This window comes from Bos mutus, chromosome X (assembly GCF_027580195.1).
Source record: "Bos mutus isolate GX-2022 chromosome X, NWIPB_WYAK_1.1, whole genome shotgun sequence".
Taxonomy (NCBI): Eukaryota; Metazoa; Chordata; class Mammalia; order Artiodactyla; family Bovidae; genus Bos; species Bos mutus.
Window position 1 is genome coordinate 66,886,856 of NC_091646.1, and position 266,329 is coordinate 67,153,184.

General features: G+C 38.2%; 1 protein-coding gene, 1 long non-coding RNA gene and 2 pseudogenes across 3 annotated transcripts; 1 reads left to right on the plus strand and 3 right to left on the minus strand.

Moving 5' to 3' along the window:
* Positions 1-18,945: 18,945 nt before the first annotated feature.
* Positions 18,946-20,170, minus strand: LOC102281780 (importin subunit alpha-1 pseudogene; annotated as a pseudogene).
* Positions 20,171-36,933: 16,763 nt separating this feature from the next.
* Positions 36,934-203,050, plus strand: ABCB7 (ATP binding cassette subfamily B member 7). Of its 2 annotated transcripts, XM_005890529.3 has the most exons (16): positions 37,530-37,748; positions 137,625-137,702; positions 139,748-139,834; positions 152,872-152,991; positions 168,131-168,263; positions 169,612-169,880; positions 170,898-170,986; positions 171,079-171,166; positions 171,989-172,163; positions 173,076-173,233; positions 173,785-173,948; positions 174,107-174,236; positions 177,523-177,694; positions 179,843-179,946; positions 189,121-189,228; positions 199,350-203,050. In XM_005890529.3, exons 1-16 carry the CDS (start codon positions 37,581-37,583, stop codon positions 199,563-199,565), a joined length of 2,259 nt encoding a protein of 752 aa, XP_005890591.2. In that variant the 5' UTR covers positions 37,530-37,580; the 3' UTR covers positions 199,566-203,050. The 2 variants fall into 2 exon arrangements, with proteins under 2 accessions (XP_070221468.1, XP_005890591.2); XM_070365367.1 differs by lacking the exons at positions 177,523-177,694; positions 179,843-179,946; positions 189,121-189,228; positions 199,350-203,050 and adding an exon at positions 175,954-177,516 and having other exon boundaries at positions 36,934-37,748.
* LOC102280463 (uncharacterized) lies at positions 37,655-70,600 on the minus strand. The gene is made up of 3 exons (XR_314789.2): positions 70,363-70,600; positions 60,832-60,963; positions 37,655-37,794 (listed from the first exon to the last, which is right to left on the minus strand). It is a non-coding gene; the product is annotated as an uncharacterized lncRNA (long non-coding RNA).
* On the minus strand, positions 190,012-198,426 carry LOC106700602 (guanine nucleotide-binding protein G(s) subunit alpha pseudogene; annotated as a pseudogene).
* Positions 203,051-266,329: the final 63,279 nt, after the last annotated feature.

Genomic DNA, 266,329 nt, shown 5'->3' on the forward strand with positions numbered 1-266,329 from the left:
TTTTGCCTGGAAAATACCATAGGCGGAGGAGCCTGATAGGCTACAGTCCATGGGGTCCCAAAGAGTCGGACACGACTGAGTAATTTCACTTTCACTTTCACTTTCAATCTACTGTAAGCTTGCCTGTGTGACACCAAAAGGACATTAAAAGCCTAGCAGCCAGCTGAAGAGCCGGCCCTCTACTAGACTGTTCTACCAGCTGAAGCTTCCCAAGCGTGCTTGGCTGCTGGAGCTTTCCTTTATCTCTATTGGTTGAGCCCTACGCTGTACAGTTACCATGGGAATTCTAACAGCATTTCAGGTCCACTACCGCTTTGTTTCTTTTAAATATCTGGAAAGACTTTTTTTAGTGTGCAGTCTCAGTATAAAGGCTTGAGGTAACGTCTAGGGCAGTACTTTTCAACACTTTTGTGTGTTAGAACAATTGTAAAGTTTGTTCAAATGCAGGTTGTTATGACTTACCTTTAAAATTCTGATTCAGTAGATCTGAGGTGGGACCCAAGAATCTTTATTTTTCACATGTAACCCAGAAATTCTGATTTTTTTTTTAAAGCAGTACTTTTTGAGAGCAGGTGACTTACTGACTCCCTTTTTGAAGAGCCTGAAAGTCAGTAACCTACTAATTCTACTAAAAAATTACTGAGCAGTATTTAACAAGTTCCCTTCGGTCTCTGGACTTGACTTTGCCCACCTATAAGTGAGATGCATTAACTATTTGACCCCTAAATGTTCTTCCAATTTTGACATTCTATAATTCTATTTTGCCCTCCAAAAACCAATTCTTAAAATTCCTTGTTCCACACAGTAGCATAACCAACACGTGCAGAGAGTCAAGCAAATATGATTAATGGTTAACAGGAATATCGAGGCCTTTGATAAGACTTGAGTCTTGATCTGGCTCTCTTTTCCATTTTTTCTTTGTTTGGTTGTTCTTTCTGTATTGGTATTAATGGTATTTTTCACCTTTTTTGTCTCCCATTTTCTCTGCTTTGTGTCTGACCCTCTAAGTCAGTACACTATTGGTTGTAATTATAGACAGCTTAAGTTTGATTGGATGAAAAAAATTGCAGCCCTGTACTATAATCCCATTCCTTTTTGAAAGTCTGTGCATCTTTTTTCCTAGCACAGAGTATGACTCAAAGGATCTCTGGGTTTAAAAACTGAATCTGCTAACTTGAAGTGGGCAGGAGCAATTAAATGGCTACTTTGCCAATGAGTACTCTAAAGGAAAACATGGAAATATACTGTTTTTTATTACTGATAATTTAAACAGAGTACAGTGAGACATCGACCCAAACTGTACTGAAGTCATTTTGTTTAGTGTCGCATTAGGCAAATGACTTTGTTCTCAGTCCCACAGAATATGAATTACAGCAGTACAACCACCAGTGTTCTTGTGTTTTCACTCTTAGGAAACAGCCATTCGTATACTTACCTGTACTAACCAATAATCATTAGCAAATCTATTTACCTAGTCAGTTTAATTATTCAAGATGCTATTGAAGTAAAATTCACTAATGATTTATGAGAACACCTTTAATTTGGTGGTTTATAATCAATAAAGAGCTTCTATACATTCTCTTTTAATTCTCAAAAAAAAGTTTGAGGATTATCAAGCCTCGTTTATAGATGATATCTATGTAATTCTTTTTCTTAAAGTGATTTCTCCAAAGTCACACAAAACAAAGTAGAGCCAAGACAGGAACCTCAGTCTTTTCAACTTAAATCCAGTCTTTTTTTACACACACCTACAGATTCATGAAATCATTCCATTAACAAATAGTGGTTGAGTCCTTACTATTTTCCAGGAATGTTTCTAGGTGCTGGAATAGATACAAAGAAAAATGGATGAATATCTTAGAATTCTCTGTGGTTGTAGAGGTCATAGACGTAGTGGGTAGTATGGATCTTTGAAAACCAAAGGACAGTAATAAGCAGCAAAGAAGCCTACACCAAAGATACTAACAGCAAAATTGACAGACGTGAATATAGTGCTTTTGTTTCCCACTTTTTGATGGAAATACAAAGCCAGATAAAGAAAAAGCAGAAAATGTCTCCTGTAATAATTGAGATGACTGTAAACTTCATTTTAGGTTTTGAGTTATAAATTTGAGATGAGCTCTAAAAAGTATGGGAAGCAATAAACCAACCGCATGTATCAGTAGACTTCCTTCACATGCATCTACATAGTGTTGTTCAGTCACCCAATTATGTCAGACTCTTTGAAACTGCATGGACTGCAGCATACCAAGCCTCCTTATCCCTCACCATCTCCCAAAGTTTGCCCAAGGTCATGTCCAATGCATCAGTGATGCCATCCAACCATCTTATCCTCTGATGCCCTTCTCCTTCTGCCCTCAATCTTTCCCAGCATCAGGGATTTTTCCAACGTGTCTGCTGTTCACATCAGATGACCAAAATACTGAAGTTTCAGCTTCAGCATCAGTCCTTCCAACAAGTATTCAGGGTTGATTTCCCTTAAGGTTGACTCATATGATCTCCTTGCTGTCCTAGGGACTTTCAGGAGTCTTCTCCAGCACCACAGTTCAAAGGCATCAATTCTTCTGGCACTCCACTTAATGGTCCAGCTCTCACAACCATACATGACCACTGGGAAGACCATAGCCTTGACTATATGCACCTTTGTCAGCAGAGTAATGTCTCTGCTTTTCAATACACTGTCTAGGTTTGTCATAGCTTTCCTGACAAGAAGCAAACATCCTTCTGATTTCACAGCTGCAGTCACCATCTGCAGTTTTTAGAGCCCAAGAAGAGGAAATCTGTCACTATTTCACCTTTTCCCCCTCTATTTGCCATGAAGTAATGGGGCAGGATGCCATGATCTTGTTTTTTTTTTTTTTTTTTTTAATATTTAGTTTTAAGCCAGCTTTTTCACTCTCCTCCTTCACCCTCATCAAGAAGTTCTTTAGTTTTTTCTGCCATTAGAGTGATATCATCCACATATCTGTGATTGTTGATGTTTCTACCACCTATCTTGATCCCAGCTTATAGCATCCAGCCCAGCATTTCTCATGATGTGCTCAGCATATAGATTAAACACGGTGACAGCAGACAGCCTGGTTATACTACATTCTCAATCTTGAACCAATCAGTTGTTCCATACAGGGTTCTTACTGTTTCTTCTTGACTGGTTTCTCAGGAGACAGGTAAGATGGTCTGATATTCCCATCCCTTTAAGAGCTTTCCACAGTTTATTATGATCCACAGTCAAAGGCTCTGGCATAGTCAGTGAAACAGAAGTAGATATTTTTTTCTAGAATTCCCTAGATTTCTCTATAATCCAGCGAATGTTGGCAATTTGATCTCTGGTTCTTCTTCCTTTTCTAAACTCACCTTGGACATCTGGACATTCTTGGTTCACATAATGCTGAAGCCTAGCATGCAAGATTTTAAACATGACCTTACTAACATGGGAGATGAATGCAATTGGTCCAATAGTTAGCACATTCTTTAGTACTACCCTTCTTGGCAGTTGGGATGAGGATTGACCTTTTCTAGTCCTGTGGCTACTGCTGGGTCTTCTGTATTTGCTGACATATTGAATGCAACACCTTGATGGCATCATCCTTTAGGATTTTGAATAGTTCTACTGGAATCCCATTGCATCCACTAGCTTTATTAACAGCAGTGCTTCCTAATGCCCAGTTGACTTCTCTCTCCAGAATGTCTGGCTCTGGGTGGCTGACCACACCATTGTAGTAATCCAGTTCATTTAGATCTTTTTTTGTACAGTTCTTTCGTGTATTCTTTCCATCTCTTCTTGATCTCTTCAGCATTGACTAGTCTCTACCATATTTGTCCTTTATTGTGCCCATCTTTAAGCAAAATATTCCCTTGATATCTCCAATTTTCCTGAAAAGATCTCTAGTCTTTCCCCTTCTGTTGTTTTCTTCTAGTTTTATACACTGTTCATTGAAGAAGTCCTTCTTGTTTCTCTATGCTGTTCTTTGGCAATTTGCATTTAGTTGAGCATACCTTTTCCTTCCTCCCTTGCTTTTCGCTTCTCTTCTTTCTTTAGCTATTTGTAAGGCCTCTTCAGATAACCACTTTGTCTTGCTCTTCATTTTCTTTGGGATGGTTTTGTTCGCAGCCTCCTGTACAAAATTATGAACCTCAGTCCATAGTTCTTCGGGCACACTGTTTACAAGTTCTAATCCTGTGAATATATTCATTACCTCTACTGCATATTCATAGGGGATTTGATTAAAGTCATACCTGGCTGGCCTAGTGGTTTCCATGTTTTCTTCAGTTTAAGTGTGAATTTTGCTAAGAGAAACTGATGATCTGAGCCACAGTCAACTCCAGGTCTTGTTTTTTTGCTTACTGTATACAGCTTCTCCATCTTCAGCTACAAAGAATGTAATCAGTTTGATTTTGGTATTGACTGTTTGGTGATGTCCATGTATAAAGTCATCTCTTGTGTTGCTGGAAAAGGGTATTTGATATGACCAGTGCATTCTCTTGGCAGAATTCAGTTAGCCATTGCCCTGCTTCATTTTGTTCTCCAAGGCCAATCTTGCCTGTCACTCCAGGTATCTCTTGACTTCCTATTTTTGCAGTCTGATTCTCAATGATAAATAGAACATCTCTTTTTGATGTTAGTTCTAGGAGGTCTTCTAGGTCTTCATAAAACTGATCAACTTCTGCTTCTTTGGCATTGGTGGTAGGATCATAGACTTGGATTACTGTGATGTTGAATGGCTTTCTTTGGAAATGAACCAAGATCATTCTGTCATTTTTGAGGTTGCACCCAAGTACTGCATTTCAGACTCTTGTTGATTATGAGGGCTACTCTATTTCTTCTATGGGATTCTTCCCCACAGTAGTAGATATAATGGTTATCCAGATTAAATTTGCCCATTCCCATCCATTTTAGTTCACTGATTCTTAAGATATCGATGTTCATTCTTTTGAGTTATAAATTTGAGATGAGCCCTCAGTGTGCTTCTCTTGTGGCTCAGCTGGTAAGGAATCTGCCTGCAATGCGGGAGACCTGGGTTCAATCCCTGGGTTGGGAAGATCCCCTGGAGAAGGGAAAGGCTACCCACTCCAGTATTCTGGCCTGGAGAATTCCATGGACTGCATAGTCCACGGGGTTGCAAAGAGTTAGACATGTCTGAGCAACTTTCACTTTCACTAAAAAGTACAGGAAGCAGTTAACCAATTTCATGTATCAGTGAATATCATACTTCACATGTATATACATACTACCTGTACAGAACACTTTTATATAGGTTATCTCATTCAACATTGTGAAGCAGTTAAGACTCCGTATTATAATTCCTGTTTTACAGGTGAGAAAATTGAAACTTAGGAACCTAATTTATAGCCACATGAAAGTGGTAGAGTTGAGAGAAGGCAGAAAAGTTAATTTATTATTAAATTATTAACTCTACTTTCCATGCAATATGCTTCAGTTATCTCACTTAAGCCTTTCAACAACCTTAGGAAGCAGACTCTATTTTGTTATCCCCATTTTATAGATAGAAAAACAGATATAATGAGATTAAATTGATAATGTCACACAGGTGATAGATAAAGTGCAGGAGCCAAGATTGGAACCTAAGTGAGATCAAGTCAATTTGTTTCTATAGCCCAGGTCTTTAGATTAATCCAGATTGTAGTCATTTCCTATAGTAGAGACTCATCCAGATTATATTCCTCTGTCTCAACTGCAATACCAGATTTAACCTGTGGACCAAAAATCCTACTTTATGACTGAGCTGGGTAACTCTGATACAATTTTCTATTAATGCTTAGTACTCTGATGAACTCTTTGGCAATCCTTTTGTGCCATGAACTCAACAGTTCTTTAATTCAAGTTGAATTGGTTATGCTTGTTAACATTGCATTGTACTTTTAAATTTCTTTTGAAAAAAATCTATTAATTAAAAGGATAACCAATGTTCTGAACAAATAGTGTGATTCACTTTTCTTTCCAACTGAATAGCTGTATCACCTTTCAGATGTATACTTGACTTCATTCTGTTGTTTCCAATGACCTCAAAATGTCTACTTGGATATTTTTCAGATATATATCTTACCTTATTTACTATTTACTTCCCCTTCTTCCAATATTTTTGAATGACTTTTCAAATACATATTGCCAGCCTTATGAAGTTAGTTAACTTGTGAGTATAAAACCTCTCCTGTAAATCCTGAACAATTCCTCGTAGATGTGTGGGGCAGGAAAGGCAGGTCTTGTATTAAAAAATTATACCATCTTGTATAAAAGAGTATACCTTGTATAAAAAGTATAAAAGAGAACCTATAAAAATGATATATTAAGAACTGAGATGTCTCATTTAGTGTTTTGTTGATTTTTTTTTATTGGGATGCTTTGATTCAATTCTATTTTTCTTTCATGTAAATTCTAGAGATTTATGTTTTGTGGTTACCTTGGGAGTTACCTAAGATATCTTATAAGAGCCTAACATTAATAACTTAAGTTCAGTCATAGACAAAAACCATACGCTTTAATTTCCCTCCGACTTTATTGTTGTCACAATTTACATTCGTTCCTATGTGTATCTTTAAACATATTTTATAGCTATTTTAAGTAATTTTTTAGATTCCAATTTTTTAATTGACAACATACAGTATTTGTTTTTCTCTGTCTGACTTACTTCACTAAGCATAATATCCTCCAGGTCCACCCATGTTGTTACAAATGGGAAAATTTCATTTTCTATTATAGCTGAGTAACATTCCATTGTATGTATACCATGTCTTTATACATTCCTCTGTTTTGATGGATATTTAGGTTGCTTCTATATCTTGTCAATAGCATTTTTTTATAAGGTAGGTTGAGTGGTGATGAATTTTCTCGGCTTAAGTTTGGGAAAATATCACTCCTTTATTTTGAGGAACAGTTTTACTGGGATGGTATTCTTGGCATTATTTTTTTTCTTTCAGTACTTAGAATGGGTCATTCTACTCCATTCTTGTCTTCCTGGTTTCTGCTGAAAAAATCCACTGATTGTTTCATGGAGATTCCACTGTATGTTGCCAGTGACTTAGCTCTTGATACTTCCAAAAAACTCTCTTTTTTTTCTTTTTTTTTAAATATAAATTTATTTATTTTAATTGGAGGCTAATTACTTTACAATATTGTAGTGGTTTTGCCATACATTGACATGAATCTGCCATGAGTGTACATGTGTTCCCCATGCTGAACCTCCTCCCCACCTTCCTCCCCATCCTATCCTTCTGGGTCATCCCAGTGCACCAGCCCCAAGCACCCTGTCTCATGCATTGAACCTGGACTGGCAATCTGTTTCACATATGATAATAAATATACATGTTTCAATGCCATTCTCCCAAATCATCCCACACTCACCCTCTCCCACAGAGTTCAAAAGATTGTTCTATACATCTGTGACTCTTTTGCTGTCTCTCATATAGGGTTATCATTACCATCTTTCTAAATTCCATATGTATGCATTAGTATACTGTATTGGTGTTTTTCCTTCTGGCTTGCTTCACTCTGTATAATAGGCTCCAGTTTCATCCACCTCATTAGAACTGATTCAAATGTATTCTTTTTAATACCTGAGTAATATTCCATTCTGTATATGGACCACAGCTTTCTTATCCATTTGTCTGCCGATGGACATCTAGGTTGCTTCCATATCCTGGCTATTATAAATAGTGCTGTGATGAACATTGGGGTACACGTGTCTCTTTCAATTCTGGTTTCCTCAGTGTGTATGCCCAGCAGTGGGATTGCTGGGTCATATGGCAGTTCTATTTCCAGTTTTTGAAGGAATATCCACACTGTTCTACACAGTGGCTGTACTACTTTGCATTCCCAGCAACAGTGTAAGAGGGTTCCCTTTTCTCCACATCCTCTAGCAGCCATTCTGACTGGGGTGAGATGGTACCTCATTGTGGTTTTGATTTGCATTTCTCTGATAATGAGTGATGTTGAGCATCTTTTCATGTGTTGTTAGCCGTCTGTATGTCTTCTTTGGAGAAATGTCTGTTTAAGTCTTTGGCCCATTTTTTGTTGGGTCATTTATTTTTCTGGAATTGAGCTGCAGGAGTTGCTTGTATATTTTTGAGATTAATTCTTTGTCAGTTGCTTCATTTGCTATTATTTTCTCCCATTCTGAAGGCTGTCTTTTCATCTTGCTTATAGTTTCCTTCGTTGTGCAAAAGCTTTTAAGTTTAATTAGATCCCATTTGTTTATTTTTGCTTTTATTTCCAATATTCTGGGAGGTGGGTCACAGAGAATCCTGCTGTGATTTAGGTTGGAGAGTGTTTGCCTATGTTTTCCTCTCGGAGTTTTATAGTTTCTGGTCTTACATGTAGATCTTTAATCCATGTTGAGTTTATTTTTGTGAATGGTGTTAGAAAGTGTTCTGGTTTCATTCTTTTACAAGTGGTTGACCAGTTTTCCCAGCACCACTTGTTAAAGAGATTGTCTTTTCTCCATTGTATATTCTTGCCTCCTTTGTTGAAGATAAGGTGTCCATAGGTGCGTGGATTTATCTCTGGGCTTTCTGTTTTGTTCCATTGATCTATATTTCTGTCTTTGTGCCAGTACCATACTGTCTTGATGACTATTGCTTTGTAGTAGAGCCTGAAGTCAGGCAGGCTCATTCCTCTAGTTCCATTCTTCTTTCTCAAGATTGCTTGGGCTATTCGAGGTTTTTTGTATGTCCATAAAAATTGTGAAATTATTTGTTCTAGTTCTCTGAAAAATACTGTGTGTAGCTTGATAGGGATTGCATTGAATCTATAGTTTGCTTTGGGTAGTATTCTCATTTTCACTATATTGATTCTTCCAATCCATGAACATGGTATATTTCTCCATCTATTTGTGTCCTTTTTGATTTCTTTAAGCAGTGTTTTATAGTTTTCTATATATAGGTCTTTTCTTTCCTTAGGTAGATATATTCCTAAATATTTTATTCTTTTCATTGCAATGGAGAATGGAATTGTTTCATTAATTTCTCTTTCTGTTTTCTCATTGTTTGTGTATAGGAATGCAAGGGATTTCTGTGTGTTGATTTTATATCCTGCCACTTTACTATATTCATTGATTAGCTCTAGTATTTTTCTGGTGGCATCTTTAGGGTTTTCTATGTAGAGGATCATGTCATCTGCAAACAGTGAGAGTTTTATTCTTCTTTTCCAATCTGGATTCCTTTTATTTCTTTTTCTGCTCTGATTGCTGTGGCCAAAACATCCAAAACTATGTTGCATAGTAGTGGTGAGAGTGGGCACCCTTGTCTTGTTCCTGACTTTAGGGGAAATGCTTTCAATTTTTCACCATTGAGGATAATGTTTCCTCTTCGTTTCTCATATATAGCTTCTATTATGTTGAGGTGTGTTCCTTATTTTCCTGCTTTCTGGAGGGTTTTTATCATAAATAACTGTTGAATTTTGTCAAAGGCTTTCTCTGCATCTATTGAGATAATCATATGGTTTTTATCTTTCAATGTGTTCATCTGGTGTATTATGTTGATTGATTTGTGGATATTGAAGAATCCTGCATCCCTGGGATAAAGATGTATGATCTTTTTAATGTGTTTTTGGATTCTGTTTGCTAGAATTTTGTTAAGGATTTTTGCATCTATGTTTATCAGTGATATTGGCCTGTAGTTTTCTTTCTTTGTGCCATCTTTGTCTGTTTTGGGTATTAGGGTGATGGTGACCGCATAGAATGAGTTTGGAAGTTTACCTTCCTCTGGAATTTTCTGGAAAAGTTTGAGTAGGATAGGTGTTAGCTCTTCTCTAAATTTTTGGTAGAAATGAGCTGTGAAGCTGTCTGGTCCTGGGCTTTTGTTTGTTGGAAGATTTCTGATTACTGATTCAATTTCTGTGCTTGTGATGGGTCTGTTAAGATTTTCTATTTCTTCCTGGTTCAGTTTTGGAAACTTGTACTTTTCTAAGAATTTGCCCATTTCTGCCAAGTTTTCCATTTTATTGACATATAATTGCTGATAGTAGTCTCTTATGATCCTTTGTATTTCTGTGTTGTTTGTTGTGATCTCTCCATCTTCATTTCTAATTTTGTTGATTTGATTCTTCTCCCTTTGTTTCTTGATGAGTCTGGCTAATGGTTGGTCAATTTTATTTATCTTCTCAAAGAACCAGCTTTTAGCTTTGTTGATTTTTGCTATGGTCTCTTCTGTTTCTTTTGCATTTATTTCTGCCCTAAGTTTTAAGATTTCTGTCCTGGGGTTCTTCATTTCTTCCTTTTCTAATTGCTTTAGGTGTAGAGTTAGGTTATTTATTTGACTTTTTTCTTGTTTCTTGAGGTAAGTCTGTATTGCTATGAACCTTCCCCTTAGCACTGCTTTTACAGTGTGCCATAGGTTTGAGGTTGTTGTGTTTTCATTTTCATTCGTTTCTATGTATATTTTGATTTCTTTTTTTATTTCTTCTGTGATTTGTTGGTTATTCAGCAGTGTGTTTTTCAGCCTCCATATGTTGGCATTTTTAATAGTTTTTCTCCTATAATTGACATCTAACCTTATTGCCTTGTGGTCAGAAAAGATGCTTGGAATGATTTCAATTTTTTTGAATTTACCAAGGCTAGATTTATGGCCCAGGATGTGATCTATCCTGGAGAAGGTTCCGTGTGCACTTGAGAAAAAGGGGAAATTCATTGTTCTGGGGTGAAATGTCCTATAAATATCAATTATGTCTAACTGATCCATTGTATCATTTAAAGTGTGTGTCTCCTTGCTAATTTTCTGTTTGGCTGAACTATCCATAGGTTTGAGTGGGGTATTAAAGTCTCCCACTATTACTGTGTTACTGTTAATTTCCCCTTTAATACATGTTAGCATTTGCCTTACATATTGTGGTGCTCCTATGTTGGGTGCATATATATTTATAATTGTTATATTTTCTTCCTGGATTGATCCTTTGATCATTATGTAGTGTCCTTCTTCGTCTCTTTTCACAGCCTTTATTTCAAAGTCTATATTATCTGATATGAGTATTGCTACTCCTGCTTTCTTTTGGTCTCCATTTGCGTGAAATGTCTTTTCCAGCCCTTCACTTTCAGTCTGTATGTGTCCCATGTTTTGAGGTGGGTCTCCTGTAGACAACATATATAGGGGTCTTGTTTTTGTATCCATTCACCCAGTCTTCGTCTTTTGGCTAGGACATTCAACCCATTTACATTTAAGATGAGATTGATAAGTATGATCCTGTTGCCATTTACTTTATTGTTTTGGGTTCCAGTTTATACACCCTTTTTGTGTTTCCTGTCTAGAGAAGATCCTTTAGCATTTGTTCGAGAGCTGGTTTGGTGGTGCTGAATTCTCTCAGCTTTTGCTTGTCTGTAAAGCCTTTGATGTCTCCTTCATATTTGAAGGAGATCCTTGCTGGGTACAGTAATCTGGATTGTAGGTTTTTCTCTTTCATCACTTTAAGTATATCCTGCCATTCCCTTCAGGCCTGAAGAGTTTCTATTGAAAGATCAGCTGTTACTCTTATGGGAGTACCCTTGTGTATTATTTGTTGTTTTTCCCTTGCTGCTTTTAATATTTGTTCTTTGTGTTTGATCTTTGTTAATTTGATTAATATGTGTCTTGGGGTGTTTCACCTTGCGTTTATCCTGATTGGGAATCTCTGGGTTTCTTGGACTTGGGTGACTATTTCCTTCCACATTTTAAGGAAGTTTTCAACTATTATCTCCTCAAGTATTTTCTCATGGTCTTTCTTTTTGTCTTCTTCTTCTGGGACTCCTATGATTCGAATGTCGGGGCGATTAACATTGTCCCAGAGGTCTCTGAGGTTATCCTCATGTCTTTTAATTCTTTTTTTCTTTTTTCCTCTCTGCTTCATTTGTTTCTACCATTCTATCTTCTACTGCACTTATCCTATCTTCTGCCTCTGTTATTCTACTGTTGGTTCCCTCCTGAGTGTTTTTTATCTCATTTATTGCATTATTCATTAGATATTGACTCTTTTTTATTTCTTCTAGGTCCTTGTTAAGCCTTTTGTGCATCTTCTCGATCCTTGTCTCCAGGATATTTATATGTAACACCATTGTGTTTTCAAGATTTTTGATCATTTTAACTATCATTATTCTGAATTCTTTATCAGGTAGATTCCCTAACTCTTCCTCATTTGTTTGGTTTGGTGGGCATTTGTCCTGTTCCTTTACCTGCTGAGTATTTCTCTGCCTTTTCATCTTGTTTATATTGCTGTGTTTGGGGGTGGCCTTTCTGTATTCTGTCAGTTTGTGGTTCCTTTTTATAGTGGAGGTCCCTCACTGTGGGTGGGTTTGTATGGGTGGGTCTTGAAGGTTTCCTAGTTAAGGAAGCTTGTGTCGGTGTTCTGGTGGGTGGAGCTGGATTTCTTCTCTCCAGGCTGCAATGAAGTGTCCAGTAGTGAGTTTTGAGATGTCAATAGGTTTGGTGTGACTTTGGGCAGCCTGTATACTGAATCTCAAGGCTATGTTCCTGTGCTGATGGAGAATTTGCATGGTATGTCTTGCTCTGGAACTTGTTGGCTCTTGGGTGGTGCTTGGTTTCAGTGTAGATATAGAGGCTTTTGATGAGCTCTTATCGATTAATGTTCCCTGAAGTCAGGAGTTATCTGGTGTTCTCAGGTTTTGGACTTTAGCCTCCTGCCTCTAGTTTTCAGTCTTATTCTTACAGTAGCCTCAAGACTTCTCCATCTATACAGCACTGATGATAAAATATCTTGGTTAATGATGAAAAGTTTCTCCACAGTGAGGGACACCCAGAGAGATTCACAGTGTTACATGGAGAAGAGAAGAGGGAGGAGGGAGATAGAGGTGACCAGGAGGAGAAGAAGGGGAATCAAACAGGGAGAGAGCCAGGTAGCCAGTAATCACTTCCTATGTGCTCTCCACAGTCTGGATCCCTCAGAGATGTTCACAGAGTTACACAGAGAAGAGAAGAGGGAGGAAGGAGACAGAGGTGGCCAGGAGGAGAAAAGGGGGAATCAAAAGGAGAGAGACAGATCCAGTCAGTAATCAGTTCCCTAAGCGTTCTCCACAACCTGGAACACACAAAGAGATTCACAGAGTTGGGTAGAGAAGAGAAGGAGGAGATAGAGGCGACCTAGTGGAGAAAAGGGAGAGTCCAAATGGGGAAGAACAATCAAGCCAGTAATCTCACTCTCAAATAAAAATGGGTACTGAAGACTCAGTTCTTAAAGGTACAAAATTGATAACAAATACCAAAAAGCAAAGATTAAAAATCTAGAGTAGAGGTTGCTCCTGCTGCTAAGTCAGTTCAGTCACGTCCAACTCTGTGCAACTCCATAGACAGCAGCCCACCAGGCTCTGCCATCCCTGGAATTCTCCAGGCAAGAGTACTGGAGTGGGTTGCCATTGCCTTCTCCAAGAGTACAGGTTAGAGTCTCAAAAATACAATATTAAAAAAACAAAACAAAGTCACAAAAATTTTAATATATATATATGAAGTTTGCTTTAAAAATAGGGTTTTGGGGGGAAGGTAATAGTAGGTTATAAAAATGAAAATTAATGAATGTGAGAGTTGGACTGTGAAGAAAGCTGAGCACCAAAAAATTTATGCTTTTGAACTGTGATGTTGGAGAAAACTCTTGAGAGTCCCTTGGACTGCAAGGAGATCCAACCAGTCCATTCTAAAGGACATCAGCCCTGGTGTTCTTTGGAAGGAATGATGCTGAAGCTGAAACTCCAGTACTTTGGCCACCTCATGTGAAGAGTTGACTCTGGAAAAGACTCTGATGCTGGGAGGGATTGGGGGCAGGAGGAAAAGGGGACGGCAGAGGATGAGATGGCTGGATGGCATCGCTGACTCGATGGACATGAGTTTAAGTGAACTCCGGGAGTTGGTGATGGACAGGGAGGCCTGGCATGCTGCGATTCATGGGGTCGCAAAGAGTTGGGCACGACTGAGTGACTGAACTGAACTGAACTGAGAGGACTTAAAATTAAAAAAAAATTTAATTTAAAAATTATAATAGTAAAAATATATTTAGGACTTTCTCTGGAGCTGTTGGGGACAGTGTGGGTTCAGTTCATTTTTCAGATAATTCTTTGACCCAGCTTATACTTCTCAAGATCTCTAGGCCCCTTCTATGTAGTCGGTGCTAACTGCAGGTTTTAACCTGTTGCACCTGTCACTTTCAACGTGGTTCCCTCTTTATTTTAGCTTCTGTTTGCTGGTCTCTTCAATGTCTAATTTCCGCCCTGACACAAGGGGGCGATGGTGGTCACTTTTTTAGGCTCACTTGTTCAGTTGTGCTGTGAGGAGGGAGGAACACTGCAAACAAGTATCACTGGCATGTGTGGGGAGTGCTCGCAGTGTTTCAGCCACACTGGGTTTGCCCCTGCTCGCTCATGGTGTGTGTGCTTTCAAGGTCTACACTTCTCAGGCTCTAGGTTGCTCTGCCAGGAACTGTCTGAGGTGGGCCCTGGGTTGCGTGCACTTCTCAGGTCTAAGCCACTCAGGTTCAGGTTCTCAGGTACTCCACAAAGGCATAGTCTCGGTTGGGCCTGCGTTTTAGTCCCTTCCCAAGTCCGAGCAGCTCAGATGACCAGGTGTTTGGTGAGCGCAGTTACCCCAGGGGGGAGATGCGTCTTATCGCCTCCCCCATCCCAGCCACATGGTTTTCTGGGTGTACAACTGGTGTGCACCTTCTCAGGTGTGCCGTGTGTCTCTTCTGGGGTGCTGATCTCTGACTGTGACCCTCGCAGCAGACATAAACAGTCCAGAATTCCAAAAAGTCTTGGTTTGCAACGAAGCATGCTTGCAGTTTGGTAGAGGATACCTCTCTGGGGCCACAATTGCTGCCTTCTGGTTCTGTCTGCCCTCGCCTGCCTGTCTCCGGTGGGGGGAACGGGCCGGTCTGCAGCTGGCTAGCTCTGCTGAGTCCTTTGTTCTGTAAGTGGGCCTGGCAGTGTCTTAGGGCTTTTCTCGGGATTGTTCTCTCTCTGTCTCTTTCTTCTTTTTTTTTTTTTTCTCTCTCTCTCTCTGGCTATCCCACAGTCTGGGTTGCTATCTCAAGTTAGTTCCCTTAAATTGCCCTCGGGGCATTTAGGCCCGATCCTTACCTTAAGCAATGCAGCCCGCACCTCCCTGTCTAGCCCCCGCTTGCAAGTGATGGATGTGAGCGTCTGGGCTGCTTCTCCACTGGGAGTTGCCATTAGGCACGTAATGTGTGGGTTTTAATGCTCAAACTACCACACAATTGCACTCATCTCACATGCTAGCAAAGTAATGCTCAAAATGCTCCAAGCCAGGCTTCAGCAATATGTGAACTGTGAACTTCCTGATGTTCAAGCTGGTTTTAGAAAAGGCAGAGGAACCAGAGATCAAATTGCCAACATCCACTGGATCATTGAAAAAGCAAGAGAGTTCCAGAACAACATCTATTTCTGCTTTATTGACTATGCCAAAGCCTCTGACTGTGTGGATCACAAGAAACTGTGGGAAATTCTGAAAGAGATGGGAATCCCAGACCACCTGACCTGCCTCTTGAGAAATCTGTATGCAGATCAGGAAGCAACAGTTAGAACTGGACATGGAACAACAGACTGGTTCCAAATAGGAAAAGGAGTACGTCAAGGCTGTATATTGTCACCCTGCTTATTTAACTTCTATGCAGAGTACATCATGAGAAACGCTGGACTGGAAGAAACACAAGCTGGAATCAAGATTGTCGGGAGAAATATCAATCACCTCAGATATGCAGATGACACCACCCTTATGGCAGAAAGTGAAGAGGAACTCAAAAGCCTCTTGATGAAAGTGAAAGTGGAGAGTGAAAAAGTTGGCTTAAAGCTCAACATTCAGAAAACAAAGATCATGGCATCCAGTCCCATCACTTCATGGGAAATAGATGGGGAAACAGTGGAAACAGTGTCAGACTTTATTTTTTGGGGCTCCAAAATCACTGCAGATGGTGACTGCAGCCATGAAATTAAAAGACACTTACTCCTTGGAAGGAAAGTTATGACCAACCTAGATAGCATATTGAAAAGCAGAGGCATTACTTTGCCAAAAAAGGTTCGTCTAGTCAAGGCTATGGTTTTTCCTGTGGTCATGTATGGATGTGAGGGTTGGACTGTGAAGAAGGCTGAGCATTGAAGAATTGATGCTTTTGAACTGTGGTGTTGGAGAAGACTCTTGAAAGTCCCTTGGACTGCAAGGAGATCCAACCAGTCCATTCTAAAGGACATTAGCCCTGGTGTCCTTTGGAAAGAATGATGCTAAAGCTGAAACTCCAGTACTTTGGCCACCTCATGCGAAGTGTTGACTCATTGGAAAAGACTCTGATGCTGGGAGGGATTGGGGGCAGCAGGAGAAGGGGATGACAGAGGATGAGATGGCTGGATGGCATCACTGACTCGATGGACGTGAGTCTGAGTGAACCCCAGGAGTTGGTGATGGACAGGGAGTCTGGGCGTGCTGCAATTCATGGGGTGGCAAAGAGTCGGACACAACTGAGCGACTGAACTGAACTGAATTATTTATTTATTTATTTTTCCTCCCAGTTATGTTGCCCTTTGAGATTCCAAGACTCACCACAGACTCACCAGTGAGAGTGTTTCCTGGTGTTTGGAAACTTCTCTTTATTAAGACTCCCTTCCTGGGATGGATCTCCATCCCTACCTCTTTTGTCTCTCTTTTTATCTTTTACATTTTGTCTTACCTCCTTTCAAAGACAATGGGCTGCCTTTCTTGGTGCCTGATGTCCTCTGCCAGCAATCAGAAGTTGTTTTGTGGAATTTGCTCAGCATTCAAATGTTCTTTTGATGAATTTGTGGGGGAGAAAGTGGTCTCCCCATCCTATTCCTCTGGTATCTTAGGACCACCCCTTTCTCTTTGTTTTGACTTTTGACAACTTGATAATAAAGTGTCTCGTTGTGGATTTTAGGGAATTCATCTTATTTGATGATTTGGCTACTTTTACATCTGGATATCTGTTTCCTTCTCAAGATATGGGGCTTTTTTCACTCATTATTTCTTTGAATAAGCTTTCTGGTCCTTTCTCTCTTCTCCTTTTGGAACTTCCATACTGCTTATATTGGATGTCTTGATGGTTTTCCATAAGTCCCTTTACTTTTTTCTTTTTTATTCTTGTTACTCTGATTGGGTTATTTCTAATGAATTGTCTTGAAATTTACTGATCCTTTCTTTCTTTGATCTAGTTTGTTGTTGAACCCCTATAATGATTTTTTCACGTAATTATTACAGTCCTTAGCTCCTTAATTTGTATTTGGCTTTTAAAAAATATTTTCTGTCTCTTTGTTGCAATTCTCACTTACAATCCTCTTGACCTCAGTGAGCATTTTAATGACATCTATTTTGAATTTTCTGTCAGGTAAATCATATCACTTCCTTTCATTTGAGTTGATTTTTGTAGACTGATCTTGTTCCTTTGCTTGGAACATCTTTGATTGAGTTTTCATTTTTATTGTCTCTCTCTGCATGTTCATATCTTTGCATTGGACAAAGTAGACACCTCTCCTGGTCTTCACACTGACTCGTACAGGAGACAACGCCTACCAATCAACCCAGCCAGATTCTGGGATTCTCTATCAACCCTATGACTCCCCAAGGAGAAGCTGGCAGCTATGGTTTTGTCATGTCAATTTGTGGTGAGCCAGCAGAGTGACATATGTTGTCTGCCAGCCCAAGCTTCCATATCCATTCTTCCCCAGGCTGCTTGACTGTGGTGGACCCAGCTGAGACTGGCAGGGCGGAGGTAAGTACTCTGGAGAAGTTGGGGGCATTGTACATACAGCTTGACTCTTTCCCTCCCTAGGGGGGAAGCAGAGAGTTTGGTTTTTTTGTCTACATGTTCTATACTGGACAGGAGTGGGAGCTGTGATGTCTGCAAACCAAAAGGTTCATATACCATGACCAAGTGGGATTTATCCCTGGAATATGAAGGTGGTTCAATGTAACAAACTCAAATAATACATCAACATCCAGAGAATAGAGGATAACACCACAAGACCATATCAATAGATGGAGAAAAAGCAGTTGTCAAAATTTAACAGTTTCATGTTAAAAACTTCCAGCAAATTAGGAGCAAATGGAAGATACCTCTACATAATAAAGATTACATATGAAAAACCTACAGATAACATCGTACACAATGGTAAAAAGCTGAACGTTTTTCCTTTAAAAGCAAGATTAAGATAAGGATGCTCACCTCTCACTACTTCCATTTAACACAGTATTAGAAGTCTTAGCCACAGTAATTAGGCAAAAAAGAAATACAAGTTATCTAAATTGGAAAGTAAGAAAAAAAAACTAACCCTTTTATATATAAAACCCCAAAAACATCATTAAAAAAAAAAACTATTAGAACTAAAAATGAGTTTACTAAAGTTACAGAATGCAAAGGGGCTTCCCTGGTGGTTTTCTGGTAAAGAATCTGCCTGAAATGTAGGAGATGTGGGTTCAATCCTTGGGTCAGGAAGATGCCCTGAAGGAGGGCGTGGCAACCCATTCCAGTATTTTTGCCTGGTTAATCCAATGGATAGAGGAGCCTGGTGGGCTGTAGTCCATAGGATCACAAAGAGTCAGACATGACTGAACCAACTGAGCATGTACACAAGCACAGAGTACAAAATCAACACACAAAAGTCATTTGAATTTATATACATTAGTGAAAAACTATCTGAAAAGGAAATTAGGAAAATAATCATTTTGTGTTATAGTACTATTAAGAAAAAAAATTTTAGAAATAAATTTAATCAAAGAGGTGAAAGACTCGTATACTGAAAACAACAAAATATTGCTGAAGGTGGTTAAATAGGACTCAAGCAAATGGAAAGATGAATTGTGTTCATGGATTGCAAGCTAATATTGTTAAAATGTTAAAATGTTTCTCCCCAAAGAAATCTGCAGACTTGATGCAATATAAAAAATCCAAAGACATTTTAATTAATTAATTAATTTAGTTATTTATTGAAAAGGGTTGAATTTAATCTTTATTTACAGGACATTGCAAGATATGAAATTCCACATAGAAATAAGAAACTCATTGAGAGGAGAAGCTTCATACAGTATGTACAGTTTGGAACTGTTCAAGTACAGTTTTGTTGTAAAAAGTGCTACAATAACAAACCACATTTAAAAAGAGTTCTTAGTAGAGAAACAGTAAGACAAACTTATACAAAGCATAGTACACAACGAACAACTCTAAGACTCAGATGTACATCTAAAAGTTGAAGGTCCCAGCAGAGCCATCCTGCACTTGGAATGTATAGCCTTCAGAGGTAGTTTCTGGCACAATATTTTGATCTTCCTCTTCCTCTACAAAAAAATACTTCTCGATCAAGTTTAATGAAGCTTTGTACACAGACTCATTTTCATGGTTTTGTAGAGCTTCAATTTTGTCCAAACCTCTACATTCTTCAATCATTATACTAAGTTTCTCAGTTTCACCTAGTTTCTCAGCAGCCCAAAAGATATTTGAAATGGCATCCAGAATAACCAGACCAATTTTGGTATCTTTTGCAGTTAGGAGGTTCATCAACAGCTCTATTATGCCACAATGAACAAGGTACACGATCTGCTCAACAGTTCCGCCACTTGTATAGTTATTCACAGCCCATGTGGCTTCCTTTTATGTCTTAAAGTCTGTCTTTGAGAGAAGGCCAACAAGGAATGGGACTAATCCATGATTCACAACTTGTTGTATCTGGTGCTGGCGGCCAGCTGAGATGTTTGACATTGTCCACGTAGCTTCCTTCTGAATATTAGTTTTGGAGTTTGTCAGCAGGCTGGGAAATACAGCAAGTGCTCCTGCATCTATTACAACCTGTGTTTGTTCATGTGTTCCAGTGACAATATTTCCTGTGGCTCTGAGCACAGGAGTCACAACTGACAATTCAGTAGCTCCTAAAAGCTTCACAAATTGGGGTACAACCCCAGTTTTCACAATCATTTCAATCCATTCATTTGGACCACCAGTAAGGTAGGAAATAGCCCAGCAGGTATCAGCTAATACTTCTGGATCATCGTGATGCAGGAGATGAATTAAAGTAGGAAGAATCTGCTCAATAGCCTCTAAGAGGGGTGCAGGATTCTTGTTGGGACAAAGATTTGAAAGTGTCCAGGTAAGACTGCGTAAGTAACCACATACTAGAGATGACATATCAGGGACAACCAGAAGTGCCAATAGCGGATCAACTGCACCATCAGATCAGATCAGATCAGTCTCTCAGTCGTGTCCAACTCTTTGCGACCCCATGAATCGCAGCACGCCAGGCCTCCTTGTCCATCACCAACTCCCGGGGTTCATTCAGACTCACATCCATCGAGTCAGTGATGCCATCCAGCCATCTCATCCTCTGTCGTCCCCTTCTCCTGCTGCCCCCAGGCCCTCCCAGCATCAGAGTCTTTTCCAATGAGTCAACTCTTCGCATGGGGTGGCCAAAGTACTGGAGTTTCAGCTTCAGCATCAGTCCTTCCAAAGATATCCCAGGGCTGATCTCCTTCAGAATGGACTGGTTGGATCTCCTTGCAGTCCAAGGGACTTGCAAGAATCTTCTGCAACACTACAGTTCAAAAGCATCAATTCTTCAGGGCTCAGCCTTCTTCACAGTCCAACCCTCACATCCATACATGACCACAGGAAAAACCATAGCTTTGACTAGACGAACCTTTTTTGGCAAAGTAATGTCTCTGCTTTTGAATATGCTATCTAGGTTGGTCATAACTTTCCTTCCAAGGAGTAAGCGTCTTTTAATTTCATGGCTGCAGTCACCATCTGCAGTGATTTTGGAGCCCCCAAAAATAAAGTCTGACACTGTTTCCGTTGTTTCCCCATCTATTTCCCATGAAGCGGTGGGACCGGATGCAATGATCTTCATTTTCTGAATGTTGAGCTTTAAGCCAACTTTTTCACTCTCCACTCTCACTTTCATCAAGAGGTTTTTGAATTCCTCTTCACTTTCTGCCATAAGGGTGGTGTCATCTGCATATCTGAGGTTATTGATATTTCTCCCGGCAATCTTGATTTCAGTTAGTATTTCCTCCAGTCCAGCGTGGTTCATGATGTACTCTGCATATAAGTTAAATAAACAGGGTGACAATATACAGCCTTGATTAACTCCTTTTCCTATTTGGAACCAGTCTGTTGTTCCACGTCCAGTTCTAACTGTTGCTTCCTGACCTGCATATAGGTTTCTCAAGAGGCAGGTCAGGTGGTCTGGTATGTCCATCTCTTTCAGAATTTTCCACAGTTTCTTGTGATCCACACAGTCAAAGGCTTTGGCATAGTCAATAAAGCAGAAATAGATGCTTTTCTGAAACTCTCTTGCTTTTTCCATGATCCAGCAGATGTTGGCAATTTGATCTCTGGTTCCTCTGCCTTTTCTAAAACCAGCTTGAACATCTGGAAGTTCACGGTTCACGTATTGCTGAAGCCTGGCTTGGAGCATTTTGAGCATTACTTTACTAGAGTGTGAGATGAGTGCAATTGTGTGGTAGTTTGAGCATTCTTTGGCATTGCCTTTCTTTGGAATTGGAATGAAAACGGACCTTTTCCAGTCCTGTGGCCACTGCTGAGTTTTCCAGATTTGCTGGCATATTGAGTGCAGCACTTTCACAGCATGATCTTTCAGGATTTGAAATAGCTCAACTGGAATTCCATCACCTCCACTAGATTTGTTTGTAGTGATGTTTTCTAAGGCCCACTTGACTTCACATTCCAGCATATCTGGTTCTAGGTGAGTGATCACACCATCGTGATTATCTTGGTCATGAAGATCTTTTTTGTACAGTTCTTCTGTGTATTCCTGCCACTTCTTCTTAATATCTTCTGCTTCTGTTAGGTCCATACCATTTCTGTCCTTTATCGAGCCCATCTTTGCATGAAATGTTCCCTTGGTATCTCTAATATTCTTGAAGAGATCTCCAGTCTTTCCCATTCTGTTGTTTTCCTCTATTTCTTTGCATTGATCGCTGAGGAAGGCTTTCTTATCTCTTCTTGCTTGTCTTTGGAACTCTGCATTCAGATGCTTGTATCTTTCCTTTGCTCCTTTGCTTTTCACTTCTCTTCTTTTCACAGCTATTTTTAAGGTCTCTTCCGACAGCCATTTTGCTTTTTTGCATTTCTTTTCCTCGGGGATGGTCTTGATCCCTGTGTCCTGTACAATGTCATGAACCTCATTCCATAGTTCATCAGGCATTCTATCTATCAGATCTAGTCCCTTAAATCAATTTCTCACTTCCACTGTATAATCATAAGGGATTTGATTTAGGTCATACCTGAATGGTCTAGTGGTTTTCTCTACTTTCTTCAATTTAAGTCTGAATTTGGCAATAAGGAGTTCATGGTCTGAGCCACAGTCAGCTCCTGGTCTTGTTTTTGCTGACTGTATAGAGCTTCTCCATCTTTGGCTGCAAAGAATATAATCAGTCTGATTTCAGTGTTGACCATCTGGTGATGTTCATATGCAGAGTCTTCTCTTGTGTTGTTGGAAGAGGGTGTTTGCTATGACCAGGGCATTTTCTTGGCAAAATTCTATTAGTCTTTGCCCTGCTTCATTCTGTATTCTAAGGCCAAATTTTCCTGTTACTCCAGGTGTTTCTTGACTTCCTACTTTTGCATTCCAGTCCCCTATCATGAAAAGGACATCTTTTTTGGGTGTTAGTTCTATAAGGTCTTGTAGGTCTTCATAGAACCATTCAATTTCGGCTTCTTCAGTGTTACTGGTTGGGGCATAGACTTGGATTACTGTGATATTGAATGGTTTGCCTTGGAAACGAACAGAGATCATTCTGTCATTTTTGAGATTGCATCCAAGTACTGCATTTCGGACTCTTTTGTTGACCATGATGGCCACTCCATTTCTTCTAAGGAATTCCTGCCTGCAGTAGTAAATATAATGGTCATCTGAGTTAAATTCACCCATTCCAGTCCATTTTAGTTCGCTGATTCCTAAAATGTTGACATTCACTCTTGCCATCTCCTGTTTGACCACTTCCAATTTGTCTTGATTCATGGACCTGTCATTCCAGGTTCCTATGCAATATTGCTCTTTACAGCATCGGACCTTGCTTCTGTCACCAGTCACATCCACAACTGGGTGTTTTTTTGCTTTGGTTCCATCCCTTCATTCTTTCTGGAGTTATTTCTCCACTGATCTCCAGTAGCATATTGGGCACCTACTGACCTAGGGAGTTCTTCTTTCAGTATCCTATCATTTTGCCTTTTCATACTGTTCGTGGGGTTCTCAAGGCAAGAATACTGAAGTGGTTTGCCATTCCCTTGTCCAATGGACCACATTCTGTCAGTCCTCTCCACCATGACCCACCCATCTTGGGCGGCCCCACGGGCATGGCTTAGTTTCATTGAGTTAGACAAAGCTGTGGTCCTAGTGTGATTAGATTGACTAGTTTTCTGTGAGTATGGTTTCAGTGTATCTGTCCTCTGATGCCCTCTTCCAACACCTACCGTCTTACTTGGGTTTTTCTTACCTTGGTCGTGGGGTATCTCTTCACGGCTGCTCCAGCAAAGTGCAGCCGCTGTTCCTTACCTTGGACGAGAGGTATCTCCTCACTGCCGCCTCTCCTGAAGTTGCTCAGTTGTGTCCGACTCTTTGCAGCCCCATGGAGTGTAGCCTACCAAGCTCCTCTGTCCATGGGATTTTCCAGGCAATATTACTGGAGTGGATTGCCATTTCCTTCTCCAGGGGATCTTCCCGACCCAGGTATCAAACCTGGGTCTCCAGCATTGTAGACAAACGCTTTACCATCTGAGCCACCAGGGAAGTCCCTTGCAGAGTTATAGACTACATAATAATGATTTTTTAAAATTTTATAGCACTGGACTTCCCTGGCCATCCAGTGGTTGATTCAATGCTTCTATTGTAGAGGACCCAATTTCAATCCCTGCTCAGGGAACCAAGATTCCACATGCCATGTGGTACAGTCAAAAATAAATAAACAAATAAAAAACTGTATAGCAATTTGCAATTTACAAAACAATCTCCATAATTATATCATTTGATCCTCACAGCAACCTTGTAAAGTAGGTATTATTATATCCATTAAGGATGAGAAAACTAAGTTTAAATTCCTGAATTTCAAAGAAGTTATCAAATAGTACAACTTGATCTTTTATTAACAATTTTATTGAAATATAATTCATGTACATCTAATCCAGGCTTCCCAGGTGGCTCAGTGGTAAAGAATCTGGCTGCCAATGCAGGAGACATAGTGGACACAGGTTTGTTCTCTGGGTCAGGAAGATCCCCTGGAGGAGGAAGTGGCAACCCATTCCAGTATTCTTGCCTAGAGAATCCCATGGACAGAGGAGCCTCACAGGCTACAGCCCACAGGGTTGCAAAAAGTCATACATGACTGAGTATGCATGCACGAGCACACCATCTAATTCACTTATATAAGGAATATAATTCAGTGGCTTTTACTTTATTCATAGAGTTGTACAATCATCACCACAATCTATTTTAGAACATTTTATCCCAGAAAGAAAACTTCATACTCATTAGCAGCCACTCCAGCACTTACCCCAAACCCCAAAGTCTTAAGCAGACACTAGTCTATATTCTGTCTAGATATGCTTATTCTAGGAATGTCATAAAAATGGAACCATACAATATGTGGTGTTTCGAATTTTTTCATTTAGCATTATGCTCTCAAGGTCTATCCATGTTGTAATGTATTAACACCTCATTCCTTTGTATGGTCAAATAATATTCCATTATATGGATATATCACACTTTATTTATCCAGTCACTAGTTGATAAGTATTTTTTTGGCTATTATGAATAATGCTGCTGTGAGCATTCATGTATATGTTTTTCTGCAGACATAAGTATTAATTTACAACTTGATCTTGAACTCCAGTTTTTCATCATAGGCAAAGTTTAAAGATGGGCCCCAAGATTCTTGCCCTCTCGTGTACATGCCCCGTATAATTCCTTCCCTTTGAGTATGGGAAGAATTTGTGCATATGATGGGATAGCACTCTCTCGGTTTGGTTATGTTACATGGCAAAGATGAAGAAGGTGTAGGTGTAGTTAAGGTCCCTAATCAGTTGACTTTAAGTTAATCAAAAGAGAGATTATTCAGACTGGGCCTCATGTAATCAGGCAAACCCTTTAAAAGGGGATTCAGGCCTTTCCTGAAAGAAAGAGTTTAAGTAAAAGGATGGTCAAATGGTACAAACTTCCAGTTGTAAGATAAATAAGTCATGAGGATGTAATATACAGCATGGTGATTGTAGTTATCTATACTGTGTTGAATACTTATTTGAATCTTACTGAGAAAGTAGATCTTAAAAGTTCTAATCACAAGAAAAAAATTAGTAACTATGTGGGGAGATGGATGCTAATTAAACTTATTGTGATAATCACTTTTGCAACAATTTTATACCATATCAGTTTTTTGTACACCTAAAACTAATACAATGTTACACACCAATTTTATCTCAATTAAGAAATAAGCAAAAGAGATTCTCTTGCTGGCCTTGAAAAAGCAACTAAGCTCACTGCTTATCAAGGGGGTCACCTAGAAAGAACCTGAGGATGCTTCTAGAAACTGAAAGTAGTTCCCAGCCAACATCCATCAGAAAACAATGAATTCAGTCCTACAACTGCAAGGAAGTGAGTTTTGCCAACAGTCAGGGAGCTAGGAAGAGGGAGGGATTCTACATCTCAGGTGAGATTGCAGACCTGACTGACACCTTGATTTTATCTTGGTAAGGCTCTGAGCAGAATATGCAGCTGATTTGTACTAAGATTCCTGACCCACAGAAATTGTGAATTAGTAAATGTATGTTGTTTTAAGTTGCCAAATTTGTGCTAATTTGTTATGAAGCAACAGGAAGTGACTACAATGTCATATGGACTCTTTTTTTAGTCATACCATCCAGTATTGCCTCCATGTACCTGTGTTCCCTTCCTGCTCCATGACTGTGTCATAGAGACACAATTGTGACATTGTGTCATAATTATTGCAGTTGCCGGATAATTAATGGATCTTTTTAAAAATCTGATTTTGCTGGAAAATCTCATTCAAATATAAGGAGAGCAATGGTTTTCTGATTAACAAGAAGTCACATAATCATGAGTTTTAATAGCCAGAGATATTAGATTCAAGATGTTACATTAAGATCTGAAAGGAATCTTCATCAGGCTCAGCCTAAAAACTGATGTCATACTCAAATCTACCAACCCCTTTGTAACATGCCTCATTAAAGTATTTTCCCAGATAACATTCTCTGATTTTTCAATTCTCATTTTCTCATTTCACTCTTCTGGCCTTTGGATCCGGCACTTTAAGATGGAAACTGAAATGAGTTCTGAAAGATTAAAAACATCATGCTGCATACAGCTTCATCATGGACTTACATGTCACACAGATTAAAAAAAAAGTTTTCACAGTTCACTGGCTCCTTAACACCAGAGTAAAACCATGGAGCTATGAAATTAGCAAGTTAAATAGATTTTGAAGAAACTTGAAATCATGGTCTATCTAGCAACATTTCTAAGGGATCCATTTGATTATTCTCTGAGCAATGGTATACATAGTTTTCAGAAAAACAATGATTCTTACTGTGCCATCTGCATGGAGTCCCACAGTCCCATGAAAATTTCCACAAGATCATTCTTTGCCAAGGAAAACTTGGTTGCTGCTTTACAATACATAGGATTGCCCACAATATTAGGAAGTGAGTACAGCTTTGGCATGCTCCTTAAACTCTGCAGTCATGTTGACAAACATATGAAGAGACATTACAGTTTAGGTTGACAGCACAGACTTTAGGGTCAGGCTTAGGTTTGAGTTCTGGCTCTGCTTCTTAATAGGTAAGTACCTTTGGGCAAGTTCCTGAACTTCTGCAAATCTGTTTTCCTAAGCAGAAAATAAAAGTTGATCTTAATATTACCTGCCTCATACAACACTGGGGAAGATTATATGAGATCATGTATGTAAACCATATAGCAAGTCCTTATTATAGATTAAGCTCTCAATAATTAATAGCTGTTGTTATTATACATGAGAAGGATTAAGATACGATTATTTTGTATAACATGCAAATGAACCAGGTCATTTTTAAATTTGTAGAAGATTTCCCCCCTGGAAGTAAAACAGTAAAATTGAATAAAATCTCTAAACTTTTATTAGGCTAAAAAATAACATTTTTGCATGAGTTTTAAATTTGGGGGGGTCTTCCCCAATGGCTCAGTGGTAAAGAATCTGCTGCAGTGTAGGAGACATAGCAGATGTGGGTTCAATCCCTGGGTCAGGAAGATTTCCCTGGTGGAGGAAATGGCAACCCACTCCAGTATTCTTGCCTGAAAAATCCCATGGATAGAGGAGTTTAATTTTTTTTTTAATACAAACAACTATGATTAAAACACTCTAGTACTTCCCCAGTGGTCTAGTAGTTAAGAATCCACCTGCCAATGCAAGGAACATAGATTCAATCCCTGGTCTTGGAAGATTCCACATGCTGTGGAGCAACTAAGTCCTTGAGGCACAACTACTGAATCTGTGTGCCACAAATACTGAAGTGTGCATGCCCCAAAACCTGTGCTCTGCAAGAGAAGTTACTGCAATGAGAAGCCCTGGTATCACAATGAAGACTAGCTCCTGCTAGCTGCAACTAGAGAAAGCCTGCACACAGCAACAAAGACCCAGCATAGCCAAAAATAAATAAATAAATTAAAGGAAATTAAACAAAAAAACCACTCTAATGGCATAGTGGTAAGGAGCATGTGCTTTGGAATAAGACCCTCTGGGTTTAGATATCAACCACTTCCAAGCTATGTGTTCCTGGGTAACCCCTAAGCTTCCTTTCCTTCATTTGAAAAGTGGAGGTTATAATAGAACCTACTCTATATGGGCTTATGAGAGGACAAAATCAGATGATACCAGTTAAAGCAGAGTACTTAGAAGAGAATAAATGCTCAATAAATGTTCCCCTCACAAAGAGGGAAGGGACTTCCCTTGGGGTCCAGTGGTTAGGACTTCACCTTCCAATGCAGAGGGTACCAGTTTGATCTGTGGTCAGGGAGCCACAAGCTTCATGGCCAAAAAAAACAAAAAACAAAAAAAAACATAAAACAGAAACAATATTGTGACAAATTTAATGAAGACTTTTGAACAATGGTCCACATCAAAACAAAATCTTAAAAAAAAGAAGGGGAGTGATAAACATAACTTTAAAACATCAATTATTTATTTTGTACTGTGTCATTTGAAAAATGTTATACCAATGGTCTGATATATCCTAATAATAATAAATGTGGCTATGTGTACATGTATATGTACATATGGGCTTCTCAGGTGGCGCTAGGGGCAAAGAATTTGCCTACCAATGCAGGAGACATAAGAGACGCTGGCTCAATCCCTGGGTCATGAAGATCCCCTGGAGGAGGGCATGGCAATCAACTCCAGTATTCTTGCCTAGAGAATCCCCATGGACAGAGGAATCTGGCAGGCTATGGTCCATAGGGTTGCAAAGAGTTGGACAAGACTGAAGTCATTTAGTATGCATGCACATACATATATACATACACACATATATATATGTTTATGTGTACATATATGTATGTGTTTGTCTATGTATATATATATCTTTGTGTTCTGTCTTATTCAACATTATTTCATGTACACTTCCATATACCAACACAAGTCATATACTTTTCATAAAACTATCATTGAGGTTTTCCATTGAACTGCTTGTGTAAGAGGTGGGATTGTTTTCAAAAGTTATCATTATGACTCACACTGATATAAGCATCTCTGTGCAGTTTCCCTTATTTTTTTCTTTTGGAGTAATTTTTGGGCTGTATTTCCTTAAAGTATGAGTGTCAAGTGATCAAGAGGTATATAATGGAGTCAACAGGGTTAACTGACAAGATGTGAGAAACACTTTTCTACACCCTCCAAACACATAGACAAGTTGGATAAAATAACATCCCTCCTAGTTTTTAAAAATGCATAACTGAGTTTGAAAACAAAGAAACTCTCTATGTGTCAGAAATGAAGAGGAAATGCAATCAGAAGAGTAAACAAGAGTTGAAGCTCAATGCTCCTAAGAGGAGTCAGACAGTTGTAATACAAAGTCTGGGGTATTATTTTTCCTTTTTAAAATTTAGGTACAAAATAAAATCACCCTTTTGGTTTATAGTTCTGCAAGTTTTAATACACACATAAAGTAGTATAACAACTACCACAGTCATGATATGAAAGTCTCACCAAATTCTTCCATGTTTCTTTGTATTCAAACTGTTCCTCCACCCTCACGTGACTGGAGTTTTAATGCCTTGCCGAAATGCATGGTAAGCCACAGATCCAGTGCATGGGTAGTGAGCTGGAACTGAGCTTCCTGAAATAGGAAGTACTGCTAAAACTTTGACCCTTGGCCTGTGAATGTGGATTTGTAAGCAGGAAATCCATTCTCAGCTGTAGGTCCTCCATGAAAAATCTCCACTATGCATGGGTGTGGGGTCCACATACATACTACATATATTGTATAGAAAGCAAAAGCTAAAAGAATAAACTGTAAAAACTGGCCCCAAACTTTTATAGGGACACTGTGGAAACAAGCACAAAACTGCTCCATAGTGACACCTCTACAATCCAGTGTATGTGCAGAACTCTTACAGGAGACAACTCTCTCTGAAAAAAGAGAGCATAACTAAAATTTACAAAGTATACAAAGACTCTTACCACCAAAAGAGAAAACCAGCGTATGTAATAATGGAAAAACATAGGCCCACGGAAATCTAATCAAGTAATCTGTCGACTTAGAACTTGTGAAATAATCAGTGAAATAAAGATATTTCAGGACTCAAGACTCAAAGTATACTACAACACAACTTCAGTAAAATAACTGCTTAAGGATGCATGGTGATGGCGATGGGTGATGGACAGGGAAACCTGGCATGCTGAAGTCCATGTAGTCGCAAAGAGTCGGACATGACTGAACGACTAAACTGAACTGAAAGGATGCATTCCAGCAAGACTGAAAATGAAATCAGAAGTAAAAAGTGTGATGGAATTAGGCAATGTTGAACAAAAACATCAGTGAATCATGTTGAAATACCTAAATAAGTATTAACTATAAAAAATCATGATAATAATTAATTCAAAGAGGTAGATAGAATAAAAATCTAAACTACTGTAACTAGGAGGATAGAAGGGGAAACTAGAGAGTTCCAAAATTCTTTTATTTTTTGGTAGAAGGCTAGAAATGTTACTTTTAGACTGTGTTAGAAAAATGTATAGTAACATAAGTATCTTTAAAGTTATAAGAGTAATCATTGAAAGAAATGTAAATAACATACATAACTTTCAAACCAGTAGGGGGGGAAATTTCAATAAATTCATGTGAAGGAAGAAAAGAAAGGAAAAAGAAGTAAACAAAAACTATGGCAAAAATAAAATACAAAATAATATAATAGAAATCAGCCCAAATATGTTTATAGTTAATGTTATAAATGTAAATTAATCATCAGTTCAGTTCAGTTCAGTTGCTCAATCGCATCCGACTCTTTGCAACCTCATGAATCGCAGCATGCCAGGCCTCCCTGTCCATCACCAACTCCTGGAGTTCACCCAGACTCACGTCCATCGAGTCAGTGATGCCATCCAGCCATCTCATCCTCTGTTGTCCCCTTCTCCTCCTGCCCCCAATCCCTCCCAGCATCAGGGTCTTTTCCAATGAGTCAACTCTTCACATGAGGTGGCCAAAGTACTGGAGTTTCAGCTTCAGCATCAGTCCTTCCAATGAACACACGGGACTAATCTCCTTTAGGATGGACTGGTTGGATCTCCTTGCAGTCCAAGGGACTCTCAAGAGTCTTCCCCAGCACCACAGTTCAAAAGCATCAATTCTTCAGTGCTCAGCTTTCTTTATAGTCCAATTCTCACATCCATACATGACCACTGGAAAAACCATAGCCTTGACTAGATGGACCTTTGTTGGCAAAGTAATGTCTCTCCTTCTGAATATGCTATCTAGGTTGGTCATAACTTTCCTTCCAAGGAGTAAATGTCTTTTAATTTCATGGCTGCAATCACCATCTGCAGTGATTTTGGAGCCCCAAAAAATAAAGTCTGACACTGTTTCCACTGTTTCCCATCTATTTGCCATGAAGTGATGGGACCAGATGCCATGATCTTAGTTTTCTGAATGTTGAGCTTTAAGCCAACTTTTTCACTCTCCACTTTAACTTTCATCAAGAGGCTTTTTAATTCTTCTTCACTTTCTGCCATAAGGGTGGTGTCATATGCATATCTGAGGTTATTGATATTTCTCCCTGCAATCTTGATTCCAGTTTGTGCTTTTTCCAGCCCAGCGTTTCTCATGATGTACTCTGCATATAAGTTAAATAAGCAGGGTGACAATATACAGCCTTGACGTACTCCTTTTCCTATTTGGAACCAGTCTGTTGTTCCACGTCCGGTTCTAACTGTTGCTTCCTGACTTGCATATAGGTTTCTCAAGAGGCAGGTCAGGTGGTCTGGTATTCCCATCTCTTTCAGAATTTTCCACTAATCATAGGTATCTATTAAAAGAGACTCTCAGAATGGATATAAAAACACATTCATGTGTGTGTTGCTACAAAGGCATACCTAAAACCATCAAACAAGAGGGGCTAACAATAAAGGGGTAGAAAAAATATAGTAGGCAATGAAATGGTGATGTTAGTATCAGACAAAAGAGAACTCATGGTGAAAAATATTATTAATAAAAAGGAAATGACTTAATAAATTTTTCAGCCACCATGAAGATAAAACAATCATTAACCTGTATGCACCTTATACTAAAAATATCAACTTAACATATACAATAGGTGACCAAATTACAAGAAGAAATTGACAAATCTACATTCACGATGCTACATTTTACTACTGATATTAGTAGAACAAAGCACACAAATAAGTAGCAAAGCTGTAGAAAATTTGGACGAGTTAAAAAATTGTTATATCCTTTACAAGGTACTGATTATTTTTTAACCTTCTACTTAGCAACCTTGTATAACTATATTGTTTTTTATTAGTTTATCAATAGATTATTTTTTTAAACTGGAAAAATAATCTATAGTTTACTGCTATTTTCTCTCTTTCAATCCTTATACCTTTTGTTTCTATTTCTCATTTATTGCATTGACCAGTACTTCCATCTAATACAATGTCAAATAGTAGTGGGTAAGTGAGCACCTTTTTGGCATAGTCCCATCTTTAAGGAAAACACTATTAAATTGTCATCATTAAGTTAAATACTTGAAATACATTTTCATTTATGGTGGGAGAGATACCCTTTACCAATTTAGAGAAGACTAAAGAGTTTTAAAATCTTGGATGAGTGTTGAATTTTATTAAATATATTTTCTGATGTTTTCAACATCTTGTTTCTATATAATATCTATCTTTTAAAATTTGTCTATCAAGGAATTCCCTGGTGGTCCAGTGGTCAGGACTCTGCACTCCATTGCAGGGATGTGTGTGCTTAGCTGCTCAGTCATGTCTGATTCTGTGTGATGCTATAGACTGCAGACCGCCAGGTTCCTCTGTCCATGGGATTCTCCAGGCAAGAATACTGGAGGAGTTGCCATTTCTTCCTCCAGGGGGTATTCTGGACCCAGGGATCAAACCTGCATCTGCTGTGTCTCCTGCATTGCAGGCGATTCTTTATGCACTGAGCCATCAGGGAAGCCACTGAGGGGGCTCACGTTCAATCTCTGGTGGGGGAACCAAGATCTAGTCTTAAAACTGACATATAATTTTCTTGTACAATCCTTGTCCATGGTAAAGGGGCTTGTATTTCATTCTAAGAAGTTAATGCTTGATCCTATAGCAAGTGAATGGTTTTAATCAGGAAAGAAACATGATTAGATTTGTATGTTCATTAAACCACTGTATTAAGTATATACACACTTCATAAAAAAATGTAAGACATCATGATAATCATGGTGAATTATTCAAATCTATTTGTCCCCTTTCCAAACTCCACCAAAGTAATATAAAGGAATAAAACCGGAATAAATCTACATGGACAAAGAGACTAGGGCTAGAGAGGGCTAACACAGGCGTCTTCACTAAACTATTCTTTTCAAAATATAAAGCAAATATAGTAAAATGTTAGTATATGACTAAGCCAGGTTACAGGTACGTGGGTGTCCATTATCTTCTCCTTCACAATCTTCAGTTACGATGAAATATTTCTTAACATTAAAAATTCACAAAATCAAGTTAGTTTCAGAAAGTGATATGTGCTTCTCAAATTTTAATGTGTACATGAATAAACTGGGGAATTCTTATTAAAATGCAGATTCTGAATCATTAGTCTGGCGGGGGGACGGCTGAGATTCGGCATTTCTTACTGACATCCTGGGTGATGCCAATGCTAGTGGTCTGTGGAACACTCTTAGAATAGCAAGATTTTAGAGCAAAAAAAAACAAAACCAAAGCAATGATAGAGAGTGGTAGGATCAGGGGGTGACTTCTTTAGATAAGATGCTTTTGAAAAGCTTCTCTAAACAGGTGATATTTGAGTCATTAAAAAGCCTCCAGGAAGGAAGAAGTTCTAGGTAGAGGGGAAAGTTCCAGGTAGATCAGATCAGATCAGATCAGTCGCTCAGTCGTGTCTGACTCTTTGCGACCCCATGAATCGCACCAAGCCAGGCCTCCCTGTCCATCACCAACTCCCGGACCTCACTGAGACTCATGTCCATCCAGTCAGTGATGCCATCCAGCCATCTCATCTTCTGTCGTCCCATTCTCCTGCTGCCCCCAATCCCTCCCAGCATCAGAGTCTTTTCCAATGAGTCAACTCTTCGCATGAGGTGGACAAAGTACTGGAGTTTCAGCTTTAGCATCATTCCTTCCAAAGAAATCCCAGGGCTGATCTCCTTCAGAATGGACTGGTTGGATCTCCTTGCAGTCCAAGGGCCTCTCAAGAGTCTTCTCCAACACCACAGTTCAAAAGCATCAGTTCTTCGGTGCTCAGCCTTCTTCACAGTCCAAATCTCACATCCATACATGACCACAGTGGGAAAGTAAATGCAAAGGCACTGAGGTAGGAATAAGTTTTGTCATTTTCTAGAACTAGAAAAGACTACTGTGGCATTCTTGAAGTACTCAGGTGTTTCTTCCACATTTCAGGTGTAATTAAGTGAAAAGAGCACCATATTCAGAGTCATGAAACCTAGGTTTGGTCTTTGTCCCATTAGCTCTGTGACCTCTATCAAATTACAACCTGACCCAGCCTGTTTCCTCATAAATATGGGAATATGAATAAATAATACATATTCTGCAGGCTTGATGTGAGAATTAATAAGGTATGAATTTCAACAGCTATTTATAGTGACTTTTATTGTGTGTTCCTCTCTCTAGTTTATTTCCAACACATATGTGTCAAGTTGCTGCAGGCCAAGTTGGCCTATTGCTGCAGTTCTCCCCAGTGCACAACTCTTGTTATGCTTCATGTTCTATTTCTGGGTGCACTGGAAAATTTCTTTGGTTTATTTGGCTCATATGTGATTCACTTTAGCTCATCAGAGAGTAACTACTTTCTTATTTCAATGTTATTTACATTTCTTAATCAGAGGAGTTGACTTACAATAAAACTACTTTGGTAAAAATGTTGTGACTCCAGTCAAAAACCTTACAACTGTTGCTCCATGACAATAATGCCTTAGGTGATTGTAATGAAACATCTCAACACTCCTGAGAAATCATCTGTAGGATCAGATGTTTCAGACTTCTGAGATTATGCCTTATTTAAAATCTGAGAATTCTCTATGGCCCATAGAGACTTTCAATTAAATCTTGCATTTGAGTGGGGGTAACATCTTTAGTGTAAAAAACAGTGGAATAGTAGTTTGAATACTACGGTTCTAATGCTGACTCTAACACAACATGGCCCTGGTCTTCTTTATCTACTAGCAACAAGAAATACCCACAAAAATGTTACTAAGATCCAGAAAGATAATGTGTGTGAGTGTTTCCGAAAGTACATAAATTTAAGATATTATCTTGTCACATTATATCTGACAGACTATCACAAAATATATATTGTATAAGTTCCCACAGTTTTAAATTTTTTTTGGCTCCACCCTGAAGCATGCCTGATCTTAATTCCCTGACCAGGGATCAAACCCATGCCCCTTGAAGTAGAAGCACAGAGCCCTAACAACTGGACCACCAGGGAATCCCTAGGTTCCTGAATTTTTTTTTTTTTTAAATTAGAGCATTACTGGACAATACTTTACTTGGGTAGAAAGATTCAGTAGCAATACTCAGCTATTATAGAAATCATTGGTAGAATCTAGGGCTTCTCTAGTGTACAGTGTTGTTAACACAGAATGCTGCTGCTAAGTCGCTTCAGTCGTGTCCGACTCTGTGTGACCCCATAGACAGCCTCCTACCAGGCTCCTCTGTCCCTGGGATTCTCCAGGCAAGAACACTGGAGTGGGTTGCCATTTCCTTCTCCAATGCAGGAAAGTGAAAAGTGAAAATGAAGTCGCTCAGTTGTGCGGACTCTCCGCGACCCCATGGACTGCAGCCCACCAGGCTCCTCCATCCATGGGATTTTCCAGGCAAGAGTACTGGAGTGGGTTGCCATTGCCTTCTCTGGTTAACACAGAATAGATGCTGAATAAATGTTTATTAATGATGATTTAGGTAGACATTAATGAAAGAAGCCACTGTTGATTTGTCAACTAGACAATGAGAAGCCAGAAATATCAAATTAGTCACTAAGTTCTGTCAATTCTATCTCCATAATATCTCTGGAATTGACCTACTGCCCTTGCTACTGCCAGGTTCAGGCCTTTATTTTATGACAATTGCCTTAAATTCATGACTCCAGTCTGAACTCCCTCCAGTACAACCTTACTAAGCAAGAGTGGTTTAATGAACATATAAATCTAATCATGTTACATTCCCAATTAAGGGCTTCCCTTGTGGCTCAGCTGGTAAAGAATATGCCTGCAATGTTGGAAACCTGGGTTCAATCCCTGGGTTGGGAAGATCCCCTGGAGAAGGGAAAGGCTACCCACTCCAGTATTCTGGGCCAGAGAATTCCGTGGGCTATATAATCCATGGAGTCAGAAAGAGTCAGATAGGACTGAGCAACTTTCACTTTCTTACTGATTAAAACCATTCACTCATATAGAATCAAGCATTAACTTCTTAGAATGAAATACAAGCCCCTTTACCATCTCTGCTTACCCAGGCCCATCTCTTACTACTCTGCCACACACTCCCTACTCCCAAACCTGGAGATGTCTTCTCATGCCTTCTTGTTGTTAAACATGCTATTTCCTTCACATGGAATTCCTTTCAACTGGAAACTTCAGTCTTAAACAATTCCTTTAGTCTGTAAATAATTCCTTTCAAGCATCTTCTTCTCTGGAAACCTGGAGCCTAATATGAATCCTGAAACTAAGTAAAGCTAACTGCACGGGTCATGCATATTCTTTGTCTTTATCAGACTTATCGTTAGTCCACGGTGCCTCTACATAGCTAGTTCATAATTATTTGCCTGTCTTGTGCGAAAGTTTGAGAATGCAGCAGTGAATAGAATATTGCAAACCACACTACCGTCTCCAGGGTTTCAGGTAGCATTTATGCTTAGAAATACAGTTTCCTAGATAACCATAAACATATTTCAACATCATTTTGTTGGATGATAGTGGTGACAAAAGAATATAAATGCGTCTTTAAACATGAACTTCTCTGCATACATTTTCATTTTACCATCCTTCAGCAAATCTAGCTGCTTCACAATAATTAGATACTGCAGAAACCAAAAGGAAGAGGTACAGAGGCAAATTAGCAGAGTAAAGGGGTGTGTGTGTTTGTGCGTATAAAACCCTCCCAAGAGCAACAGAAAACCAATGGAAAACTGCTCCAAAGTTTGTGCGAAGAACAATCAGCCAAATGAAAGCGCTTATAACATCGCAGAGAGAAGGAAACGGCAACCCACTCCAGTATTATTGCTTGGAAAATCCCATGGACAGAGGAGCCTGGCGGACTACAGTCCATGGGGTCACAAAAGAGTCGGACACGACTTAGCGACTAAACAACAACACAGCAAGTGAATCTCACAGTGTATCTCACAGATGAAGCTTCTCCCTGGGGACATCAATATCTGTAGTTTAATCTGCCCTAAGCAGTAGTACACAGGAGAGTGATGAGAATATTTAGAGGGAAAATGGAGAGAGCGGATCTCGGCACCGAGTTGGAGTCGGCAGAAGAGTGAGATGACTGACCAGATATGGTTGCTGGATTTAGCAAATACGGTTTTGGGACCTAACTATACTAAGAAATGATCCACTGTTATCTGAAACTCAAATTTAACTGCGCATCCAGTGTTTTATCTGACAAATCGAAGCTAAGAAAAACAATGTTATTCCGATATTCCCGGCTGCGTAAGAAAAACACTCGAAAACCAGCCGGGGGGCGGGTGGGGGAAGCAGTTACGCTAAAGTGGCTGAATCTTCACAGAGAAGCTATTTCCGGTCTCCGCCTGGGAGGGAGGGGGAGAAGGACTAAGGTAGTAGTGAGTTCCGACCGCCAGAGTCCCACAATCCTCTACTTCGGTTCCTCTTTCCTCGCTCAAGATGGCGCTGCTCGCGATACATTCCTGGCGCTGGGCAGCTGCGGCGGTTGCTTTCGAAAAGCGCCAGCACGCCGTGATTCTGATTCGGCCTTTAGTCTTTTTCCGGGGCCCAGGTCCGCAGTGGAGGTCACATCAGCTCCGCAGCTCGGGAACTGCTGGAATCTCTCAGGTGAGATGCCCTTCACTTGGATGTGTAGGGTGAAGGACAAGGGGACCTATAGGGAAAAGATTGCTCTTGTATCTTTGAGTCAGAGACAGTGCAAAGAAGAAAGGTCAGGGCTGACTTGGAGCAGCATTAGTGAAGGAAATTAGGGTTAGAAATGTGAGGAGAGGGTGAAGAAAATCTTTAGGGTACAGTAAGTGGGAACGGGACATACTAGTGACGCTCATAATTTCCAGTTTTTCCTCTGAATTTAAGAGGCAGGGTAAACACCATCATAGTCTTTCCTAGTGCCTCAGACGGTAAAGAGTCTGCCTGCAATGCGGGAGACCAGGGTTTAATTCCTGGATGGGGAAGATACCTGGAGAAGCGAAACGGCTACCCACTCCAGTATTCTTGCCTGGACAATCCCACGGACGGAGGAGCCTGGCGGGCCCCAATCCATGGGGTCGCGAAGAGTCGGACACGGTTGAGCGACTACCACACACACACTCAGACACCATTCCCAGGCAGCTTACTTTTCTAAATGCAAGGAAAACTGGGCTACTTTCCAAAGTTAGTAATAGAGTTTGGGACCAATTTGCCAATGCTTGAGGTTTTACTCAGCGGGAAGTAGCAATTTGGAAGGCGCTGGAAGATTACAAGCTACCTATAAACAAGCGGCAAATTGAATTAGCTCCAGTTAGCTCCCTTGCTGACAGTGCTCCTTGATAGGCTCAAACCGTAATTATCTCTGTCTCCAAAATATAGACCGCCCTAAATTTATATGTAAACACCTTTATCCTTTGATCTGAAAATAGTGTTCCTATGTGTACACAGGTCATTTTGGAAGCCATAATCTTATCTTTAGCTAATGAATGTAGCTGTGGCTACAGTGCATCTTAATATTTGTATTCATTATTATCTTTCATTTTAGAATAGTTTTTTAAATTGTTATTTTTATAATGCTTGTACTTCAGTATATCTTTTTATTGCCTATAATTGACAAAAAGCTTAATTGGCATCCCTTGTTCATCTGGATCATTAAAATGTCAGCTTTATATGATAAACAACCTCTTAAGTTTTTATTCTTTGTCAATAAATATTTAAAACAATTATAATACAGTAGTGCAATGATGGGGAAGGTACAAAGTACTGGAAGAATATACATGAGAGGCATCAAAACTAATCTTGAGGTGGAGAAAATTGCCTTGAGTAACTGATATCTAAGCCAAGATCTGAAAAATTAGAAGTTAGTTAAAGAGGGAATAGCATGTGCAAAGGCCCACAGGTGAGAGAGCATGAACTGGAGTTCTTGATAGGAGATGGCAGATTGGGCTAGAGAAGCAAATCAGATCCTTTTAGTAAAGTTTTTTTTAAAGCATTTTGTAGTTGAAATGTGTAACATGTGATCTCTCGGGAACCAGTCTTGTTCTCTAGTCCTCTAATAAGCCACATGAAGTTAAGATAAAATTTGTAGGACTTTCAGGCTCCAAGAATGAGGGGGAAGGAGAAGTCATTAAGAGTTTCAGAGGAAGTAATGGCAATAAAAAAGTTAGCTTTCTCTTTACATGAACACTATCCCCACAGTTTCCTCCACTCTCTCCTCTATATCCTGCCATTTCCTTTGGTTACCATTTCTGAAGTGTAAAAAGCAAGGAAAAGATGTTACCATTGTTTTCTACTTAAAGGCATGCAACTCTTGCCTCTTGTTTGAAAATGTGGGTTTAACAGGGAAATGAATGATTATAAGGCTTTTAAAGTGGACCCTGATAGAACCTGAGGCAAATTTTCAGATTAATTAGTTACTTGTGGTTAAGATTACAAAATAAACACTGAGTGCATAATTTTAGAACAAATCATTAGTATGTATAGTGTATTTTAGAGCTGAAAGGAACCTTAGTGCTGTGTTATGAAGTCATATTAGTAGTTGGATCAGCACTGTTTTTAAATGAAATTTAGTAGAATAGGAAAGAAAATATCAATGCTTTATATGTATTTAGGAAAGTATTGTTTTATGAGTGTATGTGTCATTCCTGGGGCTTAGTAGGTGGTGCTAGTGGTAAAGAACCCACCTGCCAGTGCAGAAGACTTAAGAGATGCGGGTTTGATCTTTGGGTGGGGAAGATCCCTTGGAGGAGTGCATGGCTACCCACTTCAGTGTTCTTGCCTGGAGAATCCCATGGACAGAGGAACCTGGCAGGCTACAGTCAATAGGGTCACAAAGCTTCAGACATGACTGAAGTAACTTAGCACACATGCATGCATGATCTCATAGCTTTGTCAATTCATCCATTGATGGACACTTAGGTTGTTTCCATGTCTTGGCTATTGTAAGTGATGCTACTATGAACATGGGGGTGCAGATATTTTTAGAGTTAGTGTTTACATTTCCTTTGTATATATTCCCAGAAATGGAATTGCTAGATCATATGGGAGTTCTTTTTTTTTCTTTTAAGCCGAGCCATGCACACACATATATATTCCCACTTGTATGTGGTTACAGTGATGTATTGGGAAATGTGTTTTTCACACAGGATTATGCCCTAGAGCTGTGCTGTATAGTGTGTTAGTTGCTAGCTTCATGTGGCTGTTTAAATTAAAAATCTAATTCCTCAGTTGCATTAGTTACATTTTAAAGACTGAGTAGCCATATAGATATGGAATGTTTCCATTATTGTAGAAATTTCTATTGGATCGTACTACTATAGAAAAGATCATATCCAGGCCTTCTAATTTTGCAGATGAGGAGACTAAGTTCTAGTATAGATAAATGACAGCCATTAAGGCCATTCATTTGTTTATTGCCTTTTGTGTGTTAGATATTTATATAAGGGTAATTAAGACTGTGACAGACACTAATCACACAGTGAATGTATGTTGAGTCATAAAGATACTTATCTAATAATTGTTTAGTCACTGAGTTGTTTCCAACTCTTTCAGTCCCATGGACTGTAGCCCACGAAGCTCCTCTGTCCATGGAATTCTCCAGGCAAGAATACTGGAGTGGGTTGCCATTTCCTTTACCAGGGGATCTTTCTGACCCAGGGATTGAACCTGCATCTCCTGCTTGGCAGGCAGATTCTTTACCACTGAGCCACCTGGGAAACCCATAATCTAATTATTATACTAGACCACTATTCATAGAGGGAAATGCTTAAAAGTTTTTTCTTAAAATGGGAACATTTCATATGATAAGACCTAAATTATAATGATTATTATACACTTGCCTCTCTACTATACTAATTAATATTAAAGAACTTAAGAATTTTGAATGATGGAATTTTATATTTATTTCATTAATATTGATATGTTAGAAATTGCATCATATAATTAATCTATAGTGCCTTTTTTCTGTTTAACGAGTCCTTGCCTCTCGATCCTGACACTGATACTTTCTTCATTTTTAAAAAATAGTTTTTTATTGAAGTATAGTTGATTTACAATGTTGTGTTAGTTTCTGCTGTACAACAAAGTGAATCAGTTATACATATACATATATCTATTATTTTTAGATTCTATTCCCATATAGGTCATTACAATATTGAGTAGAGTTCCCTGTACTATATAATAGGTTATTAGTTGTCTATTTTATTTTTTTAAGCTTTTTATTTTATATTGGAGTATAGCTGATTAACAGTGTTGTGATAGTTTCAAGTGGACAGCAAAGGGATTCAGCCATGCATATATGTATCCATTCTTCCCCAAATTCCCTTCCTATCCAGGATGCCATATAACATTGAGCAGAGTTCCCTGTGCTATACAGTAGGTCCTTGTTGGTTATCCATTTTAAATATAGCAGTTTGTACATGTCAGTCCCAATCTCCCAGTTTATGCCTACCTCCTTCTCCCCTAGTAACCATAAGTTCGCTTTCTACATCTGTGACTCTATTTCCTTTTCGTAAATAGGTTCATTTGTATCATTTTTTTAGATTCCACATATAAGCAGTATCACATGGTATTTGTCTTTCTCTGACTTCCTTCACTCCATATGACAGTGTCTAGGTCTAATCCATGTTGCTGCAAATGGCATTATTTTGTGCTTTTTTATGGATGAGTAATAGTCCCTTGTATATATGTACCACATCTTCTTTATTCATTCCTTTGTTGATGGACCTTTAGGTTGCTTCCATGCCCTGGCTATTGTAAATAGTGCTGCAATGAATATTGGGGTACATGTATCTTTTTGAATTATGTTTTTTCCTGAATATTTGCCCAGGAGCAGGATTGAAGGGTCATATAGTAGCTCTATTTTTAGTTAAGGAACCTCCATACTGTTCTCCACAGCAGCTGTTAACATTTACATTCCCAGTTAATTTAATTAATTTTAATTAGTTAATTAAAATTAATTAATTTTTGGTTGAGCTGGGTCTTTGTTGCTGTGTGCAGGCTTTCTCTAGTTGTGGCGAGTGGGGGCTACTCTTTGTTGCAGTGGCTTCTCATTGCAGTGGCTTCTCTTGCTGCAGAGCACAGACTCTACATGCAAGGGCCTCAGTAGTTGTGGCTCGTGGACCCCAGAGCATACAGGCTTCAGTAGTTGTGGTGCTGGCTTGCAGGCTCTAGTGTGTTGGCTCAGTAGTTGTGGTGCATGGGCTTGGTTGCTCCACTGCATGTGGAATCTTCCCATACAAGGAATTGAACTCGTGTCTCCTGCATTGGCAGGCAGACTCCCATCCACTGTACCACAAGGGAAGTCCTCTCCAGCATTTATTGTTTGTAGATCTTTTGATAATGGCCATTCTGACTGATGTGAGGTGATACCTCATTGTAGTTTTGATTCTCATTTCTCTAATAATTAGTGATGTTGAATATTTTTTCATGTGCCTCTTGGCCATCTGTATGTCTTCTTTGGAGAAATGTCTGTTTAGGTCTTCCACCCATATTTTCATTGTTTTTTTTTTTTTTCTATTGAGCTGCATGAGCTGTTTGTATATTTTGGGGATTAATTCCTTGTCTGTCACATCTCATTCTGTGTTTTGTTCATGGTTTCTGTTCCTGTGCAAAAAGCTTTTAACTAGGTCCTGTTTGTTAATTTTTATTTTCATTACTCTAGGAAGTGTATCAAAAAAGATCTTGCTGTGATTTATGTCAGAGTGTTCTGGCTATCTTATCCTCTAAGATAAGAGTTTTAGAGTGTCTGGCCTTACATTTAGGTATTTAATCCATTTTGAGTTTATTATTATTTATTTGAGTTTATTTATTAAGAAAAATTTTTTCTTAAAATGGAAAGATTTCATATGATAAGACCTAAATTATAATGATTATTATACAGTTGCCTCTCTATTATACTAATTCATATTAAAAAGACTTAAGTTTTGAAAGAATTTTTGATTTATTTCATTAATATTGATGTGGTAGAAACTGAGGCATCATATACGTAATCCATAGTGCTTTTTTAATCTATGTTAAATGAGTTCTTAACTCTTGATCCTGACACTGATAATGTACTTTCTTCATTTTTTTAAAAACATCTTTATTGGGATTAGTTCACATATCTAAAAGTCACCCACTTAAAGTGTACAATTCAATGGGTTTATTATATTCAATGTGTTTTAGTATATTCAGCAATACATACCACCATCACCACAGTCAGTTTTACATTTTCATTACCTCAGAAAGAAACCTTTTGGCTATCACCCTCATTCCCCCTTCCCCACCAGACCTATACAACATTAATCTATGTTCAGTCTCTATAGACTTGTCCATTCTGGACATTTCACATAAATGGAATCTTTTAATATTTGGTCTTGAGACTGGCTTCTTAGCATTATGTTTTCAAGGTTCATCCATGCTATGGCATGCATTAAATACTTCATTTCTTTTTATAGCTGAATAATATTTGATGGTATGGATGTAAGATTATTCATTCATCAGTTGATAGTCATTCAGGTTGTTTCCATCTTTTGTCTGTTATGAATAATGGTGCTTAATATTTATATACAAGTTTTATATGGACATAATATTTTCATTTCTCTTGGGTGTACACATAAGAGTAGATTTGTAGGGTCATATGGTAATTCTATGTTTAATTCTTTATAAAGCTGCCAAACTGGTTTTCAGAGTGACTACAGGATTTTACATCAGAAGTGTCTGAGGGTACCAATTTTTCTATATCCTAGCTATTAGTTGTTATCTGACTTTTTTAGTCTAGCCATTTTGGTGGGTGTGAAGTCATGTCTCCTTGTGGTTTTGATTTGTGTTTCTTTGATAACTAAAGATGTTGAGCAACTATCCATGTGCTTATTGGCCATTTGTATGTATTCTTTGGAGAAATGGCAATTCAGGTCCTTTACCCAATGTTTAATTGGATTATTGTTCTTTTTACTATTGAGATATGAGAGTCCTTATTCTATATTCAAGTTCCTTATCAGATATATGATTTGCAAATGTTTTCTCTCATTGTGTAGATTGTCTCTTTCTTCCTTGATAGTGTACTTTGAAGCACAGAAGTTTTTCATTTTGTTGAAGTCAAATTTATCTATTTTTTTTCTTTTATTGTTCATACTTTTCGTGTTATAGCTAAAAATCCATTGCCAAATCTGAGGTAATGGAGATTTACCTTTAGGTTTTCTTCTAAGTATTTTATAACTTAATTCTAGGAGAAGGCAATGGCACCCCACTCCAGTACTCTTGCCTGGAAAATCCCATGGATGAAGGACCCTGGTAGGCTGTAGTCCACGGGGTCGCTAAGAGTGGGACACGACTGAGTGACTTCACTTTCACTTTTCACTTTCATGCACCAGAGAAGGAAATGGCAACCCAGTCCAGTGTTCTTGCCTGGAGAATCCTAGGGACAGGTGAGCCTGGTGGGCTTCCGTCTATGGGGTCGCACAGAGTCGGACACGACTGAAGTGACTTAGCAGCAGCAGCAGCAGTGACTTATAGAAACATTACTTTTGCATAGTTCTGGTTCCTTCCCCCACTTTGTTGCTTTACTTCTCTATATATTACATCTATAAATGTTACAGTCCTAACAATATATTGTGAGAATTATGACTTTATATAATTTTATGACTTTTAAAGAAGTTGAGATAAGAAAGGAGGGTAAATAAATATTTATGGCGTTTGTTATTTTAACCTTCATATTTATCATTTCTGGTTCCTTTCATTTGTTCTCTTGTGTTTGAGTTATCTGGATTCATTCCTTAGCCCAATACAGCTATGCTGCCACCCATTTCCTTTGTGCTGTTATTGGCAAGCGTATTGCATCTCTCTATGTTATAGGCTCAAAGGCAATGGCACCCCACTCCAGTACTCTTGCCTGGAAAATCCATGGACAGGGGAGCCTGGTAGGCTGCAGTCCATGGGGTTGCTAAGAGTCTGACACGACTGAGTGACTTCACTTTCACTTTTCTCTTTCATGCATTGGAGAAGGAAATGGCAACCCACTCCAGTATTGTTGCCTGGAGAATCCCAGGGACGGCAGAGCCTGGTGGGCTGCCGTCTATGGGGTCGCACAGAGTCGGATGCGACTGAAGTGACTTAGCATAGCATAACGTACATTATATAAATATTTTTATATGATTGATTTTTAAATCAGTACAAAGAAGAAAATAGAAAAAATGTACATTTATATAGTGTAATGATACAATGAGCCATGCCATGTAAGGCCAGCCAAGATGGACGGGGCATGGTGGAGAGTGCTGACAAAATGTGGTCCACTGGATAAGGGAATGGCAAACCATTTCAGTATTTGAGAACTCACGAACGGTATGAAAAGGCAAAAAGATAGGACACTGAAAGATGAACTCCCCAGGTCAGTAAGTGCCGAATATGCTACTGGAGATCAGTGGAGAACTAACTCCAGAAAGAATGAAGAGACAGAGCCAAAGCAAAAACAACACCCAGTTGTGGATGTGACTGGTGATGGAAGCAGGGTCCGATGCTGCAAAGAGCAGTATTGTATAGGAACCTGGAATGTTAGGTCCATGAATCAAGGCAAATTGGAAGTGATCAAACAGATGGCAAGAGTGAACATCCACATTCTAGGAATCAGTGAACTAAGATGGACTGGAATGGGTGGATTTAACTCAGATAACCATTATATCTACTACAGTGGGCAAGAATCCCTTAGAAGAAATGGAGTAGCCATCATAGTCAACAAAGAGTCCAAAATGCAGTACTTGGCCGCAATCTCAAAAATGACAGAATGATCTCTGTTTGTTTCCAAGGCAAACCATTCAATATCATGGTTATCCAAGTCTGTGCCCCTACCAGTAATGCTGAAGAAGCTGAAGTTGAATGGTTCTGTGAAGACCTACAAGACCTTCTAGAACTAACACCCCAAAAAAGATGTCCTTTTCATTATAGTGGACTGGAATGCAAAAGTAGGAAGTCAAGAAACACCTGGAGTAACAGGCAAATTTGGCCTTGGAATACAGAATGAAGCAGAGCAAAGGCTAATAGAGTTTTGCCAATACAGTGCATAGCAAACACCCTCTTCCAACAACACAAGAGAAGACTACATACGGACATCACCAGATGTTCAACACCTAAATCAGACTGATTATATTCTTTGCAGCCAAAGATGGAGAAGCTCTATACAGTCAGCAAAAACAAGAACGGGAGCTAACTGTGACTCAGATCATGAACTGCTTATTGCCAAATTCAGACTGAAGAAAGTGGGGAAAACCACTAGACCATTCAGGTATGACCTAAATCAAATCCCTTATGATTATACAGTGGAAGTGAGAAATAGATTTAAGGGACTAGATCTGATAGATAGACTGCCTGATGAACTATGAACGGAGGTTTGTGACACTGTACAGGACACAGGGATCAAGACCATCCCCAAGAAAAAGAAATGCTAAAAGCAAAATGGCTGTCTGAGGAGGCCTTACAAATAGCTGTGAAAAGAAGAGAAGCGAAAAGCAAAGGAGAAAAGGAAAGATATACCCATTTGAATGCAGAGTTCCAAAGAATAGCAAGGAAAGACAAAAAAGCCTTCCTCAGTGATCAATGCAAAGAAATAGAGGAAAACAATAGAATGGGAAAGACTGGAGATCTCTTCAAGAAAATTAGAGATACCAAGAGAACATTTCATGCAGAGTTGGGCTCAATAAAGGACAGAAATGGTATGGACCTAACAGAAGTAGAAGATATTAAGAAGAGGTGGCAAGAAAACAGAAGAACTGTACAAAAAAGGTCTTCATGACCAAGATAATCATGATGGTGTGATCACTCACCTAGAGCCAGACATCCTGGAATGTGAAGTCAGGTGGGCCTTAGGAAGCATCATTACAAACAAAGCTAGTGGAGGTGATGGAATTCAAGTTGATCTATTTCAAATCCTAAAGATGATGCTGTGAAAGTGCTGCACTCAATATGCCAGCAAATTTGGAAAACTCAGCAGTGCCCACAGGACTGGAAAAAGTCAGTTTTCATTCCAATCCCAAAGAAAGGCAATGCAAAAGAATGCTCAAACTACTGAACAATTGCACTCATCTCACATACTAGTAAAATAATGCTCAAAATTCTCCAAGCCAGACTTCAACAATATGTGAACCGTGAACTTCCAGATGTTCAAGCTGGTTTTAGAAAAGGCAGAGGAACCAGAGATCAAATTGCCAACATCCACTGGATCATTGAAAAAGCAAGAAAGTCCCAGTAAAACATCTATTTCTGCTTTATTGACTATGCCAAAGCCTTTGACTGTGTGGATCACAAGAAACTGTGGAAAATTCTGAAAGAGATGGGCATACCAGACCACCTGACCTGCCTCTTGAGAAACCTATATGCAGGTCAGGAAGCAACAGTTAGAACTGGACATGGAACAACAGACTGGTTCCAAATAGGAAAAGGAGTACGTCAAGGCTGTATCAGAGAAGGCAATGGCACCCACTCCAGTACTCTTGCCTGGAAAATCCCATGGGTGGAGGAGCCTGGTAGGCTGCAGTCCATGGGGTTGCAAAGAGTTGGACACGACTGAGCAATTTCACTTTTCACTTTCATGCATTGGAGAAGACAGTGGCAACCCACTCCGGTGTTCTTGCCTGGAGAGTCCCAGGGAAGGGGGAGCCTGGTGGGCTGCCATCTATGAGGTCACACAGAGTCAGACACGACTGAAGCGACTTAGCAGCAGCAAGGCTGTATATTGTCACACCCTGTTTATTTAACTTATATGCAGAATACATCATGCAAAACGCTTGGTTGGAGGAAGCACAAGCTGGAAACAGGATTGCCAGGAGAAATATCAATAACCTCAGATATGCAGATGATACCACTCTTATGGCAGAAAGTGAAGAACTAAAGAGCCTCTTGATGAAAGTGAAAGAGGAGAGTGAAAAAGTTGTCTTAAAGCTCAACACTCAGAAAACTAAGATCATGGCATCCAGTCCCATCACTTCTTGGGAAATAGATGGGGAAACACTGGCTGACTTTATTTTGGGGGGCTCCAAAATCACTGCAAATGGTGACTACAGCCATGAAATTAAAAGACGCTTACTCCTTGGAAGGAAAGTTATGACCAACCTATACAGCATATTAAACAGCGGAGACATTACTTTGCCAACAAAGGTCCGTCTAGTCAAGGCTATGGTTTTTCCAGTGGTCATGTATGGATGTGAGAATTGGACTATAAAGAAAGCTGAGCACAGAAGAATTGATGCTTTTGAACTGTGGTGTTGGAGAAGACTCTTAAGAGTCCCTTGGACTGAAAGGAGATCCAACCATTCCATCCTAAAGGAGATCAGTCCTGGGTATTCATTGGAAGGACTGATATTGAGGCTGAAACTCCAATACTTTGGCCACCTGATGTAAAGAACTGGCTCATTTGAAAAGACCCTGATGCTGCGAAAGATTGAGGGCAGGAGGAGAAGGGGACAACAGAGGATAAGATGGTTGGATGGCATCACCGACTCAATGGACATGAGTTTGAGTAAACTCTGGGAATTGCTGATGGACAGGGACTCCTGGTATGCTGCAGTTCATGGGGTCACAAAGAGTTGGACTCAACTGAGCAACTGTATTGAACTGAACTTTCAGGATTTTCCCCCTTTTTTTGACTTTCATTATTTTTACTGTAATGTGTCTATGGATCTCTTTGCAGGTTTCTGTTGACTAAAAAAGATGCAGTCATGGGAATTGCCAGTTAAGTTTTATTTGGGGCAAAATGAGGACTGCAGATGGCGAGTCAGCACCTCAGATAGCTCTGAGAGACTTCTTGAGTGAGGCAGAGAGGGAAGGTAAATATATAAGATTTTTCTGAAGAGGGAGTTCAGTGCAATCATGCACTCATTTTGCAAAAGGTTTTCTGCTAGTCACGAGGAGCTGATGTCATCATGAAGGGATTTAGAGCTTTTCTAGATATGAGGAGATGCAAAGATTGGGGTCTTGAAACCAGTTCCTGAAAATATCTGTCTATAGAAACTTGTTCCACCAATTTTCCTGGAGGACAGTGTGCCTCACTCTCCACCCTGAATTCTCTTCAGGGAGTGTCAGAGGTCAGAAGCTGCAGCAGCACAGGTGGATGGCAAATGTCCTTCTTGTTGTTCAGTTGATGGTGAATGCACTTGACAAGTGCCAATTTGTAGTTGACAGGCAAATGCTAATTTGTGGTTGACAAGGCCTCCTGATGGTAATAAATTTGACCATACTTTGGGAGGCATTTCATGGCCATTTTGTCCCACATTGCTAGCAAGGCTCATTCCTAGTTCTTGAGAAGATTTTGCTGATAGGTCACTCAATGTGATATTACTGGACCAGGTTTTAATAGTCAAAGATCTCTGGACACCTGTCTTCTAGTTATGATTCAGGAAAATATTCCCTCTCATTACATCCTCCCATATCTAAAGCTACACTGTTACAATCATTGATCACATATTGGGCTAAACATTTGATCGACTGCCTCAAGTCTAGTCATCATCATTTTTGTTAGAGGCTCAATTATACACTTGGTAATACAAGAGTCAGTATATATATTATCTTGTAAAACAGGCAAGATACAAATAATATAATTAATAACATTAATGGAATTATAAGGAAATGTTTCAGTCATGAGCCTCCCACACCAAACAAGTTTTTTTTAAAAGATGATCAAGACTAGGGAAAGGGTCACTCAAGGCAGAGATCTGGTTTTTCATGTGGTTCATCAAATGTGTTACATTTGAATCCTAGAGGATTCATCAGGTATGAAAACACAGCATTCAGTTTGAATTATGGCACAGGTGCCTCCCTAAGATGCTGTAAGGATGTCAAGGGCCATGCAGTTTTGTAGCATTGCCTTCCTTATCATAGAGACCTCAGAGTTCAGTAGGCTAATAGCCTGGTTACTATTGTTTAAAGCTTGTTGAGTGAAAGTTGTTAAGGCTTCAGTGTGGTCAATTACATTTTCCAGTCCTATTGAAGGCACAAAAAATAGCTGCTAAATGGTCATACCGATAGAATACAGATCTCTTGACTCATCAGACTCGTATCAGTGGTAGATTATCTGGGGTTACCTCTGATTTGTTTTGTATATAACCTTGAGTTCAGGGAAATCCCAAACTACACCTTCCTATCTATCCCAGTAGAAGCCAAGGCCATAAATTAGTACCACAATCCACCAAGTTCCATTAGATGCAATCCAGTGAATCCCTGATCGCCTGACCTTGTCAGTTCCATACCCATCACTGTCTCTAAGGTAATAAGGCACCAGCCTAGTTTCATAATGTTACTAACTTGATCATTCTTAGTATGATTTCATTGTTTCCAACATAGAAGAGCTTTTAAACTTAAATGACCATTGCCTGGTGTTAACTATGTGGATTTATCCTATAATTGTGAGTGTTTTCCTTTTAGTAGGTGAGAAGTTACAGTTTTTGATTGAGACTTAGCTTGTTGCTCTGATTGACTTTGACTGACCCTAAGAGAAAACTTAAATCTATGGCCAGGGTCAGAGCAGATATTATTAATTGGCCAGGTGACAGGATGCTGTCTAGTAATATCATAAGTAGACAGAACAGGATTGAACTGTCTTCTAAAATAAATTTCCTAGGGGCAGTCCAGTCAGAGCTTTGAAGGGGGGAAATCCACCAAGGTAACCCAGAAGTACTAGACATATGTAATTGGCCATAAACCCAGTAATTGGATTGAGTTTTAAAACTAGCATAGTCTTATGTCCAAGAGAAGGTAATGGCATCTCACTCCAGTACTCTTGCCTGGAAAATCCCATGAATGGAGGAGCCTCGTAGGCTGCAGCCCATGGGGTCGCTAGTTGGACACGACTGAGCGACTTCACTTTCACTTTTCACTTTCCTGCATTGAGGAAGGAAATGGCAACCCACTCCAGTGTTTTTGCCTGGAGAATCCCAGGGATGGGGGAGCCTGGTGGGCTGCCGTCTATGGGGTCACACAGAGTCGGACACGACTGAAGCGACTTAGCAGCAGCAGCAGCAGTCTCATGTCCATGATAGAAAATATTTGATTTATAAGCAAAGGTCCAAGAAGTCAAGAAAACATTATAAATGATCATATGAATCAAGGCCAGCATTTTGGGCAAGCTCTCTACTTCTGATGTTGTTGTCTTCTCGTCCTGGTGTGAGTGTAGCTCCTCCTCTATTCAAGTGTGATTTTAAAGTGAGTTTGAGATCAGCAGTCCTCTTCTACAGTCCAGTTTTGTGTCTGGGCCCTTTTTAAGTGTGAAATATAAACCCAAGAATCCGTTTCCCTTCAGTTTCACTGTGCATGAGGTAGTTAAGAATACTTGATAAAAAATCTTTCCATCCGGGTTGGAGACAGTCCCTTAAATTATGTCATTTTCTAGTCCTAGTTGCAGGTTGTGAGGCATTTGGTCTTCATCCAAAGATAGATTGCTGAGATAAACTTCAAAAACAAACTTAGAATGTCCTTTAATAAGTCAATTAAGTTTTATGTTAATATACCATAACAGCAAAGAACTATCCAGGAAATGAGCCTTAGCAGATACAGACCTCCATTAATTGGAATTTAATGTTAATTGAAACAGCTTTTTCTACCTAAAATTATCATTGTTTTTACCAGATATAACCAAATTAAAACTAGTTTGTTTGTGAAATAAATCTGGGTTCAGTAAACTTTGCCTAATGATTTTATAACCATAATTGATCACAGACTTCCTTTTTTTGCTTTGCTAAAACTTTTATAGTCTGTGGATACCTTATCTTTGACAAAGGAGGCAAAAATATACAATGAAGAAAAGACAGTCTCTTTAACAAGTGGTGCTGGGAAAACTGGTCAACCATGTGTAAAAGAATGAAACTAGAACACTTTCTAACGCCATACACAAAAACAAACTCAAAATGGATTAAAGATCTAAATGTAGGAACAGAAACTATAAAACTCTTAGAGGGAAACATAGGCAGAACACTCTCTGACATAAATCACAGCAAGATCCTCTATAACTCTCCTCCATGAGTAATGGAAGTAAAAGCAAAAATAAACAAATGGGACCTAATTAAACTTAAAAGCTTTTACACAACAAAGGAAACTATAAGCAAGATGAAAAGGTAGCCTTATAGGATGGGACAAGATAATAGCAAATGAAGCAACTGACAAAGACTTAGTATCGAAAATATTCAGGCAGCTCATGCAGCTCAATACCAGAAAAAAGAACAGCCCAATCAAAAAGTGTGCCAAAGAAGGAAACAAACGTTCCTCCAAAAAAGACATACAGATGGCTAATAAACACATGAGAAGATGCTCAACAACACTCATTGTTAGAGAAATGCAAATCAAACCACAATGAAGTATCATCTCATGCTGATCAGAATGGCTGCCATCAAAAAGTCGACAAACAATAAATGCTGGAGAGGGTGTGGAGGAAAGGAAACTCTCTACACTGCTGGTGGGAATGCAAACTGGTACTGCCACAAGGGAGTACAGTGTGGAGATTCTTTAAAAAACTGGAAATAGAACTGCCATACAACATAGCAATCCCACTGCTGAGCATACATGCCGAGAAAACCAGAATTGAAAGAGACACACGTACTCCAATGTTCATTGCAGTACCATTTACAATAGCTAGGACGTGGAAGCAACCTAGATGTCCACTGGCCAACAAATGGATAAAGACGTTGTGGTACATATACACAATGGAATATTACTCAGCTATAAAAAGAAGCGCATTTGAGTCTGTTCTAATGAGGTGGATGAAACGAGCCTATTATACAGTCAGAAAGAGAAACACCAATACAGTATATTAACGCATATATATGGAATTAGAAAAATGGTAATGATGATCCTATATGCAAGGCAGCAAAAGAGACAGATGTAAAGAACAGACTTTTGGACTCTGTGGGAGAAGGCGAGGATGGGATGATTCTAGAGAGTAGCTTGAAACATGTACTACCATATGTAAAATAGATGGCCAGTGCAAGCATGAAGCAGGGCACTCAAAGCTGGTGCTCTGGGACAACCCAGAGGGATGGGGTGGGGAGGGAGATGGGAGGGGCGTTCAGGATGGGGGGACACATATGCACCCATGGTTGATTCATGTTGGTCGATGTATGGTAAAAACCATCACAATATTGTAAAGTAATTATCCTCCAATTAAAATAAATTAATTAAAAAGAATCTCAGACTGAACTTGTTTTTTTTTTTTTTTTTTTAAATCCTCTCAGGGCTAGGAAAGTCACACCAAAGGCTTATCACAGATTTTGCTTGACAGATCTAGGTGAATTCCTCCCTTCTCAAGGTCTCCAAAGTTTCTTGAGCTTTCTGTACCTGTTAGTGAGATAGCCTTCCTAAGTTATCTGATAAAGGTACAGGAAACCTAAGAGTTTCCAATCTCTGGAGGGATCAGATAGAGAGAAAATATAGTGTTTCAATTTTGCTTACAAAAATATCATTTTACCAAATTGCTGTAAGTCGTAATCAGTTTGAGGGGAAGGTTTCCTTATACCTGGAAAACACAGATTCAAATCAGTAACTTTTCAGGTAGAAGCCATAAAAGTTATAAGCATATTCACTAGTTCATTCAGTCCTTTTGTTAATCTTTGTGAAGCCCTCAGGTTTCCCTTGAGAATCCTTTAATGCCTTACCCAGTTCAGAAACTTGAATTTATCCAAAAGTCCTTTCTGTAAATCTTCTTGAAAAGGAAGCAGTATTTTGAAAGTTGGTTAGTGCTGTGACAAAACTTTTACCAGGACATATCAGAATTTTAGGAACTCCATATAATTTCTAGGATATCAGTAACATTTACTGTCTAATATAACCTGAGATTTATTACTCATTTGACAATACTTCCCATGTAATTCAACATACCAAATGAACCTAATTGGTTTAATCTCTCTGGGATGTTTCAGGGGCCCTCTGAAACATCCCAAAGTTAGCTAGAATTCAAAAGTGCTTCATTAGAATTTGATTTAGGAAGTTTTGTCAATAAATATCCAAAGCGTTTAGAACACTCAGTCAGATAGGATCATAGGTCATTCTGAAACAATAGCTATTCACTTAGCCAACGTAACAATAAAGGATTGCAAAAGTAAATACAGAACAGATCATTTAAGAGGAAAAGAAATGTAAATCTATTATCAAAGGCAGTTCACCATCTGAAGAAAGTGTGTACTCTTATTAACAGGTAGAAAACCCAAATTCAAGTTTTTATACCAGCTTACTTTTAAATTCATTTAAAAGCAAACTTAATTACATTTATTTTTTCAGAGTTTTAAATTTTCGTTTATTTTTTAAAACAACAGAGGTCAACCACAGATGTGGACCTCCAGCAATAAAAACAGGATTTCAAGTGCCAGATACTCAGCATATTAGGTGTCCTACATAAGTCACAGGATAATAGTTCTAAATATCTATAATGTGATCCAAAACCCTAAAAACAGCTGGCACAAAACCATCATGAATAACTTCCTCTCTGGATATAAATTTTAAAAAATATTATTACAGTATCATAGCCCCAACTAACAACAACTGGGGTATATATTACCGTGTCTTGTGAAATTAGGTGTATTTATTCTCTTGATCAGTAGCAAATGCTATTAAACTTAATACTGACCATGCACGGAACTCTTTTCTCAGGGTCCACTTTCCACAAAAATTATTACTTTCTGTACCCATTACTCCATTAGTTTGCTTTCCCCTCCTGAAACAGCCAAGTATAAGTCACACCTACTTCCTTTTCCCTTCATAAATGCAATTCCATTCCTCATGCCATACTGAAAAGACACATCCTACTTTCCTTAAGCAACCATGAATTGTCATTTATATTAGCATTCTGTAGATTGGTGAACATAAATACCAGTGATAATTTCTTTTTTAAAACATTTGTTTAATTGGAGGATAATTGCTTTACAATATTGTAAAGCATAGGTTTTTGTCATACATCAATATGGTTGATGTTCGTACCAACTTTCTAGATTCTGTATATATGCATTAACATATGGTATCTGTCTTTCTCTTACTTCACTCTATAACAGGCTCTAGGTTCATCCACCTCATTAGAGCTGACTCAAATGCATTCCCTTTTATAGCTGAGTAATATTCCATTGTGTATAGGTATAAAAACTTTCTTATCTATTCATTGCCTGATGGACATCTAGGTTGCTTCCATGTCCTAGCTATTGATAGAGCTGCAATAAACTTTGGGGTGCATGTGTCTTTTTCAGTTGTGGTTTCCTCAGGTTATATGCCCAGTAGTGGGATTTCTGGGTCATAAGATTTTTTTTCTTCCTAGTGTTTTAAGGAATCTCCATACTGTTCTCCATAGTGGCTATATCAATTTACATTCTCACCAACAGTGCTAAAGGGTTCCCTTTTCTCCACACCCTCTCCAGAATTTATTGTTTGTAGACTTTTTGATGATGACCATTCTTACCAGTGTGAGATGATACCTCATTGTGGTTTTGATTTCCATTTCTCTAATAAGTAATTTTGAGCATCTTTTCATGTGATTATTAGCCATCTGGATGTCGTCTTTAGTGAAATGTCTGTTTAGGTCTTCTGGCCCCTTTTTGATTGGGTTCTTTGCTGCTGCTGCTGCTAAGTCGCTTCAGTCATGTCCAACTCTGCGACCCCGTAGATGGCAGCCCACCAGGCTCTGCCGTCCTTGGGATTCTCCAGGCAAGAACACTGGAGTGGGTTGCCATTTCCTTCTCCAGTGCATGAAAGTGAAAAGTGAAAGTGAAGTCGCTCAGTCGTGTCCGACTCTTAGCGACCCCATGGACTGCAGCCCACCAGGTTCCTCTGTCCATGGGATTTTCCAGGCAAGAGTACTGGAGTGGGGTGCCATCGCCTTCTCCAGATTGGGTTCTTTACTTTACTGGTATTGAGCTGCATGAGCTGCTTGAATATTTTGGAGATTAATTCTCAGTTGTGCTCTGGAGAGGGAGGGACACTGCAAACACCACTGGCGTATGTGTGGAGCACTCGCAGTGACTGAAGCACATGGGCGTTGCCACAGCCCAAGGTGAGCATGCACCTCCCAGTGAAAAGCCACTTGGGCTCCCGGGTGAGCTGCAAGGGCATAGTCCCAGGTGGACCATGTGTCTCCTCAGAGGAGCTGGTCTTAGGTTGTGACACTCCTGACTCCTGGTAGATCTGAGCTGTCCAAGATCCCGGGAAGACATGGGTAGCAACTAGCGATCTGCTTACAGCTTGGTGGCAGATGCCATCTCTGGGGCTGAGATTGCAGCCACCCCTTGCCTTCTGCCTCTGGCTGTTGTGCGCCTGCCTCTCTGCCTCTGAGGCCGTAAATGGCAGCCAGCTTTCCCCACTTCAGTATTCACTAGGGTGCGATCCTTTGTTTTGTGAGCGTGCCAGGAGTCAGAGTGTGGTGTTAGAGCCTTCCTTTGGTAATGGTCCTTTGTTTCTCTGGTGATCCCACGGTTTTCCCCTTTCTGTCTGTGGTATGTCACATTAGCCCCCTCTGAGTGTTCTCATGGCATTCAACCCTGGTCCTTTCCCTGAGGACCGACAATGCAGCCCACGCCTCCATACGCAGACCCCACTTGATATGGGTGGACATGAGTGTGTGAGTCACTTCTCAACTGTTAATTGCCATTTGGCACAATTTCTGTGGTGAAGTTTCTCAGTTATGCTTCTCTCTGTGGTTCCTAAGTTCCCCACTGACCCTGCCTGTGAAAGGGTTTCCTATTGTTTGGAAACTTCTCCTTCATGACTCCCTCCCCAGGATGGACCTCTGTCCTGAAATCCTTTGTCTCCCTTTCTGTCTTCATCCTTTGCCCTACCTCATTCTGAGGAGATTGGTTTGCCTTTCTGGGATCCTCTGCCAGCATTTAGAAGTTGTCCTGTGGGAGTTGCTGCACTTGCAATGATCTTTTGATGTATTTGTGGGGGAAAAAGTGGTCTACCTGACCTATTCCTCTGCCATCTTGGGACTGCCCTGCCAGTGATAATTTCTAAAAACAACAACAACAACAACAACAAAAACTCATTTGCTTTCTTATAGGAAACGTCTCAGGATGGCACCAAACATTATTCATTAATAGTCCAAAATCTCTTTAGTTTCTCTGTAAGAGGAAATTCGTTTTCAGTAGTCACTGTTTCAGAATCTTATTTTGTTTGGAAATAACCTAGCTATTCAATAAACTTTCATCACTTAGTTTACCACACCACTAGAAATTGAGGCTACCAAAATCTGGACAGAGTATTTTAGACAAACATTCCTAAAGTGTAATTATTCTTAATAGAGTTTATCTCAAAGCTCTTATATCATTTACATTTTCTTTCCTTAAAAGTTTCTTCACTTGAGTTACTTTCCTTGCTGACATATTTGTATATTAAACCTAGGCACAATGAAAATACTGTGCTTAAAAATGTTAATAATTCTTAGACCTGTCTATATTAGTTAGATCAGCAAATAAACATTAATAAGTTATTCATTTAATACTGAATATTTCCCAGTTCACCTGAATCTAAAACTCATTTACGTTGTTTTCTCTTGTATTTAGAGTTGTTTGGTTTGTAACTGCTTACTTTTCTTTAGGCCAATAAGATTATTAGAACTCATTTACAAATTAACCTCAGCAATATTATCCAAAGACAAAAACACATACTGAGACATACACATATCCTGGCAGGCACACTGCAAGATCGAGCTTCATCTTGTAAACTTAATCATAAATCACGTATCACAATATAAAACCCACTAATTGTAAATAATGAGACGGTTGGATGGCATCACTGACTTGACGGACATGCGTTTGAGCAAGCTCTGGGAGTTGGTGATGGACGGGGAAGCCTGGCATACTGTAGTCCATGGGGTCGCAACGAGTTGGGCATGACTGAGCAACTGAACTGAATTGTAAATAACAGCTGGAATAGGAAAATTTTAAAAAGGCTTTGTTCCCTTTTTTTCCTTCAGTCTAAGGAATTCAGAGATGGTCTAAATAAGATAAGTGATTCAGAGAGCTCTGGTCCTCAAGGTATAATAGGAGTTATTCTCTTAGGGCAGAAGTTTTAAAGAGATAATTTTTCTTTCAAGCTTTCTCTGGAGTCTAAAGAATATTGTGACCACACTGTCAAAAATCATCTTTATTTTTCTGTAGTCATAGTTTCATAACCAAAATTTAGGCCAGATAGTGCTCAAATTGTCCTTGAGAGTAAGGGTCTACCCTGGTCCCAGCAGGGATTGCCCCTATGGGCAAGTGGAAGTCTTAGTTTGAGCAGCCCTAGACTGTTGATTATAGGAGAACCTGGACATAAGGGAACTTTAGTCCATTTTCCCATCCTGTGGCAATAAAGGTCTGATAATTTTAGGCGATTTTTCTTTGTCATGCGATCATAGCTATAGGTTGACCAGTCATTTAAAATTTTTCCCAAAGAGGTCCCGGGTGTGGTGTGGAACCTTACAGGAAGTGCTTCCATTTTATCTCGAGCAATTTGTACCTGATATCTGTACACTCAAACGAAAGTAACCAAACCAAACCAGTACCTTACCACCAGAAGTCACACTCTGTCGAGACAAGCTCAACAAACAGGCGAAAGTGCAGTATGGTGAGAGAATGAGAAACGAGACACAAGAATTCAGAGAAAAGCGGGGATCAGGGGACCAACAATGCTCCAAGGTGAAGGTGCTGAAACTGAATCCAAGCCAGCTTTATTATACTTTCAGCCATGAATGAAAGAATATATGGGGAGTTAAACTATAACTCATGTGGCTTTCAGGGCCAAAGAACAAAATGATCATTAACCATTGAGCAATTAGGAAACAGTAACAAATCAGTAACTAAGACTGATATTCTTATCTATAGATTTTCCACCAGATACGTAAAACATGTGACTCTGAGACGCCAGTTGAGAAACAGTCTGGGATAGGTTTACCGACTCCAGAATCATATCTTGTTTTCAAGATAATGAACTGTTCCCTCTGGACTTGTTCCAAGAGTCTCATGCCATATAACATCCAGTTTATCAATAATTATAAATTTCTTTTGTGGCCCTTCCCATGGCCTGCTTTTCTTTTATTCTTCCTGTCTGCTGCTGCTGCTGCTGCTAAGTCACTGCAGTCATGTCCGACTCTGTGCGACCCCATAGATGGAAGCCCACCAGGCTCCCCCGTCCCTAGGATTCTCCAGGCAAGAACACTGGAGTGGGTTGCCATTTCCTTCTCCAATGCATGAAAGTGAAAAGTGAAAGTGAAGTTGCTCAGTCGTGTCCGACTATTCGTGACCTCATGGACTGCAGCCTACCAGGCTCCTCTGTCCATGGGATTTTCCAGGCAAGAGTACTGGAGTGGGGTGCCATTGCCTTCTCCGTCCTGTCTCCTACATCACTCCAAATAAAACAAAAGACAAAGAGATGCCCCAAAGTCAAAAGCCTAACAGAAGAAACAGCAAAGTGATGCCCAGAAACCAAAAGCCAAATGATAGTTCCCCAAGAGGATGGCAAAGAGATGCCCAGAAGCCAAAAACCAAATGGCATAAATTCCCCAAATGTGAGTTCCCAGTCCCACTACACCTGTGACCTGGCAGAGTTAGTGGCCTTTTTTAGCTCCAGTGTAGTTTCAAGCAATTTCTTCTTGGTTTCCTGAAAAGAAGTTACTGTGTTGTTTCCTCTTTCAGAACCTTCTAGATAGCAAAGTAAGCAATCCATTCAGTCTGTTTGATCTTACAGCTGGCTTTTTCTAATGGTGCCTGTAAAAATAGCAATTTTGGAATATCATGCTGCTGCTGCTAAGTCGCTTCAGTTGTGTCCAACTCCATGCGACCCCATAGATGGCAGCCCACCAGGCTCCTCTGTCCCTGGGATTCTCCAGGCAAGAACACTGGAGTGGGTTGCCGTTTCCTTCTCCTTGGAATATCATAAGAATCCCAATTTGGACATTTTAGGTTGAGATTTCCTTTAGTATAATTTCCCCAATTAACTAGGTACTTGCAAGTATAAGTTTTGTATGCACATAATGCTGGGATTCCCTGATAGCTCAGTTGGTAAAGAATCTGCCTTCAATGCAGGACACCCCGGTTTTATTCCTGGGTCAGGAAGATCCCCTGAAGAAGGGAAAGGCTACCCATTCCAGTATTCTGGCCTGGAGAATTCCATGAACGTAGAACCAAGTTCTAAGTCCGTGGGGTCACAAACAGTCGGACACGACTGAGCAACTTTCACTTCATTAACCCTGGCTGGAGTGTTAGAAGCTGCTTTCTGATGCCCCTTGTTTCTGTATTTGAGAGGATCTATTTCGCATTTTAAATTGAATTTGTCATGGATAAAATTCACCTTTCACTTTTATCCTGACAAATTCTATTAATGCAGCCAAACTGAGGAAAAGCATTACATCAGTCTCTTACCTGGCATGCAAACTACTCAGCACAGACCATTCAGTCTCCTCCAACTGAGCAACCTTGGTATCTTTCAACTAGCGCCTCCCCCTCAGTACCTTTCCACTGGGTGGGTATTCCCTGGTATCTTTGAACCAGCACTCCCCCACCCCCGTGTTCTTTCATCCAGACCCTTCCCACCAAGTATCTTTCAGTTACACAGGTATTTCTCAGTATATTTCAACTGATCCCCACTCCAAGCCCCACTTTGCATGTGGACCTTGAGTAGGTATGCCCTGGTATATTTCATCTGCCCTTCCCCCTGCAAGTATCTTTTGCCTGGGAGGGGATAGGTAACCTGCTCCACCACCAAGTAAAATTAAGGTTTTCAACTAATATGGGAGATCTGAGAACCAGGCGAGTCTTACCCAAATTCGTCTGCACTCCCTGGGGCATCAGATGGGTGCAAGAGGCTGCTGCTGGTACCAAAGCTCTGATTCCTCATGGAGTTCAGGTGAAAGAGGAAAGTCCACTGTGGGTCCCTTCATCAGTCGCCATAACTGTCGACAAAAAAAGATGCACAAATGAGGACAAGAGCTTGGGAGACAGCACCTCAGATAGCTCTGAGAAACTGCTCCAAAGAGGCAATGGAGGAAGGTCAATATGTAAGATTGGTGAAGAGGGAGTTTAATGCAATCAAACACTCATTTTACAAAAGGTTTTCTGCTGGTGACAAGGAGCTGATGAGTGACTGAACTGACTGACTGATCCCTTTGAATATATACTACCTCTACTTTGTGAGCCCAGTTTATTACTGGTAGTAGTTTTCTAGGAACAACATAGGCTACATTGAAGTTCACATGAATTTTTGATGGGGTAAAACTGTATTCTATCTCTTCTGATACTACTTATTGATCTAAGTATAGGAGTAGGAGAACTGAGATTGATGCTGAGTGTAGTATTTTCCAGTGTTGGGGAGGTGGAATTAGAGTGGAGGAAAAGTAAGCTAGGTTCTAAAATCATCTGGGAAAGTAGAAAAGGTTCTAAGGAAGTGGTGGAGAATAGCAGCATTTCTATAAAAATTTTTATAAAATAACGCATATATATGGAATCTAGAAAGATGGTAATGACAACCCTGTATGCGAGACAGCAAAAGAGACACAGATGTATAGAACAGTCTTTTGGGCTCTGTGGGAGAGGGAGGGGGGGATGATTTGGGAGAATGGCATTAAAACATGTATAATATCATATAAGAAGCGAATCGCCAGTCCAGGTTCGATGCAGGATAGAGGACGCTTGGGGCTGGTGCACTGGGATGACCCAGAGGGATGGTATGGGGAGGGAGGTGGGAGGGGGGTTCAGGATGGGGAACACGTGTACACCCGTGGTGGATGCATGTTGATATATGGCAAAACCAATACAATATTGTAAAGTAAAAAAAAATAATAATAAAAAATTTAAAAAATAAAAATACTTTTTTTTGAACTACACACACACACAAAAGATGAAGCTTAAACATGGGCTGTGAATGATAGGAGTGGAAATAAAAACGTCTTAAAACCTTTCTAGGTCCAAAGGTCTTCTGCCACTTGCAGAAGTGGCACTGGGGATTGAGAAGAGGAATTCAGAGGACCCCTCATTCTGAAATAGTTGAATAAATAACATTCTCTAAACCATTGACATACTGATTTGAATTGGTAATTAATAGTAGGGGGAATAAAAGTTCATAATAATGGTTCTAAACTTTTATTTAGAGCAATAGGTCCTTTGAGAATCTAATAAAGGCTATGAACTTCCCCTCTAGGAAAATGCAGATGCATAAAAACCTGTTTTTATTAAATTGAAGATACAGTAATACATTGATATTCAGTGTTGTGATCTTTTTTTTTTTTTTAAATTTACAATATTGTATTGGTTCTGCCATATATCGAAATGAATCCGCCACAGGCATACATGTGTTCCCCATCCTGAATCCTCCTCCCTCCTCCCTCCTCATACCATCCCTCTGGGTCTTCCCAGTGCACCAGCCCCAAGCATCCAGTATTGTGCATTGAACCTGGACTGGCGACTCATTTCATACATGATATTATACATATTTCAATGCCTTTCTCCCAAATCATCCCACCCTCTCCCTCTCCCACAGAGTCCAAAAGTGTCTCTTTTGCTGTCTCATATACAGGGTTATTGTTACCATCTTTCTGAATTCCATATATATGCGTTAGTATACTACATTGGTGTTTTTCTTTCTGGCATACTTCACTCTATATAATAGGCTCCAGTTTCATCCACCTCATTAGAACTGATTCAAATGTATTCTTTTTAATGGGTGAGTAATACTCCATTGTGTATATGTACCACAGCTTTCTTATCCATTCATCTGCTGATGGACATCTAGGTTGCTTCGATGTCCTGGCTATTATAAACAGTGCTGCGATGAACACTAGGGTACACGTGTCTCTTTCAATTCTGGTTTCCTCAGTGTGTATGCCCAGCAGTGGGGTTGCTGGATCATAAGGCAGTTCTATTTCCAGTTTTTTAAGGAATCTCCACACTGTTCTCCATAGTGGCTGTACTAGTTTGCATTCCCACCAACAATGTAAGAGGGTTCCCTTTTCTCCACATCCTCTCCAGCATTTATTACTTGTAGACTTTTGGATCACAGCCATTCTGACTGGCGTGAAATGGTACCTCATAGTGGTTTTGATTTGCATTTCTCTGATAATGAGTGATGTTGAGCATCTTTTCATGTGTTTGTTAGCCATCTGTATGTCTTCTTTGGAGAAATGTCTATTTAGTTCTTTGGCCCATTTTTTGATTGGGTGATTTATTTTTCTGGAATTGAGCTGTAGGAGTTGCTTGTATATTTTTGAGATTAGATGTTTGTCAGTTGTTTCATTTGCTATTATTTTCTCCCATTCTGAAGGCTGTCTTTTCACCTTGCTTTTAGTTTCCTTTGTTGTGCAGAAGCTTTTAACTTTAATTAGGTCCCATTTGTTTATTTTTGCTTTTATTTCCAATATTCTGGGAGGTGGATCATAGAGGATCCTGCTGTGATGTATGTCGCAGAGTGTTTTGCCTATGTTCTCCTCTAGGAGTTTTATAGTTTCTGGTCTTACGTTGAGATCTTTAATCCATTTTGAGTTTATTTTTGTGTATGGTGTTAGAAAGTGTTCTAGTTTCATTCTTTTACAAGTGGTTGTTCAGTTTTCCCAGCACCACTTGTTAAAGAGATTGTCTTTAATCCATTGTATATTCTTGCCTCCTTTGTCAAAGATAAGGTGTCCATATGTGCATGGATTTATCTCTGAGCTTTCTATTTTATTCCATTGATCTATATTTCTGTCTTTGTGCCAGTACCATACTGTCTTGATGACTGTGGCTTTGTAGTAGAGCCTGAAGTCAGGCAGGTTGATTCCTCCAGTTTCAGTCTTCTTTCTCAAGATCGCTTTGGCTATTCGAGGATTTTTGTATTTCCATACAAATTGTGAAATTATTTGTTCTAGCTCTGTGAAGAATGCCGTTGGTAGCTTGATAGGGATTGCATTGAATCTATAAATTGCTTTGGGTAGTATTCTCATTTTCACTATATTGATTCTTCCAATCCATGAACATGGTATATTTTTCCATCTATTAGTGTCCTCTTTGATTTCTTTCACCAGTGTTTTATAGTTTTCTATATATAGGTCTTTAGTTTTTTTAGGTAGATATATTCCTAAGTATTTTATTCTTTTCATTGCAACGGTGAATGGAATTGTTTCCTTAATTTCTCTTTCTGTTTTCTCATTATTAGTGTATAGGAATGCAAGGGATTTCTGTGTGTTTATTTTATATCCTGGAACTTTACTATAATCATTGATTAGTTCTAGTAATTTTCTGGTGGAGTCTTTAGGGTTTTCTATGTAGAGGATCATGTCATCTGCAAACAGTGAGAGTTTTACTTCTTCTTTTCCAATTTTGATTTCTTTTATTTCTTTCTCTGCTCTGATTGCTGTGGCCAAAACTTCCAAAACTATGTTGAATAATAATGGTGAAAGTGGGCACCTTTGTCTTGTTCCTGACTTTGGAGGAAATGCTTTCAATTTTTCACCATTGAGGATAATGTTTGCTGTGGGTTTGTCATATATAGCTTTTATTATGTTGAGGTATGTTCCTTCTATTCCTGCTTTCTGGAGAGTTCTTATCATAAATGGATGTTGAATTTTGTCAAAGGCTTTCTCTGCATCTATTGAGATAATCATATGGTTTTTATTTTTCAATTTGTTAATGTGGTGTATTACATTGATTGATTTGCAGATATTGAAGAATCCTTGCATCCCTGGGATAAAGCCCACTTGGTCATGGTGTATTATCTTTTTAATGTGTTGTTGAATTCTGATTGCTAGAATTTTGTTAAGGATTTTTGCATCTATGTTCATCAGTGATATTGGCCTGTAGTTTTCTTTTTTTGTGGCATCTTTGTCAGGTTTTGGTATTAGGATGATGGTGGCCTCATAGAATGAGTTTGGAAGTTTACCTTCCTCTGCAATTTTCTGGAAGAGTTTGAGCAGGATAGGTGTTAGCTCTTCTCTAAATTTTTGGTAGAATTCAGCTGTGAAGCCATCTGGACCTGGGCTTTTGTTTGCTGGAAGATTTTTGATTACAGTTTCAATTTCCGTGCTTGTGATGGGTCTGTTAAGATTTTCTATTTCTTCCTGGTCCAGTTTTAGAAAGTTGTACTTTTGTAAGAATTTGTCCATTTCTTCCACATTGTCCATTTTATTGGCATATAATTGCTGATAGTAGTCTCTTATGATCCTTTGTATTTCTGTGTTGTCTGTTGTGATCTCTCCATTTTCATTTCTAATTTTATTGATTTGATATTTCTCCCTTTGTTTCTTGATGAGTCTGGCTAAAGGTTTGTCAATTTTATTTATCCTTTCAAAGAACCAGCTTTTGGCTTTGTTAATTTTTGCTATGGTCTCTTTTGTTTCTTTTGCTTTTATTTCTGCCCTAAGTTTTAAGATTTCTTTCCTTCTACTAACCCTGGGGTTCTTCATTTCTTCCTTTTCTAGTTGCTTTAGGTGTAGACTTAGGTTATTTATTTGACTTTTTTCTTGTTTCTTGAGGTATGCCTGTATTGCTATGAACTTTCCCCTTAGGACTGCTTTTACCGTGTCCCACAGGTTTTGGGTTGTTGTGTTTTCATTTGTTTCTATGCAAATTTTGATTTCTTTTTTGATTTCTTCTGTGATTTGTTGGTTATTCAGCAGCGTGTTGTTCAGCCTCCATAGTTGGAATTTTTAATAATTTTTCTCCTGTAATTGAGATCTAATCTTACTGCATTGTGGTCAGAAAAGATGCTTAGAATGATTTCAATTTTTTTGAATTTACCAAGGCTAGCTTTATGGCCCAGGATGTGATCTATCCTGGAGAAGGTTCCATGTGCGCTTGAGAAAAAGGTGAAAGTCATTGTTTTGGGATAAAATGTCCTATAGATATCAATTAGGTCTAACTGGTCTATTGTATCGTTTAAAGTTTGTGTTTCCTTGTTAATTTTCTGTTTAGTTGATCTATCCATAGGTGTGAGTGGGGTATTAAAGTCTCCCACTATTATTGTGTTATTGTTAATTTCTCCTTTCATACTTGTTAGTGTTTATCTTATGTATTGCGGTGCTCCCGTGTTGGGTGCATATATATTTATAATTGTTATATCTTTTTCTTGGATTGATCCTTTGATCATTATGTAGTGACCTTCTTTGTCTCTTTTCACAGCCTTTGTTTTAAAGTCTATTTTATCTGATATGAGTATTGCTGCCCCTGCTTTCTTTTGATCTCTATTTGCATGGAATATCTTTTTCCAGCCCTTCACTTTCAGTCTGTATGTGTCCCCTGTTTTGAGATGGGTCTCTTGTAGACAGCATATGTAGGGGTCTTGTTTTTGTATCCATTCAGCCAGTCTTTGTCTTTTGGTTGGAGCATTCAACCCATATACGTTTAAGGTAATTATTGTTAAGTATGATCCCGTTGCTATTTATTGTTTTGGGTTTGAATTTATACACCGTTTTTGTGTTTCCTGTCTAGAGAATATCCTTTAGTATTTGTTGGAGAGCTGGTTTGGTGCTGCTGAATTCTCTCAACTTTTGCTTGTCTGTAAAGCTTTTGATTTCTCCTTCATATTTGAATGAGATCCTTGCTGGGTACAATAATATGGGCTGTAGGTTATTTTCTTTCATCACTTTAAGTATGTTTTGCCATTCCCTCCTGGCTTGAAGAGTTTCTATTGAAAGATCAGCTGTTATCCTTTTGGGAATTCCCTTGTGTGTTATTCGTTGTTTTTCCCTTGCTGCTTTTAATATTTGTTCTTTGTGTTTGATCTTTGTTAATTTGATTAATATGTGTCTTGGGGTGTTTCGCCTTGGGTTTATCCTGTTTGGGACTCTCTGGGTTTCTTGGACTTGAGTGATTATTTCCTTCCCCATTTTAGAGAAGTTTTCAACTATTATCTCCTCAAGTATTTTCTCATGGTCTTTCTTTTTGTCTTCTTCTTCTGGGACCCCTATGATTCGAATGTTGTAGCATTTAATATTGTCCTGGAGGTCTCTGAGATTGTCCTCATTTCTTTTAATTAGTTTTTCTTTTTTCCTCTCTGATTCATTTATTTCTACCATTCTATCTTCTAATTCACTAATCCTATCTTCTGCCTCTGTTATTCTACTATTTGTTGCCTCCAGATTGTTTTTGATTTCATTTATTGCATTATTCATTATATATTGACTCTTTTTTATTTCTTCTAGGTCCTTGTTAAACCTTTCTTGCATCTTCTCAATCCTTGTCTCCAGGCTATTTATCTGTGATTCTATTTTGATTTCAAGATTTTGGATCAATTTCACCATCATTATTCGGAATTCTTTATCAGGTAGATTCCCTCTCTCTTCCTCTTTTGTTTGGTTTGGTGGACATTTATCCTGTTCCTTTATCTGCTGGGTATTCCTCTGTCTCTTCATCTTGTTTAAACTGCTGAGTTTGGGGTGTCCTTTCTGTATTCTGGCAGTTTGTGGAGTTCTCTTTATTGTGGCATTTCCTCGCTGTGTGTGGGTTTGTACAGGTGGCTTGTCAAGGTTTCTTGGTTAGGGAAGCCTGTGTCGGTGTTCTGGTGGGTGGAGCTGTATTTCTTCTCTCTGGAGTGCAGTGAAGTGTCCAGTAATGAGTTATGTGATGTCTATGGTTTTGGGGTGACTTTAGGCAGCCTGTATCTTGGAGTTCAGGGCTGTGTTCCTGTGTTGCTGGAGAATTTGCTTGGTATGTCTTGCCCTGGAACTTGTTGGCCCTTGTGTGGTGCTTGGTTTCAGTGTAGGTATGGAGGCGTTTGATGAGCTTCTGTCAATTAATGTTCCTCTGGAGTCAGAAGTTCCCTGGAGTTAGGGTTTGGACTTAAGCCTCCTGCTTCCAGTTATCGGTCTTATTTTTACAGTAGTTTCAAAACTTCTCCTTCTATACAGCACCGTTGATAAAACATCTACATTAAAGATGAAAAGTTTCTCCACCGTGAGGGTCACCCAGAGAGGTTCACAGCATTACATGGAGAAGAGAAGAGGGAGGAGGGAGTTAGAGGTGACCCGAATGAGATGAGGTGGAATCAATAGAGGAGAGAGTGGGCTAGCCAGTAATCACTTCCTTATGTGCACTCCACAGTTGGACTGCTCAGAGATGTTCTCGGAGTTATACAGAGAAAAGAAGGAGGAAGGAGACAGAGGTGGCCAGGAGGATAAAAGGGGGAATGAAAAGGAGGGAGACAGATCCAGCCAGTAATCAATTCCTTAAGTGTTCTCCACCGTCTGGAACACACAGAAATTCACAGAGTTGGGTAAAGTAGAGATGGGTTATGGGAGGAGACACAGGTGACCTGATGGAGAAAAAAGAGAGTCCAGAGTGGGAGAGAGCAGTCAAGCCAGTAATCTCGCTCCCTAGTGAAAAATGGGTACTGAAGATTGGGTTATTAAAGGTACAAAATTGGTAACAAATACATAAAAGCAAAAATTAAAAATCTAGAGTAGATTTTGGAATTTCAAAAATACAATGTTAAAGAAAAGAATAAGGAAAGGAAAGAGAGAAAAAAAACAAAGTCGCAAAAATTGTAAAGAAAATATAGGTACAAAATTGATAACAAATACCAAAAAGCAAAAGTTAAAAATATAGAGTAGAGTCTGGAATGTCAAAAATACAATGTTAAAAAAAAAAGAAGAAAAGAAAGAGAAAAAAAACAAACAAACAAAAACCAACAAGTCACAAAAATTATAAAGAAAATATAGGTACAAAATTGATAACAAATACTAAAAAGCATAAATTTAAAATCTAGAGTAGTGTTTGGAATTTCAGATATACAGTGTTATATAAAAGAAGAAGAGAAAGAGAGAGAAAAAAAGTCACAAAAATTATTAAAAAAAAATAGGTACAAAATTGATAATCAACACCAAAAAGGTAAAATTAAAAATCTAGAGTAGAGTTTGGAATTTCAAAAATACAGTGTTAAATAAAAAAGAAAATAAAAACAAGGTCACAAAATTATAAAAAATATACATATGAAGTTTGCTTTTAAAAAAAAAAAAATAGGGTCTTTTTTTTTTTTTTTTGCAGTAATAGGTTATAAAAGTGAAAATTAAAGGAATAATAGAGGACTTAAAATTTTTTTAAAAATTACAAAAAAAGACAGATCGTAAAATAGTAAAAATATATCTAGGAATTTCTCTGATTTTGTTGTGGGCATTGTGGGGTCAGTTCATTTTCGGCTAGTTCCTTTGTCCAACTTATATTTCTCAAGATCTATAGGCCCCCTTCCTATGTATTCAGTACTAACCACAGGGTTTTAATCTATTGCCTGTAGCTTCCAAGGTGGTTCCCTCTGTTACAGCTTCTTCTGTTTGCTGGTCTCTTCAGTGTCTGGTTTTCGCCCTGACACAAAGGGGACAGTGGTGGACACTTTTTTTTTTTTTTAAGGCTCACTTGTTCAGTCGCGCTGTGGGGAGGGAGGGACGCTGCAAACAAATAACACTGGCGTGTGCTCGCAGTACCTCAGCCACACTGGGCCTGCCCCTGCTCATGGCCCGTGTAGCCTCCCTGCCCACACTGCTTAGGCTCTAGGTTGCTCCACCGGGAACCATCTGCAGCTGGCCCAGGGCTGCTTGCACCTCCCAGGTCTAAGCTGCTCAGGTTCAGGCACTTGGGTAGTCCTCAGAGGTGCAGACTCGGTTGGGCCTGCGTTTTGTGCCCTTCCCTGGTCCGAGCAGCTCAGGTGATGTGTTTGGCGAGCACAACTGCTGCGGCTTATCTCCTGCCTGCCGCTTGGTTAACTAGGTGTACAACCAGCGCAACTTCTCAGGCAGATGTTGACCTTCCAGACCCCCAAGAAGTTTTAGTTAGCAAAGAAGCCTGCTTTCAGTTTTGTAGATAACGTCTCTGGAGCTGCGATTGCCCCCTTCCGGCTCTGGCTGCCTGTCACCAGAGGGGGACGGTCTGCAGCCGGCTATCTCTGTACAGTCCTTTGTTCCGTGCGCAGGCCTGGCAGTATCTTAGGTTAGGGCTGGCTTTTCGCGTGGTAGATATCCCACAGTCTGGTTTGCTAGCCCAAATTATTTTGCTCAGATAGCGCTCAGGGTATTCAGGCCAGATCCTTACTCTAAGCGATGCAGCCCATGTCGCGCCTCCCTGCCCAGCCCCCCCTTGCTAGTGGCGTGTGCAGGCGTCTGCGCTGCTTCTCCGCTGGGGGAGTTACCATAGGGCTCGTAATCTGCGGGTTTTAATTGTTTATTTATTTTTCCTCCCTGTTATGTTGCCCTCTGTGCTTCCAAGGCTCAGCACAGATTCGGCACTGAGAAGGTTTCCTGGTGTTTGGAAACTTCTCTCTTTTTAAGACTCCCTTCCCGGGATGGAGCTCCGTCCCTCCCTCTTTTGTCTCTTTTTTTGTCTTTTATATTTTTTCCTACCTCCTTTTGAAGATAATGGGTTGCTTTTCTGGGTGCCTGATGTCCTCTGCCAGCATTCAGAAGTTGTTTTGTGGAATTTACTCGGCGTTTAAATGTTCTTTTGATGAATTTGTGGGGGAGAAAGTATTCTCCCCGTCCTACTCCTCCGCCATCTTAGCTCCTCCCCCTCCAGTGTTGTGACCTTAAAGTTGTTGGTTTTTCAAAGGAGTGTGGAGTGTGTTCTTGCCGTGTTATAAAATAGACTATATAATAGAGGCAAAGTTGCCTGTTCTGTATGTGATTCTTATAATTTTCCTTTTTTATTTTATTTATACATTTCTCTTTTTAACTGTATAAAATCACATCTAATAGAAACATGAGAAAAATACCCACAGTCTCACTTCTTATCTTCCATTTTCCCCTTGAATTCCAGTTCTTACATGTATATAATTTATATATTGCTGAGACAACAAATTTTAGATCCTGTTTCTGTTTACTTATAGGCATTATTTTCCTTAGTACTCAGTCTTTACCAAAATTAGGTCTTTTAATCATTTTTTTTCCTCCTTCTTTTTCTAAAATCTCCCTAAAGTCTTCTTTTCTTCTCTCCACACCATTGTAAGTTTGTCACTAGTGAGCAAATAAACTTTTCAAATATTTTATTATATCCTTTGATCTTCACAGTAGCCCTGTGAGGTAGGTGAATACCTCATTGTAGTAGCAATGGCCTATTCTCCTTTTCAGTCTCTCAACTTCTGCCCTAGTTTTAGGTCTACGTAAGTTTATGCACAGCTTTCCTCACTACCTTTAGGCATTCATCCTTTCATCCCATCCCACACAAAAAACATCCAGATTATTCTTTCTGAAACATGACTCTGTTAAGTATCACGTCCCTGCTTGTGGACTTCAGTGGACTCTACACCTTAGCCTGCTCTTCAAGGCCCTAAAGAATTTTCACCTATCTTGCTGGCCATATTATTAACTATTTCCCTATAAATACCCTGCCCCTCCAACCATCCTGGATTGTTCACTGTTCCTTGAACCTTGTGCTTTTTTGTTTTTGTTCCTTCATTTATATCATACCCTCTGTCTGAAATGTCCTCTCTCTAACTCCTTTCTTTTGTTCAAATCTTAGCTCAAGGACCAATTTATGCCAATAGAACCATTCCTTATAAGCTTGTAAGACATTGATTTTTTCCTTCTCTGAATTCCTATAACACCTTTTTCTACTAATACAGTTATCATGTGTGTCTTGTGGAGAAGATAAGATTTTATGAACCTAAAAGACAGGTACACTCCAATCACCTTGTTTTATCTTCCTCACAACAGGGCATAGTGTCTCACATGTAGCAAGCACTCAGAGAATACTAATGAAATGAGTGATTAAACCCTATAACCAAATCAAAACAAAGTCTAACATGGAATAAATAATGTTTGCTTTAGTACCATACATTGGAACAGAAGGCTCATTTCTATGTAAAGGGTGTATTTCAGCACCATGCATCAGAATAGAAGGCTCATTTCTACATAAAGTGTATATTTCAGCAAAATCTTAATCAAATTGTGGAATTATTAAACTTTAGGGCAACCTATTAAGTTTGTCCATTGCATTTCTGTCACTAGGTGGTACTGTGGTACGGTAGCATCACTGAATGTTAGTGTTTGCTTGATAACCAAAGCTTATATGCTTTCAAAATTTTTGAGTTACTTTATTAGTAGGCATCTTTTGCTTAAAAAATGACTTACAAGATGGAGTTCTTTGAGGGATAAGATATACAAAATTTTACTGCTTGTAGCAATTTTAACTGCAGGCTATTTATTAGTTTATTGGTTCTTTAAGTTTTCTTTACCACATCCAGGGGTGAGAGATGTTAGAGTAGAGAAACTATATCCTAAGAGTGTAGGCTTTTTTAAATTAACTTATCATGCTTTTAATTTTTTTTCATGCCTTTAAAAGCATACTAGAAAAGAGAAGTTGAAGCTTCTATTGGTTTACTTATCAAATTATTTTTAACTGATCTTGAGTAATTTGTCATTGTAATATATACATATTTTTAAGTATACAAATATCTGCCAAGTGTGAACTCTTTCTTCAGCCACTCTTAACTATGGTGGCTTAACAGCTGTCTGTACGTATGTGTTTGCTAAGCTGCTGTAACAAAGTGATCTCGGGTGGCCTCAGCTTGCCATGGCTTGGAGTGGGGCTGGGTTACTAGCCAGAGATTGGGCTGGGTCAAGGCAGTGAAAGCACCAGATCCTAGCCACAAGACTGGTGGTCAGTGACAAGGGCCCTGGATCTTCGGCTTTACAAAAAATAATTCCCACAAAGATGGAAAGCAGTGAAGCAAGTTAAGTATTTATTAAGAGGAAAAGAGTACAGTCTGTGTGGATAGGCACATGGGCACTCAGAGGGGGAGTCCCTTAGTCGTGCCCTGATGGCAGTTTGAGTTACTTTTATGGGGTATTTTTTCCAGGTTTCCTTTGGCCAATCATTTTGATTTGCCTGGTTCACAGTCCATATGTGGTATATCTCAGGATCCTATGTGGTTGGGATCACATCTTTTAGCCAAGAGGGATTTTACTGAAAAGGCATATGGGTAGGGAACATCCCTTGACATAACTCCCCTTTGGCCTCCAAGGAACTTTTCTGTGCATGTGTGGTTGGGGAGGGCTCCTGACTTTGAGAATGAGAAGTACGTGGTCTGGGCAGGGCCCAGCCTTCTCCGTTAATTGTCCTGCTATTGTCTTGGAGTTTTGATCCATAGGGAATGAATCTCCAGTTGCTTTACCCTAAGGCGATCCATGTGCCTCCTGCCTCAAAAGTACCATAGACTAGGTGGCTTAAACAATAGAAATTTATTTTCTCACAATTCTGGAGGCTAGAAGTCTGAGATAAGGTGTTGGTGGGGTTGATTTCTTCTGAGACGTTTCTCCTTGCCTTGTTAGATGGCTGCCTTCTATTTCCTCACAAGGTCTTTCTTCTGTGCATGTCTGTGTCTTAATCTCTTCTCTTAAGTATGCCAGTCATATATTAGGGTCCACCCTAATGACCCTGTTTAATCTTAATTAACCTCTTTAAAGGTCCTATTTCCATATACAGTCACATTTGAGATACTGGGAGTTAGAACTTGAACAGGAATTTGGAGGAGACACAATTCAGTCCATGATAGCATGTGTGTATGTAAATACATAAAAAGCTGGAATAGTATACTGCAAACATACTTCTGGAGAGGAGATAGATTGGGATGCCAAAGGACAGTAAAAAGGAACTTTCACTTGTTATTCTAGTTCGGCATTTAGTAAACTTGTTTTTATAATTACAAAATTTTCATATTTAAATTTTTCAGTTGGTGCTCTGATCTTTTTGATAGGTTGTATTAATATCTTCATATGAACTCTGTTTTGTCTACTAGTAATACATTTTATTTTAGCATTCTTGCATATGACTTAATGATTAATTTTTAACATGTAAAACAGTCTTTAACAAGTTTAAGAAGCTTTCCTGGAAATATTCTGTAGCTTTTAGATTTAGCCAGTTTTGATTATCACTTTACTAGGCAATTGGAGGTTTATTGAATATTGTTTCCCAGTATTTCCTCTTCATTTCAGCAGTTTCTTCAATTTGTGTAACATAGGTATTCTACATATTTGATGCTGCCTAATAAAGATCTATAACTTCCCTGGTAGCTCAGATAGTAAAGTGTCTACCTACAATGTGGGAGACTCAGGTTCAATTCCTGGGCTGGGAAGGTCCTCTGGAGAAGGAAATGGCAACCCACTCTAGTACTCTTGCCTAGAAAATACCATGGATGGAGGAGCGTGGTAGGCTACAGTCCATGGGATCGCAAAGAGTTGGACACGACTGAGCCACTTCACTTCACTTCAGTAAAGATCTATACTCATGCTTCTTTTTTCAAAATAAAGTTCTTGTATTTACAAAAAAAAAAAATTACCAAAATAGTACATACTAGCTACTGAAAGATTAGAAAACATAGAAAAAAGAAAAAAGAAAAAGGCAGCTCTTCTCTAACACTTTAGTATAACCTATTTATTTATTTATTCATTGGTCTTCACCAGGATCAGAAAAAAAAAGGGATTCCTAATTGCTTAGAGCTGTACTTTCAATACAGTAGACATTAGCCACATGTGGCTATTTAAATTTCAATTAAAATTAAATAAAATTTAAAACTTGGTAGCTTAGTCACATAAGACATATCTTAAGTGTTCAGTAGCCACATGTGTCCGGGTGGCTATTTGACCACATAGATACAGAACATTTTCATAATCATAGAAAGTTCTGCTGGACATGGCTGGCCTAGAAAATAATTTGAAGTAGGGATGATATGATCAAATTTCTTTTAGAAATATGATTCTTCTTGCAGTTTGAAGGACATATTGGAAATAGACAGGGATTGGAGATAGGGACATCAGTTAGGAGGATATTGAAGTAATATAGAAGAGAAGTGATAAGGGCCTGCACTGCCTATCATGAGGAAGAGTTGTTCGGATTTGTCACCAAGCAGTCTAATGTCATGAAACGATTCTGAAAGGTTTTGAAGGATTATGAAAGATTTTGAAGCATGAGAGTATTACTTTGTCTTAGCTACTTTACCTTAGTCTCAATGTTTTTAGGCTATATGATGGACATTTGAATAAAACTTACCTATCACCCACTATTCTGGGGAGAATCAAGTGAAATGATAGCTGTGAAAGCAGTTTGTGAATTGTAAAGTGCTTTAAATTTTGCTCTTGCAATTTTGACTTATGGTTCTGTAATAAAACATTATTTTTGGTAATGGATTTTGTGAGGACTACCTATACAGCTCGTGTGGTTAGGCTACTATCATTGTTTCTGTTTTGAATGCTGCTTAAAGTCCAGCTAATTAGTGACACTACAATCCAAGTCCTTTCACTCATCTCTTTCCCCTTCATCTTGCTAGCTCTGTTTTCCACAACTCAAACTGATAAATTTTACTTCTTATTTAGGACCTGTTGTGTAACTATAATCTATTGCTTTAATGAATAGCATTTAAATAAGCCTACTGTAAAACTATCTTTTAAATGAATTCTTATATGTTAGTATTACTAGCTTAGAATATTGTCATACATACAAAAGTAGCAAAATCATACTAATGTTTCTAGAGTTTATTACTGCGTATTACAGCTTTACATTTACAAAAAGAACATTATACCATCTTCAGCCAGTCTTAACAAACATTTATTGCTTACCTGCCATTTGTCAGACATTGTACTAGGTACTGGAGCTACAACTATGAACAAGGCATAGCCTTTGCCCTCTAGGAAATCACAATTTAGAGGAGAAAACAGGTAACTAGCTGTTTAAAATAAAGCATGTTAAGTGCTTTAGTAGAGGTATGTGTAGGGTTTTTGACGGGAACCACTCTCAGTCTAGAGAAGTCAGGGAAAACTTTCTAAATAAAGAATTATGAATGAGTATTGAAGGCTGTGTAGGTAGATACTGGTCTGGTTGATGAAAGAGAAGAGGGTATTTCAGGGCAAAAGATATTAAACAACATGTCTTCTTTGTAAAAGCTGTAGTTTGGAGTGTGGATTGAAAATGGACAAGGTTGAAGATAGGGAGACACTTGACTTGATGGAACTTCAGAGAATTTAATGGTAATATTGGAGAGAAGGGATGGGAATCTCAAGGGAGATTATGACAATGTTTATAGAGTTATTTAGGAGGTAAAATGGGCCGGAGTTACTGTGTGATTCAATACAGAGAGTAAAGAAAAAAATAAAGAGTATACTTCCTGGGTATCTGGCTTAGGCAGCAAGATGGATAATGATGCTATTAACTAAGATGTGGAGCAGCAAATTTGAGAAGTTGGAGAAAATGGTGATTTCAGCTTGAGGTATGTGGAGTTGAAGCTATCTAGGAGACATCATGATGAAAATGTCTAACAGTTGTATATATGGGGTAGGTACTCTAGAAAGAGATTTAGACTTGCAGTAAAGTTTGAGAATCATCATGGAGGTAATTTTTTTATAGTGGCCATGGATAACTTCTGCAGACTATGTAGAAGGAGAAAAAAATAGAGGGCTAAGGAAGACACTCATGAGACTGCCAAAATTTAAATGAAAGAATAGACCAACAAGGAGAATATGCAGTGGCCAGAGACATTAAAGGAATAGGGATTGATTGGTATGCTAGAAACCAAGAAGTGAGAGTGTTTTATCAATAGAAAGGAGGGGGGACTTCCCTGGCAGTCCAGTGGTTAAGAATTTACCTTCCACTGCAGAGGGTTGTATGTTGAATCCCTGGTTGGGGAGCTAAGAAACCACATGCCTAGCAGCCAAAAAACCAGAACGTAATCAACAGAAGCAATATTGTAACAAATTCAATAAAGACTTTAAAAATGGTCCACATGAAAGAAAATCTAAAAAAAAAAAGAAAACAGAAAGGAGGGAATGGTCAATAGTATTATATGACAGAGAGGGTATGTAAGATGAATATGCAAAGTGTTACTGAATTTAGCAGTTAGCAGCTCATTTAGTATTTATGGTGATATGGTGGTAGAAGCCATATTACAGTGTCTTAAGCAGTAAAACATGCTATGTCCTTTTCACTGCATCATATCAGGTCAGTTTTCATTCCAGTCCCAAAGAAGGGCAATGCCAAAGAATGTTCAAACTACCCCATAATTGCATTCATTTCACATGCTAGCAAAGTAATGCTCAAAATTCCCCAAGCTAGGCTTCAACAGTACATGAACTGAGAACTCCCAGATGTTCAAGCTGGATTTAGAAAAGGCAGAGGAACCAGAGATCAAATTGCCAACATCTGTTGGATCATAGAAAAAGCAAGAGAGTTCCAGAAAAACATCTATTTCTGCTTCATTGACTATGCTAAAGCCTTTGACTGTGTGGATCATAACAAACTATGGAAAATTCTTAAAGAGATGGGAATACCTGACCACTTGACCTGCCTCCTGAGAAACCTGTATGCAGGTCAAGAAGCAACAGTTAGAAGTGGACATGGAACAACAGAATGGTTCCTAATTGGGAAAGGAGTACATCTAGGCTGTATATTGTCATCCTGCTTATTTAACTTATATGCAGAGTACATCAGGAGAAATATCAGACTGGATGAAACACAAGCTGGAATCAAGATTGCTGGGAGAAATATCAATGACCTCAGATATGCAGGTGACACCACCCTTATGTTTGAAAGCAAAGAGGAACTAAAAAGCCTCTTGATGAGGGTGAAAGAGGAGAGTGAAAAAGCTGGCTTAAAGTTCAATATTCAAAAGACGAAAATCATGGCATCCAGTCCCATCACTTCATGGCAAAGAGATGGAGAAACAATGGAAACAGTGACATTATTTTCTTGGGTTCTCAAATCACTGTAGATGGTGACTGCAGCCATGAAATTAAAAGACACTTGCTCCTTTGGAAGAGAAGCCATGACAAATCGCCTAGACAGCATATTAAAAAGCCGAGACATTACTTTGCTGACAGATGTCTGTCTAGTCAAAGCTATGGTTTTTCCAGTAGTCATGTATGGATGTGAGAGTTGGACCATAAAGAAGACTGAGGGCCAAAGAATTGATGCTTTTGAGAAGACTTTTTGGTGTTTGAGAAGACTTTTGAGAATCCCTTGGACTGAAAGGAAATCAAACCAGTCAATCCTAAAGGAAATCAACCCTCAATATTCATTAGAAGGACTGATGCTGAAGCCAAATCTCCAGTACTTTGGCCACCTGATGTGAAGAGCCTACTGATTAGAAAAGACCCTGATGCTGGGAAGGATTGAAGGCGGGAGGAGAAGGGGACGACAAGACAAGATAATTGAATTGTATCACTGACTCAATGGACATGAGTTTGAGCAAGCTCTGGGAGATGGTGAAGGACAGGGAAGTCTGGCGTGCTGCAGTCTATGGGGTTCGCGATGAGTCAGACACAACTGAGCGACTGAACAACATCGAGAATATCAGAGGATATGTGGTATTGATATGTCTTATTACTGGTGATGTTAACCTCCATTGCATGATTAAGGGGATGTCTACTGGATTTCTCCAGTGAGAAGTACTATTTTCTCCTTTGTAATTAAAAAACACCTTGAGGTAGATTCTTTGAGAATACACAAATACCATGTTTCTCCTTAAACTTTCACCAGGTCCTGTTAGCGTACCTACAACAGTTATTACTGTGATGTTCAGCTAATAAATACAGTTTTTTTGTTTCCTCATTTTACAATTGTTAATGGGACATCTTTTGTAAAGAAGAGCTGTTCCCTTCTCCCTCATTTAGTTATTCACTTATTTATATGAGGGTGAACTCAGAGATGTTAATAAAATATATTCTATGGATTATAATTTAATAATCTCAACTTTTATTTTGTTGCTGTAGTTGTCCTAGCTCTGGGCCACTAGAAGCTCCTTTAGATTGGCTCTTGTTTGTCCTTTGGAACAACCTCTATCCTTTTTCATTGCTTCATTACTTTCTGACACCACTCAGTGTCCAAATTCATCTTGTATTTTCCCTGACCTGGTGTTGAAATCATCCATTTCTACCAGCAATCTTGTGCCTTTTATTGGAAAATGGTATGTAGAAATGAAGATCTAGATGCTAGATGACTGTGTATTTTAAAAAAGTAATCAGTTCTAAGTTCTAGGGACTGCCAGGATCCACAAATAAATGTATTTACTGGTTTTGATAACAAAGCTAGGAATGGTAATTAATTTCATGTAAGACTGGGAAAACCATTTAATTGTGATTATTATTTTATTTGATAAACTATCTTCAGAAATGTGTGTCCAGCTTTTCATTTGTTACTTCTGATTAAATGCCCTTAATATAATTCCATATTTGATTACTTTTAAAAAATTACTAGGTGAAATTTGTATAATATGAAAATAACCATTTTAAATTCAATAATTCAGTGACATTTAATACGTTTACAGTGTAGTACAGCCATCACCTTTAACTCTGAAGCATTTCCATTGCTCCAAAGTAAAACTCCTTATCTGTTAAGTAGTTTTCCCCATTCCTACCACCCACCAGGCCCCATCAGTCTGCATCCTGTCTCTTGATTTATCTGTTCTAGATATTTCATATGAATTGGATCATACAATATGTGACCTTCTAGGTCTGGCTTCTTTTCACTTAGCATAATAGTTCAGATATTCATCTATATTGTAGAATGTGTCAGTATTTCATCCCTTTAATGGCTGGATATTATTTCTTTGTATATGCATGCATATACCACAATTTTAATCCGTTCATCTGTTGAGGACCTTTGGGCCATTTCTACCTGTTGACTATTGTGAATCGTGCTGTTATAGACAAGAATGTACATGTATTATACTTGTTTGAGTTCCTGTTTTCAATTTTTTCTTCTTCAGATTTATTGAGATATAATTGGCACATAACAGTATTAAAGATATAAAACAATTATTTGATATATGTATATATTGTGAAATGATTAGCATAATTAGTTAACATCTGTCACCTCACATAGTGTTTTTTTCTTCTGATAAATACTTTCAAATTTACTCTCTTAGCAACTCTCAAATATACACTTGACCCTTGAACAATGTAGGGGCTGGAGGAACCAACCATCTGCACAGTTCAAAATCTGCAGGTAACATACAGTAGGGTTTCTGTTTAGGCATTTCCTCCATATCCATGGTTTGGCATCTGTGGATTCAACCAACCACAGATTGTGTAAGTGTACCCTCACAGTTCAGACCCTTGTTGTTTAAGTTAATATTATAAAGTACAATATTATTATATAGTCACTATGCTGTATTTTTTGTTTCTTCCTGATCAGTCTTGGTAGATTTAATGTTTCTAGGAGTTTATCCATTTTTCTAGGTTGTCCAATTGGATTGGTTGGTGTATAACTCTTAAGATCTTTTGTATTTTTGTGATATCAGTGATAATGTCTCTTCATTTCTGGTTTTGTTTATTTGGAGTCTCTTTTTCTTGGCTAGTTTAGCTGAAGGTTTATCAATTTTGTTTTGAATTCAAAGAACCAATTTTTAATTTTGATAATCTTTCCTATTGTTCTCTTCTTCTCTATTCATTTTTGCTCTAATTTGTATTGTTTCCTTTTTTCTGCTAAGTTTGATCTTAGTTTCTGATTTTTTTAGTTGCTTGAGGTGTACAGTTAGGTTGATTATTTCAGTTGTTTCTTTTTTCCCAATGTGTATTACTGTAAACTTGCCTTAGAACTACTTTCACTGCAGCCCATAAGTTTTAGTATGTTGTGTTTTCACTTTTGTCTCAAAGTATTTTTTAATTTTTAAAATTGAAGTATATTTGCTTTACACTGCTGTGTTCGTTTCTGCTGTACAGCAAAGTAACTCAGCCATACATATACATATATCCCTTCTTTTTTGGATGTCCTTCCCATTTAGATCACCATAGAGCATCAAGTAGAGTTTCCTGTGCCATACAGTAGGTTCTCATTAGCTATCTGTTTTATGCAGTGTACTGTATATATGTCAATCCCAGTCTTCCAATTCATCTGACTTACGCCCTCCCCCATCTCTGTTTGCCCTTGGTATTTTTATGTTTGTTCTCTGTGTCCCTAGTTCTCCTTTGCAAATAAGATAATCTATACCATCTTTCTATATACAACATGTGTTAATCTATGATATTTTTCTTTTTCTGACTTGCTTCACTTTGTATGTCAGTGTCTAGGTCTATCCACATCTCTGCAGATGACACAGTTTCATTCCTTTTTATAGCTGAATGATATTCCATTGTATATATGTACCACACGTTCTTTATCCCATTCCTCTGTTGATGGACATTCAAATTGCTTCCAAGTCCTGGCTATTGTAAATAGTGCTGCAGTGAACATTGGGATGCATATATCTTTTTAAATTATGATTTTCTTTGGTGTATGCCCAGTAGTGGGATTACTTGATCATATGGTAGTTTTATCCATACTCTTCTCCATAGTGTTCTGCATAAGGTTCTCCATAGTGGCTGTATCAATTTACATTCCCATTAGCAGCATAAGAGGGTTCTCTTTTCTCTACACTCTCTCCAATTTTTGTTGTTTGATGATGGCCATTCAGACCACCATGAGATAATTCATTGTAGTTTTGATTTGTTTTCTCTGATAATTAGTGATGTTGAGCATCTTTTCATGTGTTTGTTGGCCATCTGTATGTCTTCTCTGGAGAAGTGTCTGTATAGGTCTTGGGCCCATTTTTTGATTGGGCTGTTGCTTTTTTTGATATTGAGCTGTGTGACCTGTTTGTATATTTTGGAGGTTAATCCTTTGTCAATTGCTTCATTTGCAGATATTTTCTCTCATTTTGAGGGTTGCCTTTTCATTATTCTTTGTCATTTCCTTTGCTGTACAAAAGCTTTTAAGTTTAATTAGGTCCCATTTATTTATTTTTGTTTTTATGTTCATTACTCTAGGAGGTGGGTCAAAAAAGATCTTGTTGCGATTTATGTCAGAGAGTCTTTTGCCTATGTTTTCCTCTAAGAGTTTTATAGTGTCTGGCATTACATTTAGGTCTTTAATCCCTTTTGAGTTCATTTTTGTGTATGGTATTAGGGAGTGTTCTAATTCCATTCTTTTACATGTAGCTGTTGAGTTTTCCCAGCACCACTTGTTGAAGAGACTGTCTTTTCTCCATTTTATATTCTTGCCTCCTTTGTCAAGATTAGGTGACCTGGGTGTGTCAGTTTATCTCTGAGCTTTCCATTAATCTATATTTCTGAGTGTTCCATTAATCTATATTTCTGAGTGTTCCATTAATCTATATTTCTGTTTGTGTCAGTACCATACTGTTTTGATGCCTATGGCTATATAGTCTGAAGTCAGGAAAGTTGATTCCTCCAGTTTCATTTTTCTTTCTCAGGATTGCTTTGGCTATTTTGGGTCTTTTGTGTTTCCGTACAAATTATAAAATTTTTTGTTCTAATTCTGTGAAAAATGCTGTTGGTAATTTGATAGAAATTGCATTGAATCTGTAAATTGCTTAGGGTAGTATAGTCATTTTCACCATATTGATTCTTCCAATCCAAGAACATGGTGTATCTCTCCATCTGTTTGTATCGTCTTTGATTTCATTCATCAGTATCTTAATTTTTCTGCTTATAGGTCTTTTGCTTCCTTAGGAAGGTTAATTTTTAGGTATTTTTGTTGTTGTTGCAGTGGTAAGTGGGATTGTTTCCTTAATTTCTCTTTCTAAACATTCATTGTTTGTGTACAGGAATGCAAGGTATTTATATGCATTAATTTTGTATCCTTCAGCTTTGCTAAATTCATTGATTAGCTGTAGTAGTTTTCTGATGGGATCTTTAGGATTTTGTTTGCAGAGAATCATGTCATCTGCAAACAGTGAGAGTTTTTACTACTTCTTTCCCATTCTGGATTCCTTTTATTTCTTTTTCTTCTCTGATTGTTGTGGTTAGGACTTCCAAAACTACATTGAATAATAGTGGTGAGAGTGGACACTCTTGTCTTATTCTGATCTTAGAGGGAATGCTTTCAGTTTTTCACCATTGATAATGATATTTGCTGTGAGTTTGTTACATATGACTTTTATTGTGTTGAGGTCAGATCCCTCTATGCCTACTTTCTGGGATGTTTTTTTAATCATAAATAGGGGTTGAATTTTGTCAGAAGTTTTTTCTGCATCTATTGAGATGATCATATGGTTTTTCTTTAATTTGTTAATATAGTGTAACACATTGAATGATTTGCATATATTGAAGAATCCTTGAATCCCTGGGATAAACCCCACTTCATCAGGGTGTATGGTCCTTTTAATGTGTTGTTGGGTTCGGTTTTGCTAGTATTTTGTTGAGGCTTTTTGCATCTATGTTCATCAGTGATACTGTCTTGTAATCTTTTTTGTGATGTTTGTCAGGTTTTGGCATCAGGGTGATGGTGGCTTCATGGAATGAATTTGGGAGTGTTCCATCTCCTGCAATTTTTTGGAAGAGTTTGAGAAGAGTAGGTGTTAACTCTTCTCTGAATATTTGATAAAATTCACCAGTGATGCCATCTGGTCATGAACTTGTGTTGGTTGGAAGATTTTAATCACAGTTTCAATTTCAGTGCTTGTGGTTGGTTTGTTCATAATTTTTATTTCTTCCTGGTTCGGTCTTGGAAGGTTGTACTTTTCTAAGAATTTGTCCATTTCTTCCAGGTTGTCTGTTTTATTGACATACAGTTGCTTGTAGTAGTCTCTTATGATCCCTTTGTATTTCTGTGGTGTCTGTTGTAACTTCTTTTTCATTTCTAATTTTATTGATTCACGTCTCCTCTCTTTTCCTTTTCTTAATGAGTCTTACTAAAGATTTATCAATTTTGTTTATCTCCTCAAAAAACTAACTTTTAGTTTCATTGATCTTTTGTTGTTATTGTTTTATTTCTATTTCGTGTATTTCTGCTCTGGTCTTTTTTATTTCTTTTGCTAACTTTTTTTTTTTTGATTCTTCATTGTCTTGGTTGCTTTAGGTGTGAAGTTAGTATGAGATTTTTCTTGTTTCTTGAGGTAGTATTGTATTGTTATAAATGTACCTCTTAAAAGTGCTTTTGCTGTATTGCACAGATTTTGCATCATCAAAAATAACCTTTTGTTTCTAGGTATTTTTTGATTTCTTCTTTGGTTTCTTCAGTGACCTTTTGGTTATTTAGTGTCATACTGTTTGGCCTCTATATGTCTGTATTTTTTTTTTTCACAGTTTTTTTTTTTTTTTCTTGTAATTTCTAATTTTACAGTGTTGTGGTCAGAAACTATGTTTAATATGATTGTAATTTTCTTAAATTTATGGAGGCTGGATTTGTGTCCTAAGATTGATCTATCCTGGAGAATATTTCTTGTGAAGTTGAGAATAACGTATATTTTGCTGTTTTTGCATAGAATGTCCTATAAATATCAGTTAAGTCTACCTGTTCTAATATGTCTTTTAACACTTGTGTTTCCTTAATTTTTTGTCTAATCTATCCATTGGTATAAGTAGAGTGTTTATGTCCTCCACTATTATTGTGTTACTATAGATTTCCTCTTTTTTGGCTGTTAGTATTTGCCTTACATATTGATATAATTCTATTGTGGGTGCATAAATATTTAAATTTGTTCTATTTCTTCTTGGAGTGGTACCTTCATCATTATGTAGTGTCCTTCCTTGTCTCTTGTCATAGTCTTCATTTTAAAGTCTATTTTATCTGATATGCAAATTGCTACTCCAGCTTTCTTTTGATTTTCATTTGCATGAAAGGATCTTTTTTCTGTACCCTTACTTTCCATCTATATGTGTCCCTATGTCTGAAGTGGGTCTCTTGTAGACAGTGTATAAACAGTTTTTGTGTGTGTGTGTGAGCATTCAGCCAGTCTGTGTCTTTCTGTTAGAACATTTAATCCATTTATATTTAAGATGATTAATGATAATGTATGTTCCTGTTGTTGTTCACTTGCTAAGTCATGTCCAACAGTTCAAGACATCATGGACTATAGCATGTCAGGATCCTCAGTCCTCCATTGTCTCAGAGTTTGCTCAAATTCATGTCTGTTGAGTTGGTGATGCTATGTAACCATCTCATTCTCTGTTGCCCTCTTCTCCATCACCTTTAGTCTTTCCAAGCATCAGGGTCTTTCCCAGTGAGCTGACAGTTTGCATCAGGTGGCCAAAGTAATAGAGCTTCAGCTTCAGCAGCAGACCTTCCAATGAATATTCAGGGTTGATATTCTTTAGGGTTGACTAGTTTAGTCTCCTTGCAGTCCAAGGGACTCTCAAGCACAATTTGAAAGCATCAGTTCTTTGGCATTCACCCTTCTTTATGGTCCAACTGTCACATCCGTACATGATTACTGGGAAAACCATAGCTTTGACTCTACGGACCCTTACCAGCAAAGTGTCTCTGCTTTTTTAATACACTGTCTAGGTTTGTCATAGCTTTTGTTCCAAGGAGCAAGCATCTTTTAATTTCATGCCTGTAGTCACTGTCCACACTGATTTTGGAGCCAAAGAAAAATAAAATCTGTCACTGCTTCCACTTTTTCCCCCTTCTATTTGCCATGAAATGATGGGACAGGATGCCATGATCTTAGTTTTTTGAATGTTGAATTCCAAGCCAGCTTTTTCAGTCTCCTTTTTATCCTCATCAAGAGGCTCTTTAGTTTCTCTTCACATTCTATCATTAGAGTAGTATCATCTGTTGATACCTCTGGCAATCTTTATTCCAGCTTTTGATTCATCCAGCCCTGCATCTCAAATGATGTACTCTGCATATAGGGATTCCCAGGTGGTGCTAGTTGTAAAGAATCTGCCTGCAAATAAAGGAGACATAAGAGACATGGGTTTGATCCCTGGGTCAGGAAGATCCTCTGAAAGAGGTCATGGCAACCCACTCCAGTATTCTTGCCTGGAGAATCCCCAAGGACAGAGGAGCCTGGTGGGCTACAGTCCATAGGGTCATAAAGAATTGGACATGACTGAAGCAACTTAGCATGCATTCTGCATATAAATTAAATAAGCAAGATGACAGTATACAACATTGTTGTACTCATTTCCCAGTTTTGAACCAGTCAGTGTTTCCAAGCTCGTTTCTGTTGCTTCTTGACCCCTATACATATTACTCAGGGACTGGTAACGTGTTCTGGATACTCCCATCACTTTATGAATGTTCCCCAGTTTCTTGTGATCCACACAGTAAAAGGCTTTAGCATAGTCAATGAAACAGTTCTGGATACTCCCATCACTTTATGAATGTTCCCCAGTTTCTTGTGATCCACACAGTAAAAGGCTTTAGCATAGTCAATGAAACAGAAGTAGATGCTTTTCTGCAACTCCTTCGTTTTCTTCATGAACCAGCGAATGTTGGCAATGTGGTCTCTGGTTCCTCTATCTTTGTAAAACCCAGCTTGTACATCTGTAAGTTCTTGGTTCAAGTATTGCTGAAATGTAGCTTGCAGGGTTTTTATTTATTTATTTATTTTAATTGGAGGCTAATTACTTTACAATATTGTATTGGTTTTGCCATACATCAGCATGAATCTGCCACGGGTGTACACATGTTTCCCATCCTGAACCCCCTCCCACCTTCCTCCCCATCCCATCCATCCCTCTGGGTCATCCCAGTGCACCAGCCCTGAGCATCCTGTATCATACATCGAACCTGGACTGGCAATTTGTTTCACATATGATATTATACATGTTTCAATGCCATTCTCCCAAATCATCCCACCCTTGCCCTCTCCCACAGAGTCCATGAGACTGTTCTGTACATCTGTGTCTCTTTTGCTGTCTCACATACAGGGTTATTGTTACCATCTTTCTAAATTCCATATATATGGGTTAGTATACTGTATTGGTGTTTTTCTTTCTGGCTTACTTCACTCTGTATAATAGGCTCCAGTTTCATCCACCTCATTTGAACTGATTCAAATGCATTCTTTTTAATAACTGAGTAATATTCCATTGTGTATATGTACCACAACTTTCTTATCCATTCATCTGCCGATGGACATCTAGGTTGCTTCCATGTCCTAGCTGTTGTAAACAGTGCTGCGATGAACATTGGAGTACACATGTCTCTTTCAATTCTGGTTTCCTCAGTTTGTATGCCCAGCAGTGGGATTGCTGGGTTTTATGGCAGTTCTATTTTCAGTTTTTTAACAAATCTCCACACTCTTCTCCATAGTGTCTGTACTATGCTGGATTCCCACCAACAGTGTAAGAGGATTCCCTTCTTTCCACACCCTATCCAACATTTATTGTTTGTAGACTTTTTGATAGCAGCCATTCTGACCGGCGTGAGATGGTACTTCATTGTGGTTTTGATTTGCATCTCTCTGGTAATAAATGATGTTGATCATTTTTTCATGTGTTTGTTAGCCATCTGTCCACCCTCTTTGGAGAAATGTCTGTTTAGTTCTTTGGCCCATTTTTTGATTGGGTCTTTTATTTTTTTGGTATTGAGCAGCATGACCTGTTTGTATATATTTGAGATTAATTCTTTGTCAGTTGCTTCGTTTGCTGTTATTTTTTCCCACTCTGAAGGCTGTCTTCACCTTGCTTATAGTTTCCTTCATTGGGCAAAAGCTTTTAAGTTTAATTTGTTCCCATTTGTTTATTTTTGTTTTTATTTCCGTTACTCTGAGAGGTGGGTCATAGAGGATCTTGTGCTTTATGTCACAGAGGGTTCTACCTATGTTTTCCTTTAGCAGTTTTATAGTTTCTGGTCTTACATATAGATCTTTAATCTATTTTATTTTTGTGTATAGTGTTAGAAAGTGTTCTAGTTTCATTCTTTTACAAATGGTTGACCAGTTTTCCCAGCACCACTTGTTAAAGACATTGTCTTTTCTCCATTGTGTATTTTTGCCTCCTTTGTCAAAGATAAGGTGTCCATAGGTGTGTGGATTTATCTCTGCTAAGTTGCTTCAGTCGTGTCCAACTGTGCAACCCCATAGACGGCAGCCCACCAGGCTCCCCCATCCCTGGGATTTTCCAGGCAAGAACACTGGAGTGGGTTGCCATTTCCTTCTCCAATGCATGAAAGTGAAAAGTGAAAGTGAAGTCCCTCAGTCGTGTCCGACTCTTAGCGACCCCATGGACTGCAGCCTGCCAGGCTCCTCCGTCCATGGGATTTTCCAGGAAAGAACACTGGAGTGGGGTGCCATTGCCTTCTCCGTGGATTTATCTCTGGCCTTTCTATTTTGTCCCATTGATCTATATTTCTGTCTTTGTCCCAGTACCATACTGTCTTGATGAGTGTAGCTTTGTAGTAGAGCCTGAAGTCAGGCAGGTTGATTCCTCCAGTTCCATTCTTCTTTGTCAAGATTGCTTTGGGTATTCAAGGTTTTTTGTGTTTCCATACAAATTGTGAAATTATTTCTTTTAGCTCTGTGAAAAATACTGTTGGTAGCTTGATAGGGATTGCATTGAATCTGTAGACTGCTTTGGGTAGTTTACTCATTTTTACTGTATTGATTCTTGCGATCCATGAACATGGTACATTTCTCCATGTATTGGTGTCATCTTTGATTTTTTTCATTAGTGTTTTGTAGTTTTCTATATAGGTCTTTTGTTCCTTTAGGTAGATTTTACTCCTAAGTATTGTATTCTTTTCGTCACAATGTTGAATGGGATTGTTTCCTTAATTTTTCTTTCTCTTTTCTCACTGTTAGTGTATATGTAAGGGATTTCTATGTATTAATTTTATATACTTCAACTTTAGTATAGTCATTGTTTTGGGGTGAAATGCCCTATAGATATCAATTAAGTCTAACTGGTCCATTGTATCATTTAAAGTTTGTGTTTCCTTGCTAATTTTCTGTTTGGTTGATCTATCCATAGGTGTGAGTAGGGTATTAAAGTCTCCCACTATTACTGTGTTACTGTTAATTTCCCCTTTAATACATGTTAGCATTTGCCTGACATATTGTGTTGCTCCTATGTTGGGTACATATATATTTGTAATTGTTATATCTTCTTCTTGGATTGATCCTTTGGTCATTATGTAGTGTCCTTCTTTGTCTCTTTTCATGGCCTTTATTTCAAAGTCTATTTTATCTGATATGAGTATTGCTAATCCTGCTTTCTTTCTTTTCATCTCCATTTGCATGAAATACCTTTTTCCAGCCCTTCACTTTCAGTCTGTATGTGTCCCTTGGTTTGAGATGGGTCTCTTGTAGACAACATATATAGGGGTCTTGTTTTTGTATCTGTTCAGCCAGTCTTTGTCTTTTGGTTGGGGCATTCAACCCATCTACATTTAAGGTAATTATTGATAAGTATGATCCCATTGCCATTTACTTTGTTGTTTATTGTTCAAGTTTATAAACCTTTTTTGTGTTTCCTGTCTAGAGAAGATCCTTTAGCATTGGCTGAAGAGCTAGTTGGGTGGTGCTAAATTCTCTCAGCTTTTGCTTGTCTGTAAAGCTTTTGATTTCTCCTTCATATTTGAATGAGATCCTTCCTGGGTATAGTAATCTGGGTTGTAGGTTTTTCTCTTCCATCACTTTCTAAGTATGTCCTGCCATTCCCTTCTGGTCTGAAGAGTTTCTATCGAAGGATCAGCTGTTATCCTTATGGGGATATCCTTATGGTTGTATCAGGTGGTGTGTTTTCAGGTGTCTGCGAGCCTAGTGTGATTTCAGGCAGCCTATCTGCTGATGAGTGCTTGTTTTGAATGAGATATGCAGTGCTGGAATATGCAGGGTCTTTGTTAGAACTGAATCTTTGTGTTGAGATGAACACTTCCAGGAGACCGTTCACTAATTAATATTTCCTGGGTCTGGGAATCGTTTGTTGGTACAGTGTCCTGGACTTGGCAGCCCTCCTCCAGAAGACCAGACCCCGTGCCTGGGCAGGGAACTAAGAGTGCATAAGTGCATTGTGACTACAGGAAAATAGAAAAGGAAAATGTAACACAAACAAAACCCATGACAAATAGCAAGAAGAAAAAGAAACAACAGTACACACACAAACAAAAGAATAAAAGTAAAAGAAACCCAATCCAAGACAAATGATAAGAACAAAACCAAAGAGGAACAAAGAATCAGACAGAAAGGAAAAAAAAGAACAAACAAATGAAAGGACTCAAAAATGAAAACAAGGACTAAATTATCAAAAACAAAACATGAAAAAACAAAAATATAAAGCAGACTAAGGAGAAACACAATCAATTTTGTACCTATATTTTCTTTATAATTTTTGCAACTTTGTTTTTGTTATTTTCTGTCTCTTTCTTTTCCTTATTCTTTTCTTTAACATTGTATTTTTGAAATCCCAAACTCTACTCTAGATTTTTAATTTTTGTTTTTATGTATTTGTTACCAATTTTGTACCTTTAAGAACCCAGTCTTCAGTACCCATTTTTCACTAGGGAGCGAGATTACTGGCTTGACTGCTCTCTCTCCCTTTGGACTCTCCTTTTTCTCCAATGGGTCGCCTGTGTCTCCTCCCTAACCCCTCTCTACTCTACCCAACTCTGTGAATTTCTGTGTGTTCCAGATGGTGGAGAACACTTAGGGAACTGATTACTGACTGGATCTTTCTCCCTCCTTTTCATCCCCGCCTTTTATCCTCCTGGCCACCTCTGTCTCCTTCCTCCTTCTTCTCTTCTCTGTATGACTCTGTGAACATCTCTGGGCGGTTCAGTTGTGGAGTGCACATAAGGAAGTGATTACTGGCTAGCCCACTCTCTCCTCTATTGATTCCACCTCATCTCATTCGGGTCACCTCTAACTCCCTCCTCCCTCTTCTCTTCTCCATGTAATGCTGTGAACCTCTCTGGGTGACCCTCACGGTGGAGAAACTTTTCATTGTTAACGTAGATGTTTTATCAGCAGTGCTGTATAGAAGGAGAAGTTTTGAAACTACTGTAAAAATAAGACCGATAACTGGAAGCAGGAGGCTTAAGTCCAAACCCTAACTCCAGGGAACTCCTGACTCCAGGGATCATTAATTGACAGAAGCTCATCAAACGCCTCCATACCTACACTGAAACCAAGCACCACACAAGGGCCAACAAGTTCCAGGGCAAGACATACCAAGCAAATTCTCCAGCAACACAGGAACACAGCCCTGAACTCCAAGATACAGGCTGCCCAAAGTCACCCCAAAACCAAAGACATCTCATAACTCATTACTGGACACTTCACTGCACTCCAGAGAGAAGAAATACAGCTCCACCCACCAGAACACCGACACAGGCTTCCCTAACCAAGAAACCTTGACAAGCCACCTATACAAACCCACACACAGTGAGGAAACTCCATAATAAAGAGAACTCCACAAACTGCCAGAATACAGAAAGGACACCCCAAACTCAGCAGTTTAAACAAGATGAAGAGACAGAGGAATACCCAGCAGATAAAGGAACAGGATAAATGTCCACCAAACCAAACAAAAGAGGAAGAGATAGGGAATCTACCTGATAAAGAATTCTGAATAATGATAGTGAAGTTGATCCAAAATCTTGAAATCAAAATAGAATCACAGATAAATAGCCTGGAGACAAGGATTGAGAAGATGCAAGAAAGCTTTAACAAGGACCTAGAAGAAATAAAAAAGAGTCAATATATAATGAATAATGCAATAAATGAAATCAAAAACACTCTGGAGGCAACAAATAGTAGAATAACAGAGGCAGAAGATAGGATTAGTGAATTAGAAGATAGAATGGTAGAAATAAGTGAATCAGAGAGGAAAAAAGAAAAACGAATTAAAAGAAATAAGGACAACCTCACAGACCTCCAGGACAATATTAAACGCTACAACACTCGAATCATAGGGGTCCCAGAAGAAGAAGACAAAAAGAAAGACCATACTTGAGGAGATAATAGTTGAAAACTTCTCTAAAATGGGAGAGGAAATAATCACTCAAGTCCAAGAAACCCAGAGAGTCCCAAACAGGATAAACCCAAGGTGAAACACCCCAAGACACATATTAATCAAATTAACAAAGATCAAACACAAAGAAAAAATATTAAAAGCAGCAAGGGAAAAACCACAAATAACACACAAGGGAATTCCCAAAAGGATAACAGCTGATCTTTCAATAGAAACTCTTCAAGCCAGGAGGGAATGGCAAGACATACTTAAAGTGATGAAAGAAAATAACCTACAGCCCATATTATTGTACCCAGCAAGGATCTCATTCAAATATGAAGGAGAAATCAAAAGCTTTACAGACAAGCAAAAGTTGAGAGAATTCAGCAGCACCAAACCAGCTCTCCAACAAATACTAAAGGATCTTCTCTAGACAGGAAACACAAAAACGGTGTATAAATTCAAACCCAAAACAATAAAGTAAATGGCAACGGGATCATACTTATCGATAATTACCTTAAACTGAATGCCCCAACCAAAAGACAAAGACTGGCTGAATGGATACAAAAACAAGACCCCTACATATGTTGTCTACAAGAGACCCACCTCAAAACAGGGGACACATACAGACTGAAAGTGAAGGGCTGGAAAAAGATTTTCCATGCAAATAGGAACCAAAAGAAAGCAGGAGTAGCAATACTCATATCAGACAAAATAGACTTTAAAACAAAGGCTGTGAAAAGAGACAAAGACGGTCACTACATAATGATCAAAGGATCAATCCAAGAAGAAGATATAACAATTATAAATATATATGCACCCAACATGGGAGCACCGCAATATGTAAGATAAACACTAACAAGTATGAAAGGAGAAATTAACAATAACACAATAATAGTGGGAGACTTCAGTACCCCACTCACACCTATGGATAGATCAACTAAACAGAAAATTAACAAGGAAACACAAACTTTAAACGATACAATAGACCAGTTAGACCTAATTGATATCTATAGGACATTTTATCCCAAAACAATGACTTTCACCTTTTTCTCAAGCGCACATGGAACCTTCTCCAGGATAGATCACATCCTGGGCCATAAAGCTAGCCTTGGTAAATTCAAAAAAATTGAAATCATTCTAAGCATCTTTTCTGACCACAATGCAGTAAGATTAGATCTCAATTACAGGAGAAAAACTATTAAAAATTCCAACATATGGAGGCTGAACAACACGCTGCTGAATAACCAACAAATCACAGAAGATATCAAAAAAGAAATCAAAATTTGCATAGAAACAATTGAAAATGAAAACACAACAACCCAAAACCTGTGGGATACTGTAAAAGCAGTCCTCAGGAGAAAGTTCATAGCAATACAGGCATACCTCAAGAAACAAGAAAAAAGTCAAATAAATAACCTAAGTCTACACCTAAAGCAACTAGAAAAGGAAGAAATGAAGAACCCCAGGGTTAGTAGAAGGAAAGAAATCTTAAAACTTAGGGCAGAAATAAATGCAAAAGAAACAAAAGAGACCATAGCAAAAATCAACAAAGCCAAAAGCTGGTTCTTTGAAAGGATAAATAAAATTGACAAACCATTAGCCAGACTCATCAAGAAACAAAGGGAGAAAAATCAAATCAATAAAATTAGAAATGAAACTGGAGAGATCACAACAGACAACACAGAAATACAAAGGATCATGAAAGACTACTAACAGCAATTATATGCCAATAAAATGGACAATGTGGAAGAAATGGACAAATTCTTACAAAGGTACAACTTTCCAAAACTGGACCAGGAAGAAATAGAAAATCTTAACAGACCCATCACAAGCACGGAAATTGAAACTGTAATCAAAAATCTTCCAGCAAACAAAAGCCCAGGTCCAGACGGCTTCACAGCTGAATTCTACCAAAAATTTAGAGAAGAGCTAACACCTGTCCTGCTCAAACTCTTCCAGAAATTTGCAGAGGAAGGTAAACTTCCAAACTCATTCTATGAGGCCACTATCACCCTAACACCAAAACCAGACAAAGATGCCACAAAAAAAGAAAACTACAGGCCAATATCACTGATGGACATAGATGCAAAAATCCTTAACAAAATTCTAGCAATCAGAATTCAACAACACATTCAAAAGATAATACACCATGACCAAGTGGGCTTTATCCCAGGGATGCAAGGATTCTTCAATATCTGCAAATCAATCAATGTAATACACCACATTAACAAATTGAAAAATAAAAACCATATGATTATCTCAATAGATGCAGAGAAAGCCTTTGACAAAATTCAACATCCATTTATGATAAGAACTCTCCAGAAAGCAGGAATAGAAGGAACATACCTCAACATAATAAAAGCTATATATGACAAACCCACAGCAAACATTATCCTCAATGGTGAAAAATTGAAAGCATTTCCTCTAAAGTCAGGAACAAGACAAGGGTGCCCACTTTCACCATTATTATTCAACATAGTTTTGGAAGTTTTGGCCACAGCAATCAGAGCAGAGAAAGAAATAAAAGAAATCAAAATTGGAAAAGAAGAAGTAAAACTCTCACTGTTTGCAGATGACATGATCCTCTACATAGAAAACCCTAAAGACTCCACCAGAAAATTACTAGAACTAATCAATGATTATAGTAAAGTTCCAGGATATAAAATCAACACACAGAAATCCCTTGCATTCCTATACACAAACAATGAGAAAACAGAAAGAGAAATTAAGGAACAATTCCATTCACCGTTAAACGAAAAAGAATAAAATACTTAGGAATATATCTACCTAAAGAAACTAAAGACCTATATATAGAAAACTATAAAACACTGGTGAAAGAAATCAAAGAGGACACTAATAGATGGAGAAATATACCATGTTCATGGATTGGAAGAATCAATATAGTGAAAATGAGTATACTACCCAAAGCAATTTATAGATTCAATGCAATCCCTATCAAGCTACCAACAGTATTCTTCACAGAGCTAGAACAAATAATTTCACAATTTGTATGGAAATACAAAAAACCTCGAATAGCCAAAGCGATCTTGAGAAAGAAAAATGGAACTGGAGGAATCAACCTACCTGACTTCAGGCTCTACTACAAAGCCACAGTTATCAAGACAGTATGGTACTGGCACAAAGACAGAAATATAGATCAATGGAACAAAATAGAAAGCCCAGAGATAAATCCACGCACATATGGACACCTTATCTTTGACAAAGGAGGCAAGAATATACAATGGATTAAAGACAATCTCTTTAACAAGTGGTGCTGGGAAATCTGGTCAACCACTTGTAAAAGAATGAAACTAGAACACTTTCTAACACCATATACAAAAATAAACTCAAAATGGATTAAAGATCTCAATGTAAGACCAGAAACTATAAAACTCCTAGAGGAGAACATAGGCAAAACACTCTCTGACATACATCACAGCAGGATCCTCTATGACCCACCTCCCAGAATATTGGAAATAAAAGCAAAAATAAACAAATGGGACCTAATTAAACTTAAAAGCTTCTGCACATCAAAGGAAACTATTAGCAAGGTGAAAAGACAGCCTTCAGAATGGGAGAAAATAATAGCAAATGAAGCAACCGACAAACAACTAATCTCAAAAATATACAAGCAACTCCTACAGCTCAACTCCAGAAAAATAAATGACCCAATCAAAAAATGGGCCAAAGATCTAAATAGACATTTCTCCAAAGAAGACATACAGATGGCTAACAAACACATGAAAAGATGCTCAACATCACTCATTATCAGAGAAATGCAAATCAAAACCACTATGAGGTACCATTTCACACCAGTCAGAATGGCTGCGATCCAAAAGTCTACAAATAATAAATGCTGGAGAGGGTGTGAGAAAAGGGAACCCTCTTACACTGTTGGTGGGAATGCAAACTAGTACAGCCACTATGGAGAACAGTGTGAGATTCCTTAAAAACTGGAAATAGAACTGCCTTATGATCCAGCAATCCCACTGCTGGGCATACACACTGAGGAAACCAGAAGGGAAAGAGACACGTGTACCCCATTGTTCATCGTAGCACTGTTTATAATAGCCAGGACATGGAAGCAACCTAGATGTCCATCAGCAGATGAATGGATAAGAAAGCTGTGGTACATATACACAATGGAGTATTACTCAGCCATTAAAAAGAATACATTTGAATCAGTTCTAATGAGGTGGATGAAACTGGAGCCTATTATACAGAGTGAAGTAAGCCAGAAAGAAAAACACCAATACAGTATACTAACGATATATATGGGATTTAGAAAGATGGTAACGATAACCCTGTATACGAGACAGCAAAAAGAGACACTGATGTATAGAACAGTCTTATGGACTCTGTGGGAGAGGGAGAGGGTGGGAAGATTTGGGAGAATGGCATTGAAACATGTGAAATGTCATGTATGAAACGAGATGCCAGTCCAGGTTCAATGCACGATGCTGGATGCTTGGGGCTGGTGCACTGGGACGACAGAGGGATGGTGTGGGGAGGGAGGAGGGAGGAGGGTTCAGGATGGGGAACACATGTATACCTGTGGTGGATTCATTTTGATATTTGGCAAAACTAATACAATTATGTAAGGTTTAAAAATAAAATAAAATTAATTAAAAAAAAAAAAAACAAATACAAATTAGATAATAAGTAAAAAATACATAGTCTTGCTATCAAGTGATAACTCATTAGTAACATTTAGGGCTTAAAAAAAAAAAAAAAAAAATCTTGAAAAAGGAGAACAAAGCTGGATCCCCACACTTACGTGATTTCAAAACATACTATGAAGTAACAGTAATCAAGATGGCACAGTAACCAGCACAAAGTGCGTGTGTGCTCAGTCGCCTCAGTCACGCCTTCTCTTTGCAACCCTACAGGCTGTAGCCCGGGGTTCCTCCGTCCAAGGCAAGAATACTGGGTGGGTTGCCATGCCCTCCTCCAGGTGATCTTCCTGACCCAGTGATCAAATCCGCATCTCTTTAGGTCTCCTGCATAGGGAGGCAGGTTCTTTACCACTAGCACCACCTAAGAAGCTCACTGGCATAAAGAAACAGCTAAAGAAACTAAAGACCTATATATAGAAAACTATAAAACACTGGTGAAAGAAATCAAAGAGGACACTAATCCATGTTCATGGATTGGAAGAATCAACTGTTCATGGATAGGAAGAATCAATATAGTGAAAATGAGTATACTACCCAAAGCAATTTATAGATTCAATGCAATCCCTATCAAGCTACCAACGGCATTCTTCACAGAGCTAGAACAAATAATTTCACAATTTGTATGGAAATACAAAAATCCTCGAATAGCCAAAGCGATCTTGAGAAAGAAGACTGAAACTGGAGGAATCAACCTGCCTGACTTCAGGCTCTACTACAAAGCCACAGTCATCAAGACAGTGTGGTACTGGCACAAAGACAGAAATATAGATCAATGGAACAAAATAGAAAGCCCAGAGATAAATCCATGCACATATGGACACCTTATCTTTGACAAAGGAGGCAAGAATATACAATGGATTAAAGACAATCTCTTTAACAAGTGGTGCTGGGAAATCTGGTCAACCACTTGTAAAAGAATGAAACTAGAACACTTTCTAATACCATACACAAAAATAAACTCAAAATGGATTAAAGATCTCAACGTAAGACCAGAAACTATAAAACTCCTAGAGGAGAACATAGGCAAAACACACTCATGACATACATCACAGCAGGATCCTCTATGACCCACCTCCCAGAATATTGGAAATAAAAGCAAAAATAAACAAATGGGACCTAATTAAAGTTAAAAGCTTCTGCACAACAAAGGAAACTATAAGCAAGGTGAAAAGACAGCCTTCAGAATGGGAGAAAATAATAGCAAATGAAACAACTGACAAACATCTAATCTCAAAAATATACAAGCAACTCCTACAGCTCAATTCCAGAAAAATAAATCACCCAATCAAAAATGGGCCAAAGAACTAAATAGACATTTCTCCAAAGAAGACATACAGATGGCTAACAAACACATGAAAAGATGCTCAACATCACTCATTATCAGAGAAATGCAAATCAAAACCACTATGAGGTACCATTTCACGCCAGTCAGAATGGCTGTGATCCAAAAGTCTACAAGTAATAAATGCTGGAGAGGATGTGGAGAAAAGGGAACCCTCTTACATTGTTGGTGGGAATGCAAACTAGTCCAGCCACTATGGATTCCTTAAAAAACTGGAAATAGAACTGCCTTATGATCCAGCAACCCCACTGCTGGGCATACACACTGAGGAAACCAGAAGGGAAAGAGACACGTGTACTCCAGTGTTCATCACAGTACTGTTTATAATAGCCAGGACATGGAAGCAACCTAGATGCCCATCAGCAGATGAATGGATAAGAAAGCTGTGGTACATATACACAATGGAGTATTACTTAGCCATTAAAAAGAATACATTTGAATCAGTTCTAATGAGGTGGATGAAACTGGAGCCTATTATACAGAGTGAAGTAAGCCAGAAAGAAAAACACCAATAACGTATACTAATGCGTATATATGAAATTTAGAAAGATGGTAACAATAACCCTGTGTACGAGACAGCCAAAGAGACACTGATGTATAGAACAGTCTTTTGGACTCTGTTGGAGAGGGAGAGGGTGGGATGATTTGGGAGAATGGCATTGAAATACGTATAATATCATATATGAAACAAGTCTCCAGTCCAGGTTCAATGCCCGATACTGGATGCTTGGGGCTGGTCCACTGGGACGACCCAGAGGGATGGTATGGGGAGGTAGGAGGGAGGAGGGTTTAGGATGGGGAACACATGTATACCTGTGGCCGATTCATTTCGGTATTTTGCAAAACCAATACAATATTGTAAAGTTTAAAAATAAAATCAAATCAAAATGAAAAAAAAAAAAGGAGAAAGACAAAACCTAAAACAAACAGAAAAATAAAGAACAGAAACAGTAAAAACACTAAACAACAGAAAAAGTCAAAATGGAAGAAAATTTTTAATTAAAGTGAAGTGGTATCAACAAAGTCAGCTTCTTCTAGGGATACCAGTTTCTTCTTTGATTCATTTTTTCTTTTTTTCATACTTCCTGGTTGCAAGGAGATTTTTCTTGTCTTTTTAAGTGTGTCTTACACTAATATTAAGCAGGTGCTTTGTGAGAATGGTTTTGTTTGTAGACACATTCTTTATGTGCTTGTGAGAAGGGATGAATTCTGCATCCTCCTACTCTGCCAACTTGACTGGGGTATTTTCTAATTTCACTTTTAATATTTTTCTGTTCATCCATTGGTTGTGTAGGAATATTTTAGTTTCTATGTATTTTTGAGTTTTCCAGTTGTCTTTTTGATATTAATTTCTAGTGTTATACTGTTGTTGTATGAGAAGATACTTGATATGATTTCAGTGTTCTTATTAACATTTGCTAATATTAATTTTGTGGCCTAATATATGATTTATCCTAGAAAGTGGTCTGTGTGCACTTGTAAAGTATATCTGGGTGAAACAGCTATTATTGTATCACTATTTCTTTCTCCTAGTTCCGTTTGTTTTTACCTTATATATTTCAGTTCTCCTGTTTTCAGTTCTTTTGCGTACATATCGAGGAGTGTAATCACAGGGTCATATGGTAATTCTGTGTTTAAATATTTTCAAGACCTGCAAAATTGTTATCTGCAGCAGTTTAATCATTTTGTATTTCTACTAGCAATGTGAGAAGGTTTCAGTTTCTTCATATTTATTTTAACATGTCTTATTTTCTGGAATTTTTTTGCGGGGGTAGATTTTTAGTATAGCAATCCTAATGAATGTGAAGTCATACTGAATTGTGGTTTTGATTTGCCTTTCTTTAAATGACTAATGAGGTTAAGAACCTTTTCATGTATTTATTGGCTACTAGTGTTTTTATTGCCTAATCTGAAGTAATGACAATTTCCCTCTATATTTTCTTCTGAGTTTTATGGTTTCAGATCTTCTTTTTCTATATGATTGAGGTAGGAGTGGAGCTTCATCCTTTTACATGTGGATATTCAGTTGTTACAGTATCATTCTTTGAGACTTTTTTTCCCTCATGAAATGCACTTGACTTCCTTTTAAAAATTAGTTTCCATCAGTGTATGGGTATATTTCTGGATTCTGAATTCTATTCCACTAGTGTTTATGTCTATCCTTATGTCAGTCCTGCACTTTCAATTATTGTAAGTTTACAGTTGGTGTTGAAATGTGTGTCCTCTAACTTTCTCCATCCTCAACCACCTTTTTTATCTTTCCTAAATTGCTTTGGTTAGATCTTCCTGTACAGTATTGAGTAGCAGTAGTTAAAAGCTGTCATCCATGTTTAAGGAGAACACTCAGTTCACCACAAAGTATGATGTTAGCTGTCATTTTTACATGGTTTATCATGCTGAAGCAGTTTCCTTCTGTTCACAGTTCTCTGAATGTTTTTATCACAAAAAGGTGTTGGGTATGTTAGCTGTTTTTCTATATCAGTTGTGATGATCAAGTGTTTCTTTCCCCTTTATTGTATTAATGTGGTGTAGTATGTTTGTTGATTTTCTTGTGTTAAACCACGGGCTTTTCTGGGGTAAATCCTACCTGAATATTGTATGTAATCTTTTTAACATACTTTTTGACTCAGTTTGCTAGTATTTTGTTTAGACTATTTACCTCTATATTAATAAGGGATTTTGGTATTTAGTTTTCTTCTTATGGGCTTCCCAGATGGCTCAGTGGTAAACAATCTGCCTGCCAATGCAGGAAACAGAGAAGATGCAGGTTTGATTCCTGGGATGGGAAGATGTCCTGGAGGAGAAATTGGCAATCCACTCCAGTATTCTTGCCTGGGAGATCCCATGAACAGTGGAACCTGGTGTACTATGGTCTATGGGGTCATAACGTGTCAGACACAACTGAGCACACACGCATCTGAGAAATGTTAGTTTTAAGAATGAGATCGAAAGTGTTCCTTTCCTTTCAGTTTTTGGGGAAGAGTTTGAGGAGGATTTAAATTATTTCTTTTTAAAGTGCTTGGTGGAAGTCACCAGCAAAGTGATATAGTCTAGGATTTTCTTTGTTGGAAATTTTTGTGTTACTGATTCAGTGTTTTTATTTGTTGTGAATCTCCTCATATTTTGTGTTTCTTCTTGGAGTAATTTATGTTTGGTAATTTTTATTATGAGAGGAGTTTGTCCTCATTATCCCCATTGTCTAATTTGTTGGCATACAATTATTTATCCTTGTTATTTCTGTAAGGCCTGTAGTAATGTTTTGAGTTTCATTTCTAATTTTAGTTACTTGTCTCTCTCCTTGTCATTCTGACTAAAAGTTTGTCAATTTCATTGCTGTTTTCAAAGAACCTACTTTTGCTTTTGTTGATTCTCTCTATTGTTTTTTTCTTTATCTCCACTTGAATTTTTACTATTTCCTTCTGGTATCCTTAGGTTTTTGCTCTTCTTTTTATAGTTACTTAAGGTGTAAAGTTAGGTTATTTATTTGATATCTTTTTTCATTTTTAAAATAATTGTACTTTTTTAATTTAGTTGCACTGGTTCTTTGTAGCTGTGTGGCAGGCTTTCTCTATTTGCAGTGAGCAGGGGCTACTCTTTATTGTGGTGCACAGGCTTCTCATTGTGTTAGCTTTTCTGGTTGTGGAGAGTGGGCTCAGTAGCAGCTCACAGGCTCTAGAGAGCAGGATCAATAGTTGTGGTGCACAATCTTAGTTGCTCAGCAGTACATGGAATTTTCCCAGACCTGGGATCAAATCTGTGTCCTGTGCATTGGCAAGCCGATTCTTATCTACTGTATCACATGGGAAGTCCCTTTCTTCATTTTTAATGTGTATTTAGTGCTATAGCTTTCTTTCTGAGCACTGTTTCCACTCTATCCTATAAATTCTGGTATTTTTAAAAATTTTGCTTCTTTTGTACTTCCCTGGTGGTCCAGCATTTAAGACTCCACAGTTCCACTGCAAGGGGCACAAATTCGATTCCTGGTCAGAGAACTAAGATCCCATGTGTTGCATGGTGTAGCTCCCCTCTCCAGTTGTTTTTGGTTATTTTTTGTGGTTAAATATATGTAACATTAAGTTTACCACTGTGACCATATTGAAATGTACACAGTTCTGTTCCATTTAGTATATTCATATTGTTGTGCAGTAATTACCACCATCCATCTCCAGAACTTTTTCATGTTCCCCAACTGATACTCTATACCCACTGAGTACAAACTAACCCCCTATTCTCCCCGTTTCCCTGCCTCTGAAAGTGAAAGTCGTTCAGTCATGTTCAACTCTTTGCAACCCCATGGACTATAGAGAGTCCATGGAATTCTCCAAGCCAGAATACTGGAATGGGTAGCCGTCCCCTTCTCCAGGGGATTTTCCCAACCCAGGGTTGGAACCTAGGTCACCTGCATTGCAGGCAGATCTTCACCAACTCAGCCACCAGGGAAGCCCTTTCCTACCTCTGGCAAGTACTATTCTATCGGCATACCTTGAAGATACAGCAGGTTTGGTTCCAGATCACCACAATAAAGCAAATATCAAAAAAGTGAGTCACATGAATTTTTTATTTTCTCAATGCATATAAAAGTTATTATTTACACTATAGTCTGTTAAGTGTAAAATAACATTAAGTGTTAAAAACATATATGTCTTAATTTTAGAAATAATTTATTGCCCCAAATCCTAACCGTCATCTGTGCCTTCAGTGTGTCATAACTTTTTTGTTGGTGGAGGGTTTGAAATGTTGTGAGAATTACCAATGTGCGACACAGACAAACAAAGTGAGCAAATGCTGTTGGAAAAATGGTGCCAGTAAGAGTTGCTCAATACTGGATTGCCACAAACCTTCAATTTTTTTTTTTTTAATTCTGTGAAGTGCAACAAAACAACATGTGCTTGTGCTTTCTGTCTCTGAGTACACTAGGTACCTTATATAAGTAGAATCATAGACTATTTATATTGTCTTATTGTGACTGGTGTTTTTTTACTTGGTATAATGTCTATCGTTCATTCATGTTGTAATATGTGTCAGAATTTCCTTCCTGTTTAAGGCTGAATAACACTCTACTTTATGCACATACTACATTTTGTTTATCCATTCGTCAATCAGTGGACACTTAGGTCGCTTCCACCGTTTGGCTGTTGTGAGTAATAATGCTATAAAAATGGATGTACAAATGCCTGAGTCCCTGCTTTGAATTGTTTTAGTTGTATACCCAGAAGTGGAACAGCTGGATTATATAGGAACCCTGTTTTTAATTTCTTGAGAAATTGCCATAGCATTTTCATCAGTGACTGCACCATTTGACACTCTCAGCAATAATGCACAAGGATTTCAATTTCTCATTGTCCTTCCAACAGTGGTTATTTTCTTGGTTTTGTTTGTTTGGTTTCTGTTTGCTTGGTTTTTGATAATAGCCACCCTAAGGGGTGTGAAGTGGTATCTAATGGTGATTTTCATTTACATTCCTCTGATATTTCCTGATGTTGAGCATCTGTTCATATGCTTATTGCCCATTTGTGTATCTTCTTTGAATAAATGTCTATTGATGTCTTTTACTCAGATTTTGATTGCATTGTTTGGTTTTGTTGTTGTTGCTAACTTGTAGGATTTCTTTATTCACGATATTAAACTTCATCACATATATGATTTACAAATATTTTCTCAGTTTGTTTATTTTTTCTAAGTAAAAAGTTCTTTCGCCACCCCATGTGGCCCCAACCAGGGACTGAATCTGGGCCCCTGGCAGTGAGACACCTGAGTCCTAACCACTGGACAGCCAGGGAATTCACTCTATTTTTTTAAAAAAATGTTCTCTATTTTATTTATTTCTGCTCAAGTCTTCATTATTTCCTTCTTTCTGCTATTTTTGGATTTAGTTTTTTCTTTGTCAACCCTTGAAGTGAAAATTAAGGTTGTTTATTTGAAGTTGTCTGAGTTGAGGCTGCTGTAATAAAATACCGTAGATTAATGGCTTATAAGGAACAGAAATTTATTTTTCACACTTCTGAAGTCTGGAAAGTCTAAGATCAAGGTACCCAGAAATTCACTGTTTGTTGAGGGAGGGCCCACTTCCTGATTCATAAATAGCTGTCTTCTCATTGTATCCTTATATGGTAGATAGGCCTAAGGAATTCTCTGGAGTCTTTTTCATAAGGCTATTAATTCCATTAATGAGCACCTATATCTGAGTAATCACCATATCAGTGTTTATTAATCCCTTAATGTTAAATTTGATATTTTAGTTTAAGTTGGCACATATGATAGAAAAACTCTGAATAGCAAGTGATAATGGTTTTTTTAGAGCTAGTGTGATTTTTAAATGATTATTCAGAGCACATACTATCTTAATACGTTTTATTTCATTATATGATACAAAAATATGTGTAACTATGTAACGTAGTAGTAGTTCAGTTGCTCAGTTGTGTCCAGCTCTTTGTGACCCGTGGACTGCAGCACGCCAGGCTTCCCTGTCCACCACCAACACTTGGAGCTTACTCAAATGCAGGTCCATCGCGTTGGTGATGCCATCCAACCATCTCATCCTCTGTCATCCCCTTCTCCTCCTGGCTTCAATCTTTTCTAGCAGCAGGGTCTTTCCCAAAGAGTTGGTTCTTCATATCAGTTGGCCAAAGATTTGGAGTTTCAGCCTCAGCATCAGTCCTTCCAATGAATATTCATGACTGATTTCCTTTAGGATGGACTGGTTGGATTTCCTTGTAATCCAAGGGACTCTCAAGAGTCTTCTCCAACACCACAGCTCAAAAGCATCAATTCTTTGGTGCACAGCTTTCTTTATAGTCCAACTCTCACACCCATGCTTGACTACTAGAAAAACCATAGCCTTGACCAAATGGACCTTTGTTGGCAAAGTAATATCTCTGCTTTTTAATATGCTGTCTAGGTTGGTCATAACTTTTCTGCTACGGAGCAAGCATCTTTTAATTTCATGGCTGTGGTCACCATCTGCAGTGATTTTGGAGCCCCCAAAAATAAAGTCTGTCACTGTTTGCACTGTTTCCCCATCTATTTTCCATGAAGTGATGGGACTGGATGCCATGATCTAGTTTTCTGAATGTTGAGTTATAAGCCAACTTTTTCTCTCTCCTCTTTCACTTTCATTGAGGCCCTTTAGTTCTTCACTTTCTGCCATAAGTGTGGTGTTATCTGCGTATCTGAGATTATTGATATTTCTCCTGGCAATTTTGATTCCAGCTTGTGCTTCATCCAGCCCAGCATTTCACGTGATGTACTCTGCACATCATGCCTCAGACGGTAAAGTGTCTGCCTACAATGTGGTAGACCCAGATTCCATCCCTGGGTTGGGAAGATCCTCTGGAGAAGGAAATGGCAACCCACTCCAGTATTCTTGCCTGGAAAATCCTATGGATGGAGGAGCCTGGTAGGCTACCGTCCACAGGGTCGCAAAGAGTTGGACATGACTGAGCGACTTCACTTTGACTTTCACTCTGGATATAAGTTAAATAAGCAGGGTGATAATATACACCCTTGATGTACTCCTTTCCTGATTTGGAACCAGTATGTTATTCCATGTCCTGTTCTAACTGTTGCTTCTTAACTGTTGTCCATAATGGCTGAATCAGTTTGCACTCCCACCAACATTGTAGGAGGGTTCCCTTTTCTCCACATCCTCTCTAGCATTTATTGTTTGTAGAATTTTGATGATGGCCATTCTGACTGGTGTGAGGTGATACCTCATTCTAGTTTTGATTTGCATTTCTCTAATAATCAATGATGTTGAGCATCTTTTCATGTGTTTATTGGCTCTCTTTATAACTTCTTTGGACAAATGTCTCTTTAGGTATTCTGCTCATTTTTTGATTGGGCTGTTTTTTTTTTTTTTTTTCTGGTTTTGAGTTGCATGATCTGCTTATATATTCTGGAGATTAATCCTGTTGTTTCATTTCTAGTGATTTTCTCTCCTTCTGAGGGTTGTCTTTTAACCTTATTTACTGTTTGCTTTGCTTTGCAAAAGCTTTTAAGTTTAATTAGGTCCCATTTGTTTATTTTTCTTTCTATTTCCATTACTCTAGGAGGTGAGTCACAGAGGATCTTGCTGTGATTTATGTCATGGAGCATACTGCCTGTGTTTTCCTCTAAGAGTCTTGTAGTTCTGACCTGACATTTAATTCTTTAATCCATCTTGAGTTTATTTTTGTGTGTGGTGTTAGAAAGTGTTCTAGTTTCATTCTTTTGCACATGGCTGTCCAGTTTCCCAGCACCATTTATTGAAGAGGCTATCTTCTGCATGGTGTATTCTTCCCTCCTTTGTCAAACATAAGGTGCCCATAGGTGAATGGGTTTATATCTGGGCTTTCTATGTTGTTCAGTTCAGTTCAGTTGCTCAGTTGAGTCTGACTCTTTGCGACCCCATGAATTGCAGCACTCCAGGCCTCACTGTCCATCACAAATTCCCGGAGTTCACTCAAACTCACGTCCATCAAGTTGGTGATGCCATCCAGCCGTCTCATCCTCTGTCGTCCCCTTCTCCTCCTGCCCCGAATCCCTCCAAGCATCAGAGTCTTTTCCAGTGAGTCAACTCTTTGCATGAGGTGGCCAAAGTGCTGGAGTTTCAGCTTTAGCATCAGTCCTTCTGATGAACACCCAGGACTGATCTCCTTTAGAATGGACTGGTTGGATCTCCTTGCAGTCCAAGGGACTCTCAAGAGTCTTCTCCAACACCGCAGCTCAAAAGCATCAATTCTTCGGTGCTCAGCTTTCTTCACAGTTCAACTCTCACATCCATACATGACTACTGGAAAAACCATAGCCTTGACTAGACGGACCTTTGTTGGCAAAGTAATGTCTCTGCTTTTGAATATGCTACTAGGTTGATCATGACTTTCCTTCCAAGGAGTAAGCGTCTTTTAGTTTCATGGCTGCAATCACCATCTGCAGTGATTTTGGAGCCCAAAAAAATAAAGTCTGACACTGTTTCCACTGTTTCCCCATCTATTTCCCATGAAGTGATGGGACCGGATCCCATGATCTTCGTTTTCTGAATGTTGAGCTTTAAACCAACTTTTTCACTCTCCTCTTTCACTTTCATCAAGAGGCTTTTGAGTTCCTCTTCACTTTCTGCCATAAGGGTGGTGTCATCTGCATATCTGAGGTTATTGATATTTCTCCCACCAATCTTGTTTCCAGCTTGTGCTTCTTCCAGCCCAGCGTTTCTCATGATGTATTCTGCATAGAAGTTAAATAAGCAGGGTGACAATATACAGCCTTGACGTACTCCTTTTCCTATTTGGAACCAGTCTATTGTTCCATGTCCAGTTCTGTTGCTTCCTGACCTGCATACAGATTTCTCAAGAGGCAGGTCAGGTGGTCTGGTATTCCCATCTCTTTCAGAATTTTCTACAGTTTATTGTGATCCACACAGTCAAAGGCTTTGGCATAGTCAATAAAGCAGAAATATATGCTTTTCTGGAACTCTCTTTCTTTTTCGATGATCCAGTGGATGTTGGCAGTTTGATCTCTGGTTCCTCTGCCTTTTCTAAAACCAGCTTGAACATCTGGAAGTTCACAGTTCACATATTGCTGAAGCCTGGCTTTGAGAATTTTGATCATTACTTTACTAGCATGTGAGATGAGTGCAATTGTGTGGTAGTTTGAGTATTCTTTAGTCTATATTTCTGTTTTTCTGCCAGTACCATATTGTCTTATTTTTAAATTTGTTTTATTTAGACAATAATTACTTTACAATATTCTAATGGCCTCTGCCATACATCAACGTGAATTGGCCATAGGCATACATGTGTCCCCTTTCTCCTGGATTCCCTCCCACCTCCCACCCCACCCTATCCCCACTGTCACAGAGTACCAGCTTTGGGTTCCCTGTGTCATATGTCAAACTCCCACTATATATCAAACTCCAACTGACTATCTGTTTTAGATATGGTAATGTATATGTTTCAATGCCATTCTCCCAAATCATCCCACCCTTTCCTTCTCCCAGTGTGTCCAGATGTCTGTTCTGTATGTCTGTGTCTACTTTGCTGCCCTTCACATAGGATCATTGGTACTATCTTTCTAGATTCCATATATATGTGTTAATATATGATTTTTGTCTTTCTCTTTCTGACTTAACTTTATTATGTATAATAGACTCTACGTTTGTCGACCTCATTAGAACTGACTCAAATGCATTCCTTTTTATAGCTGAGTAATAGTCTATTGTGTATAAATAATATGTACCACAGCTTCCCTATCTGTTTATCTGCTGATGGACATCTAGGTTGCTTCCATGCAATGAATATTGGGGTACATGTGTCTTTTTTCAGTTATGGTTTCCTCAGGGTATATGCCCAGTAGTGCAATTGCTGAGTCATATGGTAGTTTTATCCCTAGTGTTTTAAGGAATCTTCATACTATTCTCCATATTGTTTGTATCAGTTTGCATTCCCAGCAACAGTGTAAGAAGGTTCCCTTTCTTCCACACCCTTTCCAGTATTTATTGTTTGTAGACTTTTTGATGATGGCCATTCTAACTAGTGTGAGGCGATACCTCATTGTGCTTTTGATTTGCATTTATCTAATAATGAACAATGTTGCACATCTTTTCATGTGTTTAATAGCCATCTGTATGTGTTCTTTGGAGAAATGTCTGTTTAAGTCATCTGTCCACTTTTTGATTGAGCCTGTTTTGGAGATTAATCCTTTGTTAGTTGTTTCACTTTCTACTATTGTCTCCCATTCTGACAGTTGTCTTTTCATGTTGCTTATAGTTTCGTTTGTTGTGCAAAAGCTTTTAAGTTTAATTAGGTACCATTTGTTTCTTTTTGTTCTTATTTATGTTACTCCTGGGAGAAGGCAATGGCACCCCACTCCAGTACTCTTGCCTGGAAAATCCCATGGACCAGAGGAGCCTGGTGTGCTGTAGTCCATGGGGTCGCTAGGAGTCGGACATGACTGAGCGACTTCACTTTCACTTTTCACTTTCATACATTGGAGAAGGAAATGGCAACCCACTCCAGTGTTCTTGCCTGGAGAATCCCAGGGACGGGGGAGCCTCGTGGGCTGCCGTCTATGGGGTCGCACAGAGTCAGACACGACTGATGCGACTTAGCAGCAGCAGCAGCAGCATGTTACTCCTGGAGGTGGGTCATAGAGGATCTTGCTGTGATTTGTGTCAGAAAGTGTTCTGCCTTTGTTTTCCTCCAAGAGTTTTTATAGTTTCTGGTCTTAGTTTAGGTCTTTAATTCATTTTGAGTTTATTTTTCTGTATGGTGTTAAAAAGTGTTCTAATTTCATTCTTTTACGTGTAGTTGACCAGTTTTCCCAGTGCCATTTGTTGAAGAGAATGTGTTTTCTCCATTGTGTATTTTTGCCTCCTTTGTCAAAGATAAGCTGTCCATAGTGAAAGTGAAAGTCACTCAGTTGTGTCCGACCCTTTGGGACCCTATGGACTGTCTAGTCCATGGAATTATCCTGGCCAGAATACTGAAGTGGGTAGCCTTTCCCTTCTCCAGGGGATCTTCCCAACCCAGGGATTGAACCCAGGTCTCCCGCATTGCAGGCAAATTCTTTACGAGCTACGCCATAAGGGAAGCCCAAAAATACTGGAGTAGGTAGCCTATCCCTTCTCCAGCGGATCTTCCCAACCCAAGAATCGAGCTTGGGTCTCTTGCATTGAAGGCAGATTCTTTACCAACTGAGCTATGAGGGAAGCCCCCAAGGTGTCCATAGGTGTGTGTGTTTATCTCTGGGTTTTGTATCTTATTCCACTGGCCTATATTTCTGTTTTTGTGCCAGTACCATACTGTCTTGGTAACTGTAGCTTTGTACTAGTCTGAAGTCAGGAATTTACTTCCATCAGCAGTCACATCCACAGCTGGGTGGTGTTTTTGCTTTGGCTCTGTCTCTTCATTCTTTCTGGACTTATTTCTTCACTGATCTCCAGTAGCATATTGGGCACGTACCAACCTGGGGAGTTCATCTTTCAGTGTCCTATGTTTTTGCCTTTTCGTACTGTTCATGGGGTTTTCAAGGCAAGAATACTGAAGTGGTTTTCCATTGCCTTCTCCAGTGGACCACGTTTTGTCAGAACTCTCCACCATGACCTGACCATTTTGGGTGGTCGTACACGGAGTGGCTCATAGTTTCATTGAGTTAGATAAGGCTGTGGTCCATGTCATTAGATTGGTTAGTTTTCTGTGACTGTGATTACATTCTGTCTGCCCTCTTATGGAGAAGGAGAACAGGCTTATGGAAGTTTCCTGATGGGGGAGACTGCCTTAGGGGAAAACTGGGTCTTGTTCTGATGGGCGGGGTCGTGCTCAGTCAATCTTTAATCCAATTTTCTGCTGATGGGTGGGACTGTGTTCCCTCCCTGTTGTTTGACCTGGGGCCAAAATATGGTGGAGGTAATGAAGATTCAAAAGGTCCCATGCAGGCACTGGTGCACTCAGTGCCCCCAACCCTGCAGCACGCCACCGCCGACCCATGCCTCTGCCGGAGACTCCTTGACACTCACAGGCAAGTCTGCCTCAGTCTCTTGTAGGGTCACTGCTCCTTTCTCCTGAGACCTTGTATGCACAGGTTTTGTTTGTGCGCTCCAACAGCATGTCTCCCCAGCTCTGGCGGGGGAGTTCTGATGGCTCTGTGGTGGTGTTAATGGCGACCTCCTCCAAGAGGGCTTATCCCTTACCCAGGTCTAATTCATCCAGAGGCCCTGCCACTGCAGCAGTCCACTGCTGACCGGTACCTCTGTAGATGACACGCAAACAATTCTGGCTCAGTCTCTGTGGGGTCTATGGGTCCTGGTGCGCACATGGTTTGTTTGAGCCCTCTGAGCATCTCTGGCGGGTTTGGGGTTTGATTCTAAACGTGATTTTGCCCCTCCTACCATCTTCCTTTTTTTTTTCCCCCCCATGGGGATGGTCTTGATCCCTGTCTCCTGTTCAATGTCACGAACCTCCATCCATAGTTCATCAGGCACTCTATCTATCAGATCTAGGCCCTTAAATCTATTTCTCACTTCCACTGTATAATCATAAGGGGTTTGATTTAGGTTATACCTGAATGGTCTAGTGGTTTTCCCCACTTTCTTCAATTTAAGTCTGAATTTGGCAATAAGGAGTTCATGATCTGAGCCACAGTCAGCTCCTGGTCTTGTTTTTGTTGACTGTATAGAGCTTCTCCATCTTTGGCTGCAAAGAATATAATCAATCTGATTCCGGTATTGACCATCTGGTGATGTCCATGTGTAGAGTCTTCTCTTGTGTTGTTGGAAGAGGGTGTTTGTTATGACCAGTGCATTTTCTTGGCAAAACTCTATTAGTCTTTGTCCTGCTTCCTTCCGTATTCCAAGGCCAAATTTTCCTGTTACTCCAGGTGTTTCTTGACTTCCTACTTTTGCATTCCAGTCCCCTGTAATGAAAAGGACATCTTTTTTGGGTGTTCTAAAAGGTCTTGTAGGTCTTCATAGAACTGTTCAACTTCGGCTTCTTCAGCATTACTGGTTGGGCCATAGACTTGGATTACTGTGATATTGAATGGTTTGCCTTGGAAACGAACAGAGATCATTCTGTCGTTTTTGAGATTGCATCCAAGTACTGCATTTCAGACTCTTTTGTTGACCATGACGGCTACTCCATTTCTTCTGAGGGATTCCTGCCCACAGTAGTAGATATAATGGTCACCTGAGTTAAATTCACCCATTCCAGTCCATTTGAGTTCGCTGATTCCAAGAATGTCGACATTCACTCTTGCCATCTCTTGTTTGACTACGTCCAATTTGCCTTGATTCATGGACCTGACATTCCAGGTTCCTATGCAATATTGCTCTTTACAGCATCGGACCTTGCTTCTATCACCAGTCACATCCACAGCTGGGTATTCTTTTTGCTTTGGCTCCATCCCTTCGTTCTTTCTGGAGTTATTTCTCCACTGATCTCCAGTAGCATATTGGGCACCTACTGACCTGGGGAGTTCCTCTTTCAGTATCCTATCATTTTGCCTTTTCATACTGTTCGTGGGGTTCTCAAGGCAAGAATACTGAAGTGGTTTGCCATTCCCTTGTCCAGTGGACCACATTCTGTCAGTCCTCTCCACCATGACCTGCCCATCTTGGGTTTCCCCATGGGCATAGCTTAGTTTCATTGAGTTAGACGAGGCTGTGGTTCTAGTGTGATTAGATTGGCTAGTTTTCTGTGAGTATGGTTTCAGTGTGTCTGCCCTCTGATGCCCTCTTGCAACACCTACCATCTTACTTGGGTAAGCAAAATGGCTGTCTGGGGAGGCCTTACAAATAGCTGTGAAAAGAAGAGAAGCAAAAAGCAAAGGAGAAAAGGAAGATATAAGGATCTGAATGCAGAGTTCCAAAGAATAGCAAGAAGAGATAAGAAAGCCTTCTTCAGCAATCAATGCAAAGAAATAGAGGAAAACAATAGAATGGGAAAGACTAGAGATGTCTTCAAGAAAATTAGAGATACCAAGGGAACATTTCATGCAAAGATGGGCTCGATAAAGGACAGAAATGGTATGGACCTAACAGAAGCAGAAGATATTAAGAAGATGTGGCAAGAATACACAGAAGAACTGTACAAAAAAGATCTTCACGACCCAGATATTCACAATGGTGTGATCACTGACCTAGAGCCAAACATCCTGGAACGTGAAGTCAAGTGGGCCTTAGAAAGCATCACTACGAACAAAGCTAGTGGAGGTGATGGAATTCCAGTTGAGGTATTTCAAATCCTGAAAGATGATGCTGTTAAAGTGCTGCACTCAATATGCCAGCAAATTTGGAAAACTGAGCAGTGGCCACAGGACTGGAAAAGGTTAGTTTTCATTCCAATCCCAAAGAAAGGCAACGCCAGAGAATGCTCAAACTACCTCACAATTGCACTCATCTCACACGCTAGTAAAGTAATGCTCAAAATTCTCCAAGCCAGGCTTCAGCAATACGTGAACCATGAACTTCCAGATGTTCAAGCTGGTTTTAGAAAAGGCAGAGGAACCAGAGATCAAATTGGCAACATCCGCTGGATCATGGAAAAAGCAAGAGAGTTCCAGAAAAACATCTATTTCTGCTTTATTCACTATGCAAAGCCTTTGACTGTGTGGATCACAATAAACTGTGGAAAATTCTGAAAGAGATGGGAATACCAGACCACCTGGTCTGCCTCTTGAGAAATTTGTATGCCAGTCAGGAAGCAGCAGTTAGAACTGGACATGGAACAACAGACTGGTTCCAAATACGAAAAGGAGTACGTCAAGGCTGTGTATTGTCACCCTGCTTATTTAATTTCTCTGCAGAGTACGTCATGAGAAACACTGGGCTGGAAGAAACACAACCTGGAATCAAGATTGCCGTGAGAAATATCAATAACCTCAGATATGCAGATGACACCACCCTTATGGCAGAAAGTGAAGAAGAACTAAAAAGCCTCTTGATGAAAGTGAAAGTGGATAGTGAAAAAGTTGGCTTAAAGCTCAACATTCAGAAAATGAAGATCATGGGATCCGGTCCCATCACTTCATGGGAAATAGATGGGGAAACAGTGGAAACAGTGTCAGATTTTATTTTTGGGGGCTCCAAAATCACTGCAGATGGCTCCAAAATCACTGCAGCCATGAAATTAAAAGACGATTACTCCTTGGAGGGAAAGTTATGACCAACCTAGATAGCATGTTCAAAATCAGAGACATTACTTTGCTAACCAGTGTTCGTCTAGTCAAGGTTATGGTTTTTCCTGTGGTCATATATGGATAGGAGAGTTTTACTGTGAAGAAGGCTGAGCCCTGAAGAATTGATGGTTTTGAACTGTGGTGTTGGAGAAGACTCTTGAGAGTCCCTTGGACTGCAAGGAGATCCAACCAGTCCATTCTGAAGGAGATCAGCCCTGGGATTTCTTTGGAAGGAATGATGCTAAAGCTGAAACTCCAGTACTTTGGCCACCTCATGCAGAGTTGACTCATTGGAAAAGACTCTGATGCTGGGAGGGATTCGGGGCAGGAGGAGAAGGGGACGACAGAGGATGAGATGGCTGGATGGCATCACTGACTCGATGGACGTGAGTCTGTGTGAAATCTGCGAGTTGGTGATGGACAGGGAGGCCTGGGGTGCTGCGATTCATGGGATCGCAAAGAGTCAGACACGACTGAGCGACTGAACTGACTGACTGACTGAACATCTTGCTGGGGCTTCTCCTTTGCCCTTGGACATGGTGTATAGTTTTTTTCGCGGTATCCAACTTTCTTCTGTCGATGGTTGTTCAGCAGCGAGTTTTAATCTTGGAGTTCTTGCAGGAGAAGATGAGCATATGTCCTTCTGCTCCATCATTTTGAAATATATATTTACCACCTACCAGACCACCTGACCTGCCTCCTGAGAAATCTGTATGCAGGTCAATAAGTAACAGTTAGAACTGGACATGGCACAATAGACTGGTTCCAAGTTGGGAAAGGAGTATGTCAAAGCTGTATATTGTCACCCTGTTTATTTAACTCATATGCAGTGTACATCAGGAGAAATGCCATGCTGGATGAAGTACAAGCTGGAATCAAAATTGCCAGGAGAAATATCAATAACCTCAGATATGCAGATGACACCACCCTTATGGCAGAAATCAAAGAACTAAAGAGCCTCTTGGTGAAAGTGAAAAAGGAGAGTGAAAAAGTTGGCTTAAAACTCAACATTCAGAAAACTAAGATCATGGCATCCAGTCCCATCACTTCATGGCCAGTAGTTGGGGAAACAATGACAGGCTTTATTTACTTGGGCTCCAAAATCATTGCAGATGGTGACTGCAGCCATGAAACTAAAAGACGCTTGTTCCTTGGCAAAAAGTTATGACCAACCTAGACAGCATATTAAAAAGCAGAGACACTACTTTGCCGACAGAGGTCTGTCTACTCAAAGCTATGGTTTTTCTATTAGTCATGTATGGATGTGACAGTTGGACTATAAAGAAAGCTGAGCACCAAAGAATTGATGATTTTGATCTGTGGTGATTGAGAAGACACTTGAGAGTCCCTTGGCCTGCAAGAAGATCAAATCAGTAATCCTAAAGGAAATCAGTCCTGAGCATTCGTTGGAAGGACCGATGCTGAAGCTGAAACTCCAATACCTTGGGCACCTGATGTGAAGAACTGACTTGTTGGAAAAGACCCTATTGCTGAGAACAGGTGAAGGCAGGAGAAGGGGACAACAGAGGATGAGATGGTTGGATGGTATCACCGAATCAATGGAGATGACTTTGAGTAAGCTCCGGGAATTGGTGATGGACAGGGAAGCCTGGCGTGCTGCAGTCCATGGGGTCACAAAGAGTCGGACATGACTGAGCAACTGAAGTGAACTGAAGTCAGGAAAGTTGATTCTTCCAATTCCATTCTTTTTCTCAAGATTGTTTTGGCTCTTCATGGTATTATTTGTTTCCATACAAATTGTGAAGTTCTTTGGTCTAGTTCTGTGAAGAATACCATTGATAGTTTGATAGGGATTGCATTGAATCTGTACATTGTTTTAAATAGTATAGTCATTTTCACTATATTGATTGTTCCAGTCCAGAAATAAGGTATATCTCTCCAACTGTTTGTGTCATGTTTGATTTCTTTCATCAGTGTTTTATAGTTTTCTATATACTGGTCTTTTGTCTCTTTAGGTAGGTTTATTCCTAGCTATTTTATTCTTTTTGTTGCAGTGGTGAATGGAATTGTTTCCTTAACTTTTCTTTGTGATCTTTATATGTTTTTGTATAGGAATGCAATGGATTTCTGTGTATTAACTTTATATCCTTTAGCTTTAATACATTCATTAACTAGTAATTTTCTGATGGATTGTTTAGGGTTTTCGTGTCATCTGCAAACAGTGATTGAGTTTTACTAACTTTCCAATCTGTATTCCTTTTATTTCTTTGTTCTTTTTCTCTGCTTGCCATAGCTAGGACTTTCAAAACCATGCTAAATAATAGTGGCGAGTGTGGACACCATTGTCTTGTTCCTGATCTTAGAGGACATGCTTTCAGTTTTTCACCATTGAGAATGATTTTTGCTGTGGGTTTGTTGTATATGGCCTTTATTATATTGAGGTAAGTTCCTTCTAGGGCTACTTTCTGGAGCATTTTTATCATAAATGAGTGTTGAGTTTTGTGGACGGCCTTCTCTGCATCTGTTGAGATGACCATTTGTTTTTTATCTTTCAATTTGTTGACATGGTGTATCACATTGATTGATTTGTGGATATTGATGAATCCTTGCATCCTTGGGAAAATTCCACTTGAGCATGGTGTATGATCATCCTAATGTGCTGTTGGATTCTGTTTGCTCAAATTTCTTGATGATTTTTGCAGCTATGTTCATCAGTGATAGTGGCCCACAATTTTTTTTTTTTTTGGTTGTATCTTTGTCTGGTTTTGATATCAGGGTGATGATACCCTCCTAGCATGAGTGGGAATTTTTCTTCCTGTTTAATTTTCAGGAAGAATTTGAGCAGGATAAGTTTTATTTCTTTATACTTTTTGTAAAATTCATCTGTAAAACCAGGCCCTGGGTTTTTTTTTTAATTGGAAGATTTTTTATCACAGTTTCGATTTTAGTGCTTGTGATTGGTCCATTCATGATTTCTGGTTTTTTCCTGGTTCAGTTTTGGAAGGTTGTACTTTTCTAGGAACTTGTACATTTCTTCCAGTTTGTCCATTTTTTTGGAGTATAGTTGCTCACAGTAGTCTCTCATGATCCTTTGTATCTACATTGTCTGTTGTAACTTCTCCGTTTTCATTTATAATTTTTTTTAATTGAGTCCTCTCCCTTATTTTCTTGATGAGTCTGGGTGTGATTTGTCAAGTTTGGTTATCTACTCAGAGAGCCAGCTTTTAAGTTTATTTAACTTGGCTGTTATTTCCTTAATTTCTTTTTCATTTATTTGTGCTCTAGTCTTAACAATGTCTTTCCTTTCACTAATTTTGGAGGGTTTTTTGTTGTTGTTGTTGTCCTTTTCTAGTTGCTTTAGGTGTAAAGACAGGTTCTTTATTTGATGTTTGTCTGGTTTACTGAGGTAGGATTGTATTGCTAAACTCCCCTCTTAGAACTGCTTTTTCTGTATCCTATAGTTCTGGGTCACCGTGTTTTCACTCTCATTTGTTTTTAGGTATTTTTGATTCCATCAGTGACCTCTTGTTATGTAGAAGTGTGTTGTTTAATCTCCATGTGGGTTTTTTTTTTGCAATTTTTCCATGTAATTCATATTTTGCCTCATATCATTGTGTTCAGAAAAGATGCTTGATATGATTTCAGTTTTCTTAAATTTACTAAGGCTTGATTTGTGACCCAAGATGTGATCTATCTGGAGAAAGTTCCAGGTGCACTTGAGAAGAAAGTGTATTCTTCTTCATTTGGATGGAATGTCTTGAATATACCAGTTGGGTTCATCTGGTCTAATGTGTCATTTAGTGCTTGTGTTTCCTTATTAATTTTCTGTTTTGATGATCTGCCACTGGTATGAGGTGTTCAATGTCTGTTAGTGTTTTTCATATGTATTGAGGTATTCCTATATTGGGTGCATAAATATTTATAATTGCTTTGTCTTCTTGGTTTGATGCCTTGATCATTGTGTAGTGTCTTTCCTTATCTCATGTGATAGTTTTTATTTTAAAATCTATTTTTTCTGATATGAGTATTGCTGCTCCCACCTTCTTTTGGTACCCATTTGCATGGAATATCTTTTTCTATCCCCTGACTCTCAGTCTGTGTGTGTCATTACATCTGAAGTGGGTCTCCTGGAGGCAGCATGTGCACAGATCTTGTTTTTGTATACATTCAGCCAGTCAGTGTCTTTTGGTTGGAGCAATTATTTATTTGCATTTAATGTTATTATTGATATGTGTGCTCCTATTGCCATTTTTCTTAATTGTTTAGGGTTTTGTGGATCTGTTTCTTCTCTTGTGTTTCCTGCTAGAGAATTTCCTTTAGCATTTGTTGTAAGACTGATTTGGTGGTGCTGAATTCTTTTTTTGTGATGAATTCTTTTAAATTTTGTTTTTCTATAAAGCTTTTTATTTCACCTTCAAATCTGAATAAGGTCCTTGCTGGGTAGAGTAATCTTGGCTGTAGGTTTTCTCTTTCATCACTTTAAATATATCCTGCCACTGCCTTCTGGCCTGCAGAGGTTCTGCTGAAAAATTAGCTGTTGGCCTTTTCAGGACTCCTTTGTATGTTATTTTTGCTTTTCAATGTGTGGAGGGGAGTCCTGGATGGTGGAGGGCCAGTCCAGCAGGCAGACAGGGCCTCTGGAAGGGTGAAGGGACCTGAAGAGGATGGAGACCTAGGAGGTGGGAGGAAACCAGAGAATAGAGGGGGACCCTGGGGCTGGGGATCCCAAATGGCAAAGGACTGGGCCTGGAGGAGGGCCCTGGAGGGGGGAGATGGTCCAGAAGGGCAGAGGGCTCAGCCTGGGGGCCTTAGGAGGCTCCAGGGCTGAGTTGGGAGAGTGACACTAGGCAGTTCCCTGTTCCTGCAACCCTGCAGGTGACTTCCCAAGCCAGCAGGCATTTTTATCTCCTTACAGGAGCCTCCCCCGGTGGAGAGGTCCCTGAAGAGTGTAGTATGCCCCAGAGGGCAAAGGGCTCTGCAGGTGAATAGAGAGGGCCCTGGAGGGCAGATGTTCAAGCCCCTGGGCTCCAGAATGTATCCCAGGGCCAAATGAAAGGGGAACCCCATGGGCTTACCCAGTGAATCTTTCTATCCCTTCAGAGATCTCTCTCTCTCCCAGTGGAGCAGATACATCTCTCTCAGTACCTAGAAGCTTCTAAATTGCTTCTGGTGCCAGAACTTCTCCCCCTTCCCCAGCAGCCCCTCAGTCACAGCAAAGTTAAAGGGGAACCCAGGAGCTTTTCCCAGTGGATACTCCAATCCCCAAGGATCCCAACCTCTCCCAGGCAAGCAGGCACACTGCTCCTAGTGTCCAAAGGTGCCCAAACTGCCCCTGGCACCCAAAACACTTATGGCATCAAAACTACTCCCCTTCCCCAGCAGCCTCTCACTCCTGCAAAGTGAAAGCGGGAACCCCTTGGGCTTTTCCCAGTAGATCTTCAATCCCCAAGGATACAACCCTTCCCAGGTGAGCAGACAGCCTGCTCCCAGGGCCCAAAGGTGCCCAAACTACCCCAGGCACCCAAATTTCTTTCAGTACCAAAACTGCTCACCCTCCTCCAGCGGCTCCTCAATCACTGGTCCCCAGGCCTCTAGCTTCTCCACTTCCTCCTACCTGGTACCTGTTCTCTCTGGGTCTCTTCTTGTCCACTTATCTGCAGGAAGTTCCCCACTGGTGCCTGTTAGGTATCCTAGGTGTGGCACAGATTCCGTGTCTTCCCTCACTGACATCTTGACTCTGCCCATCTGTTGATTTTCATATGAAATTACTTTGGCTGAGATTTTATTTATTTTTTTAATTTATTTTAATTGGAGGCTAATTACTTTACAGTATTGTAGTGGTTTTTGCCATATATTGACATGAATCAGCCATGGGTGTACATGTGTTCCCCATCCTGAACCTCCCTCCCCATCCCATCCCTCAGGGTCATCCCAGTGCACAAGCCCTGAGCACCCTGTCTCATGCGTCAAACCTGGACTGGCGATCTGTTTCACATATGATAATATACATGTTTCAATGCTATTCTCTCAGATCATCCCACCCTCGCCCTTTTGCACAGAGTCCAAAAGACTGTTTTATACATTGTCTCTTTTGCTGTCTCGCATATAGGGTTATCGTTACCATCTCTCTAAATTCCATATATATGCATTAGTATACTGTATTGGTGTTTTTCTGACTTCCTTCACTCTGTATAATAGGCTCCAGTTTCATCCACCTCATTAGAACTGATTCAAGTATATTCTTTTTAATGGGTGAGTAATATTCCATTGTGTATATGTACCACAGCTTGCTTATCCATTCGTCTGCTGATGGACATCTAGGTAGCTTCCATGTCCTGGCTATTATAAACAGTGTTGCGATGAACATTGGGGTACACATGTCTCTTTCAATTCTGGTTTCCTCGGTGTGTATGCCCAGTAGTGGGATTGCTGGTTCTATGGCAGTTCTATTTCCAGTTTTTTAAGGAATATCCACACTGTTCTGGCTCAGATTTTAGAAGGAAGTTTGGTTCAGCTAGCTTTTCTAACTTTGTGAAGCTTTTTAAAATTTTTTTTCACCTTTTTTTTTGGTGATATTTGGTCTCTCCCATTGTTACCTTTGTCTGGGTCTTCTTTTCCTTTCTGCCCTAGTCCTGCTCAATTTTAATTCCACTTCATGCAGTTTGTCCTCAATGTGTCTTTTTTTTTAATTTATTTTTTTATTTATTTGGACTGCACTGGGTCTTTGTTGCTGCATGCAGGCTTTCTCTAATTGTGGTGAACAGGGGCTGCTCTCTAGTTGTGGCACGCAGGCTTCTCATTGTAATGGCTACTCTTGTTTCAGAGCACAGGTTGTAGGGCATGCCAGCTACAGTAGTTTCAGGCACATGGGCTCAGTAATTGTGCCTTGTGGGCTCGAGTGTGGGCTCAGTAGTTGTGGCACATAGCTTAGTTCTCTTGCATCATGGAGAATCTTTCTGGACCAGGAATAAAACGTGGGTCCCCTGCATTTGCAGGTGGATTCTTAACCACTGGACCACCAGGGTTAAGAATTGTGTCTTCAAAAGGAGCCTTTGTTGGTCAGTTTTTAGCATTCATGGGATTAGGCTGTTCCACCTCCTTTAGAACTAATTATCGGATACTCTTTGCATTCATCCACTAGTGGAATGGACCAAAGCCCTTCCAGTTTCACCTATTGTTCCTTATTTGGCCGATGTGTTTTCTGGTGAGTACTATATGGTATTTTCCTGGTCTCAGGTCTGCATATGGTATTTGCTTATTGCAATGGAATTGCCATTACCATGCAGATCATGTTGCTGAACCAAACTCTCCTTGTGGTTGTGTTATGAGGTGCAAGGGGACTTTACTGTGTCCTAGTTTTGTTGTGTATTTTGTTCATAAGTTCTGTTCTTTGTTTTGTATAGTTATCTGTTTGTAATATGAGAATTCAAGATGAAAATATTATGCCTCTACTGTGTTGTCGTCTCCTCCATAAGTTTTTAAACTATTTTTTCCTCTATCGTGATTTTAAAAAAAAGACATGTAGACTGAGATCTACCCTCTTAAAAAATTTTTAGGTGTGTAGTACAGTACTGTTAATTTTAATTGCACTCTTTTATGAGAAATCTCTAGGACTTTTTCATTTTGCATAACTGAAACTATGTGTATTGAGCATCAACTTTCCATTTCCCACTTCTCCCTGTCCATGATAACCACATTACTTTCTGCTTTTGTGAGTTTGACTACTTTAGATACTTCATATAAGGAGTTTTATGCAGTATTAGTCATTCTGCAACTGGCTTATTTTACTTAGCATGATATCTTCCAGGTTCATTCATGTCATCACATATGACAAGATACCTTTTCCCTTTTTTTTTGGCCATGCTACATGGCTTCTATGATCTTAGTACCCCAACTGTGGATTGAACCCAGGCACGAGGCAGTGAAAACATGGATTCTTAATGAATGGACTGCTAGGGAATTCCCAATTTCTTTTTTAATGATGAAAAATACTACACCGTTTGGATATATCATATTTTCTTTATCTAGTTATCTATCTATGAATATTTAGATAGCTTCCAGAATTTTGGCAATACTGAAAATGCTGAAGTGAATATGGGCATGCAAATATAACTTCAAGTACCTGATTTCAGTTCTTAAGGATGAATACTCAGATCTGGGATTGGTGGATCATATGGTGGTTTAATTTTGAATTTTTTGAGAAACCTCCATATAGTGTTCTGTACCAGCTGCACCATTTTACATTCTTGTCAGAAGTCCACAGAGTTCCAGTTTCTCCACATCTTCACCAACACTTGTTTTCTTGTTTGTTTTGTTTTTCTATAATGACCATTCCTAACAGGTGTAAAGTGATTTTACTGTGGTTTCTATTTGTATTTTCCTTCTCCTATTAATTTCTAATTTCAGTTTATTTAGAACAGAGAAGATATTTTGTATGACTTTAATCTTCTTAAATTTGTTAAGATCTGTTTTTTGACCTAATACGTGGTTATCCTGGAGAATGTTCTTTGTGCAGATGAGAAGAATGTCTGTTCTGGTACTGTTAGGTGAAACAATTTCATTTGTCAGTCAGGTCCATCTGGTCTGTGGTAGTGTTCACATTCCCTCATTTCATGTTGAATATATGTATGTTTATCAGTTATTGAAAGTGTGATATTAAAATCTGTTAATACGTTACTATGTATTTTTCCCTTTATTTCTATGAAAGTTTGCTTTATGTATTTAGGTGCTCTAATGTTGGGTATATATATATTTATAACTGTTACATGTTCCTGGTGAATTGAAACTTTTATTATTATTATATTATGTCCTGCTTTGTTTCCCATGACAGTTTTTGGGTAAAAGTTTATTTGGTCTGATACAGTTACCATTTTCATGGAATATATTTTTTTCTGTCCTTTCACTTTTAGCCTAAATGCGTCTTTAAGTCTAAAGTGAGTATCTAGTAAGACAGCATATAGTTAGATACTGATTTTTTAATCCATTTAGCCATTCTATGTCTTTTGGTTGGAGAATGTCTATTAAAATTTAAAGTAGTTACTGATAGATAAGAACTTACCATTGCCATTTTTGTCAATTGTGTTCTGTCTTAAAGCTCATTTGTCCCACTTTCCTTGTTTCCTTTGTGTTTGGTTGGTTGCTTTGTTTTTTGTAGTAATATTTTTTGATCCTTGTTTTCTTTTATGTATATTCTATAGGCATTTTCTTTGTAGTTATCATGAACTTTCATTAAACATAGCAGTATAGTTTATGCTAATAACAACTTCATGTTGATCATTTATAAAAGCTAGTTTTACCATCTCCCACATACTTTATATTTTTGATATCAGAATTATATCTTTTTATAGTTATTATTTATGGGTTTTTTTTAACTCAAATACTAGAAAAAGTGATATTTGTACCACTTTTACATTGTTGTAGCATTTCTTTGTCTATGTCTTTACTTTTCCCAGCTGGCTTCATAGTTTCACATGTTTTTATGTTGTTGTTTAGTGTCCTTTTGTTTCAACTTGAAGAATTCCCTTATGATAACTTATATCAGGTCTAGCATTGACAAATGCTCTCAGTTTTTGTTTATCTGTAAGTCTTTATCTCTCATTTTTTGAAGTAGAGTTTTACTGGGTATAGTGTTCTTGGTAGGCATTTTTTTTTTTCTTTTCATCAATTTGAATGCATCATTTCACTCCCTTCTGGTCTGTGAAGTTTCTGATGAGAAGTCTGCTATAAGTCCTGTTGGGGGCTCCCTTTTATGTGATGAGTCACTTTAATCTTTCTGTGTTTAAAATTCTCACTTTGGAAAAAATTCTCTTTGTCCTTGACTTTTGATAGTTTGATTATAATGTCGTGATGTGAACTTCTTTGGAGTCTTCTTTGGATTCATCTTTAGTGGTCATTTTTAGGCTTCTTGAGTCTGGTTGTCCATTTCCATTTCCAGATTTGGCAAGTTTTCAGCTCTTATCCTTTAAATAATCCCTTTATGTATCTTTCTCTCTCTCTTCTAGTTCTGAGATTCCCATAATATGAAGGGTGATTCATTTTATGTGGTCATTTAAGTTCCTTAATCCTTCTGTGTTCTTTTTCATTCTTTTTCATTTTTAATCTGACTGGATAATTTCAAATGACCTTTCTTCATTATTGGCTGATTCTTCTATATGGTCAAATCTGATCATATATATTGCATATTGCATATATTGTTGAACCCAGGCATTGAATTTTTTAGTTCAGTTTTTGTATTAAATATCTCCAAATTTATTTTCTTTTTTATATTTTCTCTCTTGATAGTCTCATTCATCCGTAATTTTCCCAACCTCATTGAGCAATTTTTTCATTGAGCATTTTTATGACAGTTATCTTGAACTTTTTGTCAGGATAGTCATACACCTTGATTTCATTAGTATCAGTTTCTGGAGCTTTATTTTGTCCCTTTGATTGGACCTTATTCCCCCCTTTTTGTGTTCCTTTTAGCTTTGTATTGATATCTGCACCTTTGAAGAAATAGCCATGTCATCTAGTCTTTTATGTGCTGGCACTGACAGGGAAAGACCTACACCAGTCATCCCAGCTCAAAATTCTGGCAACCTGTGTTTGTAGATTTCTAATTAGAGTGATTTGTTGGTTTCTCTTTTCAGAACCTCATAATCTCTTGCTTGCTCTGGTGTCTGTATGCTGTATTGCTGGTTCTCTGAAACAGTTGTATATCATCAAGGTAGTTTTTTTTGTTTTTAGCTGTACCAGGTATCTATTATATGCCAGGTCTAATCTACACTCTGAGTTGGTCAAGACAGAAACCAGTCTCTAGGACAGCCCCCTGAAAAATCAGAATATTGGATGCAGGGTCCACTCTTTTCTCTCCCTTCAAAAGTAGAAGTCTCAAGTTGTGAACCTTCTAATAAAGCTGAGTATGCTACCCACAGCACACTGCTTTTCCACTTACCATCATTCTCAGCATTTGCCAGGAATCCAAACTATGCTGGTTCTGTCAGAGCTTCAAATGAGGGGAGATAGAAACTAGTCTCTTGGGCAGCACTCTGAAAGTTGTATATTGAACACATGTTTCTTGCACTTCTCTCCTTCACTGTCAGAAGGGAAGCCTCAGGATGCATGCCTCCTTCCAATTACACAAAGCCATGCCAGGTTTCCTATGCTCATAGCTGCCTGCAAGCATCTAAACTGTTCTGGTCCATCAGCATTCTGAGTAAGCTGAGAGAGAATCCAATACCTTGGGCAGCACTCTATAGTTCTGAGATGTGGGTGACAGGTTGCATGCCCTCTTTTCCCCTGAAGTTGCAAGTCTGAGTAATCTGTCTTGGCACTGAGCTCTGCTGGGTTGGGGGAGGGGCTCATGTAGATAAAGTGAATTTGGTCATTTTGTTTCATTGCATTGTTCTTGACTTTGTCCTTGTTGGGGGTTACTTCAGCTTCTTCACTGTACTATGGAATTCTCATAACAGTGTTTTGGTCAATGTTGTTGTTCAGTCACTCAGTTGTGTCTGACTCTCTGCAGCCCCAAGGACTGCAGGCTTCCCTGTCCTCCACTGTCTCCTGGAGGATGCTCAAACTCATGTCCATTGAGTTGATGATGCCATCCAACCATTGCATCCTCTGTCGTCCCCTTCTCCTCCTGTGTTTAATCTTTCCCAGCAACAAGGTTTTTTCCCATAAGTCAGCTCTTTGCATCAGGTGGCCAAAGTATTGGAGCTTCAGCTTCAGCATCAGTCCTTCAATGAACATTCAGGGTTGATTTCCTTTAGGATTGATTTGTTTGATCTCCTCATAGTCCAGGGGACTCTCAAGAGTCTTTTCCAGCACCACAGTTCAAAATCATCAATTCTTTAGCAGCCAGCTTTCTACATGTGATCTTAGCCAAAAGGCCAATAAGCAATCAGCCTTCTTTTTGGTCCAGCTCTCACATCCATACATGACCACTGGAAAAGCCATAGCTATTACTATATGGACCTTTGTTGGCAAAGTAATGTCTCTGCTGTTAAATGTGCTGTCTAGGTTTGTCATAGCGTTTCTTCCAAGGAACAAGCATCTTTTAATTTTATGGCTGCAGTCACTATCCACATCATATTAAATAATGTTAATATACTTTTGTGTTCCTTTATTTATCTTTCATTACTTTTTTAAAAATATAACATTTCTACTCTTAAGAAGTCCTTATTTTCCCATGTACCTCCTGCCCCAGACTCTCTTCCTAGACTTATATTCTTTCTCCTGCTTGCCCCATTATCTCTTGCTCCAGGCATCTGCAGCTAGTATGTGTATTTTATATGCTTTACAATAAACAACATTAAACACTTCCAGCCTGAAGAGAGTTCTGAAGGATGCACAACAAGGTAAGCCCCTGAGCAAGCTGCCAGACAGTTTAAAAAACACATCCATAATTATTTGAGCAAGGAGCCTCACATTTCAACCTCTGGTAGCAGCCAGCCATATGAGGAATGAGAGATACCTCTGATCTGGGGAATGGGATATGGTAGGTGAGTATGCACAAATGTCATAATGTTCTCTGCTGAAATTTAGCAATTTCTTTCCTCATTATGCAATTCCCTACTTGCTGTACATTTTTTGGTTGATTCCAGAAGTTTTAGAAAAATTGTTTTTGTCAGTTTTTGACAGCTTAATCATTGTTTTAGTGCACGTACACTTTTGTGAAGTTTCACCAACATCCACCAAAAGCCACTTTTGGTGATGTTGCCCTTTATGTTTAACACACAGTTGTGTTGATATTTTTTACCAAAAAAAAAGCAAACAAACAATGGAATGTCTTCCTTGTTAACAACAGAAAAATTAACCTAGGCATTTCAGGGTTATCCATCAGGAAGAGTAAATTCAGTTCAGTTCAGTTCAGTCGCTCATTCATGTCTGACTCTGTGACACTATGGACTGCAGCACGCCAGGCTTCCCTGTCCATCACCAACTCCCAGAGCTTAGTCAAACTCATGTCCATCGAGTCGGTGGTACTATCCAACCATCTCATCCTCTGTCGTCCCCTTCTCTTCCCGCCTTGAATCTTTTCCAGCCTCAGGGTCTTTTCCAATGAGTCAGTTTTTTGCATCAGGTGGCCAAAGTATAGGAGCTTCAGCTTCAGCTTCAGCATCAGACCTTCCAAAGAATATTCAGAACTGATTTGCTTTAGGGTGGACTGGTTGGATCTCCTTTCAGTCCAAGGGACTCTCAAGAGTCTTCTTCAACACCACAGTTCAAAAGCATCAATTCTTCAGCACTCAGCTTTCTTTATAGTCCAGCTCTCACATGGATACATGACTACTGGAAAAACCATAGCTTTGACTAGACAGACCTTTGTCAGGAAACTAATATGTCTGCTTTTTAATATGCTGTCTAGGTTGGTCATAACTTTCCTTCCAAGGAGTAAGTGTCTTTTAATTTCATGGCTGCAGTCACCATCTGCAGTGATTTTGGAGCCCAAGTAAATAAAGTCTGTCATTGTTTCCATTGTTTCCCCATCGATTTGACATGAAGCGATGGGACTGGATGCCATGATCTTTGTTTTTTCAATGTTGAGTTTTAAGCCAGCTTTTTCACATTCCTCTTTCACTTTCATCAAGAGGCTGTTTAGTTCTTCTTCATTTTCTGCCATAAGGGTGGTGTCATCTGCATATCTGAAGTTATTGATATCTCTCCCAGCAATCTTGATTCCAGCTTGTGCTTCATCCAGCCCAGCGTTTCTCATGATGTACTCTGCAGAGAAGTTAAATAAGCAGGGTGACAATATACAGCCTTGATGTACTCCTTTCACAATTTGGCCCCAATCTGTAGTTCAATGCCCAGTTATAACTGTTGCATCTTGACCTGCATAAAGATTTCTCAGGAGGCAGGTAAGATGGTCTGGTATGTCTATTTCTCTAAGAATTTTCCACAGTTTGTTGTGATTCACACAAAGGCTTTGGCATAGTCAATAAAGTAAAAGTAGATGTTTTTCTGGAATTCTCTTGCTTTTCCCATGATCTAGAGTAAACCCACTAGATCCAATGACAATGTTGATATTGTTAGTACTGATAATGTCAGAAATGTCCGTCTCCATTCCACCACTTACTAGCTGTATGGATTTGAGCATGGTAGTCTTTCAGAGCCTCAGTATCTAGTTTGTATAATGGGAATAGTAATAATAGTCGATACCCTGTAGGATTATCAGTTCAGTTCAGTTAAGTTGCTCAGTCGTGTCTGACTCTGCGACCGCATGAATTGCAGCACGCCAGGCCTCCCTGTCCCTCAACAACTCCCGGAGTTCACCCAAACTCTTGTCCATCGAGTTGGTGATGCCATCTAGCCATCTCATCCTCTGTCATCCCCTTCTCCTCCTGCCGCCAATCTCTCCCAGCATCAGAGTCTTTTCCAATGAGTCAACGCTTCGCATGAGGTGGCCAAAGTATTGGAGTTTCAGCTTCAGCATCAGTCCCTCCAATGAACACCCAAGACTGATCTCCTTTAGAATGGACTGGTTGGATGTCCTTGAAGTCCAAGGGACTCTCAAGAGTCTTCCCCAGCACCACAGTTCAAAAGCATCAATTCTTCAGCGCTCAGCCTTCTTCACAGTCCAACTCTCACATCCATACATGATCACAGGAAAAACCATAGCCTTGACTAGACGGACCTTTGTTGGCAAAGTAATGTCTCTGCTTTTTAATATGCTGTCTAGGTTGGTCATAACTTTCCTTCCAAGGAGTAAGCGTCTTTTAGTTTCATGGCTGCAATCACCATCTGCAGTGATTTTGCAGCCCAAAAAAATAAAGTCTAACACTCTTTCCGCTGTTTCCCCATCTATTTGCCATGAAGTGATGGGACCGGATCCCATGATCTTCGTTTTCTGAATGTTGAGCTTTAAGCCAACGTTTTTACTCTCCTCTTTCACTTTCATCAAGAGGCTTTTGAGTTCCTCTTCACTTTCTGCCATAAAGGTGGTGTCATCTGCATATCTGAGGTTATTGATATTTCTCCCGGCAATCTTGATTCCAGCTTGTGTTTCTTCCAGTCCAGCGTTTCTCATGATGTACTCTGCATAGAAGTTAAATAAGCAGGGTGACAATATACAGCCTTGATGTACTCCTTTTCCTATTTGGAACCAGTTTGTTGTTCCATGTCTAGTTTTAACTGTTGCTTCCTGACCTGCATACAGATTTCTCAAGAGGCAGGTCAGGTGGTCTGATATTCCCATCTCTTTCAGACTTTTCCAGTTTCTTGTGATCCACACAGTCAAAGGCTTTGGCATAGTCAATAAAGCAGAAATAGATGTTTTTCTGGAACTCTCTTGCTTTTTCGCAGATGTTGGCAATTTGATCTCTGGTTCCTCTGCCTTTTCTAAAACCAGCTTGAACATCTACAAGTTCACAGTTCACGTATTGCTGAAGCCGGGCTTGAGCATTACTTTATTAGCGTGTGAGATGAGTGCAATTGTGTGGTAGTTTGAGCATTCTTTGGCATTGCCTTTCTTTGGGATTGGAATGAAAATTGACCTTTTCCAGTCCTGTGGTCACTGCTGAGTTTCCCAAATTTGCTGGCATAATTGAGTGCAGCACTTTCACAGCATCATCTTCCAGGATTTGAAATAGCTCAACTGGAATTCCATCACCTCCACTAGCTTTGTTTTTAGTGATGCTTCCTAAGGCCCACTTGACTTCACATTCCAGGATGTGTGGCTCTAGGTGAGTGATCACACCATCGTGATTATCTGGGTCGTGAAGATCTTTTTTGTAGAGTTCTTCTGTGTATTCTTGCCACTTCTTAATATCTTCTGCTTCTGTTAGGTCCATACCATTTCTGTCCTTTATCGAGCCCATCTTTGCATGAAATGTTCCCTTGGTATCTCTAATTTTCTTGAAGACATCTCTAGTCTTTCCCATTCTGTTGTTTTCCTCTATTTCTTTGCATTGATTGCTGAGGAAGGCTTTCTTATGTCTCCTTGCTATTCTTTTGAACTCTGCATTCAGATGGTTATATCTTTCCTTTTCTCCTTTGCTTTTCATGTCCCTTCTTTTCACAGCTGTTTGTAAGGCCGCCCCAGACAGCCTTTTTTTTTTTTTTTTTCTTTTCCATGGGTAGGTCTTGATCCCTGTCTCCTGTACAATGTCTTGAACCTCTGTCCATAGTTCATCAGGCACTCTTATCTATCTGATCTAGTCCCTTAAATCTATTTCTCAATTCCACTGTTTAATCATAAGGAGTTTGATTTAGGTCATAACTGAATGGTCTAGTGGCTTTCCCTACTTTTTTCAATTTAACTCTGAATTTGGCAATAAGGAGTTCATGATCTGAGCCAGTCAGCTCCTAGTCTTATTTTTGCTGACTGTATAGAGCTTCTCCATCTTTGGCTGCAAAGAATATAATCAGTCTGATTTCATTGTTGACCATCTGGTGATGTCCATGTAGTGAGAATTAAATGAGATAATGTAGTATTAGGCAAAAGGCCAGCCAAATAATGATTGTTTAGTGAATGGTAGCTGTTGTGCTTCTTATTATGGTTATAGTTAAGATTATACTATAATGGTTATAGTAAAGCTGCTTCTCCCATCCAAGTACTATCCAGGCAGACCCTGCTTAGCTTCCAGTATCTGACAAGATCAGGTGAAGTCAGGGTGGTATGGCTGTAGACAGCATAGCTGCTTATAATCCATGTTGCTTCATAATGCAAAAGTATCTCAGCAAACAAATCCAAATTAAAATACAAAAAGGGGTAAAATGCTAAGTACTCTGGCCCTCAGCTAATCTGCTGTTCTATTCTGGGCTACGCATCTCAAGGAATGAACTAAAATTTAAGGGTGTTTTTGGGTGAATGATGGTGGAAAGGTGATCAAGCTATATCCTACCTTTGCATTGGTCTTTCTGTGATATTTTTGCCCACATCTGTTAGCTTTAGCTTATAAACTTCGAAAACGTAATGAACACTTATTTAAATTTGTTGTGTACGGTGTGTAAGATAAAAACCTTTTTGTATTGCAACTGTGTATCCAACTTAAGAATGTTAATATGGCAATTTAGAGCAAGATTTGTTTACTCTTGAAATAGTTTTAAAGTGACTTTAAGGCTCTAGGTTGCTTCTCTTGAAGACATTTGGAAAAATAAAGCCCGTAAAATATTTGTAAGAGAGCTGTTAGTTTCTTCCTGACATTATATGAGAATAAATGTTCTAGCCATTGTATGAATTATGGTCACCTTATGAATTTTCAAAGTGCAAGTGAGAAGAAGAGTGGATAGTTTTAGAAAAAAACTCTTTAACAGTTTTCAGGGCTCAAAGAGAGAAATGAAAGACAGCAAAATTAAGAAATTTTTGTGTATGTATATTTGAAGGGGTGAAGTATCTTTTGAAAAGGTTCATTTTTTTTCTTCTGTAAAACTAAGTTTTCTTGTACAATAATTTTGTTATCAGAAATATTACAGTTATGTTCTCCATCTTGTCTCTGTTCGATAAGACCATGAGGAGATAATGGAGTAGAGGCTAGCAACCTTCTCAGGTTTGAGTGCCACGAGAAGAACTAAACTAATGGTTAACAAAATAGGCAGATAGAAGAGAAAGAAAAATCTACTAGCACATTATAAGAGAGAAAAAAAGAGGTAGCAAAACGATAAAGAGGAGACACCTATGTTGAAGGGAATGGCAGATTGCTATCAGCCCCAACTGTGTGTGTTTACCAACCTCTATAGTAGAACTTAACTTTTAGCATGCAAGAAAGAAACTAAATATGAATAAATCTGAAGGGATTTAAAATACACAAAACCAAATACCTTCCTTAAAATACCTTTTTCATCTAGTGGTCATCTGAAGCTTTTTAGGTATCATTTATATGTCTGGGAATTGGTTTTATGTTTATATCAATATTTTAAATCTTTACCTATGTTATAAGCAAAGATTATGTCTTTTCTACCAAAGGACTGCCTGTTATTAGATTTTTTTGGAATGCACATAAAGAAAACTATTTTGTATACGACCTGCATAAGTGAGCCTTGCAGAATGATGCAAGTAAATGAAAACTCTATCCTGTATGAGTTTTGTGTAATTTCCCCAGGTAATTTGCTCACCAGTGGCAATCTGATATATCCGTGAAAAGCAGCAAACATAATGAGAGCATTTATACAAAAATATTACTAAACAAAAGTGTCAGATTTGCTAGTGATTCACATTGTCCACAATGAAACTTAGAGTTAAGAAATGTACTTCAGAATTTTCTCCAAAGTCCATATTAATAAATATAAAAACATGGAAGTTGAAACTGTAAAGTAGCAAAAAATAGGTCCAATTCTACTTTCTCAACTTCTTTCATATTATCTCAGCATTGCAGCTGCACTGTGTGTAGTAATGTCTCCATTCTGTGCACAAACACAATAGGGCTAGGAATCTTAGAAGCACAGAGATTTATACCAGTTTCCTAAAGTTCTTGGAAGTCAGCCCAGTGAAATAATCCACTAATTAAATGTCTCTAAAATATGCCCTTGGTGAATTACTTTTAATATGATAAGGTTCTCTTTGTGTATTTTCTCCCTAATTTCATGATTTAAAAATGAACTGGTTCTGAAGTTTTGTGTGTTTTTTTGTTTTTTTTTTTTTGTTTGTTTGTTTGTTTTACCTGTTAACATTGAGTCATTAGGTTTTATTGCCCTGAATTTGGCAAATGCCTTGTAATTCTTTATTACTTTATTAGTAAACAGCATGAAATTTCCCATCACTTAGATGAAACATATGAAAAAGTTAACAGGTTTTGTAATGACAAAGAGTTTCTTATATGAATGGGGAATGAAGTCTAAACTTTCTTCACAGAAGTTGCCTAAACAAATATATGAAGAATTTTGTGCAAACTACTAAATAGGCCTGCTGCTGATGTTATGCCCTCAGAGATGTAAAAATTGGTAGACAAAAAGGAAAATTGATTAAAAAAAAAGGGGGAATTCTGTGGATAATTTTTGTTCGTGAGATTATTTTTTATGATAGTGATTTTTTTCTGAAAGTGTTTTGTTTTGCTGTGTCATTGTGAGAATCCTTAGAAGCTGCAGGGATTTTAGAAATCATCAAGAGCAGGTTATCAGCAGTTAATGGCCATTGGGCCAAGTCCAGTATGCCATCTATGTTTACAAGGCCTCTGTGCTAAGAATTTTTTTTAACATTTGTTAATGGTTGGGAATACCAGACCACCTGACCTGCCTCTTGAGATACCTATATGCAAGTCAGGAAGCAACAGTTAGAACTGGACATGGAACAACAGACTGGTTCCAAATAGGAAAAGGAGTATATCAAGGCTGTATACTGTCACCCTGCTTATTAGTACATCATGAGAAGCTCTGGGCTGGATGAAGCACAAGCTGGAATCAAGATTGCTGGGAGAAATATCAATAACCTTAGATATGCAGATGATACCACCCTTATGGCAGAAAGTGAAGAGGAACTAAAAAGCCTCTTGATGAAAGTGAAAGAGGAGAGTGAAAACGTTGGCTTAAAGCTCAACATTCAGAAAACTAAGATCATGGCATCTGGTCCCATCACTTCATGGCAAATAGATGGGGAAACAGTGGAAACAGTGTTAGACTTTATTTTGGGGGGCTCCAAAATCACTGCAGATGGTGACTGCAGCCATGAAATTAAAAGACGCTTACTCCTTGGAAGGAAAGTTATGACCAACCTAGATAGCATATTCAAAAGCAGAGACATTACTTTGCCAACAAAGGTTCGTCTAGTCAAGGATATGGTTTTTCCTGTGGTCATGTATGGATGTGAAAGTTGGACTGTGAAGAAGGCTGAGCGCTGAAGAATTGACGCTTTTGAACTGTGGTGTTGGAGAAGGCTCTTGAGAGTCCCTTGGACTGCAAGGAGATCCAGCCAGTCCATTCTGAAGGAGATCAGCCCTGGGATTTCTTTGGAAGGAATGATGCTAAAGCTGAAACTCCAGTACTTTGGCCACCTCATGGGAAGATTTGACTCATTGGAAAAGACTCTGATGCTGGTAGGGATTGGGGGCAGGAGGAGAAGGGGACGACAGAGAATGAGACGGCTGGATGGCATCACTGACTCGATGGACATGAGTCTGAGTGAACTCCGGGAGTTGGCGATGGACAGGGAGGCCTGGCGTGCTGCGATTCATTGGGGTTGCAAAGAGTCGGACACGACTTAGCGGCTGAACTGAACTGAAAGTGCCATAAACACTGAACATAACTTGTATTATGAAAAATAACTATTCTAAAAAGGATACATTTGGGCTTTCCTGGGGACTCAATGGTAAAGAATGATCATACCCACGTCTCCTGTCAATGTGATCCCTGATCGGGATAGATATCGCATGCTGTGGAGCAGTTTAACCTGTGCACCACAACTATTGAACCTGTTCTCTAGAACTCAGGAGCCACAACTGCTGAGCCCATGTGCTGCAACTACTGAAGCCTGAGAACTCTAGAGCCCATGCTCTGCAACAAAAAAAGCCACTGCAATGAGAAGTATGCATACCACAACTAGAGAGTAACCCCCACTCACTGCAACTAAAGACTGTGCAGCAAATAAATAAAAAGGATACAATCATATTTAATAGTCACTAAAAACATTATATAATAGGATTATTTTTTGGTTTAATTAATTAATTTATTTTTTCACCGTGGTGGGTCTCCATTGCTGCATTGGCTTTTCTCTAGTTGCAGTGAGCAGGGGATACTCTCTAGTTGTGGAGCACAAGCTTCTCATTGAAGTGGCTTTTCTCTTGCAGAGCTTGTTCTCTAGGGCGAGTGGGTTTCAGTAGTTGTGGCATGGTGACCTCTAGAGCAGGGGCTCAGTAGTTGTGGCTCTCAGGCTCTAGAGCACAGGCTCAGTAGTTGTGGTGCCCGGGCTTAAATGCTTCCGGCTGTGGTATCTTTCCAGATCAGGGATTGAACCTGTGTCTCCTGCATTGGCAGGGGGATTCTTTACCACTGAGCCACCAGGGAAGCCCAATAGGATTATTTTTTAGTAAAATGTAATTTTTATCTTAAAGGAAAAATGTAATTGAAATAGGTTTGCTTGCTTGAGTCTTAGTCTCATTACATGGAGGTAGTTCTGTCTACTAGGTTGATGGTTTTAGTGTTGATAATATTTTTGTAAGTAATAATTGAACGTCTACACATAGTAAAATATTGTGCCTATGCAACTGTCAAAGATTAATATTTATATTAATTAGTGGACAAATAGTGCTGATCAAAATGAGAGCATACATTATTATGCTTGGATGCCACAGAATCTTTGACTTTTAGGCTCTGCCAAAATTTCTTCTTTTTTAGGTAAAATAAACATGACTCTCCAGTGTTTTAACCTGTCTGCCTCTTCAATCAGACTGGCAGATTGTTATTTCCAGTATACTGCATTTGTATAGTATCTGTGTACATTGGTCATGTCTATTATTTTCAGTAATATATGGTTTATTTTTGTGTGTATCTTTTGAGGGGTGGGGTTATAAATAAAATCAGATGCTAGATTTGTTGAAGAAATAAGTATAATCCTAGTTAAGCTTTTTAAAATTCAGTTAATAACTGCAGCACTATCATTTTATTCCATAAAAATCACAGAATTTTAGAGTTAAAAGGGACCTTAGAGCATCTAGTTCAACCCTCTAATTTTCTAATCAAGTTTTAAAGAATTAATCATCTTATTTTCTCTTGTTGCCCTTCTTCATTTTTTGACTTTTTAAAAGATTTATTTAATTTGTAATTGAAGGATAATTGCTTTACAGAATTGTGTTGGTTTCTGCCAAACATCAACCTGAATCAGACATAGGTATACATATGTCCCTTCTCTCGCCTTCTCCATTTTTAAGTAGTTTTTTTTGCTATAAACTCTTTTCTCCAGCATTTTAATAGTAGAAAGTGAAAGTGAAGTTACTCAGTTGTGTCTGACTCATTGCGACCCCATGGACTGTAGCCTACCAGGCTCCTCTGTCCATGGGATTTTCCAGACAATAGAACTGGAGTGGATTGCCATTTCCTTCTCCAGGGGATCGTCCCAACCCAGGGATCGAACCCGGGTCTCCCACATTGTAGACAGATGCTTAACCATCTGAGCCACCAGGGAAGTCCTTTTAATAGTAGAGGTAATCCCTAACTTACAAATACATTGTTTCAGAAGTGTTTGTAAGTCTGTTTGGAAATCAGAGCATTTTTTTTGTAGAGATTATATTTTAAATAGTGATGGGACTAGCCCTCAAAAGGAGTTAACACATTATGTGACTGTTGTTTTTGCTTTTGCAATGAAAGATGTTTTAAATGATTTTCTCTGGGGATCAGGAAAGAGATGACATTGTAGAGGAGCATGTCAAGGTCTTTCTTTTTATCTGTTATTTCTTAGGTGGGGTAGTGAATACATATTGTATTCATTATTTTCCAAGCTTTTTATATGCCTGAAATAGTTCATAATTTTACAATGCTGTCTTAGTATGAAGTTCTTTGTGAATATGGACATTTAGAAAGTATTTACATTGAATCCTGATGCATAAGGGAAATATGGTTTGATTAGAGAAGGATAGATAGCTAGAAAATTTGAAGGGGTTTTATGGGTACTTTCAGGGGCTTACGTAGATTTTATGGTAAATTTTCTTTATTTTGACTAATGTCACTTTAGAAAGTATGTTTTTGTTGTTAATTTGAGTGTATCAGCAACATTTATCTTTTGCTTATTTACAATATAGAGGCAGTGTTTTGAGAGAGAATAAAGAAGATAGTCATCATGAGATAACAGGGCAAATTTTGAAAGGCAAAGAAGATTAAATTGTATATGCATGTGTAAACATGTGCAATATCTTACTTGATTTATAGTTACTTGAACTGGGGGGTTATGAAAAATAGGACAGTGAGGGAGTAAAGCTTGTTTGAGGTCTTAGCATGGTAAAAAGCTGTAAGGAGAACAATTGACATAAGCACTAGAAAGGCATCATTCACAATAGAAGTCTTGTACAGATTTGAGGGTGCATTGCATGTTGTAGGAGCTTGGGCTTGGCAAGACAGTGCAAATAGCTATTAGTATTTTTGAAATTTTTATAATTTAGGGAATGCCTATATATTTACAAGTATGTGCTCAGTTGTGTCCGACTCTTTGCGACCCCCCAGACTGTAGCCTGCCAGGCTGCTCTGTCTGTGGATTTTCCAGGCAAGAATATTGGAGTGGGTAGCCATGCCCTCCAGCGGATCTTCCTGACCCAGGGGTTGAACCTTTTCTTTTGCATCTCCTGCATTGGCAGGCAGATTCTTTACCACTGCACCACCTGGGAAGTCCCTATTTACAAGTAGACACAAACAGAAACTGCTCCTACTGGTTACATTCTAGAAAGCAACTAATTTTCTCAATAATTTGATTAGCTTTTTTGTGTGTGTATGGAGGTTGTTTTTTTGGTTGATTTAATTTTTGCTCTTTTGCAGTGTACAGCATTGACTTTTATATGAAAACATTAATCATTTCTACAACTCATTTGTAGCTTAGGGAAAGCCCACGTATTACCTGCTTTTTGGGAGATTCTTAACCTAAGATGCAAATTTTTCTTCACTAAATTGATGGTGCATTTTAGAAGGATGTATGTCCATTTGGGGCTTCCCTGGTGGCTCAGACAGTAAAGCATCTGCCTGCAATGCGGGGGACCCGGGTTCAATTTCTGGGTCGGGAAGATCCCCCGGAGAAGGAAATAGCAATCCACTCCAGCACTTTTGCCTGGAAAATCCCATGGACAGAGGAGCCTGGTAGGCTACAGTCCATGGGGTCGCAATGAGTCGGACATAACTGAGCGACTTCACTTTCTTTTCACTTTCACTTTCATGTCCGTTTTAGAGATGTCTATTTTTTTCTGCTTTCTTTCAACTCCACTTTTGGAGTATTATCAACACAACAGATTGGCCCAAGAGTCTATCACCTGGTTATAAACCTTAACAAAACTGATCATATGACCATTATGTAAATTTAGCATTCAGAATTAAGACTAAAGAAGGAGCACATAATAAAGTTCAGTAAAGGGAGGAGTGTTTGATAAGGGCAGAGAAACCATTTAAGAAATGGGGTTGAAGACTTCAGAGGCTTTCAGAAACAAAGAGAAACCTAGGGAGAAAGAGGGCAAATGGAAAGTACAGTTTGATACTTTTAATGGGTAATATAATTTACTTTATATCTGGACCACATATTTTTTGCCATTTTAGATATGTGTTAGAAGCATCTTTCTCATATTGGCTATGGTTTTAGTTTATGCATGTTTATGAACAGTAATCCTCATGGACAGAGGAGCCTGGTAGGCTACAGTCCTTGGGGTCATAAAGAGTTGGACATGACTAAGTGACTAAGCACAGCACAGCACCTGGGCTATAAAAGAAATATTTGAATATTAACTGTCCACTCTGAAATTTCTGACCTCTTTTTTTATTCTCTTCTGCAGATCTCAGAGTTATTAAGACATACTACATGGCGGAGACTAGGAAAAGACAATTCAAGAGAGTTATTAGATGCTACAAGGGTAAGATGAAGCAGACATTTCTTCTACATATAGCTAGGAAAAATGTGTAAGCCCTTTGAGCATTTTCTAATTTATATTACATATTTTTCAAATAATTTTCCTTTTCATTTTTTTTCTAAATACTGGCAAGATGAATAACAAGATATATTTCTGCTACTGGAAATGGAGAAAGAAATCCTGATATTTTTCTACCCCTGGAGAGAGATATTTGAATCTTTCGAGATCAATGCCAACAAGAGTAACGCTTTTAGAAAACTTTTATAAATGTAATGGCAGCTTGTTGATGCTTAAATTTATCCTGGTAATTTGTATGTGATGTATGGAATGCTGTACATTTTTTAAGTGAGTAAAGTTTCTTTTTACCTTAGAAGATGTTCACATAGCAGAATATCAAGGGACTCTAAGCTTATTAGAGTCCGTGGGATAGGTAATGCTGAGTTTACATGTTAATGAGGGTTGATTTTCATTGCTAATGTAAGTGAAAGACACCTTTAAAAATTCTCAGTGCTTTAAAATGAGACAAATAAATCTCTTAAGATAGAAAGACAAGAAAATTAGAAGACAGTCTAGCTCCTGAGTAGTACTTCCTTTATTTTTTCTTTCTGTTTAACAGTTATTTCCCATTAAGGTACAAGGCATTGTTCTGATTTATGCAGAAGCTGTAGATATGAATTAGGTTTTCCATTATTAAAGTTTTAAGTTAAGAGAGAATGTGCTTGATCTTCTCATTGTTTAGACACTACTATTTATTTTTATTTTATAAATATATAAAATATTTTGCTTTGTTGATGACCTCATTATCTTGTGAGTTATTTACCAGACCCCTTGATATAGCTTATTAGCCTTTTAAAGGGAAAAAAAAGTCACAAAATGACATTGTCACAGTAAATATTACTTTTTGATGTTTTTCCTTTAAAAATGCTTTACGATTGTTGATCCAAAAATCAGTGACCCATTTATGGCAATTATTTTTTGGGTCTCAACTGATGAGCACAAGAAGGTACTTTTGATTTCTGTAATTCCACTTTCATAGCTTGGCCCTGAGCTGATACTCTTAGGATTCAGTATTGATACACAGTTGTGATTGTAAAGAACTATGCCTTTGTTCACTAATTATTATTATGGCTACTGAAGAAGCATTATTATATCTGTGTACTTCATTAAGTATTTTTTGAGGAAACACTTTCAAATTAGCAAGCCTAAAATTTTAAAAAGCTTAATCTTTACTATCTTTTCAACTATTGTATATTTTCCAAATGATTAAAAATTTTTTTAGACTGATAAGTAATCTAGGGCTTTTTAAAAAATTATAAAAGGTAAGATGTTTGGATATTTTCAAGACTAGTTGAGAAATTTGTAGATAGGTTTGTTTTATAAACTAATTCAACAAGCACATCTGCAAGACACAGATGCGTGGTATGGTGGTATGGGCCATAGGAGATACAAGGATATGAGAGAATGTCCATAGTCTTAAGAAATTTACCATGTAGGAGTAAAAACAAAAGATTTATACAAATTACTGTAACATAAGATAGACTGTGATGTGGTTAAAGATACTTTGTTTCTATATATATATATATATGCAAGTCAGAATAATAAAAATGAGTTATAAAGAATCAACTATATTGAATTATAAAGCAAAAATGTTATACACATGGAAAGCACGTGGGATACAGTTAATTAACTTTATTATATACTTGCCAGTGATAAGAGTTAAGGATTACACAGTACTTAGTAGCAAATGATAATAAGAAAGCTGGTATAAATCAAATAGAAGTACATTACAAGTTAAATCTTTTAAATATTAATTTCAAAAACTAGAGAAAGTAACTTCTGTATGAGTAATTTGTTATATCTCAATATTCTTTGTGTAAGTGTATCTGTAAGCTTATTATGAAGGTATTTTACTTAGGTATGCTAGGCTCAAAGCTACGCCTCTGAATTTTTTGGGGGGACATTCATCAGATTAGACTGCCTAAGTCAAATTTTTAAAGATCTGAGATTCTTTAATAGCTAATGGATGGCTTGGTATTATCTTCAACTAGGCTCTCCAGGCATGGCCACTGATAGAAAAGAGGACATGTTGGCATGGTCATGCAGGAGGAGGACTCCACACAGACCCAAAAGAAGGGGTAAGAGACAATAACAAGTACCTTAAAATTCTTATAGCTGATTGGAAGATAGCTATAATCATATACATATACATATATATATATATATATATAATTATTATGTTCCAGAATATTTTGATTGACTCATGTAACTGCAGATTTTCTAATATAAAACCATATGGTTATGTAGATGAATTTTTCTCAGGCTTAAGACAAAAAATGTCATGATTGACTAAAAAATAAAAAAGTTAGTTACCAAACTAAACATTTTAGTCTTTATTTTAAGTAGTATTTGTTGAGGTTATATGTTATTATCATCTATCCTTATGAGATAAATTATGTTTAGCTCTTACAAGTTGTGTGTGTGTGTGTTAATGATAACATTTTCCCTTCTATATTCTTGGTTTAGAAAGATTCTAGAATTTCCCCTAGCTTCATGGAAAATACTCCATTTACACCATCCATTTATTTAATTATCCATGTTCTTTATCATTATCATTATACAGACAAGATTAAACAGTAAGTTCACTGAAATCAAAAGATTGAAAGTGCACTACACTTTTTCTAAGTGAGTGGAACTGTCATTGGAATACTGTTATACAATTCTCCATCTGACCTTCTTTCTCTAAGTTTGCCTTTATTTTCTTCTCTAACTTGACCCAACCAGTATATACATGGTATCTCTTAAGCAGAAATGATATTTTCAGGGTTAGTGGCAAGTGAACAAATTTTATGTAAAAACACTCTCTAAATTTCAGAGAAGTAAATAAATTTTAGTATTTTATTGGTGGGAGGTGATTGGTAAGAAAACCTTTCTGGTGCTTTTCTCCCTGTTTCTTTAATCCCCCATGTAGCTTCTCTCACAGAATTTAAAACACATCACATTCATGTTTCTTTCCCATTTTTGCATATTAACATTTGTCCTGATTGTCATTTTTTTTAAATATAAATTTATTTAATTGGAGGCTAATTGTATTGGTTTTGCCATACATCAACATGAATCCACCACGGGTGTACACGTGTTCCCCATCCTGAACCCCCTCCCACCTCCCTCCCCATATTATCCCTCTGGGTCATCCCAGTCATCCCAGTGCACCAGCCCTGAGCATCCTGTATCATGCATTGAACGTGGACTGGCGATTCATTTCACATATGATATTATACATGTTTCAATGCCATTTAGAATTTTAAAAAATAAAATAAATACTGAAATTTGTTTAATATATATTATTGATATATGGATATGGCATGACACCATATTGTTTGCATCAGTCTCTCAGCTTTCAAGATTGTCAGCAAGGCCTCTTAAGGATAGTTTATAAGTAATGCTCTAAACATACCCAAAATATGTTGAATAATGCAGGAAAAGCATTATCTATATATATATATATATATATATATATAAGCATTATCTATAATAATGCAGGAAAAGTCATGTCTCTTAGACTCAAGCAATGTAGACTTCAAGATAGATTCTTTATTCTCCAAGAAAGTAAAAGCAAAGCAAAACTCATTGTAAATCTTTATATTTGGTCTCTTTTTCCTTTGTTCCCTGCCCTCTTTGTGTTACTTCAGCCTCATTAGCTAAAAGTAATCAGAGAACAATAAAGCATGAAGTCACACCAGAAAAGAGGCAGTGTTATTATTGTTGATCAGTCACTAGGTTGTGTCTGACTCTGCAACCCCATAGACTGCAGCTTGCCAGGCTCCGCTGTCCTTCACTATCTCCCAGAGCGTGTTCAAACTCATGTCAGAAGAGGTAGTATGGAGTTCTACTTAACAGCCTGAGCTGGAGAGACTGACTGCCTAGATTTGAATCTTGGCTCCATCACTTCCTACTGGAAAGACTTTGAGCAAGTTACTTAATCTCTGTATGTATCAGTTTCTTCATCTTTAAAATGGGGATGATAAACACAGCAAAGGGAATTTGGATGATTCACACCATTCAAAGCTCTTGAATAGTGCCTGTCACAGGAAATGTTCAGTAAATATTACCTGCTGTTACTACAATGTGAGATTATTATAAGTCCTATACTCTACTATTATTCATTCATTTTAGATGTATGTATTATTGAATACCTGCCTTGTGCATAACTATGTTAAGTAACTGGAGATACAATAATGAAAAAGACATAGTCCCTGCTATTGAGAAACTCAACAGTTTATTTTTAAATTTATTATGTATTTATTTTTGTCTGTGCTGAGTCTTCGTTGTGGTGCATGGGCCCTTTGTTGCTGCTTGCTGGCTTTCTCTGGTTCCAGCAAGTGGTGGCTACTCTCTAGTTGTGGTGCATAGGCTTCTCATTGCAATGGCTTCTCTTGTTGCGGAGCATGGGCTGTAGGGTGTGAGGGCTTCAGTAGTTGTTGCACACGGGCTCAGTTACGCCATAGCATGTGGAACCAGGGATTGAACCTGTATCCCCTGCATTGGCAGATGGATTCTTAACCACTGAACCACCAGGGAAGTCCCCAGAAACTTAAGAGTTTAGATGGCAGAATATCTAAAGTACCATATAGAAATTTTATCACTCTACAAATTATAGATTTTACCTTATAACCAACTGAAATTTTTATCACTTTACTTTCTGTGCATTTGTACTTGTATGTTCCAAACTTTTAATAAGCATTAATAATTCTTCTCAGAAGGCATTTAAATCATTTGTTTACCCATTGTGGCTATAGTAAAGGGGTTGTGAAAAAAGAGTGGCAGTTTCACTATTTGGAAGCTCCTCTTTTTTAAATAGATGAATTAAAGAATTGCTTGTTTTATAATAGAATCTTCAAATTTTTAAAGGATTTTTGGGACTTTACCTCTGCATTTAAACTTTTTTATGCCCCTCTTTTAAAGAGGCATCTATTAGTATATTTAGATAATCTTATTAGTATATTTAGATAATTAGTATATTTAGATAGTATTTAGATTATTAGTATATTTAGATAATCCTATACTAATTTAGGGGCTTCCCTCATAGCTTAGTCAATAAAGAATCTGCCTGCAATGCAGGAGACCTGGGTTCAGTTCCTGAGTCAGGAAGATCCCCTGGAGAAGGAAATGGCAATCCACTCCAGTATTCTTGCCTGGAAAATCCCATGGACAGAGGAGCCTGGCGAGCTACAGTCCATGGGGTCACAAGAGTTGGACATGACTTAGCAACTAAACCACCATACTAATTTAGGTATCTAAATTAGTATATTTAGATATATACTAGATACTAGTATATTTAGATAAAGAAGCATCTATTAGTACATTTATTTTTATAATCCTGTGCATTCATGCTCAGTCATGTACGACTCTTTGCGACCCTGTGGACTATAGCCTGCCAGGCTCTTCTGTCCATGGGATTCTCCAGGCAAGAATACTGGAGTGGGTTGCCATTTCTACTCCAGAAAGATAATCCTGTACTAATAAATACATCCTCAAGAAAAAGAAATGCAGAAAAGCAAAATGGCTGTCTGAGGAGGCCTTAAAAAAGAAGAGAAGCAAAAAGCAAAGGAGAAAAGGAAAGATATACCCATGTGAATGCAGAGTTCCAAAGAATAGCAAGGAGAGATAAGAAAGCCTTTCTTAGCGATCAATGCAAAGAAATAGAGGCAAACAACAGAATGGGAAAGACTAGAGATCTCTTCAAGAAAATTAGAGATACCAAGGGAACATTTCATGCAAAGTTGGGCTCAATAAAGGACAGAAATGGTATGAGAAGAGGTGTCAAGAATACACAGAAGAACTGTACAAAAAAGATCTTCACAACCCAGATTGCCAGAGTCCAGCTCCAGCAGCCAGGGATTCAACCTGAAGGGAGGGACGGTGTCAGCAAGTAACAACGCAGCCTCTCAATTTTCTTGGACTGCACATTTATTTCAAGTTTAAGATTTTCTTTTATACTTTTACAAAAGCATTAGGTCAGATGTTTGACATTTTCAGTTCCCCCTCACCCAGATTTATTATCTCCATAAATCATTGTTGCCCTTCAAACAGAGTTCCTGCTTCAGTGATTCTCTCGGAATCAGCTTTACCATCTATTATCTACTTCTTATGTGTCCTATAGTTAACTTGTGATTACATTGTAACTCATGCTACATTCCTCACTTTATTTCTTATCTTTCTAAATCCTGTTTGCCCCTAACATCCTGAGCTCACTATATCTTAAAAAGGCTTCTAGCTATTAGTATCTCTAAAATTCCTAACCTCTATACACTATAGTAAAATATGCTAACATTACAACATTCCTTAAATCTTTAACTTCTAACTATTTTAATTATTTCTAAGCCCTAAATTCAGTAAACTCCTTTGCCATAAATATTTTCCTCACAAATAGGCTTCAGAACCTTTCCATGGCCTCAAGCTGTGGCTTATGTGCTCCTCTTGGAACACTCTTTTGTAAAAGTCCTTGAACAAATGTCAATGATTAACTTTATGAATTATTCTCTGAGCACAGCTGCAGAAGGCTTTGTGCCTTCTCATGCTCCTCTCAAGAACAATAAGCACCTTAATACTCCTTTTCAGTCAACTCAGCCGAGGAGAGGAAAAAAAAAAAGTCAGAATCACAAGGCCTAACTCCTTCATCCCGGGGTCTGTGCCTGTGGGACAGAGAGGGGGTTGGGACCATGCCTCCATTTTGTCAGTAATGCCTAACACGGCACCTGACACCAGATAATCATGATGGTGTGAATACTCACCTAAAGCCAGATATCCTGGAATGTGAAGTCAAGTGGACCTTAGGAAGCATCACTACAAACAAAGCTAGTGGAGGTGATGGAATGCCAGTTGAGCTATTTCAAATCCTAAAAGATAATGCTGTGGAAGTGCTGCACTCAATATGCCAGCAAATTTGGAAAACTCAGCAGTGGCCACAGAACTGGAAAAGGTCAGTTTTCATTCCAATCCCAAACAAAAGCAATGCCAAATAATGCTCAAACTACCATACAGTTGCACTCATCTCACATACTAGTAAAGTAATGCTCAAAATTCTCCAAGTCAGGCTTCAGCAATATGTGAACTGTGAACTTCCAGATGTTCAAGCTGATTTTAGAAAAGGCAGAGGAACCAGAGATCAAATTGCCAACATCTGCTGGATCATTGAAAAAGCAACAGAGTTCCATAAAATCATCTTATTTCTGTTTTGATGACTATCCCAAAGCCTTTGACTGTGCAGATCACAAGAAACTGTGGAAAATTCTGAAGGAGATGGGAATACCAGACCACCTGACCTGCCTCTTGAGAAACCTGTATGCAGGTCAGGAAGCAACAGTTAGAACTAGACATGGAACAACAAACTGGTTCCAAATAGGAAAAGGAGTATGTCAAGCTGTATATTGTCACCCTGCTTATTTAACTTATATGCAGAGTATATCTTGAGAAACACTGGGCTGGAAGAAGTACAAGCTGGAATCAAGATTGCCGGGAGAAATATCAATAACCTCAGATATGCAAATGATATCACCCTTATGGCAGAAAGTGAAGAAGAACTAAAGAGCCTTTTGATGAAAGTGAAAGAGGAGAGTGAAAAAGTTGGCTTAAAACTCAACATTCAGAAAACTAAGATGATGGCATCTGGTCCCATTACTTCATGGCAAATAGATGGGGAAACAGTGGCTGACTTTATTTTTGGGAGCTCCAAAATCACTGCAGATGGTGACTGCAGCCATGAATATAAAAGACGCTTACTCCCTGGAAGGAAAGTCATGACCAACCTAGACAGCATATTAAAAATCAGAGACATTACTTTGCCAGCAAAGGTCCATCTAGTCCAGGCTATGGTTTTTCCAGTGGTCATGTATGGATGTGAGAGTTGAACTATAAATAAAGCTGAGCACCAAAGAATTGATGCTTTTGAATTGTGTTGTTGGAGAAGACTTTTGCGAGTCCCTTGGACTGCAAGGAGATCCATCCAGTCCATCCTAAAGGAGATCAGACCTGGGTGTTCATTGGAAGGACTGATGTTGAAGCTGAAACTCCAATACTTTGGCCACCTCATGCAAAGAGCTGACTCATTTGAAAAGACCCTGATGACAGAAGTTGAGATGGTTGAATGGCATCACCAACTCAATGGACATGAGTTTGGATGGACTCCGGAAGTTGCTGATGGACAGTGAGGCCTGGCATGCTGCAGTTCATGGGGTCGCAAAGGTCAGACACAACTGAGCTACTAAACTGAACTGAATAAATAAGTGAATAATGCAGAACTTAATATAAGGGCTACTTCCCAGATTTTCCTTGACATTTTATCCCTAATAATGTGGGAAAAGTCTTCTAGCTACTTTGTAAATTTTTCCATTTGATATCTGCTCAGCTTTTTCTTATCTTTTGACCTAGCTTTTTATCAAGCTACTGTTATCCCTGACAGTGAAAGCATTATCTCATTTTTAAGTATAAAGATATCTTCATTGATTAAATACTGTCAGAAGCTAGTAGTATTAAAAGAGAGATGAGCATTTACTAGAGCAGTCACAGGCTTTGATATAAATATTGGTATAATCAAGTGAAATAGCAACTTAGGATATTAAAAAATTGAAGATTGGGGAGAGACTGGAATAGTAAGCTCTCAAACTTGTTAAAATGAGTTGACACACAGACCAGTGTACAGGAATACCTGGATGACATGGAGAGGCTTTTTGCAGCTCTGATAACATCCATCATCAAGCAGCCTTGTGATCTTTATTTGATTTCTCAAATTGACCTCCTTTTGGGATAGAGTTTTCACTGACTGGCCATTGAGAATATAATTCAACTTCATAGTTTTTTTTTTTTAATTATAACTATTAAATTGACTTGGGTACCACTCCATCTCATAGAATAAGCCATTTTTTCCCTGGGGCCTTTTCACTGCCAGATAAGTTCTTCATTGCAGCTTCAGACCAACAGAGCCTAGAAAACAAACCTTAAGGTGTAGAGAAAGTAACATTAATGCAAAGCTTTTCCTGACAATTAATATATCTTCCTCCTCCACCCATAAATTCATTATACTTATATTTCCAATAATGTGGGGAAAGTTTTCCATGTACTTTCTAGTTTTTTTCTGTGAAATATCTACTCAAGTTTCTTATCTTTTGCCTGGCTTTTATCAAGCTACTGTTATCCCTGAGATTATTGAAGTAGTGGTTAAAATTATTCCTTTAATTGCAGTTAGTTATCTTTAGCTTGGATTGAAAAGAGTTCTTTGGACAGTTTGCTTATCCTTAAAATTGTGGGCATTTCCAAATTCTCTGCTTAATTAGTTTTCATGGAGAAAACATCCAGCCTATGACTCACATTTATACAAAACAAATAGCATCCAGAATTTTTTGGTATATTTTTCTTCCTTTCCATAAGTTTTACCCTAACTAGTTTCCTTCTAAACAAATGCCCTTGATTCTGTAAGAATATTTCTTGCTATTGAAATTTAGGAATGTCTCTAAAACTAGAATTCGTATATAAATTCATCAGCTGAAGAAAAAGTGATTCTGCTGTCTTTATCAACAAATCATTTTCTCTTTTCTTACTCTTTCATTTTCCTATCAAAGACCAGATTGCTCCACTCCCTTTAAATGAATGGACTTTTGGTAGAAAAAAAATGCTCTTGCTTCAGTGCTGGACAGCCTTATCTGGTGAGAAATAAGAAGTTAATGACTTAAGAAGCAAAATGTATTCAATATATCAATATACAGTTATCTTTAATATCTGAAAATTCTTCCAGGGGAGCTACTCCAGGTGTGTTTTAATTTTTTTTTAATTGTCCTTTTTGTGTCCTGTCTACATGATTGTTAGCTGTAGGTATTCACTTACAAGAGCTTCCCTGATAGCTCAGTTGGTAAAGAATCCACCTGCAATGCAGGAGACCCCGGTTCAGTTCGTGGGCCAGGAAGATCTGCTAGAGAAGGGATAGTCTACTCACTGGAGTATTCTTGGGCTTCCTTTGTGGCTCAGCTGGTAAACAATCTGCCTACATTGCAGGAGACCTGGGTTTGATCCCTGGGTTGGGAAGATTCCCTAGAGAAGGGAAAGGCTACCCATTCCAGTATTCTGGCCTGGACATTTCCATGGACTGTGTAGTCCATGGGGTAGCAAAGAGTTGGACATGACTGAGCGACTTTCACACATGAACATTCACTTACAACACTTATGACTATGAGCAACTGTATCTTTCCCTCAGGTCATCCTGTTGAATTGAGCACTGCTGCATATAAGCAGTACAATTTGTGGCTTTGCAGTTATACCCTATTGGGTCAGGTGCTTCTGATGTTATGTTCATGTTTGTTTTGGCTTACCGTGCTATGATTGCAGTTTCAGCTCCCTCTGTACAAGTAGATATTCCTTTTATTATTTTTCTTATCTGCTCAGCCACATGAAGCTTATTAAACTGTATATTAATACCAAATAAGTAAATATTTATAAATCTGTGCAAAGTTGTGATAACTTAATAAATCAAGCATTTAGGTATTCAAAATTTTCAGATATTAAAGATAACTGTATGTTGATAAATTGAATACAGTTAGGTCTTCCTCTTAGAACTTGTCCTCATGTGTTTAAGAACAGTTAATTCATTAGTTAAATATTTATGGACATTGTTTCTATTATTAATTAAACTTCTTTCTCTGACACCTGCTGTTTTCTTTTTGTCTAACTTGTTTTCACGTACTTTCATCTCTTCTTTGACAGCTTTTTGGTGTCTCCAAACCGTTTCTTCCAAAAATGCTTTCTAGGGGAAAAAAATAGGTACAATTTTGTTAACCATTCAAAGATCTTAGTGAGCCAGTTTGAATTCCTTCTTCAGTTACTCTTGTGGTTTTATTCTGAATCTAATTGTTTCCCTCTATTATAGCTAGCTAATTCCAGTATATAGTTGCTGCTGCTGCTGCTAAGTCACTTCAGTCGTGTCTGACTCTGTGCTACCCCATAGACGGCAGCCCATCAGGCTCCCCCGTCCCTGGGATTCTCCAGGCAAGAACATTGGAGTGGGTTGCCATTTCCTTCTCCAATGCATGAAAGTGAAAAGTGAAAGTGAAAAGTGAAAGTGAAGTCGCTCAGTCGTATCTGACTCTTCGTGACCTCATGGACTGTAGCCTACCAAGCTCCTCCACCCATGGGATTTTCCAGGCAAGAGTACTGCAGTGGGTTGCCATTGCCTTCTCCGAGTATATAGTTGAGACCTTTCTAAAAACTTGTATTCCTCATACTAATATAGTAGTAGTTTTCTAGTTTAATGGGACTTAAAATATCGGGTTCGTGTTTTGAATTTGAGGCTATCTAGCTATGGCAGGAAGGCCACATTGCATATATTAGCAGGGTAAGAAAGCAGATTGACTGCTACTTTTACAGGCCTTTTTAATGATATTTCTTTAGCGTTCATTTTAGAGAACTTTTGTTGTCTGATATGTAGTTATCATGGTTATGTCTTTTAAATGACTTTTAAATTGTATTTATTGTGAAAATTATAAACAGAAAAGGTAAAGAATTTCATAAAATTTCATATTTTCTGTTTATGTGTAAACAAGGCTTAAAGAAAAACTATGTTGATTACTTCAGGAATTTTTACCCTGAGAAAGAATTTTCTTTTCTTAAGAAAATTGGAGTTTTTCCCCCATGCTATAATTACACCTCAGATGGTGTGTTTTCAGATAATTCAATTTCTTGTCATTCTTGACCATTTCCTACCTTTTTCACATTTCTTTAATAATGTGATCTTAAAATGGTGTATATGTTATTTGTGTTGCTCAGTCTGAAGTGAAAAGATTAGTTGATGTGAAGATCAAGTCTCTAAGCTGTGACTAATCTTTTTTTAGCTTAGATAATCTTTTGTCTTTCAAGATTACTGTTGGGTGTCCAGTATGAATTAACTGTGGTAATTTTGAAAGGTGGTGTATTTCAGGATCTATATTAAGGCCTTCAGTTTTATTTTACTCTTGTGCAGCAGTAATAAGTTGGTTTAAAATACTTTAAAAATGTGCCTCAGCCTCTGAAATGGCTGTTTGAATTGGCCTGTCCTTAAAAAAAGACATTATTTTCCAAACTTTGTAGTTGATTATCTACACTGCAACTGAAAGGCGTGTACTTATAGCCTAATGGACTCATAATGCATGATTACACAACTTCAGAACCCATTTTGTTGAATGAAGTGGTGACATTTTATGCACTATTAAGCCAACTAGGATAATTTTCTTGCTCTTAGCCATAACTTCTCTGTGTCCTTATTGAAGAAATTTTGAGATGTGTTGTAGAAGGTTTTTGACAGGAAAGAGTGTTTCTAAATATATATGGAAACAAGGCCTTTTTTCCATTATTCCAGCAAGAAAAATACAACAGATGAAACTTGTGAAATGGGAGAGTGGTTGAAATGTCCAGGTTGTGTTATAAAACATTAAATTATTTTTATTTAGTAATAGTTCAATTTGAAACATGAATTTTGAAATTACAGCCTTATTCCATTTTTTAAAATACCCTACCAGTTATGAAAGCTCATATGTGTGATTATATGTGTGTATAAAATAAAGCATTAAGAATTATACTCTCAGCATTTCCTGTCTTTGTAATCCAGTTTATTTAAACCAGCTCAAGAAGGTAATCTTGTTTTCAATAAATATGGACAGTTTTGTTTCTTTTACTATTTACTCCATAAACTGAATAAAATAGACTAGAAAAATAGTATACTGAGCCTTGGATAAAATAACTATAATATAAAAACTGCCCTGTATAATATGTTGTCCTGGGTTTATGTTGACAGTTTCCCTTGATTCTTTGCTGTGCAGATCTACTTGAAATTATCTAACTCTTCCCTCTCAAAATGAATTACATTTTCTTCTTATTGTATGTGATCTACAGAAAACAAGAAAGCAAAAAGAATATAAAAAAATCATCAATGATTCCATCTACTCAAGCTACTAATGTTAACACTTTAAGGGTATTGCTTTCCAGACCCACTTGTATGCATGTGTAAAACTCATACACATATAACATTTTGTCCTCTGAAAATACATTTCGTACTCTGGTTTTTTCACTTAACACGTTTCTGTGTCACTGTATATATTTCTGAATGGCTATATTTTGCTGTATGCATTCACTGTGACTTATTTACATAATTCCCCATTGTGATTGTTTAGTTTAAACCCAGTTTTTTCCCTATCAAAGCAGCATGGAAATAAACATCCTTTTAGCTAAATTTTCATGTCTTTATTCAATAAATATTCACTGACTGCCTACTGTGTCAGCCATTGTATATAGTATTGAGTTACAACACTGAGCAGGAGGAGAAGAGGGTGACAGATGATGAGATGGTTGGGTGGCATCATCAAGTCAATGGACATGAGTTTGAGCAAACTCTGGGAGATAGTGAAGGACAGGGAAGCCTGGTGTGCTGTGGTCCATGGGGTCACAAAAAGTCAGACACAACTGAGCGACTGAACAACAACAACAGTGAGCACAAAGCACAAAGTTACTACTCATGTGGAATTTACATTCTCGCAGGAGAGCAGTTAATCAGGTAATCACATTGCTATATATGTAGTTTATAACTGAAATGGATTCTCTGAAAGAAAAGGAATACTGTTTTGTGAGAGAATAGAGCCAAGGATCCTGACTGGGATTAAGGAAGAAGACCTCATTGAGGAAGTGCTGCATGAGCTGGCAGTTTTCACTAGTTGGAAGGAGTTGAGGGTGAGTTGGTATTACAGAGAGAGAGAAAGAGATTATTGTAGACAGAGTGAAAGGTATTGTGCAAAGGCCCCATGGCAGGCCAGATTATAGTCTATTTTGGGAGCTGAAAGAAAGGTATAATGTGGCATGAACACTGAAATCAGTTGTATAAGATATGACTAAAGAGGTTGCTAGGGGCCAGGCCAAAGCCATGTTATGGACTTTGATCTTAATCCTAAGAGTGATAGGATACCATTGAAAAGTTTTAAACTGAGAATATTTCTTTGCAGGCTGAACTAATTGGACAAGGAGCAGAGTGGATGGGAGGAGATCAATTAGGAGATTGTTGCAGTGGTTTGTGTGAGAAATGGTGATAGATTACGTTTGTGGTGGAAATAGAAAGAACTAGACAAATTCAAGAGATTTTCAGGAAGTAAGATTGATTCATCTTGGAGAATATTCATATATTTTTTTAAAGCATTAAGTTCCCAGAATTCTTGACATAAAGGGCAGAATTATTTTCAAAGCTTAATGGCAGATATCAAATTACTTTGTGGAAAGATTATTACAGTGCGCTCTCCCATTAACAGTTATTAGAGTACCTATTTCCATACACTTTCACCAACAATGAGCATTAACTTATTTTTCTTTTTTAATATGTTTTCGAGAAATTGAGTAGATACCTCAAGTTTTAAAATGGGGATTATTTCACCAACTAAAATGGTAGTTTGAGAGAGTGTGTATGTGTGTATACACACACACTGATCTTATTTTGGCTTTGAAAAGTGTGCTTTTGATTCTTAATATTCTGTTTCCAAATGCTGAAACTAAAATAAAAAGATTTATTAATGGGAACATTGCCTTGGGAACTTGGGAAAAAGAAAAATGTACAGTAGGTTTAAGTCAGATTAAGTATGATTGGAAAAATATGGTTTTGTTGAAATTTTTAAATAACCCTAACCCAACTTCTGTTTTATATAGTCAATCCCAAGACTCGTACTTTACTAAACACTGTAACTCTGCTCTATCATGAGTTTGGATTTAGGGTTCCAAAATATTTTATATAAATATATAGTGTGTATGTGTGTGTATGTATGTGTGTGTATACCTAAAGTTTTGACCATGAAGATGAAAATATAGAAATGTTTCTAAAATTTTATATAATATTTTGATAGCTTAGTAGATAAGAAATAAATGTACAGTACACGAATAACTTTCTGGCAATATGAGGATGGCTATAGCTGAAAGTAAGAAACAAAGAGAAATAAGTAGCTTTTTCAAATCTATTGAATTAGTTTCAGTTTAAAGGATATTGACCTTAGATTCAGAATAAAAGTTATATTTGTAATGTTTTTTGTATTTTCTTCAAATATTTATATAATCCTACATTACTAAACTATACTTATATTTGAATGACATGTTATACTCTCTGCTGTGTTCTCTCTTCCAACAGTTAAAAGATGTTGATACTCGGAAAATCATAAAAGCAATGCTCTCTTATGTATGGCCCAAAGACAGACCAGATCTACGAGCTAGAGTTGCCATTTCCTTGGGATTTTTAGGTGGAGCAAAGGTAAGAATAAGAAGAATTATGTTTCGTTTATTGCTATAGCTATGAAGTATCATGACGTTTTCTAATAATGAAACTCAGGCTGATATAAGCCACTTTTGGAGTAGTATTTTCAATGTTTAGGACCCTAATTTATGTAACTCTTCTGTGCAGTCAGCAGAAAATTATATGATAATGTTTGATTTATCTATGGATCAGACTTATAACAGCCTCATCTTAATGGAATTCACTCCTGAAACCAGTGTAAGATGCAGGATCATTGGATGTAACAAAGCAAAATAAACTATAAAAGAAGCTCATCAGAGTCCTTTGGCTCTTATTGATACATATTTCTGGTAAGCTTAGTTCTCAGTTCCTAGTAAATTGAAAAGAGGATGAAGACATTTTAGGTACATTGATAGTCATAAGTGATAAGCAGCACTGTGACATGAAGGGGGGGAAGGAAAGAAAAATAGGAAAACTTTGGTACAAGACCTTGATGCAAGGAATGATCGAGGGCAGGAGGAGAAGGGGAAAACAGAGGATGAGATGGTTGCATGGCATCACCCAATCAATGGACATAACTTTGAGCAAGCTCCATGAGATGGTGAAGGACAGGGAACCCTGGCGTGCTACAGTCCATGCAGTCGCAAAGAGTTGGACACGACTTAGCGAATGAACAATAGCAAGCCACCTCAGTTCATCACTGTGCAGTAAAACATTTTAATAAGGCAAAGTTAGAATCAAGTTAGGATAATGACTGGGTTTTTAAGAAGAACTCTTTTCAATTAATTCAGATTTTAAACTCAGTGAAGTCTGTTATCTTTAGGTACAATAATAGTCATTTGTTGTTCAGTCTCTGTTTCGTGTCTGACTCTTTACATCTCCAAGACTGCAGCATGCCAGGCTTCCATGTCCTTCGCTATCTCCCAGAGTTTTGCTCAAACTCATGTCCACTGAGTCGGTGATCCCATCCAACCATCTCATCCTCTGTGGTCCCCTTCTCCTCCTGCCTTCAATCTTTTCCAATTTCAGGGTCTTTTCTAATGAGTCAGCTCTTCACAGTAGGTGGTCAAAGTATTGGAGCTTCAGCATCAGTCCTTTCAATGAGTATTCAAGGTTGGTTTCATTTAGGATAGACTGGTTTGATTACCTTGCAGTCCATGGAATCCAAGTCTTCTCCAGCACAGTAGTTCAAAAGCATCAGTTCTTTGGCCCTCTTTATGGTTCAACTCTCACAACCATACATGACTACTGGAAATACCATAGCTTTGACTAGATGGACCTATGTCAGCAAAGTAATGTCTCTGCTGTTTAATATGCTGTCTAGGTTTCTCATAGCTTTTCCTCCAAGGAGCAAGTGTCTTTTAATTTCATGGCTGCAGTCACCATCTGCAGTGATTTTGGAGCCCCCCCAAAATAAAGTCTGACACTGTTTCCACTGTTTCCCCATCTGTTTCCTATGAAGTGATGGGACCAGATGCCACAATCTTAGTTTTCTTAATGTTGAGCTTTAAGCCAACTTTTTCACTCTCCTCTTTCACTTTCATCTAGAGGCTTTTTAGTTCGTCTTCACTTTCTGCCATAAGGGTGGTGTCATCTACATATCCGAGGTTATTGATATTTCTCCTGGCAATCTTGATTCCAGCTTGTGCTTCTTCCAGGCCAGCATTTCTCATTATGTACTCTGCATAGAAGTTAAACATGCAGGGTGACAATATACAGCCTTGACGTACTCCTTTTCCTATGTGGAACCAGTCTGTTGTTCCATGTCCAGTTCTAACTGTTGCTTCCTGGCCTGCATATAGGTTTCTCAAGAGGCAGGTCAGGTGGTCTGGTATTCCCATCTTTTTCAGAATTTTCCACAGTTTCTTATGATCCACACAGTCAAAGGCTTTGGCGTAGTCAATAAAGCAGAAATAGATGTTTTTCTGGAACTCTTGCTTTTTCCATGATCCAGCAGATGTTGGCAATTTGATCTCTGGTTCTTCTGCCTTTTCTAAAACCAGCTTGAACATCTGGAAGTTCATGGTTCATGTATTGCTGAAGCCTGGCTTGGAGAATTTTGAGCATTACTTTACTAGCGTGTGAGATGAGTGCAGTTTGTGCGGTAGTCAGAGCATTCTTTGGCATTGCCTTTCTTTGGGATTGGAATGAAAACTGACCTTTTCCAGTCTTGTGGCCACTGCTGAGTTTTCCAAATTTGCTGGCATATTGAGTGCAGCACTTTCACAGCATGATCTTTCAGGATTTGAAATAGCTCAACTGGAATTCCATCACCTCCACTAGCTTTGTTCATAGTGATGCTTCCTAAGGCCCATTTGACTTCACGTTCCAGGATGTCTGGCTCTTGGTAAGTGATCACACCATCGCGATTATCTGGGTCATGAAGATCTTTTTTGTACAGTCCTTCTGTGTATTCTTGCCACATCTTCTTAATATCTTCTGCTTCCATTAGGTTCATACCATTTCTGTCCTTTATCGAGCCCATCTTTGCATGAAATGTTCCCTTGGTATCTCTAATTTTCTTGAAGAGATCTCTAGTCTTTCCCATTCTGTTGTTTTCCTCTATTTCTTTGCATCGATTGCTGAGGAAGACTTTCTTATCTCTTCTTGTTATTCTTTGGAACTCTGCATTCAGATGGTTATATCTTTCCTTTTCTCCTTTGCTTTTCACTTCTCTTCTTTTCACAGCTATTTGTAAGGCCTCCCCAGACAGCCATTTTGCTTTTTTGCATTTCTTTTTCTTGGGGATGATCCTGATCCCTGTCTCCTGTACAATGTCAGGAACCTCCGTCCATAGTTCATCAGGCACTCTGTCTGTCAGATCTAGTCCCTTAAATCTATTTCGCACTTCCACTGTATACTCATAAGGGATTTGATTTAGGTCATTCCTGAATGGTCTTGTGGTTTTCCCCACTTTTTTCAGTTTAAGTCTGAATTTGGCAATAACGAGTTCATGATCTGAGCCACAGTCAGCTCCTGGTCTTGTTTTTGCTGACTGTATAGAGCTTCTTCATCTTTGGCTGCAAAGAACATAATCAATCTGATTTCGGTGTTGACCATCTGGTGATGTCCATGTGTAGAGTCTTCTCTTCCGATAACATATCACTTCCTGTTTATTTTATATTTACTTTTAACTCTGGAAATGATGTTAGACAAAAGTCAAATTCAAGTGATTTTCTTATTCAAGTTCAAAATGAGTTGTAAAGCAGCAGAGAGCTCAAAACATCAACACTGGGTTTGGCCCACGAACACCGAATGAAGGTACAGTGCAGTGGTGGTTCAAAAAGTTTTTGCAAAGGAAACAAGAGCCTTGAAGATGAGGAGCATAGTGGCCGGCCATTGAAAATTAACAATGGCCAGTTGAGAGCAGTCATTGAAGCTGATCTTCTTACAACTACATGAAAAGTTGCTGAAGAACTCAGTGTCGACCATTCTGCAGTCGTTTGGCATTTGAAGCAAATTGGAGAGGTGAGAAAGCTCAATAAGTGGATGCCTCATGAGGTAACCAGAAAATCAAAAAAAAGTTGTCATTTTGCAGTGTCGTTTTCTGTTATTCTGTGTAACAACAATGAACCATATCTTGATCAGACTATGACACGTGATGAAAAGTGGATTTTATATGACAACTGATGATAACCAGCTCAGCGGTTGAACCAAGAAGCAGCTCCAAAGCATTTCCCAATGCCAAACTTGCACCAAAATGAGGTCATGATCACTGTTTGGTGTTCTTCTGCTAGTCTGATCCACTACGGCTTTCTGAATCCTGACAAAACTATTACATCTGAGAAATATGCTCAGCAAAATCAGTGAGATGCACCAAAAACTGCAATGCCTGCAGCCAGCATTGGTCAACAGAAAGAGCCCAAGTCTTCTCCATGACAAAGGAGAAGACTGACTGTACGTTGCACAACCAGTGCCTCAAAGGTTGAATGAATTTGGTTACAAAGTTACGCCTTGTCCATCATATTCACCTGACCTCTCATCAACTGATTACTACTTCTTCAAGTATTTTGACACCATTTTTGCAGGGAAAATGATTCCACAACCAGCAGGCACAGAAAATACTTTCCAAAAAGTTTGTTGAATCCTGAAGCACAGATTTTTATGATATAAGAATGAAGAAACTAATTTCTCATTGGCAAAAATGTATTGATTGTAATGGTTCTTATTTTGATTAATAAAGATGTATTTGAGCCTAGTTATAATGATTTATAAAGTTCATGGTCTAAAACTGTGATTACGTTTGCACAAACCTAGTACTACCCTTGGTATCATCAGGCATAGTGCTTTCTTGTGGCTTTAATATACATTTCTCTAATGGCTAATGATGTTGAATATCTTTGCTTGTGCTTTGTTGCCATCCATGTCCACTTTGATGAAGTGTCCATACAAATGTTTTGTCCATTTTTTGTTTGGACTGTTGTTTCTACTGTTGAGTTTAGTGAGTTATTTATATATTCTGTATGAGACCTTTCTCAGATATATAATTTGCAAATATTTTCTCCCAGTGTATAGCTTGTTTTTCAGTTCCCTTAATAGTATCTTCTATAGAATAAATGTTTTAAATTTTAATAGATTTCAGTTCATCATTTTTTTCTTTATGGATTATGTTTTGGTTGTTATGTCTAAGAACTATTTGCCTAACTTAAGGTCATTAAGATTTTCCCCTGTGTTTTCATCTAAAAGTTATATTTACATTTAGATCTGTGCTCCATTTTGCATCAATTATTGTTTTGCATTTAAGTGAAGTTTCGTGGTTTTGTCTGGTTGTTCCTACATGAAGGCTCTCTTCTCCCCATTGAATTTTCTTTGTTTCCTATTGCTGCTATAACAACTTTTCAAAAATTTAGTACTTAGACAACACGAATTTATTGTCTTATGTTTCTAAAGGTCAGGAGTCCAAAATTAGATTTCACTGGATCAAAATAAAGGCATTTAGCGGGATTGTGCTCCCTCTAGAGTCTCTTGAGAGAGGATCAGTTTCCTTGCCTTTTATAGCTTCTGGGCTTCTCTGATAGCTCAATTGGTAAAGAATCCGCCTGCAATGCAAAAGACCCCCATTCAATTCCTGGGTTGGGAAGATCTGCTGGAGAAGGAATAGGCTACCCACTCGAGTATTCTTGGGGCTTCCCTTAGGGCTCAGCTGGTAAAGAATCCACTGCAGTGTGGGAGACCCAGTTTTGATCCTTGAGTTGGGAAGATCCCCTGGAGAAAGGAAAGGCTACCCGCTCCAGTATTCTGGCCTGGAGAATTCCATGAACTGTATAGTCCATTGGGTCCCAGAGTCGGACACAACTGAACAACGTTCACTTTCACTTCCAGCTTCTAGAAGTCACCTGATCGTTTGGCTTGAGGCCCCTTCCTCCATCTTAGAGCTAACAGCAACTTCAGTCTTCTTGACTCTTAACTGTTGGATTCTATAGTCATATCATTTTTTTCTTCATTTTGGCCCTCCTACTTCCCACTTATAAGGACCTTTTTGATTATATGTGGCCCACCTAGATAATCCAGAATACTCTCCCCAGCTCATATTCTTTAATCACATCTGCAAAGTCCATTTTACCATGTAAGGTATCATCTTCTAGGTTCTGGATATTAGTACATGGAAATATTTAGGGAGCCACTATTCTTTCTCAGATAGATAGTTGGATGTCATCATTTTCTGAATTGTTTCTTTGATCTATGTGTCTCTCCATTCATCAACATCACAATGCCTTCCATATTGTAGTTTTATAGTACGTCTTAAAGAGAGGTAGTATGGTTCTTCTGATTTTTTTTCCAAAATTATTTTGGCTTTTCTAGTTTCTTTTCTTCAATCATTGCTACAAACAAGCTGGATGGGACTCTTAAATGGATTTTTAATAAATCTCTAGACCAATTTGGGGAAAATTGATGCCCCTTACTATGTTGATTCTTACAGTTGATGAACACAGTATGTCTCCCCATTTATTTAGATCGTCTGTAATTTATTTCATATGTATTTATAGCTTTCAGCATATAGATACTGTACATATTTGATTAGATCAGTGGTTCCCAATTAGGGGTGATTTTGCCCTTCAGGGGACATTTGGCAGTATCTAGGGCTTCCCTGGTAGCTCAGACAATAAAGAATCTGCCTGCAGTGCAGGACACCCAGGTTCAATCCCTGGGTCTGGAAGATCCCTGGAGAAGGGAATGGCAACCCACAACAGTGTTTTTGCCTAGAGAATTCCATGAACAGAGGAGCCTGGCAGGCTACAGTCCATGGGTCACAAAGAGTTGGACACAACTAAGCAACTGACACTTTAACACTTTCAGTTCAGTTCAGTTCAGTTCAGTCGCTCAGTCGTGTCCGACTCATTGCGACCCCATGAATCGCAGCACGCCAGGCCTCCCTGTGCATCCCCAACTCCCGGAATTCACCCAGACTCACGTCCATCGAGTCAGTGATGCCATCTAGCCATCTCATCCTCTGTCGTCCCCTTCTCCTCCTGCCCCCAATCCCTCCCAGCATCAGAGTCTTTTCCAATGAGTCAACTCTTCGCATGAGGTGGCCAGAGTACTGGAGTTTCAGCTTTAGCATCATCCCTTCCAAAGAAATCCCAGGGCTGATCTCCTTCAGAATGGACTGGTTGGATCTCCTTGCAGTCCAAGGGACTCTCAAGAGTCTTCTCCAACACCACAGTTCAAAAGCATCAATTCTTCGGTGCTCAGCCTTCTTCACAGTCCAACTCTCCTATCCATACATGACCACAGGAAAAACCATAGCCTTGACTAGATGGACCTTTGTTGGCAAAGTAATGTCTCTGCTTTTCAATATGCTATCTAGGTTGGTCATAACTTTCCTTCCAAGGAGTAAGCGCCTTTTAATTTCATGGCTGCAGTCACCATCTGCAGTGATTTTGGAGCCCCCCCAAAATAAAGTCTGACACTGTTTCCACTGTTTCCCCATCTATTTCCCATGAAGTGATGGGACTGGATGCCATGATCTTCGTTTTCTAAATGTTGAGCTTTAAGCCAACTTCTTCACTCTCCACTTTCACTGTCATCAAGAGGCTTTTTAGTTCCTCTTCACTTTCTACCATAAGGGTGGTGTCACCTGCATATCTGAGGTTATTGATATTTCTCCCGGCAATCTTGATTCCAGCTTGTGTTTCCTCCAGTCCAGCATTTCTCATGTTGTACTCTGCATAGAAGTTAAATAAGCAGGGTGACAATATACAGTCTTGACGTACTCCTTTTCCTATTTGGAACCAGTCTGTTGTTCCATGTCCAGTTCTAACTGTTGCTTCCTGACCTGCATACAGATTTCTCAAGAAGCAGGTCAGGTGGTCTGGTATTCCCGCCTCTTTTATTGGTCACATTTGCACAGTGCTGGGGAGTGCTACTAGCTTGTGATCAGTAGAGGTTAGACACTAAACATCCTGAAGTACACAGAACAACCCCTCCTATAAGAAAAATTATCTAAATGTTAGTAGTGAAGGATGAGAAACCCTGGGTTTATACTTAAGGATTTGTTTTTGTGGGAAGGGGTGTTGTAAATTTTTAAAAATGTTGGTTTCCAGTTGTTCATTGCTTGTTTATTGATACATTAATAATTGTTTATTTATATTGCTCATTATAATGATAATTGTCTTGGTAGTTACTGATGTATTTGGAGTTCAGGCTACCATTTTATTTTTGAGAGCTGACCTGAGTTGAGTTTGTATATCTTAATTTATTTATTTTTAATTGGAGAATAATTGCTTTACAATATTATGTTGGTTACTGCCATATATCAACATGAATGAACCATAGGTGTACATATTTCCCCTTCCTCTTAACCCTCCCTCCCACATCCCACTCCATTCTCCCTCCACCTGCCACCACCCCCTGCCCCGCCCCACAAGTAGTCAGAGAGCACCAGATTTGAACTGCTTCCTTGGGAACAGGGAATTCCCTCCAGCTATCTGTTTTTCATGTGGTAATGCATATGTTTCAATGTTGCTCTCTCTATTTGTCTCACCCTCTCCTTCCCCCAGTGTCCACAAATCTGTTCTCTTATGTCTGCATGTCTGTTACTCCCCTGCAAATAGGTTCATCAGTACCATTTTTCTAGATTCCATATATATGCATTAATACACGATATTTGTTTTTCTCTTACTGAATTACTTCACTCTGTAAAATGGGCTCTAGGTTCATCCACCTCATTAGGACTGACTCAAATGTGTTCCTTTTTATGGCTGAGTAATATTCCATTGCATATATGTTCAATGACTTCTTTTTTTTTTTTTTTTTTTTTTGTGGTTCAATTCCTACTTGATGTAATTTCTTTTTTTTTTTTTCTCTAATTTTATTTTATTTTTAAACTTTACATAATTGTATTAGTTTTGCCAAATATCAAAATGAATCCGCCACAGGTATACATGTGTTCCCCATCCCGAACCCTCCTCCCTTCTCCCTCCCCATACCATCCCTCTGGGCCGTCCCAGTGCACCAGCCCCAAGCATCCAGCATCATGCATCGAACCTGGACTGGCAACTCGTTTCCTACATGATATTTTACATGTTTCATTGCCATTCTCCCAAATCTTCCCACCCTCTCCCTCTCCCACAGAGTCCATAAGACTGTTCTATACATCAGTGTCTCTTTTTGCTGTCTCGCATAATCGGGTTATTGTTACCATCTTTCTAAATTCCATATATATGCGTTAGTATACTGTATTTATATTTTTCCTTCTGGCTTACTTCACTCTGTATAATAGGCTCCAGTTTCATCCACCTCATTAGAACTGATTCAAATGTATTCGTCACCATACACAAAAATAAACTCAAAATGGATTAAAGATCTAAACGTAAGACCAGAAACTATAAAACTCCTAGAGGAGAACATAGGCAAAACACTCTCCGACATACATCACAGCAGGATCCTCTATGACCCACCTCCCAGAATATTGGAAATAAAAGCAAAAATAAACAAATGGGACCTAATTAACCTTAAAAGCTTCTGCACATCAAAGGAAACTATTAGCAAGGTGAAAAGACAGCCTTCAGAATGGGAGAAAATAATAGCAAATGAAGCAACTGACAAACAACTAATCTCAAAAATATACAAGCAACTCCTACAGCTCAACTCCAGAAAATAAACGACCCAATCAAAAATGGGCCAAAGAACTAAATAGACATTTCTGCAAAAAGACATACAGATGGCTAACAAACATGTGAAAAGATGCTCAACATCACTCATTATCAGAGAAATGCAAATCAAAACCACTATGAGGTACCATTTCACACCAGTCAGAATGGCTGCGATCCAAAAGTCTACAAATAATAAATGCTGGAGAGGGTGTGGAGAAAAGGGAACCCTTTACACTGTTGGTGGGAATGCAAACTAGTACAGCCACTATGGAGAACAGTGTGAGATTCCTTAAAAACTGGAAATAGAACTGCCTTATGATCCAGCAACCCCACTGCTGGGCATACACACTGAGGAAACCAGAAGGGAAAGAGACACGTGTACCCCAATGTTCATCACAGCACTGTTTATAATAGCCAAGACATGGAAGCAACCTAGATGTCCATCAGCAGATGAATGGATAAGAAAGCTGTGGTACATATACACAATGGAGTATTACTCAGCCATCAATGACTTCTTTATCCATTCATCTGTCGATGAACAACTAGGTTCCTTCCATGTCCTAGCTATTGAAAATAGTGGTCTTCTATTTTATTATTTGTTTCCTGCTAGTTTTCTTTTTATTTTGTTGCTTTGTTTCACCTTTCCTACCATATTTTGCATTATTTGAACAGGTTTTACTATCCCATTTTATCTCTTGTGCCTTTTGCTCTATCTCTTTGTATAAGTTTTTAGTAGTTGCTTTAGGAATTATAATATACTTTTCACGGTCTACTCAGAATCAGTACATTATCACTTCAAGTGAAATGTAAAACCCTTACCACCCTCTAAGACCCCCATTATGTTTACAAATCATTTTATGTGTTACATCTGCATACATTGAAAACCCCATTAGTCAGTGTTTTAATTTTTGCTCTAAACCATCAAATGTATTTTATAGAACTTAAGAATATGCTACTATATTTGCTTAGATATTTACCATTTCTGTTACTTTTCCTTCAGTCCTAATGTTCTGGGATTCATACTGCTTCAATTAGCATTACCCTGAATATGGAGAATTTCCTTTAGCTTTTCTTTTAGAACAGGTCTGCTGTTAATTAATTCTTATTAGTTTTCTTTACTCTGAGAAGGTGTTGCTGTTCCCTTCATTTCTGAAGGCTAATTTGTGGTGATAGGATTTTGGTTGACAGTTCTTTTACCACTTGAAAAATGCTACTTCCTGCTAGCCTCCCTGGAAATCTTCTGTCTTCAAATTGTTTTTCTCTTGTACTTAATGTATTATTTGTGTCTAGCTCTTTTAGTAGTTTTTTTGTCTTTAACTTTCAGAAGTTTAATTTTGATGTGTCTAAGTGTGGATTTCTTTGGATATATCCCTATTTATGGTTGCTCAGCTTCTTGAATTCTTAGGTTTGTCTTTGCCAAATTAGAGGAGTTTTTGTTTATTTGAATACATTTTCTAGTTTCACACTTTTTCTCTTATTCTTCTGGCACTCTGAAGAGGAATGCTAGATCTTTTCTTATGGTCCCTTAGGCTTCTGTGTCTTGTTTACTGTTTTTGTTTTTTTTTTAAGTCTATTTTCTCTCTGTTGTTCATATTCAGTAATTTCTATTGTTCTATCTTTAAGTTTACATATTCTTTCCTTTGTCCTCTTCATTCTGCCATGGATCCCATCCATTCAGGCTTTTTTACTTGTTATATTTTTCAGTTTCAGATTTTTTCATTTGCTTCTTTTATCTCTATTTGCTGAGGCATTCTATTTTTGTTGATTTAAGCATGTTTATAAATGTTCTTTGAAGTACTTTTATGATAGCTACTCTGAAATTCTAGTCAGGTAGTTCTAATATTTCTGTCCATTGTATTTTCTTATTCAAGTTGCTATCTTAGGCATTCTTGGGATGATGAGTGATTTTTTAATGGAAACCTGGGCATTTGGGGTACTATTAGACTGAATCTCATTTAAATCTTTCTATTTAGCAGGCCTCTCGTGGCACTGCTCTGCAAATGGGTTTGAAAGTCCAAGGAAAGTCTTACCTTGGCCTCCAGTGTTTCCTAGGGAAAGGGACTCATGACTCTAGGTGGATAGGAATTCAGGTGCCTCAGTAAGATGAAAGACAAGCTATGTACTGGAAGGAAATATTTACAAATCACATAACCAACAGAGGGCTATATCTAGAATATAAAGAATTCCTAAAATTTCAGTAGCAAAAAACAATCCGAATAAAGAATGCACAAAAGACACCAACATATTTTATCAGAGAGGATATATGAATCACAGAGTACATGCAAAGATGTTCAACATCTTTGCTGTTATGGAAACGCAAATTTAAACCACAATGAAATATCACTATACACCTATTAAAATAGTTTCAAAATTTTAAAAAACTGTGATGATACCAAATGTTGGTGAGGATGCACAGGAATTGGATCATTCATACTTTACTTACAGTAATATAAAGTGGTACCAGCCACTATGAAAGAGTATTGTTAACTGTATGACTTACCAATTACCCAGGTGGGCATTTATCATAGAGAAATGAAAACATATGACCACCTGTATGAAAATGTTCATTACATCGTTATTAATAATAGCCCCAAACTAGAAACAACCATAATATCCTTCAGATATGAGTGAGTGGTTGAATAAATTCTGCTACATCCATGGACTAGTACTCTGCAGTAAAAAGAGATGAGCTGTTGATAGATGTATCATCTTTGATGAAAGAATATAAATAAGTAGCATAAGGAAGTTCTTTTGTGGTGATGGTACAGTTCTGTGTCTTGATTGTTGTGATGATTACATGGATCTGAACATGGGATAAAATTGCATAGAACCATATAGATAACACATACAAACCACACACACACTAATACACATTTAAAAATGATGAAAACTGAATGAGTTCTATAGCCTGGTTAACAGCAATGTGCCAATGTACATTTTTGATTTTGATATTGAACTACAGCTATATAATAGATGCCATCATTAGGAGATGCTGGGTGAAGGGTTATGAGTCTCTGTACTACTTCTGCAACTTTCTGTCAGCCTATAATTATTTCAAAATGAACAGTTAGAAAATCACAGTTGTCTGAGATGATTTAAGCCTAGTTCTGCTGAAGGCAGAATATTAGGGGGAAATCAGTATTTGCCACCACCACCACCCCCAGTCCCAGAATCCACCCACCGAAGAAGGAGATCTGAGACGTGGGTTTGATCCCTGGGTCAGGAAAACCCCCAGAGTAGGGAATGGCAATCCACTCCAGTATTCCTGCCTGGAAAATTCCATGGACTGAGGAGCCTGGCACAGTCCATGGGGCCACAGAGTCAGACATGACTGAGCAACTAAACACATCCTCAAAATATCACAAGATCAGTGGAAACCACATGTAATGGTATACTAATGGTCTACATGTAGATAACATCTACATGTAATCTTTTCCATTTCTTTGGTGGTTTTCCTTTTCTTTTAAAAATTACTTTTATAGGGAAACTGACAGTAATCAACAATTATCATTACAGGTAGTGTATGTTCTTAGCACCATGCTAACTACAGACAGATGACATTCAAATTCTTTATATGCTTATAAGGATGCTCTCAATTTGACCAAATGTAAATACATTTTCAAAAAAAATAAAATTGCACAATTTTCTTGGTGATACATTAGTTTCAATGACAATTTACTCTAAGTATGGCAAAGATATAATGGGCTATGCATTGTGAGAATTGCAGGCTAGCTGTAACTATTACTTTTTCTTGCACTCAAAAGTGTGGTGGTGTTTTAGTTGCTATGTCGTGACTGATTCTTACAACCCCATGAACTGTAGCCTGCCAGGCTCCTCTGTCCATTTGATTTCTCAGGCAAGAATGCTGGAGTAGGTTGCCATTTTCTTCTCCAGGGGAAGTTCCTGACCCAGGGATTGAAGCTGTGTCTCTTGCATTGCAAGCAGATTCTTTATCATTGAGCCACCAAAGAGTCCCTGGTATACTGGAATGCAAGTGAGGGGATTTAGCCTTATTATACAGAAAACCTGGAATCTGTTCAAATTTATTTAAATTACTTGTGCAAATTTATTTAAATACTTTTCAGCTGTTACCTGCTGTAACTGGTTTAAGTATTACACTTAAGAGTATCCATTTAGGGTGGTGGTGGTGGTTTTGTCACTAAGTCATGTCCAACTCTTGTGACCCCATGGACTGTAGCCTGCCAGGCTCCTCTGTCCATGGGATTCTTCAGGCAAGAATACTGGAGTAGGTTGCCATTTCCTTCTCCAGCCATTTTAAGGTACAAAAATAATTAAATACTATTGGCCCTGCCTTATAAGCTGCTGATATGGTTATGGTATACTGGAAAAAATTCTGAATTTCAAAGTAGACCTGGATTTTAATTCCAGCCTCGCTGCTTACTAAACAAGTCATTAAAAATCATAGAACCTGAGTTTTCTCAGTTTTGGAGGTAATACCCATTTCATTCAGCTCTCACCTTTGTGATAGGTACCTAGGCACCATTGCTACTCCTAGAGCCATTTTTACAAAATGTTTGTTGCAGAAGGTTTCCACTGACTTATCCATACACATGCACCTGGAGATAAAGTGAGTGATAAATATATGATAAAAATTATAAATGCTGTGCTTTAAACTATAAAAAAAAGAAAGGTTAGAAAATAGAAAGTGCCAAAAGGGCTGCAGATTTTAGAGAAGGCGTCACGATAGGAATGAGATTAAAAGTGGGTTTTGAAGAACAAAGTGGAGAGGTAAATTGAGCAAGGAGACCATTTCAAGTAGAAGCAAAATGCCTAAGAATATATGATTATATGGGAATCAGAATTTAGAAATTTTTATGTTACTTGAAACCAACTATTTATTAGATTATATTTGGGAAGTTGTAAATCTTAAAGTTTTAAGCAATTTTTTCCATAGCATTGAGTTTTACAAATATTCCAACATCTGCTGGCTATTTTAATGATATTAAATGTTACAGTACCTACTTGGTTGCTAAGACATTTTTATACATTTGAAATCTTGATTGGTAAGGTTTACATAGTTCCTGTCAGTTGTAGCTAATCTTAGATTTATTGACCATATTCTTTCTGTTTATCAAAGATGAATGATATAATAATGGAACTAACGAGAACTGGGATTTCATTGTTTTTGTTAAGTCTTATAAAATTGTTTTCACATTATTAATGTATATGAATTTAATTTCTGCAAAGAAAACGGCCAGCTTTACCAACTTCCTTTTTCTAAATGATGGTTAGTGTTTTTAACAGTATAACTTTATAGAAAATGTGAAATGTGAGTAAGTGATTGACTAACTTATCTTGAATATATGAAAGCATTGTACCCCTATTTTTTTTTTCTGGTGTATTCTCATGGAGAAATAGGTTGGTGTTTGAAAGCTTAACTTGGTATTCATTGGGTTTTGTTTTATATGGTATTGGAGCAAAGGGATTTTTTCTGGGGCAAATGTATCTATCAGTGTTGTTTCTTTTTCCCCTGCCAGTGGTGAATGAATCAACCACAGATACTTATAATTTATCTGCTTTTGAGATCCTTTTTGCTGTGTAATTTTGGTTTTACCATTATTTTGGTGAATAAATAATTTTACACATATTTATTGAACACCTTCTACCTACAAAGCATTGTACTCTTATGGGACAGAAAGAGGAATATGATACAGAATGTCAAGAATCTGGTAGAAAAGAAAAATATATACACAAGTAACTATAACATAAGGCAATTTGCTGTCATGAGCTCTGTAGGATTTTAGATAACAAAGAAAGAATTTTTGAGTGGATGATGGGGTGATTTCATGGAGGCAGGAGCATTTGACTAATGCACATAGCTTGTAAATGAATATTAACATGGCAGTCAGTGTGAGGTAGGAATCCTGAAATGACAGCTCTCCTACTGCCAAAGATTTTGTCTTTATAAACTAGGAAAAATGATTCCATGGTAAATGGTTACTATCTAAACATTCCCATAAATGCTAGTTTAAGGTAAATATTTATATTTTGTAAAAAAATAATTTGTATATGATGGATAATTGCTACTTTTATGTTTTTAGGCCATGAATATTGTGGTTCCCTTCATGTTTAAATATGCTGTAGACAGCCTCAACCAGATGTCGGGAAACATGCTGAACCTGAGTGATGCACCAAATACAGTTGTAACCATGGCAACAGCAGTTCTGATTGGCTGTATGTGTGGTTCTTTAATCTGTCTACAGGTGTTGACTTTCTTCAAGAGGGTTTTATCATACTTGAGCATATGACCTTTAACCACAAACATAATTTAGCATTTTGGATATTTGTGTTATGTGCAATTTTTTTTGATATGTGATTTTTAAATGTTCTTTGTACTATATACTTTCCAAAAATTATATAATAAAAGTTTCTAAGTTCTAGAAAGCAATAACCTGAAATAAGATATTAAATTCATAACAGCCACTTCTAATAGACTCCTTATAAGATATCTTTTTAGTAAGACTATAGTTATATTCTTGCTGTTGTTGTTAGCTGTTAAACAGGAAATGGCTAAATAATGATATATGTATTCGGAGAAGGCAATGGCACCCCACTCCAGTACTCTTGCCTGGAAAATCCCATGGGTGGAGGAGCCTGCTAGGCTGCAGTCTATGGGGTTGCTAGGAGTCGGACACGACTGAGCGACTTCGCTTTCACTTTCCACTTTCATGCATTGGAGAAGGAAATGGCAACCCACTCCAGTGTTCTTGCCTGGAGAATCCCAGGGACGGAGGAGCCTGGTGGGCTGCCGTCTATGGGGTCGCACAGAGTCGGACACGACTTACATGACTTAGCAGTAGCAGTATATTAATATGTTTTTAAATTATATTCAGTAGCCATGACACAGATCTGCAATTTATAAAGAATATAATGCTTTGTGTCCCCATGCCATAGAAAGGATACTCTGTGAGATTCAGACCTGAGTTGCGGCATGCTTAGTCAAAGCACTTGGATTTTTCAGGATATCAATTTTATCATTTGTTTCTTGGAAGAATTGAATTAGATCATAAAACCTGAACAGATACTGTGCATTTATCTATAATAAGACCTTATGGGCTCAGTTCAGTTCAGTCGCTCAGTCATGTCCGACTCTTTGCAACCCCATGGACTGCAGCACACTAGGCCTCCCTGTCCATCACCAACTCCCAGAGCCTACTCAAACTCATGTCCATTGAGTTGGTGATGCCATCCAGCCATCTCATCCTCTGTCGTCCCCTTCTCCTCCTTCCTTCAATCTTTCCCAGCATCAGGGTCTTTTGGGTTGCTATTTAGTAAAAGTATTTACTTGGAAAAAAAGTCTTTCAACATCTGGGACCTTACGGGGGTAAATAACAATGAAGGATTTTCATAGTGGTGGGAAAATTAATACTCACTAGGCTAGATGTTTTCTAGGTTTCTTTTAGTGTAAGTATTCTGTGATATGCTCATTCATTGTACGAACATTTTCTGAGCCCTTGCTGTTTTTTGCACTGCAACAATTCTAATGTTTTTGCACCCCATTTTTTCTTGAATGTATTGTTAGATGGTGTATCAAGAGCGGGAGCTGCCTTTTTTAATGAAGTTCGAAATGCAGTATTTGGCAAGGTAGCCCAAAATTCAATCCGAAGAATCGCCAAAAATGTCTTTCTCCATCTTCACAACCTGGATCTGGCTTTCCACCTGAGCAGACAGACAGGAGCTTTATCAAAGGCTATTGACAGAGGGACAAGGGGTATCAGTTTTGTCCTAAGTGCTTTAGTATTTAATCTTCTTCCCATCATGTTTGAGGTGACTCTTGTCAGTGGTGTTTTGGTAAGTAAAACATTTTTCATGACAACTTTTATCATACATTCTTGTTAGTAGATGCTTAGTACTTGAAGCTTTTGTACTGTTGCATGCTGATGATTTTAAAGCAAAATTCCATGATGCCAGAAGGATTATGCAGTTTAATTATTTTGCCACAAGCTTCAAAGGACTGTAGCTAAAGTCTTTTATCATGTTGTTGTTGTAAAGAGTTGTTCAGTTCTACACGTAGATCAGTCATTTAGCTAATGCTTGCAGTTTTTTTGTTGTTAGCAGACATTATGGTGTATGACTTTGGACTGGTATGCTCAGATTATCTACATTTCTTGCTATTCACCATTCATAACATTTTAGGCATAATTATTCACCGTTTCATATTTTATAATTAAAAGTATGTGTATAACTTAAAGTTGGTTTTCTAAGGTATTTGTTTTCTTACTTAGTTTTTCATATATACAACTTTATACCAACATATTTTTTTAGTTTTATTATTTTTTTTAATTTTATTTATTTTTAAACTTTACATAATTGTATTAGTTTTGCCAAATATCAAAATGAATCCGCCACAGGTATACATGTGTTCCCCATCCTGAACCCTCCTCCCTCCTCCCTCCCCATACCATCCCTCTGGGTCGTCCCAGTGCACTAGCCCCAAGCATCCAGTATCGTACATCGAACCTGGACTGGCAACTCGTTTCTTACATGATATTTTACATATTTCAATGTCATTCTCCCAAATCTTCCTACCCTCTCCCTCTCCCACAGAGTCCATAAGACTGTTCTATACATCAGTGTCTCTTTTGCTGTCTCGTACACCGGGTTATTGTTACCATCTTTTTAAATTCCATATATATGCATTAGTATACTGTATTGATGTTTTTCCTTCTGGCTTAGTTCGCTCTGTATAATAGGCTCCAGTTTCATCCAACATATTTTTAATTAGAATCTTTGAGGTTTGCTATTATATATTATAAACTATTTGATAGAAATAATGACTAAGCTCATTTCTTTTTTTGTCTTTTCCAGTATTATAGATGTGGTGCCCAGTTTGCATTGGTGACCCTTGGGACGCTTGGTGCATACACAGCATTCACAGTTGCCATCACACAGTGGAGGTAAGGTGTTCTCCAGAGGTCAGTCAAGGTGAAGAAATTAGTTATGCTTCTATAGCAGACATTCCATACCTATGCACATCTTTGTCTTACAGAACTAAATTTAGAATAGAAATGAACAAAGCAGATAATGATGCAGGCAATGCTGCCATAGACTCGCTGCTGAATTATGAAACTGTGAAGGTAATACGTTTAATTTGACTTTTTCTTCCTTTCACACTGTACTAAGATTTGTTCTGGCATTTAATACAGGTGCTGTACATTAGAGCTGCAGATTAGGATAGGATCTCTTAATATGATGAAATAATAGTACTTTATTGTTTTTTCTTTTATTTAGGAGTTTCCCTTTCTTTCCGCCTCATTTTTTGTGTGGCACCATCAGAACTTTATCTTCTAAATTAATTTATAAGTGGTGGTGACAGTTTAGTTAGCATTTGATTCAGAGTGCACACTGAGTTTTGACTCTGTATCTTTCATAGTGCCTAGCATAGTGCTTTTCACTAATTCTTTCATTTATTTGTTCATTTTTCCACTTAATAAATATTACTGAATGCCTCTTGTGTGCAAAGCACTATGCTAAGTCCTGTAATGAGGAGGGCAGTAAAATCAATGATTGCTGTTTAATCCTTGCCCTCCCAGAATTTGCTAAGCATTGGGAGAGTTAAAGTATGCAAGTGATGACACAAGAAGGCATAATGTGGTGGGGGCAATGAAATTGTGAATTCAGAGAGTCTCAGGGGATCAAGGGAAAGCTTTGTGAAGAAAGTCCCTTGACACCTTTTTATAGATCTGGATTTAAATTAACTAGGCATTCTTTAAATATTTTGGGGATGAATTTTATGAACTTCTAAAATACTGTCCATAGTGGAAAACTGCAGGTGTACCATAGTCCGATGTATTGAAAGTTAGTTTTTAAAATTTCCTGTGCAGTACAAAATTGTATCCATAGATGAAGTCTGATTCCAATTATACTTGTATATAATTACTATTTTATGTATTTTGTAGTATTTTAATAATGAAAATTATGAAGCACAAAGATATGATGGATTTTTGAAGACATATGAAGCTGCTTCATTGAAAAGTACCTCTACTCTGGCTATGCTGAACTTTGGTCAAAGTGCTATTTTCAGTGTTGGCTTAACAGCCATAATGGTGCTCGCCAGTCAGGGAATTGTGGCAGGTAATAGATCTGTGGTTTTCACGTTTGTCAGTGTTTTACTTAACCTTTATAAATAAATATTAATGAAAGGAATATGTATTTTAGTCTTAAATATAAAGCATTTTTAATAAGGTACTATAACATCCTTGGAGTACTTTCATTTTTGTATCACAATATGTTTTCTTGATGGTATGTTGTTTTCTTTTGTTTTATGCTACAAATTTAGCACTAATTTTCTCATTGATTGGGATTGCTGTTTGTGGGGCTACAATCTGATTCTTTTAGGAGTAACATACTTTTTAGCATCTAATATTTCTAATTTCTCTTGTGGACCTGGAAAGAAGTGTAATTAACTTAGTGTTTAGTCCAAAGGACTAAAGTGCAAGCGGTCTTATTACTAGTAACCCTTTTATCTATTAGCTGTTCATTTGTAAAACATTTCAAAAATAAACAATATCCTTACCTCTTTTCTGTAACTTGCTTGTTCAGTTAGGATTCTTTCATTCACTATGAACTTAATATATGGTTTATCATTCCCAATCATGATACCCATTTGCTCCAATGTTTTAATTTATACTTTTAAAAAATTCTACTTTATATTATGCTAGTATCTTAGGAAGAAAGGAAAGATTTTCAGCCTTCCATTTCTGTCTGCATTTTAAAACCATTCTTTCTGTTTTTTAAACCATTCTTTTTTCTTATATATCATGTGTAGTGTATGGGTAGGCTTTTCCCATTCCACTTAGCACATATCTAGTTCCCTATATTTCTAAATTATGGGTTAAAATGCTTTGGAATTAGATTAGGCCTTACCGTTGCTGATTATGTATGTTTTCAACTGTATTCCACAGTAAGAAACTGTAAACTTCTCTTAAACTGGAAAGTTCATGACATCTAAAGTATTTTTTTTTTCTCTACCAACTGCATATTAAGGTACCCTTACTGTTGGAGATTTAGTAATGGTGAATGGACTGCTTTTTCAGCTTTCATTACCTCTTAACTTTCTGGGAACTGTATACAGAGAGACTAGACAAGCACTTATAGATATGAACACCTTGTTTACTCTACTCAAGGTAGACACCCGAATTAAAGTAAGTAATGTATTTAATACCTTTTTAAAAGCATATAAGCATCATCCCATAATGGGATAACAGTCTTATATCACCATGTTAGCAAACTAATTTGTCTTTTGCAGGAATTGGGACTATAATGTGTATTAAATGGCTGTTACAGCTTTTACTTCTATGTTTAGAAACCTTATAACATTAGCAAAGAATATTATACCTAGACACTAAATTTTATTAACTTCAATTATTTGTACTTGCACTTGATTTACTTTTGCTAATAATGATACAAAATGTTATTGCCTCTCCTTATATTCTCAACCTCCTTTCTCCCCTGCCCACCATCTTTCTTCCTCCCCAAAACAAATTGATCAGAAATCAGAGCATTCAAGATTTTTGCCCTTAGCAGTGAGGGAAAAAACATCTTTAAAAGCATGCATAGAAGTGATCTAACTCCACTTATAAACTTTCTCCTTTCCCTTTATTTTCCTTTTTATCTCTGTAAATTAGAAAATTATCTGCATAGCAATACTCTCGGCAGTGTATAAAGTGGCTTTTTTTTTTTTCTTCCCTGCTAGGACAAAGCGATGGCATCTCCCCTTCAGATCACACCACAGACAGCTACGGTGGCCTTTGATAATGTGCATTTTGAATACATTGAGGGGCAGAAAGTCCTTAATGGAATATCTTTTGAAGTCCCTGCAGGAAAGAAAGTGGCTATTGTAGGAGGTAGTGGGTCAGGGTGGGTAATTTAGTTGTTTATAAAATTTTGCATCATTGATTGATGATTCCCAATGTAATATTTTTTATTTGTCATAATAAAATGATGACTGTAGTTTAAAATTGGGGTTCCTTAATGCCAGTTGGAGCTATATAACCTTTCCTTGTTTTCTATTTCAGGAAAAGCACAATAGTGAGGCTATTGTTTCGCTTCTATGAGCCTCAAAAGGGTAACATTTACCTTGCTGGTCAAAATATACAAGATGTGAGCCTGGAAAGCCTTCGGAGGGCAGTGGGAGTGGTACCTCAGGTATTTAAAAAAGGAAAAAACCTATTTGGGGGAAGATTTGTTGGCTTGCTGAATCTTTTACTAGAATAATTTGGATCCAAGGAGTCAGTATATGTTAATTAAGTTGGAAGCATTAGGCCCTACAGGCCATATTCTGTTACCAAAAATCATGAATTTAAAAATCTTCATGATGGGAAGATTTTTTTTAAGCCTTAGGAAGAAAACATAACATAGAGGAAAGAGCTCAGACTGGAGTCAGACAGAACTGGATTCTAAGCCCAGCTTTAACCCTTATATGTTGTATAGTTGTAAGCCTCAGTTTCCTCATCTGTACAATAAGGATACCATTTTTCTTATAGGACAGAATTAATATGGATTAGAAATATATGTGTAAAGCACCAAGTACAGTGTCCCTCACATAACTGTTCAGTAAATGAAAACTATTATTTGAGCAGTTTTTGACATAGTAAATCTATAAAAATTATAAAACAGTTGGGCTGCCAACTTCAAGTTGGTATTCCTTGTCCCCAAGTACCAAGCACAGTGCCTGACCCATAGTGAGCATTTAACAAGTATTTGCTGAGTGACTGTAGGGGGAAACAAGTTCAGAGTAAGCTCTGAGAAGATAAGGAGATAGCCCTATAGGTTATAAGTTTTTCTTATGCTGAAAGCCAATAGAGAGACCTGGGACTTAGTTGTAGCATAGGTGGTTTAGTTGCTAAGTCATGTTCAACTCTTTGTGACCCCATGGACTGTAGCCTGCCAGGCTTCTCTGTCCATGTTATATAGCTTGTAAAAGGTCCTCAACTGATCTGACACATGCCACTCTGCCCTGTCCTCCCTTTCACTGAGAATCCCAAATTTGGAGTGCGTGAGTCACCTAGGGAGATTTTTCCAACTCCAACTCCCTTTCCAATTCCAACTCCCTTTCACACACTGTTTATGAGGGCAGTGTGGGCCCCAGAAACCTGCGTTTGTGAATATGCCTCCTAGGTCTTTTTGATTTAGGTGATTTGTAGACTATATGTTCAATTATATTGAAAAATAAAGCATTTTATTCACTAAGGAAAAATATACATGATCAATAAATGAAAGAAAAGATGCTCATCCTCATTAGAAATCTTAGTAATTAAATCAACAATGGTATACCACTTTTCACCCATCAGACCGGTAAAGATTTAAAAATTCATGATGTCTAGTTTGGGTAAGGCTATGTGAAATGGCCAGTCTCTTGCTGGAGGAAGCATACAGCTTTCCTGATGAGCAAATTGGCAGTATATAACAAGAGTCTGAAAAATATTTAGTCTTTATTACAGTAATTCTACCTCTAGGAAGTTTTAGTAAGGAAATAGAGAAGTGAACAGATTTTTATATGCTAAGCTGTTCATTATACTTTGTTTATAATAGCAGAAGTTAGGAACAATATAAATATCATGTTTATAAAGAATATTGAGTATCATGGAAAAATACTCAGCTACAAAGTTTGTTGAAAAAGAATTTCCAAACAAAATGTAATATCTCCATTTTATAATATTAAATAAACACATGTAACAGAAAAAAATTGGAGAAAATACACCAACATGTTAATAGTAGTTATTGCTGGTTGGTGGGATTATGGATTATTTAATTAACTTTTGTTTTACCATACATTTTGTATTTTTAACATTTCCAGTTACCATTTATTTTAATTTTTTTTCCAAATAGAAAATATTTAAAAATAAGTGTTTTCTCTTTGCAGAACTTTAAACTCATTGGATTGAACTATCACCTCCATACAAGAAAAGTTTATATTAGTATTAGGGATCAGATCAGATCAGTCGCTCAGTCGTGTCCGACTCTTTGCGACCCCATGAATTGCAGCATGCCAGGCCTCCCTGTCCATCACCAACTCCCGGAGTTCACTGAGACTCACGTCCATCGAGTCAGTGATGCCATCCAGCCATCTCATCCTCTGTTGTCCCTTTCTTCTCTTGCCCCCAATCCCTCCCAGCATCAGAGTCTTTTCCAATGAGTCAACTCTTCGCATGAGGTGGCCAAAGTACTGGAGTTTCAGCTTTAGCATCATTCCTTCCAAAGAAATCCCAGGGCTGATCTCCTTTAGAATGGATTGGTTGGATCTCCTTGCAGTCTAAGGGACTCTCAAGAATCTTCTCCGACACCACAGTTCAAAAGCATCAATTCTTCAGCGCTCAGCCTTCTTCACAGTCCAACTCTCACATCCATACATGTATTAGGTGTAAAAGTTATTAAAATATGATTTGAAATAATATCTGTAACTCTAGGGCTGATTATGATATTAAAGAAGATCTTAATTAATTGAGTGTACTGGTTAATGTTAATCAATAGAATCATTTTGTTTCATCTTACTATTGCCTTACAACCATTGGATACTGAAAGAAAAGTGGGAGGTAGATACTTGCATTAAGTAAATTAGCTTTAGTGTGCCATGTCAGAATAAATTGAAATATCAAATGAATGCTTGCAGTGAACTTTCTCCCCCAAAAAATCTATAATGCATAAATTCTTTGTTTTCTGTGTTTTAAGTCCAATTTAAAAGCTTCTGAGATATTAATATATGAAATATATTCAATTTCATTAGTAATAAGAGAAATGCCAATTTAAACAAAAACTACATTTTACCCTTAAAAGTAGCAACAATGAAAACTTATTAATATCCAGGGTTGTTGAGGATATGGGGACCTGGCACCCTCATACATTGTTGGTTGGAATATATGCTGTTGGAACGTTTTTGGAAGACAGTTGGGCCATACTATCCAAGGGTAAATGTATGCTTGTAACCCAACAGTCTGCTTCTGGGAATCTTTCTTACAGAAATACATGGGTGTGTATAAGTCATTATATAATGATATTTTATTTCAACATTGTTTACAATAGCAAAAGTTTTAATTAATACCCATCAGTATAGGAATGGATAAGATAAATATGATACATCCTTAGTATCACAAAACTGTTAAAAAGAATGAGGTAGGTTCTGTTATTGACATGAACAATCCCCAGTTGTGTTAAGTGAAAAAAGCAACTCATAAAGTATGGCCCCACTTTTGTTGGGGGAAAAAAAAAAGGTGTATGTTTAAGCATATAAATGTATCAGAAAAAGTTTGGAATGATACACAACAAATGGTTCATGGTGATTGGCTCTGGGAAGGGAAATGAAGCAGGCATGAGGGATGATATTAATAAAAGACCCCTTTTATCACATGTTACTCTTTATGTCTTTACTATTGTTTGAATTTTTAAAATATGAAACATGCGTATCTATGTGTGTATATATATAAATCTGGTCCAGGATGCTGTCCTCTTCCATAATACCATTTACTACAACCTCTTATATGGAAACATCAGTGCTTCACCTGAGGAAGTATATGCAGTGGCAAAATTAGCTGGACTCCATGATGCAATTCTTCGAATGCCACATGGATATGACACCCAAGTAGGGGAACGAGGACTCAAGCTTTCAGGTAATCAAAGATTTTAGACCTGGCCCCCACTTATATTCACCCTTCAAACATTAATTTGTCAGAACCATTTACTAGAAAATGTAATGACAGAGTACAAACCTAATGCTTATCTAGTCTCTTTTGGCAAAGTTCCCAGTTTCCTGTCTATCACTGTAAACAATTCAACATGCTAGAAGTAACTGTTCCGAAATCATGCAGGTCTCTCTCTCTCTCTTTTTTTTTTTTTTCCCACTCACAGCTGCAAACACTGTAAGTGCTTAATAGGAAGTTACTGATACATGGTGAGATCAGTGTTAACTTCTTACCTTAAAGGAAAGCCAAGATCATCATTCATATGGGAAAGAAGTAAGAATAGAGACAAGTAATTTGATAGTAAATAGTGTATCTTCTCATAGCTCAGCTGGTAAAGAATCTTTCTACAATGCAAGAGACCCCAGTTCAATTCCTTGCCCATTCCAGTGTTCATGGGCTTCCCTGGTGGCTCAGATGGTAAAGAATCCGCCTGCAGTGTGGGAGACCTGGGTTTGATCCCTGCGTTGGGAAGATCATGGAGGAGGGCTTGGGAACCCACTCCAGTATTCTTGCAAGGAGAATCCCCATGGACAGAGGAGCCTGGCATGCTACAGCCCATGGGGTTGCAAAGAGTCAGACATGACTGAGCAACTAAGCACAGCAGTGTATCTCCTCATAATTTCTTGATTATTATGGAATGTTTTCGATAACTTCAGACTTCCTTATACTTGGTATACTTCTTTATAGCCAGCTTCATTTTCCTGTCTTTGTTGGTTCAGTGACCAAGTAAATTTTAGGGCTTCTGCATTTTAAGTGTTTAATTATGAGATGATTATTAAGTTTTATAATGGATTATCCTAAAATGATTGAATTTTCTTGAGGATTCAGAAAAATGTTTCTTTGCCCTGAATTATTTGAATTCTGAAAGTATGGTGTAACTAGTGCCTGAAAGTATTAATGTAACTTATATAAACATGCTACACTCTTTGCATTTACTCTTCATTCTAGTTTAGTTTGGGGGGGAGCTTTATAGATTAGGAATGAAGGTAAGAAAAAGAGAATGAAGAATATCCACATGAATTTTAATGAGTCTTATTTCTCATTATAAACCAGCATCACAACATTGACTAGGTACATACTGTGTGCTAGCAGCTTGCAAGAATACTGGAGTGGGTAGCCATTCACTTCTCCAGGGGATCTTCCCAACTCAGGGATTGAAACTGAACCCTGGTCTCCTGCATTGCAGACAAATTCTTTACTGTCTGAGCCACCAGGGAATCTTATACTTCCAACCAAAGTTTTATGTAAGATTGATGGCCTTAGACCTATGAGAGTCCCAATGAAGAAAGAAAGGTTGCTTTCTTTTCTTTAGAGTATATTTAGGAATAATTGTGGGTTTGTACATTGTGAAAGAAAAAGCATTGGACTGGGAATTAGTCGAGTCTTGTTAGATTCTGCCAGAACTTGCTCTGTGACCTCGAGCAAATCACTTAACTTTTCTGGGCCTCTGTAGTCTTTCTGTTTTAAAATTCTGCTGTGCTAAAGCCCTATAGCAAAGAACTAAGGTGAAATAAGAGGTCCTAGGATACAAGCTTAACATAGAAGAGTGCTGTGAAAATAATAGCTTTCTGTAAAAAAAAAAAAAATCAGAATACTGGCTAAATGGTACTTTGTTATATTAAGAAATAAATTTAGATATTCATAGTTTCATGTCTTTAAGTTTTCAGACTTCATATATTGAATTTGTTTTTGGCTTGGTGTATTCTGTCATATTGGAATTTTTCTACCTGAAGTCATTGTTCATTGGGAAGTAATATAAAGTACATATAAAATAATGTATGTCATGAGCATATTTTTGGTGAGAGAAGTAATTCTAGAATCAAAATTATCACCTCCCCTCTTTGTTCTTTTCACCTGCCATGAAGTCAGAATCCAGAATTACATTAATGTTCCAGGGAATATAGTTTGTCAAGGGATATTATATATGAACGTAGACTCTTAAAACTGGGTAAAATGAACAATAATCAAGAGTAAAACTAAATATTGAAGGTATTACTTGTTGGTTATGATTAATGGAAATACTAGAAATATAAAATATGTCTTTATATTGTACTATCTTAAAATTTTCTTTACCAGGAGGAGAAAAGCAAAGAGTAGCAATTGCAAGAGCCATTTTGAAGAACCCCCCAGTCATTCTCTATGATGAAGCTACTTCATCATTAGATTCAATTACTGAAGAGGTAAATGATGGTGAAAACATAAAACTCTTCAATTCTCATTGCTTAACTTTTTTCCATGGAAATTTCAGTAAGTAGCTACATTCTTTCGTATTTGGAATGAGCTTCAAAAGGAGGTGCTTAGCCCTTTTCTCCGATAAAGGAAGTATTGGTAGTAAGAATGCCAGTTTGCATTACATTATCACATATTTTAAGTCTGTTTGCAAATATATCTCCTTTTGAAACTATGTGGCACCTTTTGTTCTTATTGTATAATGTTTGCATCTTGCAAAGCTCTGGGAATCACCTAATCTGCCACATAATACACATTGAAACAAGTCATGTAAATGGTTCTGATACAGTACATACCAGAAAAACTTTCACTTATCATGGAGCAACTCACTAAGGTGCAAACTTGGCACACACAGCCTACAGTGCTGGTATCAATTTATGTTCATTTTACAACAAGTATTGTGAAGCTCTAAGATGTTATAAAATTGATGTCATGGTACTACCCAGAAACCACAGTAGACTTCATAACATCTTTGTATTAGACTAAAGACTTGACAGCAATCATAATATCATAAATGAATCCCCTTAATCTAGAACTGAAGATTGTGTCCATGGGATTTCCCAGGGAAGAATATTGGAGTTGGTTGCCATTTCCTTCTCCAAGTACTGAAGATAAGAGTGATGTAATTTGTCAGTTGCCTCCATTCACCTACATTTTACTTGAATATATAGTAAAACCATGTTGTTGAAGGATAGGGCTGAATTCAGCTTCACAACATGTATGACATATATTGATATTTGCATATGGAGTTAAGGTTCAGGGAATGCTAATTGTTCTGCCATATGTTTAAAACAGCTTAGTTTCTAAGTTGTTTAGCATGAGGATTTGTTCTATTTATTTATTTTAAAAATTTGAAATTTTATTTATATATTTTTAATAGAATGACTTTTCTAAAAATTATTTATTTTTGGCTGCACTGGGTCTTTGTTGTGATGTGCAGGCTTTCACTAGTTGTGGCAAGCAGGGGCTGCTCTTCAGTGTGGTGCTCGGGCTTCTCTTATTGTGGAGCATAGGTTCTAGGCACCTGGGCTCAGTAACTGCAGCTCACAGGCCCTCGAGCTCAGTATTTGTGGCATGCAGGCTCAGTAGTTGTAGTGCACAGGCTTAGTTGCTCCATGGCATGTGAAATCTTCCCGGACCAGGGATCAAACCAATGTCTCCTGCATTGGTAGGCGAATTCCTATCCACTGTACCACCAGGGACGTCTGACATTTTATTTTAAATATAGCATTGTATACATGTCAATCCCAAACTCCCAATCTAACCCTCCCCCCATTCTGCATATAAATATCATATGATATTTATCTTTCTCTCACTTACTTCACTTAGTATAATAATCTTCAGGTTCATCCATGTTGCTGAAAATGGCATTATTTCATTCTTTTTAGTGGCTGAATGATATTCCATTGTGTATATATACCATATCTTCTTTATCCATTCATCTGTCAATAGACATTTAGGCTGCTTCAGGCCATGACTGTTGTGTAAGCAGTGCCGTAATGAATACTGGGGTGCATATATCCTTTTGAACCATTTTATTTTCCAGATTATAGGATGGAGTGAGATGGCTGGATCATATTGTAGCTCTGTTTTTAGGTTTTGAGGGAACCTCTATACTGTTGACCATAGTGGCTGTACCATTTTACATTCCTACCAGCAGTGTACGAAGATTCTCCTTTCACCACACCCTCTCCAGCATTTATTGTTTCTAGACTTTTTGATGATGGCCATTCTAACTATTGTGAGGTGATACCTCATTGTAGTTTTGATTTGCATAATTGATGATGTCAAGAATCTTTTCATGTGCCTTTTGGCCATCAGTCTCCTTTGTAGAAATGTCTCTTTATGTCTTCTGTCCATTTTTTGATTCAGTTGTGTGTTTTTTTATATTGAGCTGCATGAGCTGTGTGTAAATTTTGGAGACTAATCCCTTGTCAGTAACATAATTTGCAAATATTTTCTCTCTTCTGTGGGTTGTCTTTTCATTTTGTTTATGGTTTCCTTTGTTGTGCGAAGCTTTTGTGTTTAGTTAGGTCTCATTTATTTATTTTTTGTATTTCTATTACTCTGTGAGATGGATCAAAAGAGAGATTGCTGCAGTTTGTGTCAGCGTGTTCTGTTTATGTTTTCCTCTAAGAGTTTTATAGTATCTGATCTTAAATTTGGGTCTTTAATCCATTTTGAGTTTATTTTTATGTATGGTATTAAAGAATGTTCTGATTTCATTTTTTTACATATAGCTGTCCAATTTTCCCAGCACCATTTATTGAAGAGGCTATCTTTGCCCCATTGTATATTCCTGCCTCCTTTGTCAAAAATAAGGTATCCATAGATGCGTGGGTTTATCTCTGGGTTCTCTGTCCTGTTCCATTGGTCTGTATTTCTGTTTTTGTGCCAGTACCATAACTGTTTTGATTACTGTAGCTTTGTAGTATAGTCTGAAGCCAGGGAGCCCAGTTCTTCCAGCTCCATTTTTCTTTCTCAAGTTAGCTTAGTCTATTCAGGGATTTTTGTGGCTCCATACAAATTTTAAGATTTTTTGTCTAATTCTATGAAAAATGCCATTGATAATCTGATAGGGCTTGCACTGAATCTCTACATTGCCTTGGGTAGTATAAACATTTTGAAAATATTCTTTCAGTCCAAGAACTTGATCTCTCTCCATCTGTTTTTGTCATCTTTGATTTCCTTCATCATTATAGTTTTCTGCGTATAGGTCTTTTGCCTTCTTTCTACTGCTGCTGCTGCTAAGTCGCTTCAGTCGTGTCCCGCTCTGTGCAACCCCATAGACGACAGCCCAACAGGCTCTCCCGTCCCTGGGATTCTCCAGGCAAGAACACTGGAGTGGGTTGCCATTTCCTTCTCCAGTGCGTGAAAGTGAAGTCACTCAGTCATATCCAACTCTTTGCGACTCCAGGGACTGCAGCCTACCAGGCTCCTCAGTCCATGGGATTTTCCAGGCAAGAATACTAGAGTGGGGTGCCATTGCCTTTGCCTTCTTAGGTATGTTTATTCCTAGGTATTCTTTTTTTACAATGGTAAATGGGATTGTCACCTTAATTTCTTTTTCTGATCTTTTGTTGTTAGTATATAGGAATGCAAGAGATTTCTGTATCCTGCAACTTGACTAAATTCTTTGATTAGCTCTAGTAGTTTCCTGATTGCATCTTTAGGATTTTCAATGTATAAAATCATGTTATCTGCAAACAGTGACAGTTTTACTTCTTTTTCCATTTGGATTCCTTTTATTTATTTTTCTTCTCTGATTGCCATGGCTTGAACTTCCAAATAATGGAATAATTCAGTAATTATTGAATAATAATGGTGAATGTGGACACCTTTGTCTTGTTCCTGATCTTAACAGAAATGCTTTCAGTTTTTCACCATCGAGAATGATGTTTGCTCTGGGTCTGTCATATATGGCCTTTATTGTGTTGAGGATATGTTCCCTCTATGCTCATTTTCTGGAGAGTTTTTTTTAAATCATAAATGGGTATTGAATTTTGTGGAAATCTTTATCTGCATCTATTGAGATGACCATATGGTTTTTATTCTTCAGTTTGTTAATATGGTGTATCACAGTGATTGATTTGCATATATTGAAGAATCCTTAAATCACTGAGATAAATTCAACTTGATCATGTTGTATGGTCTGGTTTTGGTATCAGGATGATGGTGCCTTGTAGAATGAGCTTTGGGATGTTCCTCCCTCTGCAATTTTTTGAAAGATTTTGAGAAGGATAGATGTTAGCTTTTCTCTAAATATTTAATAGAATTTGCCTGTGAAGCCATCTGGCCCTGGGCTTTTGTTTGTTTGTTAGAATATGTTTAATCACAGTTTAAATTCCAGTGCTTGTGATTGGTCTGTTCATATTTTCTATTTTTTCCTGGTTCAGTCTTGGAAGGTTATACTTTTCTAAGAATTTGTCCATTTCTTCCATGTTGTCCATTTTATTGGCATATAGTTGCTTGTAGTAGTTTCTTTGGAGAAGGAAATGGCAACCACTCCAGTACTCTTGCCTGGAAAATCCCATGGATGGAGGAGCCTGGTGGGCTGCAGTTCATGGGGTCACAAGGAGTCGGACACGACTGAGTGACTTCACTTTCACTTTTCACTTTCATGCATTGGAGAAGGAAATGACAGCCCACTCCAGTGTTCTTGCCTGGAGAATCTCAGGGACGGGGGAGCCTGGTGGGCTGCCGTCTATGGGGTCGCACAGAGTCGGCCCACGACTGAAGTGACTTAGCAGCAGTAGCAGCAACATTAGTTTCTTATGATCCTTTGTGTTTCTGTAGTGTTGTAACTTCTTTTTCATTTCTAATGTTATTGATTCAAATCTTCTCCCTTTTTTTTTCCTTGAGTCTGGCTAAAGGTTTATCAATTTTGTTGATCACTCAAAGAACTAACTTTTAGTTTTATTGATCTTTGTTACTGTTTTCTTCATTTCTATTTCATTTATTTCTGCTCTGATGTTTATGATTTCTTTCCTTCTACTACTTAAGGGTTTTTTGTTATTCTTTCTCTAGCTTCTTTAGGTGTAAGGTTAGGTTGTTTATTTGCTATTTTTCTTGTGTCTTGAGGTAGGACTGAATTGTTGTGTAAACTTCTCTCTCTGAAATGCTTTTGCTGTATCCCAAAGGTTTTGGGTCATCATGTCTTCGTTGTCATTTGTTTCTAGATATTGTTTGGTTTCCTATTTTATTTCTTCAGTGACCTCTTGGTTATTTAGTAACATGTATTTTAGCCTCTGGGTGTTTTTGTTTTTTACAGTTTTTTTTTTCTTTTTGTAATTGATTTCTAATCTCATAGTGTGGTCAGAAAAGATGCTTGATATGATTTCAGTTTTCTCAAATTTACTGCGGCTTGATTTGTGACCCAAAATGTGATCTGTCCTGATGAATGTTCCTTGTGCACTTAAGAGGAAAGTATTTTCTGCTGCTTTCAGATGGAATGTCATGTAAATCTCAGTTAAGTCTGTCTTGAAGCTTGTATTTTCTTATTAATTTTCTGTCTGGATGTTCTGTCCACTGATGAGAGTGGGATGTTAAAGTTCCCCCACTATTATTGTGTTAATGTTGATTTGTCCTTTTTATGGCTCTTAGTATTTGCCTTATATATTGTGGTGCTCGTATATTGGATGCATATATATTTATAATTATTATATATTCTTCTTGGATTGATTCCTTGATCACTATGTAGTATCCTTCTTTGTCTCTTGTAACAGTCTTTATTTTACAGTCTGCTGCTTCTGATAGGAGTATGGCTACTCCAGCTTTCTTTTGATTTTTATTTGCATGGAATACCTTTTTCCATCCCCTCACTTTCAGTCTGTATGTGTTCCTAGGTCTGAAATTGGTCTCTCACAAACAGCGTATGGAGTGGTCTTTTTTTGTATCTATTCAGCCAGTCTGTGTCTTTTGGTTGGAGCATTTAATCCATTCATATTTGAGGTAATTATCAATATATATATCCTTATTGCCATTTGTTCACTGTTTTGATTGTTTCGGATTTTTTTTTTTGTAGGTCTTTTTTCTTTTCTTCCTCTTTTGTTCTTTTGTGAATTGATGACTAACTTTAGTGTTGTGTTTGGATTCCTTTTTGTATGTGTATCTGTTAATATTTTAGATTTGTGGTATGTAGTTACCATGAGGTTTTGGTATGTGTCATGCTCAGTTGCTTCAGTTGTATCCAACTTTTTTGTGATCCCATGGACCATAGCCCACTAGACTCCTCTGTCCATGGGATTCTCCAGGCAGAAATACTGGAGTGGGTTGCCATTTCCTTCTCAAGGGGATCTTTCCAACCCAGGGACTGAGCCCAAGTCTCTTGTGTCTCCTGCATTGTAGATGGATTGTTTACTGTTGCGCCACCAGGGAAGCCTGGTTTTGATAAAGCAGTCTTTATATTAGCAATATTGTTTTAAGTTGTGGGTCTTTTAATTTCAAATTTGTTCCCAATACCCTGCATTGTGCTCTCCTCTTCTCACAGTTGCTGGCTTTGATATCATATTTTTGTGTAGATTGTTTCCTTCCTTTAATGTATATTTGCCTTTAGGAGTGAGTTTTTCCATTCATAATTTTCCTGTTTCTATTTGTGGCCTTTTCTTTTCTGCTTAGAGAAGTAACTTAAGTAATTGTTGCAAAGCCAGTCTAGTGATATTGAATTCTCTTAGCTTTAACTTTTCTGCAAAGCTTTTGATTTCTCCATCAAATGTGAATGAGAACCTTGCTGGGTAGAATATTCTTGGTTGTAGGTTATTCCCTTTCATCGCTTTAAATATATTGTGCCAATCCCTTCTGAACTGCAGAGTTTCTATTGAGAAATAACTTATAACCTTAAAGAGTTCCCTTGTATGTTATTTGTTGCTTTTAGTATTTTTTTGTCTTTAATTTTTGTCAAGTTGAATACTATGTGTCTCGGTATATCCCTCCTTGGTTTATCCTGCCTGGGACTCCCTGTGCTTCCTGGACTTGGATGACTGTTTCCTTTCCCATGTCAGGGAAGTTTTCAGCTATTGTCTCTTGAAAATATTTTCTCACGTCCTTTTTCTCTCTTGTCCTTCTGGGACTCCTATAATGTGAATATTGTTATGTTTAATATTGGCCCAGAAGTCTCTTAGACTAACTTCATTTCTTTTCAATTTTTTTTTCTTTACTCTTTTCCACATCAGTGATTTCTACCATTCTGTCTTTCTGGTCACTTATCTCTTCTTCTGCCTCAGTTATTCTGCTGTTGATTCTTTCCAATGTATTTTTCATTTCAGTTACTGTATTATTCATCTCTGTTCTTTAGTTCCTTTGGGTCTTTGTTAAACCTTTCTTGCATTTTCTCAATCTTTGGTCTTTTTTTTTTTTTTCTCTCAAGATCTTGGATCATCTTCACTATTGTTTTCTGAGTTATTTTTCCAGTAGGTGTCTATCTCCACTTAGTTTTTCTTCTGGGGTTTTATCTTGTTCTCTAGGACGTATTCCTCTGCCATCTCACTTTATCTAACTTTCTGTGATTGTGGTTTCTGTTCTGCAAGCTGCAGGATTGTAGTTCATCTTGCTTCTGCTCTTTGGTGGATACGGCTGTCTAAGGAGCTTGTGTAGGCTTCCTGATGGGAGGGGCTAGTTCCTGCCCTGTGGTGAGTGGATCTGGGTCTTGTCCCTCTGGTGGGCAGGGCCATGCTCATGGAGACTTGAAGCCACTTGTATATGGTGGGGTGGGGTTAATGGTGGCCTCCTGGTAGGCTCACGTCAATGAGTACTCCACAGATCTGCCACTGCCAGTGTCTTTATCCCCATAGTGAACCACAGCTGCCACCTGCCTCTGCAGGAGACCCTCTAGTATTAGCAGGTAGGTCTTGCATAGTATCTTATGAAGTCACTTCTTTTTTATCCTGGGTCCTGGTGTACGCACAACCTTGTGTCTGTCCTCCAAGAGTGGCATTTCTGCTTTCCCTATCTCTTTGGAACTAGGCTGGGAAGCCTGGCGTGAAACTTAGGACTTTCACTCCTGTGGAAGAACTTCTGTGGTATAATTTTTATCATGTTGTGCCCCTCCTACCATCTTGTTGTGTCTTCTTTGCCTTTGGATGTAGGGTATCTTTTTTGCTAGGTTCAAGATTTTTTTTTTTTTTTGCCTTTGGTTGTTCATCAGTTGGTTGTGATTTTGGTGTTTATGTAAGAGTGAGCTCATGTCTTTCTACTCTGCCATCTTGAGCTAATTTGACAATTTGTTATATTTAAAGAGAACCTTAAGCTGCATTAGACCCCATTCATGAGCAGACTAGAATCTGCTTACAAGAACTTTAAATCTAAAAATGTGTCATCCACATCTATCGCAAATTTGGAGTCCCCACAACAGTCATTATTTGAGTCACATACCTTTATTATCTCAAGGAGCATAATCCATTAATTGCCAGCAGAGAAGAGGGAATGAGTTATCAGAAGATTTAGTAAATTTGAATCGATCTTTTAAAAAGGTCCAGAGCATCATTAGGATAGCAGTTTAAGTTCTTGAGTGTAAAGATAGAGGAGTTGCCTCAAGCATCATAGTTTTTCTTAGAAGATTTTCAGTCTGCACTTGATTTTCAGTCTGCCATAGTAAAGTTTAAGGTCTTCTTTTCCTGGGTAACCATCTACTCAGGTAATTTTATTCCTTTAATAAATATAGTGATTAGAGATACCTATAGGAAGACATTGGTCCTATCCCCATCCCCCATGTTGCTATTTCCATCTAGCAAGTTGTACTTAGACCCAGGTATCCAAGTATAGCTGAATATATATACAGCTGCCTTACTTTTTTGTTATTTTTGTTTATTGGTTAAGTCGTGTCTCTTTTGTGACACCATGGACTGTAGCCCACCAGGCTCTTCTGTCCAAGGGGTTTCCCAGGCAAGAATTCTGGAGTGGGTTACCATTTACTTCTCCAGGGAATTGTGCCAACCCAGGTGTCAAACCTGTGTCTCCTGCCTTGCAGGTGGATTCTTTACCACTGAGCCACCAGGGAAGCTCTCTCTTACATTTTACAGACAGTAAGCAAAAAAAAAAAAAAAAAAAAAGTGTATTTTCCAAAATACCTTAAGAAGTCAGAATACTTCTGAAAAAGAAGTTTCTTCAAGTTAAACATGAACAGTTGTCCTTGTCAATCTTTCTGTCCTCTGAGTTAGAACTAAGGAAAAGCAAATGCTCCTGTGTTCTTTGAGTCTTCTATCTTTTCTTGATTTTTTAAAATTTCTCTGCATCCTATCACTTAGTTGCCTCCTTATTTTGTTTTTGCTCTCACTGGTCAGATAAACATCATATCTGACTATGCTCCTGCCATCAGTGGATTCATTTTATTTGTTTGTTTTTAAGTATGGGAAATCTCCACCTTATCCCAAACTAATTTAAAGAAGTGGTTGCTTATCTTTAACTTTTTCCATGATAATGTGGTCATATTTGCCTTCCCTCTCTGATTGATTTAGTTTCTTCTTCGTAACTATTAGATTGGGTAGAATATTTGGTAGTGGTATAAAGTTTATATAACAAAATTAACTGGCATTTTATATGTTCTTTTAAAAAATATATGGTTCTTTTAATTTACATTTACCTAATAGATAAATCTCCCCCGCTTAGTATTCTTGTTGTCAAACTTGCAGACTATTCTTGGTGCCATGAGGGATGCAGTGAAACATAGAACTTCTATTTTCATTGCACACAGATTGTCAACAGTGGTTGATGCAGATGAAATTATTGTCTTGAACCAGGTAAGATATTTAACTTTAAAGTTCAGTGTTTGAAGTACATTAGAAATTGTTGCAAACACAAGCAACTTACATTGTTTCTAAAGAAATTTTTAGACTTTGTGTTCTTTGAATAAGATTGAATCCTGATAGGATTCCATTTTTACCTCTATTGATAGGAACAACCTATGCCACTTACAAAAATGAATAAAATGTATTAATTCACTCTTTTTTTTTTTTGCTGAGACATGCAGAAAATTTTTATTTATCACATTTGTTAATACTTAAGTTTTACTTGTAGAACAGTCACCAATAGAAGAGCAGGCTGTTAGTAGGTATTAGTAGGGTTCAGTCAGGGATCTAGCATAGCATCTAGGAAGTACACAGGAGGTGGTTTAACAGGGAGATGGTTCAATAGAGAGGGGTCATAGCTCTCAAATGCCAACTTTTGTTACAGTAAGCTGTCAGTCACTGTTTATTTAGATGCTTTGGTTAGTTGATACACTACATATTTTTCAATTAGGGATTACTTTTGTTGTTTTTTGTTTGCTTAAAAAAAATTTTTTTTCAGTTATCTTTAGAGGTTAGGTGTTGGGGCCCATCCCCCAACAACAGAATAGTATTATTAGAAGTTCCTGCTGCTGCTGCTAAGTCACTTCAGTCACGTCCGACTCTGTGTGACCCCATAGACGGCAGCCCACCAGGCTCCCCCATCCCTGGGATTCTCCAGGCTTCCTAAGACCGGCAGTTCCAGCATGTGAAGTGTGATAGGACATAGCCAGGAAGATGAGAAATTGAAGTCATCATCTAGAGGTTATATAGTCCATCCCTGTTGCTCCTTGCAGCCTGCAGGTCCTCTTAGCCGCCCTCTCCATTAAACCCATTAACATGCAGGATCCTCATTTGCTTCACAATGGTGCTTTTTCCAGATTCACCACCAGCAGCAGATGGTGGTGCATGGTCCGGTAGACCTGCTTGTCCTTCTGCAGCTGCTTCTTAATCTTGTTGGCCTCACGCTGCTCCTTCTCCTTGTTGTGCTGGTCCTCAGTCTTTCTGTTTTCAAGACAGCCCGTGGCAGCGGGGCCAAGAGGGCTGGGGCAGCACCAGCCGGGCAGGCAGGCCGAGCGCAAACTTGGCTCCTCTGGGAGGAGCACCAAGGGAGGGCGGTGTTTCTGTGGCCGAGCGGAGCTAGTGGCTCCCAGCCCATTGAGCTGGAGTGCAGGGGTCTAATGGCTGCCGCGGAGTCAGATGGACTTGAGCTGGAGCTGCAGGGGCTGCTGCCACCACCGCCACCACTCTTATTGCCAGAGCTCTTCAGCGGGTGCAGGGAAGGGGAGGTGGAGGCTGCAAAGGGGGTGGAAGGAGGAGGAGGAAGAGGGATGAGGAGCTTAATTCACACTTTATTAACATTTTAAAAGCAAAGTTAGATGAGGAAAGCTTTAAATCCTAATATGTTAGAAACAGTTTTAAAGGTTTTGTATTTAAAACAATTTTTCTGCATTCATTTTTGCTCTGTACAGAATATTTGCTTAATGTCTTCAGTGTATTTCATATTTTCATTTTCCTAATACCTGCACACACCCTTGATGTTTAAAAGAAAATTACCATAAAATAAAGTGGTCATTTTCAAACATGGCCATTTTTATTTTGTATTTTTCCTCATGAAGAAACTAAGACAAATGACAGCCTACTTTATTTCTCTGAGGGAATTACTATAAGAGTGTACTCTCTAAATATTCTGAACAGATCAGAGTGCCACTATTGCAATTAGTAGATTTGAAAATTGTAATAGTTTTACTTTTTTCCTCTCTGTAGGGCTATTTTATCTCCACCCACCTTTGTACTTGATTATTTCTAATGATGTTCTCTATGTTTATTTTTACTGTCTAACAAGTAAACCTTCAATTCTTTATCATTTTGAAAGCATAAGTACTGGGAGTTGAGAGCAAAAGCATTCTCCTCTACATTCTGTACTGAGAGAATTTTTTGCATCACTAAAATTTCTTATAGGATGTTTACTTCCATGTTATGTATATTGTTTCTTTTTTATGTTACCACTTACTCAAAAATGCTAATATTCACTAAAGAGTAAACTGATTTTTTTCAGTATGATTGTCCAGAATGTCTCAAGTGGGAAGATTTATAAATATACTTTATTATCTCATTGATGTTTAAGTATCTGAAGTAAAATCTGCTCTTGTGCTTTTTACTAAACTTTTCAATTGTATGCCATCATGTACATAGAGCCTTTTCTTATAAATATAAAACATTAAAAGTACCTTAACAAGTATAAGCCATAGGACTGGAAAATGTAAGTTTTCATTCCAGTGCCAAAGACTGTTAAACTACTGTACAGTTGAGCTCACTTCACGTGCTAGTAAGGTTATACTCAGCATCTTTCCAGCTAGGTCTCAGCAGTATGTGAACCGAGAACTTCCAGATGTACAAGCTTCATTTAGAAAGGGCAGAGGAACCAGAGATCAAATTGCCAACATTCACTGAATCATGCAGAAAGCAAGGGAGTTATAGAAAAACATCGACCTCTGCTTCGTTGACTACACTAAAGTCTTTGACTATGTGGATCACAGCAAACTGGAAAAGTCTTAAAGTGATAGTAATACCAGACCACCTTACCTGTCTCCTGAGAAACCTGTATGTGGGTCAAGAAGCATACAAGACATGGAACAACTGACTGGTTCAAAATTGGGAAAGGAGTATGACAGGCTGTATACTGTCCCCTGTTTATTTAACTTATATGCAGAGTACATCATGAGAAATGACAGGCTGGATAAATCACAAGCTGGAATCAAGACTGCCAGGAAAAATATCAACACCCTCAGATATGCATATGATACCACTCTAATGGCAGAAAGTGAAGAGGCACTAAAGAGCCTCTTGATGAGGGTGAAAGAAGAGAGTGAAAAAAACTGAATTTAAAAAAATATATGAATTTAAAGCAAATGGAAAGAAGTAAAACTATCTGCATAAAGAATTGATAACATAACCATGCAGAAGAAAAAGAGAATGCAGAACTAACCCAAATAATAACTTTTGCACACATTACTCTTATTTTTTAGCCTTAGTAGAATATAAGGATAAAGATAACTCAGATTTGAGTACGTTTGTTGTTGGTAGTATGGGAGTAGCTATTTTGAAACTGTTTTCTGTATATCGTAAGACTGAGCATATGAGTTAATATATTGATGTTGTTGAGAAATAAAGGTCTTATTTGGGAGAAGAAAGATAGAGATATGGAATAGGAGAACGGGAGGAAGAACCTTTTGATGTTATATTGGGACAGAATTATCAATATTAGTTTATGATGAAAAAAAAGTTCCTAACTCTGTTCAGGGAAAGAAAAGGTCTAGAAGCAATGAAATCCCAGAAGTAATGAGTATAACTAGCACCTAGATCTTACACAAAATGCTGTTCCTCAACAAAAAGAATCAAGGAGCATTTTGAGTGGATTCCCACTGGCCAAATGTGGGATAATTTGAACATTAAAAAAAATGATACTTGTGAATTACAACACACTGAATAAAAAGAAAATCTATGATTCTATAGTAATGCTTAGGGAAAGCTCTTCTTTAAAAATGAAATCTTGCCACTTACAACAACATTAATGGACCTAAAGTGTATTATGCCAAGCCAAATGAAAATACATCAGAGAAAAATATATACCTTATGATTTTACTCATATGTGGAGTCTAAAAAAACTGAGCAAATGAACAAACAACAGAAACAGACCCATAGATACAGAGAACACACTGGTGATTGCCAGAGGGGAGAGAGTGGGGAGATAGATGTAATAGGTGAAGGGTATTAAGAGGTACAAACTAAGTCATAGGGACGTAATTTACACATAAGGAATATAGTCAATAATAACTTTGTATGGTGACAGATGGTAACTGAACTTAGGTGATCACTTCATAATATATAAAAACAATCACTGTGTTATACATCTGAAACTTATATTATATGCTTTCTTTTGTTTTAATTGGGATGTAGTTGCTTTACAAAGTTGTACAACAAAGTGAATTAGCTGTATGTATACATATATCCTACATCTGATAGATAGAGTGCCTGATGAACTATGGAATGAGGTTTGTGACATTGTACAGGAGACAGGGAACAAGACCATCCCCATGGAAAAGAAATGCAAAAAAGCAAAATGGCTGTCTGGGGAGACCTTACAAATAGCTGTGAAAAGAAGAGAAGTGAAAAGCAAAGGAGAAAAGGAAAGATATAAACATCTGAATGCAGAGTTCCAAAGAATAGCAAGAAGAGATAAGAAAGCCTTCTTCAGCGATCAATGCAAAGAAATAAAGGAAAACAACAGAATGGGAAAGACTAGGGATCTCTTCAAGAAAATCAGAGATACCAAAGGAACATTTCATGCAAAGATGGGCTCGATAAAGGACAGAAATGGTATGGACCTAACAGAAACAGAAGATACTAAGAAGAGATGGCAAGAATACACAGAACTGTACAAAAAAAGATCTTCACGACCCAGATAATCACAATGGTGTGATCACTGACCTAGAGCCAGACATTCTAGAATGTGAAGTCACGTGGGCCTTAGAAAGCATCACTACAAACAAAGCTAGTGGAGGTGATGGAATTCCAGTTGAGCTATTCCAAATCCTGAAAGATGATGCTGTGAAAGTGCTGCACTCAATATGCCAGCAAATTTGGAAAACTGAGCAGTGGCCACAGGACTGGAAAAGGTCAGTTTTCATTCCAATCCCAAAAAAAGGCAATGCCAAAGAATGCTCAAACTACCACACAATTGCACTCATCTTACACGCTAGTAAAGTAATGCTCAAAATTCTCCAAGCCAGGCTTCAGCAATATGTGAACCATGAACTTCCTGATGTTCAATCTGCTTTTAGAAAAGGCAGAGGAACCAGAGATCAAATTGCCAACATCCACTGGATCATGGAAAAAGCAAGAGAGTTCCAAAAAAGCATCTATTTCTGCTTTATGACTGTGTGGATCACAATAAACTGTGGAAAATTCTGAAAGAGATGGGAATACCAGAACACCTGATCTGCCTCTTGAGAAATTTGTACGCAGGTCAGGAAGCAACAGTTAGAACTGGACATGGAACAACAGACTGGTTCCAAATAGGAAAAGGAGTACGTCAAGGCTGTATATTGTCACCCTGTTTATTTAACTTATATGCAGAGTACATCATGAGAAACGCTGGACTGGAAGAAACACAAGCTGGAATCAAGATTGCCGGGAGAAATATCAATTACCTCAGATATGCAGATGACACCACCCTTATGGCAGAAAGTGAAGAGGAACTCAAAAGCCTCTTGATAAAGGTGAAATGGAGAGTGAAAAAGTTGGTTTAAAGCTCAACATTCAGAAAACGAAGATCATGGCATCCAGTCCCATCACTTCATGGGAAATAGATGGGGAAACAGTGGAAACAGTGTCAGACTTTATTTTTCTGGGTTCCAAAATCACTACAGATGGTGACTGCAGCCATGAAATTAAAAGGCGCTTACTCCTTGGAAGGAAAGTTGTGACCAACCTAGATAGCATATTGAAAAGCAGAGACATTACTTTGCCGACAAAGGTCCGTCTAGTCAAGGCTATGGTTTTTTCACTGGTCATGTATGGATGTGAGAGTTGGACTGTGAAGAAGGCTGAGTGCCAAAGAATTGATGCTTTTGAACTGTGGTGTTGGAGAAGACTCTTGAGAGTCCCTTGGACTGCAAGGAGATCTACCCAGTCCATTCTGAAGGAGATCAGCCCTGGGATTTCTTTGGAAGGGATGATGCTAAAGCTGAAACTCCAGTACTTTGGCCACCTCATGTGAAGAGTTGACTCATTGGAAAAGATTCTGATGCTGGGAGGGATTGGGGGCAAGAGGAGAAGGGGATGACAGAGAATGAGATGGCTGGATGGCATCACTGACTCGATGGACGTGAGTCTGAGTGAATTCCAGGAGTTGGTGATGGACAGGGAGGCGTGGCGTGCTGTGATTCATGGGGTCGCAAAGAGTCGGACATGACTGAGCGACTGATCTGATCTGATACATATATCCTCTCCTTCAAGGCCCTCCATCCCACCCAATACTGTATGGTAATTGTAACTCATTAAAAAAAAAAAAGAATATTAACACACATGTAAGGAATGATACGTTTAGAAAATCATTTTACAGCCACCATTGTAGTAAAAGATTTAGATAAATATCATCGTTTGCTAAAACCATATGGTAAAAAACTATTGGGGAATAGAATAGTCACTTAACCCATAGATTACTTTTCTACTACAAAGAAAAAAATACCTTTAAAATAGAGAAATCTGGTAGACACTTCCTTTCACTTAATATCATTCATCTTGGAGGAAACTGATATCATACATCTCCTAAGATGATACACTGAGGACATATCATCACCTATATTGTATTTCAGCAAAAATGTTTAGCCTAGATCTAAGAATCAGGAAAAACTAGAGAAATACAACTTGAAGTGCATTCTTTAGAAAATAAGCCTGGATATTTTAGAAATGTTACTGTCACTCACACAGACTAGAAAACTTACAAATTCAACCTGTTGATCCTGATTGAATCCTAGATGGGGAAAAAAAAAAAAAAATATATATATATATATATAGAATATTATTGGGATCATTGGTAAAATCTGAATATGGACTATAAATTAGATGAATTTCTTGGGTGTGATATAGTTGTATTCCAGTCATATAGGAGAATGTCCTTATTTTCAGGTGTGTGTGTGTACAAGCTCAGTCGTGTCCAACTTTTTGTGACCCTATGGACTGCAGCCTGCCAGGCTTCTCTGTCCATGGAATTTTCCAGGCAGGAATACTGGAGCAGGTTGCCATTTCCTTCTTCAGGGGATCTTCCCAACCCAAGGATCAAACCTTTCATCTCCTGCATTGGCAGGCGGATTCTTTACCACTAGTGCCACCTGGGAAGCCCTTTCAGGAGATACATGCTAATGAAATACTTAGGGGTGAAATGTTATGATGTCCACAATTCATTCTTAAATAATTTAGCAAAAAGTAGTATAAATTTAGAGATACGATCAAGTGAGAGAAAGCAAATGTGGAAAAAGTAACAGTTGCTAACCCAGGAGAAGCATATATAGGTGTTTATTTTTACCATTCTTGCATCATTTCAAATTTGAAATGGGGTGGTAAATAAATAAGAAACAATTGGAGAACAAGAGATTTTGGAAATCAAAACTGTCATTGCTGAAATAAAGTCAAGGAAATTTCTAAAGAGTAAAACAAAAAGAGAGAAAATAGAGGAAAGATTTGAAAACAAGAAAATTAGTCTAAGAGGTCCAACATTTGACTAGTGGTGGTTCTAGAAAAAGGGAGTCAGAAAAAGGAAGGATATAACCAAAGACTAATATCCCCCAAATGTCCAGAACTTCAGAGCATAAGTTTTCAGATTAAAAGGGCCTAGCAACAATAACCTGGTGTACAAGACAGCAAAAGAGACACTGATGTATAGAACAGTCTTATGGACTCTGTGGGAGAGAGAGAGGGTGGGAAGATTTGGGAGAATGGCAATGAAACATGTAAAATATTATGTAGGAAATGAGTTGCCAGTCCAGGTTCGATGCACGATGCTGGATGCTTGGGGCTGGTGCACTGGGACGGCCCAGAGGGATGGTATGGGGAGGGAGGAGGGAGGAGGGTTCGGGATGGGGAACACATGTATACCTGAGGCAGATTCATTTTGATATTTGGCAAGACTAATACAATTATGTAAAGGTTAAAAATAAAATAAAATTAGAAAAAAATAAATAAATAAAAGGGCCTAGCAAGTACCCACCACAATAAACGGAAGGAGGAAAAAGAATAGACAAATTATAAAATTTCAGAATTGAGGATAAGGAAAACAGCTTAAAAGCTGTGAGAGAAATATCTTCCAGTGGGGGTGCTAAATAATAGATTACATAACATAGTCGATAATGAGAAAAACACTGTTCAGACAAACTTAAAGTTTAGAGTGAATTAGTGACGTAGAACAGAGAAGGCAATGGCATCCCACTCCAGTACTCTTGCCTGGAAAATCCCATGGACGGAGGAGCCTGGTAGGCTGCAGTCCATGGGGTCGCTAAGAGTCTGACACGACTGAGCGACTTCACTTTCACTTTTCACTTTCATGCATTGGAGAAGGAAATGGCAACCCACTCCAGTGTTCTTGCCTGGAGAATCCCAGGGACGGGGGAGCCTGGTGGGCTGCCGTCTATGGGGTCGCACAGAGTCGAACACGACTGAAGCGACTTAGCAGCAGCAGCAGCAGTGACATAGAAAACTAAGCAAATGGAAAAACAAGGCAATTACTAAGTCCAGGAAGAATAAGAAATTAGGAGAAAATATATATAAAGTCCTAGTACCTGACAACAGGTAATATTTACATAGTTATGATAAAGCAAACATTGTATATTAAATAACATTTATTATACAACCAATATTATTAGAAGAGTGAATTTGAGGCATGGGAAAGTGGAATAGTTGAAAGTGCTGGATCTCATTAATATGTATCTGTGTATGTAAATGCCAGAATAAATAGCTACAAATTGGGGGATAAGAAGGAGGTATTCAAGGGTAGAGAAGGAGGAGACAAAAGAATGTACTTTTTATCAGCTTTGTAATTATTTTTAAGCTATGTACATTTATGCTTTAATACAAGTAAAAATAATTTAAACTACACAATTTTACTACAGGATAAATTTTTGTAATTTATTTCATTAGTTGTCTGCAAAAATAGTTCCCATTCTTTCTAATACTTTTGGATGCAGCTTTCATAGAAGATTTTTTTAATTGATGTATAATTCATGTGTTAGTGATTCAGGGTTTTTTTTTTCAGATTATATTCCACTGTAAGTTACTATAAGATATTGAATACAATTCTCTGTGAGTGAAAAGAAAGTGTTAGTCGCTCAGTCATGTCTGACTGTTTGTGACCCCATGGAATGTAGCCTGCCAGGCTCCTCTGTCCATGGAATTCTCCAGGCAAGAATACTGGAGTGGGTAGCCATTCCATTCTCCAGGGGATCTTCTCAACCCAGGGATTGAACCTGGGTCTTGTGCACTACTGGCGGATTCTTTACTGTCTGAGCCACCAGGGAAGTCCCTGTGCTATTAAGTAAATCCTTTTTGCTTATGTATTTTATATATAGTAGTTTGTATCTATTAACTCCATACTCCTACTGTCCTTTTCACCTCCATGTCCCCTTTAGTAACCATAAATTTGTTTTCTGTATCTGTGCATTGAGAATTTTATTTTGTTTTTTTTTACAGTGGTAAATAAAAAAGTATAAAATATGTAACCATGGGGACTTTTATGCCAATGAAGTTGTCCACACACCTTGGGATTGAGGACTACATGCAGGATCCAGAGGAATTCAAATAGAGCAAAATAATTCTTAGACTCTCCAGCCAGAAATCAAGGAGATGCTTAAATTAACCGCTCAGAAGTGGGCACATACAAATTTCAGTTATTTAGCTTAAGGTTATATTTTTAAAGGTCATATCACCAGGAACACCACTGAAAGTGACAAAATTACTTTTGTCTTCCAGTATGTTTAACAGTATCTCTCAAGAGACAAATTAATTGTAGATATAAGAATTTGGCATCAATACCAAACCTATGCAGTGTTAAGTTTAATAGCTATTGTTAAGAAAAATAGCTACTGGAAGAAATAAACATCATGGAGAAATCTTGTTTATTTCAAAGTACACATAGGGTTTTGGCATATTATTTTTAAATCCTTTAAATCTCTGTATAACAGTGCTTTTGATTTAAATTTGATTTATTGATTACAGAAAATACCACTTTTAGAAAATCTTCACCTTTCTTTTCTGCTCTTCAAAATGAAAAATAAAACATTCAGACTGTATTTTCTTTAAGTGAAATACTTTATGTTATATAGAATTTCATAGCTTTTTGGTTTTTTATCATACTGGTAGCTCAACAGTAATGAAGGCATTCCTACCTTGATTTTTCCCACATATACTGTAATTAAAAAATTGGGGAAAGTATTTTAATGAATGCAGTCTTTCAAAATTCTTACTTGGAAAGTATTATGTGTTTTCAATTATTATGCTAGTTATATGACTTTGTCTATGTTTCTCTTATTTTTGCTTATTAGGGTAAGGTAGCTGAACGTGGTACCCACCATGATTTGCTTGCTAACCCTAGCAGTATCTATTCAGAAATGTGGCATACACAGAGCAGCCGTGTGCAGAACCATGATAACCCCAAATGGGAGGCAAAGAAAGAAAATGTGTCCAAAGAGGAAGAAAGGAAGAGACTACAAGAAGAAATTGTCAACAGTGTCAAAGGCTGTGGAAACTGTTCCTGCTAAGTCACATGAAATATTTTCTTTTCTTCTTTTCTTCCTTTCTTCCTTCGTCCTTCCCTTACTCCCTCCCTCCCTCTCTCCTTTCTTTCCTTCCTTCCTTCCTCTTTTTACCTTGACTACACATTTGCACTGAAGCAGAATTGTTTTATTAAAAAAAATCAGACATTCCCATTTTCTATAGTCCTTCTTTTAGATAAGATTTATTTGAAAAGGGAATTGAGTTTTACATCTTTCACAGTCTATTTGATGTGGCATCTATATTTATCTCCTAATTATTTTCTTGTTACTGCCTTAGTTGTGGTCAAAGCATAATTGTTGTTACTACTTGACTTTACCCCATTTCCATTTTTGAGGCCTGACAGTCATCTGATATCCATAACCAGATAAATCAGATTGGCTTCCAAAATTTTTGTAGTTTTTCAAACCTCCTTTATGCTGACAATTTAGATGAAAAGTATCTATTTCTTTTTTAAAAAGTGTAGATTTTCTTTCTCCATTGAAATACATGAATGATAAATAACAATACTTAAAATTTTAGAAATATTTACCACCATGTATCTTTAAGAGGAAAAACCTTGACTCTCATGTTGGTATATAGAATGTTCATCATTAACCAGCATTGTAACTGTCATGTAGTGCTGAGAATTTTATTTTTCCACCAAATGAGATGTAGCTTTTGTTTTGGACAAAAATTCATAATTTTTCTTTAAAGACTTGCAAACCTTGATATAATTTGAGACTTACTATACTGGGAGTGATCTAAAAAGCTTAGGATGTTAATTGGGTTTTCTGTTTCCATCTTAAATGCACTGCTTTTGCTATCTGAAGTTATACAAAGAAACAACCGAATGGGATGTGTGCATACACACGTGTATAAAGCAAAATCTAACAATTATTAATAACCTTTAGACAAATAGGAGAGGATTACAAAAATATTTAGATGATCAAGCCTCTAATCTGTGTTGATACTTCAGAATTACTTTATTACCAGATCTTCTCTGCCTTTTTCAATAGTTTAATGAGTTTAAGCTTGAAATAACAAGGAGGAGCCCAAGCAAGATAATTAAGTTTTACTGGCTAGAAATAATTAATAAAATGTTGGTATGTATTCACTTAGAAAGTTCCTTTCCTTTTCCAACTTGAATTTGCTTTAATTTTTTGGTAGTAATCATTCAGCTTGAAAAACTTGTGTATCTCATGAACAGCAACATAACTGTATATAATGAGGCTTTGTTTCTCAGAAAAGGTGTTAAAATATTTATTTTATTGGTCTGTGGTTTTATTGTGTTTTAAATGATAATTTGGTATGGAAGAGACTAATTTTTTTTTCCGATTTATTTTGTCATTAGTAGGTAGATATCTAAGCTTATCTAAGTCTAGTCTCCAGTTTTGTTATATAAAGGTGATTAGAAAAGTAGCTTGAAGCTAGTAGTTTATGGTTAGTCTTTGATACCAGAGCAAGTGGTAGGATCTTGCTTTTGGAGTTGAAATTAACACTGAGATGCTTAATCAGCTGCAATATGAGGGGAGGTTTGAGACATTTCTTACTCTCAAACCATAGATGTGATTGCTTTTCTGAGGAACAACAACCAAAAAAACATGTCCTTTGAATAACCCAGCTGTATTACTAGAAATAATGGTTAGTCTAGATAGAAACTCTGCTTCTGTTAATTCCTTCTGTACATTTTTAATGTTGTTGATAGAAAATATTTAACTTTGTTGCATAATCAAGCAGGTAAAATTGAAATAATCATTAGTAATATTCATTTTGAATGTGAATAGTGGTATTCAACGTAAGTGATTCTGTGATATGGGAAACATATAGTCAAAGAAGGACAGGAATGTTTTTAGGGTGGGGATAATTTCCCCACTAAGAAATTTGAAAGTACTTTCATATGATTAGAGGTGGTCTCTAGACCATTGCGTCACTGTGGTCATTAACCAGTATTTTCAGCTAATAAAAACTTAAATTACCAGAAAAATACAGTTACTATAGGGGCTACAACTAAGTCTTAAATTTTTTTCTCTTAACTCCATCTTGTTAAGGTGGTTCTATACACTGACATAATAGACAAATTAAAATGAAAGAAAAGCTTCCTAGGATGATTCACTCAGAGGAGGTTCCAAGAAAGGGACATTTATCATAATGTACTAGTTTTACATTAGAATATTCCACACAAAAGTACAAATTTCTAAGTTAATGTCACAAAATAATATATTTTTTTAATGTCTTGGGATGAATAAGCTACAATTTTGGCATATGGGCTCTGAAAATGGAGCAGGGGATAGGGTTTTGTTTCTTAATATCCCTTTATTTTTAAGATTGAAATCTTCCTAAGGGAATCCCAGTTTACAAAGATTACATTGAAACCAAGGTAATTTGGGATCATAAAAACTGGGCCAGTTGCCTTCTTGAAGGTTTTAACATAGAAATATTTTGGTGAGGAGATGGGCTCCTTTGGAAATTTTTGAACAGTTCAAGTCTGATGGTCACTTGTGAGAATCAGAAAGAGGCCTTAGCATTTGGATAAACTCAAAATATGCATTTACTTTTCCTCTGCAGGGATTTGAACCTTTTCTATACCTTTAGTTAAATATTTTGCCTTTTCCCTTAGATGCTGACAAAGCTCAGTTTGTGAAGATGGTTAGTTTAAAAGTATGTTTTGCTTTTAAAGGCAACATATTTAAAATTAATATGATTCCTTATTCTGGATCACTTTGCACACACTGCCATCTTGCTCCTATCCTTCTTTATTGCTGGATGTTTCAGGAAATGCAACTTTGACCAGTAGATACTCATAATTCTCTTACCTTGTAACTTCATCATAGGATATTCTTCTGCGTATTGGTAGTTGAAAGCATTTAAATATGTTTACAAAGGCAGCTTTCTTATAGAAAGGTCCCTTCCCTCCTGCTTTGAGTATATAGATTTTGAATGTAAACTGTATAATAAATGACAGTATGAAGTCAAATCAGCTGGTTAAAATTGGTTAAGATAAAATAACTCAATGCGGAAGCTTATTTACCACAGATTTATTGTTGTAACAATCTGTGCAGATAATCAGTACTAAATAAACTATGTCTTTGTGGCTCAAAATGGGTGTCCCATTGAAGCAACTCTTCTGCAGTGCATAGGGAGAATTAATATTTTGCTATTCACACACTCCAAATAAGTACAGATTTAATAGACACTCTGGGAGTATGGCCTTAGAGCCTCATGCAAAAAGTGAAAACTTTAAATTGTCTCAAAGAGAAAGTAATTGTTTCCAGTGCTCATAATATGGGCAAAATGGTAGCAAATTATAGTGCTTTCACTTAGCATTAAGCTGTCATATTTTTAATGACCAGTCAGTGAAAGGCAACTTTCTATTGCCCCCAGTTTCTCAGTTCTAATGACTAAGAAGGAAACCTTTAGGGTAGAAAAATGCCTTAACTGCAAACCATGCATTAAATTTAGTATTTTGATTAGCTAGGTAGAATTGGAAATGTACTAGCTTTAATTAGAAATAGATCAGAACATTTTTGGTTTAAAACAAAGGCAATGGATTGTTTGCATATTTCCTGTTCTCACACAGCTACACTAGAATGTTTTTCACTGATGACTTTCTGTTTTATAATATCATTGGATTTTAGAGCTGGAAGGAATTTAGAGGTCCTTTAATAAAATTTCTTCATTCTTAAAATGAGGAAACTGTATTTCAGGAGAAGTCACTGAACTTACTATTAGTCAAGTTGATGAAAATTCTGGGTCCTGACATCCAGTCCGTTTCTTTGTTGTTGTTGTTGTTCAGTCGCTCAGTTGTGTGCGACTGTTTGTGACCCCATGGACTGCACACACCAGGTTTCCCTGTCCTTCATCATCTCCCGGAGTTTGCTCAAACTCATGTCCATTTAGTCAGTGATACCATCCAACCATCTCGTCCTCTGTTGTCCCCTTCTCCTACTGCCTTCAATCTTTCCCAGCATCAAGATTTTTTCTTATGAGTCAGCTCTTCTCATCAGGTGGCCAAAAAGTATTGGAACTTCAGCTTCAGCATCAGTCTTTCCAATGAATATTCGGGGTTGATTCCCTTTAGGATTGATTGGTTTGATCTCCTTGCAATCCAAGGGACTCTCAATAGTCTTTTCCAACACCACAATTCAAAAACATCAACCTTCAATGCTTTTTGCTGAACCACATTTCCACCCAGAAGTTATGTTCAAAAATATATTGAGGTTGAGACATCCAGCATGGTAAAGTAAGGGGCTCTGTAGACCCTCTTCAACAAAACAACAGCTTAACTGGTAAAAAATGTTTTTAAAAAAATCATTTGAAGTATCTAGAAATTATCCAAAGGACATAAAGCAAATGGAGAAACATTCATTTGAGAAACTTATTAGGTTTCAGTAAGAACAGCAAGAGTCTGGCATTTGAGGAATTACCCACATATTCTCCACTACACCAGGTCTTTGTTACAGAAGCTCTTCCCTCAGTGCTCTATTCTTTTCAAGTGTGGTGAAGATGTTAGGGAGAGATAGGGCTCCTCTTTCCCCAACTCCTACTGTAGGGCTACCATTTTACCCTGCAAGGTAACTGCCTGCATTTCTCATTTCCCCAACCCTGTATTGCAAAAAATGTATTCCAGGCAAGCACAAGCAAGAGGACTGGAGATCCTTTCTACCACCCAACCCCCACTCTTAGGCTGGAAGCACTCCATGCACAGATTGAGAATACTGGGACCCTGATTTTTTCCACCTCAGCTAACTCAAGAGGTTTCACTCAAGGAGCGAAAAACCAAGAGTACCATGGACTGCCACCACGTCCTGGTGCCTTTTCATAGAGTGGTGGTTTCACTCAGGGCCCTCTGCCGCCAGCTCTGGTTCATTGATGCAGAGGTTCTTTCCAAAGGCGAAGGCATTCAATGAATACAAAAAGTTCCGCAGGTCTATCTGAGGGTACTGACTTCACTGAAACAAAGCATGGAGAACTCCATCCCTAAGGGCGTTGTCAAAAACAATGGAGATCTTGGTGGAGAGCTACTAGGAGGAGCTGGTGCAAGCAAATCCGTAGAGCAGCCAGAAGTTAAACCAGAGGGAGCCCAGAAGTGCCTCCTGGGAACACAAGCAACTCTGAGAATTGAAAAGTCTGAGTGCATGTGCTGGGCTGCACTCACTCAGGATAGTCAGAACGGAACATGGGACAGACTTAAAAGTATTTTGCAACATGTGCAGACCATCAACACATGGGAGAAGTTGGACTGGCACATGGAACTAGACAAAATACTGACTGAGCAAAAAGTTGCTGTCACCCAGATATGACTCATAGGAATGCAGGCTTAAAAATAAAACCGCACACATTCTTGGCAATCTGAAACACTGTATGTCCAAGACTGTGCCCACTCAGAACAGAAAAGGAACCTTCAAGTACTAGTCCCTGGCTGAACATAGGTCAAAAGTAAACTCTATATACTATGGTAGCACCCTCCAAGCACACACACATCCAATGGTAAAGGGTAAAAATCTTACTGACCACTAATTGCTTTATGCCAACCCAGGGGCAACCCTTGGGTGCCTAGACTAAAAGAGAAAGATAATATCAGACTGCACACTGCAGGGAAAATAACCAAGCAGATAATAGTCCCCCAGAGGAGGTGGATCATTATCCACAGATATTACAAGATACTATATAAAATGTCCAGTTTTATGCAAAGAAAACAAGAAAGTCACCCATTTGCACAAGGGAGGAGGGGGCAGGGAGCAGGCAATAAACGTTGCCTTAGAAAGGACCCAGATGGTGGATGTAGCAAAGATTTGTCAATAAAGAAATAGGGGGAAAAACTAGAAATTATGAAGTTGAGAAGTACAACAAATAAGAAATTTACTAGAGGAGCCCAGTGCAGTATGTCTCCTACATATGAACAAGTTCCATTCCAAGAGCACATCCATAAGTCCAACCAATTTGTTCAAATATACTGTCTATAGGAGAAATACTCCATAAAGATACAAACAAGCCAAAAATAAAAAGATGGAAAAATATATATATACCATGCAAGCACCAACCATAAACTTTTTAGAGTGTCTATACTAATATCAGATGGAATAATCCCTAAATGTTATTAAAGATAAAAATACTTTGGCCACCTAATGTGAAGAACCAACTCATTGGAAAAGACCCTGGTGCTGGGAAAGATTGAAGATGGGAGGAGAAGGGGACAACAGGATGAGATGGTTGTATGGCATCACTGACATGATGGACATGAGTTTGAGTAAACTCCGGGAGTTGGTGATGGACTGGGAAGCCTGGTGTGCTGCAGTCCGTGGGGTCACAAAGAGTTGGACATGACTGAGTGACTGAACTGAACTGTAAGATAAAAATGGATATTTCACAATGATTAAAGATTCAATCTGTCAGGAAGATATAACAATTTTAACATGTATGCACCTAAGAACCTGTCAAAAGAGATGAAACAAAAGCTTGACAGACTTAGAAGGAGAAACAGACATTTCAACAATTATAGTGGAAGATTTCAAGACCCTACTTAATAATGGATAGAACAACTAGAGAGAAGATCAAAAAGGAAATAAAAGTGAAGAATGCAATTTGCTGAAGTGTACATGGAACAGTCTTCATAGACCATATGCTGTGCCATAAATCAAGCTTCAATAAGTTTTAAAAGATTGAAATCATATAAAGAGTGTTCCCTGACCACTATATATTAGAAATCAGTAATAAAGGAAAAAACACTTGGGTGCATCAGAAGGCAATCACTTTAAATATGGGTCAAAAAATTAAAAGGGAAATTAGAAAATACTTGGAGATGAATGAAAATGAAAACACAACAAAAACATGGGATGCAGCTAAAATTTTTGTTAGAGATCAGTTTATAGCTGTAAATATCTATATTTAAAAAAGGAACATCTCAAATCAATAAACTTCTGCCTTAAACTAGAAAAAGAAGACCAAACAACCTAAAGGGAGATGAAAAATAATACAAAATTAATAGGGAAAATTAACAAAATCACAAGCTTGTTCTTTGGAAAGATCAACACAATTGTTAACTAGACTGACCAGTAAGAAATACTGAAGATTCATAATAGTAAAAAAATGAAAGAGTGGATATCACTACTAATCTTACAGACATAAAAAGACTGTAAAAGACTATGAAAAATTGTACAGCCACTATGGAGAACAGTGTGGAGATTCCTTAAAAAACTGGAAATAGAACTGCCTTATGATCCAGCAATCCCATTGCTGGGCATACACACTGAGGAAACCAGAAGGGAAAGAGACACGTGTACCCCAATGTTCATCGCAGCACTGTTTATAATAGCCAGGACATGGAAGCAACCTAGATGCCCATCAGCAGGTGAACGGATAAGAAAGCTGTGGTACATATACACTCAGCCATTAAAAAGAATACATTTGAATCAGTTCTAATGAGGTGGATGAAACTGGAGCGTATTATACAGAGTGAAGTAAGCCAGAAGGAAAAACACCAATACAGTATACTAACGCATATATATGGAATTTAGAAAGATGGTAACAATAACCCTGTGTATGAGACAGCAAAAGAGACACTGATGTATAGAACAGTCTTATGGACTCTGTGGGAGAGGGAGAGGGTGGGAAGATTTGGGAGAATGGCATTGAAACGTAAAATACCATGTATGAAACGAGATGCCAGTCCAGGTTCGATGCACGATACTGGATGCTTGGGGCTAGTGCACTGGGACGACCCCAGAGGGATGGTATGGGAGGAGGAGGGAGGAGGGGGTTCAGGATGGGGAACACATGTATACCTGTGGCGGATTCATTTTGATATTTGGCAAAACTAATACAATTATGTAAATTTTAAAAATAAAATAAAAAAAAAGACTGAAAAATTGTATGACAGCAAAGTAGATAATTTAGAGGAAATGGGCAAATTCTTAAACTGAAGAAGAAATAGCCAAGCTGAATAGATTTATAAGCAGTAAAGAGATTAAATTACTAATCCAAAACTAATCAAAAAGCCTAGGCCCAGATTGCTTCATCACTGAATTCTGCCAGAGAGTTAAGAAAAGATTAATACCAATACCTCACAAACCTCCCCCCCCCCAAAAAAAAAAATAAAGGAGGGAATTATTTTGAACTCATTCTGTGAGACTTATATCATCCTGATACTGGAATAAAAGACATCACAAGAAAACTAGAGAACAATATCCCTTATGTGTATAGATACTAAAATCCTCAAAAAATACTGGTAAACAATCCAACAACTGTACAGCATAGCCAAGTGGGAGTTACCCTAAGCATACGAGATTAATAAAACTCCCACAAATCAATGTAATACACCATCATAATAAAGAGCAAAAACCATATGATCATCTCATTAGATGCAGAAAAAGTATTTGACAAAATCCAATAACCTCTCATGACAAAAATGCTTGATAAACTAGACATTCAAGGAAACTTCATCAACTATGAAAAACAGCTAACATTATACTTAATAGTGAAAGACTGAATGCTGTCCTCCTAACAATAGGAATGAGACAAGAATGTTTGGTCTTTCCACTTCTATTCACTGTTGCACTGGAGGTTCTAGTCAGGGCAATTAGGTAATAAAAACAAAGCTAGAGGACTCAACTTCCAAACTGTAAAACTTACTCCAAAGCTACAGTAATCAAGATGTATATAGTACTGACCTAAGGCTAGAAATACAAATCAGTGGAGTAGAACTGAGAGTCCAGAAATAAACCATTATATTTACAGCCAACTGATTTCTGACAAAGGGTGCCAAGATGATTCAATAAAGACTGAACATTCTCTTCAGCAAATGGGACTTCAACAACTGGATATCCACATGGAAAACAATGAACATAAACTGCTTTACAGATATATAAAAATTAAGTCAAAAGTAGTTCATAAACCTGAATGTAAGAAAACTAAAACTCTTAGAAGAAAACATAATATATCTTCATAACCTTGGATTAAGCAATTGTTTCTTAGATGAGACCTAAACAGCACAAGTAATATAAGAGAGAACAGATGAATTGAACATCATCAAATCAGCAACTCAACAACTCAACTTTTCTGCTTCAAATGATACCATGAAGAAACAGACCGTTAGAATGGGACATAATGTTTACAAATCATATCTGATAAGCGGCTATATCCAGAATATATAAAGAATATAATTACAACTCAATAATTTAAAAATCCAATAACCCAATTAAAAATGAGCAGAAGAGCTGGATAGAAATTTTCCTAAGAAGATATACAAATGTCTAATAAAAACATGAAAAGATAGTCATTAGAGAAATGCATATCAAAACCACAAAGAGATACCACTTCACACTGACTATAATCAAAAAGAAAATAATAATGTTGCAGAAATGTGGAGAAACTGAAACTCTCATACATTGCTAGTAGGAATGTAAAATGGTGTGGCTGCTATGGAAAACAGTCTGACAGTTCCTTAGTAACTTAAATAGAGTTACTGTATGACCCAGAAGTTCTACTTCTAGATACATTACCCAAGAGAATTGAGAATATATGTTCACACAAAAACTCATACATGAGCATTCATAGTAACATCATTCCTAACAACAAAAAATGTAAACAACTCAAATATACACCAATTGATGAATGGTAAATATAATATTTTCTACCCAAACCATGGAATATTTTTATTGTCATAAAAAAGAACAAATCCGTGTTACTTATGGATGCTTCCCACATATTGTATGCTTTCATTCTAGAACATGCAAATCTATAAAAATAGAAGGTAGATTAGTAGTTGTTCAAGCTGGTTTTAGAAAAGGCAGAGGAACCAGAGATCAAATTGCCAACATCCGCTGGATCATGGAAAAAGCAAGAGAGTTCCAGAAAAGCATCTGTTTCTGCTTTATTGACTATGCCAAAGCCTTTGACTGTGTGGATCACAATCAACTGTGGAAAATTCTGAAAGAGATGGGAATACCAGAACACCTGATCTGCCTCTTGAGAAATTTGTATGCAGATCAGGAAGCAACAGTTAGAACTGGACATGGAACAACAGACTGGTTCCAAATAGGGAAAGGAGTTCATCAAGGCTGTATATCGTCACCCTGTTTATTTAACTTATATGCAGAGTACATCATAAGAAGCGCTGGACTGGAAGAAGCTGGAATCAAGATTGCCAGGAGAAATATCAATCACCTCAGATATGCAGATGACACCACCCTTATGGCAGAAAGTGAAGAGGAACTCAAAAGCCTCTTGATGAAAGTGAAAGTGGAGAGTGAAAAAGTTGGCTTAAAGCTCAACATTCAGAAAACGAAGATCATGGCATCCGGTCCCACCACTTCATGGGCAATAGATGGGGAAACAGTGGAAACAGTGTCAGACTTTATTTTTCTGGGCTCCAAAATCACTACAGATGGTGACTACAGCCATGAAATTAAAAGACTCTTACTCCTTGGAAGGAAAGTTATGACCAACCTAGATAGCATATTGAAAAGCAGAGACATTACTTTGCCAACAAAGGTTCGTCTAGTCAAGACTATGGTTTTTCCTGTGGTTATGTATGGATAGGAGAGTTGGACTGTGAAGAAGGCTGAGCACCGAAGAATTGATGCTTTTGAACTGTGGTGTTGGAGAAGACTCTTGAGAGTCCCCTGGACTGCAAGGAGATCCACCCAGTCCATTCAGGAGATCAGCCCTGGGATTTCTTTGGAAGGGATGATGCTAAAGCTGAAACTCCAGTACTTTGGCCACCTCATGTGAAGAGTTGACTCATTGGAAACGACTCTGATGCTGGGAGGGATTGGGGGCAGGAGGAGAAGGGGACAACAGAGGATGAGATGGCTAGATGGCATCACTGACTCGATGGACGTGAGTCTGAGTGAACTCCAGGAGTTGGTGATGGACAGGGAGGCCTGGCGTGCTGCGATTCATGGGGTCGCAGAGAGTTGGACACGACTGAGTGACTGATCTGATCTGAGAGATAGTGTGGTGGGGGTGTAAATGGGAAGTTGCTGATAACGGATACAGGATAAGTGTATTGACTATAGCCTGTGTTGTGTGGTTCATGACACAGATGTGTTTTGTACATATGCTGACCCTGTAGTGTGTTGCTAGTGTTTTACTTCTGTATTTCAAGAGGTGCATTGAAGTAAGAAATCAGTAGCCTCAGTTTTTCTTCTGGTCTCAGTTATACAAATCTTCAACTGCTATTTCCAAAGGTTCATTTACCTACTTAAAATATTGATGATATATATTTTTTAAAAAAACCTCTAGTATCGTACATCGAACCTGGACTGGCAACTCGTTTCATATATGATATTATACATGTTTCAGCTGGTGCACTGGGATGACCCAGAGGAATGGTACGGGGAGGGAGGAGGGTTCAGGATGGGGAACACGTGTATACCTGTGGCGTATTCATGTTGATATATGGCAAAACCAATACAATATTGAAAAGTTAAAAAATAAAAAATAATAATAAAGCATCAAAAATATTTCAAAAAAAAAAAAAGCCTCTACAGATGCTGCCTTTAACAGTACTCATGAAACATGAAAAACAAACCCTTCTCCCACCAGTAATATTATATGCCAGGTTGTCTATAAATAAAAGCCACTACATAAATTAGATGCTGTAAGTTTAAAAATAGGATGCAATTATAGTTAATACTTTCAAAATTAATAGTCTCATAGTTATATAGATGATCAGAATTTGATGAAATCTCAGGTGGTTTAGTCCAGAGTTCAACAAACTTTTCCTGTAAAGGCAGTATCTAAATATGCCACACTCCTGAAATTTTCTGGTTTTTCCCATGTTTGACTCCCGTAATTTAGTTCATAGGTTTTCTAGCCTTGTATGTTCCCACCTTGTGTTTATTTTTCTTTTAATGCAACACATCACTCATTTGTACAATAAATAACTGTCACTAGAACAGTGAACCTCAGGGTGGTCAGGAATTGTCATAAATACATGAAATTCATAAAAAAATTTAAGTCCCATTTCAATTTCCTATCTACCACCAGATTTATTAACATATGAAAATCAGTTGCTTATCCTTTCTTTTATCTCACTTTAGCCTAGTGATAATGGGGGGGGGGGGGATGAAAAATGACCAAAGGTCAATACACAAAGGAAGAAGTTTAGGCATTGATAATCTGAGAATAAAGTTTTCAGCTATAGAATAATTAGGAATTAACTAATTGAGTACTTAGTTGAGCCAGTTCTTCTCCCAACTGACTTCCCTTCCTGTTAAAACTCTGGTGTTAAGGCTTTTGTAAGCAGAGCACTCAATGAAAAGAACAGCTTTCTAGACTTGTTGCTGAGTGTCCTTTTCAAAAATAATATTTCACTACAGGATTTTGGTTTCCCTAAGGAAAAAGCAAGAGATTTCCAGAAAAACATCTATTTCTGCTTTATTGACTATGCCAAAGCCTTTGACTGTGTGGATCACAAGAAACTGTGGAAAATTCTGAAAGACATGGGAATACCAGACCACCTGACCTGACTCTTGAGAAACCTATATGCAGGTCAGGAAGCAACGGTTAGAACTGGACATGGAACAACAGACTGGTTCCAAATAGGAAAAGGAGTACATCAAGGCTGTATATTGTCACCCTGCTTATTTAACTTATATGCAGAGTGCATCATGAGAAATGCTGGGCTGGAAGAAGCACAAGCTGGAATCAAGATTGCCGGGAGAAATATCAATAACCTCAGATATGCAGATGACACCACCCTTATGGCAGAAAGTGAAGAGGAACTAAAGAGCCTCTTGATCAAAGTGAAAGAGGAGAGTGAAAAAGTTGGTTTAAAGCTCAACATTCAGAAAACTAAGATCATGGCATCTGGTCCCATCACTTCATGGCAGATAGATGGGGAAACAGTGGAAACAGTGTCAAACTTTATTTCTGGGGACTCCAGAATCACTGCAGATGGTGATTGCAGCCATGAAATTAAAAGACACTTACTCCTTGGAAGGAAAGTTATGACCAACCTAGATAGTATATTGAAAAGCAGAGACATTACTTTGCCAACAAAGGTCCGTCTAGTCAAGGCTATGGTTTTTCCAGTGGTCATGTATGGATGTGAGAGTTGGACTGTGAAGAAGACTGAGCGCCAAAGAATTGATGCTTTTGAACTGTGGTGTTGGAGAAGACTCTTGAGAATCCCTTGGACTGCAAGGAGATCCAACCAGTCCATCCTAAAGGATATCAGGCCTGGGTGTTCATTGAAGGGACTGATGCTGAAGCTGAAACTCCAATACTTTGGCCACCTGATGTGAAGAGCTGACTCACTGGAAAAGACCCTGATGCTGGGAGGGATTGGGGGCAGGAGGAGAAGGGGACGACAGAGGATGAGATGGCTGGATGGCATCACCAACTCGATGGACATGAGTTTGAGTGAACTCTGGGAGTTGGTGATGGACAGGGAGGTTTGGCGTGCTGCAATTCATGGGGTCACAAACAGTCAGACACAACTGAGCGACTGAACTGAACTGAAGGTCCTGCCATTTCTATCTGCATTTAAAAAAAAGAAATGAAAAGTGTAATAATATCAAGTGAAGCTTTCATAATAATTTCAAGTGGTTATGCCCTCTGTAAGGTCTCAGAGGTATTAACACTATTCTTCATATTTTAAGATCACATGAAATCTATTAGTGTATCATTTAACCTCTAGCTCAGAATGCATCTTGTTTGTGTGGTCTCTGCCTCCATTTGTGTAGCCATCCTAATTTAATGTTTAAAATTATAGTTAATGTTCTAAGATGATTAACATAACCAGCTCTAACACAAGTGTGGTAAAGTGTTTTAATGAACTCCTCCTGGTTAACAATGAAAAGTTTTCAGGCCCTGGTAAATAGGGTTTGTGTGAATATCACTCATTCATTAAATATGACAGAAAAATGTGAAAACGTGAGGACAGACACAAGGAGAACATAGCCATTTGATGACAGAGACAGAGATTAGAGTGATGACACCTGCATGCCAAGGAATGCCCAAGGCTACCAGAAACTGGAAAAGGCAAGACAGAATCCTCTCCCAGAGGTTTGGGAAGGACCATGACACTGCTAACACTTTGGTTTTGGACATCAAGCCTCCAGAACTATGATGAATTTGAGATCTTGAATCACTGAACAACAAGCCCAGAGTTAGCCAACTGAAAACAAACAGAGCTAGAATCTGCTCCACATCAGTTCAGTTCAGTTCAGTCACTCAGTTGCGACCCCATGAACTGCAGCACACCAGGCCTCCCTATCCATCACCAACTGCCGGAGTCTACCAAAACCTGTGTCTATTGAGTCGATGATGCCATCCAACCATCTCATCCTCTGCCATCCTCTTCTCCTCCTGCCTTCAACCTTTCCCAGCATCAGGGTCTTCAAATGAGTCAGCTCTTCGCATCAGGTGGCCAAAGTATTGGAGTTTCAGCTTCAGCATCAGTCCCTCCAATGAACACCCAGGCCTGATCTCCTTTAGAATGGACTGGTTGGATCTCCTTGCAGTCCAAGGGACTCTCGAGTCTTCTCCAACACCACAGTTCAAAAGCATCAATTCTTCAGCACTCAGCTTTCTTTATAGTCCAACTCTCACATCCATACATGACCACTGGAAAAACCATAGCCTTGACTAGATGGACCTTTGTTGACAAACTAATCCACATCAAATGATCCGCAAAGCCTATTCAATTATGTTGGAGTCAAGGAGTGGTTCTCAACTCCTTCAATCCTGGATACATATCTGAAGAACCTAGGACAAATAGGTGAGAATTTCCAAGGACAGCGTCAAAATATGAGCAGAAACCACTGGGGAATTCTGTTTTCAGTACATTCAGAAAGCATCATACTGCAAAATTAACTAAGGTTTTTTCACAGAAGTAGAACAATGCTAAAATTTGTATGGGTCCACAAAAGACCCTGAATAGCAAAAACAATTTTGAAAGAATGAAACTGAAGGCTTTTCCTGATTTTAAATCGCCACTCCAGTACACTTGCCTGGAAAATCCCATGGATGGAGGAGCCTGGTGGGCTGCAGTCCATGGAGTCGCTAGGAGTTGGACACGACTGAGCGACTTCATTTTCTCTTTTCACTTTCATGCACTGGAGAAGGAAATGGCAACCCACTCCAGTGTTCTTGCCTGGAGAATCCCAGGGACGGGGGAGCCTGGTGTGCTGCCATCTCTGGGGTCACACAGAGTTGGACACGACTGAAGTGACTTAGCATAGCATAAAAACAAACATGTAGACCAATGGAACAGAATACAGAGCCCAGAAACATACCCAAGCATATATGATCAACTGATTTTCAACAAGGATGCTAAGAATACACCATGAAGAAAGAACACTCCCTTTAATGTTAATAAATGGTGCTGGGAAAACTGGATAGCCACATGCAAAAGAGTGAAATTAGACCCATTCTTACACCATACACAATAATAACTACAAAATGGATCAAATACTTAAGTGTAAGACCTGAAATCATAAAACTCTTAAAAGATAACATAAGGAAAAATCTTCTTGACATTGGTCTTGGCAATGATTTTTTGCATGTGGCTATCCAGTTTTCCCAGCTTTATTCTTTCTCAATTGTTTTTGCTATTCAGGGTCTTTTGTGGACCCAAATTTTAGGATTGTTCTATTTCTGTGAAAAATGCTATAAGACTTTGTTAGGGATTACACTGAATCTGTAGATTGCTTTGGGTAGTATGGACATTTTAACTATTAATTCTTCTAGTGCCTGAAAACAGATACCTTTACATTTATTTGTGCCTTCTTCAGTTTTGTCACCAATGTTTTTTGGTTGAGAGTGAACAGATATTTCACCTCCTTAGTTAAATTTATTCCTAAGCTTTTTGTTTATTTTTTTGGATGCTATTTAAATGGGATTTTCTTCCTTTTCAGATTGATCACTGTTGGGTTAAAGAAATCCAACAGATTTTTATATGTTGGCTTTTTATCCTATGACTTTACTAAGTTGGTTTCTTAGTTTTAAGAGTTTTTGGTGGAGTCTTTAGGGTTTTCTATATATATAGGATTATGTCATCTGCAAACAGATAATTTTCCTTCTTCTTTTCCAATTTTGATGCCTTGTATTTCTTTTTTTTTTTTTTTGGTCTGCTTGCTCTGCTAGTACTTTCAGTACTATATTGAATGGAGACTGGGCATCTTTACTTTCTGATTTTCCCTAATTATGATGTGAGGTTTTCATAAATGGCTTTTATTGTATTGAGGTAAGTTCCTTACATACCTATTTTTTTGTGTGAGCTTTTATCATGAATGGATGTTGAAATGTGTCAAATAATTTTGCTGAACCTATTGAGATGATCATGTAGTTTTGATTCCACTAATGTAATGTATCTTATTGATTGATTTGCATGTGTTAAACCAACCTTGAATCTCAGAGTTAAATCCTACTTGGTCTTTTTTTATGTGCTATTGAATTTAGTTTGCTAGTATTTTATTGAGAACTTTAACATCTACATTCATTTTTTTAAATGTGCACCATTTTTAAAGTCATTATTGAATTTGTTACAATATTGCTTCTGCTCTGTGTTTTGAGTTTTTTTTTTACTGCAAAGCGAGTGGGTTCTTAGCTCCCTGACTCAGGATCAAACCTGCAGTCCCTGCATTTGGAAGGCAAAGTCCCAACCACTGGACTACTAGAGAAGTCTTTCTTCTTTTTTAATGTAGGCATTTTTCACCATAAAATTCCCCCTTTGTACTGCTTTTGCTGCATCTGATACATGTTGGTATCCTGCATTTTTATTTTTGTCTCAAAATCATTTTTACCCTTTTGATTTCCTACTTGACCCAGTGGTTCTTTAAGAGTATGTCATTTAGCTTCCAAATATTCATGAATTTTTCCATTTCTTACTGTTACTGATTTCTAGTTACATTCTACTGTGGCTGGAAAAGATACTTGGTATGATTTCAATATTCTTAAACTTATTAAGACTTGTTTTGTGGCATAACATGATCTGTCCTGGAGATGTTTCATGTGCACTTCAAAAGAATGTATTCTGCTGTTCAGTAGAAAGTTTTGTATACATCTGTGATGTCCATTTAGTCTATAGTGTTGTTTAGATAAACTGTTTATTTTCTGTCTGGATATTCTATTCATTATTGAAAGTGAGTTATTGAAATCTACTATAATTGCATTGCTGTCAATTTCTCCTTTCAGATCTGTCAATATTGCCATATATACTTAGGTGCTCTGATGTTTGGTGCAAATATTTATATTTGCAATATTTTCATTTTGAATTGACCCTTTTATCATCATATATTGACCTTTGTCTCTAGAGACAGTTTTTGACTTAAAATATTTTGTCTGCTGTAATTGTAGTCACTCCTGCTCTCTTTTTCTTACCATTTGCTAAGAATATAATTTTCCTTCCATTTACTTTCAGCCTATGTGTGTTCTTGAATCTAAAGTAAGTTTCTTGTAAGCAACATACAGTGAGATCTTGGTTTTTTAGTCCATGTAATCACTCTGTATCTTTTTATTAGGTATTTTAGTCCGTTTACATTTAAAGTACTTATTGATAGGAAAGGATTTACTATTGGATTTACTATTACTATTACTTTTGTTTTGTTAACTGTTTTCTGATTGTATTGTAGTTCTTTTATCCCTGTGTAGGGGGCATGATCAGTCCTTGTAGCCTGGTGGGCTACAGTCCATGGGGTCACAAAGAGTCAGACACGACTGAGTGACTAACATCAATGAATAGTAAGGATTGGTTAATTAAGGATTAATTGTCTGCTGAAGCCAAGTGGCTCATTGTTGAATTTTATCCATGTTGTTTTCTACCTGGTATGGGCAATATTGCCTCCCAATCTGCCCTGTTGTTCCTTTGGGTAATTTGAGAATTTTCTTTTTGGTGCCCACGGCAGTGAATGACTGCTAGTAGTTTTGGCTTTTTGAGCTGCTTCTGGGAGATGTAAAATCTCAGCCCCATACAGAGGAATTTTGTGTATTTATTTATTTTTTTAAATTTTATTTTATTTTTAAACTTTACATAATTGGATTAGTTTTGCCAAATATCAAAATGAATCCGCCACAGGTATACATGTGTTCCCCATCCTGAACCCTCCTCCCTCCTCCCTCCCCATACCATCCCTCTGGGTCGTCCCAGTGCATTAGCCCCAAGCATCCAGTATCGTGTATCGAACCAGGACTGGCAACTCGTTTCTTACATGATATTTTACATGTTTCAATGTCATTCTCCCAAATCTTCCCACCCTCTCCCTCTCCCACAGAGTCCATAAGACTGTTCTATACATCAGTGTTTCTTTTGCTGTCTCATTACACGGGTTATTGTTACCATCTTTCTAAATTCCATATATATGCGTTAGTATACTGTATTTATGTTTTTCCTTCTGGCTTACTTCACTCTGTATAATAGGCTCCAGTTTCATCCACCTCATTAGAACTGATTCAAATGTATTCTTTTTAATGGCTGAGTAATACTCCATTGTGTATATGTACCACAGCTTTCTTATCCGTTCACCTGCTGATGGACATCTAGGTTGCTTCCATGTCCTGGCTATTATAAACAGTGCTGCGATGAACATTGGGGTACACGTGTCTCTTTCCCTTCTGGTTTCCTCAGTGTGTATGCCCAGCAGTGGGATTGCTGGATCATAAGGCAGTTCTATTTCCAGTTTTTTAAGGAATCTCCACACTGTTCTCCATAGTGGCTGTACTAGTTTGCATTCCCACCAACAGTGTAAGAGGGTTCCCTTTTCTCCACACCCTCTCCAGCATTTATTATTTGTAGACTTTTGGATCACAGCCATTCTGGCTGGTGTGAAATGGTACCTCATAGTGGTTTTGATTTGCATTTCTCTGATAATGAGTGATGTTGAGCATCTTTTCATGTGTTTGTTAGCCATCTGTATGTCTTCTTTGGAGAAATGTCTATTTAGTTCTTTGGCCCATTTTTTGATTGGGTCATTTATTTTTCTGGAGTTGAGCTGTAGGAGTTGCTTGTATATTTTTGAGATTAGTTGTTTGTCAGTTGCTTCATTTGCTATTATTTTCTCCCATTCTGAAGGCTGTCTTTTCACCTTGCTAATAGTTTCCTTTGATGTTCAGAAGCTTTTAAGGTTAATTAGGTCCCATTTGTTTATTTTTTATTTTATTTCCAATATTCTGGGAGGTGGGTCATAGAGGATCCTGCTGTGATGTATGTCGCAGAGTGTTTTGCTTATGTTCTCCTCTAGGAGTTTTGTAGTTTCTGGTCTTACGTTGAGATCTTTAATCCATTTTGAGTTTATTTTGGTGTATGGTGTTAGAAAGTGGTCTAGTTTCATTCTTTTACAAGTGGTTGACCAGATTTCCCAGCACCACTTGTTAAAGAGATTGTCTTTAATCCATTGTATATTCTTGCCTCCTTTGTAAAAGATAAGGTGTCCATATGTGCGTGGATTTACCTCTGGGCTTTCTATTTTATTCCATTGATCTATATTTCTGTCTTTGTGCCAGTACCATACTGTCTTGATAACTGTGGCTTTGTAGTAGAGCCTGAAGTCAGGTAGGTTGATTCCTCCAGTTCCATTCTTCTTTCTCAAGATCGCTTTGGCTATTCGAGGATTTTTGTATTTCCATACAAATTGTGAAATTATTTGTTCTAGCTCTGTGAAGAATACTGTTGGTAGCTTGATAGGGATTGCATTGAATCTATAAATTGCTTTGGGTAGTATACTCATTTTCACTCTATTGATTCTTCCAATCCATGAACATGGTATATTTCTCCATCTATTAGTGTCCTCTTTGATTTCTTTCACCAGTGTTTTATAGTTTTCTATACATAGGTCTTTAGTTTCTTTAGGTAGATATATTCCTAAGTATTTTATTCTTTCCGTTGCAATGGTGAATGGAATTGTTTCCTTAATTTCTCTTTCTGTTTTCTCATTATTAGTGTATAGGAATGCAAGGGATTTCTGTGTGTTGATTTTATATCCTGCAACTTTACTATAGTCATTGATTATTTCTAGTAATTTTCTGGTGGAATCTTTAGGGTTTTCTATGTAGAGGATCATGTCATCTGCAAATAGTGAGAGTTTACTTCTTCTTTTCCAATTTGGATTGCTTTTATTTCTTTTTCTGCTCTGATTGCTGTGGCCAAAACTTCCAAAACTATGTTGAATAGTAATGGTGAAAGTGGGCACCCTTGTCTTGTTCCTGACTTTAGAGAAATGCTTTCAATTTTTCACCATTGAGGATAATGTTTGCTGTGGGTTTGTCATATATAGCTTTTATTATGTTGAAGTATGTTCCTTCTATTCCTGCTTTCTGGAGAGTTTTTATCATAAATGGATGTTGAATTTTGTCAAAGGCTTTCTCTGCATCTATTGAGATAATCATATGGTTTTTATTTTTCAGTTTGTTAATGTGGTGTATTACATTGATTGATTTGCGGATATTGAAGAATCCTTGCATCCCTGGGATAAAGCCCACTTGATCATGGTGTATGATCTTTTTAATGTGTTGTTGGATTCTGATTGCTAGAATTTTTTTAAGGATTTTTGCATCTATGTTCATCAGTGGTATTGGCCTGTAGTTTTCTTTTTTTGTGGGATCTTTGTCAGGTTTTGGTATTAGGGTGATGGTGGCCTCATAGAATGAGTTTGGAAGTTTACCTTCCTCTGGAATTTTTTGGAAGAGTTTGAGCAGGATAGGTGTTAGCTCTTCTCTAAATTTTTGGTAGAATTCAGCTGTAAAAACCATCTGGACCGGGCTTTTGTTTGCTGGAAGATTTTTGATTACAGTTTCAATTTCCATGCTTGTGATGGGTCTGTTAAGATTTTCTATTTCTTCCTGGTCGAGTTTTGGAAAGTTGTACTTTTCTAAGAATTTGTCCATTTCTTCCACGTTGTCCATTTTATTGGCATATAATTGTTGATAGTAGTCTCTTATGATCCTTTGTATTTCTGTGTTGTCTGTTGTGATCTCTCCAGTTTCATTTCTAATTTTATTGATTTGATTTTTCTCCCTTTGTTTCTTGATGAGTCTGGCTAATGGTTTGTCAATTTTATTTATCCTTTCAAAGAACCACCTTTTGGTTTTGTTGATTTTTGCTATGGTCTCTTTTGTTTCTTTTGCATTTATTTCTGCTCTAATTTTTAAGATTTCTTTCCTTCTACTAACCCTGGGGTTCTTCATTTCTTCCTTTTCTAGTTGCTTTAGGTGTAGAGTTAGGTTATTTATTTGACTTTTTCTTGTTTCTTGAGGTGTGCCTGTATTGCTATGAACTTTCCCCTTAGGACTGCTTTTACCCGTGTCCCACAGGTTTTGGGTTGTTGTGTTTTCATTTTCATTCGTTTCTATAAAATTTTGATTTCTTTTTGATTTCTTCTGTGATTTGTTGGTTATTCAGCAGCGTGTTGTTCAGCCTCCATATGTTGGAATTTTTAACAGTTTTTCTCCTGTAATTGAGATCTAATCTTACTGCATTGTGGTCAGAAAAAATGCTTGGAATGATTTCTATTTTTTTGAATTTACCAAGGCTAGCTTTATGGCCCAGGATGTGATCTATCCTGGAGAAGGTTCCATGTGTGCTTGAGAAAAAGGTGAAATTCATTGTTTTGGGATGAAATGTCCTATAGATATCAATTAGGTCTAACTGGTCTATTGTATCATTTAAAGTTTGTGTTTCCTTGTTAATTTTCTGTTTAGTTGATCTATCCATAGGTGTAAGTGGGGTATTAAAGTCTCCCACTATTATTGTGTTATTGTTAATTTCTCCTTTCATACTTGTTAGCATTTGTCTTATGTACTGTGGTGCTCCCGTGTTGGGTGCATATATATTTATAATTGTTATATCTTCTTCTTGGATTGATCCTTTGATCATTATGTAGTGACCTTCTTTGTCTCTTTTCACAGCCTTTGTTTTAAAGTCTATTTTATCTGATATGAGTATTGCTACTCCTGCTTTCTTTTGGTCCCTATTTGCATGGAAAAATCTTTTTCCAGCCCTTCACTTTCAGTCTGTATGTGTCCCCTGTTTTGAGGTGGGTCTCTTGTAGACAACATATGTAGGGGTCTTGTTTTTGTATCCATTCAGCCAGTCTTTGTCTTTTGGTTGGGGCATTCAACCCATTTACGTTTAAGGTAATTACTGATAAGTATGATCCCGTTGCCATTTACTTTATTGTTTTGGGTTCGAGTTTATACACTGTTTTTGTGTTTCCTGTCTAGAGAATATCCTTTAGTATTTGTTGGAGAGCTGGTTTGGTGCTGCTGAATTCTCTCAACTTTTGCTTGTCTGAAAAGCTTTTGATTTCTCCTTCATACTTGAATGAGATCCTTGCTGGGTACAATAATCTGGGCTGTAGGTTATTTTCTTTCATCATTTTAAGTATGTCTTGCCATTCCCTCCTGGCTTGAAGAGTTTCTATTGAAAGATCAGCTGTTATCCTTATGGGAATTCCCTTGTGTGTTATTTGTTGTTTTTCCCTTGCTGCTTTTAATATTTGTTCTTTGTGTTTGATCTTTGTTAATTTGATTAATATGTGTCTTGGGGTGTTTCTCCTTGGGTTTATCCTGTTTGGGACTCTCTGGGTTTCTTGGACTTGGGTGATTATTTCCTTCCCCATTTTAGGGAAGTTTTCCACTATTATCTCCTCAAGTATTTTCTCATGGTCTTTCTTTTTGTCTTCTTCTTCTGGAACCCCTATGATTCAAATGTTGGGACATTTAACACTGTCCTGGAGGTCTCTGAGATTGTCCTCATTTCTTTTAATTCGTTTTTCTTTTTTCCTCTCTGATTCATTTATTTCTACCATTCTATCTTCTAATTCACTAATCCTATCTCCTGCCTCTGTTATTCTACTATTTGTTGCCTCCAGAGTGTTTTTAATTTCATTTATTGCATTATTCATTATATATTGACTCTTTTTTATTTCTTCTAGGTCCTTGTTAAACCTTTCTTGCATCTTCTCAATCCTTGTCTCCAGGCTATTTATCTGTGATTCCATTTTAATTTCAAGATTTTGGATCAATTTCACTATCATTATTCGGAATTCTTTATCAGGTAGATTCCCTATCTCTTCCTCTTTTGTTTGGTTTGGTGGGCATTTATCCTGTTCCTTTATCTGCTGAGTATTCCTCTGTCTCTTCATCTTGTTTAAATTGCTGAGTTTGGGGTGTCCTTTCTGTATTCTGGCAGTTTGTGGAGTTCTCTTTATTGTGGCATTTCCTCACTGTGTGTGGGTTTGTACAGGTGGCTTGTCAAGGTTTCCTGGTTAGGGAAGCTTGTGTCGGTGTTCTGGTGGGTGGAGCTGTATTTCTTCTCTCTCCTTTCGAAGAGTTGGGTTGCTTTTCTGGGTGCCTCATGTCCTCTGCCGGCATTCAGAAGTTGTTTTGTGGATTTTACTCAACGTTTAAATGCTCTTTTGATGAATTTGTGGGGGAGAAAGTGTTCTCCCCGTCCTACTCCTCTGCCATCTTGGCTCCTCCCCGAATTTTTTTGTATTTAAAAGTCCTCTCTCTTTCCGGATATCTTCATAGGCATGTAAAACAAAGAAGGCGTATTTTGAGTCTGTATATATATGTTTATAATTTTCTCTTCCTCCAAGGTTAAAGCTCAAGTTACAGCTATTAGCTCAGTACTCTGGTCTGAAGAGTTACGTGGCAAAAGTTTTGCTACTGTAATGCTATAAGCACTCAGAATAGCATACCTTGCCCTTCTGACTCCATCTTTAATGAAACTACTGCCATTAGTAAACCATTCTTCCTCAGGCTTTTCTATGGCCTGATCTGTTATGTCAGGCCTCTAGGCTTCAAGCTCGTCTAGGATTTCAAGGAATGTGTTAGTTCTGGGCTTTCCAGAGGCATTAGTTTAGCTGGGTTGAGGGTGTGGCAAGTTTTGAGGGTTACCTCTGAGGATTCAAGAAGTAAAGCCTGATACTTATTAAGTCAGTCTCCAGTTAGCCCGTGGTGGCCTTTAATCTCCAGAATCCTTTGGAAGTCTGGACTTCCAGTGGCTGTCCAAAGGTAAGCTTGTTAGCTTCTTCCACTAATAAAAAGCAATGCCAGCTACTGCCTGGAGACAACCAGACCAGCCTTGGACCATGGAATCTAGCTGTTTGGAAAAATAGCCTATAGACTGAGGAACTTCTAGTAGCTTTTGTACAATGATCCCTAAGACTGTCCCAAGTTTTCAGCCATATACCAAATAAATTATTTTAAATTGGGGAGACCCAGAACAGGAGCTCTGGTGAGGGCTTGTTTGATATTATTTAAAGCCTTTTCTTGTTCTCCAGTCCAAAGTAATGGTTCTGTATCTAGGCGTTAAGTGGATTCATATAGAAGCTTAGCCATTAGTCTGAATCCTGGAATCCAAATTCTGCAAAATCCTGCCATGCCTAAGAAAGTATGAAGGGTATTTTTTTTTAGGTCTATAGGGCACTTGGGCCTAATATAGCTTGTTTTCTATCTGAAGATGACTGTCAGGGTTTATAATATATCCCAGATATTTAACTTGTGGCTTTGAGATCTTGTGCTTTTTTTTCTGGGAGATCCTATAGCCCTGGGCCTCAAGGATATTAAGAACTTGAATGGTATTCTGATCTGAGGCCTCCATGGTGGGACTACATAATAATATGTTATCTCTGTACTATGTACACCTACATACCCTTTCTTTTATTTGAGTCCTTTTCTTAGGGCCTAGACAAACAAGTGTGGGCTGTCCTGAAACTCTTGAAACAATAATACTATCCAGGTATATTGTTGCATTTGGCCTGAGTCAGGGTTAGTCCACTCAAAGGCAAACAGATACTGAGATGAGGGATAAACTGGTATGCAAAAGAAGGCACCCTTGAGGTCAAGCACAGTTAAAGCATTTGGCATCTCCAGGAATCTGGACTAATATAAGTGTTAGCCATAACAGGATGTATAGGGACCACTGCTTCATTTACTGCTCTAAGGTCTTATACCATTTGATATTCTATATTTGGTTTAACAACTGGTAGAATAGGGGTATTGCATGGAGACTGCTGCTGCTGCTGCTGCTGTTGCTAAGTCGCTTCAGTCGTGTCCGACTCTGTGCGACCCCATAGACGGCAGCCCACCAGGCCCTGCCATCCCTGGGATTCTCCAGGCAAGAACACTGGAGTGGGTTGCCATTTCCTTCTCCAATGCATGAAAGTGAAAAGTGAAAGTAAAGTTGCTCAGTCATGTCCGACTCTTCGCGACCCCATGGTCTACAGCCTACCAGTCTCCTCTGTCCATGGGATTTTCCAGGCAAGAGTACTGGAGTGGGTTGCCATTGCTTTCTCTGGCATGGAGACTGACAAGGCACTAAAAGAACATGTTGTAAGTATTTTTCTATGAGGGTTTTCAAACCTTTGTTTGATTCCAACTTTATGGGGTACTGTCTCTTGTTAGGACAAGCAAGTTCTGCCTTAAGGTTAATTTTTACAGATTGGGCACTTATGGCCCTTCTGGGAATTCTTTTGTCCCAAACTGCAGGGTTTACTGGGTATAGAATATGACTAGGAATAAAACCTTGCTCTTGTAGATTATTTATCTTAGAGTAAAGAAAAGGGGCTGCTTTGGAGCTTCCTAATTATAATATGGCTCTGAGGGAGTCCAGAAGGTCTCTCCCCACTAGTGGGGTAGGACATTCAGGCACAACTAAAAAGACATGTGAGATCAAACACTCTTTAAACTCGCAAGTGAGAGGCCCAGTGAAGAAATGAATGTGAGGCTTTCTGTCAACACCTGTCACAGTACAACTTTTGGAGGAAAGAGGCTCAGTGAGAAAGATCAGGACAGAATAGGTAACTCCTGTATCAATTAGAAAAGCTGATTTTCTTACCAGCCACATCCAGGACCACCTGGAGCTCCTCAGTGGAGATAGACATCCCATTGGTGGGAGCCACCAGAATCCCTTGGCCACCTCAGTCATCCAGCATGGCTATCTTAGGAGTGGAAGCCCCCCTTCCCTTTGGGACTGAGGACATTTTCCACTTCCATTGACCTGTTTGTTGGTAGAGTGGGCATGGACAGGAGTCTCTTTCTGGCATTTTCATCCCCAGTGGCCAGTTGATGTACATTTGAAGCATTCCCCTTTTCTGGTTTATCTCCAAGCAAATGGTTAAAACTTCCCTGGCCTCCCTGGGTTGTCCTGAGGTTGCAAGGCATGGATGACAGCTATGGCCATCAGTTTAGCTTAAGCCCTGGCCTGCCTGTTTTCATGTCAGTTTCTCTCTTCCTCCTCAGCTTGATCTCAATTATTAAATACCCCAAAGGCTACCTCTAGGAGTTGGGGCATTGGGGTTTGTGGGCCTGATTGTAACTTTTGGAGTTTCCAGCTAATATCAGGGGCAGAGTGGCTGACAAAATGTTGTCCCAGCATGGATTGATCCTTGGGAATGGACTGGTCAATGTTAGTAAATTTTCTAAAAACTTCCACAAATTGTCCCTAAAAGATGGCTAAATTTTCTTTTTCTTCTTGGGTCACTCCTTTAACCTTATAGTTAACTGGCTTTTTTATATACTTTCTTGTCCCTTCTAATACATATTGGATCATGTGCTTCCTGGCTTCTGTTCTCTCCCAGGAATTATAATTCCAATTAGGCTCCTGAAGTGGGATTGTATCTCTACCCATAAAGCAATATTTGGATTAGTCCTTGGTGAGTTGGTCAGCGTACTCCTGGGCTGCGGCCAAAATTCTCTGTTTTTCCTCAGAGTACAGCAAGTAGATGGCACTATTTGGATATCCTTTCAATTTAAATCAAAGGCCAGAGTTAGGATCTGAAACCCTTCAGCAAACTTACAAGGCTCTTCAGAAAACTTGCCCAGACTCTGTTTGCATTGGGCTAAATCAATTAAAAGGAAGGGCATATGAACATACTCTGATTGTCCCTTTTCCATTTGCCACTTCCTTAAGATAGCATACTTTTCCTGATCCTGGGTGACAGGAAGTTCTGCTAAGAGTTAACCCTGGAGGAACTAGTCCCTCCCTTCTGGAGTAACAGATAAATCCATTTACCTAATTAAATATAATCCAACCTTAGAAAATCCTGACCATATACCTAACTCTTTTCTCAGTGTTTCTCTTCCACAAACCATCTGCAACTTTGAAGCCATACTTTGTCCCTTATTCTTTCCACTTAGAAATAACTGGCTTTAGGACAAAAATCACCCTTTTTTTCCCTTTAACAAAATACTTTTCCATTCCTCCTTTCTGAAAACACAATTCTACTTTTCTTAAGCAACTATGAACTATCTTTTTCATTAGCATCCTATAGATTGGTGGAGAACATCTCAAGGTGGCACAAAACAGCTTAATTTCTCTCTCACAAGAAGACAAAAGTAGGTAAATTTAGACCTGTTAATAATTAAAGTTCCAGTATTTTATCTTATTGAAATGGCCTGGATATTTAATGCATTACTATCATTTTAACTTAGCTTCGATTTACCAAGATTTGGAGAGACTGTTTTAGATGGGCAGTTCCAAAACCTAATTATTGCTCTAGAGTTTACCAAAAAGTTCTTATCCTAGTTACATTTACTGCCAGTCCAGGTTCGATGCATGATACTGGATGCTTGGGGCTAGAGCACTGGGACGATCCAGAGGGATTGGTATGGGGAGGGAGGAGGAGGAGGGTTCAGGATGGGGAACACATGTATACCTGTGGCAGATTCATTTTGATATATGGCAAAACCAATATAATATTGTAAAGTTAAAATAAAATTTAAAAAAATTTAATATCAGGTTATTTTCCCTGTTGACAAATTTCATAACAAAAATAATGTGCACTTACTGACTTTCAGTAATCATAGGTATAATAAAAGTATTATACTTAATGTTGATGACTCTTAAGACAGGCCTGTATTAAACCCACAAGCTTAAGCTAGCTCTAATACCAGATATTTATTAAATATTGAATATTTACCAGTTCACATGAACACAGAATATATTCTGGTGAGCCTCCTTTATATTTCTGAAAATGTATATAAACACTCATTTCCTTTCCAGTTAAATACTGTCATTTACAAGTTAATTTTTACATAAGGACAGAAAGAATCAGCGATCTCATAGTTATCCCACTTGAATTTGAAACGACCCTTTTCCCCTCCTCAATCTGGGGACCACAGATGAATTAGGTAGTTCCTGAGAGCCCAGGCAGAATAGTTACACTGCAGAAGCAGAAGAGAGAGATACAAGCTCCTGGAGCCCAGGTAGAACAGTTATTAATACATTGTAAAAGCCGAAGAGGGAAAAATGCAAGCTCTTTCTTTTCTATTTATTCTTTAAAATCCTACCAAGCAACCCAAGGCTAGAATCTCAGGCAATGTGGAGTGCTTTTGTATTTCAAGGTTTAAATGCTCCACTATGCCCACAACTGTGGCAGAGATTTTCAGGAGCAGTTGGACAGACAAAACTACATAAAAGAAAGAAACCAGGACAGAAAGAGGAGAAGATAGAGAAGAAGCAGATTTCAGCAGAGGGCAAAGGACAGGAGGAGGGAGAAGTATTGCCTAAATGAGGGTACTGAGGCCACCAGGAGCCAAGAAAGTAGACTTATCAAATGTGGTGATGTTGAAACAAGGGGTTCAGATGTCACCATGGGGAAGCTGCATTCAGTGCTGCTGGAGGTGGCTAAATTCTTTCCCCAGAAGGGGACACCTGCCTCATGGTGGGTGCCATAAATCAGATATTGGCCAGGGTTTTTGGCTGTCCCCAATCAATAGAAATCAACTAGAGGCCAGACAAGAAATTCAGGCAAGGTTTTATTGAGGTCCCTGCTGAAGCAGTAGGGAGTAAGAACAAGTAACAGTTTCCCTTGCTCACTTGCTAATGGGGAGTATGTGCTTGTTCCTTATGTGGGAAGAAGGTAGGGGTGTCTCCAGGGGTCAGGCTAGAGGAATGGCTTAGGTGGTTTGCTCACCCCTCGGGTGGGTTGAATACAGGGGTCATGCTCAATACCTTGATTTTACTCAAATACCCTGTTTTAGCACCAGGCTCTTCAGAAGTGGCAATAGGCTTTTTTGGTCTCGTTGCACATACATGACATTATTTTTAGTCCCATATAGTTTCTTTTTATTTTGTTGCTCCAGGAGAGTTATGTCCAGGTGCAGGCATTGCAGCACTGCAGCAAAGTATGCCAGGTCCTAGTTTACCTCACTCAGACATTATTTGCCTTTTTCATTTTCATCCTCTCCTAAGTATAGTGTTTTCCAGAGTGTACATGATATACAATGACATAATTGTTCAGATAGTTAATGTGTATTTTATTGTGTTTTCTAGAATTTTCTAAGGTAGTAGGTTTAGGATACAAATATGGTTATGTTGATTTGGTATTTATGTTGGTATTATTTGGTATTTATGTTTATCAGTCAGTTCAGTCGCTCAGTCATGTCCAACTCTTTGTGACCCCATGAACCACAGCACGCCAAGCCTCCCTGTCCATCACCAACTCCCGGAGTTTACCCAAACTCATGTCCATTGAGTTGGTGATGCCATCCAACCATCTCATCCTCTGCCATCCCCTTCTCCTCCTGCCTTCAATCTTCCCCAGCATCAGGGTCTTTTCCAATGAGTCAGCTCTTTGCATCAGGTGACCAAAATATTGGAGTTTCAGCTTCAGCATCAGTCCTTCCAGTGAACACCCAGGACTGATCTCCTTTAGGATGGACTGGTTGAACCTCCTTGCAGTCCAAGGGACTCTGAAGAGTCTTCTCCAACACCACAATTCAAGCATCAATTCTTCGGTGCTCAGCTTTCTTCACAGTCCAACTCTCACATCTGTACATGACCACTGGAAAAACCATAGCCTTGACTAGATGGACCTTTGTTAACAAAGTAATCTCTCTGCTTTTTAATATGCTGTCTAGGTTGGTCATGACTTTCCTTCCAAGGAGTAAGCATCTTTTAATTTCATGGCAGCAATCACCATTGCAGTGATTTTGGAGCCCCCCAAAATAAAATCTGACACTGTTTCCACTCTTTCCCCATCTATTTCCCATGAAGTGATGGGACCAGATGCCATGATCTTAGTTTTCTGAATGTTGAGCTTTAAGCCAACTTTTTCACTCTCCTCTTTCACTTTCATCAAAAGGCTTTTTAGTTCCTCTTCACTTTCTGCCATAAGGGTGGTGTCATCTGCATATCTGAGGTTATTGATATTTCTCCCGGCAGTCTTGATTCCACCTTGTGCTTCATGCAGCCCAGTGTTTCTCATGATGTACTCTGCATATAAGTTTTTTTTTTTTTAATTTTATTTTATTTTTAAACTTTACATAATTGTATTAGTTTTGCCAAATATCAAAATGAATCCACCACAGGCATACATGTGTTCCCTATCCTGAACCCTCCTCCCTCCTCCCTCCCCACACCATCCCTCTGGGTTGTCCCAGTGCACCAGCCCCAAGCATCCAGTATCGCGCATCGAACCTGGACTGGCAACTCGTTTCTTACATGATATTCTACATGTTTCAATGTCACTCTCCCAAATCTTCCCACCCTCTCCCTCTCCCACAGAGTCCATAAGACTGTTCTATACATCAGTGTCTCTTTTGCTGTCTCGTACACCAGTTTATTGTTACCATCTTGCATATAAGTTAAATAAGCATGGTGACAATATACAGCCCTGATGTACTCCTTTTCCTATTTGGAATCAGTTCAGTTCAGTTCAGTCACTCAGTCGTGTCCAACTCTTTGTGACCCTGTGAATCACAGCACGCCAGGCCTCCCTGTCCATCACCAACTCCTGGAGTTCACTCAAACTCACGCCCATCGAGTCGGTGATGCCATCCAGCCATCTCATCCTCTGTCGTCCCCTTCTCCTTCTGCCCCCAATCCCTCCAAGCATCAGGGTCTTTTCCAATGAGTCAATTCTTCGCATGAGGTGGGCAAAGTATTGGAGTTTCAGCTTCAGCATCAGTCCTTCCAATGAACACCCAGGACTGATCTCCTTTAGTATGGACTGGTTGGATATCCTTGCAGTCCAAGGGACTCTCAAGTCTTCTCCAACACCACAGTTCAAAAGCATCAATTCTTCGGTGCTCAGCTTTCTTCACAGTCCAACTTTCACATCCATACATGAGCACTGGAAAAACCATAGCCTTGACTAGACGGACCTTGTTGGCAAAGTAATATCTCTGCTTTTGAATATGCTATCTAGGTTGGTCATAACTTTCCTTCCAAGGAGTAAGCATCTTTTAATTTCATGGCTGCAGTCACCATCTGCAGTGATTTTGGAGCCCCCAAAAATAAAGTCTGACACTGTTTCCACTGTTTCCCCTTCTATTTCCCATGAAGTGATGGGACCAGATGCCATGATCTTCATTTTCTGAATGTTGAGCTTTAAGCCAACGTTTTCACTCTCCTCTTTCACTTTCATCAAGAAGCTCTTTAGTTCTTCTTCACTTTCTGCCATAAGGGTGGTGTCATCTGCATATCTGAGGTTATTGATATTTCTCCCAGCAGTCTTGATTCCAGCTTGTGTTTCTTCCAGTCCAGCGTTTCTCATGATGTACTCTGCGTATAAGTTAAATAAGCAGGGTGACAATATACAGCCTTGATGTCCTCCTTTTCCTATTTGGAACCAGTCTGTTGTTCCATGTCCAGTTCTAACTGTTGCTTCCTGACCTGCATATAGGTTTCTCAAGAGGCAGGTCAGGTGATCTGGTATTCCCATCTCTTTCAGAATTTTCCACCTTTGATTGTGATCCACACAGTCAAAGGCTTTGGCATAGTCAATAAAGCAGAAATAGATGTTTTCCTGGAACTCTCTTGCTTTTTCGATGATCCAGCAGATGTTGACAATTTGATCTCTGGTTCCTCTGCCTTTTCTAAAACCAGCTTGAACATCTGGAAGTTCACGGTTCATGTATTGCTGAAGCCTGGCTTGGAGAATTTTGAGCATTACTTTACTAGAATGTGAGAAGAGTGTATCAGTCTGTTACAAATAATTCCATTTGTTCTCATTCCTTATACTGTTTCTTACTGGCCATCTGTGGTTATGTGCTCAGTGCTCAGTTGTGTCCAACTCTTTGTTGCCCCATGGACCTATGGACTATAGCCCACCAAGCTCCTCTGCCCATGGAATTTTCCAGACAAGAATACTGGAATGAGGTTCCATTTCCTACTGAAGGGGATCTTCCCAACCCAGGAATCAAACCTGCATCTCTCGTATCTCCTGTATTGGCAGGTGGATTCTTTAGCCCTATTGCCACCTGGGAAGCCCAACTATGGTTATACCTTCAATAATCTCTGTCATCTCCTTATTATCCACCAAATAGTAATTTAAAAATTCTAAAGATTCCCCAATACCTATGTGGAAGCACAAGAAGGAAGTACACTTTCTTTTGTGCAATTAAATTTTTTTAAACTTTCAAAACCTTCTAAATTTTTACATTTTATCTAAAGCTTATTATAGAATGTAATAATATTTATACTATTGGAGAAGGCAATGGCACCCCACTCCAGTACTCTTGCCTGGAAAATCCCATGGACAGAGGAGCCTGGTAGGCTGCAGTCCATGGGGTCACTAAGAGTCGGAAACGACTGAGCAACTTCACTTTCACTTTTCACTTTCATGCATTGGAGAAGGAAATGGCAACCCACTCCAGTGTTCTTACCTGGAGAATCCCAGGGACGGGGCAGCCTAGCGGGCTGCTGCCGTCTATGGGGTCGCACAGAGTCCGACACGACTGAAGCAACTTAGCAGCAGCATACTATTAGAAAGTCATATTTATATTTTTCTTAGTGATGGATCATTGACTTATAATAAGGAGCCTAGTGAAATCACTTTCTCAACCTATAGCTGCTCCAACAATTTCTAGAGATATTGAAAATATTTTTATCTTGAAACTGACATCACAATTGAGTTATAGAGTTTTTTGAGTCAAGGAAGTGAGGACTATACTCCAAAGAAACTAGGTGAAACTGTAAATTAAATATGATGAAAACTGTTTCTCTTGGCATCAGTTCAGTTCAGTTCAGTTCAGTCGTTCAGTCGTGTCTGACTCTTTGCGACCCCATGAAATGCAGCACGCCAGGCCTCCCTGTGCATCACCAACTCCTGGAGCCTACTCAAACTCATGTCCATCATGTTGGTCATGCCATCCAACTATCTCATCTGTCGTCCCCTTCTTCTCCCGCCTTCAATCTTTCCCAGCATCAGCGTCTTTTCCAATGAGTCAGTTCTTCGCATCAGGTGGCCAAAGTATTAGAGTTTCAGCTTCAATATCAGTCCTTCCAATGAATATTCAGGACTGATTTCCTTTGGGATTGACTGGTTTGATCTCCTTGCAGTTATCATAAATTGACTAGCAAAACACACACAGTAACTAAGAGACTAATTAAGCCTTGTACGGTTGACATTGCTTAATGAATGCCTACTAAATGAAAAGTCAGTAAAAGAAATAGTGGTACAGACACTTTCCAATGATACAGTAAGCCTCCTTATTTATTGCCTTAAAAATGCCTGAATCTAAATGTGGCTGAAGTTGATGAAAATTCATGGAAACACATACAAGTATTAATAATATGGAAGTGCTGCATGACTTTTTTTTTTTTTTTTTTTTGCAAAACCTTTTTGAGTCTCATGGTTTATCCTAGAACAACCATGTTGACATTTGTCCTGATGGTGCAACAGCATTAGGAGGTAAAACTGCCAGTCCCTCAGCATGAATCAAGACAGTGGCACCAAACTATACCTAGACATTGTATTCTTCATCATGTGCGGAAATAAATGTGCTAGTTTCATTTCAGAATATCCTTAATAAAGTAGTAAAGGTCAGTTTATTAACTCAACCCTTGAGCACAAGTTTTAAAAATATTCTTTAGGATGAAATGGAGAGTATACACAAAGCACTTTCAGTGTACACTGGACTGTGATAGTTGTCTCCAAGAAAAGCACTTTTACACTTATTTGAACTGAGAGACAAATTAGCCACTTTTTTCCCATGGAACACCACGTTTACTTGAAAGAAGGACTGGTAGAACTATGGTTATTCAGATTTGAACATTTGACAGATGTTTTCTTGAAAATTAATAAAGTGATCAAGGAAAGCAGTGAACCATATTTATTACCAGTGATAAATTTTGAGTTTTCAGGAAAAAATTAGAATTTAAAAAAATTATATCTACCACTCTAAACCTGACAGCTTCCCAATACTTAGTGACTTTTTTGATGAGATCAATGGTGATACTAACAAATGTGATATTTTGGATGTTTTTTAATGGAATGTATCAATGTTTGGAATACATGCATAATTCAGTGAACTGATAATTAATATTTTCCGTATGAGTGATATAACAAAATCACACATAGGAAAAAGATACATTCAAAGGGCAAGATAGACCAATGGATTTCAGTGTAACTGAGTCTAAATTCATCTATATGGTTTGAGATTCTACAATGTGTCAACTCTAAGAAACTTCTGGGCTTCCCTGGTGGCTTAGTGGTAAAGAATCTGCTCGCCAATGCAGGAGACATGGGTTTGATCCCTGGTCCAAAAAGATCCCATGTGCTACAGAGCAACTAAGCCCATGTACCGCCACTATTGAGCCTGTGCTGTAGTGCCCTTGAGCCACAACTACTGAGCTCACGCACAACTATTGAAGCACACACACCCTAGAGCCCATACTCCACAATAAGAGAAGCCACCACAATAAGCCCATGCACAGCAACTAGAGAGAAGCCCCCACTCACTGCAACTAGACAAAAGCCCACACAGCAATGAAATCACATCACAGCCAAAAATAAAATTATTTTTTAAAAAAGAAACTACCACTGGTCAAATTTTGTTGTAGAATCAAAAGAGAATATCCACAATTATCTGAAAAAGCTGTTAAAATACTACCCCTTTTCCTCTGAGTAAGGCTGAATTTTCTTCAAAACAGCATATCACAGTAGATTGAATACAGAGCAGATAGGAGAATACAGCTGTGTTCTGTTAAGCCAGACGTTAAAGAAATTTGCAAAGCTGTAAAACTGTGCCACCCTTCTCACTAATTTGTTGTAAACTATATTTTTCACTACAATGTTATATTATTTCTGTCATGTGATAAGTTTATCATTTTAAAATAAATTAATAAACAGATATATTGCATTTTTCTCAGATTTAATTTCCAATACAGTAAATATTGATAAATATAACCAATATGAACAAAAGCTATTTGGAGTCCTCTGTACTTTTGAGTTCTAAAGTGGTACCGAGACCAAAATATTTGAGAAGTGTTCTACATATAGAATTTTGATTTATGACTTGAAGCTCCAAGCATTATTAGAAATGTGATCTCTTGTCAAGGAAATTGGTTTCTAGACAGAGACGGAGTCATGGTCTCAACAGTCACTTGGAGTGAGCTATATGAACTCTGTGCAAAATAAGTTAATCCTTGAAAATAAGTGTGGGAAAACAAATTTGTGGCATGTGCTGTCTTTGGACAAAGCATATACTCAACATTTTTTAGTGTTTTATCATTAGCAAGGCATTTTCACCCTCATATCTTTCCTTCAAGATTAAAAGTGTTTTTAAGATCAAATCCCAGACTTTCATTTTTATAGATGAAAAAACTCAGGCCCAAGAAGAGAGGTGATTTACCTCAAGTCACACAATAATGTTTGTTCACCATTGTATCCCCAATAACTAGCACAGTGTAGACACTCAACATGGGCTTCCCTGATAGCTCAGTTGGTAAAGAATCTGCCTGCAATGCAGGAGACCCCAGTTCGATTCCTAGATCAGGCAGATCTGCTGGAGAAGGGATAGGCTACCCACTCCAGTATTCTTGGGCTTCCCTGTGGCTGAGCTGGGAAAGAATCCACCTGCACCGTGGGAGACCTGGGTTTGATCCCTGGGTTGGGAAGATCCCCTGGAGAAGGGAAAGGCTACCCACTCCTGTATTCTGGCCTGGAGAATTCCATGGACTGTATAGTCCATGGAGTCACAAAGAGTCAAACATGACTGAGCGACTTTCACTTTCACTTAGACACTCAATATATATTTGCTGTATGCATATCTGAATGAATGAATTATTGAATGAATGAATGAATAAATGGCAAAGCCTGTAAAGGCCAGGACTCATCATGAGTTCCTCCTTTTCTAAATTTTGCATGAAGTGAAGTGAAGTGAAGTAGCTCAGTCGTGTCCGACTCTTTGCAACTCTGTGGACTGTAGCCCACAAGGCTCCTCCGTCTATGGGATTCTCCAGGCAAGAATACTGGAGTGGGTTGCCATTTCCTTCTCCAGGGGATCTTCCTGACCCAGGGATCAATCCCGGGTCTCCCGCATTGCAGGCAGATGCTTTAACCTCTGAAACTTTTGCATAGCCCTGCATAATATTATTCAGAACAAGAGTTAATGTCTATTACTGCAGGAACGACTTAGATTATTCATAGCAAAGAACTTTTTGGCAATTTAAGACTCTTTCTAGACTTTTATCTCAATCAAGATATGGAGTATACCCCCACAACTTTTATGAATAGGAGAATTTGTATTTTATCCTCCTGGAAACCCTACTGGTGTATGTATATGTATTTCCTGGTGGCTCAGACAGTAAAGAATTTGCCTGCAATGCAAGAGACCCAGGTTCAATCCCAGGTTGGGAAGATCCCCTGGAGAAGGGAATGGCTAACCACTCCAATATTCCTGCCTGGAGAATTCCATGGACAGAGGAGCCTGGCGGGTCCATGGGATCGCCAAGAGTTGGACACGACTGAACAACGACCACTTTCACTTTCACATATGTGTGTGTGTATATTCATAGTGTGTATACACACACACACACACACACACACACACACACACAAATTGTAACCATCCACACACCACATTCAAGAACTTACAGTCTAAAGAAAGAAGAACTGTTTGGTAACCAGATCTAGATTTCCAATTTCTCTTTGTTTACAGGTGTCCTGACTTGGTAAATTGTGAAATTCTAATTTATGTCATGCCTAGCACATAATAGGAAACTCAGTGTGTTGACTGACTAATCTTATAGGGATATGATTTAAACAGGCATCTGGGAAGTAGTAATTACCATATCAAAGTGGGCTCCGGTTTTTAAGGAAAAGCAGCTGCCAAGCTCAGTTTTTGCCCTTCTCTTTGGTGAATTCACAGGGAATATCACACACCTCAGGCTTATAAAGTCCCTAGTAATGGTGGGGTTTATTGGGAATTCAGTCTACAGACACTTCCAAGTCTGCCTAGACTTAAAAATCCATCTCCAATAAATTCCAGTGCAATGTTTTTTTTTTTAATTTTATTTTATTTTTAAACTTTACAATATTATATTAGTTTTGCCAAATATCGAAATGAATCCACCACAGGTATACCTGTGTTCCCCATCCTGAACCCTCCTCCCTCCTCCCTCCCCATACCCTCCCTCTGGGTCATCCCAGTGCACCAGCCCCAAGCATCCAGTATCGTGCATCGAACCTGGACTGGCGACTCATTTCATACATGATATTATACATGTTTCAATGCCATTCTCCCAAATCTCCCCACCCTCTCCCTCTCCCACAGAGTCCAAAAGACTGATCTATATATCAGTGTCTCTTTTGCTGTCTCGTACACAGGGTTATTGTTACCATCTTTCTAAATTCCATATATATGCGTTAGTATACTGTATTGGTGTTTTTCTTTCTGGCTTACTTCACTCTGTATAATAGGTTCCAGTTTCATCCATCTCATTAGAACTGATTCAAATGTATTCTTTTTAATGGCTGAGTAATGTTTTTAATATATTTACAGGGACTAAGATTTAGAATGAGCAAAAATGTCATAAACAAAATATAGTTGCATGTGTGCTCAGTCATGTCTGACTCTTTGCAACCCTCTGGACTGTAGCATGCAGGCTCCTCTCTCCATGGGACTTTTTCAAGCAAGACTACTGGAGTGGGTTGCCATTTCCTACTCCAGGGGATCTTCCCAACCCAGGGATTGAACCTGTGTCTCTTGTGTCTCCTGCATTGGCAGGCAGATTCTTTACCACTGTGTCACTTGCTGCTGCTACTGCTGCTGCTAAGTCACTTCAGTCATGTCCGACTCTGTGTGACCCCATGGACAACAGCCCACCAGGCTCCTCTGTCCATGGGATTCTCTAGGCAAGAATACTGGAGTGGGTTGCCATGTCCCTCTCCAGGTATTCATAGTATTCTCATAATCTTTTTTTTTTTTTTTTTTCAGTGAGATAGATAGCAGTTTTCCCCTTTCATTCCTGATTATAGTAACTTGAGTCTTCTCTCTTTTTTTCCTTAGTCTATCTAAAGTGTTGTCAGTATTTTGGATCTTTTTAAATAACCAACTTTTGGTTTTATTTTCTCTATTGTTTTTCTATTCTGTTTCAGTTATCTCTAATCTTTATTATTGCTTTTCTTATGCTAGCTTTGTGTTTAATTTCCTCTTCTTTTTCTAGTACTTTAAGGTGTAAATTTACATATTACTTTTAGTTTTTTTTTAAGACACGGGCTATTTGTTTTTGTTTTGTTTGTGCCTCAAGGCTTGCTGGATCTCAGTTCCCCAACCAGGGACTGAATCCACACCCTTGAGAGTGAAAGCCTGGGATCCTAACCATTAGGCCACCAGGGAATTGCCTGAGATCTGTTATTAATGCAGGGATTTGCAGCAATAGATTTCGCTTGGAGTACTGCTTTTTCAGCATCCTCTAAGTATGGGTATGTTGTGTTTTTGTTTTCATTCACTAAAATACATTTTCTAGTTTCCTTTGTTATTTATTCTTTAACCCATTGATTAAGAATGTGCTGTTTAGTATACACATACCTGTAAATTTTCCAGTTTTATTTCTGTTATTGATTTCTAGTTTAATTCCATTGTTGTTGGAGCACATACTTTGTGTGGTTTCAGTCTTTTGAAATTTATTCAGACTTATTTTGTAAGTATGGTCTACCCAGAGGAATTTTCATTTACACTTGAGAATAAACATGTATTCTGCTGTTGTTTAGAATATTCTGTATTTGTCCATGTCTATTAGGTTGACTTATAGTGTTGCTTAAGTCCATTATTTACTTATTATCGTATGTCTAGTTTTTCTATCCATTACTGAAAATGGATTATTGAAGTCTTCAAATACTATTGTAGAAATGTCTATTTTGCCCTTCAATTTTGTCAATTTTATTTTATTTTTTAATTTTTATTATTATTATTATTTTTTTACTTTACAATATTGTATTGGTTTTGCCATACATCAACATGCATCCGCCACGGGCACACACGTGTTCCCCACCCTGAACCCCTCCCACCTCCCTCCCATCCCATCCCTCTGGGTCATCCCAGTGCACCAGCCCCAAGCTTCCTGTATCCTGCATCAAACCTGGACTGGCGATTTGTTTCTTATATGATATTATACATGTTTTAATGCCATTCTCCCAAATCATCCCCCCTCCCTCTCCCACAGAGTCCAAAAGACTATTCTATACACCTGTGTCTCTTTTGCTGTCTCTCATACAGGGTTGTTGTTACCATCTTTCTAAATTCCATATATATGCGTTAGTATACTGTATTGGTGTTTTTCTTTCTGGCTTACTTCACTCTGTATAATAGGCCCCAGTTTCATCCACCTCATTAGAACTGATTCAAATGTATTCTTTTTTAATGGCTGAGTAATACTCCACTGTGTATATGTACCACAGCTTTCTTATCCATTCATCTGCTGATAGACATCTAGGTTGCTTCCATGTCCTGGCTATTATAAACAGTGCTGCGATGAACATTGGGGTACACGTGTCTCTTTCAATTCTGGTTTCCTTGGTGTGTATTCCCAGCAGTGGGATTGCTGGGTCGTAAGGCGATGGCACCCCACTCCAGTACTCTTGCCTGGAAAATCCCATGGATGGAAGAGCCTGGTGGGCTGCAGTCCATGGGGTCGCGAAGAGTTGGACACGACTGAGTGGCTTCGCTTTCACTTTTCACTTTCCTACATTGGAGAAGGAAATGGCAACCCACTCCAGTGTTCTTGCCTGGAAGAATCCCAGGGATGGGGGAGCCTGATGGGCTGCCGTCTATGGGGTCGCACAGAGTCGGACATGACTGAAGCGACAGCAGCAGCAGCAGCAGCATGGCAGTTCTATTTCCAGTTTTTTAAGGAATCTCCACACTGTTCTCCATAGTGGCTGTACTAGTTTGCATTCCCACCAACAGTGTAAGAGGGTTCCCATTGTTTGTCAATTTTAGTTTCATATATTTGAGGTCTCTCTTGTTAGCTATGTGTATATTTATAATTGTTATACTTTCTTTATTGATTTATCCTTTCATCAACATATAATGTCCTTCTTTCTCTCTTATAACAAATTTTCACTTAAAGTCTATTTTTTCTGACTTTGCTATGGCCACGCCAACCCTCTTTTGGTTACTGTTTGCGTCAGATATCTTTTTCCAATTTTTCACTTTCAACCTATTTATGTTTTTGAATTTAAGTGAGTTTCTTGTAGGCAGTGTATAGTTAGTTGGCTCATGTTTCTTCCTTTTTAACTGGAAAGATTAATTTATTTACATTTAAAGTAACTACTGATAAGGAAGGACTTACTTCCGCCATTTTGCTCTTTGTTTTCTGTGTCTTATGCCTTTTTTTTAATTCATTGACTTCAACACTGTCTTCTGTATTTAACTGATTTTTGTTTTGTATTGAAACTTTGATTCCCTTCTCTTTTCCTTTCATGTGTTTTTAGTTATTTTCTTAATTATTACCCTGAAGATTACAATCAATTTCTTAAATTTATCACAATCTAGTTTTAGTTAATACAAACTTTGCTTCAGTCCTACACAAAATTCTCCTCCTATACCACTTCTTCCATCCACATTTATGTTGTTATTGTCACAAACTGGGGCTTCCCTGGTGGCTCTGATGGTAAATAATCCACCTGCAATGCAGGAGACCTGGGTTTGATCCCTCGGTTGGGAAGATCCTCTGGAGGAGGGCATGGCAACCCACTCTAGTATTCTTGCAAGGAAAATCCCCATAAACAGAGGAGCCCGGTGGGCTATGGTCCATGGGATTGTAAAGAGTTGGACACAACTGAGCGACTAAGCACACAGCACATTGTGTTTGCCTATTAACATAGATTTATAGTTATTGCTTCATACATTTTCCTATTTAATCATATAATGGGGAAAATTCAGTTTGAATTTTAATGTTCATAACACACACAATTCTTGGGTAGCATGTCTGTATTCTAAATAGTACCTTGCACATTCAAGTCATTGTCAAGTATCACAGTGTCCCTGTCTAGAACATTTGTCAAATCTAAGTTCTTAACACATTTCATACTGATCTGAATAGCTTGTTTAGATCTTCCAAAACGATTACAGTTGTTTCTGATCTCTTTTGTGTCAAGCACACATAGAAAAATTCTAATATTTTCACAGCTTCCTAAGATATGTGACCAAGACAGCTCATAGCTTGAGTCCACTAAGCTTAGGGGCTCATTCACCCCAGACTCTGATTTATCTTGCCAAAGATTGAAGGAATCAATATCTGACCTTACATATTACCTGTTCATGCCATATCAATTGAGAAGTTATGATATATTAATACTTCAGCCTTCATTCTGGATGGAGAATAAGGCATTCAAGGGAAATTAGAAAGAAAAAGTGTGTCCTGTTGTAGGTGGGATTATAAAATATCCCTTAAGATTTCCCTCTCCCTGGTGTTAATGTCCTGAATAGTCCCAAGGACTGTGAAAATGATGCATTTTATGCCTATGATTAGGTTATATCCTATGGCATACTTGATCTTAAATACGGAGATTATATAGTGGGCCTGTCCTAATCACACGAGCACTTTTAAAAGTAGAAAGTTTTCTCCAAGGAAGAAGTCAGAGAGTGAACTCCAACTTGTCTGGAATAAAGCAAACATCCATGTTGTGAACTGCCAATGGAGAGGGGCAGCTTCTAGTAGCTAAAAGGATTCCCCAGCCAATAGCTAGGAGGAAAATAGGGACTTCTATCCTATAGCTTCAAGGAAATAAATTCTCCAACAACCTGAATGAGTTTGGAAGCAAATTCTTTGCTCAAGTCTCCTGCCAAGATCATAATTTGAGCCTTTGAGCAGAGAACACTGCCACACTATGTGTGGACTTCTATAGAATTGTGAGGTAATAAATGAATGTTTCTTTAAGTACCTAAGTTTGTGGTAATTTGTTACACAGCCATAGAAAAATCATATAGTCCTTTCCCCCGAGTTCACACTTTTGTCTGTAAGAGAAGACCCTGTTACAGACAAATACGTGAGAACATGCCGTATAACTCTAAGTGATGTTATGGTTACTTTGTGGGATTCTGTAGCAAGAGATCTTAAGGCTTTATGGTACTGCCACAAGCATACCTTGGAGATATTGTAGGTTCCATTCCAGATGACAGCAGAAAAGTGATTATCGCAATAAGGTGTGTCACACCAATTTTTTGTTTTCCAGGGCATATAGAAGTTATGTTTACCCTATACCATAGCTCATTAAGTGTGCAAAACAGTATGTCTAAAAAGCAATGTGCATACCTTAATTTTTAAAATGTTTAATTGCTTAAAAAATGCTAACCATCATCTGACAATGCAGGAATGGCAAAACCTTTCGTTTGTAAAAACTGATATCTGCAAAGCAATAAAGCAAAGTGTAATAAAATGATGACAGCTTACGGTGAACGATGTCGGATTCATGATCTCTGAAGATTTAGCTTCAGGACCAGGGACCAGGCTTGATCACTCAAGAGCTTTTGTGTGAAAGTGAAAGTCACTCAGTCGTGTCAGACTCTTTGCAACCCCATGGGCTATAGAGTCAATGGAATTCTCCAGGCCAGAAATCAGGAGTGGGTAGCCTTTCCCTTCTCCAGGGTATCTTCCCAACCCATGGTTTGAACCCAGGTCTCCCACATTGCAGGCAGATTCTTTACCAGCTGACCCTGTGTAGCAGAGTTCTATTAAAGTGAAAAGGGTCAGAGAAAGCTTCTGACATAGCATAAGGGGGATGGAGAGTACCCCACTTGCTAGTCTTAGAAGGGAAGTTATATGGTTTTCTAATTGATTATTACAATAAATCAAAAGAATGTCTCAAGGTTGTAAAAATTTTGCCAGACCCACTCCCACAATTTACATTTTAAGATGACAGGATTAGAACTAACTACAAAGATCTTACCAGACCCATTCCCATAATATACATTTTAAGATAAAAGGATTAGTCAGAAGGCTTTCAAAAAGGAGAAACAGTCCTCAAGCAGGATACATTGTTGTTATATAATCCGTAGTACAGAGTTTAAACAGTTATTTTGTTGTGTTAAAGAAAAAAAAATTTTATGTGACTAAGACAAAGGACTATGGGGGGAAGTTTGTCCCTTTCTCCTTCTTGAGAATTCCAGACCCCTATCTCCTCTTCGAGAGCCCCAGACCCCTCTCTCCTCAGGGACCCTGGACTTCTTATCAACCTACCTAGAAACTGACTCTCAGTGAGGTGTGCTTATGTATTATTGTTCAGGGTCTCAACTGAAGGATGAGAATACTAGTTGTTTTAGTCACCAATAAGTTGTGGGTATAACGTTAGATGGGAAACTATAACTGAGGCCATATAGGCTTGAGGGTGTGGAGTACTTGATGGAAGAAAGGAAAGGAATAGGTAGCAGGAAATATAGTGACACTTGCCATATGGAGATTTGGAGGGTGAGTAAATAGTCAAGGTATCTAGGAATTGTGGTAACCACTGTCTAGACGCTTAAGCACAAGTAGCTAAGGAGACAGAATAAAGCATGGGATATGGCTTAAGAGCCTTGTAAGCAAGTTAAGTCAGTTCAGTTCAGTCACTCAGTCATGTCCAACTTTTTGTGACCCCATGGACTGCAGCATGCCAGGCTTCCCTGTCCATCACCAACTCCCGGAGCTTATTCAAATTCATGTCCTTCGAGTGGGTGGATTTAAAAACAAGTTTTTTGGAAGCTTGATTTTTTTGTGTGTATGTTTTGTGCTTCTTTATTTTCCTTGTGTTCTCCCTTCATTTTTTTTTTTTTTGTCTTTTAAAAATTTCAGCCTTTTATAGCTGTGCTAAGAGAAACCAACCAAAGAGAAAAATTTTCACACTTGTACCAGAGACTAATGAGAAAACAGTGTTCCTCTGGAGGTCAGACATGGCAGTTTGATCTGGAAGAGGGATTTCAAGAGAGTATTTCCTAACAGAGGCCACTTCAGAGAGGTTAAAATTTAGTTAAAACTGAACACTTCTGGTGTGACTGACTATAAAAGGGTAGCATAAGGGAACTTATTTCTGGTGATGGAAGGTTTTTGTATCCTGATGGTAGTGGTAATTTTCATGCATAAGATTTCACTTAAAAATATCCAAATAAATGAATGCATGTAAAATTTGATAAAATCTGAATAAAGCATGTATGTAGTTTATAATATTGTGCCAATGTCATTTTTCTAGTTTTGATAATGTACTATGGTTATATAGTATGTTATCATTGGGGAAAGCTGGATGTAGAGTACATGGGAACTCTATATTTTTGCAATTTCTTATAAGCCTACATATTTCAAAATTTAAAATGTTTAATTGAAAAAAACCACCCTTGGATTTCTGACACCAGCCAGAACTTGCTTCCTGACATTGCTAGCCTGATCCAGACTATTAGTCAAATGAATAGTGTTTTTAAAAAATTCTAACAACCATGTGACACCCACTAAACCCCAGCTTATGACAGAATCACAAAGCACCTGGATGTAAGAGACTCTGCCTAAGACTGCTCTGTCAATATCAGGGCTATGAACACATTCTAAAGAAATAATAACCATGTTTCTCAATTGTCTGACTTGCCCTTCACCTTCCATCCCTAAACAAGCCAATTCTCCTATGGGAATTAATACCAAAAATGAAGGGCAGAGGAGGTTAAGCAAAGGCCAACAACACCGTTATTGACCTGATTTCAAGCAAAGCCCTCAGGCCTCTGATTTACTGTCCTGCACTAGTATGTTGTACACCAAATTGCTTTGCTTATTGTCATTTCTCTTGTATCTCTATGTGACTCGATAATATGATGCACTGTCTCAAAAGCTAATACTTGACATAGAAACATTGAGAGACCCAAGTAGCAGAAAGCTTTCTATGCACTAAGCACCTGTTCATCATGGCTACCTCCCTCCACTGAGAGAATGCAGGCACCTAACACATTAGCTTCTTGTTTTACCATCCAAGTGAACCAGTTTTTGTAGATGTCTGCATTTTCTTTCTCTCCATTTCTTTTTATATCTTTAAAAAATATTTATCCTTGCTCTTCTTTAAATCCAGGCTTGAAGATCCCTCAAAACTATGACATTCACCCCTGATTCAAAACAAAGGGAAAAGAAAATGCATTTTAAAGGAAGACAGCAGTGATATAATATCACCCCTTTGCTTAGACTAGTATTGGTTTAAGGTAGTTTAAAAAAAAAAACAGCTTGCATTCTAAACTTAACCAGATGGAAATATGTGCCTGCTGAGAGTTGGACCTAATTAAAAAAAAGATGGTTAGCCAATAGACAATCCAGTTTAGATCAGAATGTGCCAAAAATGGTCAATCAAGTTGTCCCAAGTGCGACTCCCCCAGAGCAGATGTCACACTGTCTCTGAAGGCTTTTGAGTGTCATCATCCTTTAGCAAGAGGTGGTTTTATATGTGTACACATACACATAAATAAAGCTTAGGCCTGTAGCTACCCTTTATTTTATTTTACTGTGGTCCCATCACTCTATCAGAAAAAAGTGAAAGCCCTCTCCTTCTCTTCTGGCTTTTAAATGAATAGAAATGTTGCAACTCAAACAAAAGCTATGAACATACGCAACTAATTCCAAGCAACTATCTTTACTTTTCTCATTTTTATAGTTTTCTATTGTAATAACAGCAGAAATCTGAGACCATAATTGCCTACTTTCTCATCACCTAATAAAAGTCAATATTTTTATTTGTCCACATTGGCTATTCCTTCCCTTCTGCTTATTCAATTCTGACATTTTCAATTTTCTTTCATATGGATCAGAAATGGAAACTTGCCCTCCTAAAAACAGGAAGGCTCTGCTTCCCCAAATCTGGACAGTAAAGGGATACCCAAAATGCAATGATAACCTTGTGAAAACCTGTAGTAAAATATCTTAGTCTGTGCATGGAGTAGGAGTTGCTCAGTGGATTGGTTCTATGTTGTGTTAATAAACAATATTAAAACAAAAATGTACCTAATGTTTCAAAAGGCCCATTCACATCCATTGCTTCATTACGTCCTTATGATAAGCTTGAAAGGCAGACAGGACTCATGTTGTTTAGTTGCTAAGTCACGTTAGACTCTTTGGGGACCCCCATGGACTGTAGCCCACCAGGTTCCTCTGTCCATGGGACTTCCCAAGAAAGAATACTGGAGTGGGTAGCCATTCCCTTCTCCAGGAGATCTTCTCAACCCGGGGATCAAACCCAGGTCTCCCACATTGCAGACAGATTCTTTACTAGCTGAGTCACCAGGGAAGCATAAAATGAGTAAGTTGGACTATTTCTAAAGCCCTTCACATCTTCAACACTATTTATCATCATCATCTTCTTGCCCCCCTCCTGTACTATGCTAACAAAAAAACCCACCTCTGAGATGGTGGGAATTTTGGCTTTTTATAAAGAGAGAAATCAGAAAAAGTGATCACCAGGTCCTAAAATATTTCATCCAGATGAGTAAACTGCAAGTGTTTAAATGAGAACCTGCAAGCTTTCTTTAGATATTCACAACCCCATTGTGATAAAAAGAAATCAATTTAGATGAGAAATCCCAATAATTGTAAAGATGCTCTGGACTGGAGGAAGACCAACTTGCTTTCAAAAACAAAATGACTCCCCAAACCACATGCACACAATTGTGTAGATTATGAAACACTTTCACATTTCAGTCTCACACCAACTCTGTGAGATTATTGTTACTAGCCCCATTTTTACAGATGAAGAAATGAAGACATAGAGAGGAAAATGATTTTTACAAGGTCACACAGCTGGTTAGTAGTAGAGTTAGTACTCAAACCTGGCTCTCTACTATTCTTACCACCACAGATCACTATGTCCACTACATCAATAAGAGATCTAGCAACCAATTAATTTGCTCAATTTAATTTGAAGAGGCAGATGGTACCTGCCAGAGAAATGGCAGCCCATTTGGCTCTCTGTAATTATACCAATAATGATAGTGACAACAGAGCTTTGTGAGAAAGCAGTTGCAACAATTACCAAAAAAGTGAGATCTTTTGCTAATGTGGGAAGTTTCTGCCCTTCTCAATTTGCTTGGAAAATTGAAGGTGGACCCAAGCTCTGTTTGTGTTGAGAACAAGTAGATAGAAGCAAGATTCTGGGTCTTCAGTTAAAATGCATGGATTAATATTTTAAATGAATAAAGAATACTTGCTATGTCAAGAGATAATGTTTCAAGGTATTAGGAGAAATTGACCACCCTTTGTGCTAATCTATTTGCATTCAGCACACTGAATCTTGCTTTTAAACTTAATGTTTTCTACGTATAGGCCAATGTTTTTAATGAATATAGATGCAAAAATTCTCAACAAAACATTATCAAACTAAATCAAGCAACACATAAAAAAGATCATACACTATGAGCAAGTGAGATTCATCCCAAGTTCACAAGGATGGTTCAATATACACAAATCAATCAATGTGATATACCACATCAAAAGAAGTAAAACCATATGATCATCTCAACAGATGCAGAAAAAGTACTTGACAAAATTGAACATACATTCATTATATTAAAAAGAAACCCTCTTACCAAAGTGGATATAGAGGGAACATAACACAATAAAAGCTATTTATGACAAACCCACAGCCAATAGAATACTCAACCATGAAAAGTTCAAAGCCTTCTTGCTAAAATCTGGACAAGGATTCCCACTTACCACTTCTCTTCAATATAGTATTAGAAGTCTTAGTCACAGTAATCAGATAGGAAAAAGAAATAAATCGTATCCAAATTGGAAGAAAAAAGGTAAAACTGTCATTATATCCAGATGACATGATACTATTTATGAAAAAAACCTAAAGACTTCACACAAAAACTATTAGAACTGATAAATGAATTCAACAAGGTAGCAGGATACAAGATTAAATACAGAAAGCAGTTGCATTTCTTTATACTAATAATTAAATATCAGAAAAAGAATGTTATTTATATTTATTTATATATATATAAAATATATATATATATATATATATATCTTTTAAAATCACATGAAAAAATATCTAGGAATAAACCTGACCAAGGTGGACAAAGATTTATATGCCAAGAACTGTAAAACATTAATAAAGGAAATTAAAGATTATTCAAAGAAATAGAAAGATATCCTATGCTCTTGGATTAGGATGATTAATATTATTAAGATGGCCTGGTAAGAAGTTATATATTACAGGGAGCCCAACTTGGTGCTCTGTGATGAGCTAGAGTGGTGGGATAGGAGATGGGAGGGAGGCTCAAAAGGGAGGGGATGTATGTATAATTATGGCTGATTCATGATGTTGTATGGTAGAAACCAACACAACATTGTAAAGCAATTTTCCTGCAATTAAAAAGTAATTTAGAAAAAAAGATGAACATACTACCCAAAGCAATGTACAGATTTAACTCTATCAAATTACCCATGACACTTTTCACAGAACTAAAACAAATAATCCTAAAATTCATATGAAACCATAAAAGGAAAAAAGAACAAAGCAGGAGGCAGAACCCTCCTGGACTTCAGACAATACTACAAAGTTACAGTAATCAAAACAGTGTGGTACTGGCACAAAAACAGACATACAGATTAATGGAAAAGAACAGAGAGCCCAGAAATAAACTCACATATCTATGGTCAATCTTTGACAAAGGAGGCAAGAATATAAAATGGGGAAAAGCCTCTTCAGCAAGGGATGCTGGGAAAGTTGGACAGCTGCCTGTAAATCAATGAAGTTAGAACACACCCTCACACCATGTACAACAATACACTCAAAATGGTGTAAAGACTTACACATAAGACATGACACCATTAAACTGCTAGAAGAGATCCTAGGCAAAACATTCTCTGACAGAAACCTTACCAATGTTTTCTTAACTCAATCTCCCAATGAGGTAGAAATGAAAACAAAAATAAACAAATGGAACTAATCAAACTTACATGCTTTTTGCAGAGCAAACTGTAAACAAAATGAAAAGATAATCTACAGAATGGGAGAAAATATTTGCAAACAATGTGGCTGACAAGGGCTTATTTTCCAAAATAAACAAATGGCTCATATGACTCAACAACAATAAAAAAAAAAAACTGAAAAATGAGCAGAAGATCTAAATAGACATTTTTACAAAGAAGATATACAGATGGCTAATAGGCATATGGAAAGATGCTCAACATCACTAATTATTAAGGAAATGCAAGTGAAAAGTACAATGAGGTAACACCTCACACAAGTCAGAATGGCCATCATTAAAAAGTCTACAAATAACAGCTGGAGAGGGTATAGGGAAAAGGAAACCTTCCTACACTGTTGGTGGGATTGTAAGTTGATGTAGCCACTATGGAAAACAGTATGGAGACTTCTCAGAAAACTAAAAATAGAGTTACCATATGATCCAGCAATTGCACTCCTGGGCATATATCTGAACGAAGCTATGACTCAAACTATACACACACCTCTAGGCTCATAGCAGCACTATTCACAATAGCCAAGACATGCGTCCATACTAAGTCATTGCAGTCATGTCTGACTCTGTGCAACCCCATGTACTGTAGCCTGCCAGGCTCCTCTGTCCATGGGATTCTCCAGGCAAGAATACTGGAGTGGCTTGCCATTTTCTCCTCCAGCCAACACATGGAAACAACCTAAATGTCCATTCACAGATGAATTGGATAAAGAAGATGTCATATATATATATATATATATATATATATATATATATATATGTTACAATGGAATACTACTCAGCCATAAAAATAATGAAATAATGACATTTGTAGCAACATGGATGCAGCTAGAGATTATCATATTAAGTGAAATAAGACAGAAAGAAAAACAAATACAATATAATATCACTTATATGTGTAATCTGAAATGTGACACAAATTAATCTAATCTATGAAGCAGAAACAGACTCACAGAGAACAGACTTGTGGTTGCCAAGGTGGGGGTAGGGCGGGGGTGGGGAAAGGATGGACTGGGAGTTTGGAGTTAGTAGAGGCAAACTATTACATATAGGATGGATAAGCAACAAAGTTTTACTGTATAGCACAGAGAACTATATTCAATATTCTATGATAAACCATAATGGAAAAAAATATGAAAAAGAATGTGTGTGTATATATATATATATATATATACACACACACACACACACACACTCATATATAACTTAGTCACTTTGTTGTACAGCAGAAATTAACGTACATTGTAAATCAACTATGCATGCTAAGTCACTTCAGTCATCTCCTACTCTTTGCAACCCTATGGACTGTAGCCTGCCAGGCTCCTCTGTCAGTTGGATTCTCCAGACAAGAATACTGGAGTGGGTAGTCACTCCCTTCTCCAGGGGATCTTCCCAACTCAGGGATCAAACCTGCGTCTCTTATGTCTCTTATGTCTCCTGCCTTGGCAGATGGGTTCTTTACCAATACTGCCACTTGCAAAGGCCAACAATACTTCATTTTAAAACAGTTATGTTTTCTTACCTCATCCACAGAACTATAAGCTCCCCAAAAGCAAAGAGGGCATCTTCCTCATCTGGGTTCCCTATAGTGGGAATTTGCCTTGAACTTTGCACATTAGAGACACTAGATAAGTAATTACTTATTCAACAAATCAGTCTGCTCTTTTTGTTGGCTACAACTTAAGTCAGTGATTTTCATCCTGTTTCCTATTTTTGTGAAGTGAAATGAAAGGCCATCTTGTTCCCTTCCACAGTGAAAAAAATCATTGAGTGAAATTGTTTGTAACTCCACTTGCATGTGTGCTCAGTCACGCCTGACTCTTTGCAACCCCATGGCCTGTAGCCTGCAGGCTCCTCTGTCAATGGGATTTTTCCAAGCAAGAATACTGGAGTTGGTTGCCATTTCCTACTCCAGGAGATCTTCCCAACCAAGGGATCGAACCTGCATCTCTTGTGTCTCCTGCGTTGGCAGGCAGGTTCTTTACCACTGTGCCACCTGGGAAGCCCCTTATAAATCCAAGTGAACAGCTAAAATCTCTAGCCACCCTCACAGGCTCACATTTGTTGTCTTTAAAAGTTCCGGCCCCTTTTTTGTTTCTCTCTTTATGTAAGAAAAATAAAACAAAGTTTTATGAAAAGGTAAAAACAACAACAAAAAGGAAGATATGTTTAATTGAGAAAGCCCTACAAAGTGAAGACTCAAGCAGCTCTAAATGACAATGATCATTTGAGAGCTGCACCCTAATAATACCAACCATTATTGATCATTTATTATTGGAAGAAAGTTATCTCACCTAATCCTTATTACAACCCATTTTATAACTAGTAAAACTTTACTTCAGTTCATAAGGAGCTAACCTAAGGTTATAAGAGATCTGAATCTCCAAGACTGATACCAGAACCAGTGACCTTGACTATGCTATATTCCTCTCAAAGCCTTGCTGGAGGTTTTCTACATCTAGAGGAAAGCCATCAGGTGGGAAAATTAACCCTAAAAGAAATCACAAGATAATTGTTTTAAAAGATGAATATATCCTGTGTATCAAAAAGTTTGTAACTTTAAATTATAAGCAGCTCAAAAATATTAATTAAATAAAAAATAGTTCAATAGTTTGCTATTTTAAAAGGATTTACTAGAGGTAGGTAGTTTCTGACCTTATGCTAATTTTTCTAATGCAAGATACTATTTGTACTGTTTGATTTGTACTGAGTAGTACTATTAATACTTTATCAGAAAATGACCTTTCCCTCCCCCCTTTAACTGTCACTTGAAAAGACTTCTTGCATTCTTGAGTGTGTGTTTTTAAAATTATCATTTGGTCCCAATTTTCCCTATTATGAAAGTCCATCTCTGGTTTTGTAATGAAAGACATACGAATGTGCTTTGTAGTAAAGCAGTTTTTATTTAAAATAAATATATTTAAATCACAGGCTAGGAAGACTTTGTTTCATGGAACTATAAAATATTGGCAATGGAAGGAAATAAGGGAAGGGAATGGAAGGGAAATAAGAGGTCATTGAGACCAACCCTCTATCTGTCTGATTCATGAATCAGATTATTAACTACAACATCATGACATTTTTCATGGAAAAATGTTTTCTTGTTGTTTGCTATAGTATTAACACAGGTTCTGCAACTCAGCAGTAGATGTAGGCTTCATTTTATAAGGTACACACCAAGACACTCTGAAGTAATGACATATTTTTCCTCTTTTCAGATTGATTTTGCACCTACATATGCAAACTATGTGATGAAATTTTTTTTATTTGCTATGGCTAATTGAAGCAGGTACTTGTGAGGTCACTAGGAGACAAGTCATCTACTATTCAACAGGTTAATCATGAATATTGGTGTTATTTTTTGCCAGACTGTATTAAAAAAGAGAATTAAGGTGTTTTATTTCAACAAAAACAACCATATTTTTTTCCCTTTGCTAAAACACATATAATTATTTTAATACAATGTGAATATGAACTCTCAAATTGCTTATTTAATGATTAGTGTGTGTGTGTGTGTGTGTAATTAAGCAAAATTTTATATTTTTTTGCATTTTTATATTTTCAATTCCATTTTTAAAATTAACTTATTTTATTTTTTATTTTTATTTATTTTCCGATTTATCATTTATTTATTATTATTATTTTACTTACAGTATTGTATTGGTTTTGCCATACATCAACATGAATCTGCCACGGGTGTACACATGTTCCCCATCCTGAAGCCCCCTCCCACCTCCCTCCCCATCCCATCCCTCTGGGTCATCCCAGTGCACCAGCCCCAAGCATCCTGTATCCTACATCGAACCTGGACTGGTGACTCGTTTCATATGTGATATTATACATGTTTCAATGCCATTCTCCCAAATCATCCCACCCTCTCCCTCTCCCACAGAGTCCAAAAGACTGTTCTATACATCTGTGTCTCATTTGCTCTCTCACATACAGAGTTATCGTTACCATCTGTCTAAATTCCATATATATGTGTTAGTATACTGTATTGGTATTTTTCTTTCTGGCTTATTTCACTCTGTATAATAGGCCCCAGTTTCATCCACGTCATTAGAACTGATTCAAAAGTATTCTTTTTAATGGCTGAGTAATATTCCATTGTGCATATGTACCACAGCTTTCTTATCCATTCATCTGCTGATGGACATCTAGGTTGCTTCCATGTCCTGGCTATTATAAACAGTGCTGCGATGAACACTAGGGTACACGTGTCTCTTTCAATTCTGGTTTCCTCGGTGTGTATGCCCAGCAGTGGGATTGCTGGATCATAAGGCAGTTCTATTTCCAGTTTTTTAAGGAATCTCCACACTGTTCTCCATAGTGGCTGTACTAGTTTGCATTCCCACCAACAGTGTAAGAGGGTTCCCTTTTCTCCACATCCTCTCCAGCATTTATTGCTTGTAGACTTTTGGATCGCAGCCATTCTGACTGGCATGAAATGGTACCTCATTGTGGTTTTGATTTGCATTTCTCTGATAATGAGTGATGTTGAGCATCTTTTCATGTGTTTGTTAGCCATCTGTATGTCTTCTTTGGAGAAATGTCTATTTAGTTCTTTGGCCCATTTTTGATTGGGTCATTTATTTTTCTGGAATTGAGCTCTAGGAGTTGCTTGTATATTTTTGAGATTAGTTGTTTGTCAGTTGCTTCATTTGCTATTATTTTCTCCCATTCTGAAGGCTGTCTTTTCACCTTGCTTATAGTTTCCTTTGTTGTGCAGAAGCTTTTTAGTTTTAATTAGGTCCCATTTGTTTATTTTTTATTTTATTTCCAATATTCTGGGAGGTGGGTCATAGAGGATCCTGCTGTGATTTATGTCAGAGAGTGTTTTGCCTATGTTCTCCTCTAGGAGTTTTATAGTTTCTGGTCTTAAGTTTAGATCTTTAATCCATTTATGAGTTAATTTTTGTGTATGGTGTTAGAAAGTGTTCTAGTTTCATTCTTTTACAAATGGTTGACCAGTTTTCCCAGCACCACTTGTTAAAGAGTTTGTCTTTTCTCCATTGTATATTCTTGCCTCCTTTGTCAAAGATAAAGTGTCCATAGGTGCATGGATTTATCTCTGGGCTTCCTATTTTGTTCCATTGATCTATATTTCTGTCTTTGTGCCAGTACCATACTGTCTTGACTACTGTGGCTTTGTAGTAGAGCCTGAAGTCAAGCAACTTGATTCCTCCAGTTCCATTCTTCTTTCTTAAGATTGCTTTGGCTATTCGAGGTTTTTTTGTATTTCCATACAAATTGTGAAATTATTTTAATTGGAGGCTAATTACTTTACAATATTGTAGTGGTTTTTGCCATACACTGACATGAATCAGCCATGGGTGTACATGTGTCCCCCATCCTGAACCCCCTCCCACCTCCCTCCCCATACCATCCCTCAGGGTCATCCCAGTGCACCACCCCTGAGCACCCTATCTTACACATGGAACCTGGACTGGTGATCTGTTTCACATGTGGTAATATACATGTGTCAATGCTATTTTCGCAAATCATCCCACCCTCACCTTCTCTCACAGAGTCCAAAAGTCTGTTCTTTACATCTGTGTCTCTTTTGTTGTCGCTCATATAGAGTTATTGTTACCATCTTTCTAAATTCCATATATATGTGTTAATATACTGTATTGGTGTTTTTCTTTCTGACTTACTTCACTCTGTATAATAGGCTCCAGTTTCATCCACCTCATTAGAACTGATTCAAATGCCTTCTTTTTAATAGCTGAGTAATATTCCATTGTGTATATGTACTACAGCTTTCTCATCCATTTGTCTGCCAATGAACATCTAGGTTGCTTCCAAACATAATTTTAAATAAAGTCCCTTTCCATTCAAAAGACTGAAAGTATTTTCTGAAATGAATACAGTTTTCATCTTTAGCTTCCTATTTGTTCATACATGTGAAATCCTAATATTCTTTTTAAATATTTTTAAAAATTCTTCTCAAAAATGAATTTGTCTAGTGGGAGAAAATCCCTTTTTATCTGTAGAAGAAGCTTTCTGGTACTAAAATCTAGATCTATCACTGTGAGCATCTGAATCCAGGTGTTCATGAGGTTTCTATCTATTTGCTAATGTGACTTTGCTGAAAGCCCCAATAATAAGACCATACTGTTTGTTGAAGGATTGATTGTTGACAAAGATTTTCTTAATGTCTGCTTTGTACCAAGTGCTGTGCTAGAGGCTGGGGATGTAAAGATGATTCCAATATACACCCAATTTCCACCACTGAGTTTAGTGGAGAGTCAGAGATGTTAGAAAAGCAATTATAACACCATGTGCTTATAACAGTGAATTGTACATGACATAGAGAACTAACTGATTACCTCAGGCTTGAAAAGTCCTCACAAAAGAAGTGACTTGTGAACTAGAATGATAGATAAATATGAGTTCACCAGGCAGAGACCATGGGAAGGAGATGAAATAAGATGTACAAAGGCATGGGGTATGAATAAGCATAGCATATTAGGAAAATTTAAGAAGGTTGGTGTGGGGAGAGAGCAAATTAGCCAAGATGGTGTGTTCAGGCTCGTTCGCCCCACGTTTTGTAAATAGTGACTAACAACTGAGATCATCTGTAGCACTGCACATGTGTGTAATGAGGTACTCAAGCTTGGTCACGAGCTACTTTGTTCTGTAGGGATATGTGAGCTCCAGCCATAAATCGGCGACATTACTGCTGCGTCACGGTTGTGTCCATTGGGTCAGCCACAAGAGAAGAGATTATAGTGTGTCTACTGCTACAGCTGCTACATCAGCCAGGAGAGAATACTGTTATGGCTGCTGTGTCAGCCAGGGAGAGGTTGTGTTCTGTTAGGTTATGCTATGGCTGCTGCTACTGCTGCTGCCTCAGCCAGGAGAGAATAAACGTGTCTGCAGTTCTATGGCTCCTCCAGCCTTCTTCCAGCCTCTTAGCTCATGCCTTGCCTACCGCGGGTTCAGCTAACACTGTGGACAGTGTGAACAGCAAGACAATTGGCATCACAAACAGGATGATCAGCAATACAGTTGATATGACTGGAGGGTATACATGTGGGAATTAAGTGGTAAGGAGAAGAGGTGCTGAAAAGATAGCTAGGATATAGGTCATGTAAAGCTTTGTATGCTAAAGATGTAAGGATGCTTTTACTGTCAGCATTGAAATGCCATTAATGGTTTTTAAACAAGGGAATGATAGGATGAGTTTTACATTTTTAAAAATACCATGCCAGCTGTGATATGGAAAATCACATAAGGTCAACAAAAGCAAAATAGCAAAACTGATGAGGTTTCTATAATAGTCTAGAATCAAGGTCTGACCTAGGGCAGTGGCTGTAGGAACAAAAAGAAGGTGGGAGGTGTGGGGCAGGGAGCATATTCAATAGAGACTGCTGAGGTAGAATAGATTTGGATGAAGGCAAAAAGGAAGACAAGGATGACTCTGATGTTTCTAGGGGACAGGGTAGAATTGTAGAGAAAGTAACAAATTCATTTTGAAGTACCTGTAAGATAGCTAGGTAGAGAGGGCATGTTGGCACATTTATGCAGTTCAGAGATATATTCCAGATAGTCTTATGGCAGGATACTTGCTAGACATTTATGTCAGAGTCTCTCTTTCAGTTTTGGCTAGGACCAACTACTGAAAATTCTGAGAGATAGAGCCACATGCTCTAGTATGAAAGTTCTTTGTAAACTTTTGAGACCTATTGATTTGCTGAGAAAACTTTTCTAAACTGTTTTACTCCGGCTCAACTGGTAAAGAACCTGCCTGCTAGTGCAGGAGCCACAAGAGATGTGGGTTCGATTTGTGGGTGGGGAAGATGCCCTGGAGAAGGAAATGGCAACCTGCTGCAGTGTTCGTGCCTGAGAAATCCCATGGACAGAGGGGCCTGGTGGGCTAAAGTCCACAGGGTTGCCAAGAGTCAGACACGACTGGGTGCCCACATGCACACACAACCCAAATTTGTTCTACAGGTCTCTATGAAAATCCAAGCTGGATTCTTTAGAAAAATTGACAAGCTGATCCTAAAATTCACATGTAAATTCAATGAACCAAGAATAGCCAAAACATTCTTGAGAAAGAGCAAAAGTTGGAGGATTCACACTTTGCAATTTAAAAACTTAGTACAAAGATACAGTATTCAAGACAATGAGGTACTGGCTTAAAGAAAGAAATGTAGATCTGTGGAATTCATTTGAAAGCCCAGAAACAAACACATTTACACTCACCTGACTTTCAATAAGGGTACCAAGACAATTGAATGGGGTGGGGAATAATGGTGTTTTCAGTACATGGTATTGGGACAAACACCTTGGGTATCCTCCTACAAAAGAATGAGGCTGGAACTCACCTCACACCATATAAAAACATTAACTTAAAATTGAGCAGAGATCTAAAAGTAGGTGCTAAAACTATAAAACCCTTAGAAGAAAATATGAATAAATCTTCATGACCTTAAATTAGACAGTAGTTTCTGAGATAAGACATCAAAAGCACAAGTGATGATGGAAAAAATAGATAAATTGAACTTCATCAAAATTAAAATCTTTCGTGTTTCAAAGGACATCATTAAGAAACTGAAATGAAAACCAAAAGAATGAGAAAATACTTGCAAACCACATTTTACATAGAGAAATCTTACAACACAATTATAAAATCATATAACTCAATTAAAAATGGGTAAAGGATTGGAATAAAGTTTTTTCCAGAGAAAATACACAAGTTACCAATAAGTTCATTAAAAGATGTTCAATGTCATTAGCCACTAGGGAAATGAAATGACAACTACAGTGATATACCATTTCAGTCTCTAGGATGGCTACTGGCTTCCCAGGTGGTGCTGGTGGTAAAGAACCCGTCTGCCAATGAAGGAGACATAAGAGATGTAGGTTCAGTCCTTGGGTTGGGAAGATCCCCTGGAGGAGGGCATGGCAACCTACTCTAGTATTCTTGCCTAGAGAATCCCATGGACAGAGGAGCCTTGTGGGCTGCAGCCTGTAGGGTCACAAAGAGTCGGACACGATAGAAGCAACTTAGCACAGCACAGCACAGCATGGCTATAATCAAAAAGACAAATAACAAATGTTGGTGAGAATGTGGAGAAATTAGACCCTTCATATATTCCTGGTGGTAATGTAAAATGGTACAGCTTCTTTGGAAAACAGTCTGGTGGCTACTCCAAAGATGTAATATAACCATATATAACCCAGAAACTGTTCTTCCAGATATATACATAAGATAAATAAAAACAAAAACTAGTCTGAATGTTTATAGCAGTATTATTCATAGCAGCCCCAAAATGGAAAAACCTAAATGTCCATCAATTGATGAATGGATAAATAAAGATAAATATCTATACAATGGAATATTATTTATCAACTAAAAGGAATGAAGCTCTGATACATGGTACAGCATGAATGAATTTTGAAAACATTATAGTAAGTGAAAGAAGGCAGTCACACATTGTATGACCCATTTAGTTATATGAAATGTTCAGAATAAGCAAATCTATAGTGACAAAATAGATGAGTGGTTGTGTAGGCTCAGGGGGAGATAGGGGGAAATGGAACATTACTGCTGATGGGTACAGAATTTCTTGTTTCTTCTGTGGGCAATGATAATGTTCTAAAAGTGATTTACATCTCTGTGAATATACTAAAACCACTCAGTTGTACACTTTGAAATGATGAATTGTTGAGGGACTTCCTGGAAGTCCAATGGTTAAGACTCCTTGTGCCCCCTGCAGGGGATGCAGGTTTGATCCCTGGTTGGGAAAGTAAGATCTGACATGTTGTGTGGTGCGGCCGAAAACAAAATGATAAATTGTTATGTTACTTATATCTCAATAAAGCTAATAACCGGTTGAAGACATTTCTCCAAAGAAGATATACAGATGGCTAACAAACAAATGAAAAGATGCTCAACATAACTCATCATTGCTGATGCTGCTAAATCGCTTCAGTTGTGTCCGACTCTGTGTGACCCCATAGACGGAAGCCCACCAGTCTCCCCCGTCCCTGGTATTCTCCAGGCAAGAACACTGGAGTGGGTTGCCATTTCCTTCTCCAATGCATGAAAGTGAAAAGTGAAAGGAAGTCGCTCAGTCGTGTTCGACTCTTAGCGACCCCATGGACTACAGCCTACCAGGCTCCTCCATCCATGGGATTTTCCAGGCAAGAGTACTGGAGTGGGGTGCCATTGCCTTCTCCGAGCTCGTCATTAGAGAAATGCAAATGAAAACCACAATGAGATATCACCTCACACCAGTCAGAATGGCCATCATCAAAAAGTCTACAAACAATAAATGCTGGAGAGGGTGTGAAAAAAAGGGAACATTCTTGCACTGTTGGTGGGAATGCAAATTGATACAGCCACTATGGAAGACAGTATGAAGATTCCTTAAAAAAACTAGGAATAAAACCACCATATGACCCAGCAATCCCACTTCTAGGCATATACCCTGAGGAAACCAAAATTAAAAAAAAACAACAAACAAACATGTATCCCATTGTTCATTGCAGCACTCTTTACAATAGCTAGAACACGGAAGCAATCTAGATGTACATCGACAGATGAATGGATAAAGAAGCTGTGGTACATATACACAATGGAATATTACCCAGCCGTAAAACGAACACTTTTGAGTCCGTTCTGATGAGGTGGATGAACCTAAAATCTATTATACAGAGTGAAGCGAGTCAGAAAGAGATAAATATTGTATCCTAACACATATATATGAAATCTAGAAATGGTACTGAAGAATTTATTTACAGGTAAACAATAGAGAAACGGACATAGAGAATAGACTTACGGACATGGGTAGAGGGGAGGAGAGGGTGAGATGTATGGAGAGAGTAACATGGGAACTTACATTACCATAAGTAAAATAGATAGCCAACGGGAATTTGCTGTATGGCTCAGGAAACTCAACAGGGGCAGAGGGGTGGGATGGGGTGGGAGATGGGAGGGAGGTTTAAAAGGGAGGGTATATATGTATAGCTATGGCTGATTCCTGTTGAGGTTTGACAGAAAACAGCAAAATTCTGTAAAGCAATTATCCTTCAATAAAAAATTAAATTAAAAAAAAAACACAATCAGTTGAAAGAATGGAAGGAGAGAGATGTGAATGTTGCTGAAAATTGCTGGCATGACTGGGGCAACTGAGGCAAATTGTCCCTGGTTATTACCAAAAGAAACAGAACATCCTAGACTTGGCAAAATAAATTCTACAAACTAAATTACTAGATAGGGATTAGAATATTGTAACCTAATTGTGTTTAGATGTTGCCAAGAAATGTGCTCACAAACACCATCCTTTCAGTTGAAACTTATCTCCATCATTTTCTTCTTCCTCAGGGGACTTAAACTGCAGGCATCTTATATTCCAGAGCTGCTGCAGCCACTGCTGGCATCCCTGTCACCACAGCCAATGTCTGCCAAAGATGGTGCTGCCACCAGGAGCTGATGTTAAGGACCTTATTTTCTGCACCATGAGTCTTCTTTTTTTTTTTTTTTAATATATATATTTTATTTAAGTATAGTTGACTTACAATGTTTCAGGTGCACAGCAAGGTGATTCAGTTATACAAAGATAAATATATTATTTTGAAATCATTTTCTATCATAGCTATTACAAGATATTGACTATAGTTCCCTATGCTATACAGAAAATCTTTGTTGCTTGTTGCATATCTATTTTTAATTAGAAATCTAACATTCTATTCATACTAAGTCAAACAAGTGGACTCAAAAATGTCAATTTTTTAGTTAGGCAAAAATTCATAAGTTTTTTCTAAAATATATATACATATATATATGTATATATATGTATACAAAAGCTTTTCTATTACACCTGATAAAGGCTTGAGAAAGAACATCAAAAAAAAAGAAGAGATTTAGACATTGGAGAACATAAACCAAATTAAATGGGAGCACTGAATAGAAAATAGAAAAAGTGAAACAAGCTAGATATAAAAGTAAACAATCATCATATAGTCCAGTTTTTTAAAACATGACTGCTAATTAGAAACATATCTGGAGCTTTGGAGAAAAAAAGCAATACCTGAGCATTTGTATTGTTCAACTAATATGCATCTGGATTTTAAAAAGTGATTACAGGTTTTTCTATTAGATCCTAATTTTGGTGATATAAAGTTCTATTATTTTTCTGTTGATGAATTGTGATACAATGGTATTAAGTGAGTAATAGTTACATAATCACAATAGTAAAAGATGTTTATCAGTTTTCACAATCAATAGCCAGGAAAAAAAGACAGATAACTGCAATTGCAAGCCATTATGGGAACATGATTAACTTAACAATATAAAACAATAACATACAATTTGTGGGGGTGGGTAAAGCAGAGTGATATGGTAAGTGGAAGTTCATACATGCACATGTTTTCATCCACCCAGTCAGTCTAATCCACTTACATTTAAGGTAATTATCGATATGTATGATCCTATTACCGTTTTCTTAATGTTTTGGGTTTATTTTCTGTAGGTCTTTCCCTTCTTTTGTGTTCCCTGCCTAGAGAAGTGCCTTTAGCATTTGTTGTAAAGCTAGTTTGGTGGTGTTGAATTCTCTTAACCTTTGCTTGTCTGAAAAACTTTTGATTTCTCCATCAAATCTGAGGGAGAGTCTTGCTGTGTAGAATATTCTTGGTAGTAAGTTCTTACCTTTCATCACTTTAAATATATCATGCCATTCCATTCTGGCTTGCAGAGTTTCTGTTGAGAAATCAGCTGATAGCCTGATGGGAGTTCCCTTGTGTGTTATTTGTTGTTTTTCCCTCGTTGCTTTTAATATTTTATCTCTGTCTTTAATTTTCATCAGTTTGATTACTATGTGTCTCAGTGTGTTCCTTCTTGGGTTTATCCTTCCTGGGACTCTCTGTGCTTCTAGGACTTGATTAACTATTTTCTTTCCCATGTTTGGGAAGTTTTCAGCTATTCAAATATTTTCTCAGGTCCTTTCTCCCTTTCTTCTCCTTCTGGGACCCCTATAATGCGAATGTTGGTGTGTTTAATGTTGTCCCAGAGGTCTCTTAGGCTGTCTTCATTTCTTTTCATTCTTTTTTCTATATTCTGTTTTATGGCAGTGACTTCCACCATTCTGTCATCCAGGTCATTTAATCATTCTTCTGCCTCAGTTATTCTATTCTTGATTCCTTCTAGTGTATTATTCACCTCTGTTTGTTTGTTCTTTAGTTTTTCTAGGTCTTTGTAAACATTTCTTGCATTTTCTCAATCTTGCCTCCATTGTTTTCCTGAGATCCTGGATCATCTTCACTATCATTATTCTGAATTCTTTTTCTGGAAGGTTGCCTATCTTCTCTCCATTTATGTTTGTTTGTTTGTTTGTTTTTTTCTGGGATTTTATCTTGTCCCTTCATCTGGGACATAATTATCTGCTTTTTCATCATGATTAACTTTCTCTACTTTGGTTTTTGTTTTAGCTGCGGTGAGACAGTACTTCTTGCTTATTCTGTCTGCCCTCTGATGGATGAGGCTAAGAAGCTTGTGTAAGCTTCTTGATGGGAGAGACTGGTGATGGGAAAAACTGGGTCTTGCTCTGGTGAGCAAGGCCTTGCTCAGTAAAGCTTTAATCCAATTATCTGCTGATGAGTGGGGTTTCATTCTCTCTCTGGTAGTTGTTTGGCCTGAGGCAACCCAGCCCTGGGGAGTCTACAGGTTCTACAGGTTAATGGCAAACTCCAAGAGGGTTTACGCCAAAGGGGACCTTCCAGTGCCCCCATCCCTGTGGTGAGCCCCTGCCAACCCACTCCTCCACAGGAGGCCCTCCAACACTAGCAGGTAGTTTTGGTTCAGTCTCCTGTGGTGCCACTGCTCCTCTCCTCTGGGCCTTGGTGCATACAAAATTCTGTTTGTGCCCTCCAAGCCTGGAATCTCTGTTTCCCTCAGTCCTTTGGAAGACTTATAATCAAATCCCACTGGCCTTCAAGGTCAGATTCCCTGGTGATTCCCAGTCCATTTGTCGGATTTCCAGGCTGGGAAGCCTTGCATGGGGTTCAGAATCTTCACAACAGTGGGAGAACTTTTTTGGTATTATTGTTCTCCAGTCTGTGGGTCACCCACCAGGCGGGTATGGGATTTGATTTTATCATGATTGTGCCCCTCTTACCATCTTACTGTGGCTTCTTCTTTGTTTTTGGACATAGGGTATCTTTTTTTTGTGGGTTCCAGCATCCTCTTGTTGATGGTCATTCAATAGCTAGTTACAATTTTGATGCTCTTGCAGGAGGATATGAGTTCATTTCCTTCTACTCTGCCATCTTGAACTGGAAGCCACCATGGGTCTTCCTGTAGCTCCATGTTTAGGCTGTATTTAATAAGAAAGCTCCCAAAGCAGGGCCTCACCATGTTTTTAAAATCTGCTGTTTTGGCAAAAGAGCTGTCACTGGTTTTCCTCCCATCACACACTTTTTAAAACTCAGGCTTGAGTGTCCCAAGACCTGGGACAAAGAGCAAACTAAGTGGTAGACACTGCAACTAATGTTCTATTCAGTTTTACCTTTCTCATGCTATCTGTCCAACCTTGTCAGCTTCCATTCTGTTTTTCCTTAGGCTGAATTATTTCCCAGAAGTCTCAATCCCTCATCTAAATAGATCACTATTTATTTATTTATTATTTAGTTTTAGTCTAAAAACACTAATCCACCACTCTTCTAGACATGTCTGAATTCTATGCTAAACAGTAAATGCTAAAATTGAGACCCTTTGTTCCATTCCATAACTGACACAACTTCCATTCAGTCATTCATACCTTATTTACTAAGCTCCTTTTATGTGTCAGGCTCTACTATAGATACTAAGGATATAGAGGTGAACACAGTGTAATCTTTGCTGACATGGAGTGTCTGTCTTGAGAGGGACAGACAACAAATAAGATAGAATTTGTTATTTAGTTAATTGCAAGTGTGTTCTATAGGAAAAGCATAGGCTGTAGTAACAAGATTTGATAGGGTGATACAACCAACATTAAGGCAGCAGGAAATCTTACTTGAGGAAGTGATACTTCTGCTGCATTCTAGAGGTTGTGGAGGAGGTTGAGACATATAGATGAGATTTTTCATACAGAGAGAGCAACAGTCATCATTCAATCATTCATTCATCCCTTCCTTTGTTCAATAAATAATTATTGCAGACTCACAGACATAGAGGACAGACTTGTGGTTGCTAAAGGGGGTGGGGGAAGGATGGATTGGGAGTTTGGGGTTAGAAGATAAAAACTATTTTTCACAGGATGGATAAACAAGGTCCTACTGTATAGCAGAGGGAACTATATTCAATATTGTATGATAAGCCATAACGGAAAAGAATGTATACATAAACTGAATCACTTTGCTGTACAGCAGAAACTAATACAGCATTATAAATCAACTATGTGTCAATAAAAAACAAATAAGTAAAGGTAACCATCATACACAAAAAAATAGTTATTGAACACCTATATATATCGGGCAAGATGTTCCAGGTGCTGGGATACAACAGTGAAATCAAACAAACAAACTTCATTCTCATATTGCTTACATTCTAAAGAGAGAGGGACCAAAAAACCCCATAAACATGTAAAACAATTAGTATTAGTAAGTGCTATGGAGGTCAAAAAACAACAAGGCATGATAAGGAGTGCTCATGATAGGTATTGGGGTGGAGGGCAGAGTACAGCTTACAAAGATCAAAGGTAGGGAAGCCCCTACAGAAACTGAAAGTAGGCAAGAATGGCTGTGAGGCCAAGAGTGGATGCTTCTACTGCTCTTACTACTATCTTCTATTTATATATCACTTTGTTTTCATGTACATCATTTCACATACTGCCCAGTCTTGCCCAGTCCTAGGTAACACAGCACAGTTGACCCTTCTTCACCAAGAGCTTTGATTCAGTGTGTTGTGGGGACAGTTTCCATGGAAACATGCTGTTAACTTTATAATGGAAGTCAATAGAGAATTAGAATTTTCTTTACATAAATGTGTTTTTAACCAACTTTGCTGGGTTATAAGTGTGTTTGTGGAAATTAATATTTTAGAGCTTTAGATTATAGCTGATTAGGCCAGACAAAAGTGAAAGCATGTTGGCAGGATGACCAAATGTGCAAAGAAAGAGACTTCTGATTTCTGGAGGAAGACAATATTCGATGACTTCTGCAAAGCAGGAAGTGGTAGATCTAGCTTTCATAGAAGGTGATAGATATGTAGGTGAATGTTCAGAGTCATGTCTCCTCTAACAAGTAGGCTCAAAATCCATCAGCATATCTGTAGAGAATGAGTCTATATTGCATTTCCAGAATGAGTTTCTGGCACACCTGACTATTGCATGGCATTCAATGAAAAGCACTGAGAAACAGTGCAGGTATTAGGGTTTAAAGTGGAGGAGAAGAGGGACACATTGAAGCTACTGAGAAAACACCTTTTAGTCTGGGCTCTGTCATTTACTACCTATAGGAGTCTAAAAAGGCCTGAGCCTCAGTTTTCTTAACTGTAAAATGAGAATGGAATACACGTTTCACAAGATGCTGTGAAAAATAAATGAGATGGTAAGTGTAGAAAGTATTTTAGGATAACAATAGGTAATTTTTTTGAGATCTTAGTATCTACCAGAAACAATTTTAAGCATTTGACATAAATTAACTCAATTAATCCTCACAATAACCCTAGGACATTGGTACTATTTTTATTCCTCCCACTTTTGAAATGGGGAAACTAGGGCTCTGAAATGTTAGGTTACACAATAAACCAGGTTTAAAATTCCAGAGACCATGCTTCTACTTCTTATATTGTACTTCCTAGGTAGCACTTCAAAGGGTGACAGAGTTAATTCTCAGAAAGAGGATGTAAAATCCAGCTGGTAATGGCAGAACTAGGGTTCAAACCTTGATTTGTCTCTGATGTCTGTGTTTTTTCACTATGCAGCCTCCTGAAAGCACATAATAATAGTAGCTATCATTTGTTGACCTCCTATTTACCAAGCACTTTATATATAGCACCACTAATCTTTGTAAGGTAAATAATCTTTCAAAGTAGATATCATTCTCATCTTAAACATGAGGAAAATGAGCCTCAGAGAGTTGTTCTATGCCCAAAGTCACACATCTCAGGACTTGAATATATATTTGCCTCACACCAAGAGGCTATGTCAACTGTACCTTGCTACTATTCTTGCAAAGTGTAAAGGGCACAGGTGCTCATTGTTAGTCAGAGTGCATGACTAGAATTCAATGGATATCATTTTACATTAGGATGGCACAATTAGCTAATACCTAAAACATCCATCATCTGATTTAAGGTGGCACATCTGCTTATTTCTGTTACCCCTCCTTCCTAGCTCTTTCTCCCCCCACCCCATCTTTCCCTCCTTGTCTTCTTTCTCTTTCCTTCCCTACTGTCCTTTTTGCTCTTCCTATTTCCTCTTCTAATCTCCCCTCCCTCTCTATGGCCATTTGACTTCAGGAAAGGAGACATGAGGGCATCTTCTTTGGGATGGGTTATCTTTAGGGTCACACCAACCCTGGAACTTTACCTCTTGTAGAGACAGTGGTCCTGGTCAGGGTGACCTCATATTGAATGAGGAGCCAGCAATTAGCCCAGCCTTATCTGATTGTTGATATACATGTTTACCAAACTAGGCTCAAAAAAGAATCAACTGTTCTTTGGAAAAATCCA

Coding starts and splice junctions, on each gene's coding strand:
- ABCB7 (XM_005890529.3), top strand. CDS start 37,581: ATGGCGCTGCTCGCGATACATTCCTGGCGCTGGGCAGCTGCGGCGGTT. Junction 171,167..171,988: donor TGAATTATGAAACTGTGAAG/GTAATACGTTTA, acceptor TGTATTTTGTAG/TATTTTAATAATGAAAATTA. Junction 173,949..174,106: donor GTAGGAGGTAGTGGGTCAGG/GTGGGTAATTTA, acceptor TTTCTATTTCAG/GAAAAGCACAATAGTGAGGC.